This window comes from Delphinapterus leucas, chromosome 1 (genome assembly GCF_059928025.1).
Source record: "Delphinapterus leucas isolate spDelLeu-1000000601 "Yukka" chromosome 1, BTC_Dleu_Yukka2, whole genome shotgun sequence".
Lineage (NCBI taxonomy): Eukaryota > Metazoa > Chordata > Mammalia > Artiodactyla > Monodontidae > Delphinapterus > Delphinapterus leucas.
Window position 1 is genome coordinate 117,543,478 of NC_143129.1, and position 288,358 is coordinate 117,831,835.

General features: G+C 35.7%; 1 pseudogene; it reads left to right on the forward strand.

Annotated features, from left to right (window-relative positions):
- Positions 1 to 242,715: 242,715 nt before the first annotated feature.
- LOC115801871 (U4 spliceosomal RNA) lies at positions 242,716 to 242,844 on the forward strand (annotated as a pseudogene).
- The last annotated feature ends 45,514 nt before the right edge of the window (positions 242,845 to 288,358 follow it).

Sequence of the window (288,358 nt, forward strand, 5' to 3'; positions counted from 1 at the left end):
ATGTTGGGTATATAGATCTGTAGAGAATGATCATGATTATCCCCATTTGAGGGATCACAAAATTGATTTTTAAAGAGAATCTAAGTAACTCTCCCAAAGTCACATACTTCATGAAATTGGGTTTCAAGCTCAGTCTTCATAATACCAAGCTCTCTCCACTAGAGCAGGACACCTGCTCTAATATGCTTTTGCATCTCCCATGATGTCTAGCACATAGGAAATCCCAGCAGTTATTTGCTGATTGAATGAAATAATGGCAATACACATGAAAACTGCATGGAATTACTAAATTATCCTTCTAACTTCCAATTCTTAATTTATTATCACTCTAAGAGTTACAGTCTAAATTGGGCTTGGAAAACTTTTTTTAAAAGGACTAGATAGTAAATATTTTAGGTTTTGCAAGCCATGTGATCTATCGTAACTCCTCAACCTTATCCTTGTAGTGCAAAGGCAGCCATACATGATAGTAAATGAATGGGCAAGGCTGAGTTCCAATACAACTTTATTTATTAAAATAGGGCCAGCCTGCAAGTCTATTTTATTGATCCTTAGCATAGATATGAAAATCATTCCAATTTCTTAATAATAAATAAAATATAGTTATTTTCCATGTGATATGCCGCACTTAACTTCCTGTATCCCTGAAAGCAGTGTTCACTTTGATTTGAATTGTCGTTGTATATACCCTTTCTGGTATTTATGTCTGTCCCTCTCATGGCCTGTTAATTGAAATTATGGGCAATGATTACAAATTACAAACTACAAAGAACTGCAGTTTTCTCTTAAGATCATTTACTTCGTGTGTTATTCTTTTGAATAAAGCATGGCTTAGGATAAGTTCATACCTTCATTTTAAAAGTGGCCTTTTATTAAAATTTTAATTTTCTAAGTGGTTCTGACTCAACTTATTCCTCAACAGTTCTTTTAACAGAATCCCCTCAGCTGCATCCAGCAGCCAAGCTAAAATGATTTTTACTACTGGTCTTTTTTTATTTCTGCATATGACTCTCTGAAAGCAATACCCAGCTAAGTGTCACCCAGGCAACAAGTCCACTTAAATCACCTTCTCTTTTACCCTGAGCCTGTCCTCAGAAGAAAAGATGCATACCCAAAAACCTCATGTGAAACTTTCAGACGGGAAGCCAGGCATCTGGGGAGTCACTTTGGACTCTTTAGACAGCTTTAAACACATTCGAGGATATGAAAGCAATATGAGTAGGAGGGAGAAAGGAAACATATAGGTTGGAATACCTTGTATTCGGTAGCAGTTTTACAGTCTATAAAACATTCTTAATATCTTATTTGATTTGTCAATACAGCTTTCTGAAGTTTGAGACCCTTTGATATTTTGAAAACATGTAGATTCAGGGGGGAAAGTGAGATATCAGCATGCTTGGGAAATGGTGGAGCTAGAACTCCTTTCATATCAAAGTCCATGGTGTTTCTACATTATCCCATGGGAGAATTTTATGCAAAGTTTAGTATTAAACCTGAAATCACCTCAAAGCTTATTACTAAAATTTAATATATAATATATAAATACATTATATATACATTAGTTCTGACTATAGTGTATTGTCTGAGTGTTTGTTGAGCAATTATACTTATATATAATTGTCATGCATAGTTTTATTTCTATGGAAAAATGATTTTCAGTCTAACTCTAGGCACAAAATATGTTTTCCTATGCCAGTAGTGGCAGCACATTCCTCAGTAAAATTGGAACAGAATCTCCACAGGGCAGTAGATAAAGGAGTGCAGGCAGCATAAACATGGCAACTCATAAGGACAGAACTCTGTACTTCTGAGTAACAGAAAAAAATTTTCAAATATTTTCTGGGTCAATGATAGCAGATAAATGGTACCCATGTTACATCATCTTCCCTGCCCATGGCAGGGATAACACCTGCTACCTGCCATAACAAGAGAAGGAGATGGTGCAACCTGAGTGCCATTAATTTTCTATTATGGATTTTAATATCAGAGTAGTACAGGGTCAGCCACTAACTATGTCTGTTGACAGAATTCTTTGCCATTCATCACAGAAGTAACCTCAGAATCCTTAACACAGCACTCTGGGCATCCAAAGCCAATCAGTAGGTTTTGCTCCACAGTTGAAACCTGCTTGCCAAACCTGCTGTAGATATTCTGAATTGGGTACCAGAGGTCAATTGTCTCATTAATGGGCTGGGTTCTGGAAGTGATCTATATGATGAATGTGAGTTGGGGCCTATTTCTATAGTGAAAAATTTTGTTACATTGAGAGGGCATTCAACTTATACTAACTATGAGTTATGCCAGGAGCCATACTTAATTTACTTGGACCTCATTTGGTCTTCTGCTTTTTATATTTCCCTTCAGTCCTATTGACAAGAATGAAATAAAAACAACAACAACAATGTACTTCAGTCTAATTTATTATGCTGGACATGGTATCTAGAGATAAAGTGAGAGTGAAATTTTTCCATTAATTTCATTAATGGTTGTTTCAAATTGTTCTCTTATTTTTTACAACTGATTTAATTTCATAAGCAGTATTTCTGTGAAATTTTATTTCTACATTTACTTTAGAATTATAAGTTGGCACTTATTTCTCAGGTATTTTCTGTTTGCTCTCTGTTTCATGTTTGGGGTTTGATTTTTTTTTTTTTTTTTTTTTTTTTTGTGCCTTCAGATGTGTTCTATTTTGACATAGTTAAGTTAGAGACAACTTGACCCTGCAAAGTAGCCTAGCAAAAATATGAAGTATCTTGATACTGAAATCAGTTTACAAACTGAATTTGAGATTTGTGATTTAGTACAATTATATGATGTCTCCAATTTGGAAATTAGCTATTTTATAGAAGTTTCCTACTAAATCAGTTGCTTAACCATTTTAGTTTGATTTTTAGACTAACTTCTAAAGCCTAATTAACACATAATAGAGCTTAAAAGTTTATATGTAATGAGGAAAAAAGCAATAGTATGACAATATGAATACAATTGGATAAAATAATGTTTCATTTATTTTGAATACGTATAGCTTAATAAAAACCTTGTTCAATTAAAGGAGAAGGAAGGTATAGTTGAGATAGTTTGTAGAATTTTTTTTGGCCACGCAGTGTGACATGCAGGATCTTAGTTCCCTGACCAGAGATCGAACCCGAAGCCCCTACAGTGGAAGTGCAGAGTCTTAACCACTGGACCGCCAGGGAAGTCCTGAGATATTTTATAGAGCTTCTGAAACAGAATTTGGGATATTGTTAGAAATGTTTGAGTAAGAAGATTTTTTAATTGTACATAATTACCTTTGAAAACATTTTATTTGCATTATTCTTGTATTTTCTGCTCAAATTAGGGACACTTCTGGAAGCTACAGGAAAAAAAAAAAACACGGAATGGAACAGAAATTTTAATCAGGTAAGTGGGAAGAGTTGAAAGAGAGAAGGAAATAGGAAAGATGGTTAAATGTATTTGTGAGTTTGCGTCAGGTGAAATCAACAAAGTTGTAAGTGATAAAAGTCAGAGAAAAAAGCAGAACGTATATGCATAACACCCTTAATTGGGAGGAGATGAGATGTTGAGAGAAAGATATTTTGGATTACGGTTCATAGTACGGTCATGGTTGATATCATTGGTCTAGGATGAGCTGCTACCTGTCTCCAGTGAGTGATAAAGATGGTAGAGATGGTACAGCCACTTTGGAAGATAGCTTGACAGTTTCTTATTAAAACATAATTTTAACATATGATCCAGCAATCACATGCCTTGGTGTTTACCCAAGGGAGCTGAAAACATATGTCCACACAAAAACCTGAATACAGGTGCTTATAGCAGCTTTATTCTTAGTTGCCAAAACTTGGAAACAACCAAATGTCTTTCAGTAGGTGAATAGATAAACTGTGGTCCATCCAGACAATGGAAAGTTATTGAACCCTAAAAAGAAATGAGGTATTAAGGCATGAAAAGACATGGGGGAAACTTAAATACATATTACTAAGTGAAAGAAGTCAATCTGAAAAGGCTACAAATTGTATGATTCTAACTACAGAGCATTCTGGAAAAGGCAAAATGATAGAGACCGTAAAAAGATCAGTGGTTGCCAGGGGTTGGGGGAGGGGGATGGATGAATAGGTGGAGCACAGAGGATTTTTAGGGCAGTGAAATACTCTGTGTGCTGTCATAGTGATGGACACATGTCACTACACATTTGCCCAAAGACATCAGATACGAAGAACACTAAGAGTGAAACATAATGTGAACTATGGACTCTGGGTAATTATGATGTGTTCATCTAGAGTCATCAATTGTAATAAGTGTACCACACTGGTGAGTGATGTTGATAACAAGAGAGGCTATAAATGTGTGAGGGCAGGGGGTATATGGGTAATCTTTGTACCTTCTCTTCAATTTTGCTCTGAACCTTATCTAATTTTTTTAAAGATGATATAGAGACCAAGGGGTATGACCCATTATTCATTTTTCACAGATGAGGGATGTCAAGCAGTTAAGTTTTCATAACCCACTAAGTATCTGTATTTGTAAAAAACAAACAGACAAACAAACAAACAAAAACCGTAATGAATACATTGGTCAGTACTTTTGTGCATTAATGGAAGAGTTGGGGAATGGATCACTTCATCCCTAGTAGGGTCTTACAACAGATAGTTTGCTGGCATATATAAAAATTCCGTTCAATACAAAACATGTTTCCAGGTTAGACTGACTTATTGCCATGTTCTCTGTTTTGGTATATTATTTTAAAAATGTTACTTAACCAGCTTCCTTGGTGATGACCACTATAAAAGCACGATTCAGAGCTTTTATCTTCTCCCCCAGAGTGAAAATCTGATTTTTGTTCAAGAATTTGTTATCCTTGGTCCAATGCAAACTTACTGAGGTGCTCCAGGGTTGTCCCTATGCTTCGTAGGAGCACCAGACAGTTGTCCATTATGAGTGACTGCATCTTTCATGTGTAATTAACAGGAAAATTCCCCCTGAAATATCACAGGTTTTCACACATCCCCATACTCAGATCATTCTCCATAGAGTTTTTTTATTGCCTCCAATGAGCTACTTGTGAATAATCTGATAACTCAGATAAATATATTATTAAGCTGCTATTGATTACATTCATTTTCCTTCATCCACTCTATTTCTTGCAAATATATATATATATAATATATATATATAATGATATATATATTATATATATTTATATATTATATATATTATATATATATAGAGAGAGAGAGAGAGAGAGAAGATTTAAGTGTAAGAGATTAAGAAGTTATTACTTGTTTTCAAATTAGCTTTATCAAAAATCTGTACCTGCTGTCTGGGCACTCATGGCCCTTCTGAAAATAATCACTTCCTTATTATCAGAAACAAAATAAGTAAAGTGATTTTGTTCAAGTCTAATTATTTTGAGCTTGTTTTCTTGCTCTGAAGGCTCCACAGTGAAACAGTCTTGACATGCAGAACACAGCTTCCGTGTAATATTTTATTCAAAGAATTTCAGAATAGTCAAGAATACCAAGGTCTCCAGATAGATTATTTCTTCCACATTTTCTGAGCAGAGGCATCCTTTAAAATGACAAACATGGTTGTAACAAAATAAACTTCGAGAAACTATGACTTCTTACCTTAATTAAAAATCGCTAACTCAAGGACATGATTGTATTTCCAGTATACTGTAAATAAATGTTCTAAAATGGTGTGGTAATTTCCCTAGGTATAGTTTGAAGATGTACAAATTTTTTTCAATTTGTTAATTGAATAAATATTATTGGATACAAGTAGAGTCTGTATGTGCAAACTAAAATACAGATTGACCTGATTATTGAGTAACAATTTACTAGTGTTGAAGAGATGCTGGTGCCTCCAGAATTTCTGTGCATAGGCAGGAGAATGTGCGTGCTGACTGGGTGCCTGATGCTTATATCAGAGCAAATGTTAGAATTCTCTTTGAATCACGTTTGGATGGGAGAGCGTTATAGTGAGAAGGTGACAGGATGCTTGGGAGCCGAAGCCAGTCTTAGCTGCTGAAGCTTGTACAACAGTGGATAGGGCCACCAGAGTGGCCAGGCTTAGCATGCCTTCTCCAAATTCCTCCAGCTGGACACACTCTATGAGCTACAGAACAGATAAGGGGCTCGATAACATCCCACAACGTCTCGCGTCTCAGCATTTGCTTGAAGACATCTGAGATTCCTCTCCTTCTTATTTAGCGCTTGAGTGGAAAGAATTAACACATCTTTTAAAAATACCTGGTAGAGTTTGTTTTCATAGCTTTTAAAGGATACTGATTATTTATTTAGTGAACAAGATAGTGTGTGTGTGTTGCTCTCCTTGTTCTATGCTTTAGTTAGTAACACAAAAACCATATTGTCATCACTGGGAATAATGACTTAAATCTTATGTAGATGGAAAGTCCTAGACATCAGCATAATGTCCTGTATCCAGCAAACCTTCTCTGTGGCAACAGGAGCACCACTGAACAAAGATAAGCCTTTGGACTATGTAGCCAATTATATCATGAGATTTGAAAGATGCTCAGGGAGCTGAGTTAAAAATTCTACTATTAAAGGTAAATATATTTAGCTTGATACATCATTTTATATTTAAATTCCCTCTTTTTGATTTTGGAGAGAAATAATTATTATTGATGGAAAGAATAATAATGATTAAAAAAATTAGACCCCTGTATTGAGTCAACTATTGCATAGTTGGTGATATCACAAAACAGAGAATTAATCCCCTTAGTCCAGACAACACTATTAGTGACTGAAGGCAGAACCTTCATTCCTAGAGCACTTTGTCTTGATCATTGTTTACCTCCTTGTCTAATCATTTTTACATTGCTAAGGATAATGTTCTACGAGAGTATAAGAAACCAAGAATGTAAGAGTGTTTCTGCATTGGCTCATGCAGTTTCCTCCACCTTTGTTTTCTCTGTCAGTTGAACTCCTTTATAATCAACCTTCCAGATCAGTTCAAAGGCTACAGTCTCCAAGAAGTTTGCCTCAGTACCTACCATCCACTCCCATCCCATTTGTTGGAATTACTCCTTCCTCTGCACTATGAATATGTTATCTGTGACTAACTTATAGCACATCACATTGAGCTTATTGGATCATGTCTCTCCCATGCCTGAGATTGCAGATTTGCTCAGGAGCATGAGCTATATTTGTCAACTTTGAATCCTTAGTCGCCAGGTCTCTGACCCATTATAGGTACAAAATAAACAACTGTTGCAAATTTAAATTTATTCCACAATACTGGGTATAGGGAATGCAATGTTTCTTGATTTTTCACCAAGTCATATCCAGCTATAAGTGGAAAATCAGTTGGGAGTGCAGGAGAGAAAGGAGCACAGAAAAGGAAGCTGGCAGCAAGTAAACTATATTCAGATTACTTTACATTTGTGCTAGGGGATAGACCAGAGAAAAGCTAATCTTTTTCCGGGAGGTGAATGGCATACCAAAGAGATTAAATGACCTGATCTGGAGTGACTTTGGGCAGGAGACAGGGTCTCTCTAACCTCAGTTGTCTTATTTGTTCTAAGAGTTTGACTAACAAATAGCTGACATTTAATAAGAAATCTTAGCTGTAATAGTCATAGGTGTATTCTTATTTCATGGATGATAATAAACAAGGTTCTTACCTTTTTTGAGCCTGCTTCCTCATGGAGTCTGATCTCTTCATGGAGATTCTAGTACTGAATTTGGGGGGACACTATATATAGCTGACACACAATATTTGCTTCATGAGTAATTCTTATTTTCCTCTTTCTCTTGTCCCAGCTGAATGTCCTTCAAGGACTATTCTGGGCAGAGATCAAACCAGGTGTCTTAGTATTTTACAGCAGCATTTTACCCTTACAGCCCAAGGTTTGACTTCTTGCCTTGTTAGATTTTTTTTTTCTGATCTTCTGTTTGTTTGTTTCTTTGTTTTTAAGTGACAGCTGAACTAATTTTATTGTAGAATAAAGAAAGATATTGTTTCCATGACACTGTTTTTGTGACCAAGGAATACATATACCCACGTAACTTGACTCAGTTATACACTGAAACATGGGCCTTTCAGCTGTAACACACTTCCACTCATGCAGTTACCTGGTCCAGCCCTCTTTCAGGAAAAATTCAATTTTATTTTTAGCAATACTCTTCCAAGCAGGAAACATTAAGGTTAACAGACAATTCATTAAGTGAAGGCACAATCCAATAGGATCATTTTCTTTAACAAATAATGGCAAACATAAAAAAAAAAGAGAAAATATGAGAGTTTATCAGGTTTAAGCAAGATTGTTTCCAAATTGTTGTGAAACTCTTTGTGACCTTGCTTTTCAGTGGGCAACAGTGGCCCCTACATTTGTGGAATTTAAGTAAAGATAAAACAATTGGTGTTTGGCACATCATAAAGGTTATGAACACGGTAGTGGTGGATTTGCTCACCAAACCTCAGAATATTTGAAAGTTTATATAAGTCTATGAATTCCTACCATGTTTGTAATGGAAACAAATGAGGATTGAGGTACATACCTGACCTCTTGAAGTTAACACAAATATAAATTCTGTCCCCCCACGGAATTTTCCAGAATGTCCTTGTCAAAGTTAAAAATGTACAATATTTGTACAATATATCTCTAAAAATAAAAACACATCTTTTTTCTTAATAGAAATGAAATACTTTTTTAAAATTAAAAGCACTTATGATGAATTGTTTTCAAATTAATTTCTTACATGTATAATTTGCAATTATTTTTTAACTTTTTTTTATTGAATGAAAGAGTCTTTAAATTCGATAGTGCTCTACAATTTTCAAAAGTTTCACACACATGATTTCATATAATTCCATTATAATTTGCAGTTCTTAAGGTGGGGTGGGACTCAAAATCTGAATCACAGCAAACTCTTAATGGAGGCTCGTTGAATAAACAAATGAATGAAAGGAAGAATGAAAGGAAACTTCAGAGATAGGAAAACAAGATGATCCAGTAGATTACCATGCAATATTCCTATTCATAAATCTTAACCAGTGTTCCTGGCTCCAATTCAATCCCCTATAGCTACTATTTTAGTGTAAACCAGTATAAAAGCACAAATGAGGTAATGTAATTTGGATGAAGAATTGATGCTTTATTGCCATTTGCTTTCACTACTTTTATTAATTTATTTTAATTATTTTATTCACAATTACATTTATTTCTTTTGTTTACTTTATTCACTGTTGTCTTTATTTATGGTTTCTTATCTGCCTTTTGGCTGTATCCACTGACTTCAAGTGAAGCCTAATGTGGCATGGCCAATTATGGCTGATTGTGGTGCTGTCATGAGGCTGCTGGTTGCAGCTGCCACTGGGATAGCATTCTCCAGGTCATCATCTGGGTCAGAATACTCATCATCTAGATCAGAGGCTATTTTTTATGCTCAAATGGACCCTTCCTATATTTCATTGTCTTTTTCTCTGAGATATTAAATTACACTAAAACCTGAGATTTTAAAATGTCTGAAAGGCTATAGGATACACGACCTTAGATTTGGTGGTTGCATATGGTACACTCAAAGGTCTGCTTAATTATGAAGTAATTCCAAAGTACCAGTTGGGCCATTTCCCTAAAAGAAAACTAGAAATGAATGTCAAAAAGTTGTCAATTATTCAATGCAAATTGAATTGCATTGAGTTCCATGAGTTCATCATTGTATGTGTTATTCTTCTTTAAGGAATAAAATTCAAAAGAGAAGCTCATCTTAGATGCAGAGAGCTTTAAAGGTCTCCCTTTGCATTCTTTTTAGTTTACTCAGACCCTGGCTCTTTTGGGTTCATTCCTAAGTTTCCTTTGCTACCTTTTTTTTTTGCAGCAGAACCATCAATCCAATTCAGACCGGGGCATGAGGTCTGTGTTTACAAAGTACTAATGCCTTCATTTGGGCTCCCAATCTTTCTTTCTGACCTTCATAAGCTGTTATAGGAAGAGCCTAGCTCTTTAAACAATAGAGTCCTGGACAAATATCTGTCTCCCCTCAGAAGTGTTTCTTCACAGGCCAGACAGTCAAAAGATGTTAAATACCAAATTCATGACTGCCTTTTCAAGACAAAGTGTGAAGCCAGAGCCTTGAATATACAGTCTGTTCACATTCTCAGACAAACAAGGTTACCATTTGAGGAGAGGATAGTGGCTCTTAAAAATTTTGGTTAAGAAATAATAGCACCTATGAATGAAAAACATGACTAATCAAGTGAATGTTGAATTTGTCATAGGCTCTAGGCAATTACTATTGTAATGGACATTAAAAGACAAATACATCTATCAGACTGTTAAAATCAATGTCATTATCCAAATGGATTTACAAACATTAAATACATCTTCCCATAAAACATAAATAATGAACCCTGGTTCTGACCTTTATTGAAGGTCTGTGTGAAGCAGAAGAAATATTCATTAATGATTCTGGCCTGCATCCAGATCTGAGCCAAGAGAAGTTGACTTATTTACAAACAAAAGTCCCAATAACTTGCATTTGCAGGATCACAAATTCCTACCATGAATCATTTTGTATTGTCTGATATATTTTCTAAATTTAGGATGCAATTCATTATCTAAATCCTTGCATGTCTCAAGATTTTTGCCCTTTGTTCTTCAATGTGTAAAAATAAAATAAAAGTCCCTAAATCCACAGCACAATGTAACATGATAAAAAGCTTTTTGTTTTAGAAAATTACATGTCAGTATTGGGTAGTCTATGGCACCAATTAACCAACAATGATAATTATAAGTTTTTAAATGCTAACAAATTTGTTGCTATATCTTGGAGATGATGTTGATTGTTTTCATGTTCTTTTGAGATTTTTCCCTTACTTCATTTTATAAGGCTCCTTTTTTTAAGGGCACAAAGTTATTTATTACAATAGCTGTTTTAGGAATTGATAAGCTGTAAAATCCTAGATGGAATGGCAGAATAGCCCCTCAAGGAGGGAATGGACTTCATTTATTCTTGATAAATTCCAAATACACAAAAATAAAGGGCTTACCAGTTGCCAGTGAGAAGTGAACATAATTATGACTTCACAGCTGCTTCTCCTAAAGAAAAAGGTGAGAGAGAGAGAGAGAGGGAAAAAAAGGAAGAGTCATGCTTTTTTGTACTGCATCTAAAAAGAATATGCACAAAGGGAATATATTTATGCCAGATATAAGAAGCCATAATCAAAGTAATACTGTACTACCAAAATAATGCCAAGAAATTCAGAAATTTTGACTTGGCAGACTATAAATCAAAGATGTGCATCCTTAGTACTGTAGTAAACAGAGCAAAGTATGGAAAATCGAAGTCCTTAAATGTGTTCCCACAAACTTATTTCCCCTGACACAAGTGGAGTGGTCTTTCAGCAAATTTGTCATTATCTGCTTTACTGGTTTGACATTTGCAAAGTGACCCTGTTCAGAGAAGAATTCAGAACTTGATGGGTCTGACTCCAAAGTGTGTGGTCTCAAGCAGGACCTTTGGAAAGTTTTTGCTTGGGACTTTGGACGTTAAACTTTATGAGTGCTGTGAGATAGTCAAGGTTACCGTTCACACCTGCCAGGATGATACATTGTTTAATCTATAGCAGTTGTTGGCAACTTTTTCTGTAAATGATTGCACTGTAAATATTTTAGACTTCGTAGTTCATATAAGTTTTGTCCCAACTGCTCAACTCTGCTGTTGTATTGGGCTGGCCAAAAAGTTCGTTCTGGCTTTTTGTAGCATCTTATGGAAAAACCTGAACAAACTTTTTGGCCAGCCTAGTAGCATGAAAGCAGCCATAGACAATATGCAAATAAATAGCAAGGAGGCTGTATTGCAAAACTTTATTTACAAAAACAGACAGCAGTTGCCTTTGGTCCTAGGGCCATAATTTGCAGTCCTCTGATGTAGAAAATTCCAACCGCAAAGCTGGGACAGTAACAGCCAAATGGTTATGTGAATTTTTATCAACAGTAATATTTAATGCCATTAGGGCTTTTAAGAATAATTTCAGGACTTCCCTGGTGGCACAGTGGTTGAAAGTCTGCCTGCCGATGCAGGGGACGCGGGTTCGTAGCCCAGTCCGGGAAGATCCCACATGCCGCGGAGTGGCTAGGCCCGTGAGCTATGGATGCTAAGCCTGTGTGTCCGGAGCCTGTGCTCCTCAACGGGAGAGGCCACAAACAGTGAGAGGCCCATGTACAGAAAAAAAAAAAAAAAAAAAAAAAAAAAAAAAGAATAATTTCAAAATCTGAGTAATTTCCTTAAGATTTTTTGGTCAGTGGAAAAATGGGCACTAGTAAAGAGCAGTATTTTATCAAAACACTGCAAAAATACTTAGGTTACTTGCTTCCTTACAAAGTCATTCTATCAAGCAACTCCATACAGGAATTTATATTGAAGCCCAAACTCCAAATATTTGTATCTTCATTAGTTTCTAGCAGATGTAAGAAAAGATGAACAGTCAACCTGATCTCAGTATGGATATTTTGGGGCAGGGAGAAAGAAGGTACCCGCTCAATCAGAGTTAATTGTAAATCTGCTTGAGAAAGTCTCATGAAATAATAATCTCTTTAATCTACCTCCTACATTCATAGGCTATCTTCAACCTTCTGAAGAAATGTCAAATTAGCTGAGTGATAACTGTAGGTGAGGCCAGGGTGATGTCTTTCCCTGGTCCTTCCAGTAATCTGCTATTGACCTCTATATGCCGCTTAACTTCTATTTGATCTATTTCCCAATTTATAAAATAAAGGAGAATAAAGAGATGTCTGTAAAGTGGTTTGAGAGCCTGAGTAAAAGCCCCTCTGAAACACAGGATGGCTGAGCTTCAAAGAGTCAGGAAGATAATCCGGCTATTGAGAATACATTTTAAATCATGTAAGTGGACACAATGGTAATTTTGTGAATGTCATATTACTCAGCAGTATTCCAGAGGGTTAAATAGATAAGGATGAAATAAAAGTTTAATATTCAAATTAAGCCTCTTAATTAAAATAGATTTGAGTAGAATACATGGAAAGAATGGGTTTTGAATTGAAAGTTGTTATTTTCTGATGTCAACATAGACATAAATTTATCCAGACATTTTCCAGTCTCTTTTATATAACTGAGGTACTCCAGCTTTTTTAAAAATTGTCTTTCACTTACTTTTTTCTTACTCTATTTTCCCTCACATTGTCCTCTTTCCTTTGGGAGACTTAACCCTGAAAATTTTAAATAATTCTGATAATGCTATAAAATTAATGTCATAGAAGCAGCATAACGTGGTGAAAATGTAATGGACTCAGTATCAGAATATGGGTCTGTATCATCTGCTTTTTCTAACCCTTAGTTTCTCCATCAGTAAGGAACATAATAAGAAACTTGCAAGGGCTCTTTCAGGAGATTAAACAAGATATTGAATGAGAAAGCATTAACAGTAATAGATGTTCAGTAGTCAAGACTTGAATTTGAGTTTGAATGAAGAATGCTGATTAAGGAACAAATAATCACAGTTTTCTTAACAAAGGAAGTGTTGACAAGATATTGCAAAAGTACTTAGGTTACTTGCTTCCTTACAAAGTCATTCTATCTAGCAAATCCATACAGGAATTTATACTGAAGTCCAAACTCCAAATATTTGTATCTTCATTAGTTTCTAGCAGATGTAAGAAAAGATGAGCAGTCAACCTGATTTCAGTATGGATATTTTGGGGCAGGGAAGAAAGTTGGGAAGGCAATTTTCATTGTGTCTTAATGTTTTCATTGCAAGGTATTTAACATCCCTTGTCCTTATCCAAAAATGTCTGTAGCACCCTGCCATGGTCATGGTAAAAACGAAAAGAATGGCCTTTCATGTTTCTAAGTACCTCCTGGAGGGTCAATATGAAATCTGGATGATAATTTAAAGCATTTGTGAATCCAAAAGACTTTGGATTATTTGGACATTAAAAAATGTTATAGATATGCTCATGAATATACAACATTCCTGAACCCCTCTCTTTAATGACAAGGGATCTGCTTAGAAATAGGGAAGAGGTGAGAATGGGAAATTTTATGAATTAAAATAAATACTCAAAAATAACTGTAATCATTGACAGGATACACACACACACACACACACACACACACAGGTTCAGTAATGTAGAACTATGGCAAATGGTCATAGGTCACTGTACCACGCTAGTGAAGAGGACTCAAAGATAGCATGGCTCAGGACAGTCTAGGACAGTCAAGGCTGGTGACAGGCCACGAGAGTTGGTGGGATCCTCATCTGTTGGTTGGCTTTAGATGAGTTTCTATACAAATGAAGTATACACAGGATGTTATGGGGCAGAATGAAAAGGAAGTTACTTTGCTCCATGCTTAGAGAGGTGTGCTATTTATGAAAGGAAAAGCAGAGAGGAGGAGAGAATCAAATTTAAAAGATGAATCATCTGACACATCTGTTGGAGAAATACTGAGCTTTTGTTCCCATTTAGTAGATGGTAAAAGGAGGAACATGAGGAAAAGTGGTTTTGGTGCTCATAACTGATTAGGGGTGGACACGGGAAGCTCAGAATAAATAATTTATGAATATTTTTTTCCTTTCCCCTAATTATTTTAATTCTACTTTGAATAAGCTAAAAATTGCTTCTGAGAGTCTAATCAAGCTGCTTTCAAACAGAAATGCAGGGATGATCAGTCTGGGGAAAAATACTTCTGCTACTTGTACTAACAGTACCCATTCATTGGGGTCTTAAGATGTGCACAGTAATTGTTCAAATAATTTTATATTCTTAGTCCTTCTATTCTTCATAATACAACCATGAGGTTGGTACTATCAATGTCTCCATTTTCAGATGAAGACAGAGAACCTGGAAAGTCAAATATTTTACTTGAGATTACATAGTCAATAAGAGAATGAACCTGGGATCAGAGCCAGAGCTGCCTGACTCGGGCTCATACCCTGCCTGGTGGGAGTGCTGAGTCAGGGGTGAGAAATGGCAAGTCTGGTAAAAGAAGAGGGTAATTATTCCAAGATGGATCTATTGGCACCCACAGTATTCCTTGGGATGCTGGGTACACAGTTCCTAGATTTTGTAGATGACCAGACACAGTGGATAACTATTTAATTAACTTAAGATCCTCCATTGCCCCTAAAGGGAATGTGGGTCTGTACCTTCCAAAATGAGACAAACTAAATCAGCAGAGAGGCCCTTTAAGGATTTCCTCCCTCACCTCTACACTCTGTCATATTCTACTTGTAAGAAGAGACTTTCCAAAGGAAGAACTCAAAGCATACACATTGGCCATGAATTTCCCCTTGACTCATAGACAGGTAAAAGGAATTTAACTCCTAGTCACCAGGAAACAGGAAGTCACCTTCATGGTCATTTGATCTTTTGTTGCTCTGAGGAGGCCCACTTATCATTGCTTTGCCACTTTAGGCCATTAAACCCATTTGTTCCTTTATATATCTGCTAAACATAGACGCTGAAATGAAGAAATACAGCCTAAATAAAGACACCAATAACAGCTTGCAGGAAGTGTTAAAAACAATTCTGCAGAAGGTTAGCAGCCCTGACTTCTTTACTGTGAGCTTTAAAGGTGCTTTCTTTGATCGGCCCCAAGGTCACTTCACTGCAGGTACAACAGCAGGGATTTTGAGAACTATCGAGCACTAAATTTGCACAATGAATCAGCTAGAGGTTATTAAGCACAGAGAATGACAAAGACTTAATATATTGAGAAGAGAGAGGAAACTCGTGAGTGTTGCTGTCTCCATGTGCTGGAGACATTCTCTTTTTGTGTTCTCTCTGTCTCTTGGTTCTGTGGGCTGAACCTGAGCTGCTAAGAAGAGATACCTACAGAAAAGCTATGAACTTGGAGGTTGACTGAGCCAAGTCTGTCCAACAGGTCAGAACCACAGATGCAGGAAGTTCCTCTCCAAATGCAGGTGATGATGGTTCCCGATACACTGTCAAATCACTCATTCATTAGAACTTTAGGAAGGCATTATAGTATGGTGGTTAAGTTCCAGGGTTTTGGGGACAAATAAAACTGGAGTTAATTCCTGATTCTTCATGGGTTAATTACGTGACCATGGAAGAACCAGTTTGTCTCTATAAGGTATAGTCCTATTTTGCAAATTGGAATTTATATCAGTACTTCCTATATAGAAATGCTATGAAGATTAAATACTTAATGCAATGTCTGGCCCATACTGATGGCTTCATTCATGGAGGTTATTATTACTGAGTACTTATTATGTGTACATCGTTGTTCAGAGCACTGGGGTAAATATAGAAGGAAAAAAGCATGTGGTTTACTCTCAAGATGTATACGATCTAGCTTGATTGATGAAAAAAGTACATATGCAGAAAATTAAATAATATAAAGTAGTACACAAAAAATGTTAATTGTGAAGCATGGATAATAAGTGATTTATTCATTTATTCATTCATTCATAAAATGCAATCTGAGTACTTTCTATGTTGAAGCTCTTTGCTAAGCACAGAGAAAGGTAATGGACCTTCATTCTCATAGTTTTCATTACATGGAAATTACGAGTGTTATCTCTGTTTTTGCTTATGGAAAAACTGAGGCTTAGTGGAAAAAAAAAACTTACTCAAGATCCCACAAGTTGCAAGATGGGAGGTTGGGGGGTAGGTGAAATGTGTGAAAGTAATCAAAAGGTACAAACTTCCAGTTATAAAATAAATAAGTCCTGGGGATGTAATGTATGGCATGGTGACTACAGTTAATGGTACTGTACTGTACATTTAAAAGTTGTTAAGAGAATATATCTCAAAAGTTCTCATTACAAGAAAGAAAACTTTAACTATGTGTGGTGATAGATGTTAACTGGACTTACTGTGGTGATCTTTTTGCAATATATACATACATTGAGTCATTATGTTGTATACCTGAAACTAATATAATATTATATGTCAATTATATCTTAATAAATTTTTTCCTTTTGAACCCCAGTCTGTGTGACCCCAAAGTTCACGATCTTATAGAACTATTATTAAGAGCATAGAGTCTAGACCTGGGGAGACTGGATTCATATCTGGATTCTGCTACTTATTACTTCTGTGACATTGTGCAATTTACTTAACTTCTCTGGACCAGAGTTTCCTCATCTGTAAAATGAAGATCAAATGTTAGTATCTACCTAATGTGGTTTTTTGAAGATTAAATGAATTAACACATTTTGAAACTTATCTCAGTGACTGGCATACTATATATACTGTACATTATGCTTTATTACTATTTTAACAGTGAGCTCTATAATAATTACTATCATAATTGAGTTATAGCATATACATAGAACATCGTTTGGTATATAGTAAGCACTCAGGAATTAGTTACTGATATTATTATTATTTTTACCTAATAGGTTATACTATGCTTAACTACTGTACCTGCCTTTGACCAAAATTGTCATTCCCTTCCCTTAGACTTCCATACTCCCTCATCCCACCTATGGTACCATAATACTCCCATAACACTATTTGAGAAATTGATGCTTTTGGTGATTTCAATAGACAATCAGAGAAATTCTAGAATTAAAACAGGCCTAGGTTTAACTCTAAATTATGGTTCTTTGATGAGAATTAATGCATGATTACATGTAAACTACCATAGCATATAGTACATACTCAATAAATATTGATTATTGCTAGTATGATGAGTTCATCTATTTTCTTTCAACATATCATAGTCAGTGAATCCTTTTCCTTTAAAATGCTTTTTATATCATTTCTTCTTACAATTTTTTTTTTTTCTTACCTAGATTTTCTCCTAGGTGCAATCTGTCTTGCATATTATTGTCAGTGCCTTCAACACTTCGGTTAGACTAATAACACTGTCAGTGGATTCCTATTTCCCACCATGTCAAACATTTCTGCCTGATGGCCAAGATCTTCATTAATCTATTTCTGTTTTGTCTGACTCATTTTACTTCTCATAGAGCCTCCATTCTGGTCAAAGTAGCGTCCTCATTATCATAAAGTAACTCTTGTCTTATGCTGACTTTGCATTACATTTATGTGCTTTCCTATTTCTCACTTGGGAGCCCTCCCTTTCACACTACTGACTCAAATCTACCCATCCTTCAAAGCCAAGATCATGTACCACCTCTCAGTTGAAGCCTGCCTTGACTACTCATATCCTTATCACCCTTTCCCTTCTCTGAAACCCTATAGGCTTGAAACCTCTTGCCTTACATAGTTCATGACACAGGGTGACATAAAGAGGTTAAGTACATAACCTCTTGAGTCCTATTATCTACATTCCAAACTTGGCTCTTTTTTATTCTAGCTATGGGATCTTTTGTTTTTTTAAGTCTTTAAATTTATTTATTTATTTATTTATGTCTGTGTTGGGTCTTCGTTTCTGTGCGAGGGCTTTCTCTAGTTGTGGCAAGCGGGGGCCACTCTTCATCGCGGTGCATGGGCCTCTCACTATCGTGGCCTCTCTTGTTGCGGAGCATAGGCTCCAGACACGCAGGCTCAGTAGTTGTGCCTCACAGCCCCAGTTGCTCCGCGGCATGTGGGATCTTCCCAGACCAGGGCTCGAACCCGTGTCCGCTGCATTGGCAGACAGATTCTCAACCACTGCACCACCAGAGAAGCCCTAGCTATGGGATCTTGAGTCTCAGTTTCCTCATCTGAAAATTGGGCATAACAAGACCTCCTATCTCATTGTATTATTTGTGAAACTTAAATGACAAAAGCCACACAAAACACTTAACAAAGGAGCTGATGTGTAGCACCTATTCAGTTACGTTATGATGTGGTTGTTATAGTAAGAGCACATGACATATTTGTTTGAATTAAACTGTTATTTCCACTTAGCTTTTCTTTAAAAAAATATTTATTTATTTATCTATTTATTTATTTATCTATCTATTTATTTATTATTTGGTTGCACTGGGTCTTAGTTGTGGCAGGCGGGCTCCTTAGTTGCGGCTCCAGGGACTTCCCTGGTGGCGCAGTGGATAAGACTCCATGCTCCCAATGCAGGGGGCCCGGGTTCCATCCCTGGTCAGGGAACAAGATCCCACATGCATGCTGCAACTAAGGGTTCTCATGCCACAACTAAGGAGCTTGCATACCGCAACTAAGGAGTCCACTTAGCTTTATAATACCTGTATTTAGACAAAATATTCAAATAGTAGAAGAAATTAGATAATCCAAAGAGAATGTATATTTGTTTCCCATTAGAATGTTGCCAGTGTCCTCAATCCCATAGCATGCATAGTCAGATGATTTAAATGTTCTCATCTTATTCCAAGTTTATCGTTCTCCCTCTGATCCTCTGTTGACCATCCCTAACTCGATCATTGGAGAAAGGAAGAGGGTGATAAAAGATTTCAGGTCACTGCAGATAACATGCACAAAGACAAACCCAAGTGTTTTCCATATTGATTATAAAGAATGCTTTGGGGGAGCCCTTTTAAGAAGGTTGCAGCCAATTTTCCTTCTGAAATCGTAAAGAGGTCAGTGATTTATGTTCCAGAAGAACAATAGACTAGAAAGCGTCACTCCCTGCCCATGAAAACAATGACTGGCTTGCAAGGTCTTCCAATGTAGTCAGAGCTCAAAGAGGTTAACAGCCGTTTCTCCTTAACTACCTGCTATGCTTTCTCCTAGAGGCTTTTTTTTTGGCTTTTTCTGGCTTAAGAAATTATTTTTTCCTCCATTCTCATTTCTCCTCTTGAATCCTCCTTTTCTTTCCTTTTCCCTTTAGTGCCTGACTTTGTTTCTGACCCCAGTGGACACTCTCAAGGGCACTTAGCAGAGTTGTTGTCTCAGGTTCGGGTTTTCTCCCCATCCTTTGACCGGTCATAGAACAAAGGACAAAAGGCCATCTCTCCAAGTATCAGTATCTCTTTACTGAAGCTTTGTTCTGCTGCTTTGGGCCTTTTCTCTCTGATTCACCAGAATTGCTCTTGAGCAATTTTCCCATTTCTCTTCTATTACCTTCCAATTTCTAGAATAAGTAGGTTGGCGATGTTGTTTCTGGTTGCTCACTTCCGATAAATCCTTCAACACCCTTTACTAAAATTTGGGGGCATTGTGGGCAGATGGAAAAATCAAACCAACGCCAATCTTCCTATCTAGGTCCCCTGCTCTGGCTTTGTGGCCGGAATCCCGGGTCCTGCAGTTTCTCTCCTAAACCACTACCAAGGTTGGCCAAACCTCTGGAGCTATTAGGGCTGGACTAGCTGGTGGAGGAACTGGTGCTTCTAACAGTCCTTCCTTCTTGAGTGCCTCCTCCTTAATGGGACATGGAAACAGTTATGGAGGGTTGCAGAAAGGGGCCATCAACATTTAAGCGTGTCCGTGATCACCATTTTAGGGAACTCTCCCGGCTCCATTCTGTCTCTACTTCTCACTGCTCCCATAGTCCAGTGCAAACCTAATCCGACCCCACACATATCCTCCTCTCCACGTTTACTGCCACCACCTTAATTCAAGTGTTCACTTTTTCTGTGTGGAGGTATTCTAATACTTGTGTTAGTTTCCTAGGATGGCTATAAGAAGAGTACCACAAGCTAGGTACAGAAATTTATACTTTCATAGTTTTAGAGGCTGGAAATCAGAAATCAAGGTGTTGGCAAGGCCATGCTTCCTTTAAGGACCACAGGGGAGAATCTGTTTCATGCCTTTCTCTTAGCTTCTGGTATTGTCTTTCCTTGGCTTGAAGCTGCATAACTCCAGTCATTGCCTCTGTTGTCACAAGACATTCTTTTCCCTGTGTCTTTATCTTCTCATTTTCCTATAAAGACAATAGTCATATCGAATTAGGGCCTGCACTAATGACTTCATCTTAACTACATCTGCAAAGATCCTATTCCCAAATAAGGTCCCATTCACAGGTACTGAAGGTTAGGACTTTAACATATTTTTTTGTGGGATGTGGGGATGGGAGGCATGATTCACCTCGTAAGAATCAATACCCTAATGGGTTTCCCTGCCACCAGTGGTTCCTTTCTCTAATCCATTCCCTGTGTACTGCCTAGTTAGCTTTCTAAAACACACATCAGATCATTTATACTTGAATTTTAAAAATATCCACCAACTCTACATTTGTTTTATAAAAAGCCTTGAGAATTGCATTTCAGACCCTTCTCGTCTTAGGTTCTTCCCATGTTCCTTTCCAGCATGTTCTTCCATCCTCTCTATCATAGAACACATAGGCCTATCACTGTGACTATTAGAACTTTAAACCCTGTTACATTTTATTCCTCACTCAAGATCTATCCCCCTTAAAATCAATCAATCCCTCTTAGGTTTTCTTCATAACCCTTTGCTTATGCTTCTACTATAGAATTTGCACCATGATCTTATTCATACTGATTTTCCCAATGCCTGGTACTTATGTGTAAATAAACGATGCTGAATAAACTATACCAGAAAGGAATAAACTATTCCAGGAAAGAATAAACTATTTGGTAATCAATGCTCCAAATCTCTTTGTGTGTGTGTGTTCTTCATGAGTTCCAGAAACTTGATAGTAATTTGTCAATATAAATATCTTATTCAGATAGCACAGTAGCCAAGGAGGCAGATTTTGGAACCAACCTGATTCAACGACAAGTTATATGATTTTGAGTTCTTTACGTAACCTTCCTGTCCTTTAGCGTCTTCATCTGTTAGATGAGAATATGAATTCCTAATCTATAGAGTTATTGTGAAGATAAAATTTGAAAAATCCTTAGAGAAATGACTGATACAAATTAAATGGCTATTATTTATTGGCTATTATCTTTGTAACTACTATTTCTATTATTCTTATTAGTTGTCACTTTTTGAATCAGAATTACATAGCGTGTGGCTCTGAGGTTTAGTAAATAACTTTTTTCTCCCACCAGAGATCAAAACCAAAGATAGATATGGTGATCAGATAGACAAAATTAAACTTTAAGCTTTATATCTGACAAAACTGTTGGAGAACATGGCTTAGATGTTTGGCAGTAAAGGGCCTCCCAATATCCCAGCCCAGGAGTGAGCCTTTCCACCCAGTCCCAGACACAGCTGAGAGTGTGGGCCTCTCTGTAGACATCTAGTTCCAAAGAAGAGACGCACATTTGCCTAATTCCTTCCAAATTCTCGCATCAGATACAACACTCCTCCCACCCTCTTTCTATTCTCCCCTACCACTTTCCAAAGTGTGAATGAGAGTGAAGAGGGAGGCCCAGGGAGCTTTTCTGCATTGAAGTAGGAGGAAAAGGGGAGGGTAAACATCCCCCCCCAACATAGAACTCCTCATTTCATGTGTTCTACTTATATTATCTCTAATAATATAAATATAAGATAAAACGAACCTGTGACATAAGTATAAGTATAATCCTCATTTTAGAGATGAAGGATCTGAGGCTCTGAAAAGTTAATTAACACTACTGTTAGTTAGGTTACCGAAAATAACAACACTAAATGGAAGAGGAATAAGTTGAATCCAAAGTCATCTATGATGGTATGTCACCTCTCCTCTCCCCCCAAAAGAACAATAATAAGAAATTATACCTATATATATGAAGGGATTTTATATCTTTTATTTGTTGAATTTGGACCTTTACAATGACAACAAAAAGTATTACTTAAAAATGATTGTCCCTGCATCCTATGTGGTTTATTAGTAGGTACATGGAAATGCATAGAAAGATACACAGTGGACCATGGGTAATATCCAGTGTGATGCTTTTAACTTGTATCTCATCATATACATTGAAGACTTTGGTACTTTGTGGCTAAGAGAAATGAAATGTTTTTCATCATTTTGTTTCATATTATTTATTGTTCCTCACATGTGTATCCTAATATTCTCTATTATATGGCAGTTCCTGCTGGAACATTTCCTTGCAGGAAATTCTCTGACTGGGTCATTTGCTCAGTTTTCATTTAAGAACAATGTATCGACTACTGTGTTTCTAGCCCTAGTTTTTTCCTTTCCAAGACTCTAGCTGTTCTTGGGTCTATTAGCTACTGCTACCCCAAGAATAACTTCAGATCCCCTACCTTACACTTTTGCACAACCCTCACCCCCCGCCAGTGTTTTCTTTTCATTTTCTCTCTTGGCTAAACTGTAAGTGACATAGAGATTACAGTTTTATGTGTCTAGTTTGCTGCTATATCTCTTGTACCTAAGCCAAGTGCTGGCCTAAATTATTTATCAACAAATGAGGGTGAGATGATGGTGATGATGATGGAGTTATTCCTTAGCTTTTTTGTAAGATTACAATCACTTTCAATCTGAAAAAAATCTTGCTGTTGGAACTGTCATTTTGTATCACATGATCAAATATTCTCTCAGCTCTAGGAGGCAAGGATTTTTCTCTTTATTTTTCTACTTAATTCTACATGGGCTATAAATATATTTTATATCATTATCCTAAATTACAATTAGGAAAGTAATATATCATTGCCTCTCTCCAACCACCTTAAAATCAACATGCTGAATTTATTCTCCAATCCAGGTGAGTCCTGTCAAACAGAATTAAATCATGTTGTTCTTGAAGCATGGTGTTGGGTTTTGGGATAATAGGGGCAACTTCCTCCTTTTAAAAATGCTATTTGGTAGATGTTCTTTTCTGATGAGAAATTAGCAACAGCTACCCACATTACAGTGTCTTACATCCTCTGAAAGACATTATCTATATACCAATAGAATATCTTGATCTGTGTTCTCATGTGGTAATGACTGCAAAGTTTTATTCATGATTCCATTCAAGTGGCTGGTATAGTGTGGATTTTCAACAAATGGCAAATGTATGTAGCAATAATAATAATTCTGAAAACAATCTTATAATAACATAAGAATGGATGATGATGACCCTCCTGCTAAATAGGTACATGTGCCTTGTAAGGCTCTGAATACAATTTATAAATCATATGGAAAGAATCATTGGAGAAATTTTCATAACCATGTGTGTAGTACAAAAGATTAGATTTTTAAGAGAAAAAGTTTCAGTCATGTTGAAAGTAAGATGCAGAGTTTTTTAAGAGGAAAAGTTGCAGTCATGTTGAAAATAAGATGCAGAGTCTAATTTCATCAGCATTTAACATGGGGCTCATTTTGGTTTTCCCAAAGAAAGAGGAGGCAGTGACTGAAAATTTGGTCTTATAGTATCTTATAGTATAGTATACCTTTGATGTACATTAGGTCCCACGGAAACTACATTGGGATGGCTTGAGAGTGACATCTACAAATGTAGGGTAAGGTCATTTTTATCTACTGCTTTGAAATTTAAACCATGATTTGTGATATACAGTGAACTCTCCTTAACATATTCTGAAGGACTATGAAAAGACAATATTCTGAATGCAGAAATAAGATATGTGACTGCATTATGCAGTTTTCAGAAAGTTCAACATTTTTCTGTATGTAGAAAAACAGAAAGAGCCTTGTTTCCCCAGTTTTCCTTTAGGAATCCTGGCAATGCAGCTGGTCTCCTTAATATGGAGGGGAGGGAAACCCCCCCTTCTGCTTCCTTCCTTATTGCTGGTAGCCAGTGAGGTCACCAGGTAAGGGACAAGTATTCAAGGTTTTACATGATGCAGTAAGTAACTGCATGTGGGCCATGTTAACACCGCAGGGGTTTTCTTGCTTCCTCACAGTGTCTGCCATGACCTCTGGCCTGCCCTTCTTAGGGCACTGATGTGATTTCCTTTATTAATTTGCCAGAGCTTCACCTATAAATTCCAGTTTCAATTAAAGGGAGATGTGTTTCTAAGGAGAGGAACTAGAGTGTGGGATAAAAATGGTTTGAGGTTTAGTGGAATCTTATCTTCTCAGGCTTCTAAAGCACTCTTCGGAGAAGAAAAGTCTAGATGCTAAATTACGAGGTCTAGATTCAAATTCTGACCCATTTCCTTTCTAGCTATCTGCCTTGATCAAGTCAAAACTTATCTGAGCCTGGCATCATGATCTGAAGAACACAGTGAGATTTTAAATGGGTAAACATGTGAAAAGGAGATAACATAGAAGAAAGTTCTTAGTTACACACTAGGAACCGAATATATTTGCATTGCATGAATGAATTAGTCATCTCATAAAACTTTGTTTATACCGGTCTTTGTTCTCATTATAATCCTTTATGTAGAAAGTTGTGAAAAGATCCATCTCTCATCTCATGTCATAGATGTGGGTTAAATGGCTATCTACATTTTACTATCACCATTTGGAATATGTGGCCTCCAAGGTCACTTTTGGCAATGAGAGAGATGGCTGGATGAGGCACGTGGGTTCCTACTCACTTCCACCCAGAAGTTACATATATCTCCTCCACTGAGGCTACACTGGTCCGAAGCTAACTGCTAGGTTAGGCTGGGAGGTATCAGCAAGCCTGTCAATGATTGATACACACTACCACTTCCACATTAAAGAAAATAATGTTTCATAAATCTCCTTGTTTAAAACTGACAATTGTTATAAAAAAAAAGAGAATCATAAAACAAGCACATTTCCAAAAACAAATGGCAAACACTCCTGATAACATTCTTGTCTGATCTGCTGTCCAACACTGATAATTTTATCTACATGGAGAGAAAGAACAATACATTCTTCTTTGATAGAGTAAGTCTCATTGCTTCATGTCTCCTGCCCACAAACTTAAACTTTAAGAGGCGAATAAATAAGCAACTTAACATATGTGACCTCCTGACCGTGAAGTGTTAAATTCCAGGAACTATATTACTCCACCACTTTTATTTGTCTGTGGGAAGTCACTTGATTTATGCCTGATCCCAGGATACAATAAAAATGTGCAGGTATGCCAACTAGAACGATTGGAACCTGTCAAATAAAAATTTTAGTTGCTCTTAAAATCTACAAATAAAAGTAACCTTTGATTAGGGATTATACCGTTTATATCATGCTTTTATCAGTATTCAGACACAAAACACATTCAAGTAATTTAACTCCAATATAGTACAATGTACCACAGTCTTTGGAGAGGAATATCCTCTGCATGATGAAAGGAAAGTTTCTTATTTGTAAAGGAGTTAGAACAGAAAAGCAGTTCTAGCCAAAAGGAGCTAAACCAGTATAGACAGGTAGATTAACAGAAAGATTCAGCCAGCCGAGCAAGGTCTGAAGTTTCTCAGGTTTGCCTTATTTACATTCTTATTTTATGGGCTTTAGAACTTAAGATGGGTTCCAGCTAGGATTATAAACCAAAGTGCCATAATAACCCACAAGACTGTTGCAAAGGAATTCCCAGCTAGGTTTTCAGACTCAAGAGCTTGGGATAATTCCAAAATGATTCTCAGCTCTTAGATATTTTAGGCAGGTCCACGTTGATGCAGAGTGAGACTCAAAAGTGACCTGAAGAATTTCCATCTTATTAGCACTTCATTTATAGTGTACCCATGTCAAGCCTCAGCCTTGGGGTTCCGGTGTTAGCTTAAACATGAAAGAAATAAAATCTACTCTGGTCAATACAGAGCTGAGTACAGATTCTGTTTTGTATAGTCATGGTTGAAGCATGCTCACATCACCTTTGAACTCAGACCACTCTGAATGTTCTTCAGAGGATGAACTATATCTTTGAAAATTTTTATGGGTTTAGTATTTCTTTGTCATTAAATGTTATATATTTGTATTTCAGTTCACTTTTCAAAAAAAAGTGATTTTTTATATAAAAAACATTTTTTAGTATAATTGACCTATAATATACTAGCTTCAGGTGTGCAACATAGTGATTCAATATATTGCAAAATGATCACCACCATGAGTCTAGTTAACATCCATCACCATACATAGTTACAGCTTTTTTTTCTTGTGATGAGAACTTTTAAGGTCTACTCTTTCAGCAACTTTCAAATATACAATACAGTATTGTTAACTATCATTACCATGCTGAACACTACATCTCCAGAACTTATTTTGCAACATATTCTTTATTTTCTTTTTTTAAAAATTTTATTAGTGTGTTAGTTTCTGCTTTATAACAAAGTGAATCAGCTATACATATACATATATCCTCATATCTCCTCCCTCTTGTGTCTCCCACCCTTCTAGATATATTATTTTATAACTAGAAGTTTGTACCTTTTGACCCTCTTTTTCAGCCATCCCTCACACCCCACCTCTGGCAAATACCTATCTGTTCTCTGTATCTATGAGTTTCTGCTTTTTTGGGGGTGTGAGTGGTGGCTGATTATATTCCACATAAGTGAGATTATATGGTATTTGTCTTTCTCTTCTGAGCAATTTCACTCAACATAATGCCTTCAAGGCTCATCCATGATGCAACAAGTGGCAAGATTTCCTTCTTTTTTATTGCTGAATAATACTCCATTATGAGTGTGTGTGTGTGTGTGTGTGTATGTATATAATATATATCACATTTTCTTTATCCAATCATCCATTGATGGACACTTAAGTTGCTTCCATATATTGCCTATTGTAATAAATGCTGCAATGAACATGAGGGTGTATATATCTTTTTGAGTTAATATTTTGTTTTCTTTAGATAGTACTCAGAAATGCAATTGCTAGATTATATGGTGGTTCTATTTTTAACTTTTGAAGAACCCCCCCTACTGTTTTCTACAGTTGCTACGCCAATTTTTCTTCCCACCAACAGTGCACAAGGGTTCCCTTTTCTCCGCATCCTCTCCAACACATGTTATTTCTTGTTTTTTTGATAATAGCCATTCCGACATGTATGAGATGATATCTCATTGTGGTCTGGATTTGCATTTCCCTGATGATTAGTGATGTTGAGCACCTTTTCCTGTACCTGTTGACCATCTGCATGTTTTCTTTGGAAAAATGTCTAAGATTCTTTTCCCTTTTTATAACCCAATTGTTTGATTTTTTTTTTTTTTTTGGCTCTTGAGAGTATGAGTTCTTCATATACTTTGTATATTAACCCCTTATCAGAAACATGATTTGCAAACATTTTACCCCATTTGGTAGGTTGCCTTTTCACTTTTTTGATGGTTTCCTTTGCTTTTTAGTTTGATCTACAAACTGGATTTTTGATCATCAAAATGATTAAACAAAATGACTTGAGTTTTAGGTCTTTATACTTCTTTTTGAAACATGTACAACCCCACTCTGAGAACACCCTCTACAAGTTGCCATTCAAAAAAATTTCACCTTGGAAATCTTAGCAGCTATTAGACAAGGACTGTGCCTTTTATTCACCTTTGTGTTCCCCCACCCCATGCTAAATGCAGTACCTGTCAAGTGCAGATGCTCAATGTTTGAGAATGAGGAAAAACAAATAAAGAAGAATGAAATTTTCCTGATTGCCACCACAGTTAATTCCAGGCAGGCTCCATTCAACACTCCCTGTGAATCAGAGCAAGACCTCAGTCAAGCTGCAGACCACATAAGATGGCACAAGTAAGTCATCACTGAGGCAGAGTCAGGATGCAGGGAAACAGGAAGAGCAGGACAGCAGCCAGGGTCACTGTGCAGGTTATATCAGAAAGTGATTTTAGCCAATTGCCAGGTTAAAGTTCCTGTTGTTTCAGCAATGCAGAGCTTTATGGTAAGTTTCCAGTGACTTTCAATCACTTGTGTGTCCAGGAGTGATCAGGCAATGCAAAGTAGTGGGCACTTGCAAAGTCATTTGTGTTAGGCTTGACATATTATGCATCAGCTTTGCCCTTTTAATTGTAACTCTCATAGGCCAAGATTAACATCAGTTATTTTCACTTTTATAACCGACTTTGATGAAAGCTTATCTGAGATTAAAAACATGATGTGAAAAAAAATCAAAGATCAAAATGATTACACACACAGATGCATAAAACATACTTGTATATGAGCTCACACCCCTATACCCACATAATAGCAACCCTTACATAATTCCATATTATATATGATAATATATATCCCATAATATATATGGAAGTGTGTCTGTGTATACACATATATACATGCAATACATACATATGGAATTATATACATATATATGGAGTCGTATGGGTGTTGTCATTATGTGAGTATGTAAACTGACACCATTCCCTTACCAAAAATTATTGAACATTTACTGTATCTAGGTACTCTGCACTTAAAATACAAAAAGTGCATCTTTCCCAGTCTCTGACTTCAAGAAAGTTACAACTTACTAAGGAAGACAGAATCACAAACTCATAAATGTAGCTTAACCAGTGACATAGGCAAATGCTTCTTGAAATGCTTAAGGAAAGAATGTTTTAATCACCATTGCCTTCCACTTATCAAATGCAGGTCTTTCCTCGCTTATCTAGTCCTATGCATCTTTCGAGTAATGAGTTTGCAGATAATTTTCACCTTAAAACCTCAAAATGGTTGCAAGTGTTGTGGGAAGCTTTAGATTTACACCTCTAAAAGCTCTAACACCTTTTGCTTTTCCCAGCGTCACGTGAAAATTTGTTGCTTGAACCTTGGAGAGGATTCTCCCCTTTTGAATTTCTTCCCTTTAATCATCTTGCAATTTGTGAAATGAAATGTTTCATTAATGGCTTTCTTGTGATTTTTCTAAGTCATCACATTTATAAATATCTTAGTAACATTCTGAGAGCATCTGTAACACTGTATATACCTTGGAAGTAAATATACACACAAACATATGAATGTTTAGATGATAAAAAATTACAGCAGAACTAAAATCTGATATATTCTGAACATTCTGTCTCAGGGTTTTCATCTGTAAACCGGAACTAGCATTACCTTTCCTTCCTGTTACAAAGGATTGCCATGAATTTCAAATAAGATAATATTAGTAAGTGGTTTATGAGGTAAAATATACTATACAAATACATGTCTGGCCAAGACGTGAGGCCTCATGTCAGACTCTCACAGGTTCCTAAATGACTAGAATGGTTTCTACAGGTGACGACAAGAGAGCTCAAGTACTTATTTGATATTTACAATTTTCTTCCAAATTGCTTTTCCACTTCTTTCAAAAGCTCCTTTATGCCCCCTTTCCTGACTTTGTTGTATGTGTTCTAGTTTCTATCCTTGTTTCTGTCTTTGGACTTGATACTTCCACTGGTCACAATATTGGTTCCTACTAAGCTATTTTTCTGTTAGCAACCTCATCTAAGTTGCCTCTTGGCCGTCTTTCCCAATGTGACGCAGAATCCTCCTGTCCTGAAGCTGTCCTCTGCTTTGGAGTCCAAGCTCCTATGGCCATATGATGTTTTCACTGGGCTTGCCCGAGCATTTCAAAAAGGCAGCAAATAGTCTACATTGTTTAGAATTATCCAAACTTATTGAACAATGGCAGAAGTACTGAGGTTTTACTTTCCAAAATGACTCAGCCCTCTGAGAAGGGTAGGGCTTTTCTGCGAATACTCACTTCAAACAAACAAACAAACAACAAAAAACTCTTGCACTGCAGACTAACTTGGGGTAGGAACCTTGATGACCTATAAGATAATTATAGCATTGCTTCCAATGCGCCATTGAAAGAAAAAGGAAAATATGTGGGTCTGATTAGAATCATGTAGACAGCTAAAATATGTTCTTTTGATGAAAAGATCTTACAGGATGCATTTTAGTGTGATCTTTATCACAATAGATTTTTATTTCAGAAAAACCTGAGTTTGAGTTTTGGTCATGCTATTTAACAGACCTGTGATATATAAGGCATGTTACTTGGCCTCTCCAAGTCTCTGTTTTCTCATATAAAATGGTCCTGGTTGGCTACCCTTTTGCTTAGAATGTAGAAAGATACAAGAGAATGTTACTCTACTACAATAAGAAAGCAAAATCTATGAAAGTATTCTTAAGACCCTTAGAGAGATGAGACTTTCAATCACATGAACTGATTTCCAAAGACTGAGCAACCCCCTCCAAAGACAGATGAAACAAATAAACGGTTTCACCTTTGAAAGAACATGGAAGAAAGAGGTAACTGTCAGTGACAACAGGTAAGGAGAAAATAGCCAACATTTTAACACATTTTTTAACACATTTTTAAAGGCCAAGTATGAGTGAGTATGACAAAATAAAATCTAGGGGCTCCAGATACAAGTGGAGTCTATACATTCTCAAAAGTGTTCTTCACATGTTCTCATTGGTCCTTATAAGTTATATCCAGGGAAGGGGAGGAAAACTAAATGACCTCCCCCTCAAGTAAGAGTCATAAGCTTCCAGGAAAAGGGCAGGTAACCTGTACTAACCTTCCCACATTCTTTAAAAACAAGAAATGCTTAGGTATGCATTTAACAATATAACTGCAAGATTTTTATGCTAAAATTGACAAAATGTTGCTGAAAGAAATTAAAGACCCAAATAAATGGAGATATATACTGTGTTCATGGTTCAAAGCACACAATATTTTTAAACTATCAGTTTTCCCCCAATTCGTCATAAGATCCAATGCAATCACAATCAAACGCTCAGAATGCTTTTTAGTAGAGCTTGTCAAGCTGATTTAAAATTTCATATGAGAAAACAAAGGGCCAAGGCAAGCCAAACCATTTTGAAAAAAAGTGAAAAGTTGGTGGACTCAGACTACCTGATTTCAGGCTTTACTTAATAGAAGGGTAAATCAGTTATACTTTAATAAATATGACTTTAAAAAATGAATGTAATAGAGGACTTACTTCAAAGAGTTGTTTCATGAATTAAATGAGGTGACTACCAGCGCAGGGGAGGTGCTCAATAAATAGAACCTCTTGTCACTGGTATTTGTTATTTGTTAGAGAGTCTTCAAGAATAATTTCTATCCCCCTCCTGCCTTCCTCCCATCTCCTGCCACCAAATGTTCTGGAATTAAAATGGTTCTTTCTATGTGGGACATTGAGAGATCTTTATTTTCCTGGGTACTCTCTACAGACTAAAATCATTATGAGGTCTTGGATATGTAGTCTGATGTATCAGCCTCAAAAGTGGCCATCCTGGGGCTTCCCTGGTGGCACAGTGGTTAAGAATCCACCTGCCAATGCAGGGACCCGGGTTCAAGCCCTGGTCCGGGAAGCTCCCACATGTCACGGAGCAATGAAGCCCTTGCGCCACAACTACTGAGCCTGCTCTCTAGAGCCCGTGAGCCACAACTACGGAAGACCGTGTACCTAGAGCCCATGCTCTGCAACAAGAAAAGCCACTGCAATGAGAAGCCTTGCAGTGCAACAAACAATAGCCCCTGCTCACCACAACTAGAGAAAGCCCACACGCAGCAACGAAGACCCAATGCAGCCAAAAATAAATAAATTAAAAAAAAAAAGTGGCCATCCTTGATTTCACCTGGTGAGTGCATCTGTGGAGCCTTGGCTGGAAGCATTGCATCCCAGGTGAAATAGACGTGGCAGCTCCCATAGTCCCTCTTGTTAACATGTAGGCAATTTAAGAGTTGAAGCAGATTTTCTACAAAGAAGACTCGGCTTCAGCTCCCCTTACTTGTGCTGGCCTTTTTCAAGGTCCTTAGATGGGGCCCTAGCAATGCATTTACCTGATCATGGGTTACTGTGAAATTTGTAAAGTAAAAATATTTTAACCACAATTATGTAAAACCACTGTCTCTTTCCACTCTGCCCTCCCCTCTCTCATACTTCCCTTCATGTCAAATAGGATTAGAATGGCAAAGTTTTTTCCTTCCTTTCTTTTCTTTTGTATTTTGCTAAGATAAAATTCAGTTGGAAACACAATTTGACGTTTTTAGTCACTTCCAAGTAGAATTAACTTGTTAGTCTGAGTTTGAATGCATTCCAGGAATATTCCCCCCACCCACTAAGCTGACTTACTAGCATCCTGATATGAAGGTGCTGGGGTGGAGACCACGTCATGATATGAATGTGAACTACAGAGCTCAGCAATAACAAGTATTGGGGGAGTGACAGAGAAACAAAGTTTGAAATATATGGAGCTAGAAGCTAATCTTTGGAAGATTCTTCTAAATTTCAGACATGGACAATTTAAGAAGGAAGTTGGAATTAAGTTTTTTGTAGATAGCTCATCAAAATGGAGTTTCTATCCTATTAGGAATATAGCAGAAATATACACAATTATATTCCCACTATATACATTTTTATGGGAATTGTGTAAAGCAGAAGTTATCAGAATTTTTGTAGTTTTAGGCACAAACATGGAGCAGTATTACAAAGGGTGGGCACCCCGTGCATGAGTGCATCCCATTCTCTGTCTGATCATACTGAGTGTATGTGACATATCTCTTCTAACAGTGCCTGGCAGGTCCTGAAAAAACTGTGCAAAATTGCCACAGACATTGTTAAGCTGCCTGAAGAAACGTGTCCCAGTGACAAACATCTACACACATTAATAAATAAGTCACTGTAGGTAGTATATAAAAGCAATTTGTTTACATAATTATCTAGCTCAATGCAATATAGATGCATTTGAATTTCTCCTATGCATGCCATGCTTTCAATTAATTTCATATATTTTCAAAATTATTGGTTATGTCATTAAGCAATATAAAGATTAAAGATCATGTCTGTATACTGTATAGCATGATGCTAGGCACATGACTGCTTAACCAAAAGCAACTACTAATTATTATTTCAATAATACTGTAAGTTTGATGATATAATGGGTCATTGATATATAGCACCTGTTTATTCTTGATAGTGCTGTCCAGTAGGTTACTAAAGCTTCCTGTGGGGAGTTTCCAGTAGGAGCTGGAGTGCACTGATGTGGGCCTCTGAGCAGTAGACATTTGTTTTTGTAGAAGACATCTACATCCATGGTGGTACCCTCTCAGACTTGCCTTGCTCCAAATTTAGTCTACAAATAGCCCCTCATTTCTTATCGCTGCAGGCCAGGTCAATCTACTTGCTCTTGTCACATCCCTAAAAGAATTTCCCAATTCTTAAATATCTGAAAGATGTTTCTTGTTATTTATTTGAAATATAGGAGAAATGCCAGTAGCCACTGTCATTGGCAGAAAGAGCCTCTCTCCCTGTTCTCCTTTGCTCGAAAGATACTAGGTCAGCAAATGAATGGTATTTATTTGTGCATTCTTAGAATTCCAGATATTTTGGCATGACAACATAATACAAACATTATGGAAGTAAATAGCCACTGGATGTGTTATGAAAATAATGAAAAGTATTATATATTCAGTAACTCTTCAAATCCATTTATAACATGACTTTGAAATATCTGAACTTTAGCATTTTCTATCTTCCATGTGTCCTTTTCTGTAAATAAATAAACTGCTTCATTAAAGCACAATAGTAATATAGATGATGATGAAGATATTGAAGTATAATTTATCTTTTATCTGTTTTGTGGCACTTTATATATAGTAATTCTACACTTGGCTCCAAGTAGCCATGTGGCCATGTAGAAAACTTAACAGTGATTTAAATATATGGGGGTGTATTTTCCTCAACAAGAAATCAGGAGGTTGTCCAAGTCTCAGATGGTGGCTCCATCATGATATTAGTGACTCAGGCTCCTGTGAACTTTTCATTCAACTATCTTAAATATGTGACTTTATTCTCAAAGTTACCTCAGAGTCACAAGATGGCTGCTTAACTTCCAGCATCACATTTCTCTAGGGCAAAAAAAAAAGAGAATTGTAAGGGGGAATAGAGTGTGCAGGTCAGATCTGTCCCCTTCTGAAAATATTTTAACGATCTTTTCTTTTAAAGATCTAATCCTCTGCTTATATCTATTGGCCAGCACTGAGTCACATATGGCATACTTGCCAAATCCCTAGCTGCAAGGGAGGCTGGAAAGTGGAGTTCTGTGTATGTTGGTATGTATCTACACATGCATGCCTGCATATATTTTTAAGAATACATTGCTGCTTTATATATGCACTGGAATATTGCTCAGCCATAAAAAGAATGAAATAATGTCATTTGCAGCAACATGAATAGATCTAGAGATTACTATACTAAGTGAAGTAAGTTAGACAAAGACAAATATTATATGATATAACTTATATGTAGTGTCTAAAAAATAATACAAATGAATCCACAAATGGATTCTGACTGAAGGAAGGAGAGACTGGATCATATTAAGTAGTGAACAAAAAGGGTCTGCCATACTTAGTCATCTTTCTGGAAGTCCTATAGGGTGGGGGTTATTATTCTTGTGAAGAATGATAAAACAGAAGTTAGACAACATTTTACATAAGTTGCAAAAGTTAAGTTTGCACCCAAGAAGTCACATTTGGTGGGAAATTATTACAAATAGTCATTAATATGCTTTAAAGAAATGTGGAAGAGTCATAAAGGACTTTCACAGGCTTAGAATTGTTTGTGCTTTCCAAGTTTATGAGTGTTTTTATACTTCCAACCGACCAGTCTTCTCTTAGTTGCTCTAACACTCCTTGGGGCTTTGTCCTTGTCCCTTCTATTTTGAAATTTTGTCATCTGGTGCTTAGGCTGTCCAGCTTCTCCTTTTCTTGTGGGTTTTAGCTGAAATGTCATCTGCTCAGAAAGATCTTCCATGAGGTCCTCATCTGGCAATTGTCTATCCCCAAGTCACTCTCTATCACATTATCCTGAGATTTATTTCTTACACAGCATGTGACTATATAAAACTATCGTGTTTATTTATCTTTTGATGCTTATGTCTCTCTTCATTTTTTCCCTATCAGAATGTAAGTTCCTTGGAAAGATTTTTGTCTTTCTTCTTGTTCAACAACCTGTGCCTGATATCAACTACAAAGCCTGGTAAATGGTAGGATCTGAAGACATGTTTGTTTAATTTCTGAATGTATGTACTCTGAGGGGGAGGTGGACCTGTGTCAGTAAAGAGTAAGAGAAGCGAGGGACATACACGTTTCTTCCAGGCTCTGGTCAGTTTCTGTGCTGTAGAAACACGTGTGGTGGGCACTGGCTGGATTTTGGCCTCAGATACTGAGCACAATAAGGGTGGAGAGTGAGTGAGAATAATTAACAGACTAAAGTCAAGCCACTAAAGAGACTTTTGGGAAAAGAGTGGTCTGGTTATTAATGGTGTTTACATGAATGGTGGGAAGAGAAAGCACAGAATGCACTGGGTGTCTTTGAACTTTCAGAGTGCTTATTGCACCGACATCCGGCATGTCTGGAAAAAAATGCACAGCTGAGCAGAAGGCACCAGTTTCCAAGACATGTGGGTGACATGAGGTACAGTTCTGAGAAAAACCTAATTCAACCCAGAAAGCTCAGGAATGAACCCTTCAGAAATATTTAATTCCATGGTTATGAAGCATTTACTTGAGTTGAATAATAACTGGAGTGTTTTCCTCTGGCATAGGGAAGAGAACGACATTTCTGTTCTTAAACAACATTTCCTAAGAATTGTGACCTAGCACAGTGCATTTTGCCGACAGATGTTAGAAGGAACAGCAGAAACCAGGGGAGTTTTTGAAACAATTTAAAAGATTAAACATTTCAGTTAAGAATTAAGTTGGTAATTTTGGTTTATCACCGATAAACATTTTATTTTTGTAAAAATTTGGGCAAAAGTACTGTTGAAAAACTTTTTCTTTGTTCTTAAATTATGAGAGATTATTTCAATGATATTTATTGTCTGGAGAGAGATTTCTTAGGAGGCAAAACCACTTGCTATATTCTGTATGGAGACGTCCCCCTGGCTTGTGTTGACTGTAATCTCAGGGTAATCCTTTGAAATAAAAACCTATAAAAAATGTTGTGACAGGAAAAAGAGATAACATGTGTGGCAGAGGAAATGCAACTAAAGTGTTTATTTTTCTGATAACATAGGAGTGCGTATTCTTTCCCAGTTGTAGCATAGTGACTCAGTTCAGTGAACTATATAATCCTCTCTGGAGCTTAATTAGAAACCTTGTAAACGGAGTGCAAGGTGGCCAGAATATGTGTTGGATGAACACAGAAAAGGGTTTTCATGAAAACAGAAACTCCCCCTGAATCATCTTACAATGGGGTCTAATGACTTTGCAGCTGAATTACCCAATTTAGGTTGAGAAAAGGGGATCTTCTGTTTAAATTTCAGAGGGATAAAATACATTGATCCATATTCTCCTAGTAGCTGACTTTTAGGTTGTGAACTAAGACACTGCAGTGGTTTCCTAAATTGTACCCTAATGAGCTGGAAGAGTTAATGCCCAGCTTCTCCCAAGGTGTAGAGAGACCCTGGTTCAGTTGAAAAAAACAACAATAATAAAAAATAATAATAATAGGCTATCAAGAAGGAATCTAAACTCACTGTTTTTTTGAGTAATTGTATGTTGTAGTCCCTCCACTGGGAAGGGTGTGGGGTGATGGCTGCAAATTGGAAGGTGGGAAACTCTCTGCAAGTGGGTCATGTGATTTCCCATCTCTTGAAAAGATGGAATCCATGTTTCTTCATTCAGATGATAAACTGAGGGCTCTTTTAAATATCTCTTTTCCTTTGGTTTTTCCATTCCCTTTTCCTTTCCTTTACATTTTGCTTTTCCCCTCTCCACTGGGACTCTGTGATGGATTTTGACCTATTTACTCTGTCCTAATGTGAACTTTTACAGTTTTTACTGTTAGTTGTTAGTTTATGTTTCCGTTTTGGAGGTTATTAAGGTTTAATGAAGACTGGTCTCTATTTTGAAACCCAGTTTGATTTATCAAAACAAACAAACAAATACATTATCATGATCAATAGAATCTGTCTGTTGATAATGTATTTTCTGGCAGTCTACTTTTGTTGAGCAAAACAGCCATGTTCTTTGCTCTGGAGTTCATAATCTAGTGTACCTAATAGTATTGAAGAACTGCATGACTGTTCTATAATTTTAGAGGTTCTAAGAACCAGTGATAGAAAATTATTCCCTAAAATTAAAGCGTATTTTGCTATTCATGTGACTCACTTTTTAAATAAGTTATAGCCACTTATATACTAACATTTATATTCAATTTAATGAATAACAGTACATAAATGGATATATATTTTTAAGTGACAGCTTGTGACCATAAAAACACAGAGTTGGTACTCAGTCAAATTCCTTCAGTAAACTCATTTTCAACTCACTACATCTCCCATTTCCTGAAATATGTTGGAAGATGGTTACACTGCATGCAAATAAATGTATGTAGAGTATGTTTTTCTATTTTTTGAAGTTTTTACATCATCACATAATGATGATGCAAGTAACGTTGTGTGTTTTTCTGTGTTGGTTTGGTGGTTTTTGTTTGTTTGTTTTTTCCTCTTTCTTCATGTAATTGTGACTGATTAGGCTTGGGGAAGAGGGGAAAATGTTGATGCTCTCTTCCAATTGTGACATGCCATATGACATTATGTACTAAACTCCCTTTTGCTAATAAAGCACAAATTTGATGATGAGTTAAGATGGATTAAAGAAGGCTCTTCTATCCCAAATAAACTGTCATTGCTTTCCAAGTTGCTTCAGAGGCCCCTTAACTCCTTATTTTAGTTAATGTTTTTGTCTCTTATATTTTAAGGTATTTAATTAGCATTTTTCCCTAGAACCTTCTACTTTAGATTAAGATATAACTTCTGCCCTTAGTGAACAATAATCTGAAGCAAAATGAAACAAGGACGAAAATGATTATAACACAAAGTAGAATATGACACATGCCATACACAAGTGCTAATGAAGTAACGCTTTTAAAGTGCTGGGCACAGAACTCTGCACAGAGTGTAAGTCCAGTAGATGCTGGTTCCTTTCTCTTTCTCACCATGATGGGGACAGGTGCATCTGGCTGGAGGAATAAATAAAGCCCCTACGGACAAGACAGCATTTGGGCTGGGAATGTGGGGAAATGTATGTGGAAAAGAAAGCAAATTAACTAGATTTGAAAGTAATGTAAGTATAGGAAGGAAGTTGAAATCGTTTTGGAAAGGTGGGCTGTGGCCTGATGTGTAGGGCCTTGCAAGTTAGGGGGAGAAATTTTAACTTAATTTGATCAATAGGTATTGAGGGTTTCAAAGTAAAAAGACATGTGTCTTAGAGAAATATTCTGAAAGCTGTATGAAGACTGAATCAGAGAAAAAAGGGCAGAAAGATGATTTAGGAAATTAGTTGCATGAAATATACTAATAATTATAATCTTTACCATTTTACTTAATGTCTATTTTGAACCAGAATTCTTGCATAAATCATTTTCCATCCTGTCAGCCATCTTAGAATATAGATATCTCCATTTTTTTCTGGTTAAGAATTTGAAGCTTAGTGACTTACTCATGGCATAACTAAGTAATATATACCTTGACTTACATGAATCATAGTAATAAGTAGTGTATGCAATGTTCAAAGTCTACTATGGACTCCACAGTCCATAATACAATGTAGGATCCATTCCACTTTTAATAAAATGTGATTTGGATAGGTCCCTCAATTTACCAAGGACTCAGTTTCTTCACATGAGGTAAATTAAACTTTAAAATCTAGAATCTATCTATACTCATACATGCAATTCTCATTATGGCCAATGGTGTGCATTTACATCCTAAGTGACAAGAGAATCAAGTAGAAAGTAATATGAGATTTCATCAGAACTTATTTTCTGACTAAGCTAACTCTTCAGGCTGAAGTATAATGAATTTGAGCAATTTCTAATAATGCAATTTTATAACTAAAATGATATTATAGGGAATTTACATCTGCAAGTCATACAAATTCTATAGGAATAAGATAATATTTAACCATAATTTTATGAGGTACATTTAAAACATTCCACTCAATGATATTTCTTGTACAGATATTCTGAAGTTAAAAAAAAAAAAAAAAAGTTTGAGGAAAAATGTAAAGGCCCTAAACCCCTTAGTACTTCATTGCAACAAGGAAGCAAGAGCAGAGTTCATCAAAGAAATAATTGAAGACACCCTGGGAAGAGGGGACTGAGTTTTTCAAGTTTATCATAAATCATTCAATGCCTTTGGCAAAGCCTTGGTGGAAATTAGGAAACTGAATATTGTAATGTAATTTAAATTTTCACTTAGAACTTCATTCTGAGTCTGATGGGAATTTTATCCAAGAAAGGACTACAGAACTGAATCCCAAGAGACAGATTCTGTTGATCATGATAATGTATTGCCTTTAGCAAAAAGGTGAGCTGCTGTTTTGAGCCCAAATGAGAAGTGTTTTTAGAAGTGCCACATCTATTCCTTTTATACTGAGCAGGAGTAAACCAAGGGGAGGACATGAAATCTATTCCTCTCCTGGAAAAAGGATAAATGAGGGTACCTTTATTTGTATAGGATCTAACTTAGAAATCACCTCTGAAATCTGTATCAAGTGTTTCTAAATGGTATAGGCATGTGTATCAGTGATGGCTCAGTAGATCTAAACCTGTCTGAAAATCAGAGAAATTGGAAAATGTTTGTGTTCACTCACCTCCTGACAAAGGAAACAAAAACTAACACAGTAGGAAGCTATAGTTATCTTCTGACACATTATGTTTCCAGCCCCCAAATGTCACCTGAAACCCACTGAATGGAGATGAATGAAAACCAGCAGTGGTCCTGAAACATGGAAAAGGAGAAAAAGCCCCAGCTGCAAAAAAGGCCGAGGTTCTTCAAAGCTCAACAAGCTGTTGACTCAGACCTTTGCAAAGTCGAGAGCATGTGTTCTCTGGTAAGGCCAACGGTCTTAATAATTGACCAGGCAGGGAAACTTAAAATCTCTAATTTGAGGTATAACTGCAACATGTGTATTCTTTGCAAGAAGCCCTTTGAGGGAAGAATTACAGTAAACCTTAGAAAGATTTTCCATTTCTCTGTCATCTGAAAATGTAAAGAAAGACTTGAACGCATATAATGTTTGAGAAAATTACCAGAAGCTTCCAGAATTCAAACTTACTCTGCTAGGGCTAATTCTACAAATTTTGTATCAAGTGTCCTATGAAACACTAACAAAATAATCCTTTAGAACTTGTGAGAGTTGAAGACAGCTGATAAATGAAGATGAGTTATTAACTTTCTATTAATATCCTTCTCAGAGCTTTCCTGCATCACTGTTTTTGGAGTCAACATGAACTTTTTAAAGCACAAATATTTCTTAATGGGTAAAGTTGGAAATTCATGCTCATTTGAAACTGAAGATGGAAATAAGAAAGTGGGAGCTATTGTTCATAACTTAAAAAATGTTTTTGGTTATTTGAGTCAATAGCATACTTTGAGACTGTTCTGTGATGATGCGAAGAAATATAATGGAGTTTAATGTGTGTGCTGGACCTTAGAATTTCTTCATTCTTCCTAGTTTCCTATTTTCATTGATTGTTTGCTTTGAATTGGTCTAGGTTAAAAACTTGGCTATCCTTCCAATAGGTGCACACAGTAACACTAGTGTCTTTCAAGATCCAGAAAAATTGATCTTGCCATTTTCATGAGATTAGTATGGCCCAGAGTTAATAGAGAGCACCAAGTTCTGTATCTGTTTTCCTGTTTCAGAAGGGGAGTGTTAGTGCCTTAAATTATTGTTTAATTATTGTTATTACTATCATTTTAAATTATTATTGTCTTTTCAATAATAATAACAAACTCATAGGCACTCATTCAAACCGAAGTCACATTTTGAAAATTGTGTAGATAACTGTTGATTGGGAAGACAGGACTCTAAGTTAGATCACTGGTTTCAAAGGTGAGAAATTGGCAGGAAAGGAGAGAAGGGCTTCACTTTAACTATCTACTTGGACTATCCTTGTTGCTCATTAAAATAGGAGAATTGCATCTTGATCTTAAAGAAAGTAGAAAAAAATGAAACAAGTTTTAGGAATTTCTTACATTTGTGATAGGTATATTTTAGAATAGGCTATTGATATATTTACATATAAGTCCTTAGGTCTTTCTTTTCCAAAGATCTAACATTTCATAAAATATTTTTTTCAACCCCATGGAATTTAGGTGTTGGTGAAATAGGCCCAAAGACTAATATGTGTCCACATCTTTTCTAAAATGAAGCATTAACATTAGTCTAGGTAAATAGAATTCATTGCCCTCATCACCAATTTATAGTTCATAATTAGATGAAAAATGGATCTTTTCTTATTTTTTCAATACTTAGAGCTGTCAGAGATCAATAACTGTCCCCTGGGGCTTCCCTGGTGGTGCAGTGGTTGAGAATCCACCTGCCAATGCAGGGGATACAGGTTCAATCCCTGGTCCGGGAAGATCACACATGCCGTGGAGCAACTAAGCCCGTGCGCCACAACTACTGAGCCTGCGCGCTAGAGCCCGTGAGCCACAACTACTGAAGCCCATGTGCCTAGAGCCTGTGCTCCACAACTAGAGAAGCAACCACAATGAGAAACCCGTGCCCTGCAACGAAGAATAGCCCCCACTTACCGCAACTAGAGAGAAAGCCCCCGCACAGCAAAGAAGGCCCAACACAGCCAAAAATAAATAAATAAAATAAATAAATTTATAAAAAATAAAAAAATAACTGTCTCCTGATTAATAATAAAGTGACTCCCCTCAAAAATGAAATTATGCTGACTTTATTTTCCCAAGCTCTTGAAAGCCCTCTGGCAGGAAACCCAATATGATATATCAAGTGCTAAAGTGAAATTTGAATAAAATATTACACATTTACAGCTTCCCCTTCAATTCTGAAAACTTTATTTTAGTCCTGTAGGTATTATTTTCTGATATTTTAGCAGCAGTATGCTAAATATATTATTGGAAAAATGCGCTAGAAAAGTAAAGAGAACAAGGTTTGGGGCTATTAAGTTATATTAACAGCTTTCTCTAGCTTTATTTTTAAAAATTGATGCAATAAATGTCATTTTAAATATTTTATTATACATTTAATCTGGTAAAGTAGGGCTTTGAAAATTTATTCTTGAACATAATGTTTCTTAATGAGATTTTCATATATGAAATTAATTAGTATTTAGGACAAAGAAAAATAAGTGAATTTGTACTCCTATATGGTCAAGTTTATGATTTGTTGGTATATTAAAGTAAATAAATATAGTGCTTACACTAATATTTAGATTAATTCTACATATAGTATAAAAGTGTGAATTGCTCAATTTTCCTAATTTTATTTTTAATATCATATGTTCTAATTATATATGTATCTAAGAGATCATTCTTCATATTTTAATCTTGTGAGGTATTAGTTTATAATGAATCTTGATCTTTCTGTTTTGCAATTTTAAATATTCCCAGATAATCTAAACAGATTGATTCATTCATTCATTTATTAATTCATTTATTCAGAACTATGTATCACATGCTTAATAGGTACCAGGTACTAACCTAACTTCTGGTCATGCAATGGTGAAAAGTCACAGTTCTTGCCCTCCAATAGTGTGGCTGCCTCAGAGAATGATGGAAAAGCATATTTAAAGTTTAGCTAATACCTAAATTAAGGGACTACACACTGTAGGGATGTGGCTGGAGCAGAATGAATGAGGAAAAGAGGAATAGGAAGTTTATAGAGGTGGTTGGGGCAGATGGAATAGAGGCTCTTAGTGTCTATGTCAGGATAATTATCAACTCTGGGTTCATTTCTAAATGAGGCTAGTAATGCTGACTTCCCATGGTCTGCACAAGTATTCAAGAAAATATAGTGTTTAGGAGGAATAAGCTTGTCATCCATATCTATCTATCTATCTATCTATCTATCTATCATCTATCTATCTAATATATCTACATTTCACTTTTGAACTCTCATTCTCTTCCGTTTATCACAGCATTCATTGACACACAGTCTACTCTGGCCTTTGGCTGTGTGGACAGCAATTGAAAGGCACTGGAGAGCCAAGAGCCTTCAGGGATGGGACTCTCACATCTGTTTGTGTCACATCACGCCATTTGCCTTCTTTTTTCATCCTGTGTCTCCTTTCAGTCTCTGGCACTGTGTCAACTGTTAGCCTAAAATCATTGTACTGCAGGGAAAACTTACATCCTGGTCACTTATAGGAGCATACCCTTAATGATGTGCTTTCTTTAAAAAATCATGTAAAACGTGTGGAGACCTTGACCCTATCATGTATTATTAGTAGCAGGAAGGCCCTTACTTTGTTGAATCTTGTTTTATGTTATTCTTTTCTCTCAGGCTATGAAAAAGATGTGAGTCACTGTTATTGGAAAAAACAAGGTAAAGGTGAGTAAGTTGGTTCTCATTGGAACATGTGTAAATCATTTGATACTTCCTAGAGCAACTGAGTTTACAGTCTGTTATGAAACTACTTCCTATTCCACACTTGGCTACTCAAAGATCTGTTCACTTTGTATCTGGTGACTTCACTTCTGCTCAGTACTATGAAATGTATTTCTTAGAGAATATATGAGATCCATTCATTAATTTATTTGCCAGGTATTGTTTAATTTTATAGAGCTGTAAAAATTCTTAAGATTGTGACTTGGAAGATGGTCATACCTTGTCATCCTTCTCTGCAAATTTTTTTCTGACACTCTTTACCAAGGTAGATTGGGTCTCTCATCCTTTTCTTTTCAGCAAGTATCTGAGTGTGCCCAATGTGGTGTCAGATACAGAGGGTACAATAGCATACAAAACTTGAGCTTTCATGGAACTTAGAGTCTTGGGGAGGGGGTGTTGAAAAATAGTTCTGGTAAAGGAGAAATGCAGGCATCAGAGGAGAAATTAACAGAGGCACCGGCTGGCATGGGCAGCTCTGTGAATCTCTGTTGTGCTGTTCCTAATTTATCCACTTATCCTGCCACTTAAAATCTGCTATCAATAATTGAAAGAAGTTAGAGACTCAAGCTGGAAGAAGATACAGTTTGCCTTGTGAAACAAGGGGACATGCCCATGGGGGAGCTAGGGAGAAAGATCATCAGAGGACTTCTGTAATGGGAAGTCTCAGGAGCCCCTTAAACCTGGTTTCTCAGAGATTCAACTTGGGTTCTGAATTATGTAGTTAGGTTTAATCTAGAATTAACCTAATAGGATAATTGCCAAATTATTCCATTCTACTTTATCCTCCTATACACTTCTATGTCCCCACTAAAACCAGATTGCGAAAAAATATAAACACCTCTTAGATAAAACTAGCCTCCTATTTGGTGGTACTTCAAGTTACAAGGACACTGATACAACTCCAAAATTGATACATAAAATTAGAAGCAATAAATAAAGCCAAAATTACAAAACATTTTTGGTGGGCTAATTATTACAAAGTTTAGACTTCCACTAACCATTCCAGGAGTAGGAATTCCAAAGATAAGACCTTCAGCATAAAAGAAACTTAACCAAGAACAAACAAAAACCAAACAGTTAATAGGAATTCTAAAATTGGAGAATTTTTATAGTGTCAAGCATTAAAAACTATACCTGAATACCCCAAAGCAAGCAAATATATATATATATATATATATATATATATATATATATATATACTTAGATTTGATTGATGTTACATATACGTAACATGATAAAAATGATTAAAGGAATTTGAGACTGGATTTTTGGAATCTCAACAGAATTAGGACAAACTTTTGAATACTCATGCTCAAGACACTATTCTAAATAAAGAGGAAATTTTACTATCATTTATTTGAAAGTTTTAACCAATGATTGCATGATTCAGATACTGTAGATTCCAAAGTAGAATTTTTGTTTAAAAACATTTAAATATATTCACTGACATGTTAAAATACCATGCTATTTGGGAATGAATACGTGATTTATTTTAGAAATAAATATATATTTTGTCGTCACCCTTAATTTCTTTAATTGCTTTCTTTATTTGCCTTTTGGGACATTAAACTCCCCCAGCTCCCAGATTATTTCCTTCCTAACTGACTACTTCTCAGTTCCATTTGTTGGATTCTGTGTATCTCCTTGAACTCTAAATAATTAGTGCCCAAGACCTCAGTCTTTGGACTTCTTCTCTTCTCTGTTGGCCCGCATAACCTCAGTCCTAAGACTTAAGATGTCTGTAGTAGGGACTTGTCTGACCTCCAGACTCCTATATACCAGTACTTATTCAATTCCTCCTCCTAGATGTCTAATATCCAAACTCCTGCCCCTCCTGCCTCTCCCAAACCTGCTTCTCCCCAAATTTTCTCCAGTTAGTAAATGGCAACGTTATCTTTCCATTTGCTCAGGTTAAAGCTTAGTGTCATTCTTGATTTTCTCTCGTACTTTTTATCCAATTTACTAACAAATCCTATCTACTCCAACTTCTAAATTTATTGAGAATCCAGCTTCTTCATTTTTCCTTCACTGATGATACAAGCCTGCATCGGCTCTTATCTATATTATTTCAAAAGTTTTAACTCATGTCTTTGCTTTCATTCTTACCCCCAAATGTCTATTCTCCAGGTAGTTTAGGTGATCCTTTCTAAGTCATGAGGCAGATCATGTCATACTTTGGCTTAAAATATTTTAATGGCTTCCCATCTGAATCAGGGTAGAAGCCGTTCAATGGATCCCCTGCTGCCTTACCTTCTACTTCTCCCCCGACCATCACCATCACTCTGACCTCATTCATTCTGCTATCAGCCACAGTGACTTCTCCATTGTTCTTCAAACACTTCAGGGAGACTCTTGTCTCAGGGATTTGCACTTGTTTTTTGCTCTGACTAGAACATACTCTCCCAGCAATTAGCTACATGTTTTACTGTCTCACTCCTTCAGGACCCTGACTCACATGCCATATTTCCAAGGAGCCACTTCCTGCTCACTCCTTCTTTTCTGCTTTATCTTTCTTCCTACTGCTTATCAGTAAGCAGTAGGAAGAATACTACTACTAAAATACTACATGCTGTACTGTATCTTCCTACTATAATGTAAACTCCACTGGGGCAGATATTTGGTCAGTTTGGGTCATTGCCATTTCTCCATGGTGAAACTATAATTCTAGAGAAAAATGACTATAATGCACACACTAAGAAGCACGCATATTACATATTCAATAACTGAGTGAAGCATGTAACATAGTGAGGACTCCATGTGGACCTGGCTTTGAAATAAGCCATAAAATGACTTAAGATCAAGACTTCTGATAAAATAAAATCGTTAAAGAGTTCAAAGATGTAATGTTTAAATAATCATGAAAAAAGTCACAAAAATGTATTCCTCTGAAAATATCATTTAAGTTTAAAATGTTTGCTACTTATGTTAACATGGAATTATCAGCAGAATTCAATGTGTTAATAAGTCATCAAAAATACCCAAGAATGATGAAAGAAAATTCAGAGTCAAATCTGTCTTAAATGGAATGGATAGCTGACTATCATAGAATTGCCATAATCCACAGTTTGAGACAATTTCTCACGACCATTAAAAATCCCTACAGGTCCCAAGGGACTCCAAACTGAAGCAGGCCAGACATCATGGATTCCATGCAAAATTAGGTATGACAATTCATTAAAAGTATATTTTGGGGAGAACTGATGATTCTCTTACATTTGGAGCTGCGAAGCAAAAAAAGAGATGAAATCCTAACATCACATTTAACTGGCTGACATCCTTTCCGTTATTTTAATAAAAAAAGGATTTCTAGTGCCACAATACTATATTCACTGTCAAACATAAGACTGGTGTGTACGAATAGGAAATAAGTGGAGATGTCCATGTAAATCTTGCGAAGTTGTGTATATTTACAAATTCTCATGGCCCAGCATTTTGCATTCCTGGTAACAACAACTTCTGAAATTTAGGACTGTTTGTTTACAACTTAGGAATATGTGTTTTATTTTTCCTGATACTAATGGGACTTATTAGTAATAGCATCATCTTATTGTGAACACAAACATTTCTCAATAAATTTGAAGCTTGATGCTTTGGAAAAAGGAAATGCCATCTAAAGGACAGAGTCTGCAAACTGAAATATGATGCAGAGAAATGGCAGCAAGGTAATTATTGAAACTGATTCCATTATTGAACCAATCAACGTTGCAGTTTGGGGGCTAATTTTACCTGTTAATGAGTACGTCACTCACAACTGCTAAGGTTTTAAATTCAGATTTTGTATGTTTTACCAACTTAGACATGAAGGCAGAGATTTGACTACATTTCCCTGCCCCTATCTGTGTTCTTAACATAGGTAAAAGCTTTGTTAGGCAGGCCAACTGCAGCCTTAAGTATTTTAGCTCTTCTTTGCTAGATAAAGTCAAGTTGCCATGGAGTAATAATTGCTCAGAAATTGAACTATAAGCAACTCTGTCCATACAGTGTAGCATCAGACAAATATTTCAAAGGGAATATTGAAACTTTGAGAAGCACAAATGATCTTGGCTGTAGAAGTCTTAGGATCTCAACTTCAATCAAAGGGAAGAGGGCCTGCTTAAAAACAATCATCTCCACACACATGGAAGCCTGAAGCTGGACCTGCATAACCACAGACAGTGCCTGTCAAGTCAATGGAAGGTACCCCTTAAAGTAGGAATACACACTTGGCTCCCGAGGCAGCATTTGGACGATTTGTGGCACAGGATCAGAAATTGCTTCAACTTGTTTGAAAGGAAAGAGCAACATACTTTAGAAAAAGAACACAAAATCCCAGGTGATCTTGATTCTTGGAAACACCTATTTTCTTAGTAAATGTAAAGCACGGAGGAGTGCATCTTATATTATTTACTCCTGGCCGGGTGTGTGTGTCAGAGTGGAAGGGCTTTTTTTGTGCTGGCATACGGGATTGGAATGAGACAAAAAGGACAACACAAATATTCCATTGTTTGCCTCTGTGGACAGAGGGGCTGAAGATAAAGGCCTTAAAATGCTGGAGAAGCTTTTGTGGACCTTTTGTTGACCTGCTGGTGAGAAGCGCCAAATGCTCTCTTCCCCTTCTCCCCAGCTTGCTTTCATTTGTCTGGAGCTGAAACAAAAGATAACATTCAAAGCACACACACACAAAATGAGAGAAAGGTGATGTGGCAAGTCAGAGTTGTAAACGAGCAGAATATTCTTATAAAATTTACAAAAAACGAGAACCTACTCAGAGCCCCCCCATCGCCATGCATACACCCTCAGTTAAAACAATGCCCCTGATAGCAGGCAGTATAATCTGCATTTTATTTCGCTCACGAGCAAAATAACAAGTTACTCAGGCCTGCGGCACTCATGAGTGATATGGGGCATGTAATATCTTTTCCACTGAGTTTCCTATTATTAAGCTTGAAATAAGGAGTTCAGAATTAACTGTGACAATGATTTTATCTAGTGTTGGCATCACCATTAGCTTTTGCAGTTTACTGCTAATAAAACTTTAAATTTGCTATTACTTCTAATAACCTTCTTGCCACCTTAGCTGTAGAAATTAGACAAAGAACCCTGCTGACATGTGGCTAGTTACATTTTCTGGAAGTGTAGAAAACTCCGATGACAACAGTGACTGTTATTTACCAAAGTATAATAAAACCAGGCCCTGCTGGCCTTGGGCAGCATAATTTAAAGCACCTGTTCCTGGGGCTTGACGAGGCCTGTAAAAGAACAAAGCATAAAATTCTGGTTTCAGTTATTGTTGTTCCAAACATCAGAGTTTTCTTTCATAGCGATCCAGTAGATTCTAAAGTAGGAAAAATAACTGGTGACTAGGCTGACATGAGTGAAATGAAATATTAAAACAAGTCATTGGTTAACTCAGAAACCCAGATGTATTCACCTGAAGCATTAAGAAATGATGCAGTGGTAGACACATCTGTGGGTTTGATCACTTTCTATCATATCTCTAGTCTCATTTAGCTCTTCCTCTGTGATATTGGACATTACTCTTCCCCGATGATTAGGGTTATGAATGCTCTCAGGTGTTCATACTCTCAGGAGCAATAATATCTTTTTGGATGTTCTGACTTTGGTCATAGCTCATATCTATCTAGGAACCCACTTGCAACAAAATTCCCCTAAATAAACAAATAAGACATAAATGAGACAATGGACTTAAGCATGGAGAAAATAGTAATGAGTCTTATAGAATACTTAAATTTTAAAAAAATATTTTCTTTTTTTAAAGATTTTATTTTGTATTGGACTATAGTTGATTTAAAGTTTGTTGTGTTAGTTTCAGGTGTACAGCAAAGGGATTCAGTTATACATATATGTATATCTATTCTTTTTTCAAAATTTTTTTCCATGTAGGTTATTACAGAATATTGAGCAGAGTTTCCTGTGCTATACAGTAGATCCTTGTTGGTTATCTATTTTAAATGTAGTAGTGTGTATATGTCGATCCCAAACTCCCAATTTATTCCTCTCCACCATGTTTCCCCTTTTGTAATTAGAAGTTTGTTCTCTGTGAGTCTGTTTCTGTTTTGTAAATATGTTCATTTGTCTCATTATTTTTTTTTTGGTTCCATACATAAGTGATATCATATTTGTCTTTGTCTGACTTATTTCATTTAGTATGATAATCTCCAGGTCCATCCATGTTGCTGCAAGTGGCATTATTTCATTCTTTTTATGGCTGAGTAATATTCCATTGTGTAAAAGTACCACATCTTCTTTATTCATTCATCTGTCGTTGGACATTAAGGTTGCTTCCATGTCTTGGCTTTCGTAAACAGCACTGCAGTGAACATTGGGGTGCATCCTTTTGAACCATAGTTTTCTCTGGATATATGTCCAGGAGAGGGATTCCTGGATCATATGGTAGCTCTGTTTCTGGTTTTTTAAGGAATCTTCATACTCTTCACTATAGTGGCTGTACCAAGTTACATTCCCACCAACAGTGCAGGAGGGTTCCCTTTTCTCCACACCCTCTTCAGAATTTATTGTTTGTAGACTTTTTGATGATGGCCCGTCTGACTTGTGTGAGGTGATATCTCATTATAGTTTCGATTTGCATTTCTCTAATAACCAGCAATGTTGAGCATCTTCTCATGTGTTTTTTTGCCATCTGTATGTCTTCTTTGGAGAAATGTCTGTTTAGGTCTTCTGCCCATTTTTTGATTGGGTTGTTTGTTTTTTTGATATTGAGATGCATGAGCTGTTTGTAAATTCTGGAGATTAATCCCTTGTCTGTGGCCTCATTTGCAAATATTTTCTCTCAACCTGTGGGTTTTTGGTTTCCTTTGCTATGCAAAATCTTTCGAGTTTAATTAGGTCCCATTTGTTTAGTTTTGTTTTTATTTCATTACTCGAGGAGACAGATCAGAAAAGATATTGTTGCAATTTATGTCAAAGAGAGTTCTGCCTGTGGTTTCCTCTAAGAGTTTTATAGTGTCTGGTGTTACATTTAGGTCTTTAATCCATTTTGCGTTTATTTTTGTATATGGTGTTAGAGAATATTCTATCTTCATTCTTTTACATGTAGCTGTCCAGTTTTCCCAACACCACTTATTGAAGAGACTGTCCTTTCTCTATTGTATAGTCTTGTCTCCTTTGACATAGATTAATTGACCATAGGTGCATGGGTTTATCTCTGGACTTTCTATCCTGTTCCATTGATCTATATTTCTGTTTTTGTGCCACCACCAAACTGCTTTTGTGACTGTGCCTTTGTAGTATAGTCTAAAGTCAGGGAGCCTGATTCCTCCAGCTCAATTTTTCTCTCTCCAGATTGCTTTGAAAATTGTTTTTAATCACAGAGAAAAGAATGAGTCAATCACCAGACTTTATTTTTGGGAATCTGTGTTACAACCAACAGGTTATGCCTGGCATGTCAATTCCTTCCCTCTCACATTTTCATCTCAGGGCACTTTGTGATATTGGAAAGTTTACTGTTGACTCTCATTGGGCAGTGTGATTATTTGATGAGAATGCCTGCTTTCCAGAAAATTGGGGAATCAAAGTGAACAAAGAAGATTTTCTCCCAAGATATTCCGTTGAGGATGTTCTCTTTGTCAGCAAGTGAGAAGTCAGAACCCCTAGCAATGGTCAGTGTAAGGGCTGTAAGTGGCAATAGAGTTGCTACAAGCTCTTGAGATTTCCTGAGCTGTGAATAAGTTGTTTATAATTGTAGGAACAAGCTCGGACCATTCTCAGCTTGGTTGCAGTGTATGGTGGCACTTTCTTCTTCAAGCAACTTTAGGGTTAACCTTTTCCCCGTTGAGCACTGTAATCACATCCTGAGTGAATGCTAGGCATGCACCCATTTCTCCTTGCTCTTAATCCTTATTCTCTCTCAGTCTAATATTCACTGAAGATGTAGATGCTCTTATACGACTTTTTCTGTGCTAGTTTTTTTGAACAACATAAGGGGGTGTAGAGGTGCCAACACTAGGTCTAATTGAGAGTCTCTGAATAGAGAATGTGGGAAATGACTGGGGCGAAAATTCTGAAGGAAGCTCTTGGAACTGGGCAGGATATTCAATGGTACTCTCTTGTTATGACTTTCCTGGTGACCCAGGAAGTTTTCCTTCTGACTTTTATTAATGTTTTCAATTCTCTCCCTCAGCTCTAGGAAATGTTATCTTGGTATTTTGAGCCAGGAAGGAATAGTGTCTTTCTTTAATGAGCCAGGACTTCATTCGCTGTGGATGTGAACTATTCTTCTCACATCTGGGATTCATTTGTTCAACCACAAAATGTCAGTTAAGAAAGAAAGAATTTAGTAGAGGAAGTGATATTCAAGGCCAGTCCATTCTGAGTTGGCTGGAAATTGGGTTAAGAGATAGAAATTAACTGAGAATCAGGTGAACACTACTGATGGCTGTATTGTGAAAAAGGAAGCACATAGCTCCTGACCCGCTTTGCTCACCCCTCAACTTATGATCTATTCCTCCTCATTTCAGAGTCCCCATCCCAGGATCCTGCTTTCAATCCAAGCACTTTGTCTGAAAATTCCATTTTTTGCTCCTCTAAGTTACAGACATGAGGCTTAGGGAAGAGGATATCTTATGCCACTCCCCGGGAAATTTGTTTCTGACATGCCCCAACTTAGGGATGGTTGCACGTACCCAAAGTATCCTTGTTTGGAAACTGTTTAGACTCCAAGCAGAACTATTAGAAATTAAATTGTCACTAGATGTGATATCACTCATATGAAATAATGCATTTTGGGTTTCCAAAATGCCTCCTTTCAACAGATCTCTGGAAAATGCAATTGATTCATAAATTGTTTTTGCAAAACTGCTGGTTGTGCTAATTTCTATAGATTGCCTTAGATTTTATTACCTCTTGATAGCTATAGGTAATCTGTGTTTGTTGAATTCTTCTTTATTATTATTTAGTTGGTAAAAAAACTTCTCTAAACTCCTCATTCATCCCATAAAACACTGCTGAAATTGTACGTACTTGTCCCCAAATTGCTTTCTACTCTAGTAGCTACTATGCACTTGGACTATTCATTTCAATTGCTGAACCACAAAAATAGGTATCTTTTATTATATATACAAACAGCTTTCAATCTGCTAATTAGGGTTAATTAGAGGGCAACTGAACTTTACTCTGCCTGTGTCTTTCTCTCTTTAAACTGGAGGCTGATGGCATTTTGCAGACTAATTGAATAAGCAGCCTTCCCGAGCCTTGTACTCTTTTCATTACGCTGCTGCTACCATACATTTTCTTGCCAGTGTTGGTGTATAGAAACTCTAGGAGTACAACTGTGCTTATTACACAATGCTGAGGGAGACTAATTTAAGGTGACTGGTTAGAGCTTGACTGGTTTTAAAGGAAACCTTCAGTGTGGGGTGGGAGAAAGAGGTGTGGCTAGGCAAACCCTTAGAATTCACTTATTCCCTGTGTTATTTAGAGATATTTTTCTCTTTAAAAGTAATGGTGCTAGACTTTTGCTACTCTGCTCCATATTATTAACTGACATGATGCCCCTTGTTCCTTTTATCAACACTGTGGAGTGGACAGTTTTCTTTGCCCAATTTCTTTAAGAAACAGAAGCTTACCTGGAGAGAAAACATGGCCCAGTAGGAAAAGCATGGTCTTTGGAGTCAGACAGCCTGGCACTCAGTTTCTGCTCCACCCTTTTGATTGTTTACTTTGGCACGTGACTGAAACACTTGGTGTTTCATTTTCCCTTATTTGTTTATGGAATGATAGTACCCAAAGGTTTGATGAGAGTCAGAGTTAAGAGTTAAACCGAGTGAGCTCAAGATTCACTCATTCTCAATCACTAAGCTCTCATTGAAATTCTACTATGTGACACATATTTTAAGATGTTAGAAACACAAAGATAAAAAAGATGTTCCCCATGTAGTCCAAGGAGTTTTGATACAGTGGAGAAGATAGTCAAGGTAACAGAAAATCACAAGACAATGAGATAAGCCCTGTGATGTGTATGGTGACTATAGAAGGACAGAGGTGGGTCACCTCATTCAGCTTGCAGGAATTCAGGAAGAGATCCTGGAGAGTGAAAATTAAGTTGTGTCTTGAAAGAAGGGACAAGTTAACCAAATCAAATGACAGGTGAGGCTAAGGCAGCAATATTCAAGGAGAAAGCGAGGAATGGCAGAATGTCATGAAGATAATTCAGGGAATTATAAATATGAGTTATGGATGAGAACATAGGGTTTGGGGGAGTGGTCAGAGAAAGAGATGGAGCAAGGGGCAGGAGAGGTTTGGAATAGTAATTAGGAAGGAACAAATTCAGGATTTGAATGCAGATTTTCTCTTTCTATTTTTTAAATTTTCAGGTCCTATTGTTAACGCAAATTCGTGCACCAGACGCACAGTGAGACCAAACAAACTGAAACGTAGGGGTTTGGAGCAGAGAAAGGTTTATTGCAAGACCATGCAAGGAGACGAGTTGGTTCTTGCCCTGAAAAGCCTCGAGCTACCCGAAGGATTTTGGCAAAGCATTTTCAAAGGCGAGGTGAGCGGGGGTCACAGGGCACTGTGATCAACTTATGCACAATTCTCTGATTGGCTGACGGTGAGGCAGCAGGGTGGTGTCACAGGGGTTAACATTATCAGTACTTAGGCTCCAGGAAGCCTGGGGAAATGTGTTCATGGTCATCAAGTAGTTCTTCCATTTGGTGGTGGGTTTTCACATCTGCAAAATAACACAGGATAATCAAATGCTATTATCTAGGTACTTCAGAGAGGAGCTAAAGCAGAGGATATGGGGGAAGACCTGTCCCAGGAAGGCCCCATAGGGTCCTGCTTGGTTACACTATGATCTTTTTTTAAAATATTTTTTTATTGAAGTATAGCTGATTTACAGTGTTGTGCTAGTTTCAGGTATACAGAACACTGATTCAGTTATACATATATAATATATACATATATATATATATATATATATACATATATGTGTTCTTTTTCAGATTCTTTTCCCTTATAGTTTATTACAAAATATTGAGTAGAGTTCTCTGTGCTATACAGTAGGTCCTTGTTGGATACCTATTTTATATATAGTAGTGTGTATATATTAATCCTAACATCCTAATTTATCTCTCCCCCACCCCTTTTCCCTTTGGTAACCATAAGTTTCTTTTCTATGTCTGTGGGTTTATTTCTGCTTTGTAAATAAGTTCATTTGTATCTTTTTGTTTTTGAATCTACATGTAAGTGATCTCATATGATATTTGTCTTTCTCTGTCTGCTGACTCCACTTAGTATGATAATCTCCAGGCCCATCCATGTTGTTGCAAATGGCATTATTTCATTCTGTTTTCAGATTTTCTGATTCAAACCATATCCTTTCCATCTCAATCCCCTCCCAGCTCAGCACATGTGTGTGTGTGTGTGTGTGTGTGTGTGTGTAGTCATATGTTGAAATGAGTCCTTCAGTATATTTTTACCACTCTAAAGATGGTACTTTTCTTTACAGCTAACATGTGGATACACATTATAATACTGTTCTAATGGAACCAAAATGTCAACATACTTTGAGAGAAGCCTTTAGGTATATTTTTACTTACCATTATCTGTACTTTAAAAAAAGAACAATTCAAGCCCTTAGAAGCTGTTTGTGAAATAGTCAAGCTTCAAAAAGTTGTCTTTGATGAGACAGAGTACAAGCAAAGAAGAGAAAGCAAAGCAGACTTGGTCAGCATGTAGTTATCATTTTATCTGAAATGAGAACCAACCATCCTAATGGACTTAAGAACTGCCAATATTTCTCCAGTGAATGGCAATTTCTAGGGAGAATTTTGCAAGTAGGCTACTTTTTGCAGTTGAATTATTATACATTTAGACTCATAGATAGGTGAATAATGGATAGATAGATAATAAATCTATATAAGGAAGTAGCTGTTACATTTGTCTTTTAAAACACAATTAATATGTGTAATATAAGACCTGGATTCTGTAAAGAATGTAAATTTTCTGGCCCAGAATGTCCCTTTCCTAATAAAAATAGATAAACTTGTGTATTTCAAGTGAGATCTTGTGGTATTTTAATTTTCCAACCTAGCCCATTTGTTTGCAGAAGGCACAATGAAACCATCTAAAATGAAAAAATAAATAAATACACAAAACAAAAATAACCTACCCATATCTAATACCTAATGTATTCAAATATTTATAATAGATGGGCTCCTTACAAGTGTGTGATTTAGAAAAAAACAGCTTAGAGTGCATACATATTTTACCCATGTTCTGACAAACATATGACACTGGTATTTCTCCCCTTATGGATACAATGGATTATTTTAAAATATAGTCTAGAATTGAATGTCTTTAAAGCAAATTCGTATTTCCTGTTGTTTTTCTTATAAACTTGAAGAATATTTCCATAGTTCAAATGTAAAGTTTTCTTTTTTTTTTTTTTTTTTAATTAATGGGGGCTCAAGGGGAGGTGATAAGGAGGTTAGTCATTCCCACGGCTCCTGGGAACACTATTACAGTATTTGTATTTCATGTAATGTAGTATTTGCTAAGAAGGTGAAGGGAGAAGTTAACAGATTCCCATCTCTTTTGTACCATTTTCTTTAATTTTGTTAAATTTCTATTCCTCAATATCTTAACAGTTTTTTTCCGTGCATATAGATATTCTTATTTCACACTCATAACTCCCAAAGCCAAACATTCCTCTTAACTTTGTCAGGGGATGCCGTATATACAGCAAAAGGATTGTACGTGGCTGAAGAACTCCAATTATATTGCCAAGTCCATAAGCACAGTGTATACATCTGAAATAAAATAAGACTCTACATACTCCTGTGATGGGGTATTTCCATTTTCCCCTCCAGATCATTTCTAGGTTTCTCCCCTTGTTCTATATCCCTGGAGGCTGATTTGAAGGGACTGTGAAAATGAGTTTCTTTTCCTCTAGCTTTCAGCGGGATCAGTCAATGGAAGGCGCTGGTAGGAAACTGGAGGACATGAGGAAAGACAATTGGAGTATTTATTCCCTTGGCTCCTCCCACTGGTTCATGGGTTGGCGGCGTCCAAGTTCCCCTTCCCCTGGCCACAGCTCCTATTGGGTAACCCTCCCTTCAGACACAAGCCCCACCCTACGCTAAACATTCCATCCTAGTGTTGCTTCAGCCCTGGTGGTGGTTGGGGGCTCGGGGATGCCTGCTTCATCCTCCCCGGTTGGCTTCCCTTAACCCTGTCCACCATTTGCGTCTTCATTAAAACTCTCTTTAATCACTTCTTTTGAGTGTGCCATCTGTTTCTTGTCAGAACTCTGAATGATACAAGTTCCTAAAGCACAAAATAAAGAAAACAGTGGAAATAAATATCAAATTTAGGTTTCAAAGCAGGTGAAATTTGTTTTCCTGCATCAGTATACTGAGTATACTGATGTATACTCAGTATACTGTGTATAACAAATATATGTAAATATGAAGTACATGATCCCTGAAAAAAAGAGGTCTGGTTAAGAATCGTAAATTATTAGTATTACACCATGTTTAGCATTTGCTGTACATTAATAATATGCAAGAGTCACCAATTTGCACTGAAAAGTAAATTGTTTTTCTTCTGCCCTGGAAAACCGTTTTTTTCTAAAATACGTCAAAATTTTCATGCAAAGAGATATACAAAAGATGGCATATCAGAAGCCAATCACAGATAGCTTGAAAGCCACAGTACTGATCACTTTGGAGGCTCTTCAACATCTTCTTCAGAACACTCTGATGATGATAAAGCTCTGCCATCTCCTAAATAGGCCTGTGCTTAAAAGACAAGCTTCATCTTGTAATGACTTGCCGCTAACTCCATTAATGCAATATGGAGGGGGTGTTGCTTTGTTTCATTTTGTGGCTCATTTCTTTCTACGCCCTGCCTTGGTCTCCAGTGCTGCTTCCTGCCATAAGTTAGATATGCTTTTTTTTAAATAAGCACTTGTACTTTGAACCATAAAACAAAATCTGAAGCTGAAATCAAAGGAAGAAGGGAAATTACTTTTAGTGCTCAGCAAAGAAACTTTCACTTGGCTATTTCCTGTTGTTTTGAAACTCTGAAAATCAATACAGAAACATATCATATGCTGAAGACAGGTCATCTGTGCACTAGGTGTTTTTAACAGTTGGCTTTGAAGGGGATACTTATGCCCCTTTGACATGAATCTACAGTTCTTTGCACTAAGTGTCCCCATGAAACTACATTTTTGCTCAGGCTATCCATCTCAATGGTTATTACTTTTTACTGTTCCAGGCTCCCATCTTCTATTATAGATTCACTGATAGATCAATATGACAGAGGCAAGATAAAAGTCAGTTAGCTGCACACGTCTATTATGAGCCTGAAAATTTAGACACACATTTCTCCTGACAGAAGGCAGCCACATAACTGAGTCGCTACGTGTCTGGGTGGTTTTCTAGTCCTTTTTGTACAAAATCACATTTCTTGACATCATTCTTAATTTTGAGGTCCTTATGGCCTGTCAGGGGGTTAGGAGTGAGTGGTTCCCTAGAGGAGAGAGTGATTTTAAAATACAATCTTCACTTTTGAAAGGAGAGAACAAAACACATTTGCTGCTACACCGAGGCAGTAAAAAGGAGTGCTGACATGCTCAGTTTCTAAACCACAGGCAAGTGGACTGTAAAACCAAGTGACGGGTCAAAGTCAAGAGAAGAAGATTTGCAGCCCTCTACAGGGTCATGGCTGTGAGGAAACTGGCTTTGGGTTGGTTGGAAACCTCATGCTGTCTCTGGGGCTGATCGCTTCAGCTATTAATCAGCAACCATTCTGAGAAAGAAGTAGAAATCTGCCAAACATTGAAACCACTGTCCCCAAGATGGGCTATCCTATGTCACAGCATAAGGAAGAAGAGTGCTCCAGCGATAACTCAAAGGCTGAAGAAATTGGTAGAAAAAGAGGCTGAGATTCAAATTGTTTCACATTTTAAGATTTTTAGCTCTTATTGCAAGTTCTCATGGTTAGAATCCTGACAAAAGATGTGAAACTTGAAAAGTCCATCAAAGGTCTTTAGAAATTCAACTAAAATGTAGACCTTTTAATTCATTAACTTAGTGTCTCATGCATGGATTTAATGAGCATTTATTGAGTTCTTACTGTATATCAGACACTGTATAAGGTGCTAAGGTTAGAAAGAGCCTCGTTTCCCTGCTCTCAAGTAACTTATGGTCCAGGACAGAGACAGACAGGATAACAGGAAATGGTATGAAAAATGCACACAGACAAAGCAATTCATTATTTTCATAAAGGCTTATCTAAAATCTGTACACATTTATGTACCCAAAGGACACATTACAGCAGTTGCCTATGGGGCGTGAGGGGAGGAAGTGGCAGGAAGAAATGGGGATAAAGGAACAATAAATGAATGAAGAGAAAAAATGAATGAATGATAGTGAAAAAAGAAAGGCATTGCACAGACTGCTAATATTCCACTATGAATTGAGCTTGGAAAAAAGCAAAAAAAGCTAGAAATGATTAGGTTGTGGGTGTGTGCACACATTGCTGCTCACAACACAGAGGGGACACTTAGCCTACCTGGGTTTAGGGAAGGCCTCCTGGCAGAGGCAGCCCTCAAGGGATTTCCAGAGGATGAACAGGGTGAAGAGAGGTCAGCAAAAAGATATCTGTGCCTATGTAAACATTGAAATATTTATCTTTTATTGTGGTAAAAAAAAAAAAAAACATAACACGAGATCAACATTCTTAACAAAGTTTAGTGTTGTTCACAATAAGCCCAATGTTGCACAACAGATCTCTAGAACTTTTTCATTTTGCATGACTGAAACTTTCTACCCACTGAACAGCAACTCCCCGTTTCCCCCCTCCCCCCACTATATTTAACTATTTTCAATTTTAATTTCTCCCCCTCCAACCCCTCACGAAGGAACACTTATCTGAAGATGTGAGGGAGAACAGCAAGTCGTTTACTACATCAAAGGGGTGGGCTGGCAAGATGTCACGTGATCGTCAGATCATCAAAGGCCTTAAAAATTCCACTAAGAAAATTTGATCTGTAACAAAGGAAGCCAATGTGATTTTTTGTGTGTAAGGACATGAAATAGTAAATATATCCACTTCACAGCCATCACTCCGGGAACAATTAGGAGGACCAACCTAACAAAATCTGGCAGATCCATACAATGGAATCTTATGGGTCTGGCAGATCCATACAATGGAAGGAACGGTTCAACAAGTCTGGAAAATGTGGCCATTGAGACAAAAATAAAAAGGGCCATGGTGGGAGTGGGGGAGGGGTGGTATGACAGGCTCCCAGGTGAGAAGGAAGGTCAGAGGGGCAGGGCAAGTGACAGGGGTGGGGAACGTCCATTTACTCAGTTTCACACAACTTAAACCTCACACCTGCTGATTGAGGAGAGGCCGTGAACATTTAGTCAGGAGCACCTCCGAGCACGCCCTGCTTGGCTGTAGTTTACACACTGAAGTTGGTTTCCATGTGTAAGAATGACACTAAGAAATGACAAGTGGTATCCTTCCTTTTTCAAACATGGATCAGTTTTAAGAACAAGCGCAACATGAGTGAGCATAACAGAAAACAAGATAAGGAAGGCAGAGCTGGAGCTCTGTGAAAATCAGTGTCTAGTACTTAATGTCACAAATTCTCCATTATTTCATTTTTTAAATGTGTTGAATATAGCAAATAAGCATGTGGGTCTAAAGAAATAATATTAAGAGTTTTGTTTCATTTTGGCTATAAAGATCTTCCAATCAGTACCAACATTTCTATGAAAAAAAGAACCACCGAGGTCCAGGGATTTGAGAGGGATAGAAAAAAAGGCCAACAAAAAGACAAAGTCATGCTTTGGTCAGAGATGGGATTTGTGTTTGTATATTTTTTTAAACAGCTTTATTGAGATATAATTTATATACCAAAATCATCCATTTAAAGTTTACAGTCAAAGGGGGTTTAGTACATTCACTGAATTTGCAAACATCACCACACCACAATCTAATTTTACAGTTTTATCACTCAAAAAGAGACGCTTGTACTCATTAGCAGTTACTCTCCATGCCCTATCCTAGCTCTAGACAACCTCTAGATTTGCCTATTCTGAGCATTTTATATAAATGGAATCACACAGTATATGGCCTTTTGTGACTGGCTTCACTTAGCATAATGTTTTCAAGACTCATATATGGTCATATATATTAGTACTTCATTCCTTTTTATTGCTAAATAATATTCCATTGTACGGATAGGCCAGATTTTGTTTATTCATTCATCGGTTGATGGACATTTTGAGTTGTTTCCACTTTTCTGGCCATTTGTATAATGTTCTTATGAACATTTATGTACAAGTTTTTGCATGGATCTAGGTTTTTATTTCCCTTGGATATGTATCTAAGAGTGGTATTGCTTTGATTAACATTTCAATGAAGTGTTAAACTGTTTTCCAAAGTGGCTGCCCCATTTTGCATTCTTACCAGCAAAATGTGAAGAGTAATTTCTCTACATCCTAGCTAACATTTGTTATTGTCTGTCTTTGATTATAGCATCCTAGTGGGTATGAAGTGGTATCTCATTGTGACACTGATTTGCATTTTCCCATATGTTTATATTTTAAATCTATTGGCTCAATCTCCTTTTTATTATTTAGAATATATTTCTTTAGCATTTTTAAAATCTTGTAAAACTTTGTGAAAACTCTCCAGTGCTATTTGTAACAAATAGTATAAAACTTATAGGCTTGAAACATTAAATGTCTATTAGTTAGGGAATCCATGATTTAGGCTTGGCTCAGCTAGGTTGTTCTGATCTGAACTCACTCAGTTGTCTGAGGATTAGCTGATCCTTGGCTAACGATCTAGGCTGGCCTTGACAGGACAACTCAGATCTCTTCCATGTGTCTCCTGCCCCCCAGGAAGCAAGAGCAGACATGTTTTTCCCAGACAGTTGCTGAATAGCATAAGCAGAGGAGGCAAAGTGCAAATACTTTTCTGTGCCTTTGCCTCTGGTACAACTGCTTATATTTCATTAGGCAAAGCAAGTCATATGGCTACACTGAGAACCAAAGGGCAAAGAAATATGTTCACTTCTTAATGAGAGAAACTGCAAAGTCTCATGGGAAAGGACATGGAAACCTCGAGGGGGAAGCATCCAAGCCATTCAGGGCATCAGTCTTCCACATCCATTACACTGTTACTCAGAAGAGATGGATTAATTTGGTAGGTCAGAAACTATTGCTTCACTGACCTCTTAAGGCAGGGCCATTTTGCTCTCATGTTTGCCTGTGTGGAAAAAAAACAAAACAAAACAAAAAAACAGATCCATTAGCTACTCTAGTGTTAAATATTCCCCTGGTAACAAAGATTCTATTTTAAAAAAATAGGAAAGATGTTTGTGTGGCAAATGAACATTCTATTGTTTGAAAACATCTCCAGGACCATAATGAGAACTCAGGACAAACCTAGATCAAACAGTAGCAGGCACTCTGAAATATTCTGGGAAGTGTTTAAACCTGGGAGAGATGACATTATTTAAATATTTATAAATGTCATATCATCTGTTTTGGGAAAAGCTAATAGAATGTCTTACAGACATTTCAGGTCCCCCCCCCCCACATTGCTTCTGTAATCTATTTCCATAGATTCGGCAAATGTGGGAGCGGACATATTATGGGTCAATACCAGTGAAAAGACTGCACAGATACAGAATTCACAGTCCGTTAAGCTTCAGGTCTGCCCTGATGTGGATTCCTCTGATATATTACTATTATATCCTATTTTTGTTGACTCAGTTACGATGTCAGCAAAACCAAACATTTTGGCTTATGGCCCAGCCTTGATCTGTCTATGGAGGATATGTTTTTGCCTTTACCACCATGACAGTAATGAGCAACTGGCATTAGTTTGATTTGCATAATTGTGTGCTTCCAACTTAGACTCTGTGTCAGTAGGAGACAACTTATTGTGATGATACCCACAGCATATTATCTGTTTTGTGCTATCAGCATTTATTTATGTAAATTCCATCGTTAACAAGAGGTCACTTACCAACCTTCTACCACAAAATCACATTCTCTGCCAATAAGCAGGAAGAAAATACTATAGCAGAAGAGCTGGGTATATTTTGTAATTCACAGTTGTTGGTCAAGGAGTTGAAGAAGATATTTTGGGGGGTCGCTTGCTTGTTTGTTTTTTTAGGCTAGTTTGCTTTAAGGACTGACAGATACGATGACAATATGAAAGTCTGTCTGTGACCATTTAGAACTAATGCCGTCAAGCAAACACATTCTCTCCCTCTCCCTGTGACATACACATATACATACACCACAAAGATTATCTGACTCATCTACGATTTTCTTTAAGAATAATTTATGGTCTAAAAAAATATTTTGTGTTCCCTAGATGATAAGTCGAATGTTTTCTTTGATAAGAAGCAGAACTCTGTAATTTATTCATGCAAGAGATAAAAAGATAGAATAACTAACTAGGATATCCCACTTGCAAAAGTACCTGAAAGAATGACTAGGAACTGTGTGGAACCTGAGACTTTGTAAACCAAACTTCACAAGTCTGTTCATGAAAAAATAGCCAAGGTCGTCTATGCATTCTGTCATTAGCGGTAGATGAGTCTCCTAGGTCTTGTCCATGTAACTGGAATTGTAATTTATACATTTCTTTGATACTTATCTCTAGTTAAGCACAAAGGAATGTCAGCATTTAACCCTCCTTCAAGGAATGACAATGTAGAAAAAAGGGAAAAAAGAAGGAAAGAAAACCCAGCAGTCAACCATTTTAAATCTAGTTGACACCTGTCAGAAAGAACCCTGTCAAAAAGGAGGATAATTAGAATATTGCTTTATTGTGAGCTCAGAGTTCCCAGCCCAGTCTGTATCACGCTTCAGGCTGGTCAGAGAAGAGAAAGAAAGGGGAACACAATACAAATGAAAAAATCAACCAGAAATCTCATCTTACACTTCAGCCTCTTTGCAGAGGCTCTTAATGGCAGCCCAGCTGATCATTCAGCTCAAAATGAACTTAGAAATGATCTTTTAAAGAGGCCAACATAACAACCACATTTGGAAAACTTCGTAAAGAATATATGAGATTTCCAACTAGATACCTTTCTAAGCCTCAGTGCTAAATTGAGAAATGACAGAAAGATATTCTACCAACCTCAAATTTCTTAGTTTGATATGATAACCCTTTGAAAGTGTATCCTGTTAGGTGTTTTTATTTTTGCTTTTGTTTTCACTTAACTTCTGACACTTTGGTGGGTAGGAAGGCAACAGGAGGAAGAGGGAGAAAATGTATTTGCTGGGTGGCATGAAACATTCTTTCCTCTTGTATAAGCATCTAGAACTTCAACTCATAACTAAGCTTTTCTCAATAATATTATTCTTTATTTTGTATTTGGTGGGTGAAATGTCTCTATATAAAGCATTAGAATCTCCTACCACTTTGACTTCTGTTTTGACCTCCTGTGGCAAATGAAACTGGATCAGGAATACAGTGATCAAGGGACAGACGCCATGATGTGCTGCACAGAGCAAGTGATTAGGAGTAACCAGACAGGATTTACTTCCCAGCCATTTGTACTATTTATGTAACATTGGTCAGACTTTTTTCACATGTTGGCTGCTCAGTTTCCTCATTGGTAGAATGCAATGGAAAGCTGTAAGTGTCCTTTCAATGTGATTTTTGAGACAGCACCATGATTTATGTTAGCATTTGCTTGAGTGCTTGCATTTAGAATAGAACTAGGGGTGGAAAAGTGAGGTCACTTGATGTTATTTCTTGTGTAGACAAGTTCTCAAAGGGAGAAGAAAAGGCACTCACAGAAACAAAGCCAGACAAACAGAGCACACATTCTCTTAGGAATACCTCCTCAAAAAGAGTTCAAATAAGCGACTGAGGAGAAAGGCAAATCTGGCCATGGAAGAACAGCTGAGAGAAGCAAGGGTCTAGAGACCACTTCATCTGCAGTAGGGAGGGACATCAAACACATGTCAAAGGGAGAATGCAGTCTTTCTGAAGAGCCCACTGTGTACTTCCATGAGCGCAAGTTGAAAGGCAGTGTGAAATGTTACCTAAAAGCCAGAGGGGCAGAACAGTAACACTGGGGAAAATAATGGCCAATACCAAAATGGGGCAAGCCAACTGAAGGATATAGTTTAAGGAACCAAACCAAAGGAGACCCTTGTGGGGCAGTTGAGCAAGAAGGGCTGAAGGGAATGACGGTAGCAGTCAGAAAAAAAGTTAGTATGTTTGGCCACAGGGACTGAGAGAGGCATCTGGAAACAATGAAAGGCAAAATTTATTTTTCTCTAGTTTTCTTTGAAAATAACTCTCCAGTGAAACACAAACCATAATAACAGTATCCTTAACATTCCACTTTTTGTGTTTTAAAAACTGATCTAAGACACAAACACAAAATTCTGGTTATGCTAATTAAGTGGAATTATGATTTACAAAACAATCCCTTGTAGCTTTTCTGATTTTCATGAAGTCTTACTTCACTTAGAACAAGCCCAGGGCACAAGAAGAGAGCTTAATGAATACTTTTGTCTATATTCCCTACAGCCACGCTTTACTCTGCTTACCCTGCCTTGGACATATGGAAACATAATGGAAGAAATGGAACAGAAGACTCAATGACTCAATGATGTCTTTTCTTGGCTAATGACAAAGGAAAAAAAACCATGCTGATCATTTATAATATGCAATGTACTCATAACAAAGATAACATAATCAGAGGAGAGTGGGTTACAAACTACCCAATTGACTCAGCAGGTATCACCAAAATATTTGCAGGTTGCTTGGTAACCCAATTAAAAGTCACTATTTAAATCCCAGATCATTAGTGACTGAAAATCACTATCATTTGATGGCTCATCTCAGTCCAGTTCTTAGGGGAGATTTTCCTACATCAAAAAGCCACCAACATATTTGGCACTAATTGGCTCCCTTGGTGGCAATCTCAGCCTATAGGCCAAGAATTGACTGGACCTGGGAGACCAAGCTATTCTCCCAGCCTGAGAGCTGGTGCTTCTCAGCATGAGCTGAAGGACATTGGTGGGTTAATATGAGAGTTTTACACAGATATTACCTGTCTTTGGATAAATTGAAATGTTCTATATTTAAGACTATCGTATTTGTGGCAAGTTCTTTTTTAAAATTAAGTTCTATTTAGGACTTTCTTATTAAAATGTATTTCTCCTCTTTCTCCGCCCCCCCTTTTCAGATCCTCTCCCAAACCCACAAAAATTAACATAAAAAATAGCAAATTTTATCATCTCAAAATTAGAAACCTGAATTACAGACATAGATGTTACCCGAAACACAGGCCTAGGTTAAAAGGGAAATTGTTTCTTCACTAAAATTAACAGGTTGATGGCACTGTTACTTTGTTGAATATGATAGGAACTTCTGTAGAGATGAACAGATTTCTAGAGTATTCATATAAATACATATGAGACAGAATTATCTGAGTACTTTTCTATTGAAAATTGGTCTGAAATTGATCTTATGAGATAATAGGTTTCCCATAGATTGTGGTATTGAAAGTAGTAGACAAATTCAAAATCAGTGAAAGCTAGGTTTGCTACTAGAAGTGATCTTGTAACTAAATATGTCTACCTTGGACATTTGGCTATGAAGAAAAGCATGATACAGAGTATCGCAAGATAAATTCATCACAATTTTTGACACACACAAAAAAGATAAAGAGAGACATAGATAATAGAATAAACTTATGAAAAATAAAGTCTAATACAAAAAAAACACGCAAAAAACTGGACTAAGAAAAGAGCTGGGCTGTAGCTGTATCACTGCTATCACTTTGGTCCGAATTTTTTTTACCTGCAGGTCTGGAAATAAAAAGATATACAAAACCCCTTTTTAGCTTAGGAATTGTGAGATTCCTTTAGAAGAGGTTTCTTTACAATTTTCTTTCTACCAATGTCTACTTTTGGTGGACTGGGACATGAGAAACCAATTATATTTTATCTTCAAGATTTTTAACAAAAATTCTAAAATGACAAAACCTGCTGAATTCATTGGATTGCAGAATTTAAAAAATGAATCTCCGAGGATCCCTTATGAAAAATATTTAACAGATATATGGAAGTTTTAGTTTCATTGGCTACAGAGCCAGATAAGAGGGAAGTGGACTTGCTGAGTAGTATTGAAAGAGACTTCTAACATTTTTATAACAATGAACTTTATCAACACAGACATCAAGACCACAAAGACGTGATGCCTGAGTCAATATAGTGTACTAGCTTCCATCCACTTACAAAGCAGAAATATTGAGTTTTGTCTTGAATTAGTTACTGAGAGTAGCAGATCACAAAAATTTCTTATTTTCCACCTTCATCATTAATTTTTTGTTGAATTGGGACTAGCGTTTTGCAGTTCACTTTGTACAGTCTCTCTTTCATTCAATTACTTGTAGCTAAGGCTTTAAGGAGGTGATGTACATATTTCTATGAAAATATGTATAATCCAGTTAAGTCTCATAGGCATTCAAACAGACGTTTTATTTTCTATGGCTGCTGTATTCATGTTCAGTGGACATTGGTGAAGATGACCCATTTCTAGGAAAGTATTCAAATGTGTCATGAAGTCATGGAAGAGACTGCAGTGGTTATCTCATACTACTTTTTTTGTGCATGAATTCTCTATAAAACAGAGCAGTTTACCAAAAAAATTTATAAAACACTAGTTTCAAGAGTGTCTCAATGAAAAACATGTTTAGTGGTCAATTAATTTAGGAAATGTTGTATGCTATATCCTTCCATTAGGGAATCACAGAGTATAATAAAAGTCTTTGAGAAATCCTGAAATGGAAGACAAACATTATTTGCTTAATTTAGAGTTTCCTAAACAAATTTGATTATAAATTCCTTTTCTCTTTAATTGCTGTTTACTTGTGTTCTAAAGAATGAAGTCTCTAATAAAGAAGCTATGCACCCTCTGCATGAACACCCAGGGATTTTCAAAAAAAAAAAAAGTGACTGTTTTTTAGTAAGTTCTTCCTTGTATTGAACTGGAATACTTGTTGCCTTCACCTATTAATTGTTACCATGTACCCTACAGACATACAGTGAATATCGACCTTATAGCAATATTCCACATATGTTAAGTCAAGAAAAGAATTAATCTTATCTCTGTGACTCCTGTCCTAAACACTAAAGATCCTCAGTTGTTCAGACATTCCTTCTACTCTTGAGTTTCAGTGATATTCCCCATCTCTGAATATATTCCAATTTACTACTACCTCTATTACGAGCAGCCTTGGGAAGGATACAGGATCCCAGTGGGCTAGAACAGAGCAGGACAGAGGGAGACTATCACCTCCTATATGGAGTAGTCAGTAATTTATCAAGTGTTTCAGACTATTTGCTCTGCTTTTGCTAAAAATGACTTGTAACAGATGTCCTGCGTGGTGGTCTTAATTCTAAGATGGCCCCAAGATTTCCTACCCGCCTCCTTTCATCCACGGAACAGTGCCTGGGACTCTGGATATGATTTTACTCTCATAATTAGATTACCATGTGGCACACGACCTTAAATTAAGGTGGGTCTGACATAGTCACACAAGCTCATTAAAAGCAGAGTTTTCTCTGTCTGCTCCCACACCAGTAAGGCAGAGATCCAAAGCAGGAGAAGGATTCGAAGAGCTGTTGCTGGCTTGAAGATGGAGGGGGCCACACGGCATGGGATGTAGGTGACTTTTAGTTGCTGAGAACGGCCATTGGATGATAGACAGTAAGGAAACAGGGACCGTAGTCCTAAAACTGCAAGAAACTGAGTTTGGCCAAAAGCCTGAGTGATCTTGGTTTTGGATACTTTTTCAGTAGTACAAGATGAAAACTCAGTCAGGCTAACTCCTTGATTTTGGCATTGTAGGACCCTGAGCTGAAAACAGAGTAACACTGTACCAGATTTCTGACCTACAGAACAGTGAGCAAATAAACGGATATTTTTTAAGCCACTAAGTTTGTACTAATTTGTTACAGCAATAGAAACTAATAAATCCAGATAATCAAAGCTCACCATCTTTACCATATTTTGCTTTTATATGTGATTTGTGATAAATGTTAGTAATACATTTTCCATTTTCTCTGTCCGAACAGCTTTAAGTATCATACGTAAATAAATATTACTTTCATGTCTCCTTTTCTTTGCTTCCAATAAGATGTTGTCAACTTGCAGCCATTCTCTGATTCATGGATTTCCACACAAATTCATATTTTACAGACATACAGACCCGTCTTCCCTTCCCATTTTTTTTAACTTTCTTTGGACTTTTCATTAAGATATTGCCCTTCAAATTCTAGATTATAAGCATGAGACATGACATATTTATAACTATTTATAATAACTATTTACCTTTTTCTACTAAGATCATAAGTTTAGCCTCTTGAGTAGCCAATTCCTAGTATTATTATGCCGATTTACCTCAAGTATTGATTATGACCTCTTTTCTCATTTGCTTTTTTTCTTATGAATTACCAGGAACCTTCTCCATTACTCACTTTCTTATTTGTGTTTTTGTCCTCTATAGTAACCGGTATTAAAGATTTCTTCCATTTCTTCTCCTACATATATTTTCAGCTTGAACAACTCTGTACCACTCATCCTTTGAGCAGCTATCTTAGTCCATTACTGCAATATCTTGAACCAAGGTTGAAGACCCACCTCTCTATGGTACCCTTTGGTATAGAACGTTTTCCCTGCCCATACCTCATTTATCTTTCAGAATCCCAACCTTAAAATGAATGAAAAGGTAGAGTTGTTATCTGGGGTCCCAAATCCTTCTTTATTATATCCCTGAAGGTATTTTGTTAACCCTCTTTTTTGGTTTTCCTTCACTGCATGAATAAGTAATTTTAGGTAAAGTTAGAGGGTCTGGTAAGCCTCAGAAGCATAAAAAATCACATAAACCCTCTCCAAGAAGAAACAAACCCTTGAAGGGACAATCATCAGAGAGGAGTGCTACCACGTCCTCCCAGTTCTGTTTCTGAAAACACTAGCCATTTCTGCTCAGTCTCCTTTCATGGCTTCTCCTCTTCTCTTGAGTTTATGTACCCATATCTTGCTATGAGCTCATTTTGGACTGGAATTTAGACTCGAATGTGAAGTGAAGGACAGTATACTTTGGATACCATGTACATATTTGACCAATGGTAACCTTAGTAAACAATGAAATATCCCCTCCCCTTTTGTACTTTTAATGGAAATTAAAGAGTTATACTTTGAAAATACGATTTAAAAATTTTATTGAAATAAAGTGATTTACAATGTTACATTAGGTTCAGGTATACAGCCAAGTGATTCAGTTTTATACATACATATATATATATATATATATGTATATATGTATATATATACATTCTTTTTCAGATTCTTTTCCCTTGTAGATTATTACAAAATACTGGGTATAGTTCCCTGTGCTATACAGTAGGCCCTTGTTGGACCTATCTGATTTGAAAATGACTGGTGATCTATGCTATTAAATATTAAAGATCAATATCTGCTATAGGCTGAATGTTTGTGTTCCCCCCACCCCCAAATTCATATGCTGCAACCTGATCCCCAGTGTGAAGGTATTTGGATATGGAAATTTGGGGAAGTGATTAGGTCACGTGGGTGGAGCCCTCATGGGTGGGAGAGTGACCTTTTAGGAGACTGCAGAGAGCTCCCTAGCCCCTTTTCATCACGTGAGGACACAAGCAAGAAGACGACTAGGAAAACAATTCTCACTAGACACGGAATCTGCTGGCACTTTGATCTTGGACTTCCCAGCCTTCAGAATTGTGAGAAATAAATGTCTGATGTTTAAGCCACCAGTTTATGGAATTTTGGTTATATCAGCCAGGACGGGCTAAGATTATGTCTTATAGTACTTGCCTTAAATTGCCATTTTGTTCCTAGATCTCAGGCAGGGCAAGGGGTTTTGTCTTATTCTCCAGATAATCCTAAAGAGAGATTATTGAGTTCAAGCATCTCAATTAATATTTGGTCTACTCCAATAGTATCTATATTTTGTCACTACTATTTTATTTTAATGGTCTAGTTGCTTTAGTTCTGAAAACTTAATTGGTGAGTAGGTATGGCACATACAAACGCATATATGTGGTGGTTCTCTTTGCTTACGTGCTTTTCCAAGTATATTTCTGTGCTTTCCTCTTTAACTATTCATTCTGAAACTCAAAACCATTATTTTACTTTCCCATTACCCTATAAATGTAGTAAATATACTTGATTTTTACTTCATTAATTTTCCAGTTAATCATCTCCTTAATTAGTTCAACATTTTTATTAATATTTACTTTCAATATCTACATTCTCCTCAATTTCAATTCCAAACCACAAAATCTAAAAATATTTCTTTAACTGCACAAATTTGGCAACTCATCAGTACAAATTCTCTTCCAACCTCTCTTTTTTAATAACAATAAATAAAAATTATCTGAATATATTTATACTGCTTATAGAGCATTTTTCCCTTTCCTATGTGGCCTTTAAGAATAGCACAATGTTATTTTCTGTTATGTACTTTAATCTTACAGAAGAGTGAAATATTAAATGTGGACTAAGCTCTAAAATTATTGAGAAGAAAATTATACACGCACACACACACACACACACACACACACATATACATACATAGGGCCACTGAAAATCTCTTAGAGAAAGGTCATGTTGAAGATTGGCAAACGAATATTTTCCTTCAACATCAGAATAGGTTATTGTTTCCTTGGTTGAGTTTCAGATGAAATGGTTGGCCTGAATTTAGGAGGCATATTGTAGGGAAAATAAGTATCTTTAAATGATAAAATTGTACTTCAGTCAGTAACAGGCAACGACTGAATGGACAGTCAAATCATGTCTCGCTCTCCTTGTTTGCTAGGATGTTCCTTTATTGAAATGATGGCAAGAATCTTCTGCAGTTATTAAATTGTTCTTTTCTTTGCTCCTTGACTTGCTTACTCTCTCCTTTTGTCAAAGACAGCTGAATTTACATATTTTAAATCTGTGGATCTAGTGACTGACTGCACTGCACAAAATGATACATTGGTATGATGACTGTTTTTAGTTGACTAACCTTAGAATGATGAAACAAAATAAAGTATATTTTATTTTATTTACTTTCATGATACAGTTTAAACTTTTAACTTTTCTTTTGTGGGAAATGAGAAAATGAAGACAGAAAGATGAAAGAGAAATGTAAGGTTCATTGAGCATATATTCTATGCCAGTAATTCTGCATGATGTATGCCAACAACGCTTCAAAATAATCTCATAAAATGCATTATTTTACCCATTTTATAGGTAAGAAAACAGACTCAGAGAGATCATTTGTTGAAAATTATACAGCTAATACACACAGGTGCTTTTTTACCAGGAAGTAGACACATTCCAAAGTCCAAGTTCTCTCCAGAAAGCCACCCACCCTCCTGTCACCTAACTTTATTCCTATTTTAAGACAAATGCTTTTGGGACAGCAGGTTGAGGTTTACAAGACCTTGTTAACTCCCACCATAGTCCAAGTACGGCAAGTTTTTTTTTGGATTTTTTTGCGGTACGCGGGCCTCTCACTGTTGTGGCCTCTCCCGTTGCGGAGCACAGGCTCCGGACGCGCAGGCTCAGCGGCCATGGCTCATGGGCCCAGCCGCTCCGCGGCCTGTGGGATTTTTCCAGATCGGGGCTCGAACCCGCGTTCGTTGCATCGGTAGGCAGACGCTCAACCACTGCGCCACCATGGAAGCCACCAAGTACGGCAGTTTTTATTTCACTTGTAAGCAACAGGAAATTTATTCCTTGTGGTTCTAATTCATGTATACTGTACTCACAAAGTTGTCTAATGTTTTATCAAAAGCTTTTTGAACTGCAAGCCAGATGATTTTTTTTTTTTTTTAATTTACTGGAAGTAAAATGTTGTTGATATAAACAGAATGGAAGCACCTCAGACTATTAGATTAAAAACAAGACTTAAATCCCTAAGTTTATACTCACAATGATATGCTATAAATGTAGTAAAGCATATTTTATTGTTTATACTTTTGATTGCCTAAAATTAACATGATAAACACAAGTGTGCTTTTTCCCCTAGTGCTTATCAGGTGTGTGTGTGTATGTGTATGTGTGTATGGAGCTTCTATTTCCTCATAGTGATACATTAGTAAAGTGTCTACTTTAAAAATTATCAATATTTCTAGGAATTTTTTAATACAAATCAGCATTATATGTAGGTCCATGATTCAAGATGTACTTGAATACACCATGCCAATGCTTTCATGCAAAGTTAAAGATGTTAGTTTTTAAATCATAGGTAGTCTAGTAGTTCAGAAACATTAAAAGTGAAATTCTTGATTCCCTTTGAACATAGTTGAGACTGGAGAGGAAACAAAAATTGGTTGGACTTTACAGAGCTGAGGAAATAAATCCCACTCTGTATAGATTGACTTCCTAATGTCACAAGTCAATTTAGAAATTATGCACCAGATAAATCTCTTTCCTCTCATTGCACCAATGTATTTAGCTTAATCACGAGCATCAGTGGAGACAGAGACTAAAAAATAAATTGTTCACTGTCTCCAAGACAAACCCCAAATAAGAAACTTGATATTTTGCATAAACTCTATCTCTGGAATATGCTTTTGAAAAGACATGCCATAATTATATGTAGCATTATAGAGGCTCTTGTGTTTATAAATATTTTCAAAAGGCTTTGAAATTGTTTGTAAATCCAAAGTTTATAAATGACGTATGAAATCCACAAATTTGCTAAACATGTTTCCACATTTTTGTATTATGCTCTGTGATTTTTCTTTCTGTGTTGTGTAAGTCAAAGAAAATGATATACAATATGGCTAGATAGGACTAAAATTTCCAAACAAAAGAAGCATCTGTTTTTCTAATTAGTTTTTGAATTTATGTTGGTTTCACAATTGGTTACTCTGCAAACAATGTGGTTCAAATGACAATGACATTGATTACATTTCTACTTTACACTAAGAGCACTTTTATCAACGATTGTCAACTCCAGTAACCAGCAAAAACTAAGCATTTAAGCACCTCTGTACCTTGGGTATTGTTTTACCCAATCTGAAGCAGATTGAACTGTAACTTCGCAGGAGGCTGACACAGTTTCCATGAAGCCGGAAACGACTGGAATTTTAAAAACTGGGTTGCAAGAGCATATCTTTTGATGTATATTTTAAAATTTTGGAGCAAGCTACTTATGCCTGTAGTTTCTCCGCTATGCTCATCTTTCCAACAATACTTTGAAATGATTTCTAGGTTGGGGACTATGGGCCAGGTGAACTTTGTCTCAGCATTAATTCCTACTTTCTTTATGTTTCTATGGGGTGTGTTCCTAATTCCTCTCTTAGCCAGTGGAAGAGGCTATGTTATAAATGGATAACAAGCCTTCAGAGTATTATCCCACCGTACACAACTTTGCTTCCCAAGGTGGTTACCACCAATTACTTTAGTTCAAAATTTCACTTTGCAGATCATCTAAATATTCACATCTACACCTTGATTTCTTAAAAATATTTTTATGTCTATCCTGCATCCAAATAAACTGTGGGTCCTTCAGTACAAGGAGAAACTTGCGTTCCATGTATTTTCATCTAGTCATTTGCTCATTTAGCAAATATTTATTGAGTAACTACTACGTTTAAAATAGTCTGCTCCATGCTGGCTCATAGGAACAACTGGACACATTCTTCTGGTTAAGGATACTTCTTGTTTCAATAAGGTGAGAACTCTACAGAAAACCCATTGGAAACCGAGTTGACCAGTATGCTCTACTGAAATATTTTCATACTATAACTTGTATCTATAACGCTAGAACATTTAAATTGTGTAATTTCTAGTTAGGACATCTTAGTCCTGATGGCTACCATTTTGTATTTTTTCTGTTGAGAGGAAATCATTACTCTGTGCCCTGGAAATGGAAAACTCTGAATCATCTGCCGTGGCTTCTGCTGCAATGCCTTCAGTGATTTGATTAGTTTTTAGATGTGTATTAAAATAACATTTTTGTCTTATAAGTAAGATAAACTTAATGACCATTTTTAACATGACAAGATATTATAATAAGGGATTAAATGGAGATTATTGCTCCACAGTGAAACCAGCCTAGCTTTAACGTATTCTTTATCGAATGGTATTTTATACTATAGCAAGAAGAAATTGCCAGCTAAACTGTTTAATTACTACCTCACTGAGAAAGCCAAAAATGGCCTATTACCTGATTTCTTTTCATGTCATTTTGATATTACCTGGGCCTGTAAACCTTACTTGAATAGTCTTATAATACAGTGTATAACTAACCCAAATCTGGAATCAGGTAAACTTGGGTATAAAACATGCTTTTGTCTTTCAGGAACGGTATCATGGTGGGGAAATAATTTTGTTCCACGTAAAACTCAGTTTTACTATTTGGGAAATGGAATAACAGAAAAGTATTTTCATGAATTTATGCATGGAATACTTAGAAAAGGGTACAAAGCAACCACTCAAGAAATGGTAACTGATGGTATTTTAATGGGTTTCAAATAAATCAATTTTTTGCTAAATTTATTGGAATGGATGAAGCAAGTCTTAAAAACGTATAGATAAATCAGTAAACTATTAACTGATCAGGAAACAACTGAAACTTTTGGTGATTCTCAATCTATCATTATTAGCAGAGCCTCAGCACATTGTTTTATTGAAGTGACTATGAAGTCATTTTGTAACTGTAATAGACGTTTAGTCATCACATCATCCTAACACCACTATGAGGTAGGTAATAAGGTGTCCATGTTACAAGTGAGGAAATTGAAGATTAGAATGAAAGTGATTTTTCAGGGTAAATCAACTGTGAAAGGGACAGGGCTGGAAACATATTAACTTCCACATATGCTTTCCAGTAGTCTGTCATTCTAATTAGTATTACACAAACATAGCAAACATAGCAATTTGTTAGTTTTGTCAAAAGAGTCAAATCATCACTGCTGATCTAATCATTATTAAATGTCTACTACTTGCTAAATACTATGTAACAGTCTTTAATTTATGTTTTAATAACATAATCCTTCAGTCATAAGCTATACTTATTGGGCACCAACTCTGTTGCTATCCTAGCCACGAGAGATATTCTGAAGAAGATGCATTCATCACCATAAAGAGCTTACAATGTCATAAGGGAAAAACATAAATAATCACACTATTACAGAACAACACAATGTGTCACCACAATGAATTTTATCCCATTACCCTCTTTGTATAGATGAAGATACAGAGGTGTAATGAGAAACATAAACAACTGTAAGACATTGATTAATATGAGGAACAGCCTGGATTCAAACTCAAATTATTCTATCACTTTTCCTTTAAACATTGTTAACATACCATGTCTATAGTCATTGCCAACAATGGATTTCTGATGCTTAGAGACACAATTCTGCATAGCTGCATCTTGATTGGTGTCATTCTAGACATGTCTGGCTCTGATCTAAGAGACTGTTTTATGACATGGAATGATGGCAGACACTGTTGTTTGTATACTAGTCACCATTTCCCCTCTTCTTATTTATTAAAAGAAAAAATTGTTCAGGTATCTCATACTCATGCCTTTCTGGATTCTCCCTAGCTCCAGGAAGTAAATCATTGTTGATCCAAAGAACCAGGGCAAACCCGTTCTCCTCGACAGTGCAGCGTTAGACCTGTCCTGCAGTTTTAGCAAATAGGCTGAGAAGAGACATCTGCTGGGAACCATCTAGAAAGAGTCCACTAAAGAGACACACAGAAGGAAAGACTCCATTTTATGACTCTCTACATTTTGTAGCCATCTTGTGTCCATAAAAGGCAAACGAATTCACTGAGGATGATAGATCATAAAGAGAGAAAAAAGTTAGGTCATTGATGATGTCAATACGCCACTGAATTACTCAGCTCTCAAACCACTTTACCTTCAGACTTCTAATAAGGTGAAATAATAAATTTTACTTCTTGCGTAAGTAACTTTGTGTTGAATTTTCTGATTTTTGCCAGAAAGAAGTATAGAAGATATTTTTTATGGGATTCCTCACACAGGATCTTAAAAAAAAAAAAAGTTTTCTTTTTCCTTGCCATGTTCCCCCTTCCTCCTAATATATTTTAATGACATGTACATCTTACAGTCATATTGAAAGGTGTTAGATGAAGTTTAAATTCTCTTTTTGGGCTCAAATTTGGATAGAAAACCTTAATTTGTGACAAAGGCTATAATAACTGGGCACATATGAGACACTCAAAGACACTATGGATTGTTTGTCTTCAAAGACATCTTAATCCTATGTCTGACTGGACAAAAGTACAAAGCAGGAGTAGTGCAATAAAGCTAAAAATTTCAATATATAAATTTGGATGTCAAATCAAAAAAAACGGATTCCTTTTTACTCAATTGTATTGTAAGCATAGAAGGCAATTGCAGCTAGGAAGAAATAAAAACATGCAAAACAAATAATAGAATATTTTGCCATGCACGTGTGCTAAACTGGATTGTTTGGATATTCAGTCAAAGTATATCGATACTGTAGGAGAGGTTTTTAAAAAATAAATACTTGTATGGAATCATTTTTTGTGTGTGACTCTATTATAGGTATTTAATATACAAAAAGAAGGATGCCACATAATCTTTGCCCACAGAGTGGCCACCACGTGGAGATGGCAACTGGGAGACAAGTAACTGAACAGTTACAGTGTATAGGCATAACTGCAAACTAGAGATGTGCCAGGCAGTTCGTCCAGGGATGCCTAACTGTGTGAGAATTGATGGTAGTGGATTATGAGTGGGCTAGAGAAAAGAATTTCTACAGATAAGGAAGCAGTTGTTCTAAATCTTAAAGAATGCACTCAAGGAACTGCAAATAGCTACGGTAGCCAGATTGTATCCTCCATGTGGAAGTGTGGAAGGAAGTTAAGCTGGAGAGGAGTAGGAGCCAGGCTGTAAACAGAGGGAAAATAATGAGGGACTACATTGGAGTAGTGAGGAATGGGCAGTGGAATTAGCTAATTGGTAGGGTGACTATTTAACTCATTAATTGTGTCAACTAAAGTGGAATAATTTTTAGAGTGAAAGGGAGCACAATCGATAATTACTATGAATAAAAGGTATATATGGGAACTCTTTTGGGTAAACCAGGGTGCATAGCCACAATAGTCCAATTGAAATATAGTCAAGATTTCTTTATTTGACAAAATTAACAGTAAGTACATAGTGGCTGATCTTCTGGGGGTGGTGAGTGAGAATAAAGAGCATAAGATCATCTTCAGGCTTCCGGTGTAGGCAAGACTAATGACAATTACTTTCACTGTGATAAAAAGTACAGAAGAAGGAACAGGCTTTCAGGGAGAGAAAATGAGTTATACTTTAGACACGTTGAGTTTGAGATGTTTGTAGGAAATCTAAGTAGCCCTGTCTATAGAAATTTGAAATGTGAATTACAAAATCAACAGAGAGATGTTCAGTACTAAGATCAGAATTCAGGAATCATTAAAATAGGATGGAAGTTGAAGCTGTGGGGAGGGTTAATTTTGCCTTCTTTCCCCACTATATACAGCAAGAGAAGATAACCAAAGAAAGAATTCTCATGAATAACAACAACAACAAAAAAATGTGTCATATAAAAGAAGAGAATCCCATACAGAGATGTCATACAGGAAACTGAAAAACGTATCAGAGATATGAAGAAACCAAATAAGGAAAGGTGCAATGGAAAAAAAGATGAGAGTTATTTCAGGATGGTTTCTAGACAGACATCTTTAGTTTTGTCTAGATGTCTATTCCCTTCATCTGGTAACAGAGGTTCCTTACGTGTGAGAACCCCATCCTTGTGCTCCCTGACTCACACATGCAGGCATACACACATTCACATTCAGCACCAGGGTTGATTATTTGATGTCAGTTATTATAGTCCACTCCTCTCAGATAATGATGACCAATTCAAGGTAGTCTTGTGACTTAAATCTATTTCTCCCAGGTATTTTAATCTTGACTGAACTGGTACACGGAAACATGGTAGTGAGAGGTGAATCATTCCAATACCAGAGTTCAAAAGACTTTCCATGAGCTCCTGACTGAGATCTATGGCTTATATCTGATTCCTGTACTTCTTAAGCCCTGGTTATTCTGTTTTTCCTTAGATTCTGTGAGTTTACTGGTAACTTTAAAATAAATGCTCTTTTTTTCCCTTGATTTGAGTAATCTAGAATTAGTTTCTGTTGCTTACAATCAAAGAACTCCAAACAACGCTAAAATCAGTAACTGGAAGAGAAGTATTACATGTAACGGATTCTAACAAGCTATTGGTTGAGTGGAAGTGGGGTAGAGGACAATTAAGTTTCCTCTCCTAGACAGAGACATCTGCAAACATCTTAAAATAGCCACAAAGCATCTGATTAGCTTATTAGCTGTTGTGTTTTGTAAATTAGAATGTGTGAAAATGAAAATGGAGCTTTAATATAGTTGGTATGAAAAAAGTCAGGGTGTTGGAATGTATAGGCTTCTTTATGTAGTCTTCAATATGGTTCTACACAAAGGGAAATACATTAGTCTGAACTGGTTTATGAGGAAGCAGAGAAGTAAGGCCATGTAGTTTTCCCAAGGGAGGTTATTTATGACTTTGGCTAGCAGTTTAAGGTGGTTGAATGTTTGTTAACCATTTCCCTTATAGAATGGAAAATCCAGATTCTGTTCCCTCACTAAAATTGATGTGAACCTAAAAGGGAGCAAGGAGATTTGGTGGTAGATAAATCTGGGAACAAAAATACCTAAAGAAGGTAATGGAGAAAAACTGACCACCTCGTTTTCTACCACAGACCTCCTTCTGCTTGATAAATACAAATTATTGTCACTAATGTAAAAGAAAGAAATCCACTGGTGTTTGGCCTAGTGGCAAGGGAGGATATTAGATTATGAGTGCTTTACAATTGCTGCTTATTGCTTAGTATTTTTATCCAGAGGCAGATACAGGATAACACTTAGGTTCATATATGTTGACTTATCAAAAACTCTTGAGTTTGGTTACTAAATCAGGAGTCACAAAACTACAAATAACTCACAGTTGTGTAAAATCAGAAGGAAGTTTATAGAGCCAAGGAATCCCCAAACCTGCCAAATAGAGGCTTGTGTTTGCTCAACGTCCACACAATTTCCTGGTTCCTGAATCCAACCACCAGAAATTGATCTGCTAAAGCAGAAAAGTCTCCAAAGGGAACATACTCGCCATTTCCCATCTTTTATGTGGCAATAGAGGGCAAAAGATAAGGAGAAGTCTTCCTTGTAGCCAAATACAGCCACGTCATGACCAAGGGGCTCATTCCTCTGCTAGGGCAGAGAGACTTTGGTCTTTGACCTTCAGAATATGCTATATGTCCTCACACAATTCCTCAAACACATCAGTCTCTTTTCCATCTATATCTTTGTATACCCCATTCCCTCTGTAAACCTTTTTTTCTCTTTATTTCCCAAGACAATCCTATGCTTTCTTTAAATCCCAGCATATGAATGATCTTCCCAAAGCTCAAACCTCCCTGATCCCAACTCCTGCCTGGATCTGATGATGCTGGTACTGTCCAGGTTTCTTGGTCTTCTCCAGTCAATAGAAATTGATAAGAGACCAGACAAGAAGTTCAGGCAAGGCTTTACTGAGGCCCCTGCTGTAGCATGGGGGAAGCAAGAACAAGTAACAGGTTCCCTTGCTCACTTGCTACCCGAGGGTGGGGAGAGCTGGTTCCTTATATGGGGTGAGTGTAAGTGTGGCTTAGGTGGTTTGCCCACCCCTTTGGTGGTGTTGAGTGCAGGGGGCATGTGCAGTACCCTACATTTACTTCCAGCTCTTCAGAAGTGGTAGTTGGGTTTTATTTATTTATTTTTGGTCTTTTTGTATCTTCTTGTCCATAATTTGCCCCAGCTGTGCATGCACGCAGTTATTTTTAATCCCTTATAGTTTCTTTGTATTTTGTTGCCTGAGGAGAAGTGCAAGCATTGCAGCACTGCAGCAAAGGGTCGCAGGTCCAGCCTATCTCAATGCCCCAACTCTGTGCTCCTGCTGCAGCTAGTGCATTCCTGTACTTCCATAACTTTTTTGTTGTTTTCTTTTGGCTATACAGTCCTTCTTTCCATCTTGAAACTATGCATAACTTTAGGTCAGCGTAAGTTGCATTTCCCTTTGTTTTTCCAAGGCTTGGTCCAACTTCTGCATTCAAAAATTACAAATTACAGATATTATTAAGTACTCAACAAATGCTTTTTGAATGAATGAAAACACAAATCAGTATAGCCTATTTATTCAAGAAGATTTGCTGTGAAAGAAATGAGTGTACATTTAGTAATGAATAATTAATGTGAGATTAATTAAGCTCTCACCACATCCTAGGTACTCTTTCATGGGCTTTTTATTTTATTAACTCAGTGAGTCCTCAAAAAAATCCTTTCTTAAAGTAGCTACAATTATTCTCCACAGTTTACTGATGAGGAAAGTGAAGGACAAAGTTAAATAACTTACCTTAAGTTATACAATTAACAGGTGTCAGAGCAAAATTTATTTCTCAGTAGTCTGACTTCTTACCCACTTTTATTAACCAGTACTTTACACTGCCTTTCTTGACCATGAGGAAACCAGGTGCAAAGTCCATTTATTTTTAAATGTTTAAAACCAGCAGGTTGTTTGTGTTTTATCCAGCTAGGTTTTTGGTACTATCTAGAAAGCTTATTTGTACCTTAGGCAGCTCAAAATTTAAACTGACAATTATATTCTACAAGACCAGAAGTGTTTTTTGTATTCTGTCTGACATATAAGAATATGCTAAAACAAATCATATCATAAGTCGGGCAAATATTACCATAAACACTTGTGTAAAGTTAGTGATTTTTGAATACGTCATAGAAATATTTCCGACAATTACAGACATTTTTTTTTTGTGATTGTAGCACTAGAATTTCTTCAGAATTAAGTAAACTTGGCTGTGTTAACTAGTTATTGGTTCTTTCGACTAAACTTTGATTAATTAATAATGATAAAAAGAAAAAACCTAAAGGTTCATATACTTTTAAAGTAAAACAAACTAATTGGCGAAAAATTAGTTTGAACTTACTGGTTGGGTTAAGCTGACTGGTTAATTACTGTCATTTACTTTCTGACTTTATAATCCTGCAAAACTTTCTCTAGTCTCAACATAATTTCAAACTAATCTATTTTATTGAATTATAAAATAAATGTAAATTTTCACTGTCAAAAACTATGATAAAAATAAGAGCTGACATTTTGAGATTTTTCTTCCAATCTTTAATTTTTTTAATTTAGAGTTATAGGTACATTGATAGATAAATGTATTTAGATAGACACAGACATACATACAGTGAAAGTATCTATTTTTAGACATTTTTTTTTAGACATCTTAAGTTTTCACTTAAAATAAAAATTTTCCATATCATTAAATACTGTTAAAGTTTATCAAATAGAATATTCTATGAGTACATCTTAATTAATAATATTCCTCTATTGCTGTACATTCAGGTCATATTCAGGATTTATTTTTATGGCCAAATAAATGATAAAATTTCTATGCATCTATCTTTGTTAATGGTTCAGATTATTACTTGGGGATTATCTTTTTAAAATTGGAATTACTGGGTCGAAGGGTATACAGGTTTTTAAGCTTTATATCTATATCTATATCTATATATAAAATTTAATAAATAAATTTAGTTAGTTAGTTAGTTATGGCTGCATTGGGTCTTCGTTGCTGCCCACAGGCTTTCTCTAGTTGTGGCAAGCAGGGGCTACTCTTCGTTGTGGTGTGCGGGCTTCTCATTGCAGTGGCTTCTCTTGTGGTGGAGCATGAGCTCTAGGCGCACAGGCTTCAACAGTTGTGGCTTGCTGGCTCTAGAGTGCAGGCTCAGTAGTTGTGGTGCACGGGCTTATTTGTTCCACAGCATGTGGGATCTTCCCTGACCAGGGATTGAACTGATGTCCCCTGAATTGAAAGGCAGATTCTTAACCACTGCACCACCAGGGAAGTCCCAAGGTTTATTTATATATATTTAATTTTTTAAAAAATTACTTTTCAGGAAGAGTGTACAAAATTGCTGAATCACCAGAAGGGTATGAGAATGTCCATTTCACACTCTTGCCTACGGTGAGAAATATGATAAAAAATGACTTGCTGGAGATCTTAGGGAAGATGGCGGAAGAGTAAGACGTGGAGATCACCCTCCTCCCCACAGATACACCAGAAATACATCTACACGTGGAACAACTCCTACAGAACACCTACTGAACGCTGGCAGAAGACCTCAGACCTCCCAAAAGGCAAGAAAGTCCCCACGTAGCTGGGTAGGGCAAAAGAAAAAAGAATAAACAGAGACAAAAGGATAGGGACGGGACCTGCACCAGTGGGAGGGAGCTGTGAAGGAGGAAAGGTTTCCACACACCAGGAAGCCCCTTAGCGGGCGGAGACTGCGGGTGGCGGAGGGGGAAAGCTTCGGAGCCACGGAGGAGAGCACAGCCACAGGGGTGCGGAGGGCAAAGCGGAGAGATTCCCGCACAGAGGATCAGTGCCGACCCGCACTCACCAGCCCGAGAAGCTTGTCTGCTCACCCGCCGGGGCGGGCAGGGCTGGGAGCTGAGGCTGGGGCTTCCATTGGAGCGCAGGGAGAGGACTGGGGTTGGCGGCGTAAACACAGCCTGCAGGGGTTTAGTGCACCACGGCTAGCCGGGAGGGAGTCCGGGGAAAAGTCTGGACCTGCCAAAGAGACAAGAGACTTTTTCTTCCCTCTTTGTTTCCTGGTGTGTGAGGAGAAGGGATTAAGAGCGCTGCTTAAAGGAGCTACAGAGATTGGCGCAAGCTGCAGCTTAAAGCGCGGACCACAGAGACAGGCATGAGACGCTAAGGCTGCTGCTGCTGCCACCAAGAAGCCTGTGTGAAAGCACAGGCCACTATCCACACCCCCCTTCCGGGGAGCCTGTGCAGCCCGCCACTGCCAGGGTCCCGGGATCCAGGGACAACTTCCCTGGGAGAACGCACGGCATGCCTCAGGCTGGTGCAACGTCACACCGGCCTCTGCTGCCGCAGGCTCGCCCCGCATTCCATACCCCACCCTCCCCACGGCCTGAGTGAGCCACAGTCCCCGAAGCAGCTGCTCCTTTAACCCCGTCCTGTCTGAGCGAAGAACAGACGTCCTCCGGCTACCTACACTCAGAGGCGGGGCCAAATCCAAAGCTGAGCCCCGGGAGCTGTGAGAACAAAGAAGAGAAAGGGAAATGTCTCCCAGCAGCCTCAGAAGCAGCAGATTAAAGCTCCACAATCAACTTGATGTACCCTGCACCTGTGGAATACATGAATAGACAACGAATCATCCCAAATTAAGGAGGTGGACTTTGAGAGCAAGATTTATGATTTTTTTCCCTTTTCCTCTTTTTGTGAGTGAGCATGTGTATGCTTCTCTGTGAGATTTTGTCTGTATAGCTTTGCTTCCACCATTTGTCCTAGGGTTCTATCCATCCATTTTTTTGCTTTGTTTTTCTTTTTTTCTTTAAAAAACTTTTTTCTTAATAATTATTTTTTATTTTAATAACTATTTTGTTTTATCTTACTTTATTTTATTTTAGTTTATCTTCTTTCTTTCTTTCTTTTCTTCCTTCCCTCCCTCCCTCCCTCCTTTCTTTCTTTCTTACTACTTTTTCTCCCTTTTATTCTGAGCCGTGTGGATGAAAGGATCTCGGTGCTGAAGCCAGGAGTCAGTGCTGTGCCTCTGAGGTGGGAGAGCCAACTTCAGGACACTGGTCCACAAGAGACCTCCCAGCTCCACATAATATCAAATGGTGAAAGTCTCCCAGAGATCTCCATCTCAACAACAGCACGCAGCTTCACTCAATGACCAGCAAGCTACAGTGCTGGACACCCTATGCCAAACAACTAGCAAGACAGGAACACAACCCCATCCATTAGCAGAGAGGCTGCCTAAAATCATAATAAGTCCACAGGCACCCCAAAACACACCACCAGACGTGGACCTGCCCACCAGAGAGACAAGATCCAGCCTCATCCACCAGAACACAGGCACTAGTCCCCTCTACCAAGAAGCCTACACAACCCACTGAACCAACTTTAGCCACTGGGAACAGACACCAAAAACAACGGGAAATACGAACCTGCAGCCTGCAAAAAGGAGACACCAAACACAGTAAGATAAGCAAAAGGAGAAGTCAGAAAAACACACAGCAGATGAAGGAGCAAGATAAAAACCCACCAGACCTAACAAATGAAGAGGAAATAGGCAGTCTCCCTGAAAAAGAATTCAGAATAATGATAGTAAAGATGACCCCAAATCTTGGAAATAGAATAGACAAAATGCAAGAAACATTTAACAAGGACCTAGAAGAACTAAAGATGAAACAAGCAATGATGAACAACACAATAAATTAAATTAAAAATACTCCAGATGGTATCAATAGCAAAATAACTGAGGCAGAAGAACAGATAAGTGACCTGGAAGATAAAATAGTGGAAATAACTACTGCAGAGCACAATAAAGAAAAAGAATGAAAAGGACTGAGGACAGTCTCAGAGACCTCTGAGACAACATTAAATGCACCAACATTCGAATTATAGGGGTTCCAGAAGAAGAAGAGAAAAAGAAAGGGACTGAGAAAGTATTTGAAGAGATTATAGTTGAAAACTTCCCTAATATGGGAAAGGAAATAGTTAATCAAGTCCAGGAAGCACAGAGAATCCCATACAGGATAAATCCAAGGAGAAATACGCCAAGACACATATTAATCAAACTGTCAAAAATTAAATACAAAGAAAACATATTAAATGCAGCAAGGGAAAAACAACAAATAACACACAAGGGGATCCCCATAAGGTTAACAGCTGATCTCTCAGCAGAAACTTTGCAAGCCAGAAGGGACTGGCAGGACATATTGAAAGTGATGAAGGAGAAAAACCTACAACCAAGATTACTCTACCCAGCAAGGATCTCATTCAGATTTGATGGAGAAATTAAAATCTTTACAGACAAGCAAAAGCTGAGAGGTCAGCACCACCAAACCAGCTTTACAACAAATGCTAAAAGAACTTCTCTAGGCAAGAAACACAAGAGAAGGAAAAGATCTACAATAACGAACCCAAAACAATTAAGAAAATGGTAATGGGAACATACATATCGATAATTACCTTAAATGTAAATGGACTAAATGCTCCCACCAAAAGACACAGATGGGCTGAATGGATACAAAAACAAGACCCTTATATATGCTGTCAACAAGAGACCCACTTCAGACCTAGAGACACATACAGACTGAAAGTAAGGGGATGAAAAAAGATATTCCATGCAAACGGAAACCAAAAGAAAGCTGGAGTAGCAATTCTCATATCAGACAAAAGAGACTTTAAAATAAAGACTATTAGAAGAGACAAAGAAGGACACTACATAATGATCAAGGGATCGATCGAAGAAGAACATATAAAAATTGTAAATATTTATGCACCCAAAATAGGAGCACCTCAATACATAAGGCAAATACTAACAGCCATAAAAGGGAAAATCAACAGTAACACATTCATAGTAGGGGACTTTAACACCCCACTTTCACCAATGGACAGATTATCCAAAATGAAAATAAATAAGGAAATACAAGCTTTAAATGATACATTAAACAAGATGGACTTAGTTGATATTTATAGGACATTCTATCCAAAAACAACAGAATACACATTTTTCTCAAGTGCTCATGGAACATTCTTCAGGATAGATCATATCTTGGGTCACAAATCTAGCCTTGGCAAATTTAAGAAAATTGAAATTGTATCAAGTATCTTTTCTGACCACAATGCTATGAGACTAGCTATCAATTACAGGGAAAGATCTGTAAAAAATACAAACACATGGAGGCTAAACAATACACTACTTACTAACGAAGTGATCACTGAGGAATACAAAGAGGAAATAAAAAAATACCTAGAAACAAATGACAATAGAGACACGATGACCTAAAACCTATGGGATGCAGCAAAACCAGTTCTAAGAGGAAAGTTTATAGCAATACAATCCTACCTTAAGAAACAGGAAACATCTCGAATAAACAACCTTGCACCTAAAGCAATTAGAGAAAGAAGAACAAAAAAAAAAAACCAAAGTTAGCAGAAGGAAAGAAATCATAAAGATCAGATCAGAAATAAATGAAAAAGAAATGAAGGAAATGATACCAAGATCAATGAAACTAAAAGCTGGTTCTTTGAGAAGATAAACAAAATTGATAAACCATTAGCCAGACTCATCAAGAAAAAAAGGGAAAAGACTCAAATCAATAGAATTGAAATGAAAAGGGAGAAGCAACAACTGACAAGGCAGAAATACAAAACATCATGAGAGATTACTACAAGCAACTCTATGCCAATAAAATGGACAACCTGGAAGAAATGGACAAATTCTTAGAAATGCACAACCTTCCAAGACTGAATCAGGAAGAAATAGAAAATATGAACAGACCAATCACAAGCACTGAAATTGAAACTGTGATTAAAAATCTTCCAACAAACAAAAGCCCAGGACCAGATGGCTTCACAGGCGAATTCTATCAAACATTTAGAGAAGAGCTAACACCTATCCTTCTCAAACTCTTCCAAAATATAGCAGAGGAAGGAACACTCCCAAACTCATTCTACAAGGCCACCATCACCTTGATACCAAAACCAGACAAGGATTTCACAAAGAAAGAAAACTACAGATCAATATCACTGATGAACATAGATGAAAAAATCCTCAACAAAATACTAGCAAACAGAATCCAACAGCACATTAAAAGCATCATACACCATGATCAAGTGGGGTTTATTCCAGTAATGCAAGGATTCTTCAGTATATGCAAATCAATCAACGTGATACACCACACTAACAAATTGAAGGAGAGAAACAACATGATCATCTCAATAGACGCAGAGAAAGATTTTGACAAAATTCAACACCCATTTATGATAAAAACCCTGCAGAAAGTGGGCATAGAGGGAAATTTCCTCAACATAATAAAGGCCAAATATGGCAAACTCACAGCCAACATCGTCCTCAATGGTGAAAAACTGAAAGCATTTCTACTAAGATCAGGAACAAGACAAGGTTGCCCACTCTCACCACTCTTATTCAACATAGTTTTGGAAGTTTTAGCCACAGCAATCAGAGAAGAAAAGGAAATGAAAGAATCCAAATTGGAAAAGAAGAAGTAAAGCTGTCACTGTTTGCAGATGACATGATACTATACATAGAGAATACTAAAGATGCTACCAGAAAACTACTAGAGCTAATCAATGAATTTGGTAAAGTAGCAGGATACAAAATTAATGCACAGAAATCTCTGGCATTCCTATACACTAATGATGATAAATCTGAAAGTGAAATCAAGAATACACTCCCATTTACCATTGCAACACAAATAATAAAATATCTAGGAATAAACCTACCTAAGGACACAAAAGACCTGTATGCAGAAAATTATAAGACACTGATGAAAGAAATTAAAGATGATACAAATAGATGGAGAGATATACCATGTTCTTGGATTGGAAGAATCAACATTGTGAAAATGACTCTACTACCCAAAGCAATCTACAGATTCAATGCAATCCCTATCAATCTACCACTGGCATTTTTCACAGAACTAGAACAAAAAGTTTCACAATTTGTATGGAAACACAAAAGACCCCGGATAGCCAAAGCAATCTTGAGAACGAAAAACAGAGCTGGAGGAATCAGCCTCCCTGACTTCAGACTTTACTACAAAGCTACAGTAATCAAGACAGTATGGTACTGGCACAGAAACAGAAATATTGATCAACGGAACAGGATAGAAAGCCCAGAGATAAACCCATGCACATATGGTCACCTTATCTTTGATAAAGGAGGCAGGAATGTACAGTGGAGAAAGGACAGCCTCTTCAATAAGTGGTCATGGGAAATCTGCACAGGTACATGTAAAAGTATGAAATTAGATCACTCCCTAACACCATACACAAAAATAAGCTCAAAATGGATTAAAGACCTAAATGTAAGGCCAGAAACTATCAAACTCTTAGAGGAAAACATAGACAGGACATAAATCACAGCAAGATACTTTTTGACCCACCTCCTAGAGAAATGGAAATAAAAACAAAAATAAACACATGGGACCTAATGAAACTTCAAAGCTTTTGCACAGCAAAGGGAACCATAAACAAGACCAAAAGACAACCCTCAGAATGGGAGAAAATATTTGCAAATGAAGCAACTGACAAAGGATTAATCTCCAAAATTTATAAGCAGCTCTTGCAGCTCAATAAGAAAAAAACAAACAACCCAATCCAAAAATGGGCAGAAGACCTAAACAGACATTTCTCCAAAGAAGATATACAGACTGCCAACAAACACATGAAAGAATGCTCAACATCATTAATCATTAGAGAAATGCAAATCAAAACTACAATGAGATATCATCTCACACCAGTCAGAATGGCCATAATCAAAAAATCTACAAACAATAAATGCTGGAGAGGGTGTGGAGAAAAGGGAACACTCTTGCACTGCTGGTGGGAATGTGAATTGGTACAGCCACTATGGAGAACAGTATGGAGGTTCCTTAAAAAAACTACAAGTAGAACTACCATATTACCCAGCAATCCCACTACTGAGCATATACCCTGAGAAAACCATAATTCAAAAAGAGTCATGTACCAAAATGTTCATTGCAACTCTATTTACAATAGCCAGGAGGTGGAAACAACCTAAGTGTCCATCATCAGATGAATGGATAAAGAAGATGTGGCACATATATACAATGGAATATTCCTCAGCCATAAAAAGAAATGAAATTGAGCTATTTGTAATGAGGTGGATAGACCTAGAGTCTGTCATGCAGAGTGAAGTAAGTCAGAAATAGAAAGACAAATACCATATGCTAACACATATATATGGAATTTAAGAAAAAAAATGTCATGAAGAACCGAGGGGTAAGACAGTAATAAAGACACAGACCTACTAGAGAATGGACTTGATGATATGGGGGGGGGGAAGGGTAAGGTGTGACAAAGCGAGAGAGTGGCATGGACATATATACACTACCAAACGTAAAATAGATAGCTAGTGGGAAGCAGCTGCATAGCACAGGGAGATCAGCTCCGTGCTTTGTGACCACCTAGAGGGGTGGGATAGGGAGGGTGGGAGGGAGGGAGACACAAGAGGGGAGAGATATGGGAACATATGTATATGTATACCTGATTCACTTTGTTATAAAGCAGAAACTAACACACCATTGTAAAGCAATTATGCTCCAATAAAGATGTAAAAAAAAAAAATTACTTGCTAATTTGAAGAGTAAAAATTTTGTGCCATTTATACTTTAATTTGCATTTCTTTATTTGTGAGCTGCATTTTTCATATTCCTATTGACTATTTGTGCCTTTTGCATAATTTGTATCATCATATTATTTATGGTGTATTTTTCATATTAATTTATGTGTGCTTTTTAGGCAGGATGGCTTTGAACACTTCACTCATTATTTTTGTGACAACTATTTTTATTACATTATTTTAATCTAATGTATATATTTTGAGTTTTCTTTAATCTTTCCATGCTAAATGTTTTTACTATTACAATATTTCATAAGATAAAGCACCTGAGTTTTGTCACTGAAACTGTGCCAATAACATGCTAAATACTTTAAACATTGGCAAATAACTGGACAGCTGATGGAATTTTAAATTTTTCTTATTAATAATATCCATTTCTAAGTCTCCAGTTTTTTTTGTTTAGTTTTTTTGTTTGTTTTTTTTGCGGTACATGGGCCTCTCCCTGTTGTGGCCTCTCCCGTCGTGGAGCACAGGCTCTGGACGTGCAGGCTCAGCTGCCATGGCTCACAGGCCCAGCCGCTCTGCGGCACGTCGGATCTTCCCAGACCGGGACACAAACTCGTGTCCCCTGCATGGGCAGGCAGACTCTCAACCACTGCACCACCAGGAAAGTCCCTCCAGTTGTTTTTTAAATTGAGTTGTAATTAGCATAAAATATTATATTCGTGTCATGTGTACAACATAGTGATTCAATAATTTTATACTTTATGAATTGATAATCCCAATAAGTCCATTTGCCATCTATCACCATACAAAGTTGTCACAATATTATTGGCCGTTTAGAATATAAGTATTTACTCAAAATACTGATTTAAAATGAAAGAAATTGAGCAACTGTGCTCTTTAGTGATTTTGTATTTCAAATATTCTGCTGAGTACAGAGATAAAAATAAGGTCTGGGGGCTTCCCTGGTGACGCAGTGGTTGAGAGTCCGCCTGCCGATGCAGGGGACATGGGTTCGTGCCCCAGTCCAGGAAGATTCCACATGCTGCGGAGCGGCTGGGCCCGTGGGCCATGTGCGTCCAGAGCCTGTGCTCCACAATGGGAGAGGCCATAATAGTGAGAGGCCCACGTACCGCAAAAAAATATAATAATAAAATAAGGTCTGGACTTCAGTTTTCTGCTCTAATCATTGGCTTTATTCAAAGAAAGTTCTAAGCAATTAAAATGCTATAACTTGCAAGATCCAATAGAAGCAAATCCTGTGGCTCTGATTTATTTGTTGTTTATTTTAAGGTGTGATTCTGCTCTGAGAGAAGTTCACATTTACCAAAACATTAGCAAATCTCTCATCTTCAACCTATAGGAACAATTTTCAGATATGCAAAATATAGTTGTTTGTAAATAGTAGAGACAATTGAGTTTGGTTTTATAAACTACTAAAATTATATTCTAAACTGGGAAATAATTTAATTAGCCTTTTTTACAAAGAGAATGTAATGAAATAATATATGCTCAATATATTGACATAAATGTCAAATAAATGACAAAACCAAATACATTATAATCTAACTAAATATTACTTAACCTTCCTCAATATTCATATTTTTTGTTCTTATATGTTTTTCTTGTTTATATGTTGTATATATCATGTCATTGTACAATTGCAAAGTTAAGACTTTACCCTGGCCTAATTTAAGTGGTAGATATTTTTGCCTGTTTTCAGTATATACAAAAAAATTTGAACTCAAACATTATATTGTTTTTATCATCTCATCTTTCAGTTAGAGTCATATTACAGCAATCCCATGTGACTGTTGAAATGGAGACATTGGAAAAGACAATTCATTAGGCTTATAAATACTGTCAAATACTTTTTCAATGGAATATTAATTTGCTGTATCCTAAAGTAAGAGTAATACACCACGAAATAGGAGACTTGGGTCTCGCAAAATAATACTTCATGTGCTAACAATACAAATAATATAATTTTAACATGTATAATTCATATTTAGGCACTTACCATGACAAATAATTTTCTTGAAATTATTTTTAGAAGCAAATGAACATAATCTCTAAAGCAGAAGAAGTGCTCAAAGTATGTGCAATGCTGTACCCAGCACACAGTTGGTGAATCAGTAAGAAAATGACACAGTGACGGTATAAATGTTGTTGGAAAGTTTGAGGCTATATTCGTCAGTACTGGTCCTTTCCGATGTGAGGACAATAAGCTTAAGCACCTCAAACCTGTTTCCTTAACTAATCTGGTTGGCTGGGCAGGTTCCTCCTTTGTCCTCACATCTCCATGAGTCACATTCTCAAAGCCACACCCTTGAAGGAAGAAAATGACCTTTGCTTACTCAGCAACGTTGTTCTTCCTCTAAGATGCACCTTCTCCATTCCAATCACCACCACTAGTCTAGTTCAAAGTCTTAGTAGCTCTCAGATTACTGCAGCAGTTTTCTAATTGGTCATATTATTTCCAGTCTCATGTCTAATATCTATCAGATTCATTTATTTAAAAAATAAATCCAGCCATAACATCTCCTTAGTTTAAATTCTTCAGGAAAAATGAACTCTCATACATTGTTGCTGGGGATGTAAAATGGTGTAGCTACTTTGGAAAAAGGTTTGGCAGTTTCTTAAAAAGTTGAGCATAAATTTACCATGTGACCCACGAATTTTATCCCCAAATATCCACCCAAGAGAAATAAAAACATAAGTCTATGCAAAGACTTAGATGTGAATGTTTGTAAAAGCATTATTCATAATAACCAGAAAATAGAAACAATCTAAATGTCCATCAACTGGTGAATAGATAAACAAATTATAGTACATCCATATCATGGAATATTATTTGACAATGCAAAGGAATAAACTACTGACACATGCTACAGCATAGGTGAACCTAAAAAAACCTTAGGCTAAATGAGAGAAGCCAGATGCAAATGACTAGGTATTGTATGATTCCATTTATGTAAAATGTCTATAAATGGCAAGTCTGGATACAGAATGGATACACAAAGCAGATTGGTGTTTTCCTGGGTCTGGGGGCAGGAATGGAGAGTGACAGAAAAGTGTTATGAGGGGATATTTTGGAGTGATTGAAATAGTCTAAAAATAGGATTGTGTTGATGATTGCACAACTCTATAAATTTAATAAAATTCATTTAATTATACACTTAAAAATGTGATTTTTCAGGCATGTAATTGATATCTCGATAACACTATTTAAAGAAATCAGCAAGGGGGGAGTCCAGGCATATATGGGGACAAGGGGTATATGAGAAATCTCTGTATCTTCCCTTAAATTTTGCTGTGACCCTAAAAAAATAATCCTAACTAAAGAAAAAACATAAAATAAAAAAGAATATGGTGAACATTTTTTCAAAGAAAATAAAACAAAGACTCTTGAAGAGAAGTTTAAAAATGGAAAAATATCTAAAACAAAATTCAACAAGCAACTCTTCAGGAGGTCCTGACCCCAGGATCCAGCCTAGGTTCCTATATATTATTTACAGGATGCTCCCCACTCTTGTTTCTTGCCTTCCTTTCCACTCATACTTAATTGTGGTATTGCTGGTTATTCCTTGCACCTTTTAGGCTGTTTCTTGAGTCTAAGCCTTTGCTCATTCCCCTGTACATGAAATGCCACTTCTCACTAATCCTCCCACCCCACCCCAATTCCTGTATCAAGCGTGCTTCTTATTCATCTTCAAAAAAACTTACCTTGGTCTCCATGCTATCCCTCCAACTCTCTCCCTAATCTCAGAGTGAATTATTCTCCCTAATGCTCCCATAATACCTCCAAATACTGTACAACATACATTTACACAGCTGTTTATTTATGAGACTGCCTCCTTCTTTAGACTCTGAGTTTATAATTATTAGTTTTGATATCTTTAGAACCTAGCACAGTGCCTGGCACCAAATAAGTGCTCAAACTGTTTGTGGAATAATGAATTAATATATGTATGGATGCTAGAGATTAAGAGTCAGTATTTGTGGGGCACTGTCATCTAACCTGACATAAACTACTTCTTCATCCTTATTTTTGGCAGCTGAATTCCAGGGGAGATGACACAATGACATCTATATGAGATCACAGGTTAAAACATTTCATTTATGAACCCACATCAGTTCATGTTTTCCAAAATGTGAAATGGCAATCTTTTGACCAAATCCATCACTTACACATAGGATGGATCAAGTGTATGTGTGTTGTGACTGGTGACTCGCAATGATGATAGATCACATTGCCTAACAGGCTGTCAGTTCCCAACATGATTTAGAGTTCACAGTAGGGACCACAAGGGGAGATGGATGGCTACTTGGGGACCACCTGTTACAGGTGTGGAATGCAGTATCCTTTTCAGCTGTTATGAAATAACCTCATCAGGAGGATTTGGAAGCTAGTCAATAGGCAGTGGGTAAACAAATATGCCAGGAAAACTAAACACCACCAAATGATGGATTTCAGACATGGGAGTTCAGATAAAGCTAGAAGTTTCACACTGCTTCGTTTCATATTACTAGAAATATGTAGGGGATTGTGACATTACTAAATCCTGCTGTACATTGAAATGAAGCCACAAAGATGAACACTATTTCCTAGGGCAGGAATACCAAGCCAATACCATTCTACACAGAATAAGTTATTTGTTTGTTTCAAGGCTCTAAGTATAATGATTGAAAACAAAATGTATAGCAAATATTCTAATACAAATTGTAAACAGAAACATGTTATTTATTCATAACCCCACAATAAAACATAGTAAGAAAATATTTAGAAAACGGTTGAAGGAACAATGTGCAAGTCGAAGGAACAATGTACAACCCTATTATGTTTTAGTGTGAACTCACAGATTGTTGAGTAGAATTCCTCGCAACCCAGTAGAGCTATGTATTTCAGATTTGTGGAGAAAACAGTGATGTCTTCCTAAAAGTGCATTGAGAGGACGGAGTCAAGATGGTGGTGTGGGAAGATGCAGACTTTGCATCTCCCCACAACTAAGGTGCCTGCAGGACGAAGGTGGGGAATCTCGATGCCCAAGGAGATGGGAGGAAAACCGAAGTAAACTGATAGAATGTGGGGGGACTGAAAGGGGAGGAGAAGTAGAAGACAGGACCAGCACCGTTGAGGCATGGCTGAGAGGGGGGAGGGTTTTCCATGCCTGGAGGGACCCAGGGGCTCAAATCAAGGGGGAGCACACCCAGCGTATCCCCTGCCCAATTGGCCAGGGAAGTCTGCCTGGCTATGAGGCTGGATTCTATCCCCTCAGAGGCCCATTCTGGGCCAAGTTGGTCCTGGGGGTGTAGGAGGGAGGCTGGAGGAGAACAGGAGGGGCAGGCTGGAGGGGCCCTCAAAGACAGGAGGAGCAGGAAAGGAGCAAAGGGCATTTGCCTAACCCACTTGAGCCCAGGAAGCCTGCTGAGCTCCCAGACCAGGTCCCCCACCCTCCAAAGCCCCCTCCAGGCCACATGGGTCCTGGGGTCATAAGAGGGAGGCCTCCAGCAGAGCAGGAGAGGCAGGCAGGAGGGGCCCTTCAGGACCAGAGGAGAAGAGAGGAGGGAGATTTCTCCACCCACTAGATCCCAGGAAGACTGCTAGACTCCCAGAAGGGGTCCCCCATCTTCTGAGACAAGAAGCAGAAGGCACACCTGAGCCCCTTCAGTTCTATTGAGCCTAAGCCCCACCTCCCACATCCTCCAGGCCCTTTTCTAACCCTGTGGGTCCTAAGCATAGGCCCCACCCACTGACAAAACCCCACCCCTGCTTAGGCCCCACCCTCCACAGTCAAGGCCTTTTCCACCTTCTTTTCAATTTTCTCCTCCTCTTTTTTAATATTGTGGTTCTGTTTTACCTTCTGGTTTCATCTATATTTTTATTTTTGTATTCTTTCTAACATATCTGTTAGTTTCTTAGTCTAATTTTATTTTTTACTTTGTTATTCTTTTTTTTTTGCTGCCCCACATGACTTAAGGGACCTTGGTTCACAAGTCCCGGGATCGGGACAAGGCTCCTCTAGAGGGAGCTCTGAGTCCAAACCACTGGACTAACAGAAAGCCTCAGATGCTGGGAATATTAATCAGAGTGAAGTCTCCCAGAGCTCGTCATCTCAGCACAAAGACCCAGCTCTACCCAAAAGCCTACAAACTCCAGTGTTGGAAGCCTCAGGACAAACAACCAGTAAGACAGAAACACAATCTCCCTCATTAAAAAAAAAAAAAAAAAGTGAGATGACAAAAAGTATGTCACAGATGAAGGAGCAAGGTAAAAATGTAAACGACCAAATAAATGATGAGGAAATAGGTAATCTACCTGGAAAAGAATTCAAAGTACTGATAGTAAAGATGATCCAGAATCTCAGAAATAGAATGGAGGTGCAGATTGAGAAAATACAAGAAATGTTTAACAAGGATCTAGAAGAACTAAAGAACAAACAAACAGAGATGAACATCACAATAACTTAAATGAAAAATACACTAGAGAAAAGCAATAATGGAATAACTGAGTCAGAAGAAACTTCTGAGCTGGAAAACAGAATGGTGGAAATGACTGCTGAGGGGCAGAATAAAGAAAAAAAAATGAAAAGAATTGAAAACAATCTCAGAGACCTATGGGACAACACTAAATGCACCAACATTTGAATTATAGGAGCCCCAGAAGAAGAAAAGAAAAAGAAAGGGTCTGAGAAAATATTTGAAGAGATTATAGAGGAAAACTTCTTTAACATGGGAAAGGAAATAGTCACCCAAGTCCAGGAAACACAGAGAGCCCCATACAGGATAAACCCTAGGAGCAACACACCAAGACACATATTAATCAAATTGAAAAATAAATAAATTCAAAGAAAAATATTAAAAGCAGCAAGGGAAAAACAAAAATAACATACAAAAGAATTCCCATAAGGTTTTCAACTGATTTTCCAGCAGAAACTCTGCAGGCCAGAAGGGAGTGGCAGGATATACTTAAAGTGATGAAAGGAAAAACCTACAACCAAGATTACTCTACCCAGCAAGCATCTCATTCAGATTTGACAGAGAAATCAAAAGATTTTCAGACAAGCAAAACCTAAGAGAATTCAGCACCACCAAACCAGCTTTACAACAAATGCTAAAGAAACTTCTCCAGACAGGAAACACAAGAGAAGAAAAAGACCCACAAAAACAAACCCAAAACAATTAAGAAAATGGTAATAGGAGCATACATATTGATAATAACCTTGAATGTAAATGGATTAAATACCCCAACCAAAAGACACAGACTGGCTGAGTGGATACAAAAACAAGACCCAAATATATGCTGTATATAAGAGACCCACTTCACACTTAGGGACACATACAGACTGAAAGTGAAGGATGAAAAAGATACTCCATGGGAACGGAAATCAAAGCTGGAGTAGCATTACTCATATCAGATAAAATAGACTTTAAAATAAAATCTTTTACAAGAGACAAGGAAGGACACTACATAATGATCAAGGGATCAATCCAAGAAGAAGATATAACAATTATAAATGTTTATGCACCCAACATAGGAGCACTTCAATACCTTAGGCAAATGCTAACAACATGAAAGGGGAAATCAACAGTAACACAATACCTCACCTACACCAATGGACAGATCATCCAAACAGAAAATAAATAAAGAAACACAAGCTTTAAATGACACAATAGACCAAGTAGATTTAATTGATATTTATAGAACATTCCACCCAAAAGTGGCAGAATACACTTTTTTCTCAAGAGCACATGGAACATTCTCCAGGATAGATCATATCCTGGGTCACAAATCAAGCCTCAGAAAATTTAAGAAAATTGAAATCATATCAAGCATCTTTTCTGAACACAATGCTATGAGGTTGGAAGTTAATTACAGGAAAAAACCTAAAAAACACAAATACATGAAGGCTAAACAGGGCACTACTAAATAACCAAGAGATCACTAAAGAAATCAAAGAAGAAATTTTAAAAAAATACATAGAAACAAATGACAACAAAAACACTATGGCCCAAAAGCTATGGGATGCAAAAAAAGAAGTTCTAAGGGGGAAGTTTATAGCAATTCAATCTCACCTCAAGAAACAAGAAAAATTTCAAATAAACAATAACCCTACACCTAAAGCACCTAGATAAATAGGAATAAAGAAAGCCTAAAGTCAATAAAAGGAAAAAAATCATAAAGATCAGAGCAGAAAGAAATGAAATAGAAATGAAGAAAACAATAGCAAAGATCAATAAAACTAAATGCTGGTTCTTTGCGGAGATAAACAAAATTGATAAACCTTTAGCCAGACTCATAATAAAAAAAAAAGGGAGAGGATGCAAATCAATAAAATTAGAAATGAAAAAAGAGAAATCACAACTGGCACCACAAAGATAGAAATACAAAGGATTATAAGAGACTACTGCAAACAACTATATGACAATAAAATGGACAACCGTGAAGAAATGGACAAATTCTTGGAAAGGTATAATTTTCTAAGACTGAACCAGAAAGAATTAGAAAATATAAACAGACCTATCACAAGTAATGAAATTGAAACTGTAATTAAAAATCTTCCAACAAACAAAAGTCCAGGACCAGATGGCTTCACAGGCAAATTCTATCAAACATTTAGAGAAGAACTAACACAAATCTTTCTCAATCTATTCCAAAAAATTGAAGCGGGAGGAACACTCCCAAATTCATTCTATGAGGCCACCATCACCCTGGTGCCAAAACCAGAAAAAGATATCAGCAAAAAAGAAAATTATAGACCAATGCCACTGATGAACATAGATGCAAAAATCCTGACTAAAATGCTAGCAAACCGAATCCAACAACACATTAAAAGGATCATACACCATGATCAAGTGGGATTTATCACAGGGATGCAAGAATTCCTCAATATACACTAATCTGTCAATGTGGTATACTATATTAACAAATTAAGGAATAAAAACTATATGATCATTTTAAAAGATGCAGAAAAAGTTTTTAACAAAATAAAATACCCATTTATGGTAAAATTTCCCCAGAAAATAGGCATAGAGGGAACATACCTCAAGATAATAAAAGCCATATATGACACACCCACAGCAAACATCATACTCAGTTGTGAAAAACTGAAAGCGGTTCCACTAAGATCAGGAACAAGACAAGGATATCCACTCTCGCCACTATCATTCAACGTAGTTTTGGAAGTCGTAACCATGGCAATCAGAGAAAAAAAATAAATAAAAGGAGTACAAATTGGAAAAGAAGAAGTAAAACTGTCACTGTTTGCAGATGACATGATACTATACATGGTATATTATAGTATACTATAGATGGATATAGTATACTATATCCTAAAGATGCCACAAGAAAACCACTAGAATTAATCAATGAATTTGGTAAGGTTGCAGGATAAAAAATTAATGCACAGAAATTTCTGGCATTCCTATACACTAGCAATGAAAAATCAGAAAGAGAAATTGAGAAAACAAGCCCATTTACCATTGCAACACAAAGAATAAAACACCTAGGTATAATCCTAACTAAGGAGGCAAAAAGACTTGTATTCAGAAAACTATAAAACACTGATGAAAGAAATCAAAGATGACATAAACAGTTGGAGAAGTATACCATGCTCTTGGATTGGAAGAATCAACATTGTGAAAATGACTATACTACCCAAAGCAATCTACAGATTTAATGAAAGCCCTATCAAACTAGCAATGGCATTCTTCACAGAATTAGAACAAAAAATTTTTACAATTCATATGGAAACACAAAAGACCCCGAATAGCCAAAGCAATCTTGAGAAACTAAAGCAGAGCTGGAGGAATCAGGCTCCCTGATTTCAAACTATACTACAAAGCTACAGTAGTCAAGACAGTATGGTACTGGCACAAAAACAGAAATATAGATGAATGGTACAGGTTAGCAAGCCCAGAGATAAACCCACGCACATATGGTCACCTTATCTTTGACAAAGGAGGCAAGAACCTACAATGGAGGAAAGACAGCCTCTTCAATAAGTGGTGCTGGGAAAACTGGACAGCTACATGTAAAAGAATGAAATTAGAACACTACTTAACACCATACACAAAAATAAACTCCAGGGCTTCCCTGGTGGTGCAGTGGTTGAGAGTCTGCCTGCTGATGCAGGGGACACGGGTTCGTGCCCTGGTCTGGGAGGATCCCACATGCTGCAGAGTGGCTAGGCCCATGAGCCATGGCTGCTGAGCCTGCGTGTCTGGAGCCTGTGCTCCGCAATGGGAGAGGCCACAACAGTGAGAGGCCTGCATACAACAAATAAATAAATAAATAAATAAATAAATAAATAAACTCCAAATGGATTAAAGACCTAAACATAAGACCAGACACTATAAAACTCTTAGAGGAAGACATAGGAAAAGCACTCTATGACATAAATCACAGGAAGATCTTTTTTGACCCCCCTCCTAGAGTAATGAAAATAAAAACAAAAATAAACAAATGGGACCTAATGAAACTTAAAAGTTTTGCACAGCAAAGGGAACCATAAGCAAGATGAAAAGACAACACTCAGAATTGGAGAAAATATTTGCAAATGAAACATTGGACAAATGAGTAATCTCCAATATATACAAACAGCTCATGGAGCTCAATATCAAAAAAACAAACAAACAAACAAGCAATCCAGTTAAAAATGGGCAGAAGACCTAAATAGACATTCACAAAAGAAGACATACAGATGGCCAAGAGATACATGAAAAGATGCTCAACATCACTAATTATAAGAGAAATGCAAATCAAAATTATAATGAGGTATCACCTCACACTGGTCAAAATGGCCATTATCAAAAAATCTAGAAACAGTAAATGCTGGAAAGGGTGTGTTGAAAAGGGAACCCTCCTGCACTGTTGGTGGGAATGTAAATTGATACAACCACTATGGAAAACTGTATGGAGGTTCCTTAAAAAAACTGAAAATAGAACTATCATACAATCCAGCAATCCCACTACTGGGCATACACCCTGAGAAAACCATAATTCAAAAAGAGACATGTATCACAATGTCCACTGCAGCACTATTTAAAATAGCCAAGACATGGAAGCAACCTAAATGTCCATCAGCCAATGAATGGATAAAGAAAATGTGGTACATATATACAATGGAATATTACTCAGCCATAAAAGGAAGTGAAATTGAGTTATTTGTAGTGAGGTGGATGGACCTAGAATCTGTCATACAGAGTGAAGTAAGTCAGAAAAAGAAAAATACTGTACACTAATGCACATATATGGAATCTAAAAAAAAAAAAAATGGTACTGATGAACCTAGTGGCAGGAATAAAAATGTAGACATAGAGAATGGACTTAAGGACACGAGGTGGGAGGGTGAAGCTGGGATGAAGTGAGAGTACCACTGACATATATACATTACCAAATTTAAAATAGATAGCTAGTGGGAATCAGCAGCATAGCACAGGGAGATCAGCTCAGTGCTTTGTGCCAAAATATAGGGGTGAAATAGGGAGGATGGGAAGGAGGCCCAAGAGAGAGGAGATGTGGAATATATGTATGCATATGGCTGATTCACTTTGTTGTACAACAGAAAGTAACACAGTATTGTGAAGCAATTATACTGCAGTAAAGATCTATTAAAAAAAAAAAAAAAGTCCATTGAACTTCTCCAAAGTGTAGAGTCTGGCTACACAAGGAACTGGAGCTTCTATTGGTTGTAGCGTGGAAGTTCAATTGTTCTTGCTCTGGTTTTAATTTTTAAATGTATTAAAAAGTACGGAAAGGAAGTAAACATGGCAGAGTAAAGACATTTCTGCTCTGTTCTTTGAAACCAACTTAAAACCAAAACACAGAACCAAGAAGCAGAAACGAAAATTTGGAAGGCTGCCAAAACATTGTGAAATTTAGGTGAAATGAGGATATCAGCAGTAAGTGTGTGCCTCTATATTTTCAGGAAGCAGGCAGAATCCAAAGAAAGGTAAATTGCTCTTTCTGAAAATTCAAATCAGTGACTTCTTTGCAACAAAAAGACTCAGTTGATTTGTGAGATGTTTGACCAGTACTAACTCTACTGGGCAGAATAGAATGACAGGGAAGGCAGAGCCAAATAAAGTGCCTACAGATCAGCTTAGCAAAAAAAAGAAAAAGGGACACTCAACCTAGATGGGTGGAAGGGAAAACGTAAGTGACACGAAATCTTTTAGTTGATCCTTTAGTATACAAAGATAATAGAAACAGCAAGTCACTACTCAAAAGCTGATGGGGGACTTCCCTGGTGGTGTAGTGTTTAAGAAACCTTCTGCCAATGCAGGGGACACAGGTTACATCCCTGGTCCTGGAAGATCCCACATGTCACAGAGCAACTAAGCCCAAAAGCCACAACTTATGAGCCCACACTCCACAACTACTGAAGCCTGTGGGCCCTAAAGCCCATGCTCGCAAAGAGAGAAGCCGCTGCAATGAGAAGTACACCACAACAAAGAGTAGCCACAACTAGGGAAAGCTGGCACGCAGCAATGAAGACCCAATGCAGCCAAAAAAAAGAAAAACGCTGGTGGCATATTTTGTTGAGAGGTATGGGAAGTTAATGTTAGCCCAGAGAAGAGTCAAAACTCTAGGACAGGGGCCCTGGTGGCACAGTTGTTGAGAGTCCGCCTGCCGATGCAGGGGACGCGGGTTCGTGCCCTGGTCCGGGAAGATCCCACATACAGCGGAGCGGCTGGGCCTGTGAGCCATGACCGCTGAGCCTGCGTGTCCGGAGCCTGTGCTCTGCAATGGGAGAGGCCACAACAGTGAGAGGCCCGCGTACCACAAAAACAAACAAACAAACAAACAAACAAACAAAAAACGGTAGGTCAATCTTTTGTTGGGAAACATTTCTAAACAAGAGTTCTGAATTCAAGCTACTTAAATATCTAACTTACCCCACTGGTGTCGTTTCTAACATTATCCTCTTGTGCACAGTTGGCCTGAGGAAAAACAGCAAGTACAAAGACAAAACACATGAGCAATGCATAAAAAAGTTCTGGAAAAAAATATAGAAAAATGTAAGAACACAACATATATATTTTGTCATAAAAGATGTGGTAATTATGAAAGTCTCTTCTCTGAAAATTAAAAGATAATTTAAAAACTATAGTCTTCTGGGGGCTTCCCTGGTGGCACAGTGGTTGAGAGTCTGCCTGCTAATGCAGGGGACGCGAGTTCGAGCCCTGGTCTGGGAGGATCCCACATGCCGCGGAGCAACTAGGCCCGTGAGCCACAACTACTGAGCCTGTGCTCCGCAACAAGAGAAGCCATGACAGTGAGAGGCCTGCGCACCGCGATGAAGAGTGGCCCCCGCTTGCCACAACTAGAGAAAGCCCTCACACAGAAACAAAGAACCAACACAGCAAAAATAAATAAAATAAATTAATAAACTCCTACCCCCAACATCTTAAAAAAAATATATATATATATATATATAGTCTTCTGAAATGTATATAGTCAAGGTAACTACCAGAATAATCTAACAATGGAAAATATGCTTTCCAAATGACAAGACTAAAACATGCACACACAAGAAACATAGACATGTAGCAAATACAAACAAACAAATAAATAAATACCACTAAACTATGGAAAGTATATAATTAAAAGCAAGAACTAATTGTTATATGAGTAAATGTAAGTGGGATAAAATTACTCATTAAGAGTAAAAGACCCTCAATTAGGATCAAAATGTAACTCAGGTGTTATATATGATAGAAATAACACAGGTGCCATATATGATATTCATCTAACATTAAAATAGGGACTGGATTTAATATATAGATTAAGAAATTCAAATTAAAAGCAAGTAGAGCTCATTTTATTAAAATTATACAAGTCTTGTTTAAGGAAAAACACATTAAGCTATCAAATGAAAGCCAATTAAAAATGAAAAGATCAAAATCCACAATTAAGATTTGTTTGAATCTTTATAAACTAAATAGCATAGCATCAAAATTCAAAATGCCAAAATTTCAGCAAATACAAGCAATAAGCAGAAATACAATAATAGGAGTAGCCTTTAATTAATCTCTGTCTGCCCTTAACAGATATATTAAACAAAGATTAAGTAATTTATAGAGGAAATCAATAACTTAGTTAAAATAATTATTCTTAATATATAACAAAATTTATACCTGCAATTAGAATAGAGCCTTTTTTCAATTGCCATTGAACATTTATGGGTTGATCATGTTTCACCTCAAAAATAACCTTAATAAATTCTGACAAGTAAATATTATATAAACCACATTCTTAAATTATAACAAAATAGTATCAGAAAACAATAACAAATATAGAAAACAAACCCTAAACAACGTAAAATTAAAATACATATTAAAACAACACTTGAGCAAAGAAATCAAAATTATATTATAAGTAGGAATATTAATTATAAAACTCTATAACTCTATCAGATCTTATAAAATAGGTGTAATTCCAATGCTCAAGTAAAATGTATTGCAATAAATACTTATGTTATTAGGTAAATAAATGAATTAAAATTTTAGTGTAAGTGAGATAAAGTCCAATAAAACACTAAATAATCAGAAAGAATAAATGAAAGTATATAGGGTAAGACAATAAGTTGGAACTATAACAAAGTAATATTTACTGTGGAAATATTATACAATAATACATAAAAGAGCTGTTTTTAGAGGTGAAAGACTTAATAACAAAAATCAGAGTTATCCATTCAAAAAGTTAACTATGAATAAAAGGAAGAAAGCCAGATAGTCAAAATACAAACTGAAAACAGGTATATGATCACAGAAAAAGAATCATAAGATAATGTTTCTAAACTCTATATAAATAATTTACAAAATAATTTACAAAATAATTTGCAAAATTTATGCTTCTGAGAAAGCATAAATTACTAAATCTGATGCCAGAGAACTTAGAAAATATAAAAAGGCTGATTATTCTGTAAAACAGCACCAAAGAAGATAGCCTCATAGGCAAATTCTATAAAAACATCAAAGGGAAGGAAAGCTAATAAGAGGGGAGAGTGAGAGCAAGAAGGAGTATGAGAGAAAGGAAGAGAAATTTCCAAATTCCTTCTGTGAAACCACCATAACTTTGATGCTAAGACCTGGCAGGGTACACACACACACACACAATACTAACAAATAGTGCATATGAATAATGCCTCAAGAATCCTAAATGCTACATTGGCAAATAGAATCCAAAAGCACTTGAGAAGAATCATATATAATGACCAAGAAAGGTCTTCCCTAGGAATACAAGATGGTTAAATAATGGGAAATCTTTGCATCTAATTTAGAGTAAAAAAGAAAAAAAATGTATTTCTATAAATTCTTAAAACAATAAAATTCATTTTCTATTAAAATTTATGTTTTAAAAAAACTATAATAAAATATTAATTGATAATGAAAATGTCCTTAACACACTTATATACACAAAAAAACACAAGCCAGCATCATTCTTACTGATGAAAGACTAGAAAAATTCCCATTAAATGCAAGACAAACACAAAATCCAGAATCATGAAAGAATAGGTTAATAAACTCAAGTATTCAAATATCATATAGTCATATCCTTATGCAGCAAAAGTATCTGACAAAATCCAACACTCATTCATGATAAAAATTCTCAGGTTAAAAATAGAGGTGAGCTACTTTGACTTTGTAAAGATCACCTATAAAAATCTTGAAATTTACATTATAATTAATAGTGAGAGATTTGATGCTTTCCCTCTAAGATGGAAGGAATAAGGTAAGAATATCCATTCCCATACCACCACTCTTATACAACATAATTTAGTACTGGAAATTCTAACCACTGTAATAAGGCAAGGAAAATAAATAAAAGACATACAGATAGTAAAGGAAAAAATAAAACTATTCTTATTTGCATGATTATCTGTCATGCAGGAATCTACAAAATCATGAGGAATCTACAAAAATGTAAATAATTCTAGAGCTAATATGAGTTCAGTAAGGTCTCAAAGTACAAGACCAACAGATGAAAATCAATCTCATTTTTTGTGTATTAACAATGAATAGGACTTACCTGGTGGCGCAGTGGTTGAGAATCTGCCTGCCAATGCAGGGACACACGTTCGGGCCCTGGTCTGGGAAGATCCCACATGCCACAGAGCAACTAAGCCTGTGAGCCACAACTACTGAGCCTGCGCATCTGGAGCTTGTGCTCCGCAACAAGAGAGGCGGCGACAGTGAGAGGCCCATGAACTGCAACGAAGAGTGGCCCCTGCTCACCACAACTAGAGAAAGCCCTCGCGCAGAAATGAAGACCCAACACAATCAAAAATAAAATAAATAAATAAATAAAAATTTAAAAAGCTAAAAAAAACCCCAAAACAATGAATATGTGAAAAGAAAAAAAAAAACAACACAATACTGTTTACAATCAGTCTAAAGAAAATGAAATCCTTAAGTAAAACTTAAGAAAACATGTACAGGATCTGTGTCCTGAAAAATGTATTAATAAAGTGCAAACAAAAGAAATCAGAGAAGACCTAGGTAGATATACTGAGACCATGGAAGGGAAGACACAACATATTAAAGATGTAATTTTTCCCTAAACTGATGTACAGTTTCAACACAATTACTATAAAAATCCTAATAAAGATTTTGTAAATGTAGACAAGATCATTCTAAAATATATACGGAAATACAAAGGAAATAAAATAGCTAAAACCACTTTGAAAAAGAATACTATTTTGAAAAAAAAAGTATCATTGGAAGAATCAGTCCTATAATAAGTACAGCTACAATAATTAAGGTGGTATAGTATTGGCAGGAGGACAGCTACATAGATCAGTGGAACAGAATGGATAATCCAGAATTGGTAGACAAAAATATGTCCAACTTATTTTTGACAAAGGTGTGCAAAAAATTCAATTGAAAAAGGATAACTTTTCTTGGACCAATTGGACCTCCATAGGCAAAAAATGAACCTCAAGCTAAACCTCACCCCTTATACAAAAATTAACTTAAAATGGATCAGAGACTTAAATGTACAACATAAAACTAATAAAAACCTCTAGAAAAAATCATAGGAGGAAATCTTCTGAACCTCTGGCTTGGCAAAGAGTTCTTAGACTTGATACCAAGAGCATGATTTATAAAAGGAAAAATAGATAAATTGCATCATCCAAATAAAAAATAATTTGCTCTATCAAAGACACTGTGAAGGGTATGAACAGGTAAGCTACATATTGGGAGAAAATATTTGACAATCACATATTCAACAAAGGACTAGTATCTAGAATATAGAAAGAACTCTCAAAATACCACAGTAAATAAATAAATAACAATTAGAAAATGCTCAAAAGATATGAAGAGAATTTCGCTGAAGAGGATATAGAGATGGCAATAAGTGCAGGAAAAGATGTTCAAAATCATTAGCCGTTAGGGAGATGCAAATTAAAACCATAATGAGATATCATTATGAACTTGACATAATAAAAATGTAACAAAATATATCATATGACTCAACAGCTTGTACTGTTGAGCATTTATTCCAGAGAATTGGAGACTTATGCTCCTGCAAAAACCTGGACAAAATTGCTTATATCAGCTTTATTTGTAATAGACCCAAACTAAAACAATCCAAATGTCCTTCAATGGGTAAACAGTTAAACAAACTCGAACATCCATACCATGGAATATTATTCAGCAATACAAAGGAACAGACTGTTGATACATACTTGGAAGGATCTCAAGGGAATTATGCTGAGTGAAAAAAAAAATCCATTCTTAAAAGATTTTATACTGTATGGTTCCATTTTAAAACATTTTTGAAATAAGAAAATTTTAGAGATGGAGAACAGATTTGCGGTTGTCAGGGGTTGGGGAGAGGCAGAAGGAGAGAGGTCACTGTGAAAATAAAACGGTAGCAGGTTATTACAAGATAATGGGTATATTTCCCTGTGTTATACAGTATATCTTTGTTGCTTATCTATTTTACATATAGTAGTTTGTATCTGTTAATCTCATACTCCTAATTTGTCCGTTTCCCCTTCCCTCTCGCATTTGGTAACCACAAGTTTGTTTTCTGTATCTGAGTCTGTCTCTGTACACCTGAAACTAACACAATATTGTAAATAAACCATACTTCAAAAAAACAATTTTTTTAAAAGGGTAGCAGGAGGATCCTTATAAAACTCTTCTGTATCCTGGCTGTAGTGATGTTCACATAAATCTACACATGTGGTACAATGATGTAATTGCACAGAACTAAACACACACACACACACACACACACACACACACACACACGCGTGAATGTAAAACTGGTGAAATCTGAATAAGGTTGATGAATTTTATCTGTGTCAGTTCCCTAGCTATGATACTGTACTACAGCTATGCAAAATATTATCAGTGAGGAAAACTGGGTGATGCCTATCTGGAATGTTATATTTTATATAACTGTATATGAACCCACAATAATCTCAAGACAAAAAGTTTAGAAAGTTACTATGATTAAAAACAAACAAACAACAACAACAAAAAAAACAGAAAGAAAATTGCAAGAAAAGTAACAAACCAAAAAGAAAAAAACCTGACAATGCATATGACGATGGGCTCATCATTTATAACATATTCATTTTATAAAAAGTAGAAAATCAGGCCAAGATTATGGAGAGATAACTCATAAAAAGGGAAACACAGAAATCTTTTAAAAGTGAAAATATACTCACATTTTTTTCATAAGACTAACACAATTCAAACTGAAATGAAATATATTTTTGGAAAGATCAAAAAGGTGTGATAATAAATGGCATTGGCAGGAAGTATGAAGACAAAAGCATTTTTCTGCACTGTAGGTCAGAATACAAATGGATGCAATTACTTTGAAGGCTATTTGGCAAGAGCTATCAAAATTAAAATTTCACTTGCCATTTAACAGAGATTTCACTTCCATAAATTTGTATAACTGGTAGACTAACCCATGTATAAAGCACATTATAAGCATTGCATGTATTAAAGAAAGACTGGAAAATGCATAAATGTCCATTAAAGACCAGTGATTCAATAAATTATGGCAGAACCATGCAATAAAATATGCTATTAAGAAAAATTAGGTAAGTTTGTTTATTCTGATAGGGAGTAATCTCCAAATTACTGTATTAAAAGAAAATGACAAGGTCATGAATAGTGTAATAATATGTACTCTATTGTGTAAAATTAAAAGGTACATACATAAGGATATGTATATATATAAACATATATATAGCTATGCATAAACACACACATACACTTTCATATACACCTGTTTCTGGAGAGTTCACAAGGTAATAGTGATTAGTCTGTTTGAAAAGCTGCATCCATTCTTTCTTAATACTGTTGTCTAGCATGAAATAGTTAATGTATATGTCTGTCTTCATTATTTCATTATTCACATTTCCTCCCAGAGCCTAATATGTGCTTAGTACATTATAGTGGCTCAGTAAACATTCATTAGGTTGAACAATATTTCTGTTATTCACCCTCAAGGAGTAACTTTTAACAATGCAACCATTAATTATTTTTATTTTTAGAAAACTCTATACTTTTCACAAACCTTTTCAGTTCATTATCTTATTTGCTCCTCAAATGTTTTTCAAGTTATATTAAGTATCGTAAGTTTTACTTATGTGCATATTTCAATTATATCTTACAATTCAAAGATGGGTTCCTCAACAACAATTGCATCCTTTTATAAACTCTATATTCACATTTTGTTGCTTTTTCCCATTGGCTTTACAGTTCTCTCTTCTATGATGCATTTCACCCTTCTGGGCAGTTTTTCTTTTTACTTTTATGCATTAATGACTTACCACTCTTTTATTGCCACATTTATGATTTATTGTTTTTTTTCTTTCTGCTTTCTTTTTATTTACAAAACACTCTATTTTTAACAACCATATCTCTAGCTAGTTCTCCTTGTGTCCTTCAACTGTTCCTTTGAGATATATTTAGAAACTATGTGTTGCAGTTTCTCCTACCCACCCCCACTCCTCCCTAGTTTCTTTAAAGCAACTATTCCTTCTCCAGCCCAAGAATTATTGGCTCAGGCCAGCAGTTTGTCATAAAATATTCTACATGACATCCATGCTTTGTCCTAGCTCTTCTATTTCCTGCAGACTCTTAAAGATCTTTTTTAATATCCTTATTCTCAAATCCATCAATTTCCGAGTTATAAGGAGAAAAGGCCTTTGCAATTACTCTATGTAATACTTTCCTGACTTCTTTATTAAGGACCTTATCCTGTATTCCTCTTTCTGCCTCACTTAATGTATTCTTTCGAAAAGTTAACCTTTTCTGTTTAGCCCTATTTAATAGTACTATTTACACTTCTATTTTCATTTTGTGAGGCTTTTATCTTTCTCCTAAATTCTTTAAAAACTTGGGTACTCCACTCATCAAAAATATGATCACACTGTGTGCATTTTAGGAGTGATTCACTTTTTTCCCTCTGTTTTTGACCTGTTTATGGTGAATTAACAAGTTTGTACTTTTATCCACTTAATTTCTTACTTTCAAAATAGTGCCAGAAGAAACAAACAAGCAGAAAACCCCACAGCAAACCCCCAAATCTCTTTGATCATTTGCAATTTCTCTTTACACATGACCTTGATCTGTCGGTCTGTTTTTATCTGTTCGTCTCAGTGCTCCAGAAATCCTGACCACTCTAGGAGGTTTCTAGAAATATCTCGGTCTTTCTTCTCTCATTTTCTCGTTGGGCTTTCAAGAGTTTGTTTACAGTTTTCTCATCATTTTTTCTAGATCTTTAGTAATCGTGTCTGTTGATAAGATCTCTAAGACTTCTGTTTTTAGCTGTGGTAGTTAGGATAGGTGTGGATGCTTTATTGGCCATGATGCTACATAACAAACCACCTCAAAATGCACTGGTTTTTAAAACAAGCATTTATTTTTCTTTGTCATGTGCCTGTAGGTCAGTGGGACATTTCTGCTCTAGGCTGAGTGTTGGCTGAACTTGGTCCAGCCTTTGGCATTGGCTTTGGGTTTGCTCCACATCTCATCTTTTTGAACCCATAGTTGCTGGTCATGCCCTTCTCATGATGAGGCCTGATCTCATGAAAGGCCCATGCAAGCATGTTTAAAGCCTCTGCTCATGTCCCCTTCTCTCACTTTCCAGTCACAGATATACCCCCTTTCCTAAACTCCACTGAACAGGAAAGAGTGAAGAATTGAGAACAAGTATGCAATCCACCACAGCTGTGTATGGTCCTCTCCTTTGGATATCCTCTGTCCTCTGTCTATGCACCCCTTTTCCTCTTTAAGCAGAAAAATACCTTGTGGTCATGGCATCCTACTCATAGTTCAGTCTTTGGCTCCTCATGGTTCAGTTAACTAGATACTTTTATTAATGTAAAGATACAAAAATTCTCTCTGATATACAGCAATTGTCAAATCTTGCTGAGCAGAAATGATGAAGGCTCCAATCCTTGGCTGTGGAGTCAGCTCTTTAATTTGTCCACCTGGTAGTCCCAGGTTCTGCTCTTCAGTAGGAACTCCCTTGTCCATTTTCTTTGGTGGTCCCTGGCTTTGGTCTCTGGAAGAGTCTTCTTTCCCCATTATCCTGTGGCCACATCTGAAGAGGACATTCGGGAGCATGTATTTCCTAAGGATGCCACATATAGAGCAAACCACTTCCTGTTAGTATAAGTTCAGGATCCAGTGGATTATTTGGGGATAGTAAATTGCCCTCAAAAGTGTAGTATGCCTTCAGCACAGTGGCTTTTTGGTCATTTCTAAGTGTGACTCTACACTGTAAAAATTCTTGGATAAATGGGATTTTTAAGCTCTAAGCCTCTGGTCTTTTATTTATAGACCTCTGTGCTCTGGCCATCCAAATAATTTTCAGCTTGCTGCTGTCTGCTGCATTGAAGACATCTGAAATAAGGCACTATCTTTGCCAGCAGGCTCACAAGTTTTGTATGGTGGAGCACCAGTTATATTTATTGTTAAGACTGGAATTTGCAGACATTTCTCTTGACTGAGTTTCAATTTGGGGTATAAACACTTGGCTTTTTCTACCCTTTTCAAATTCCCAGACACTCAGTCAGCTGAGATTGCAGGTTATAGGCAAAGAGTACCTCCCTTAGCAGACACATGTCTTTCTAATTCAACTCTCAGACTGGCCAGCTAGTTCCACCTTGAATTTGTCATTCTTTCAGGATTTTGCTGACAACCCATGCTAACATTCTGCAAGTATTTTACCATTTCTCCTAATATTATATATAGTCTTTTTAGCATATGATTGACTTTCCAATGTATGGCAGGTGATAATTTGACTAGATAATCTGTCAGTATATAATGATGGTTCTGAGATTTTCAATTTTCATTAGTTGAGTCATTATTATGCACCTACCTAGCTCTGCATCCAATCCAGTACTACCACATTTTAGTTTCTGTCACCTAAAGCACCTCACTTCCTGGTGCTAAGGCAGCTGAACTAAGATTGGAATCAATATAACCAGAAAAAAAAAATAGTGGAAATAATAGTGGTTTAATCAATACAGAAGTTCATTTCTCTCTCTTGTAAAGAGAAGTTTGCAGATAAACCATCTGAAGTTGCCCTGGTAGCACCAGAATGTTATCAGGGCCCAGCCTGTCTTCTTTCTGCTACTCCGTTTTTAGCATGAGGCTTCCCGCTTTGAGGTTACTTCGTAGTTTAAAATGGTTGCTGCCACTTTAGACATCACTTCTGCAGTATAACAGGAAGAGGTGGGGAGGGGTCAAAGTATCTTTCCATCTTGAATGAATCGTTTCCCTTTAAGTAGCCTTCTCATAGGCTACTGCAAAACCATAAACTTACATTTCATTGGGCAGGACGTAGACGTACAATCTAACCTCGCTACAAGAGATGATGGGAAATGTAGTATTTTATTTGTCACTGAATACAAGTGGGATTTGGCTATTAAGGAAGAAGAGGATTATAGGTATTGGGTTCTGCAATTAACCCTCTACCAGAGACTTTGCCTTGAGACTTTAATTTTCATCTTTTAAAAATATGTCCAGTTAAGCTTTCACATGTTGAAAGGACAGAAAACATTCTCTCTTCCTTGTCATCCTCATATCATAATTTAAGTTATCCCTATTATAACAGCAGTTTACTCATCCTCTATATATATTTGCCACATTTCCAATCTTTGTAAAAATTAATTTTGGTCATTACTCTAGTCTTATTAAAAAAGACAGAATATTTTTCCTTATATAACACAACAATAATTCTTTTACATGGATCTTGTCAACCTGACTGGTTCATTTCCTTTTCTAAGTACATTTCAGACTACTACTCCATTTCTCTAAATACTTTTTTAATTGGAAATGATTTTAGAGATCATCTAATTTAATCCTCTCATTTTGCAGATGAAGATACTGAGGCTTGGAAAAGGTACATTAAGCCACTTATGTCACAAAGTGAGGAATTAACAGATAGACTTTATGCTTATATTCTTGGCTTTATTTGCAATTAAATGTGTCCACATATTACTTTTGGAGGTCTTTTCCCCTATCAAATTCCTTTTCATCTTTTTCAATTAGTCGGTTAAAGTCTCCTTCTAACCATTCTTCTTATATCCTGGAAATAAGTCATGACCCCCAATAATATTTTCTTTTCAAATTTCTCTTATGGATTGAGATGGAACATAGTATATTCATAAATCTGATATTTTGTCTCACTGGGGAAACCATGTATACCATCATATATCTTCCACTTCATATCTCATATATCCTTGAATGTTTACATTTGTGTGACTGGCAACTCTTCTCCCTTCAGGAATTTTTTTTTTTTCCCTTTTGGCCAGTGTAAAGAGCCCTAAGCCAACCTCTTATCTATGCAAAAGTAAACTCCTCTCTTGGTCCTCCTTCTAAAATGAATCTCATTTTCCCACCCTCTCATTCATTCTCTTTGTTGATAAAGTTAACAATTACAGAGTCTCTGGCACACAAGGTACCAAGAAATCTATGACTTAAAAGTGGAGCATGCAACACAAATAATATGAAAATATGTATTTAGGTTGATCCTAAGAAGTTTCCTTTCAACACTCCAGTCTCCTTCCCTATGGTTACTTTCCTCCTACTGCTTCTCTTTATCACCAGAACTCAGCGAGTAGTATGCAGCCATAAATAGTTTTTGCATTGTGTTGAAGCTCAGACAGACTCTGCTATGATACAGTCCCTCTCTGCTTTCTTCTTTATACTTCATCATCTAATTTATAGCAGATAAACAACTTGAGGAAGTTGTTTCATTGGGAGATGGGAAGTTTGTTTTCCCTATACATCACAGGGTGAATTTAGGACTTATCACATGCATACTTATGGGTTATGCTTTTGGTACTGTTGTTATTGCAATTTTGATTTAATATATTAAATTCCACTTGACATTGCTCACACCATACTTTCACCTTTTCATCTAACTCTTGAAGGATATAGTTGACCTTGAACCTCTCCAGCCATTTTCATTTTCCTAATTCTTTCCTCTTCCTGAGCTCCACTCCATACTTCCTTTTCCCCACACAGCAACATTGAAAATCTTTCAAACTGAACTATTTCTTTCCACAAAAGAGATAATCATGAATACAGAGTCCAATATGATGTCCAGCATTCAGTAAGTGGAAATTATTCTTATCTTGATTAAGTGAGCGTCACCATACTTCTGCATGCTGAATATGAGCTAACCAAAGTATACAACATTGATATGGTGAGTTAAATACTATCCAACAAATTTTTATTACAGCAAAGCAAATAAGTAAGTTTAAAGTCTCCCTCATTGGCTTAGACAAAATGAATGACTTTATTCTTGAAAACTGCACACCATTCACAGAACTCTGTTCCTCTTTAGTTTTAATATGAGGCACAAGAAGAGGCAAGGAGTTTGCAATAAGACACCCTTGAGTAGAAGGCTTGACTCTATCAGTAACCATTATGTGAAATTGGCAAGTTACTCGAACCCTTTGGAGTTCAGTTTCTTTCGGGTGTGAATTGGGGAATATAATACCTACCTCACTGGGATGGTGAGAGTATTGAATTGGAGTAACCACACCCAACTTGCCTGGTGCACGGTAAAAGTGCTACAAAAGTTAGTCCTCTTGTTTTTGACACTTATTGGATACTAATCCAGTAGTGTTTATTGGATACTACTCTTCAGGTGTTTACATATATATATATATATATATATATATATATATACTTTCTTTCCCATATCTATCCGTAAAGGTCTTACTAATTATTTTTCAATTATATTCTTAACAGTCTATATAGAAGTATGTTCTTTCCCACTTTTAACACACACAAAAAAGGCATCAAAGAAAGAGAAGATAAACTAGTAATTTGCACAAGAAAACATAGCTTTTAGCCTGGATGAAAACTATTGCTGGGCATACCCACTTCCCTGAAAGTCTGAGGTAAAAGATCCTACTTCCTGGTGGTAAAAAATTGATGTGATTTTATTTTGAATAAACTTTGAGTTAAAAAAAACATTTTTTCATCATTTTCTCATCTTATCTATATAAAATGGCAACTGATTTAGGTAAAAGCTCTTCAGGAACTGGTCTTGTAAACTTAACTCTAATAAACTAAATGTCAATGTGATAAAAAAAAAAAATTCTTACTAGAGAAAAAATCTACTTCATGCCAGTCCTGAGAAATTCCCAGGGAGAGTTTGGGTGGAATAGCCACAGTATTTCTCTCAGTATATGGTGGCAATGAGGCTATGAAGTCTGTATTCATTTCACCTCTTTATGAGCCCTTTCCTTCAGACCATCCAGCTTGCCCAAATCTGAGGAAAAAAGGGCTCCACTCATCACCTTCACAAGTGATGAGAATTCAGGATCTAAGATGGACAAAGGGAGAGTGATGGGATAATTCCAACAAAATGACATTTTACAGACAGTACTGCAACATCCTTTAGTTAAAGGTCAAAATTTGACTCTACTGGTACAGGGTAGTTAAGATGTGTCTGGAGAAAACACCTGTTTTATTGTATCATTACTCCAGATACTTCTCAAGCCCTCTGTTGTTGAACAGAGCTGCTGACCTCCTCTCCATGACTCACCAGCTTGCTCTCACTGGTCCCACCCCCATCACACTCACACTCACACTCACACTCTTACCTTCTGGAACAATTTCTGTGCTCTGATTTGACTATGAGCCTTGCCATGTTACTTCCTCTTTCTGGAACTTCCTGCATCCTCTTCTTTTGCATGAGAAACTCTTATCTATACTTAGTCAAAATCCCAGATTTAAACGCCTGAGAAAACTACCAGGTCTCCACACATCCACCAGGTTATGTGCTTACAGAACAACCCTAGCTCAGTTATTTTATAACCAGGGCCTGCTTTATCATTTACAAGTTCCAAATGTAAAATGCAAATGCAGGGCTCCAGAGGCATCAGGGTAAATCCACCTAGCCTTCTCATGGGCTGCCATCTCCACATAAGTTGGACAGGTGATCTGCAAACAACTGCAATCTCTGCCCTGGGACACTCTGGATGGATGTGTGCCAAACCCGCTGTGGCACCACCACCTCAGGGCAGGTATGCATGCTGCTTACACACACACACACACACACACACACACACACACATACACATACGCGCCTTCCTCCCACCCCAAGGGGCCTTTAGGTGTTCATCCTACCCCAACTCCCCTTGTGCTCACACACAAGGGCCCCCTAGAGGCGCTGGCGGAACACAGACCTTTTAGCCATTGAGACCTGTTAGCAATTCAGCAGAGGGTAGTGTTAGTTTGGGGCATCAGAGGGAAGAAAGCTGGGAATTAAGAACCCTCCTGGGGAAGTGCGGGAAGCAGTGAGGTGCCAAACTGTGCATGAGCTGACACAAGTTCCATTGTCCCATTGGCTTTAATTTACAAAGATAAAAATATTAAACATTTCAGGACAGCCACAGCAAGGCTTTAAACTTCGAGATCTTGGCCCTTCTGAGAAAATGGCCCTGAGTGGCTGTACTGGTTGCGTGCTTGTGAACTGGCTCTGTTTATAACTGACCCCACTTCATTTTTATTCCCATTAAGTTGTATCCTCCCCGCAATCTCTCTTGCCCCAATATCTAAGCTGCATAAGAACAAGGACCATATCTATGATAAACATTTGAGAAATATTTGTTGAGTGAATAAATGAATGGATTAATGAAGTCTTCCACTATTTGGTGAGTGCTTCTAATCCATGTGAGATGTATTAGCACCCCACACCTCTTCTCTCCTCTGTTTACACTAGTTGCCTTCTGCTCCCTGATTCAGAATGTCAATGCCCTAGTTCAGGTGTTCATGGCTTTTCTTCAGGACAACTGGAAAACACTTATAATGGGTTTCTTAACTTCCAGGGTCATATTCTAAACTATAGATATGTTCATTCAATTTTTCTGCTTAGAAAAATTTGCTGGCCACCATTGTCCAGGGGCTGGAATCCTGACTTCTTGTGATGTCCAAAATCTTCCATATGATCTTACATATGATCCCAATGTATTTTGTAGGATTAATTTCTTACTACTTCTGCTTTATATGGAAAGATGCTTGTTCTTCTGATTCCAGATTAAAAAAACTGATGACCTGTCACCTCTCAGGTGAAATCACTTTAGATTCTACATCAGCTTGGAAAGCAGTGTCTCCCTGTCCTTCGCACATCGAGAGTCCTTAGTTATACAATAACATTGACTGAATAAATGGTCAAATTGAACTGTAACTATTTTATTCCAGAAATTTAATTTCTATTGTTAAAGATCAACTTTTTGAATGCTGCTTAACAGTGTTAAATTCAATTAACATTTTCGTTTCTGAGGTTTTTAGAAAATTTTTATTTTATATTGGAGTATAGTTGATTAACAATATTGTGTGAGTTTCAGATGTCCTGCAAAGTGATTCAGTTATACATATACAGGTATCTATTCTTTTTCAAATTCTTTTCCCATTTACACTAGATTATTAAAGTACTGAGCAGAGTTCCCTGTGCTCTACAGTAGGTCCATGTTGGTTATTTTAAATATAGTAATCTGTACATGTCAATCACAAACTCCCTAGTTTCTGAGTTTAACATGTTATATGCTAAGTGTTTTTATGTTCCAAGATCTATATTAGGTCTCAAGAAAACAAACAAGAAAATTATTATCAACACCCCTCTCCAACACAGACACACACACAGAAATGCATAATCTAATAGAAGAGAAAAATAAGATAACATCAAATCAAATGAATATTATAAGCATTGTACTAGACACAAGAAAAAATGTGTCTTTGATAGTTATTGTATTTCTGGAGTTAGGAAAATCATGTTGAGGAGGAGACAAGGAATTGAAAACTGAACATTTTGGAAAGGCTTAGTTTCTAGAAAACAGACAAGACTATGAAGTAACTTGAGAGTCATTCAGTTGAAGAAGAATTTCATTTATTTTGCATATTTTTAGAGAACAGAAGTAAGAAAATAATAAGTGGAAGTTATGAAGAGGTGGACTATGGATCAAAAAGATTTTTCTAAAAGCAAGAGTATTGAAAATTGGCATGGATTTCCACAGGAGGTGAGGATTTCCACATTGCTGGAGTTATTCAGGTAGGTGTGGAACAACTAGCATCCTCACATGCTAAATTAAAGAAGAGTATTTATGATGAACTGACTTGGTATAGCAGATAGTGGTGTGGAACATCAGAAAATAAGAACTGTATTCCTGGCACTTCATTTTCCTGATCATTTGACATAGGTGCTGACCTTTTTGATTCCATTTCCTCATCAGAAAAATGGAGATATTTTTCTGCTTCAGAGAGTTGCTGTGAGAATTAAATGGGATAAAGTAGTTGATGGTACTTTAAAATTGTCACCGCTATGAAATGAGTTATTATAAATTTATGTTGATAATAAGAAAATTAATAATAATCACATACATGATTTCAGTCTCTGTACGTAGTTCTAGAAGACAGAATAATTATTCTTCTATTTCTTGCATATAAGAAAAGAAAAGCTTCAGATTACAAGTGACCATCCCATAGAAACATAGCTGGTCAATGAGTGGCAGAACCGGAAGTCATGACTTTTCCCGTAGAGCACGAAGTATCTCCCCTGCAGTGCACTGCCTTCGTGATGAAGTAGAGTCTGTGACAGTTTGCAGTTCCCAAGGTACTTTGGACTGAAGTCACTCAAGTAATAATAGGCTCTGTTTAGACATCATTCTCTAAGTGATATGCTTATGTGATTTTTCACTCAGGGAACTAGGATAAAAATAGCAAATGTTGGCCAGATCTACTCATTCTTTAGTAAACAATACCTTTCTTTAGTAAATATTCACAGGGCATTTTTAAAATAGCTTTACAAAGCCACAACAAGGGATTAATCAAGATGTGCTGAATACTTACTGTGAAATACCACACATGTATATGAAATTATAAATGATACGTAGGACCACTATTATTACTTTTGGTGTTAATTACCATCCCCCATTTTTTCTGTGACTGATGAGATCATATCTCTGCTCTTGCCGTTTTCATCTACTCTCCTTGTTCTGCATGTTGTCTTATTTAAATGTTCTAGTTCTTGATCCCATGGTGGCACAGGATGAACCAACCATTTCTTCGTGACAATCGAGAAATATTCTTTACAGGTATTCTCAGTAATGATTCACTGTTCAGTCACATAAATGCAGATGCTTTCTGCCTAAACTATTCACAACTTAGAAACTATTTTGATGTTTATACCTAATTGCTGTTACATAAATATTTCAAGGAAGAAAACGTAGGAGATGTGACTCTTTGTTCTTTATAAAAATCCAATGCTCTTCCTGAGAATTTTCTAAGCCTTCGATGGCAGGTGTTTTTTATAGTTTTCCTTGTATTTAATCGTAGAAATGAATATCTTCTAGGCTCAGTGTTACTCTCTATATCCTCTGTTATTATTTAAATGTTCTTTCTTCTGTCTTTTCCCATTTCTTACCACCAAAAACTCCCCTCACCTACACCCATTTACAGAATTTGGGATTAAAAACTCTTTTCCTGCAACAAAATGTTTTCTCAACATGAGCTTGCTGTTTAACTATTTGAAGACCACCAAACATGAGTTCATCTTCTATATATTTAATCTCATAAGTACCAGAAAAATTGAGAAAACAGTTGTATACAGCTAATCCTTTGGAAAATGCAGCCTTTGATTTTCTTTTCCTGTTAAAACCTCACTAGCTAAGTAGTTTGTGAATATTTTTGTATTCTTTTCATCTGTCAAAATATACAATTTTAAAGGACTTATGAATTTTTTTATCACATGGAGTTTTAATGCCAACTATGCGCCAGTGTGCAGTAGCACAAGAAGTAGGTCAGTAATGAAGTTTTAGCCCCACCTACAATTCAAAATCTCAATTAACTAGGAAAATGCCCCTCCCCAAGAAGGTACAGCAGGGCCCTTCATTCCTCTTACATCTATTATCTATTATATTTATTTAAACTGGAGCTTATAAATCAATTGGAAAAGGAGATATACATATATTTCCTAGCAATAAATCTAGTCATTGTCTTAGACTTTAGAGTGGGAAAGAGGAAAAAGCAAAATTCTTCTATTTCAGTAAACCTGGAGGGAACAGACTAAAAATGGCACCAATCTCAGCCATTTCTCTTTTCTTTTCTGAAAGCATCTGGGCATGCAGAAAAGAGCCACTTTCCCCTCTAGGCGGCAGTGCTGTACACGTGTCATGGTTTTCACTTTCATGCTCAGGGGCCATTACAAGCACTATCCACTTATATTCCACTACAATTGATTGAATATTATACATCAAAAAGTGGAGAGAAAATGTTTAAGATTTTATAAATGCAAGCGAAATGACTAGAACTCACAAAACTTTGGATTCTGAGCTTGGCTTCTGTCTTGTCCTTACATAAGCATCTTTGATCTTCTTTTCACCCAGCTTTTTAGATGACTTATGTGGTCTTATAATTGTTTTAGTATTTTAGGAGAATTATTCATGTCTACTTCTTTTTTTTTCTATAGAGGTTATTTTTAAAGAAAATTTCCATTCCATTACAAGTCAGGGGATTTCTCAAACCAGATGGAATTAGTGGTTACTTTTCTCTGTGTTATAAAGAATAGAAGTTAGAAGACCTAGTTTCTAATCTTGGGTCTTCCATAAAATAATTTTGTGACCTTTGATAAATCATTCATCTGATCTGCCTCATTTTTTTCTCTTTCGACAATGGGCTACTTATCTCTTTCAGGACAAATGGAGTTAATCAGTTTAGAAGAGACTTGAAAACTGTTTCATAAATATGAGGCATTATTCATGTAAAAATCCAAATTTTAGGGTTAGCTTTATAACTGTTTATTAAACTATGTTTAATTCTGTAATAAACAAGAAGGCACTGCACAAAGGACAGTCAGCCTCCTTTCAAATTGTATTGTCTTCCCATTAATAACTACCCTCGACTGTGTCTTCATGTGCAGCGGCAGGTTGCCAAGACTGTGCAAATTTTTCCTGTGGGAACCCCTGAAGTATAATCTCTCAGCCTCAAGGCAGGGTTAGGAAACACCTGGAAGTCTTGGTTGCTGCACGTGGGCCAACCATTGGAAAACTTCCAAATGATATAATTTTAGTTATTGTGGTTCTACCACCATTGATTTACTATTTGCTCTGTTTGATAAATAAGTTTTGAGCACTTTCTCAATGCTAGACACTGCTTGACACACTGGAGATAAAGTATCAAACAAGAGACCAGGTCCTCCTATTTTGAAAGAGAAATAGACTCCAAGAGAAACTTTGGTGAAGCACCAATCAGGGCACTCCCCATCACACCCATCTTGATCTCTGTCATATTTTGTCATGTGTCTTTTGTGGTTCTTTGGTCAATGCATTTTAGGTAGTTTTTTTTTTTTTTTTCCTAAAGTGTTAGCCATGAAAACAGGCTCAGTAAAGGCTCTTAGAAGTCCTACAGTAAAAAAAAAAAGAACTCTCTTTGACTTAATTTAACAACGGGTTTTCCAAACTTATTTAGCCACAAACTATCCTTCACCCCATTCCCCTAACCCTGTCTCTTGATACTTATTGTCAGAGTATTACATTCTAGAAATTGTTGCATTAAGCAATCTTTAAAACATCTGTTGGTTTCTTTCCTATAATTCTCTCTCATAGGCTTGGTCTTGGTAAAAATGTTTGAAATAAGAACATTTTTTTTCCCAAACACTGAGTTTCCAAATTAAAAAAAAAAAAAATCATTTAGCAGAAATACAACCATTAGTTTATTTGTTTTCCTTACTGAAAGATAAGAATTACAATGCATCATTTTGTCTTTTAAGATTAGCATAGTTATTCAGAATAAATTGAGAACAGAACTAGATAGATCTGTTATCACTATAGTGTTCTGATACGATGATTTGAGAGAAGAAAAAGGTTCATTGTATGAGGAAGGTGTTAAACAGCTATAGAACTATACAGCTAGTTGAATCTAATAATATTTCTAAAATTTTTGAAGATATTACCTTGAGATAAAAATATTACTGTTTATCACACAAACTAAATCTCGTGTTTGTGTGATAAGTAGTATCAAGACATGAGTTGAGGTGGTGTATTTGTGAGTTTATTCCATTTTCTTTTTTTTAACTTTGTTGAGGAATAATTGACAAATATAATTGTATATATGTAAAGTGTACAAAATAGCGATTTGATATACATATACATTTTGTAATGAGTACCAAGATCATAGCATACCTTTCTGTGGTGAGAATGCTTAGGATCTAATTTCAGCAACTTTCAAGTATACAGTAGAGTGTTTTTCACTATAGTAACCATACTGCATATTAGATCCTCAGAACTTATTCTTCGTATAACTTAAAATTTGTACACTTTGCTCTACATGACGCCTTTTCCCCGTCAACCACCATTCTATTCTCTGTTTCTATTAAATCAGCTTTTTTTTTTTAAGATTCCACATGTAAGTATATAAGTGATACCATATAATATTTGTCATTCTCTGTCTGACTTATTTCATTTGCTATTATAATGCCCTCAGGTTCACCATGTTGTTACAAATGGCAGAATTTCCTTTCTTATGGCTGAATAATATTTCATTGTGTATATACCTCATTTTCTTTATCCATTCATCCATCGAAAGATTTTTACTTTTCATTCATCTGTTTTCTTTTCTCATTTGCTGTAATAAGAAATCTACAAATATTCCTGATTAGAATACCAATTCATTGAGGTTTTTACACAGTATTGTGAATAGATTTCATTCAATGAAATAGTGTGTGGTTTTGTTAAAAGCTGCTTGCAAGAATGTGAAGATTGATGAAATCTAATCTCTCAATAGTAGATGATGAGGAAGTCCTCCACAAGAACTGGCATCTAAGTTCTGCTCATCCCTCCCTGTTCCTTAACTCTGCTGTTCCTCCAAGTTCTGCCTTTCTTGGGACATTTCCTTTTCACTCTAGACATCTCTCTGGGAAATCCAGCTTTTTCATGACTTAAAATGATACCTTTATACATTTAACTCTAAAAAATGTATCTATAAACAAGATGTTTCCCTTGAGCTCAGGGTCTAAATAACTACCTGGGCATGACCCTTCCCTGTGACACAATCAACTCAATCACAACATATTGAAATTGAACCCTTCATCTTTTACCTTAACTCACCCTGATACCAAGCAGATAATATAAACCAGGCTTTATTTGTTTCACTTTATCTTGTATAGGCCTCTATCCCCTATCCCAGCATCTATAATATTTCAATTCTTATCTGTTCAATAACAGTATTCCTTTATTATATCTTAACCTTCTCAAGAAATCCTTTTATTCTTTTTTATCTTTATGAATATATTTTTTTCCTCAGAGCATAGCATAAGACCTGGCACATAGAAAATTCTTGATGTATATTTGCATTAAGTGTGTGAGTCAAGCAAAGAGATGAAACATGTTGTAGGGAAAGTGTGACACTGTGATCTGGGGAGATGTACCTCCAAGATGTACCTCCAAGGGGTGAGTCCCAGGGGAAAATGCAGGATCCCAGTTATATTATAAGGGTGGATGCTAGTGAGGTTGATAGCCCATTATTGAATATGAGTCAGGCTGCTGTAGTGAACATGCCGGAAATCTTTGCCTCTCCTGGTCTTGGCCTCTGTTAGAGCATATTAACCCTGTGTACTGATCTTCTCTCTTATCAGACTGGGACTTCATAGAGGGCAGAAACCCTAGCACAGTCATGTTTTGTGTTCATGCCTCTTAGCTTAATGCCTAGAACACAGTAAACGCTCAGCAAATACCGTCAGATAAGTAAATAACCTAGTTAATAGAACTTCTTGAATCTCATGTTTCTGATATATAACACAGGGATCATAATAACCACTTCAGTGGTTATTTAAAGATTAGATGGCAGAGTGTATGTAAAACAACAATTGTGATACTTGAATAGAAAGTAATATAAATATATGCCGCTTTCTTCACATGTTTGTCACTTTAAGACCAGGACTCTTTCCAAAGTTTGGAAGAAAAAAAGGTAGAAACAAAGAAGGAAAAGATCATGTGTTTTGAGGACATACCAAATGTTTGTGCTTTCACATGTTTATTTCAGGGACTCTTCTCAACATTGTGAAGGAGGCAGGCCACTTTCCAGCCAAGAAAACTGATGCTTCATGAAATTAAGTGACTTGCACAAAATCAAATAGTTAAAAGTAGTAGTGGTGGAATTGAAAACTAGTTTGACTCATGAGCTTTTTTCACTGTAAGGAGGAGGAATTAAATTTCTTTGGAGGTTGTGGGTAGGTAGGTTCATTCATGGAGAGTCAGAAGCTAATGTTTGGCTTCATATAAGATAAGCTGATTATGCTAATTGTGCAAGGAAGCTGTTTCAGCCACAACCAAGACTTTTCAAAGAATCTAATATTAATTAATACTTAAGAAATGTCCTCCTCACAAATCACAACTTATTTTTAAATGTTCCTATACTTCCAATTATCTCTCTAGGCTTTAAAAAATACATCTTTCTAATATTAATCACTGGAAGGAAGGGGTGGTATTGTGAAGAAGTAGTGTCAATATGTAAAATCCCTTCTTTTGGGATATATGCATGATGCCTAGCATATTTTTTCCCAATTTAAGGAGCATTTTCCTTCTATTTCCTTGTATGTGATTGACCCCATTTTTGTGGATGATGATAATTTGATCTTTAATCGCTCTCATTCTTACTCCTATCTTCCCTTCTCTATCTCAGACTTGCTCAGGTCTTCTAAATCTTACTTCTTGACTTCATTCTTCTGCATTAACATATTTGGCAGAGTAGCTTGGAAACCCTCTGAGAGCAGAAAACCAACATATTTAAATGTTTACTGCAGGGGGCGATTATATTTACATCCACACTCAAAGATGACAGGGATACCACATTCAAAATGTCTGAATGGAAGCTTAAGGGGGTTTTAATATATTGCCTTTCTTCACTTAGGTCTAAAAGACTTAAACCTATTTAATGTCCCAGGTTAAATTGCATGATGGACTAGTCCTGTTAGCATATGAAATGAAGTCGTATTTGATATTTTACAGTCTAAATGCCCATATTGTCACATATGAGGTTTTCTTGAATGTTTTTATGAATAATAATTTAGCTATGCATTATGTAGACCTAAGAAACAATCTTTCCCTTACTAATTCTTAGAGCAGACTTAGGTTCTTATGTGGTAAAAACTACTTCATATGTCTTTGGAAGAATGAAATATGAGTATTTTGGGGGGTAATTAAAACCTTAAATGAAACATATATCATTCTCTTATAGGATACAATTAGTAGTGAAAATATTAAATTTCCTAGAAATGCTTATGTGTGGTATGTTCTTTATTATCTTAATGTAGTTTGAAAATAAGAAGTGGTTTGAGGTAGCATAAATGTAAAATTATATTGACTATGCAATCAATAAGAAATCACCAACAGTCACAAAAATATTGTTGAATGCATGACATGATGTAGACATGGTCTCTGCTCTATTTAAAAATGGAAGCAAGTATTCTTATTGCTGGGCTTAAATAGAACACAACAAACTGTAAACTCTATGAAAGAAAGATTGATCTTTCATCATCCCCTTCAGTTTAGAGCCCCACAGTGACTTGTAGTTTGGGGTAGAGCTTAAAAGCCCCAGCTTCTAGAGCTGGATTGTCAGTTTAAAAACAGGCTCTTCCAGTTAATGGTAGCATGATCTTAGGGAAGTCACTTAACCTTCTTGGGCCTTGGTTTTCTTGTCAGTATTATTGGGAGACTAATAATACCTAGTTCCTATGCAGATTAAAGGAGGTAATACTTCAAGAGAGCTTATAACTGTGCTCTGCACATAGTAAGGCCTGCATAAATGTGCACTGTTATTGCTGGTGTTTCTATTGTTGTCATAATTATCATTAGTATTATTGGCATAACGTCTTACAATTGATGGCAACTAATGATGAGGAAAAATATTAATGAATGGAGACCAGCTTACATGGTTGTTTTCTTCTCTTCATGAAAACAAACAAACAAAAAAAACCACTCCTACTGCAAAGTTGGGTAATGAACTCTTCTTGTTCTCTTGGTCAGCAAATATTCTGGTGAGGAGAGAAATGCTGTCATCACCTGTCCCATCCTAGCTATACTCCAGCTTGAACCAGGGGAAGATGCAGTTGGCAGGTTATCGGTAGCCTTTCTTTCATTGCAATCCAAAGACTGAAGTGTAAGGACTATAATAGGTCATCCCACAATCTTCCAAAATTTGCCTTTAGAAAAAGCTTTCCTGATATTTTTTTTTCCTCCTGCATTTCTTAGACAATTTATCAGTTAAGTTGCCTTCTACAGCAAATAAGATAATGTCAAACTTAAACTGGCTAAATCTACAAAGATATTTATTGGTCTCCCAACAGGGAGTTTAAAGAGGGTGTAACTCAGGGTGGGCTTCTTCTGGTGATGAATCTTCTTTCCCTGTGATTCCTTTGGCTCTGTCATTTTCTGAGTGCTGGCTTTATCCTAAGTTGGTAGACAATTTTTGACCTCACATCTGCACAGGGCAAGATCTATAAGAACAGTATTATCTCCCACTCAGTTTCTCATTTAGTAATGAAAAAACATTTCCCAGAATCCCCCAAAATTTCCATCTGCATTTGATTGGCCTGAACAAGGTCCCATGCTCATTCCTTTAGCCAATTCCTCTGGCTTAAGGATGAGGTCTTGAGGGATGACCATTATTGGTTTAGACTAATGACGGTTTACCATCTGAGCTGGACTTTACCCTAAACTGCTGGATTGTGTGTATTGGATATTAGTGAGTCTAAGAGGAACCTACAATTCCTCCATTTCCTTGCACATTCAGGAACTTAAAGCAGATCCTCATCTAGGGAGGCGAGAATTTTTTCACTCATGGTATTTCCTCCAAAGCATTCCTAGGACCTCTCCTTAATTTGGATCTACCTTGAGATAAATTTAACATATATCTTGGATTTAACATCCTGATTAAACTGATTTTGAGCAGGATTGTTGGCCTTATTTCAGAAGTAATGGTTTACATCCATCCTGAAACACTTGGTTAGAGGTTCCAATATATTAAAACATGACTGAACCTGTTTTTTCTGATTCCTTGGGTTTGATTTTCTGTGGATTTCTGTATCTTCTTTATTTTTACTTTGGTCTCTAGAATTGCCCATATATCATAGTTCTTTCCTTTCTTTTTTACTTTCTCTCTCTGCTGTGTTTTCCCATTAGTCTCAAACTACTCTATAATTTATACCAGATCTTCTAAGTTATCCTGTGAACTAATAATGGTTTATCATCAATGCTAGGTATATATGATCAAGGTTAATACAACATTTGGTCTACCTATCTTTAATATATTGGAGGTAGTGACTGAAAGTTTTTGTTGTCAGATAAAGTGTTAGGCATTAGTTATATGATTACAAACTAAAGGTGTGATTATTATAACACACGCACACACACACCAAAAACTAACAAAAATCAGATATGGACCCTGAGTCTCTTGGAGCTCACATTTTAGCAGCTAGTCAGGCCTTAAACAAGAAAACACACACACACACACATGCACTGTGATAAGTTCTAAGAAGGAAAATAATAGGATAATGTAATACAGACTAGAAAGGGGTGGGTGAGGAAACAACTTAGGTTGGATTTCCAGGAAAGGCCCCTCTGGTAACTGACATTTAAAGTGGCACCTGGAGTATGAGAAGAAACCTGGATATGAAGAGCTAAGGAAATAACCTTCTAGGTATAGGATACAGCATATATGCATATTAGCAAGGTCATCTTCTGGGGCCAAATGAGTGTGGGCTGCAAGATAAGAATGAAGAGGTCAGCAGGGCCAGATCTTTAAGGAACTTGGAAATGAGATAAGGAGAGTGGATTTATTACAAGTGCAAGACAAAACCTCTGAAGGATTATGAGCCAGACAGTGACATCCTCAGGGTTTAAAATTTAAAAGTTCATTATAGATGTTTTCTAGAGAACAAAAAGGAGAGGGTAAAAATGGGAGAGACAACTTAGGAAACTACTGCCATATCTCAGGCCAGAGAAAACAGTATAGAGACTAGAGTGGTAAGAGTGAAAAGTGGAAAAAGGTGAATTAGTGATATATATGGGAGGCCATAGTGAGTCACGACTGAATCATTTCATACAGGGATTGAAGGAAAAGAAATCAAGAAGGACTCCTGCATTAATGATGTGAACAACTGTGGGGAGATAGTTCCCTCAAGATAAGAAAACTGAGTGAGAAAAAGGTTGTGGCCGTTGTTTGAGTTTGTCAAGTGAAATCCAAGGAGAGCTGTCAAGAAAGCAGTCAGATATAAAGTCGGGTGCTCAAAAAGAGGAATCTTAGCTACAGGTAGAATTTGGGGATTGTAGATAAATAGATGGTATTTAGAGCCCTGGAGCTGGATGAGTTCAGTTAGAGACAGGAGTGAATAGAGAAGAGATGAGAAGATGAGTAACGGGAGAGCTCTGGAATGTCCCTCCATTTACAGGTCAAGTGGAAGCAATGATGCTGAGGAAAAAGAGTGAGAAGGTGTGGTTACAGGGTGGAGGGGGGCAGACCTAGGAGAGTGTGACGTCATGGAAGATACCTGATAGTTCTGGAAAAGAGGAGTGAATGCTCCTGAATGATTTAAATGCCACTGAGAAGCCTAGTAAGATGAGAATTAAAAATAATTTTGAGGTTCGTCATGTTGTAGGTCATTTGTGATTTGGCCACAACGACTTTATTGGGGTAGTAATAGAAGACTCCAACTGAAGTGTTGAATGTTGACAGGTAAGAGAGAATTGGAGACATTGCTTGTAGACAACATTTGTATTTATGGAAATCAGTCTTCCTTGTTTTTGGGGAAAAAACGTTTAATAGTAATGTGATTAAAATCATGCTGAAGAAAGAGGCATTTATTAAACCATACACTCCTGTGATAAGAGTTCTAAATCTTTTTTCCATTTTCCAACAGGGACCCTATTCTCTCCTGTTGTCTCACATTCCCCCTCCAACATAAAAGATATACATCAGGATTGCCATATGGTGAAAAGAAGCAGGCAGATAGAAAGATGTTGATAAAAACAAAATAAAACCCTGGAGAAGCAATGTACGCCAAAAGAAAAGAGGCAGATGGATAAGCTTACAGAGAAGAATTAGCCCTTAGCCTCTGCAAAATCAATAAATGTTGACTAGCTATTGACAAGAAAGGAGACAGGAGAGCAAGAGAGGCACATGGGGGGGAAAGGCATCTCTTCATAACAACTGCTGTTGCCACCACCAAGCAGCTGTTCAAGTCCACAGCTCAGAACTTTCTGATCCTCTTACATTTCTCCTTAGGGGTCCAAACTCAAACCCTGATGCTGCAGTCTTAGAAGAGATGTCATGTGTGATTTATATTGCATTAGGCCAGAAATTGTTAAATCACTGAAAAGGCCAGGAGAAAACTTTGCCTATGCAGTGAGTGAATGAAGCTAATACCCTACTCTTTCCACACCCTGGGGTACAGTGATCCTTAAAGCCAAATAGTAATATGTGGTCAGAGTTGTAGCCTTTCCAAGCTATAAAGAAGATACTGTATTTTAGAGATTTAAAAAGGAAACATTCTCTCTTTTCCTCAGTGGAATTAGTTTTAGAATGGTTAAGATTAGGTTAGATTTGGATGGCACCCTAAATTCACCCATTCATGTCTATTGGAAATACTTCTCTTGTATAGGCGCAGCCTGAGAGCATCCTACTTGTACTTTTCTATGCCCAGTTGAAGAAGCTCCTATGTTGCCTATTTACATAGTTCATGTGCTAACAATTTTTCCTCTCACTCCCAAGGAACTGACTATTAAACAAATTCTCTTTATTTTAAAAACAAAGATATTAATTTATTAATTACTTAGTGTCCTGGATAGGGGCAAGGATATAAAAACATATATCCAACATCAAGGATCCAATCAATTGCATTAGTATCCAGACATCTGCTTGGTAAATATGGACTTGGTGGGCTGCTTTTTTCTGGCTGGGGGAAAGGACAAGCAGCCACTCAACTCCACAATAGGATACACACCTAGAGATAGAACAATCCTGTCCTCAGTGTAGGGTTGTTGATTTCAATACCCAAGAGAAATGACAACACTAAATATTGGGGTTGTTTTTTCATGCAGTACTAAAATATTGCTAGCAATATTGATATTTTGTAACAAATATGTCCAGAATTTATCAAACAAAAAACAGTGAAAATAAACATGTGTTACATTTCCACATCAACATTTCACCACATGAATTTGGCATCACTTGGTGGAGGAGGATCAAAGGGAGATGGCAGAGTGTCAGTGGCTTGTAGGAGGTGAGTGGGAAAGAAGCTGGATGAGGCTGAGCTGAGGATGTCAGAATTGTGAGGGGATGACTGGGAGCAGCGAAAGACAAAGATAAGAACGTGGAAGAAAGAGTCAGAAAACGTGAACAAAACCACTGACAAATGTCTGAAACAATATTATTAAGCATACTATTAAATACGGGTAGTATTAAAAACTACTACCAGCTTGATTCTTAAAAGCAACACAGTGAATTGGAGGTCAGTATTACATTTAATAAAGAAGTCAGGAGAAATACTGGCAAACGTTTGCCTTTTGCTTTCCTTTCTTCAAGATTTATAGAAGGCCACCCAGAAAACTCCTTTTGAGTCACAGTCTATAGTTACTAGGTTTCATCTTTACTTATTGCTTCTGACAAATAAAAACATATGTTAACGTGCTCTCGTCTCAATGCTAGTGTTCAGCACTAATGATTTAATTGCCATGGCATGCAATCTATGTATACATTTATTCTATTCATTTCCTGCATTAAGTCAACCTTCCATGGCCCAGGCTTATTTGGAAAGTGACAGCAACAAACTAATCCAAAACACTGAATGTTTCATCTGGGAGAGTCAGACCATGTAGAGAACAAAAGCTGAAAGAGAGGGGATTAATTCGCTCTATGTATGTTTATTGCGCACTATCTCAAACGTAAGGAAAACAAACACAAATAAGGTCAGTTTTCGCCATCAATGAACTTACCCTTTCGTAAGGGGTAAGTTTAGGACTGGAGTGACTGTAATAAACAATTAAATCAGGTGTGACAGGTGGTAGGAAAAGAGTGAGAACAGGGTGCTATGGAAACAAGTAGGAAGGACTTTTATCTCAGACTAGGGGATGAGAAGAAGGGAGAAGTCATGAAAAGAGCAGAAGTAATGAGTCCCGAGCAGAGGCGTGGGAGAGACAGAGGTGTGATAATATTCCAGTCACAGAACCATGGACAATGGCTTGAAGTTGAAGAGAACAAGACAGGTTCAGAGAAGCAAGATTAGATGTTCATGGGGCAAGGTTAGGCATGTATCTGATTCAGGCGACAGCAGTGAGGGGTGGATGGAAAGGAAAGCAAGAGCAAGACCATTATAAGCTTGTTTGGGGTGTTTGGACTTTAACTGAAAACCATGCAGAATCAGTGAAAAAATTTAAAAGGGGAGACATATAAATATATTTGCACTCTAGAAATTGTCTCTGACTATATTAAGGAGAATGGACCAGAGGAAGTGAGGCCAGAAGAGTTAGAAAGGCATTATGGTAATATAGAAAAAATTAAATTAAATTAAATGAAGAAGTTAGAGTTTAAATGACTCAGTGTTGTGAGGAAGGAAGTAGACTCAGGTTTCTGGTGTGCCAAGCACTTGGAGAATAGAATAATTCCTGGAGCTAAGACATGTTAATTCCCTTGTTCAGTCAAAATTCACTGGGTGCATACCCTGTGCGAGGTATTATTCTGGGTGCTGGGCACAGAAAAATAAGAATATGGACAAGGTCCTTTAACTCATGGACCTTCAGCTCTAGCAGTAAGAGTGGAATCAAGTTTGGTGGCAGGGAGGAAGCTGGTGGGGTTCCTCTTGACACAATGAGCCATGAGGTTTGTGGGAGATTATCCAGGTAGTGATTAGAAGGAAGGTGAAGATGGTGGTGGGAGATACTGACATAGAGTAAACAGCATAGAAGAGGTTCTTGAACCCATGAGAGTGAACTTGAACATTTGGGGGAATGTGTGAAGGAGGACCCATGGAAGAACATAAGAAAGTTGGTAAAAATCCCTGATATTGTATGTAAAAATCATTGCATTTGTTTGTTTTATTGCTTGTTTTCAAAGTGGTTTGCAACCAGTGGTTTGGAGTTGGAAGAGAAAAAGATAAAGGACCTTGGACTACAAAATCAAAGGGATAAATATAGGGAGAGGGGAACCAAATAGGAAAGTGAGGAAAGCAGCAAGAGAATTATTAGAAAAAATAAAATTATTACATCAAATGGTCCAATGAGCAGAGTCTTAAGAAAGAAGAAATAGTTAATAATTTCAAATTCTATAGAAGTGAAGAAAGATAAGGAATTAAATAACTGATTAAACAGGTAAGGTTGCTGGTGACCTTGGTGAGAACAGATTTTTTAGAAGGAAGGTATGAAAGCTATATCAGTGAGTTGAAGATAAGTGGGAGATAAGAAGGTGGAGACAGTGAGTGTATTCAACACTTGAAAGAAATTAGGGTGTAAGTGAAAGAAGAGAAAGGGCAGCAGAGATATAAACACACAGGTCATAAGAGGCTTATTTATTTGTTCTAATTAGAAGAGACTTGAATATGTCTAAATGTTAAAAGAAAGAGCAGGACCCAAGGAGGTATTGGAAAGCCTAGAAGATAACTGATGGACCCACATCTTTGAGGATTCAGGAGGAAATAGGACCCAGGACACCACATTATGGAGGAGTGTGGATACCACTTCTACGGAAGAGGAGAAGGGAGAGATGTTTGCCACTACAGATGATTTTATAGATTTAGGGGCAAACACAGATATAGTTCCCATATTATAATCTCCATTTTCTCCTTAAGTGGGTAGAGGGATGATGGGATTCAGGATTTGAATCGTGATGATGTGCCATATATACTGTGGGGGAGGGGACATATTCACTGGAAGGGATGGAAGCTTATTTATGTTTGGAAGCCTCAAAGTTTAGTAGCATCAATCTGCACTTCAGTTTTCAACAGCAGATTTACTCAAAGACGGTACATTCTAGGTTTGTCGAATGAAAAATTAAGGATGCCTGGATTGAAAACATTAGTCTTAGTTGTACATTGATTAGAGTGATGAACCATGAGTTTTCTATACTCTTCAGACAAAGAAGAGTACAGAGTGATTTAATGATTAGGAGAGGATCAGGGAGGCAATCATGTATCCATAGGCTCAGAGAACAGAACAGATGCTTTAAAATAAGGGCAGAGATGTGATTGTAGTGGGGGAAAGGCGGTGGAGTCATGAGGGGAGTGGGGTAAGGCTGAGGTCAGAAGATGATGGAAAAGGCCTGTGGAAACTAAGAATATGGGAGAATTTAACTGCTTTAGCATAAGAATCTCAAAGGAGACCATTACAGAGTTGGAAGAGAGCTAGGACTGAAGATTTGAAGAAAGGAAGCTCAGTGCGGTTTGGGGGTTATATCATAGATAAAGTTAGATGGCTGGAGGAGTTTGATTCTGGCTATGACATAAGAGGATGTGAATAATCTCAGGTTCTCAAATGACTATTACGTGGGCACAGGGACGGGGAGAAAGAGAGCTCGTTGTAAATTCCTGCTTTCATAATTACCAGTCCTGGTCTATTTCCACATTCATCTTTGTAAGTTTTGTTTTTAATGTATATCTGTTTGTTTTAGGATTTATCCTAATAAGGCAAATACATTTCTTTGGAAAAGATAAATCTAAAAACTAGTGAAAAGTTTTTCTTTTCTCTAGTTCTCTAAACATGGATATTGATATTTTCTTAAAAAAATTAAATGTAATTTCCTTTTCCCAAAATCACTTTTAAGAGAATTAATTATACAGTAAAGAAAGTGAAAAGGAAAGAAGTTCCTTCAAACATTATACATATATATCAAAATAGCTGACAGGCTTCTAAAGGCTTTTATTTTAAAGAAAACAATTGGTTTTAATAATTGAATTGCTTTATAAAAGTTTATGGGAAAATGTATTGTAGACTTCCAGGTAACGGTTAGGGTATGGGCTGAAATTCAATTTATAATGACAAATGGTACTGAAATAGAGAAAAGCTGGCATATGTGCTGGAAACTGGAGAAAGGTGCCTTACTTATGGTACACACTTCAAGGAACATCTACTGCATACGGGGTCCACTGACTGCTGGAGGACTGACACAGGACACCTCCTACTACAAGGCAACTGCTTCACCAAAAGTTAATTGCATAATCCCTCCCTCTTTTACCTGTATTCCCTGCATGCTCATCTTTTGTATTTTCTTGATCAGAGATAATTAGCAATACTTTTACAGTGAATTTAGTCATTCTTATTTGTGTGTGTGTATGTGTATGTGTGTAAGCTGACAGTAACTGTATTAGAAAGATTTAATTCAGTTGCAAATGACAGAAAACCCAAGATAACAACTAAAACAAGGTTGGAATTTATTTTTTTCATGTAAATTAAAAAACTGAAGAAAGGCCAGGACTGGCACTATGCTGTTTGGTGTTACAGATCTAAGATCCATCATTTTTGTTGCTATACCATCATGTCCCTTTGAGTTCACTTCCCGGAGGTGGCATGCACCATTTTTTACTTGCTATTGATCAGACCATAGCCACAATCACACACCTAGCTTCAACAGAGGCTAGGAAATGAAGCCATGAGGCCAATCCTATACTTGTCTTTATAGGGAAGAAAAGGAGAATGGATTTTCAGTGAAACTAGCAATGTCTGCCTTACTACTCTTGGCTCTAGAGTGGCTAATCAGAGCATTGAATTCATTTGGCTTCCACGATTGGTTCAGAGATAGGTTCATGTCCAAAGCCTGTGTACTACAAAGTGTAACAGAGATTGTAACAGGAAAGGAAAATACACTAAGTCAAGCAGATATGACTAAATTCTGGGAAACTCTCTTCCAGACTTGATTGTGGATCATTGTAAGTGTGGCGCTGCTGGAGACCACAATAAGAGTAAAGCTAAAGAAGAAAACTGAACCAAGAGATGGAGATATTAAAGAATGACAGCATCTGACCCTAGAATAGAGCTATGCCTGAGCTTTGACTCACCCTGGTTATTTCAATTAAGTGAGTCAGTAATGTTTTGTTGGGTTTTTAATACATAGGATGGAAAGCTTATTGACGAAAAGAGAGAGCTGGGGCAAAGGGAAGTACTAAGGAAATATACCACCTGGATTCTATTTTACTGTCATGGATCAGCTCTATTTAAAAACAATCTAGCACGGGATGATGTGCCCACATTCACAAAAATAAAAGAATGAAAGACCAGACAAGCTCACATCCAGACACAATCTGTGAAACTTTTAGAGCACCAAGAAGAACTAAACCCTCCTAAAATCTTTCAGAAAGAAAAAAATGAATTGTCCATAAATGAATGAAAATCAGACTTGCATCAGAATTCCTACCAGCAACACTGAATGCTAGAAGAGAACAGAGAAATGCCTACAGCATTGAAGGAAAGAAGTTTCAACCTTGAATTCTACTATCACAAAATATAGTAACCAAGGTTGACAGAACTGAGATATTTTTAGATGTTTGAGAGCCTAGAAATTTAACACTATTTTCAATATAAAATTGTGTTCAGTAGCTAGCAACTGAGATCAGAAATAACAGTTACTTAAATGGGATATGTTTTTCTATCTTCCTTATAAGATATGTTTGTAGCCAGCAGCCATATACTGTAAGTACAATTTATTGTAACAGGGCTGGTTCTATGTTGTCAACAAGGACCCAGGCTCTCCTCTGTCTTTTTATTATTCTTAGAGCATGGCTTCCATTCTCAAGATTGCCTCATGTTTCAAGTGACTGCAGGAGTTCCTTCCATTACTTCTGTATTCCTGTTAGAAGTAGGTGCATCTCTATTTGTAGAGTGCTTACTAGCTATTTTTGACCATCTAAAAAGTTTTCCCTGATGTTGTACCAAATAATGCCTCCTTAAGTTATCAGACCTACCTGGCTGCAAGGTGGCATCTTTTATTTAGGTACCTTTCAGCCTGAAAGAAAACAGTGGGATTTTGTTCCCAAGAAAGAGAAGAATGGGCATTGAGGAGGCAACTTAGTGTCACGTTTACTAGTGAGCAGCCACACCTCCCATATCTCATTTTGCAAAGTTAGCTGAGTTTGTACTCTGGTAAAATGAGGGAGTAGATTAAGAAATAAAAAGACATAAGAACAACAAACCAGAGCAATGAAGGGAAATCTCAGGATGACAATTGTCTATTAGGCCTACAGTGCAGTAGGAGAATGGTGGGCTCTGGGAAGGAGATCTCTGAAGATAAAAGAAGATTACTTGAAAGGAATTGTATGATTAAGGAGATGGAACAAACTTGAGGCATGATAAAGCATGATATTCAAGATAAAATGAAAGGAAATATGAAATTCCAACAGTTTCAAGCAACTGTTGGAATATAAGAGAATTTATCTTTGTCTTGATGCTCCTAATATTCTCTTCTAAGTGGCTCAGGTGTTATGGTATTTCTCACATAGAAAGCAAATGTAATTCTAGTACTTATTCATAATAATTTAGTAATGTTTAAATGGTTTTCAACTTTAGTCAACCCATGGACGTATAGTGTAAGTATATAAATATTATATAAATATATAAATATAAATATAAATTGTGTAAGACTTAGCTGTGGTTGCAGAATGAATGTAAGTATTAACAAAAAAGCCAGTATAAATGTAAAATAGCACACAGTGGGAAATGGAAGGGCAGAGGAACTGTGGAAGGAAATATAGGGACACAGATATTTAAAATACTTAATATAATGGCAAACAGAAGAATCACAACAAGCATTGAGAAGAGAAGTGGAGAAGGCTCAAGTTTGACTAAGCAACATTTTTTTTTGTTGTAATTTTAGAAAATCAATCAATACTTATTTGGAATGTTTAAATCAAGAGGCAGAGATATAAGTACATTATTTTAGTGTTTTAAAGTTAAAAGAAGGTAAATCAGGTTGCTCCTGGGGAGTGGGAGAGGGTTTGAACAGTATGGAGTAAGGATGTATAGAAATTAGGATAAGCCAAGCTGATTATTTGATTTATTCACACATGCATGCATTATTTAAATAACTATAAATATTACAAAAATAAAAGTTACAAAGCAGCCATACAGGAAGCCTTCAAGTTTTTCTTGGGAGTCTTACAAAGCACAAATCCCAGCAGGGAAGCAAGGGCTTGTTACTAGTACAGTGTCTCTGATGCAGTGGGCACTACTTAGGGGACTGAGTATAGACACAGCATGAACCTGTTCCAGCCAAACAGAAACTGGATCCAGAAAATTAACCTCTGGTGAAGTAGCTTTACTTAACACAGAAGGGAGGAAGCATAGCAAATGCTCCTCTGCCAGCACTAAGCTCAACTTGACCTCTCTCCTCTCAGGTTGTTGCATAACTTAATTATTGATGTAAATTTAGATCTACCAGCTTTTTAGCATGCTCAAAAATTTTATTAATAACCAGGTATATAGTGAGGAGGTATTATATATATATCCATATCCTGTTGCTGTAATATTAGGAAAAGATTAAGACTAGTTATATGGTATACCAGTCAGGGTAGGCAAGACATTGCTACAGTAACAAATGTGAAAAATCTCAGTGGCTTAAAACAGGATGATTTTATTTCTTGCTTCTGTCACATACATAACATGAGTTGACAACAAGCTCTGTTCCAAGTTGCCTTTACTCTAGGACCCAGTATGATGAAGGAACCATTAACTGGAATGTTGTTGATCACAGAGGCACAGGGATTATGAAGAGGAGTATGGCAAATAGTGCATGACTCTTCACATTTTATGGGTCAAACCAAGTCATGTGACCATGACTGATTTTTTTTTTTAAAGGAAAAATGTACAATCTCTGACCTGAAAAAAAGAAAACTAAACATATGCAAACAGCCTTAATGACTATCATGTTAGGAAATGGAAAAGCAATTTTAGAATGAAAATCATCAGTAGAAATTCAGAAGTAAATCGATAATTCAGAAAACCAAATGACTAATTAGAAAGACAAATGGTAATTACCCTCAAAGTGCAGCAAAAATGTTCAAATGCATAAAGACAATAAGAATGACTAGAGTAGATATTTAAGACCAGAGACAGGAGATCCAATGAAAGATGTAATATTTTTTATTAAACAAGAGAGGGAAAACACTGAAGAAGCTTTCCTGGTCTGAGAAAGGTCTAGATGTACAGGTCAAAATGTTCACCTAGAAGTAGAAAAAGCTAATGAAAAGATAAAAACACCTACATATATCCTAGTTCAATTTTTAAACCTCAAGAATAACAAAAGAACACTGGGTATCCAGAAAGGGAATTTATTATTTTATTTTATTTTATAAATTTATTTATTTTATTTTTATTCTTATTTTTGGCTGTGTTGGGTCTTTGTTGCTGCAGGCGGGCTTTCTCTAGTTTCAGCGAGCTGGGACTACTCTTCATTGTGGTGGCTTCTCTTGTTGCATAGCATGTGCTCCAGAGTGCAGGCTCAGTAGTTGTGGCTCACGGGCTTAGTTGCTCCGTGGCATGTGGGACCTTCCTGGACCAGGGCTTGAACCTGTGTCCTCTGCACTGGCAGGCGGATTCTTAACCACTGTGCCACTAGGGAAGCTCCAGAAAAGGAATTTAAATTTTTATTTTTTCTTGAAATTGAAATATAACTTACATTTTTAGAAAAGTTATAATTGAACAGCTCAGTGAAATTATTCCATGAGAAGACAATTGAGTGGCCACTGCTCAGGCCAAGAAATGGAACATTCCCAGTACCCTAAAGGCATTCCCATGTGTGCTCCTCCTCAAAGGTAAGCACTATTCTAACTTTTATAACTGTATGAATTTTGCCTAGGTTTACACTTGGAGGTTCTCTTATCTGACTTTATTTTTTCTCTTATCATTATGCTGTTGAGATTCCAACATGTTGCTTTACTGTAATTGCAGTAGATTGTTTCATTGCTGTATACAATTCTATTGTGTGAATATACTAAATTTTTTATTATTCTAGTGTTGACACCATTGATAGAGTAGTTTCAAGTTGTTTGCTATTACAAATAATGATTCTAGAAACATTCTGGTACATGTGTTTTGCTGTACACACACATATTTCATTTGGATATGAAATTGTGAAATTTATTACTCCACTGTTAACTTTATTTGAGTCCATCTTTGGTTGCCTTGTTTACATTGTAGTCCTCCTCCCTTTTTTTAGAACTCACATTCTTTTTGCCTTCTTTTCTCCATAACACTGAACCCTTATCTAATAAACTATGTTCTATTTATTTATTTTGTTTAGCTTCTATAGTTTGCTCATTGGAATATAAGTTCTATTAGGGCATTTTGTTAATGGTTGCTTTCCCAACATATAGAAGAGGTGTCAAAAACTTTTGCTGAATAAATTAATTATTTTATATAATTATTAGTGAGGCTTAACATCATTTTATATATTTATTTCACATTTGTATCTCTTTTCTGTTCATTGCCTTTTTATAGCTCTTGCTGCTTCTTCAGTATTTAATATATGCATTTTGAAAATGTGGAAACTTTACTTTGTATCTTTTATATGTGTTGCAAAATTGTTTTCTAGTTTGCTGTTGACCTTTTGAGTTCGTTTATGGTAATTTTTTAAATATGTATTTTATTTTGATGTAGTCAGTGTTATGTTTTTTTTTTTTTCCTTTAAAGCCTCTAGATTTTATGTCCAATTTAAAAAGACCTTACTCACTTCAATATTATAAGTGAATCAACACACCAAGGGAGGGAAGTGCCAGGGGTGGTGGTGGTGGCGGCATGAATTAGGAGATTGAGATTGACTTATATACACTAATTTGTATAAAATAGATAACTAATAAGAACCTGCTGTATAAAAAATAAATAAAATAAAATTCAAAAATCCAAAAATAATAAATAAATAAATCCACAGTGCTTTCTTTCTAGAATTTTTATACTTATTTTAATCTTTCCTCCATTAAAATGTATCTTGTTGTAAGGAATGAGGTAAGGGCTAGCTATAATTTTATCTAACATGATTTATAGAATTATCCCTGCATTCCCCACTAATTTGAACTGGAATCAATACCATAAAGTAAAGCCAATCATGTTTGAATCTATTTTCTTTCTATTCTGTTTCATTGTTTGGTTTAATTTAACTCTAGTGTCCATATAAACATTTATTCATCTTTAGTGCTAAAGTTTCAAAAATTATTTTATATATATAATGTATTTTAAAGTTGTATGACCATCTATCCCTTTTACTGGCATACCTCGGAGATACTGTGGGTTGGATTCCAGACCACCGTGAATATTGCAATAAAGCTAGTAACTTGAATGTTTTGGTTTCCCAGTGCATATAAAAGTATGCTTACATTATACTATAGTCTATTAAGTGTGCAGTAGCATTATGTCTAAAAAATACAATGTGCATACTTTAATTAAATAATACTTTATTGCTAAAAAATGCTAACCATCATCTGAGCTTTCAGTGAGTTGTGGTAGTGACACCAAAGATCACTAATCATAGATCACCCTAATACATATAATAATAATGAAGAAAATTTGAAATATTGTGAGAGTTACCAAAATGTGATGCAGAGACACAAAGTGAGCAAATGTTGTTGGAATAATGCCACTTATAACTTGTTGCAGTGTTGCCACAAACTTTCAATTTGGAAAAAGTGCAATATTTGTAAAGCACAATAAAACAAGGTGCAATAAAATGATATGCCTTTATAAGATTTTTATAATTTTCTCTATTATTAGAAAATTTCCTAGCTATCTTTATATATTTTTACAATATGGACTTACTATAACTTTGTTTACAGGCATACAAAATCAAATCCCAAACTAAAATCTCCAAAAAGAAAGCATGCAAACAATATAATCCTCTTGGTATGTTGGTTAGGATTGTGTTGAATATATAGATTAGCTTAGTGAGGAGTGGTGTACCCATGGGATTATATCTCCCTATCAAAAAGCTTAAGATTTTTTTTTCAGTTATTCAAATTCTCTTTTATGCTTCTTTACAGATTTTTTTTTAAGATTTTTAAATTAGGTCTGATACAAAACTAGTAAAATTTATATCTAACTATTTTATCATGTTCATGGTTTTTTGAAACAATATTCTTTTTTCTAATAGTCTGATTTTTGACTGGACTTTTATATATTTTTATATAAAAATTAAGTTTAATTTTTTTCTAACAAATTTATAAATAATTCTCATGACATAGAGGCATTATTTTCTATAACTATGATAATTTTACCTAGGACACATGAGTTGATAAAAGCAGAATCTGATTAATTACAAAAGAAAAAATATAGAATTTATTTATAAATTTATTATTTAGGAATATTGAAAAATTCAATTAATTTAAAATATTTTAAAAGTAGGTACATATCAGGAAGTACCTCAGAAGAAAAATATGGAGAGAGGAAAAATAAGAAATACATACTTACTAAGAGATTTAAAATATCATTAAAAGTCTAAATACAACTCTTTAATTGATTTTTGATGCAGATGCCAATGCATATCAAAAGGAGGGCAAATAGTATTTTAATAAATGGCGCTAAAACAACTGGATATTTCTATAAAAACAAAATGAACTTTGACCTTTACCTCAGACCTTACACAAAATTTAGCTCAGAATGGATCATAGATTTAAATGTAAAAGCTAGAATTATAAAAGAGTTTGAGGGGTTGGGACTCTCCATGACATTGACATCAGCAAAATACTAACAATAAAAAGAAAAAGGTTGGAAAATTGAATTACACTAAATGCATAAACTTCTGCTTATTGAAAGACATCTATTAATGAAAATAAAAAGGAAAGCTAAAGACTTAGAGACAATGATGAAATACATATATTTAACAAAGAACATGCACACACACATTTTTACCATTCAGTAATAAGAAGACAAAACACAATTAAAATAGCCAAAAATGTGAACATATGCTTTACATAAAATGATATATGTTTGGCCAATTATCATGTGAAAAGATGCTCAACGTAGTAGTTAAGGAAATGCAAATTAAAATCACAATTAAAACACCACTACATATCCACTAAATGGCTAAAATTTAAAAGTTTGACAATACTAATGGTTGTCAAAGATATGGAATAAGTGAAATCTCATACAGTGTCAGTGAATATGTAATCTGGAATAACCATTTTGGAAAATTGGCAGTTTCTAATAAAGCTAAATTGGAAGTTTCTAATAATGCTAAAGCTAAAATATGAATTAGCAATTCCCTGACTAAATGAAATAAAAAGGTAGGTCCAAAATGATTTGCTCACAAATGTTCCTGACAGCTTCATTAATAATATTTTTTACTTTGTGTGGTAGGTAGAATAATGACCTTGCAAAGATTTCTATGTCCTAATCTCTGGAGCCTGTGAATATGTTATTTTATATGGCAAAAAAGACTTTGCAGAGGCAGTTAAGGATCTTGGATGGGGGGATTATCCTATATGATTTAGGTGGACCGATATAATCACAAGCGTTCTCATAAATGGAAAAGGGAAGCAGGCAAGTCAGAGATGAAAAGATGTGAGGAAGATGTCCTGGCTTTGAAGATGGAGGAAGCCCAAGAGCCAAGGAATTGGACTGCCTCTAGAAGCTCAGAAAAAGGCTGTCTTCAAGTCTGCAGAAGGGATGAAGTTCTGCTACACCTTATCCTTTAACCTCGTGAGACCTATTTTGGAAGTCTGATCTCCAGAACTGTAAGATGATAAATTTGTGTTGTTTTAAGCTACCAAGTATGTACAAATTTATTACAAGAGCAATAGGAAATTAAAATACCTGAAATATTTATCTACTGAATAAACAAATTATGGTATATTTATTAAAAAAATACTACTCAGCAATAAAAAGAAGTCAACTATTGATACATAAAATTACATGAATGATTGACTGGAACACCATGCTGTGCTGAGTATGTGCCATGTGGTTCAATTAATAAGAAATTCTCAATTAAAGTGACACAGTAGATCAGTGGTTGCCTTGGGCAGGGATGGAGATGATTGCCTACAAACGTATGTGAGGGAACTTTTCCGAGTAATAGAAATGTTCTATATCTTGTTTATGGTGGTGAATACATGGTATGTACATTTGTAAAAAAATCTTCAAACTGTGCACCTCAATAAGTACATTTTATTGTATGTAAATTATAGCCCAATAAAGTTTACTTTAAATGGAAAAAAACGACCAACTTTAGAATTAAAAATATGAAATAATTACATTTAATATAAGATTGATTAAAAATGAGAATCTTATATAAACTAGAGTTCAAAATTGAATAAAATAATACCATGGAGAAATTCTTTTAAAAATTAGAAAACTACTGGCAAAAAAAGGTAGAGCATAAACATAATTTTTCTGAATAATTTCTTAAACTTTTATGGAAGAATTAAATTCTACACTGATTAAACTACCCCAGACAGTGTAATTTATGACTGGAATTGGTATAAATTATGATAAATTTATACATAAAATAAAGTTCAGTCATTAAACTATTTTACATGTAAAAATATGAGTGCCATATAGTTGAGTGAAATTCAATTTTAATTTTATTTAATACTTACTGAATGTCCACTGTGTTTTAACCATAGATAATAGAAAAACCAAACATGGACCTTGTTCTCACAACACTTACTGTCTTGTGAGAGAGAAAATCAAATAAACAAGTACAAATTACTATGACATTGTGATTTATAGTAAGAAATATATATTTGGTCTTTATCCATTGTTCCAGGGACAGAGCTCCTAAAACCCTTAGAATTTTCTAAGTGATGAGAGTGAAAACATATCTTTTGTTTTATTAATGAGGTGAATTTTGGACACCTAGGGATGAGAGCTGGTTGCCAGGAGAACCAACCTTGTTGTTAAAAGGTTAGAACTTTGAGTCCTACACCCCTGACCTCTGGGGTGGGGAAAGAGGTGCTGGAAATTGAATTCAATTAGGAATAGTAAATGATTTAATCAACCATGCCTATGTAATGAAGCCTCCATAAAAACCCAAAGAATTTTTTTCAGAAAGCTTCAGGGATGGGGAACACATGAAGATTTGGGGAGAGTGGCACACTCAGAGGGCATGGAAGCTCCTCCCCACTTTCCCATGCCCTGCCCTATGTATCTCTTACATCTGGCTAAGTTAAGTCCTTTCTTAATAAAGCTAGTACTCTACTAATTTTGATGTTCTTTCTGAGTTTTGTAAGCCTCTCTAGCAAATTAATCATATCCAAGTATTTGCTTTATAGCCATTCAGTCAGAAGCCTAGGTGAAATCTGAAGTGGGGTAGGGGTGAGGGGACAGTCTTGTAGGGCTGAGCCCTTAACCTGTGGGATCTGAATTGAATTGCCAAACACTTAGCTGTTGTCCAAGAATTGCTTGGTGGTATGGAGAATCCTCCCTCCTGACTACATACACACCTTGGGATTGGTGACCAGAATAGATAGATACATACTACCATAAGAAATTTATAAGATACTGGGTATATAGGAGCCGTGACTAATTTAGATTTAAGCTAGGAAGTATAGAGGGAATCAACTTGGCAATATTTCCTAGATCAAAAGATGTTCAGACTGAACTTTGTGCATAAGCATTCAATTTGGTAATTCTTTATTTATTGTACAACACCTAGTCAGCATATTACCAGAAAGAGAATCCTGCTCTTTAGCCTTCAATTCACTGCAATCTGCCCCTACCAGTACATTAAAAGTGTTTCTTGCTAAAATTAACAATGACTTCTTATTTCCTGACTCAATAGACACTTAAGTTCTTAGCTTGCTTTCTCTCTCAGCAGTACTTCTCATGTCTGGTCAATCCCTTCTCTTAGAAACTCTCTCTTCTCTTGGTCCCCCTATTAGTCTGCTAGGGCTTCCATAACAAACTATTGCAGTCTGGGTGATTTAAATGACAAAATTTATTTTTCAGGTTCTGATGAACCTAGGGGCAAGACAGGAATAAAGATGCAGAGGTAGAGAATAGACTTGAGGACACAGGGAGCGGGGAGGGTAAGCTGGGACGAAGTGAGAGAGTAGCACTGACATATATACACTACTAAATGCAAAATAGATAGCTAGTGGGAAGCAGATGCATCCCACAGGGGAGATCAACTCAGTGCTTTGTGACCACCTAGAGGGGTGGGTTAGGGAGGGTGGGAGGGAGATGCAAGAGGGAGGGGATATGGGGATATACGTATGCATATAGCTGATTCACTTTGTTATACAGCAGAAACTAACACACCATTGTAAAGCAATCGTACTCCAATAGAGATGTTAAAAAAAAATCAGTTTTCACAGTTCTAGAGGCTGGAAGTCCAAGATCAAAATGTCAGCAGATTGGATTTCTCATGAGGCATCTCTCTTTGGCTTTCAGATGGCTGTCACCTCTGTGTGCTCACAACACCTTTCTCTGTGCATGTGCATTGTTGGAGTCTCTTCCTCTTCTTATTAGAACACCAGCAATCTTAATTGCTTCTTTAATGACCTTATCTCTAAATATAGCCACATTGGAGGCAGGGGCTTCAACATATGAATTTTGGCAGGAACACAATTCATTCCAAAAAGTTTCCTACCCAAGGAACTTTTTCTTCCTATCTTCTTTAACAGTTCTCTCTTTCTTCCTTCCATCTCTTAAATACAAAAATAATTTAGGGCTAAGTGTCAGGACCTTTTTTTTCTCATTCTGACTCTAGCTTTTTTCTCATGCTCTAATTATTTCACATTCCATCTACAAGCCATTGGTTTCCAAATACTTAATTCTAGTCTACTGTATTCCTTTAACCATAGGAGACCCATAAGTTCTCCAAGTGGTAATATCACATCAAAGGACAGGCTCACATCACACTTGAGGAAGGGGGTGAACGTGGGACTCCCTCTAAGGTGACCACCAGGTTCACTCTTTAACAATCAAAAATCTCATCTGAAATTGCATCAGTAAGTGCTTCATTTTACATCCCATTACACAACAATGACTAATATTTATGTTTTTACTATATACCAGGCATTCCTCTATGAGCTTTACATATGTTAATTCATTTTTGTAACTCTCATGACAATTTTATTCTGACTTTATCCCAGTTTTACAGATTACGAAATTTAGTGCTAAGGTAATTAAATAAATTGTTTAAGGTCACACAGCTTGTAAGTGACTGTAATTACCTTGTAGTCTGACTCCAGGGCTCACATTCTCAACCCTTGTGCTAAAACTATGATTATGCATAAAACACTTATCTTATGATAAAAGTGGCATTTTAAATCAGGATAAAGAAGTTTTAGTCAAAAATATTAGGATAATTGGAGTATTATTAGAAGAAAATTAAGGCATTGTTAGATTTTTTTTCTTCATAATATATGTCGAATGAACTAAAGACTTGGGTATAAAACACACATCCTTAAAAAGTAGAAAACATATAAATATCTTTTAAAATACTTTTCAGTGAAGGATAGATATTCCTATACATGATCTTATGAGCTGAAAAGAAAGAAAAATCTAGCAGATTTGACTATGCTCATTTATTTATAAGAAAATCCTATGCCACCCAATACCACAAACAAATGAAAAGACATGCATAAAGCAGAGAGAAATTTACTATTGATTAACACAAAAACAAATGGATGCTACATAGAAAAATACAAAATAACAATTATTTCACAGAAGGATATATGTGTGTGTGTATATATATATATCATAGACATATAAAATCACATTATAAATAAAAATTAAAATATTTTTCTCTCTCAAGTTGATAAACTTATTTTTTAATGATAATTCTCAGTGCAGGTGTGGGTGTGTGAAATTTGATATTCCTACATTGCTGAGCTAGTGGGTATATAATTGGTAAAACCTTTCTGGGGAACAATTTTGTAATAAATATTTGGCTTAAAAATTGTCAACTTTTCTTACAAGTTTTGTTACCTTTTAGCCTAGCATTTATCACTAAGAAAGTTACTCTAAAGGAATATATTCACGCCTGCACACTTATTTTGTAAAGATTTTTATTGACAATTATAGCAGTGAAATATTGATAACAATCTAAGTATCCTGTATGCAAGGATTGTCACAGTTGGTTGGAAAATTAATTTTGCTGCTTTATGCTCAACTATGTAATATTTCATTGCAGGGTTCAGTTTGCTTTCAGAATTAGGGTCTCCACACTGCCAAGTCAAGGCCTGAATTGAGCATAAATGGTAGAATATTCAGGGGCCCATGAAAACCCTCAATATGGACTCCTAGACTATGTCTGGGAATCCTATGGCTTTTGACGTAATGTGATTCCGTTACACTACGTAACTTGAACTCTGCCACACACTAATTTAGTTTAACTTTTGCTGGGTAAATTAAAACCATTCGGGCTTCCCTGGTGGCGCAGTGGTTGAGAGTCTGCCTGCCGATGCAGGGGACAGGGGTTCGTGTCCCGGTCCGGGAAGATCCCACATGCCGCGGAGCGGCTGGGCCCGTGAGCCATGGCCACTGAGCCTGCGCGTCCGGAGCCTGTGCTCCGCAACGGGAGAGGCCACAACAGTGAGAGGCCCGCGTACCGCAAAAACAAACAAACAAAAAAACAAAAAACCTTTCTTCATGTCTTTCAGAACTGTCATGAAGAAATAGCTTCCCTTGTGAAAACACCCATATCATTATTATCATCGTCATCAGCACCATCATCATCACCATCAGGATGATTTGTAACATGTTAATTTTGTTAAGCTGGGATCTACAGTTCCCAGAACCCTCTTCTCTATATAGTTCTGAGTTACTGTTGGCCAAAAGAGATACTTGAATGAGATTTGGAGGGTGGAAATAAAGCAGCAGCCGTTACCTGTTGAAGGTTGTTTTAGTTTAGTCAGTTGTAGTGATAGACAGATGCAGAGTGGGTTCCTCACTCTCCTCTGCTCCACATCCAGTTCTTTTTCCTAATCACTGACCATATTGACCAAGAGCAGCTCTAGGTCTACCAATAAATGCTGGGCTGTGGACCCACTGTCCATAGGGTGAGACCTACAGAGACAAAATGCCTTTCCATAGACCTTTCTAAGAACTTCCCTTCCTGCTGTAGAGTTGCTAGTTAAAAGACAGAGCCCTCATTTGAATTTGAATTTCATATAAATAACAAATGCTTTTTTGTATAAATATGTCCTTAAATACTGCAAAAGTCAATTATAACAATAAAATATTGGTAACAGTCTTATTTCCCTTAATAAAGGACAGTCCTAAATTAGTTGACATATTAATCTTGACACTTTATCCTTAAGCATATAGTCCTCCACTACAGGTACATATTCATCCTAAAAAAAAGTATTTGTTGTTTATCTGCAATTCTAACTTAACTGGGAATCCTGTATTTATTTGCTCGATCTATTATTTATTTATTTGCTTGATCTGACTATTCTAGCTGTGGTGGATTGATATGCTTGGTTCTTAGATCCACTGATTTATGACCCCTTCTCCAGCACTCTACCTCCACTTACAAATGTTAACTCTTCCTTCTTCTGCAATTGTGTAAAGTCTACTTCCTAGAGTAAATTGCCTTTCCCATAGTACTCACAGTCACTTTTCTCCTCTGATTCCTAACTTTTATAATAGTAGTAATGATGACAATAAAAAAAACAGTAAATGCTAAAGTTTATTGAAGTTCACTAAACACCAAACTCTGTATTAAGTTCTTTACATTAATTCTATGTCAGTTACTATTATTTACTCCATTTAAAATTTAATACATCTTAGAATTCAATTAATACATGGTAGTTATATACCAATTTCCATTGACCTCAGATATTCTTCACTTCTCTGTTTTTCTTCTCTATTGTTCCTCAAAGGAAGTGTGAAGTGGATTAGTTATTTCAGACATCTGCATCCAATAAGAAAGGAAACTGAGGCACCAAAGATTTTGGAGAAACTTTCAAGGTCATATACTGAGTTAATGGAACCCTTGGGAATAGAATTTACCATCTCTGAGATTCCAAGCTGCTGTCTTGATTGTTGTGCTGAACAAAAACTATATATCTTTAGAAGAGAGAGAAAAATAAATCTTGATATTTCAAAGAATCAGTGCCCATTAAGTTTCTATATTTTATGTGGAGACATTTATACTTAGATGAAAATGTCCAAATGTAACTTACTCCATAAGTTTTAATATTTATTTTTAATCCAAGAAGCTTATATGTCCCTTTGTTGTTCCTACAAAATCAGATTTTATATTCTTTATCAAACATGTGCTTGAGTTCTGTTTTCAAACATAAGCATGGTTTTCATGTAAGTGCCCCACAAGCCTGGAACAATGGGTTTCATATGTAACCCAGACAAGATATTTAAAATAATCTCTTGGAATTTCTTGTTCCATCAGAAATTCTTTCTTTAAGATGGGATTTAGATGAGAAAAGTTTGGGACAAAAATCAAAGAAAAAGAAAAATGGCAAATATTTGAGGAAATGAAATAAACTTGATTGATATAAAAGCTTTCAATGAACGAGTAATACCAGCAACTTATCCTTAACAAGCCAAACCTAGAAACTGTCTTATGGAGAAAAATGTGATTTCAATGTAATTCCAAGCATCGCTGTAAATCCTTAAGCATGAAAAAGATATTTTCCATTTGTTCTATAATTAATTAAATAGAGGTTTTCCAACAACAGGTGTTCACTTTTCCCTCCTTCTCTTATTTGGGGGATGTTTAGCAAATACAAGTTATTTCCTCCTAGAGGCGAAACTCCCATGCACCTCTTTACACTGTCTATGTATTACAAAGTATTTGTTTTGTAGAACAAATACTTTGTTTTGGAAGTACCTTATTTAGTGTCCAGTGTGGAATAAGAGGAGAAAAAGAGGAGAAACTTGCCTGGACCAGGAGGACTGATATCAAGGACCTGGTTTTATTTTCATAGTATTCATAAGAACATTCCTTAGCTTAAATTAGGTGCAGTAATTTATAAAGCCTATCTTTTAACTCCCAAGTAAGGCTATATTACAAATTGCACACAATATTCCAACAAAATTTTTAGTTACAACCATACAGTGTAGTGACTTAAAGTAGAGTTTCTAAAAACAAAATTTTTAGTTACAACCATACAGTGTAGTGACAGAAAGACAAGTTGTTCTTTCTGATCTATTGCAAGCCAATATTTCACAAAATATAATAAACACAAATTATTCCAAAAATGATCATATACTTGGATGGACAATATCAAATAGCTATAAAAGTTTTTAAATACTACTTAGGTTTTATTTCTGCGCTACCTTGTTGTGGGCATGCACCTGTTGATGGACCACTCTTTGAGTGTTTAGTCTTTGGTATTCAATTACTTGGGTTCAAATTCCATTTCTACTGTATTTCACTTGCCTCAAGACCCTCTTCAAGTTACTTAAATGTAAAGTGAGAATAATATTAATACCTTGTTCAAAGTCTGTCATGAAAAAATTTAGTGAGGTACTATATGTGAAACATTGGGAAGTATATCTAGCACACTACAGTGTCAGCAAAGTCACCTCACCATAATTATGGCATGTAGTTGTATAACATACAATGTACTTTCCCACATATCATTTCATTTATTCCTCACAAAATCTCTGTGGGAGTTATGATTTTCCTCCACTGAACAGTTGAGAAAATCAAGGGTTAAGTGTTTAAATGGTTAAAGTATTGAAAAGGTTGCACAGTTGGTAAATGATAAAACCAGGAGTTAAATTTAATGCTAGTTCTCTCTTAGTAGATCTTGCCCTTCAAGCCATGTCAAAAGCTACACGAAGTAATTGTTTTATTCATACAAAACAAAGTCCTCCTGCTGACTTCCTGAGCCACTTGGACTCATTACAAAGCTTGACAAAAAGCAGGACCATCCTAGCAATACCGAGATCTCTTGATCACCTCTCATTTCGTAGACTTCTTCCATAGGAGAAGTTCTTGTTGACACCACACTTATGTTTCCTTTTCACAGCTACTGAAGAGAGAGGTGTGTACAATTTGTGCTTCCGGCACAGAGTGTTGTATATCTGGTTAATGTGATGGCAGCTGTACTTTAGATGTTGGAAATGTCAATTGAAAAGTAATTTCCAACCCTGAGATGAGGTAAATGACCATCTCTTTTCATGTGTTAGTGGATGGTCTGGCTTACCTTTTCATCTTGAACATGTCCAGATGATATGAAGGTTTCTTTGAGGTTTAGATATTTTACTTCTTACGAGTCCAAAGAAATGTTTACTTCTTCCTCTGGTTAAATAGTGCATATGAATTTTCAGAGACAAAGACAAATAAGAAATTCATATGGAACATGAAATATTAGTAATTATGATCTCTATTCGATTCAGAGACAAAGGAAGGCACGAGACCCGAGATGTGTTAAGAGAATAAAATTTCCCTGTGTCAGTAAATTAAAAAGGGAGTTACAAAAAGCAAATACCATAGATGCATTTTCTTCAATAATGCCTTCAGGGAAACTTACATTCAGAAAAGAAAACTCTTCAATTATACAGCAGCACAAAATGAGCTTAGTGTAAACAAACCACTGTCCACTACACAAAATAAAGTTATGAACATCTCATTAGCTAATTTAAAAACCAAGTGATAAAATGAGTTTAAAAATCACGTAGAATAAAGTAACGTGGGTGAAGGTAAACCCGCAGCATCCAGAATTATGTTTCAGTGCTTCACTGTGTATATGAAACCTTTCCGAAGAAACACTCTCTCTTCTGTCAAAAGTGTCAAATAAATGAAGTAACTCAACTACACTTGTTTGGGAGCAGCCCTGTGCTCTCAAAATTCTGGGCTGAGGTTAGGAGTGCTATAGCAACCATTATGAAATGTGAGATTTCATTGTGCCCTAGACTCTTGTTTACTGCACAGAAAGGACTTTGCACTAGATAAATATAGAGAGTTCCAGGCATTGCACTGTTAGTGGCCAAAAAGCAAATAACCTTTAGTTGGAAAGTAGAGCTGTCCCAGACCTAACAGACAGGGATTGAGAGCTGACTGCAGTGAACATGGTGGAAACTATTTTATTAAGGTGAAGGGAGATCACTATGGTGGATACAATATTGCCTGTAGCCTGCTTAAATATTCTCTTTGCTATACATTCTCAATAGGAGATGAAAAATTTTGAAGCCAGAACAAAAACATGGGCTTATATGAGAAGTAAGGACTGTAGTTAGAGAGAAGAAATCTATGATTAATTTGAGTTCCCTCAGAAGTAGACCCTGAGGCTAGGATTTGAGAAGTAGTAGGTTATTTGGTGAGGCAGGAAAGGAAAGGCAAAAAATAAAGGGTATTTTACCACTGGGCAAACTGAAAGTTAATCCTAGATAGGAACTCTGGGAACCTATAGGACAGATGCCTCAGAGTTAGCTCAGCCCTGGAGCCATGGAGCTGGAGGAGTTGTATGCTAAATCTATCATTGGTTGGGGAGGAGAGGAGATTACATGTTAACACCACTGATTCAATGCATTGGAACCTTCATGCAATTGGATGTTTCTGTAGGACCTTAAAATGGTGAGGCCTCAGGAGATATAGTTGGGGCATCTGCTACAATTTGTGAAGCCAGATTTCCTTTGGATATTTTAGCAATTTGTGTTATATCCTTAGGAATTTACACACACACACACACACACACATTGGACTTAGGAATTATCTTCATTTGCTTTTTTTTTTATGGTTTTGTTTTTTTGTGTGTTTTTACTGAAGTATAGTTGATTTACAATGTTGAGTTGATTATTGCTGCACAGCAAAGTGATTCAGTTATACATATATATACATTATTTTTATATTATTTTCCATTATGGTTTATCATAGGATATAGAATATAATTCTCTGTGCTATACAATAGCACTTTGTTGTTTATCCATTCTATACTTAACATAGAAGTGTGACTGGCATAAAGGCAGAGAACTTCAGCAGACTGACACACAGGACAATGAAGTGGAAAGAATAAACACTTTAAAGTTAAATAGACTAAGGTTCAAATCCCAGCCTTACAGCCAAGTGAATTTGAATATTTTGAGTGAATTTAATGCATTTCATCTTCATTTTCTATATTGGCCGAATGGGTAAATAATACACATTTTGAAGAGTTGTGATAATAGAGTTCAAGCTCCTAGTACAATGCTTGGATTATAACAGTATGTCAATGAAGACTAGTTATGATGGCCAACACCTTCCCCAGGGCTACCATCACCACCACAATCAGTAACAGTAACATCATATCATCATCATCACCATTATCAACGCCTTCATTGTCATTTGTCCTTGCTCAAAATGCTTGGAGTTTTATCTGCAAAAATGAACAAACAAACAAACAAGCAAACATCTTTCTATATAATGGGAGGAAAATAAGAATAATTTTCAATATGTAAAAATATGTGAAAAGGACTCAAGACTCCTCTGAAATGAAATGTGGCATTTTTTTATTGCACTTAGCATTGGGTGTACAGCTGCTTCTGTTAGGACACTTAGGTACTAATTAACAGGCACTAACAGCTTCAAGGGAGAAGAGTCACGTAAATACTCTTATTTAGAAAATATTTAAAGTAGTCATTACAGAGATTCTCCAAATTATCACATATTTTATGGCAATCTATTTTCTAAAATGAATCAAAGGACTAAGCCATTCTGTTAAATACCATGTAGTAACACCTCCATACAGCTGGCTACAGCATTATATGGCTCCAGATACAGATTTAACACAGTAATTTATTTTCCTCTCTTCTGAGAATTATAGCATTGAAGAAAATACTAGTCACTTACATAAATTAACTATACTAATTGGGTATCAGTGACTGAGTGTATTTACATGAAGAATTTGACAAAGGTTGGCAAAGGCATGGTGACCTTTTAAATGTATTGTTAATTGAGGAGGCTACTTTTTGTTCGATACCTCAGTAATTCAGATGTAAAAACCCCAGGAATTATTCCACCTTAACTAAAAAATCCAGTCATCCTGATAATGATAACTAAACTTTCCCCTTTATTGATCGTATCTTGCTCCAGATTTTTAACACTGCGGATGTGCCGATAACTCTTATTTTTTATCATTAGTCCTGACTGGCTTATCCAAATATCTCCCCTCAACTCACCTCCTTAACCAATATCTTTATCAGGATGACCTATAGGTATCTCAATATCATGTAAACTAAAACAGTGGAGTTTATTTCCCCTCCTCTAATTCCAATGTGCTCCCCCTTGAAGCAAATCTTGGGGAGTCACCTTTGATTCTTCTCTTTCCCTCTCCCTTCATTTCCAAACCATCAGCAAGTTCTAAAGGCTTTGCCTCTAACTTATTTCCTGACGCTGTCTACCTATTGTCCCTCCACTGCTCCCGTCTATTCCAAACCACCATCTTTTGTTGCCTGAACTACTTCAATAATCTACTCATTAGTCTTCTTGCTTCCCTATAATTCTTTATCAACCACCAATCTAGAAAGGCATCTTTAAAACAAAACTTGAATCAGAGTCTGCCATTTTATGCTTGAAAACTTCCAGTGGTCCCAGCTCATATTCCAAATAAAATTTTAAATGCTTACCAAAACACATAAGATCCTACATGGACCTTTGCCTCTTGGAATACTTTTTTCTAGCAATTTCCCTCTTACTTTCCAGCCATAGCTTTCTTTTTCAGGGACATATCAAGTTAATTCCTGACTGTGGACTTGTGCTCTTGACATCTGGAATATTCTCCCAAATCTTTTTATGGCTAGCTCTTTATAATTCAGCCCTGAGCTCAAATATCATCCTTTAGAGCAGCTTGCTTTAGCAACCCTATTTAATATCTCCCCCGCATCCTCCTCAGTCACTCTATTCATAACTCATTTTTGCCTCATATCATTCACAACTCTTTTTTCTTTATTACCTCTTCTGTTGTCAATCTCAACAAATAGAATACAAGAGCTATGAAGGCAGACTGGTACTCCATGACTATGAATGGGACTCTCTGGATGCGATAGCATGCCCTCCCAGGTTGTTCTTCCTATGTAGATAAAGAGTTCTCCCATCTGCTTCAGGAGACTCCGACATGTTGCCCAGAACTGGTTATCCAGCCATTTTGAGTTTTTCAGGACTTATTTCCTGGTCTCAAATAAGCTATCTTGCTGAAGAAGAGTGGTGATAGTTGAAGTCAAAATGCTCCACAACCTCAGACACATTTCATTCCCATGTAGGGATGATTGATCTGACTACAATATGAAATGTGTGTCATGCTAAGTCGAATGAGTAAATAGAAAGCCTGGGACTTGGAGGCTCTGTCAACTAGCTTAGACTCTTTGGCCAGAATAGTTTTATACAATAGAATGTTGATTGTTGCCCCTCCCCACCAAGTGGGTACTACACTCTTACCAGTATCATGTTTTATATGGATTATTACCAAGTAGAAAATTAGAACAATCATTGCTCTGCATATAGTAACTGGCAGGTACCCTGATAATAATCCTGGGACCTCTTCTCTTGGTCAGGTCAGGGCTCCCATAGTCTGATGTAGTGGAAGGTTTTGAGTGTTATTCCTTGAATTTTTCTTTTCCTACTTACAATTGTATTCATCCTCTAGTGTCTACTACAGTCATATCTGTACCTAGATTTGCAACTATTATGGACTGAAATTGTACAAGTTGCTGACATATTAATATGTAATCTATAAAGTCTCCCTTTTTTGACCAGAGAGGAGGTATAAATTAAGAATCAAAGTTTAGTTTGTCTAAGAATTCTTTGCAAGTTGACCTCCTACAAAATTCCATGAAAACTGGCCACAGCTGAATGCTAAAGGCAATTGATTTTGAAAGATAGCTGAGGGGGTAAATCAGATCATCCATTTACCATGCCATATAAGCTGTAACAAGGCTTGGACCCCAGCTCTCTGGTCAGACCAGGTGTATGAGTTATCTATAACTATGTAACAAATTACTCCAGAACTTAGCAATTTAAAACAAAAACATTTATGATTTCATAGTTACTGTCAGTCAGAAATTCAGGAGTGGTTTATCTGGGTGGTTATGACTCAGTGTCTTATGAGGATACAATCAAGAAGTGGTACCAGGCTGATAATTTTAAGACTCAACTGTGGGACGATTCACTTCCAAGTTCACTTATGTGGCCTGTGGCAATACTCAGAAGATATGTTTCCAAGTTCACACATGTGGGTTTCTCCACAGGCTTTTCCCATGACATGACAGCTGGCTTCCCCTAGCATAAGGAGCCCAAGAGAGAATGAGAAAGGGAACTAAAGATGGAAGCCAGGGTCTTCTTATGACTGAAGAAGTGAATTCTACTGTATTCTATTCTTTACAAATGAGTCAATAAGTCCAACCTAACTCAAAGGGGAGCAAATTAAACAAAGGTCTGAACACCAGAAAGTGGATCATTGGTAGCCATCTCAGAAGCTGCCTATAATACTTTAGAGGGTAGGTGATCCCTGTTTATAAACAGCATGCGTATAAAATAGGGTTAATTTCCATGTCATATTGCTGTTGGATTCCAGCCACCAATAATGCTAGTAGGTGCTAGTGTTTTCCTAATCGTGCAACTTGGAAGGCCCTCTCCCAGTTTATTTCTGGGTCCATGAGATTCCTGTGAGCTATTCAAGAATACAATGAACAGTGAGGAATCTGAGCTTTTACTATTGCTTCTGTCTCCATGATTTTCATGATTTCCCCTTTACTAACTAGCATCCCTGTAAGAGTGGCTTATTGCTATTTTAGCAGATATGATGTATATTCTGTATATTCTGTCCCATCATTTGCTTTTGTTGGTACATCACTTTTTTTTGTTATTGTTGTTGCCTTAGTATTTTATGTACTCAGTGTTTCAAACCCAAACTTTCCTCAAGTTGTATACATTTACTCTTACTAAATCCTATTAGATTTTAATAGAAATTTAATAGAAGTTAAAAAATTTTTAGTAGAATCTGTTATACATTTTCTTTCAAAAATCTCTCCTGAAGATTTCTGATCTGCTACACAGCAATTGAATTAAATTTTCCTTTATCATCATACTGATGATTACTTTAACTTTCATCTTGTCATAGATTCTCTTATCTCCTTTTTTCTTGTTATTTTTCTTGTTGTTTAAATTCCTAAGCTTTGTTCTTTAGTTGCTTCTTGAAAAATAGTGCATTAGAAGTAAAAATTTAAGACATTGGTATGAAATTTTGATTGGAAAAAAATTTTTAAGAAGTTTGAAGCCTTGCTCTATGGTCTTCTAGGTTAAAGATAGTACCGTTAAAAAGCTCCATATCTTTATATAAGAAATGTGTTTTTGTTGTTGTTGTTTTACCTCTCTCTGCAAGCTAGTAGAATCTTCTATTTGTTTTCAGTACTTTGTAATTTCATAATGATATAGATTGATTCATCTCTATCTTCTGGTTCCTTGGTGAGCTCTTTAAATCTAGGAGCTCATGACCTTTATTTTTGTGAAAATTTCTTTACTGATTTCATTGATGATTTCTTCCTCTCTATTTTCCTTTTTCCCACTTTCTAAAATATATATTTTAATGCAGTTGTCATCTCTCATATTCACTTTGATTTGAGATTAATACCCAAAACACCATTATGGGCAAAAAAGAGAAAAAAATCTTTGCTCTTGCTTTAGTGAGCTTATGTGGGGCAGGGGATGAGCAGAAGTTCAATGTCTATATTCACTCCATCTTCTTTATTTGGGCACACTGAATTGTTTGTCTGTTTTGTTTTTAATTGATTTGTTGGCATCTTTATGTAAATTTCACTAGTGTTTCACTCAAAATATTTACTATAATTATTAATGTTGTTGAGTTTATATCCACTGTCTTGCTATGTTTTTTCTATTTGTGCCCTCTGATTTTTTTTCCCTTTTTCTGCCTCATTTTGAATTAACTGCATAATAATTTTTAGTGTTTCTTTTAGTGTCCAATTTACTTTTTAGCTCTTCTTCTTTGCATTATTTTGTTAATGGATTACTCTTGGTATTGCAACGCACACTTAGTCTCCTATGAGTTAACATTATAACACCTCTTTTAAAATGTAAGAATCCTACAACATTATAATTATATTAACACTCCCTCCTGTCTATTATGTTACCGTTACAGTAAATTTTACTTTAGATCCATTATAAGCCCTACAAAAGTGCTACTATTTTTGTTTAAACCATAAATTAACTTCCAAAGAATTGAATAACCTTTTATTTTTACCTACATATTTATTATTAAATTACTTTTTAGAGATTTATATTTTTATCTGGTATCATTATCCTAGGTTAATATTATTTTCTTATGGCACTTTATAGACTGTTTTCTGGTCCTCTGGATTCCCATTGTTTCTCATACAAAGTTGTTCTTTTTGTTGTTACCTTGTAAGCAATGGGTATCCCCAATGAATTTTAGTATTTAAAATTTTTTTTCTTTGTTTACATAAGTTTGACTCTTATGTGCCTAGTTGTGTTTATTTGTTTTGTTTTGTTTTTATATTTAATCTGCTTAGACTTCTCTGAACTTTCTTGATCTGTGGATTGAAGAAATTACTTCTTTTGCCATATTTTATCTCTCTTATCTTCCTAGAATTCCAATTACATGTATATAAGATGACTCAGTTTTCCACAAAGTCATTGAGGTTTTACTCATTTGTTTTAATCCTTTTTTTCTCTTTGTGAGTTAACTTTATCCATCTTTTCTTCTGCTGTGCAATATGCTGTTAAACTTTCTAATGTGCATTTCTGATTTCACATATTTTTTTTTCCAAGTCTAGAATTTCCATTTAGTTCTTTTGTAGAGTTTTCATGTCTTTCAAATCTTCCCTATGTCTTCGCCCATTATGGTTTCTTTTCAATTTTCTAAATCTTTTATGAAGAGTGATGAGTTTTGCTCCAGCAAAGTTTAATTACTAGAGGCTTGGTTTGGGACTTTGGTAGGATGAGTCTACTTTGGATTTACTTTTGTCCTTGGGTATAGAATTTTGGTGTCAATTGAAAGCTCATGGTGTTTCCTAAGCCCTTCTAATGTGTCAGGACTTGAAATCTAAACAATGTCTCTCTGTTAATGGGTAGCTATTGAAATCTATTCAGTTTTTCAAGTCTTCCAGCCATTGCTTTCTGCTAGTGTACCCGAAGTCTTGCCTTATGTATGTGTAGTTTAGGGTCAGCCTAAGATTTGGGGGATCTTATGCACATATGTAGCTGCTCCTTCTGTAGCTTCATCATTCTTAGATGTTCCCCTCTCAATTCCCCACTGTTCTTGGAGCTCTGAACTCAAATATATAACTTCTCAGCCCGGTAAAATCACTGCTTTCTGCTTGAGCTCTAGCCATTTGTGGGTCACAAAATTAGCAGTCTCCTGAGGGAAAATGTCAATATTGAGTGTGGATCTCACTCAGTGTGTTTCTATTCTTTCAAGGGTAATACATTCTCTAGGTTCTTCTCCTTATATATAAAGAGATTTATTATAAAAAAAATCACTCACATAATTATGGAGGCTGAGTAGTCTCTAAATTTTATCAGGAAGTTGGAGATCTGGGAGAGCCTAAGGTATAATTCCAGTCTTAGTCCCAAGAACTTGGTCCTTAGAACCAGGAGAGGCAATGGTGTAAATTCCAGTCTGAAAGTTAGTAGGCTCAAAACCCAAGAATAGGAGATGTTTCAGTTCGAGTCTGAAGACAGGAAAAAGACTGATGTCCCAGCTCAGGGAAGTCAAGCAGGAGGAATCCTTCTTACTTAGTCTTTTTATTCTATTCAGGATTTCAGTTGATTGGATGAGCTAATTCACATTGGGCAGGGAAATCTGCTTTGCTCAGTCTATAGATTCAAATGTTAATCTCATACAGAAACACCATCACAGATGCACCCAGTCAAGTTAACACATAAAATTAATCTTCACCTTCCCTAAGTAGATTAGAGTTCAGTGAAAGAAGAAAAATTTTTCAAGTACTTACGTTACTTTCTCTCAGATATAAATTGTGTCACTCTGTGAAGGGCTCAGTATATTGTTGTGAGGAGAAATCGTGGGTGGATTTCATCAAGGAAGGTATATACAAGCAATAGATGACTTTCCTCAAAATAGGGCCATATTTAGGCAAAGTCTTAAAAAGAGTGGGCCAGCCATTATGCTATTTATTTATATTTATTTATATTGTGTCATGAAGACACAAGTAATATTGACTTAAAAATTAAAGAAAAATAAGAGGGTGTGTGGGTTTCAGGTGTACCTCAATCAGAGCTGTGGAACCACATCTCTGTCAGTCTCTTGGTTGTGCCCTGCTTAGTGTATTAGCATTATTCTCAGGATTGCTTATTTTATAGGCTCATGATGGTTAAAGAAATTCCAGGCCTTATATCCACTATTGGGAAGACTAGAAAGAGGCTCAGAATTCTCCCATAAAGTCTTTATAACTGTGCCAATTAAGTCATCCCTTAGCTAATTTCTTAACTATGATAATATGTGTAATAAGTTTATTTTACTACTTGGTACATTATTCACAAATATTATCAGTCGGTACCACTGTTTCTTCTCCTTCTAACTACTTTTGTATTTCAGATCACACTTTTTATGCTATGTTCGCAAAGCAGGGTAAAAGGTGATCTTGATCACTCCTGTCCTGTACCTGACATTTTAGGGTGAATAAAATGTACCTATTTTCTCTCTGCCAGATTAATTTGCTGGGAACAGAACAAATTGATGGTAACAGTGGCAGTGATGATGATGATAATCAGTCTCGTTTGTTGAGTGAATGATTGCTTACCAAGTGCTCTCCTTCATGTGATCTTATGTAACCTCTATACCAATTAGGATAAAATGAATCTCTCCTGGTGGCATGAGAGGCAATTTGGGACCTGTTTATGGAAATGCAGGGATTGCAGCTCTCATATCACATGTAGGCAATTGCTTATTCTGCATGTCTGTAAGAACAGCTTTGCTTGAGACTCTAGTGAACATTAGAATCCCAGAAGCCACTCCAACTGTCTGTGGAGTTGGAGAATCATAATCGCCTCACTTTCTGAGTGGATATTCTGCATTAAATTTTGTGTAAGAATTTTGTGGACTTTCTTCCTCTCTTTCAGAAAATCCAGCCCTGTACTCTCTTTCAAATTTAAGGTAAGTTACAGCTCAAATTCAGTCTTAAGTAGAAGCTAATGTGAGCTTATATTTTTGGATACACAAATAAGAAAAAATAGCTATATTTATCTCAGTTAAAAAAAGCACATTCATAGATACTATCTCACGTGATCTTCGCAATTCCATACGATAGGAGGGAGTGGAATAAATATTTGTTTATTGCATGACATGTGCCAGACACCAGACATCAAAAAAATATAGACATAAGTAACTCTATAACTCTCATATGAACTTCATGCCAAATGTGTGACCTACAAATTATTGATCGAGACTTTAGAAATTAGGAATTTAAAGCTCAGAGAGTTTAAGTGATTTTCCCAATAATATGCAACTAAAAACAACTGAAATTAGAACTCAGTCTTTCTGACTCAAAGTCCTGTGGATTTTGCATGATCACAATTGCTGCCTCAGATACTCATGATGCACATTAGAAATAAATGTCCTTGGCTTTTTCTGTTGGTTGGCATTTTAAAATAGACTCAGAGAATAATTCATTGTCTGTGTGTGTGTATGTGTGTGTGTTGTGTGTGAGTGGAAAGTCTTTCTCCATTTATATGTGCTCTATTTGCAGATTCATAGTCTAGACGGCCACGGCTGCAAGTATTCACTGGTGGACCATTACAATGATGTTTGTTCTTTCTCATTAATATCATAAATGGGTGTACGGTTTGATAGGTCTAAGTGACAGAAAAATATTTTTATAGGTATAACAGGCACCCATGTCTTTGTAATTAAGCTTGCCTGAAATAAGACCAAATGCATCAACTTATTTGTGACTCTTATTGTGCAGCCTCTTTTCATGTTATTTTATTAACATAAAGGGTGCTTTTAATTATGCAGAGCTACAAACTGCATTATTGATATTCTGTGAACATTAACTACACCTGACTCTAACAAAGCAAAAACAGAATGCTGTCTCTAATTTTTTAAGATTTTTAGAAAGAAGGAAAGTCTGTGTTATAAAATAAAGTATTTGGAGGTATTATCCTCCTTGAGTTGTTACTATGTGAGGATGTGGATGTAGTCGTTTTCATTGTTGGAAGTTCCCAGCTCCATAACTTTTGTTTAAATGTTCTTGAATAGTAGTAACATATTGAAAAAATGATACTAGAGATTTGTCATCTGACTCTACTTGGCATACTTTTATTTTATATTTATTTATGTATTTATTTTCATTTTTATTGGAGTATAGTTTATTTACAATTTGTGTTAGTTTCAGGTGTAGAGCAAAGTGAATCAGTTATACATATACATATATCCACTCTTTTTTTCTTTTCCTGTATAGGTCATTGGCCAATCACGTTTTTCACAAAATTAGAACAAAACATTTTATAATTTGTATGGAAACACAAAAGACCCAGAATAGTCAAAGCAATCTTGATTAAGAAAAACAGAACTGGAGGAATCAGGCTCCCTGATTTCCGACTATATTACAAAGCTACAGTAATCAAAACTGTTTTGTACCGCCCCCCAAAAAAGAAATATGGATCAATGGGACAGGATAGAAAGTCCAGAGATAAACCCACCCACCTATGGTCAACTAATCTATGACAAAGGAGGCAAGAATATACAGTGGAGAAAAGACAGTCTCTTCAATAAGTGGTGCTGGGAAAACTGGACAGCTACATGTAAAAGAATGAATTTAGAAAACTCTCTAACACCATACATAAAAATAAACTCAAAATGGATTAAAGACCTAAATGTAAGGCCAGATACTATAAAACTCTTAGAGGAAAACATAGGCAGAATGCTCTCTGACATAAATCACAGCAATATATTTTTTGATCCACCTCCTAAAGTAATGAAAATAAAAAGGCATACTTTTATTTTTTTAACATATCTTATTCTATGTAGTCTATTGTAGATTTGCAAGAATATCTCAAAAGTGTAGACTTCCACTTGACATTTAATTCAGAATTCTGGAATCTGTCAGTCAGGTTAAATTCTTAATGGATTTAAAGAAAGTAGCTAGTTCCAGGATCAGGTACCCTAATGACTTTTCATTCAGATTTGTATTGCTTTGTGTTGCTTTACCAGTTAAGTTTGGTTTTTAGATTGAGAGTGTGAGAGAGAGAATGAGAATAATTGCCCGATTGCAGTAGCCTGGTCTTAACCTTAATAGTCTATTATAGATAAGTCACATGGGAGTTTATTGCCATTGGAAGATCATGAAAAAGGTAATTGTGAAATTAATAACTATTGTCTTCCAAGATGAAGGAAATTAAAAGAATCGAAAAATCAAGAGGCTTTGTCTTGCTTCATGCTGCACCATCTACGGCATTTTCAGCCATAAACCCCTTCCATATTAGGATCAACTATGAAAAATTAAAAATAGTTTGAGTAAAATGACTTCCAATATTGTACAGCTCTGGTAGTGAAAGATACATATGCCATTGGAACCATCTTTGTATTTTGGGCTTTGTTCAAAACTTTACTACAAGTGTATTTATGAGTATGTTTTTTTTATGGCATTGCTCTTGAAAAATTAGCGGTACCTAGGTGGTCTGATCTTTTATCCATTCCCTCCCTCAATGAATGCATAATAGGTATTTTCTCTGTGAGTAAAAAAGGGAACCAGCCAGTTATGATCCTTGTGTTTATGGTATACTTGGGTAGAAATATGTTATAGAGAAAAAGACAAAAACAATTACAGGTGTTGTGATAAGCAGAAAAGAACTTTAAAATGACTATTAAAATACATTAAATAAACTATAGGAAAAGACATGTATGATGTTGATGAGATGGGGAATTCTGGAGCAATAAAAAAGAATCCAAATTGAAATTCTGGAGATGAAAATTACAATATCTGAAATAAACAATTTTTTTCAAGGGTATTACAAGCAGATTGAATGCTGCAGAAAAAAGGATTAAAGAAATTAAAGATGCCTCAGTAGACATTCAACTGATTGTAGAGAGCAGAAGAATAAAAAAATGTAATAAACAGAGCCTCAATGACCTGATGCAGCCATATCAAGCCATTTAACATGTGTGCAACCGCAGTTGCAGAAGGAGAAGGAAGAGGTAATGGGGCAGAAATATGTGTGTGTGTGTATATATATATATATATATATATATATATATAATGGCTGAAAATTTTCTAAAATTAAATATAATTTCAAACCAAATATGTAAGAGATCCTACAAACCCCAGACAAGATAAATGAAAAGAAAACCACACATTTGCCCATTATAATGAGAGTGCTGAAAACCAATAATGTTCAGTCATCTCTAAGAAAGAATGAAATTAGGCAAGGAAGAGAAGGAGAGGGAGAAAAATGTTACTGGGAATGCTTTGTCCAACTCAGATATAGTCTACCAATACTACCCCAAAACAGTTAAAATAATAATGACAATAATAATATCAAGTATTATATATGTATATATATATGAACTATTCGTACATGATATGTGTCAGATCAATAAAAGCCAAGGGGACTTAATTCATAACTTTTGATGGATTTATTAGGGAAGCAGATTTTCTTTTCTGTCCTGGATTTGAAATTATGTAACATATATCTAATTATGTCACTTTTCTTCTTAAAAGAATGTTCAATGGTGAAGTACAAAGAACATGAGCTATGGGTTTAAATATACCCTTGTTTTAATCCCAGTTCTGTGATTTGTAAGCAGGGTAACCTTGAACATGTTTTGTAACCTCTCTAAGCCTCAATTCCCTCAACTGCAAATGGGAATAATGAGCCAATCAAAAAGCTTGACGTGAAGAGTGAAACTAGGTTCTTTATTCAAAGATGATAGATATGGGTGTTCAAGAACCGTTGCACTCTTCCCTCCCCTCAACACCCCTCCGCATACCACATTATATAATTTCGACTACTCATCTACTCATGGAGGCGTGTTGAGACCACGTAATCTGGTTCTACTCTGTCTGTAAACTCTCGTTACATCATTACTCTCACTCCCTTCTATTTAGCCAATGTTCTAGCTTTTTTCTACTACAGATCCCCATCAATTATTTTTGATGAAGACTTTGCAGATGCTATTGGTTCTACTAGGAATATTCTTTCTTATCTTTTGTACAAGATAAAACACTTGAATCCTTTAAAATCTGACTTAATCCTCAGGATGTCTTTCTTGCCTCAGATATGATAGTTTCCTCCTTCCTCTATTCTGCCATATCTGGGACACTTCTAGAACATACATTGTGGTGCAATCTAGTTTGGTTTAAATACATAAATCATTAATTACATTCTAAGTTCAGGAGAGTAGAAGCTGAGTTTTTCATGTCTCTGATTCTTAAAGTTTCCTATGACATTGACACATATCATGTGCTCAACAAATAATTCTCTGAAAACATGAATAAATGGATAGATGAATGCTACCGGTGAAGTACAGGACAAGTGAAGGGATCTGCTTTTTCTCAGACCAAAAGACCTAATTTCAAGTCTGAGATTTGCAAATTTCCAGCTGCATGAGGCCTTTGCTAAGTCACCGCATTGTGTTTCTTTGTATTTAGTTTCTCTGTATTTCCTTTCTGCCTGGATTGTTAGAATGAAATGACACTAGTTTTATGGAAATAGTTTATAAACCTTAAAGAACTTTATGTATTTACATTACATGACTTCTTTTATTAAGAATAAATAAAATAAAAAATTACTCGAATACTTATTTAAAATGATTTCCCAAATGAGCAGTGTCCTTTATGTAACCTAGCATCTTTTGTCATGATTCTTGTAATATACCTTAAATGTATAACAAGTTTTACCTTTGAGCCATCTTTAATGAAATGAATAAAGGTTTGGAAGGAAAAAAAGACAAAATAGAAGATGAGTGTTCACAGATGAGACAAATTGTTTTGTTCTGTTTTCCTGGCAGAGACTTTGAGTGAACACTTGTTTACAACTGTATTTCACACATACACATGCACATTTTCACATGTAATGTTTCATTTTATTCTTAGATAACAGAAAAACCTTGAGTTTTATAATTTCTTATTTCCATTTGCCTGAGTCTCCAGGCTTCATTCTCTCTTTGCTAAAATGAGAGAAACAGCAACAGTGTCAAGGTATGTTTGTGTATATTAAATGAAATAATACATAAAAGTTCTAGCACATGATAAAGCCTGCAGTAAATATTTTGTTTTGTGGTTTCAGAACAAAACAAATATTTTAAAATATTCAATCTACTCATTAAGTGGGTTATTGCTCTGCATCAAGACTACATGCAATCTCTCATTCTTAGTAGTCTTTGTTGTTCTCACTGGGAGGAAGAAATAAAACTTAAGGGAAAGCTTTTCCAAAGTCTCCCATATGTACGAAAGACAAACTTTAAAATTACCTCATGAGACTCCAGAGATCTGAAATAAAAGTGGAGATAAACAAAGGAAGCTTGAAAAGAGTGAGAAACAGAAAGCTATGGAAAAAGAACAATAGTGTCAGACCATGGAAATCGGGGGAAAAAAGGGACAGAATTTATGATTGAAGCACACTGAATAATTCTGGTTTTGTTTTTTGTCCCAAGGCTGCGAATAGTTTGTCCTAAAGGAATAATGTATGACTTGTGTTTTTCAAATACTTAAGAACCATTTGGGGGACAGAGCCATGGATTATTATTTGAAGTAGAGATTTCATACCTTCCCAAGTGGGCTCTAGGTGTGAAATGCTTTAATTAGAAGTAATCTGGTTACAGATTCAATCTGACTTTCTGCATTAAAACATCCCATTGAAGGGAAAATGTCATGGGCTTTTTTTTTTTTAATTGTTTACATTTTTTAAGGCAAAATCAATTACAAATGATCAAAAACATATAATAAAAGATTTTACTTCACTGTCAAGAAATACCAATTAAAATGGTATTTAACTGCTCTTTCACATATTAAGATGACAAAAATTATACAAGTTATAATACCTAATGTTGGTGAAGAACAGGGGAAAATAAGCACTCAAACACAGCTGTTGAGAGCATGCATGGGGACTGTTGAAAGAAGCATCAAAATCTGGATGGAGTAAGGTAGAATTTGATAATATCTATCTAGATATATTTTATTCTTCCTTAAGGAATTTATCGTAAGGAAATAAGTAGCGTCATAACCACACAATAGAAGAATAAGAATGCATAAAAATAATACTGCATAAGAATATCTAATGAATGGAGAAATGTTTGTAATACAGTTCCATGTTTAAAACATGGTACGGCACCTCCTTGTATGTGATATGTTTTTGTTCATGCATTCAATGTCAATATCACTCTGAACATAGAAATAAACCAAATTATGAGGGCCTATTTTTGAATGGTGGGATTTACCCATGATTTTTCTTCATTTTATTTACTCCCTTCCCCTGCCAAAACTTCCTACTATGAAAATGGGTAAATTTCATAACCATAAAAACATTGTAATTTTCATAATGAGAATATTTTTTTCTTTTAACCTAGCTTTTACATCCTACTCCTAAATTGACTTGTATTATTTTTATTTTAGCATGTTTCATTTAGCTTATTTCTGCAGATTTAGAATCCCTATTTTGCATCTGGAAACAGAAGGGCTGTTGGTGATTTGGACGGGCTGAAAGCAACCCAAATAAGTTTTTTTTTTCCCATAAACTAAGAACCAAAGTCTATTTTTTAGTCATTCAAGTAAGAAAGTGATTGTTCACTGAAAAAAAAAAAAATGTTATCAGTTCCTGCAGAAGTTGTTGGGTCTTGGAGCCTTTAATCAGGACCATGGAAAGAAGCACAAAAAAGTGGAACAAGAGCCTGCAGTGTGTCAATGAAATGCCAAGGGATGCAAAGCGACAACATAATGAAATGTGACGTGTCTCTGCAGTGACATGTCAAGCCTGTACAATTCAAAGGCTGGGTTTGCCTAAAACCTTGGCAAAAGCATGGTTCCAGTTAGTTACATGTAAGGGACCTTCAACATTAAAAAAAAAAAAAAAGCTTATTAACAAAATGCTTTCACTATGGGAAAATCTTCTAGTGACATATATTACCAGTGGAAAAGAATGGTTTGAATTGCAATTCTGTAAATGAAGCAGATCCCCCTAAGGACAGCATTCCAATAAGCATGCTTCAAAGTAAAAGAAGATACCATTATTTCTGTCTTTTCAGTGCCCATATTCTAATGTTCTTTCAGTCTGATAATTACATTTGTGTACTGTCCTATCTGTTTTATTTTAAGAGCAAGGAATCCTGGAAGCTTTGATTTTTCTGATTATTTACCTTGCATTACATTATTTATAAATGAAACACTATTATGCCAATTTCACTATTAGTCCTTCAGATTTTTATTTGTTTGCTTTTGCTTTAACATTTAAAAGAACTTTACGAGAGATTTATGCTATTCTTTCTTTTTCACTTGTACATTCAAATTAGGGCTTCTTTTACAGTTTCTTTATAAGAAAATGCCAGGATTCCATTGAATGATTAATAGATACACATTTTTCCCATTCTCCTTTCTATCTACATTCATAGGAGTTCATTTCTTTGTTTCCCAAAATATAACACTTTGTTGAAACCATTAAAGTCAGTGACTTTTTCACTTACTTTAAGTTTTCTACAGATATTTTATAATACAGTCTCTGATTATTAAAGCAAATACTGCACATTTTCAAAAGTCCATATGAAAATTGTCCATGTTTAAGTTTTTGGAAACATCTTTTCCACTTCTGCTTCTTTTAATGTGGTCTTAAAATATACATGTAACAGACCACAAAGAACATGTTTCTTAAGTGTACCTACATTAAATACTCAGAAGTGAGTAGGTAATGCTATGCAGATGTTGTCATGGTAAATACTCATGATAACATACTTGAAAATGGCCAGAACTCAAGTTAGGATCTAGCCCAGTCAGACTTAAATTGCTGGCTGTTATTTTTCAAAATATTTTCCTTTATTTTAGTCTTAATGAATAAATGTTTTCAGGTCTGATACAATAACGTTTGAATTCTGTTGAAACCACAATTTTCCTCTACTCCACACCCACCACAAATTGTATGAAGAGAGAGCTAAGAGGTTGTGATTCCCCAGAGATTTCCCTTCACTACATTGACATGGCTTGTGTTATTTTCCCAACAGTTTCATGTTGGTCTGTTAGAGAAATCTCATAAAAGTGGTTTGGAACTGTTTCCTTAAAGAGAAGGTATTTTCTCTTTAAATGATTTTACATGCAGTTATTTATTGGGAAAATAAGATGGAATACTAACTAAATGCAGAGTTGATTTAATTCATGAGAGACCTTCTTTTGTTCAGAAAAACATGTTTAAAAAAAAAAATCACTGATAGGAAAACCACTGAGGTCCTATAGTCCTGAATCTCTTATAGGTGAGATGAAATCTCTAGACTTGTGTTTGTGTTTCATGATACCATCAGGAGAAAGGCAATGAAAAAACTCTCATGATGTCTGCTGTTTAAAAACGAATACTTTATGCTACCTTAAAATTCATATTTGGAGTTATCAGCTAAAAGCTTCCTTGAATATCTTGAATGCAAATAATACTAATCTCAGAAGAATGAAACCAGAAGTTCTGTTACCTAAGTCTAAGGTGTCTGCTGAATTGATGATCTCAAAACTCCTGGATTCGCTTCGTAGCTTTTCATCACACAGACGATAGACTAAATAGCCTTATTCAAACTTCATACAGACTTAGTATCCTTGAGCAAGCCTCTTTTATTTTTAACATCTTTATTGGAGCATAACTGCTTTACAATGGTGTGTTAGTTCCTGCTGTATAACAAAGTGAATCAGCTATATATATACATACATCCCCATATCTCCTCCTTCTTGCATCTCTCTCCCACCCTCCCTATCCTACCCCTCCAGGTGGACAAAAAGCACTGAGCTAATCTCCCTGTGCTATGCGGCTGCTTCCCACTAGCTATCTATTTTACATTTGGTAGTGTATATATATGTCCATGCCACTCTCTCACTTCGTCCCAGCTTAAACTTCCCCCTCTCCATGTCCTCAAGTCCATTCTCTACATCTGCATCTTTATTCCTGTCCTGCCCCTAGGTTCCTCAGAACCATTTTTGTTGTTGTTGTTTAGATTCCATATATATGTGTTAGCATATGGTATTTGTTTTTCTCTTTCTGACTTACTTCACTCTGTATGACAGTCTGTAGGTCCATCCACCTCACTACAAATAACTCAATTTCATTTCTTTTTATGGCTGAGTAATATTCCATTGTATATATGTGCCACATCTTCTTTATCCATTCATCTGTTGATGGACACTTAGGTTGTTTCCATGTCCTGGCTATTGTAAATGGTGCTGCAGTGAACATTGTGGTACATGACTCTTTTTGAATTATGGTTTTCTCAGGGTTTACGCCCAGTAGTGGGACTGCTGGGTCATATGGTAGTTCTATTTTTAGTTTTGTGAGGCACCTCCATACTTTTCTCCATAGTGGCTGTATCAATTTTCAGTCCCACCAAGAGTGCAAGAGGGTTCCCTTTTCTCCACACCCTCTCCAGCATTTATTGTTTATAGATTTTTTGATTATGGCCATTCTGACTTGTGTGAGATGATATCTCATTGTAGTTTTGATTTGCATTTCTCTAATGATTAATGATGTTGAGCATTCTTTCATGTGTTTGTTAGCAGTCTGTATATCTTCTTTGGAGAAATGTCTGTTTAGGTCTTCTGCCCATTTTTGGATTGGGTTGTTTGTTTTTTTTCTTATTGAGCTGCATGAGCTGCTTATAAATTTTGGAGATTAATCCTTTGTCAGTTGCTTCATTTGCAAATATTTTCTCCCATTCTGAGGGTTGTCTTTTGGTCTTGTTTATGGTTCCCTTTGCTGTGCAAAAGCTTTGAAGTTTCATTAGGTCCCATTTGTTTATTTTTGTTTTTATTTCCATTTCTCTAGGAGGTGGGTCAAAAAGGATCTTGCTGTGATTTATGTCATTGAGTGTTCTGCCTATGTTTTTTCTCTAAGAGTTTGATAGTTTCTGGCCTTACATTTAGGTCTTTAATCCATTTTGAGCTTATTTTTGTGTATGGTGTTAGGGAGTGATCTAATTTCATACTTTTACATGTACCTGTCCAGTTTTCTCAGCACCACTTATTGAAGAGGCGGTCCTTTCTCCACTGTACATTCCTGCCTCCTTTATCAAAGATAAGGTGACCCTATGTGCATGGGTTTATCTCTGGGCTTTCTACCCTGTTCTGTTGATCAATATTTCTGTTTTTGTGCCAGTACCATACTGTCTTGATTACTGTAGCTTTGTAGTATACTCTGAAATCAGGGAGCCTGATTCCTCCAGCTCCGTTTTTCTTTCTCAGGATTGCTTTGGCTATTCAGGTCTTTTTTGTTTCCATACAAATGGTGAAGTTTTTTGTTCTAGTTCTGTGAAAAATGCCATTGGTAGTTTGATAGGGATTGCACTGAATCTGTAGATTGCTTTGGGTAGTATAGTCATTTTCACAATGTTGATTCTTCCAATCCAGAACGTGGTATATCTCTCCATCTATTTGTATCATCTTTAATTTCTTTCATCAGTGTCTTATAGTTTTCTGCATATGCGTCTTTTGTCTCCTTAGGTAGGTTTATTCCTAGGTGTTTTATTCTTTTTGTTGCATTGGTAAATAGGAGTGTTTCTTAATTTCTCTTTTAGATTTTTCAACATTAGTGTATAGGAATACAAGAGATTTCTGTGCATTAATTTTGTAACCTGCTACTTTCCAAAATTCATTGATTAGCTCTAGTAGTTTTCTGTTTCATGTAGTAGTAGTAGTTTCATGTATAGTATCATGTCATCTGCAAATAGTGACAGTTTTACTTCTTTTCAGATTTAGATTCCTTTTATTTCTTTTTCTTCTCTGATTGCTGTGGCTAAAACTTCCAAAACTATGTTGAATAATAGTAGTGAGAGTGAGCAACCTTGTCTTGTTCCTGATATTAGTAGAAATGGTTTCAGTTTTTCACCATTGAGAACGATGTTGGCTGTGAATTTGTCATATATGGCCTTTCTTTTGTTGAGGTAAGTTCCCTCTATGCCTATTTTCTAGACGGTTTTTGTCATATGTGGGTGTTGAATTTTGTCAAAAGATTTTTCTGCATCTATTGAGATGATCATATGATTTTTCACCTTCAGTTTGTTAATATGGTTTATCAAATTGATTGATTTGTATATATTGAAGAATCCTTGCATTCCTGGGATAAACCCCACTTTATCATGATGTATGATCCTTTTAATATTGAGCAAGCCTCTTAATTTTCAAGGACCTCAGTTGTTTTGACTCTTAAACTAGATCACATTTCAATGTATTTCAATACACATAGCAGATTATTAATTTACTGTCTTGAATTGCTCCCTGTTTTATATCACCTATGAAATATAATGGGATAAGATAGAATAGAATAGAATAGAATAGAATAGAATAGAATAGAATAGAATAGGATAGAAATTTCATCTCAGTAACTGATATAGTGTCCAGCACATAGTAGGTACTTAGCAAATATTTGCTACTGTTGATAGTGTTCTGTAGCTCATTCTTACCTTGATTTCAGTGAGCAGTGTTAGGAATTGACATGCATTAACCTGCTTTATCTAAAATGAATGTTTTCTCTTGCCTTCAGTGATAGCATGTTGTTAAAAGCATGCTCTGTTACCTAATATAATATGTGAAGTTTAATCACCAAAAGTAGCTACTTCAGAATATACCTAGAGGAATGACCTGATTAATGGGGTTTATTCCCAAAGCAGAAGCTATGCCTTCAACAAATTCTAAAATGCAGAATATGAGTTTACATGAGAAGGAAGCATCAGACTACAAGTCCCCATTCTGTTATTCATTTTGTTCAATCACCTGTGGAAAGAGCCTTTGTGATTGTTTATGACAAAACATATTATAGTATGTTTATGTCCTTCAACTTCAGCACCTGTAGCAGTCACTATGTCCTGAGCAATCAGTACTTATGAAAAACAGCTGAAATACTTCTTTTCACATGAATGCAAAAGTCCTTCCAAAGAATCCCTTCTGGGAATGTGAAGAATAATATCAGAACATAGGCTAGCTTGAAGTCACAAATGCTGACAGTTCCTGCTTTTGGGGATAAAGATACAGTGGAGACTTCCTGACAAATGCTTGACTTACTTCCCCCTTACCTGTTCACAGAACAAGTGTCACACATAGGATTACAAAGTCAGTGGTGATTTCCCTAGTTAAATACTCTAGGTATTAGGTTGAGTGCCAAAGGGAAGAACCAATCATCTACTAATGCTTTATGACTTGTCAGGACCAGAGCAGCTCAACCCATAGTTAAAAGTAATATATGGTATAGCAAGAAAGCATTGCTTTTTAGCACAAAATACTACTTATGTATTTAGAAAAATACAAGTAGACATGATTGCTGAAGTGACCCAGGAGGAAGAAATTTCTACAGATATAAGTAAGTTAGTGATAATTTTAGGATGCATTGTAGAAAGTTGCTTTGTTTGGTTTGGTTTTCTATAAAGAAACAAAAACAAACATGATAAAGTAGAATGCATGACTCAACAGGCCCCTCTCCTTAACCAGCCTGGGAGCCCAGACATCCAGGGTAGCCAATTTCTTTCTCTTGGTCCATTGCTGGTAAAAATGCATGTTTGACTTCAGAAACATACATAAAATGGGAAAGTTTGTTATTGACAGAAATCCAGCAAATAATACCAAGGTTTCTTTCCAGTGGCCTGCAATTTCTCAGGTTTCTAAGCATTGCAGGGATAAAGACTCTTCTTTTTAATAAAACTTATCTATTCTGTAAAACTTATGTTGTACAAATTTTCCTGAGAAAAATTAGTTGGAAGTATGGTAACTTACACTTCTTCCCCAAGTGTATTTGGAAATGCATCAGATTTAGAAACCAAGGAAATACTTACCATATGTTGGTGAGGAGGGACGAAATGAAATTGGATGATTTTCATATGTGAATATAGCTTTGCTTGAGTTCATGTAAAAAATATGGAAGAGCCAGTACATTTGTACATTTTCATTTAAAATATCTGTTTTTTTCTTTTTTTACTATAAACCTGCCCTGAAACTTGTACTGAGCAGTTGTATAAATTTTTACATTTTATGATACAAAACCAACTTGTATAAAAATTCCTTTATGGGAATGAACACCTGAGAAAGTGCAGTTGGGTCTGGCCTTCCAATATATGTTACTCATTAGAATAAAAAAAAATAATGGTTTCAGAGGGGTTTTTTTGTTTGTTTCTTAAGAGAGGTGCAATAGAAAACCAAAAACATTCTAGACAGGAGATTGTTGAAATCACAAGATTACTACATTTCTTTGATTTCTGCCCATGTGAGGTCTCCTGCAGAGGTGAAGATCTTGATAATATGAATGCCCACATAGCTAATTTACAGAACCCTGGTGTGGAACTCCCTAATTCAAGAACCCTAAGGAAATGCTGGCTTCCCTGGTGAAAAAGTCATAATATGACTGTTTATTTAAATGAGTTAATCTCCAGCTCTTTAAAAGTATCTATGGGATTCTCATTGTGAAGCTTATGCTTTCTTCAAGGTATTAGCTCTTTCACAAAACAAAAATCCTCTCTTTTTGAATAGGTGCCTAATAGTTTCAGAGCATTACACTTTTAATTACATTTATTTAAATAACAAGAAATTTTATTAAATAGTTAAAGACCCAGCTTCTCAAATGATTTCCCATTTCTAAACTTTTTCTTATTCCAATGAATTGGCTTGAGATATGTAACTTGGATGAAAGTATTTCAGTCTGTAAACTCCTTATTAACGGTTAAACACACTGCCCATTTGATCCCTGACACTCAGATAAGACATTACCTGACTTCATTACCACTAAGCTCAACTATTTTATCAGATGAATTGTGCTTCAGTAATTCAGTGATTAGACGAAAAGCAAAATAGCCCCCAGCAATTAAGAAACATATTTAAAATCACTTTAGACCAAATGTACCTATTATAGGCCTTTTTTCTTCATTCTCTTTAGAGCGTTTTCCAGACTATGTCTTATAATTGAAAGAAAATTTAATCCTGCATTAACCATATAATCATTTTGCAAGCTAGGTTCTGGAACTCCTCTTTATTGAAGTGGGTTAGTCCAGAAATTGTGGATTAATGATTTCAGATCGTATTTAAAGTCTTGTAGACTCAGCGTACCTCACAAACTCTCTATTTTCATTCTTATTAAACCATTGGAATACTAATTTTTGGCATTTATCACCTTTATTCTAAAAGATCAAAGTGTTATAAGAGCTCTAACAGAAGAAAATGAAAACAGTATTATATAGTAAGAGAATATAGTCCTGCTTCCTATTCAGCAATCATATATTATGCATACAAATCCATAGATTTTGACATGTTTCTTGACCATGAGATAAGCCAAGTAGGTTCTCCTAAAACAGCAAGGATAAGAGTACAAAAATTAGATGTTTTATTTAAGATAGTGTCTATTTGAATAATAATGACAAAAAAGTATTTTATTCTTAAATAAAAGTATTTTTCTATACCTTATTAAAAAAGTAAATAATATGTAATAGTTTTGGTAACCTTTGCATAGTTATTTGCATTTTAGAAAGCTCTTTTGCATGCTTTATCTCATCAAAAATTTCCAATAAATTTTTAAGGTATTAATGTCAGTTGATGTTTTAAGCATTTAGTGATAGAAATGTGAGGAAAATTACTATCTTAAAAAAATAGAATCTATTAGCTCATGAAACAAACAAAAAAATCACATTCAAATGTTTGAATGCAAGAATTAAAAATGAAATCCTCTCTGTCTCTTAACTCTATTCCCTTCCACTTATCTTCATTCTCAATAATGCTCCATCCAAGCAGTAGCAGAGTGGTCACTGGCAAACTAAGTCAAATTTTCCTCCTTGTTCACAATCACAGAAAAAGGGAGGTTTCTTTTTTAATTTTTAAATTTAATTTAATTTATTTTTTTATAGATCAGGTTCCTAATAATTATACATTTTATACAAATTAGTGTATATATGTCAATCTTAATCTCCCAATTCATCACACCACTACTACCACCACCACCTCCACTCTTCCCCCTTGGTGTCCACACATTTATTCTCTACATCTGTGTCTCAATTTCTGCCCTGCAAACCGGTTCATCTGTACCATTTTTCTATGTTCCACATATATGCGTTAATATACGATATTTGTTTTTCTCTTTCTGACTTACTTCACTCTGTATGACAGTCTCTAGATTTTTCCACGTCTCTACAGTGACCCAATTTCATTCCATTTTATGGCTGAGTAATATTCCATTGTATATATGTACCACATCTTCTTTATGTATTCATCTGTCGATGGGTATTTAGGTTGTTTCAATGACCTGGCTATTGTAAATAGTGCTTCAATGAACATCGGGGTGCATGTGTCTTTTTGAATTATGGTTTTCTCCGGGTATATGCTCAGTAGTGGGATTGCTGGGTCATATGGTAATTCTATTTTTAGTTTTTTAAGGAAACTGCATACTGTTCTCCATAGTGGCTCTATCAATTTACATTCCCACCAACAGTGCAAGAGGGTTCCTTTTTCTCCACACCCTCTCCAGCGTTTGTTGTTTGTAGATTTTCTGATGATGCCCATTCTAACTGGTGTGAGGTGATACCTCATTGTAGTTTTGATTTGCATTTCTCTAATAATTAGTGATGTTGAGCAGCTTTTCATGTGCCTCGTGTGCATCTGTATGTCTTTTTTGGAGAAATGTCTATTTAGGTCCTCTGCCCATTTTTGTATTGGGTTGTTTGTTTATTTAATATTGAGCTGCATGAACTGTTTATTTATTTTGGAGATTAACCCTTTGTCCATTGATTGGTTTGCAAATATTTTCTCCCATTCTGAGGGTTGTCTTTTCGTCTTGTTTGTAGTTTCCTTTCCTTTGCAAAAACTTTTAAGTTACATTAGGTCCCATTTGTTTATTTTTGTTTTTATTTCCATTACTCTAGGAAGTGGAACAAAAAAGATCTTGCTCTGATTTATGGTAAAGAGTATTCTTCCTATGCTTTCCTCTAACAGTTTAATAGTGTCTGGCCTTACATTTAGGTCTCTAATCCATTTTGAGTTTATTTTTGTGTATGCTGTTAGGGAGTGTTCTAATTTCATTTTTTTACATGTAGCTGTCCAATTTTCCCAGCACCACTTATTGAAGAGACTGTCTTTCTCGTATAGCCTTGCCTCGTTTGTCATAGATTAGTTGACCATAAGTGTGTGGGTTTATCTCTGGGCTTTCGATCTTGTTCCATTTACCTATGTTTCTGTTTTTGTGCCAGTTCCATATTGTCTTGATTACTGTAGCTTTGTAGTATAGTCTGAAGCCAGGGAGTCTGATTACTCCAGCTCTGTTTTTTTTCACTCAAGACTGCTTTGGCTATTCGGGGTCTTTTATGTCTCCATACAAATTTTAAGATTTTTTTGTTCTAGTTCTGTAAAAAATACCTTTGGTGATTTGATAGGGATTGCATTAAAGCTGTAGATTGCTTTGGGTAGTATAGTCATTTTCACAATATTGATTCTTCCAATCCAAAACCATGGTATACCTCTCCATCTGTTTGTATCAACTATAATTTCTTTCATCAGTGTCTTATAGTTTTCTGCATACAGGCCTTTTGTCTCCCTTGGTAGGTTTATTCCTTGGTATTTTATCCTTTTTGTGGCAATGGTAAATAGAAGTGTTTCCTTAATTTCTCTTTCAGATTTTTCATCATTAGTGTATAGGAATGCAAGAGATTTTGGCCTTAATTTTGTATCCTGCAACATTACCAAATTCACTGATTAGCTCTAGTAGTTTTCTACCATATTCACTGATTAGCTCTTGTAGTTTTTGGGTGATATCTTTAGGATTCTCTATGTATAGTATCATGTCATCTGCAAACAGTGACAGTTTTACCTCTTCTTTTCTGATTTGGATTCCTTTTAATTCTGTTTCTTCTCTGATTGATGTGGCTAGGACTTCCAAAGCTATGTTGAATAATAGTGGTGAGAGGGGACAGTCTTGTCTTGTTCCTGACCTTAAAGGAAATGCTTTCAGTTTTTCACCATTGAGAATGATGTTTGCTGTGGGTTTGTCATATATGACCTTTATTATGTTGAGGTAGGTTCCCTCTATGCCCACTTTCTTGGGAGTTTTTATCATAAAGCAGTGTTGAATTTTGTCAAAAATTCTTTCTGAATCTACTGAGATGATCATATGGTTTTTATTCTTCAATTTGTTAATATCGTGTATCACATTGATTGATTTGAGTATATTGAAGAATCCTTGCATCCCTAGGATAAATCCCACTTGATCATGGTGTATGATAATTTTAATGTGTTGTTGGATTTTGTTTGCTAGTATTTTTTGAGGATTTTTGCATCTACATTCATCAGTGATATTGGTCTGTAGTTTTCTTTTTTAGTAGTATCTTTGTCTGGTTTTGGTATCAGGGTGATGGTGGCCTCATAAAATGAGTTTGGGAGTGTTCCATCCTCTTCAATTTTTTGGAAAAGTTTGAGAAGGATGGGCGTTAGCTCTTCTCTAAATGTTTGATAGAATTCACCTGTGAAGCCATCTGGTCCTGGGCTTTTGTTTGTTGGAAGATTTTTAATCACAGTTTCAATTTTATTACTTGTGATTGGTCTGTTCATATTATCTATTTCTTCCTGATTCGGTCTTGGAAGACTATACCTTTCTAAGAGTTTGTCCATTTTTTCCACGTTGTCCATTTTACTTGCATAGAGTTGCTTGTAGTAGTTTCTTAGGATGCTTCGTATTTCTGCGGTGTCTGTCTAGCCTGCTTCAAATTTCTATTCCTGTACCAATTGCTGATGCTAAGTCCTGATTGGCCTGGCCAAGTCAAGTGTCTACCTTGACAGAGTCAGATCAACTTCCTTCAAACCACCTGAACTAATGAGTTTACTGTTTAATAAGCAATGACAGGGATGTGGCACAAGTTGGGAAGGGGGCACATATTGTTCTCAAAAAAATAAAAATAAAAAGGGTTCTAGGGCTGATATGTATACATCTGATATTTTACAATTCCCTTTTACAGATGAGGAACCTGAGAGCAAAAGTGATTAGGTGCCTTGACTTGTGTTTTCAAACTCCTTAAAATCAGATCTAATAATTTAAAATTGTGAATTACTTTACAAAATGATCACTCAAGTGCCTCATTTTATCAATGAGAAAACTATGTCCTCCTAAGCAGTAAGTTTGAAAGCTACAGAATGAAAACAAAGCCATAGGTTTCATAGTGTCCAGTAGTGTGCTCTTCCTATCATTCCAGGTCATCAATTATATTCTTTTTTTGAGAATTAATAATCTATAATTGTGTATGTGGTGACTCCATATTTTCCAAATATGTTATTAGATTGCAATACTCTCTACCATTATTGTGATAAATATATTTCAGTGTTTTATAGTGATTACAGAACTGGCCCAAAAGTGTGAGATTGTTTTTTTCCTGAGCTGATATTTTGAGTGTGAATTTTTTCTGACTGTCTAAAGGGGCTACTTCTTTGGCCTATGCACTTACTGTCAGAGCAACTACAACCCTCTGCCCCACAAAGTATTAGCCTTATTAGAAAGAAAAAAAATTGTGACTCTCTTGAATCTGTTGGAGTGTCTCTCATTGTAAATAACAAAGCCTTAAACGATGTTTAGAGAATAGGTCACTTAATAGCTCACGTAAAAGGAAATCAGGTGGGCTAGATTTAGTGTTGGTTTGTCCAGCAGGTCAACAAACTTCTTGTTGGTTTCATCCAGACTCTCATTCTTTCAAAGATTTAAGATGGATACTAAAAGAAATAGGGGCTACATGTTTCCTAATTCACAACCATGGCGGATAGAGAAAAATGTTCTTATTTACTCTGAAGAGTAAGAAAGAATTTTCCCAAAGGCCTCTTATAGACCTACTACAGAACTGGTCACATATCCATTAGTAAAGCAACTTCTAGCAAGTGAGTTGGGACTACACTATGACCATTTAAACCCACCTCAGGATCAATTTCTCCAAATACAGTCTTGCTTCTTGAGGGGATATTAATGCAGCCACACTATTGACTACTGGACATAATGTTAGATCACAGAGAAAACTCTGGTCCCATTGCTTTCTACTTGAGAAATTTCCAAATAACTACAGGACAGAATTTCAATTGAGAAGACAAAGATGGAAAACTGACCATAAACCTGATTATTTTTTCAAGTCCAAATACACTAAGGAGTCCTACTCACAGTGAGTAGGACTGAGAAAGTGATCTGGAAATATTGTTAAGAAATACTCTATGAATTAACAATTTTTGAGTTCTATCAACATAGTTTTAAGGATGCCAGATAATTTTTTATTTCTTTGAACTTTGATAAAATAAAGGGCTTTTCTGAATTGTTCACCCATGAACATGACAGGCTTAAACTTGAAACCTTGATGTAAACAATAAAATCAGGAAGGATCTTGCGTGTATCATATTTCCTGAAGAAAAATTGTCCTTAATGTAAAGGGAAATCAAGATGAACATGTTACCTCTCATTTATTCAGATTGGCACTGCTTTTGTAAGAAAACACTCCAGGAAGGATTATGTAAATTACTCTGAATATTTTCACAGACCAAAGAGGAAATCTACTCAACAAAAGTGCTGGGTAATGGTTTGATCTCCAACAGAGAACACTTTCTCTGTTGACCATTGGCTGAACCCACGTTTAATGGTTTGTTTATTTTTTAATTGCTCCACAGTTGTTCCAGAGTGTGAGAAGTCGTATTCCATTGAACTGGCACTTCCAGTTTTAATTTATGCATGTGTATGTACATTGGTTTTCTCCTGTAGTTCTCAAAGAATTTTATGGCCATTACTGAGTGACTAAAATAGGTGCAGGTTTTGCAAGCTTCTGTCAGAAGATGTTTACAACTCTCATCATTCTTAGGACAATCATGTTCCAGCAGGTTCAGGCAGTGTGCAAAACGTGGCACACGTGTGAATTGGCCATTTCACACCACTCTTACAATATTGTCAGTAATAATAAAACCAAGGGAAAGACCTTGGGGACGGGGATAAGCTACACATTAATTTGGTCATGAAGCTTTGATATGTGATCTTTGTTAGACCCAAAGATGCAAAGTACAGCTTGTTTTGTAAACTTCTTACCAAGGACTGAGGCCATAGCTTTATTTTAAAGGTTCCCACTTCTGAGGGAGGTGCCTATCTCACAAAGTCCATGTCTAGAATGTAATATCCTTGACATTTCTAGATGATTCTGTCTCAGTACTTGTTTTGTTAATTTTGAAACACAACTTTTCATGTGGCATCTAACACTATACTGATGAGGAAAGCAAAACCCTCTCAATGCAGTGTTTCAAATAACATGTCACTAGCTATATAAAGCTTGCCACAAATTCTTCCCTGTTCACCTTCCCACCTAAACTCCCGACCTCTCTAGAAGCATGTTTTGCCTTCTTTGGGGTTGGCTGTTTTGGGACTTTGTGGACAGAGCTTAGACATATGAATTTGAATACAAATTCAGCTGAATTTCTCCAGAATCTATACTTTTGGATTATTATACTAAATTGCCTGTATTCCTTCTTTCATCTAATGTTTAGTGCCATTTCTTTTTTGATTTCTCAGAGTAATTCACATGATACAGCCATTTTTATATGTCTTCAGAAATATATCTCTCCATTTCTATATTTCATTATTATATACTATTTTTATTTTATTTTATTTTATTTTTTGCAGTACGTGGGCCTCTCACTGTTGTGGCCTCTCCTGTTGTGGAGCACAGGCTCCGGACACGCAGGCTCAGTGGCCATGGCTCACGGGCCCAGATGCTTCGCGGCATGTGGGATCTTCCCGGACCAGGGCATGAACCCATGTCCCCTGCATTGGCAGGCGGACTCTCAACCACTGTGCCACCAGGGAAGCCCTATATACAATTTTTATTATAATAATTTAAAATGGGGAATATATGTTTACTATTCCACAAATTTTGAGTTTTATTTCAAAAAGTATAAATTAAAGACTCCAAAATTTATGTTGTTCATGTAAACATGTAGCATATACTGGTAACCTTTTAATGTCAGCACACATAAATTAACAGATATGATTTGGGTTGAGATTTCTAAGGAGGGCATATAAATAGTACCTTTTTCCTCCCAAGTTCTGTAGATCAAGTGGGGTAAAAGGAGTGGTAGATGGGGTTGGAATGCCCCTTTATTATTAATAAAAGCTAAGTTAAATGGAAATCTGTAGAATGAGAGTCAAATGGACTTCCTAAGTCTAAACCTGAGTTGGAGAACTTTATCCAGTCAAGCAGCTTGGAATAAGAGACTTCCTGCATGCAACAGTAGAAGCTGCTCTTTGAGATATGAGAGGTAGCTTCCTCCTAAAAAGGAAACAGTATAGAGCCAACCAAACTCTTGCCAAGTTCAGCAATCAGTAAGGGGTCAGAGAGAGACATGTAGGACTTAAGGATATGTCCTCCTCATTGAAACCAGGGGCGTTGAACTGATTTTCCTCCCTAACACTTTCACCCAATCATGGATGCATGCATGGTCACTGGATGGACTAATCATCTGAAAACTACAGACAGTCTTAATCTTAATATTATTTGCTTTGTTTCTCAAAAAGTTGCAGTCTTTAATTTTTAAAATTTTGAATAAATCATTTAAGTATTGAAGTTAAATGGAATTTCAAGTACAGTGTTTCAGAGAACATATTAGACTAAAAATTAATCATTATTTGTCTGAAATTCAAATTTAACTGGATGTCAAGTGTTTTCACTTGGTAAATTTGTCAACTCTAATTTCATGGGATTTTTTTGAAAAATAGTAGTATCTATCATGTCTAGCTATAGTTAGAAATGTCCACGTTTTATCCGCAAGATTCACTCTTTTCCCAAACTATTTAAAAGCCATAGATTTGTTGGTTGGGAGTAATTTGCTCAATCCAAGCTCCAGAGATGATTTCTGATAAGTATAACCCTACTGAGGTAACAAGATGCCACTTTACACAGTGCTTGGTTCAGGTACCTAAAGTCCACTCCAATCAGCATATAACATTTCTTTGTCCATAATGAATTTATCTGGGATGGAAATATGATCAATTTCAGAGGTCAAGTTCATTCAAGATTCAAAAAGAATTATGCTATGGACATCTAGAAAATATATGTTTTTTTAGAATTCTCTGAGAGCTATTGTAGCCAACTTCTGTATATTTCTGAAAGACATAGTATGAAGATATGAAGCCTGGAACTGTCAGTCATTTTGACATCATGAAGGAAGTCAGTGTTGGGTAAACTCTAGTACTATGAAATACAGGGAACCAAAATAAAATTGGACCTTTGAGGGTAAAGATGAGCATCTAAATTAAGACAGATGAAATCTACCCTTCCTTTGGAACTTCCAGTTATGTTAGCCAGCCATTCACCTATATTCTTTACCCTTTATTCAGCTTTTGCTTTTGTTGCTGTTATTATTTTTAAAGACATTTTTAGGCAGTTAACAGCAAAACTGAGAGGAACGTATAGAGATTTCCCATATGCCTCCTGCCCCCATGCATGCATAGCCTCCTCCATTATCAACATCACTCACCAAGGCGGTATATTTGTCACAACTGATGAGCCTACACTGACACATCACAATCACCCAAAGTCCATAATTTACTTAAAGGTTCACTCTTGGTGTTGTTTATACTATGGGTTTGAACTATTAAAAACCAAAATTCAATTGAGTAAAATTTAAAGATCTTATTGGCTTTACTCAACAGTTCATGAATCAGGCAAGCATCTCACGTAGCAAATAGAAAGGAGCTCTGAAAAGCAGTACAAAATGGAAGACTTTTATAAGCAGAAGGAGTCAGAACAAAGAAGTTATTCTAGTAAAGAGCTGATTGTTTCAGGCAAAGTCACCTTCCTCTGGGTCTATCAGGCAGATTATCTCACTACTGCTTAACAGGAAATTCCAGACTGACTGGTTAGGATTACATCCCTGGGAGAGGCTGAAATTGCAATTAGGTTAGGTATTAAGTTTCTGTTTGGTGACATGGGCTTAGCACATGTGACTCCATTTTGGGTCTGTTGTCTCTTTCTTAACAGAACAAATGTACAATATAATGATATGTATCCATCATTATAGTATCATACAGAGTATTTTCATTGCCCTAAAAATTCTTTGTGCTCTGCCTACTCATCCATCTCCTTACTCCAAACACTGGCAACTACTGACCTTTTTACTGTCTCCATAGTTTTACCTTGTCCAGAATGCCATATAGTTGGAATCACACAGTATGTAGCTTTTTCAAATTGCCTTCTTTCACTTAGTAATATGCATTTGTCTGCATGTACCACAGTTTATTTATCCATTCACTTACTGAAGGACATCTTGGTTGCTTCCAAGTTTTAGCATTTATGAATAAATCTGCTATAAACATCTGTTTGCAGGTTTTTGTAGTGACATAAGTTTTTGACTCTTTGATGTAAATACCAAGCACAATTGCTGGATCATATGGTAAGAGGATGTTTAGTTTTGTAAGAAACTGCTAACGTATCTTCCAGAGTAGCTGTATCATTTTGTATTCCCACCAGCAAAGAATGAGAAGGGTGTAAGAGAGAAAGAAAGTTGGTAATGGGGTTGGACAAAGGGTATTTTAGAGGGAAAATAGTCCTTTTAAAGCAGAGAGCTAAGAGACTGTGCACTGCCTTCAGAACAGTTCAGAATGACTAAGGTTTAGAATGCCTCTCAATAAATGGGAAGTTATTAAACTGGAACTAGATAATAATGCTGTGTGCTATATTGAGAAGTTGAGAATTTAATTTTGGTGAGAATTCATTGAGGAAGTTTAAGTAATGGGGTAATAAAATATTGATATGATCCAGGTCCTCTGGCCAAAATGAGAACAGGTAGGAAAGGAGCAATACTAATGGTAAAACAAGCATAAAACTGGTTAGGAGACCATGGGTACCTGTAATTTAAGCGAAACTGATGAGAACATGAATTACAGAGTCAGAGGTGAAAATATGAAATTTTTTGTGGAAGTTACTAAAAACTTTTGAAAAGATTTTAAAAGTTCTCATCACAAGAAAAAGAAAATTAACTAAGTTTGGCGATGAATGTTAATTAGACTTATTGTGGTGGTCATTTTACAATATATACAAATACTGAATCATTATGTTGTACACCTGAAACTAATATAATTCTAATGTCAATTATACCTCAATAAAGATAAAAGTAAAGAAATATCTGATCAAGAATAGGTGACAGCTTAAATAATCAATATCAGGAATGAAAGAATGAAACTCAATACAGATCCTATAGACATTGAAAGAATAATAGGAAACTATAATTAATGAATATCCTAATAAATCTTCCAATCTTGATGAAATGCACAAACATATTAAGAGATACAATTTTTTAAAAACTGCGACAAAAATAAAAAGAAAACCTGAAACTCTGAATCAATACAAACATATCAAATTCATAGTTAAAGTCTTTCCCATAAGCAATAGTCTAAGCCTAGGTGGCTTAGGAGCTGATTTCAACCAACCACAATTATACAAACTCTTCCAGAAAGAAGAGGAGGGAACAATCCCAATTTATTTTATGAGGAAAGAATACACTGATACCAAAACCGGCAAAGATACTGAAAGAAAACTACAGACGACTTACCTCATGAACACAAACACAAAAATCATTAAAAAAAAAATTAGTAAATTGAATTTGGAAATATATAAAGAGTATACTTATGTTGACAGAGTGGTGTATATCCTAGGAATTAAACAATTGATTTAATATTTGAAAAATAATCAATGTAATTGAAAATATTAACAGAATTTTAAAAACCCATATTTCAATATATGTGGAAAACAAACTTTTTTTTTAAAATCCAGCATTCATTTAAGTTAAAATCTATCAGCACACTGGACTTGGAGAAGAATTTTCTCAACCTATTCATGTATGAAAAAAAAGGCATGTATGAAAAATTTGTAGTGAACCTGTATGATAGTGAAAGTCTAACTGCTTTCCCCTAAGACTGAAACAAGGCAAGATAATGGTTTCCTCCACTTCTATTCAATATCCTACTGGAAGTTCTAGCTGTGTAAGAAGGGAAGCAAAAATAAATAAAAGATATATAGATTGGAAAAGAATTAATAAAATTATCCTAGTGAACATTTGACATGAATATGTATATAGGATATTCTAAAGAATCAACAACAGCAAAACCGTGTAAAAAACAGTGATTTTAACAGTCACAGGATACAAAATTATTATAGAAAAGTCAAGGATATTTCTATGTTAGTAAAAAACAGTTCGAAAATAAAATTTCCAATAAAACATACCATTTATAATGACATACAAAAAAGAAATGTTTAGTGGTAAATTTAATAAAATATGTTCAAGATGAACATAGTGAATAATTCAAACATTGTTGGGACAATGAAAAGACACTTGGTTATGAAAGACTCATCATGGTTAAAATGTATATTCTCTCCAAATTAGTTTATAGATTTCAAAACAATCCCAACACAATTCCAACAGGCTTTTCTTTAACATTGACAACATGATTCTAAAATTTGTATGAAATGCAAAGAATTTATAATAGCCAAAATACTTTTCACAAAGAGGAATACACTGCCTGATTTCAATACTTACTAAAAATCTACAGTAATCAAGACATTGTAGTGTTTGTGCAAGGAGAAACATACAGATAAATAAAACAAAATAGAGAGTCCAGAAATAGACAAACACACTAATAGTGCAATTTTTAAAACTATTTTAAAAACTGCAAAAAGACATGGCAGTTATTTAATGGGGAAAGGATAATGTTTTCAACAAATAGATATCCCTATGGAAAAAATAAATATAGCCCTTACCTCATAACATATACAAAAATGAACTTAAAAAATTAAATTTCCAGAAGAAAATATAGAAGAAAAAACATTTTAACTTTATTTAGGAAAATGTTTCTTATGTAGAATGCAAAAAAAATAAAAAATGACTTCACCAAAATTAACACTCCAATTCTATGAAAACCATTTTTAAAACAATGGAAAGGCAATCCACAGACTAATTGAACATATTTGTGTTACATATATCTGATGAAGGACTTATATTCAGAATATAAAAATCATTCTTATGACTCAAGAAGAAAATTAGAACCCCAATTTAAAAAAAAAGGTAAAAGTTTTGAACAGACATTTTACCAAAGAAGATACATGAATGGCCAACAAATGCAAAAATAGATGCTCAATGCTTTTGGCCCCAGGAAAATGAGATGTAAAACCATGAGATATTGCCATACACCTACTAGAATGGCTAAAATTAAAAATACTGAAAATGCCAGGTGTCAACAAGGATGGGGAGAAAGTAATACATTAGTGGTAGGAATATGAAATTAAATAACCACTTTGGCAATCAGTTTGGCAATTTCCTACCGTACAACTAAGCAATTCTTCTGAGTATTTACCTAAGAGGTATGAAATGCCTTGCACACAAAAGCTCATAGAGACTTTATTCTCAATAGGGAAAAACTATAAATAATTCAAGCAAATGAATAAAGTGTAGTATATCAATAAAATGAAATACTGTTCAGCAATTTAAAAAAAAAGACTGTAATATGATATCCTAACTACATAAATAAATATAAAAGTGATTATGGTGAGCCAAAGAAATTATACAGCTTGATTTTTACTTACACAAAATTCTAGATCAAGCAAAATTAATCTATAGTGATGTAAAGCATATCAGTGATGTACAGAAAAAATAGTAGGAGATTAATTAACAGCAAAAGAATATGAGGAAAATTTTGGGGTGATGGAAATTGTCTGCATATCAACTGTGTTACTGATCACACTGGTCTAGCCAAAGCTTATCTATTAGTCTAAGTAAAGTATACAAAAATTATAACCCCCACTAAAAAACTGATTAAACAAGAAGATACTATTTAAATTCATACAAAGGAAGAAAGAACTGTGTGATTTAGGGCTAGTACCTTATTCTCTATAGGTCTTCATTTTTGTCTATGTTAGGTAAATAAGAGTTGAACTAGAAAATCTTTAAGACTTATCATATTTTACTTTTCTAAGGAAAATCTTAAATTTCTACCATTTTCCCCCAGAGGAGGAAGCTTGATACAGAGGACAGTAGATGGTCTTAGATCAAGGCAAAGCAGGATAAATACTGGGATTCTCACACTCATTAGTTGACTGAGCAAGAATTCAACCTCTCATGACTACAATTTCTTCATCTACAAAATGAGAATAAAAATCTATATTTTAGAGTGGTTGTGAAAAAACAAATGATTCAAAAATTTAAGAAGATCTTGACCCTCACTAGCAGCTGAATAGCTGTAAATTCCCCTTGCCTTTCACCAGAGAAAATTTCAGGATTAAAAACTAAAAAAAAAAAAAAGTTAAATAGAATTATTCCAGAGATCAAATATGTACCTTTATCAACTGAATCCTCCAGGAAGGACACTTGATTTTCTATGAAAGATACCAGCTTCTACTAACTGCCTTTTCAGATGCTCTGAGCATCACACATGTCATACTGTTGAGGGTGAGAAGACAAGCATTAAGGAACAGCACAACAGTGGGAATAAGATAGGCCATCCTAGGGGAGACTTCACTCTGCACTGGTGTCTTATGCTGAGTACCCTTAGACAGCTGAACCACATGAATCTTTTCTTGCTCTCTGACTCAACTGAAAGATTCCCAAGTGAACTATAAAGTTTATTTAGCAAACTTATTTGGGTATCTCAAGTGTATAGTTGAATTTGGTGCAGTTCAGGAAATTCACATTTTAAAAAATCCTCCTTTGATTTTGCTTTGGTTACTTTTCTTCTAAAAAAAAAAAAAAAAATCCCTAGCTACTTGTGTCTACTGAAGCCCTGAAGCCACAGAATGATTTATAGTATCTTGAGAGCCAACATTACTCAGCCTTGTGGGAAGCAAAATGTGACATTTTCTCAAACATACAACAATATTTTCTTCATGGGTAAAGACTTCGGTTTTACCAGACCACAAGGGGACAAAGAGTTTAAATGAAACTTCAATGACATACCAAACCAGATCAGAAAAATGTAGATATCTATCTCTAAACTCAACCACCACCAACTACAGACATAGAACATTTTGCAACCTATGTATCAACCAACCACTGCCAATGGGGTAGTTTAGACAACTCCTGCAGGGCCAATTTAAAAGGGTAAACATGACAGAAGCTTTTATTAATGCTTCCCCTCATCACAAAAGCAATTTCCTACTGTCATCTGAGCATTTTACCATGGCACACTACCAGCACAAGCCATTTTAGTTTATCTCTGACTGTGCACCAAGCAGAAAAGAAAACAAACCTAATAATTAAAATGGTCAAAAATTCACCATTTCAAAATGGTTCAGTCCTTTAAAACATTTATAAGAGCTCGTTTTTCTGAAGAGGGCAAACTGTGAAGGAGAAACAGAGCAATTGCTTTCTTCTCTTCTCAAAATAAGCCAGGGCATTCTACACATTTTCTTTTCTAAGAATGTTAAAGGGTCTGCTAGCATGCCTACTGAACCAGCAGTTGCCTATTTTTATCTTTCCAACTCTAGGTCATGTCTCTAGATATAATTCTGTGTCACAGTGCTTTTAGGACCAGAATGCTTTCTGACTGATTAATAAAATGTATACTGGTAGTTCATGCTGAGAGGTGAAGATTATCCCCATTCAGGCATAAAAAGACTCTGGCAGATATAGTGTTAATTTTCCTTCCTTTGAGCCAGTAGCTTCCACACCTGTCAGCCATCAAGGTCAGGCTTGCCAGGAACCTAGGAGTGAATGGGCAGGGGCGCAGCTGTAGCAAATTAGTGTATCCCGAGGAGGTCCAGAATAAAAAATGCAAACTCTTGCATATATCTCTATGGGGTTTTGACTGATCCAAAAATGATGTTGCTATGGCGAATCAAGTGTGGTAGGTGCCCCAGGAACTTCTACTACAGCCTTCCCTTACTAATATAAAATATGTAAAATTGTATGTCTGAATATACTTGTGTATATATCTATGTATTTTTCATAAGGCCCTTTGGGATTATAGTGAAACAGCAACATTTATTTATAATTTTTAAATCATAAGAAATTATTTAGAAAAGGATATAATACTGAAAATGGTCTTTCAGCTACCTCCATCGCCAAGTATGGAAACCACATAATTATTGATGAAACAATATTTAATGATTTTCATCAATGCCCTTTCTCAAGAGTACATAAATATCAAAATACAGCAATCATATATGTGGTTGATTTAAAGAAAGTGACTAAAAATGAAAAATTTGGAAAAAAGATGCTTGGCCCAGTTGTGATGGTATCTTGATATCTGCAGATGTCAATTTCCTTGTTATTTTGAACTCTAAATTCTGATTTGGGTTCGTTTTCTTATTTTGTTAAATGTGAAAAATATCCAAAGTGTTATATCATAATCGAATCTCTTGCATAAGATGTTCTAGGCCTTTGAGTCCTGCCCATTTTCAGCTTTGTGTGTAACATAAAAGGAGTGAAATTATAAGAAAGGTAGAAAGGTTATACAGTGGGAAAGACATAAAAGGTAAAGGGAACAGGGAGAGATACTTAAATAGTAATTTACATTCCTGTACTCACTAAATTTCTCTAGTGGAATATGAAGTCAATATTTCAAGCAATAATAGAATAGAAACATTGCAGAATGCTGTGCATTCTCTTTGCTCTGAGCAGGAACTAAAAAGAAAATTGGGGGCAGAGGAGTATATCTTAGTGATTCCACAAAGCCAGCACATATCCTCAGTAGTGGAGCAAAAAAAAAGTAAATACATCTAATTGCTTGTGAAAGTTAGGCCCATTGACTATGGTTTAATTACAGTCTACTACCAAATCCTACATTAGTATAAAAACAGTGCAACCCTAAAAAATAAAATAAAATGACTTCTTGGCTGAGCAAAATTTCCTACAGAGCACAATCTTACAAGGCCATCATTTAATGTTTCACACACTATAAGCATCATTAATAGCAAAGATATAATGAAATCAATTTTGAAAGAGATCATCTCCCAGGGATCTCTATTTAGATGTGAAGTCTTTGAAGTGGAAGAGGGCAACTGACGGGTTAAGAATCAGATTTACCCCAGCACAATCACTCACAGCAGATTTTTAAAATGTCTAAATTGCTATTTAAAAATTTAGGGTATTTGCAGAGATAATTGATTTAGAGACTTCTCAATTCATCAGGATACATTAAGCATCTTAAGAAAAGGAGTTGCTTTAAATATAGTGGCTATTATTGGATTTCATAGAACCTATTTCTTAAGGACCTGCAGAGTCTGTAAATTTCTGCTGAGTGGATCTCACTCTGCTATGGAGATGGCTAACTGGGTACTAACTGACTCAGCAAGACTAAATTGACCTGCAGAATAGAGAGTCCACACTCTCATTTTCTTCACTTTCCAATGACACTGATCTATCATTGCCCCTCGACTCTGCCCTCAAATTTTCTTGAAGGTTGGCGGAAGTGCTTAAGAACAGTGAGATACCTTGCTTCTTCACCAAGACTGCCAGCACCTGTCCTAGCATATGCACACTGCAATATTTTGTGATGTGTGCATTTGTAGCCATCTTGAGATGTTCACCAGGGGAGCAATCTATTTTCACATGTGCTTGTGGGAAGGCAATGAGTTAGAAGGATTTTTTTTTTTTTCACTACTGCAAGTTGAGTAATGCAAAAAATGGTTTCAATAGAAACCATTGACCTAAGTATATTCTACTTGTACCACTTCTTCCCTTTGGGGGCATTGCCCACTTCAGTGCTATAAAACCATAACTGAATGAAGAAAATGGATCCCCAAATTGAAATTTTGATTTCCATAATAATTTAGTTAAATGAATCGTTTAAAGGTAAGAATTGTCCATACTAAACTTATTGTCTTAAGACAATGGTAACCAAAGGGTAGTTTTAATAATCTTCTACAGAACAAAACAGATGTCAAAAAATAGCAACAATTTAATTATGTAATGATCATGCTGCTACGTAATGGAAGTGTGATGTGGTCACTTTTTCTAGTAGTTATCAGTCATGATATTATCCCTTCTTGTTTAGCGGTACAGTCAGCAGCAATGAGCCAGGGTCTAGTTTTTCTGCTTTGTGCTGGCATTAGTTAGAACTTTGGTTTTAAGCAAGAGAAATTAGGTTTTACTAGTGTGGGGTGAGTACTTAAACTTGACATATGTTAAACTCATATATGCAAAAATGTAACATTCTTTTTTATGTACAACTAATATTCATATTTTTCTCAAGCTTAGATTCTATTTAATGGTGATAGGAGGAGCTAGAATGGGTGACATTTTAAGTATGTCATTTAAAAGTAACTTACCTCTTTCATTTTTAATTTGTCCCTTTGGTGTTATCTCTGCTTTTTTTCCCCTTTCTTCTAGCCAAGATAGTACCTAGACATAGCATGAGGCATAAGAAAATCTCAAATTTGAGTAGTGTCCTTCTCTAAAATGTCTCTTGTCCCCCTTGGTCATTGTTTATCCTATTGTCATCTTCTTCTGACATCGGTGGCTGATGGAAGCCATGTTTATGTTCTATTTTGTTTTTTTTCTGCACACTCAGTGCCTAGATGTCACATTCCTTCTCCAAACAGAAGGCTCTGCTGCTCTGATGTGACCCCGCCTAACCCATTACTGCTATTGCTGCTCTGCTGAATCTCGACCACAATGTTCATTTGACCCTTCCCTTAAGAACCCCTCCCAAGTGAATCAATGATTGTTCCCCACTGGGGACACACAGTGACTTTGAAACATTTCCTTCATTAGGTGCATAATGTGTAGAATCAAGGGTGAGAGTAGGATAGGTGTAGTCTGTGGCCGTTTAGCCATTGCAACTCACCTGCACGTGTCCAAAGCTAGTGTGGGATATTCAGCCAAGTGACCTCCTCATGAGGACTAAAGGTTGTGGGGCCCCAGGTTCCTTTTCTTTCATCACCCCACCACCACCACCCCCACACACACCTACACTTCTGCAGGTTTTCTGTCATTACCCACTCTTCATCTTGAGGCTTACCCTAAGGTGATCCAGAATGGGTGTGTGTGGGAGGGGAGAACTACATACATTGGCATTTAATCTTTTGCTCTTTTCTCTCTCACACTTGTCCTATCTACTCTACAGGCTCAGAAGTTTTCTTTATGTACTATCTCATGGATTCTTTCATTCTACCCATGTTCTATATAGGAAAAGTTTCAAATCTCCAAAATTTGTTTTTAATATGTAGGAAGAATTAGAATTTTCAAATTCTTTTGTCTTTTATTTAAGCCTAGATTTCAGAACTACTGCTTTTTTGGACACCAGAGTCCTAATTTACCACAAACACTGGACATCTTTGTTCCAGATTATGGCAGACTTTCTCCTGAATCATGGAAATGTTTTGATTTAATGGATGGGAAGTCAAGGAAGATATAATTTAAAGTAAATACAAAATACAAGATTTGATCTTTTAAAAATATTACATCCATTTTCTAGCTCACAAATAGTGGAAAATGAAATTTAAGGATTCTGGACTATCTCATAAACCAAAGGAGAAACTGCATCAGAGCCTAGAATTGCCTGGTGCCAGAGCTCAACATACTGTGTGGAACTTCTTTCATATTTTCTATGTTACTCATCATGTTTCTTTATGGCTTTTATCTTCTCATCTCTTTTATCAGTTTTTATCTTTATGGACCAACTTTCTCTACATGTTACTTTACAAAATGGAAAATATGAGAGCCCTGTTAAGCTCTCCAGTTTTTACTTTTCCTCTTCAAAAATCCAGCTTTAACTGGAACTGGAATACCATTGCCCTTTTCCAATTTACTAAATAAGAAATTTAATTGATTTAGTTTGGATCATGAGACTGCAGTTCATTCAACTTTTGACCGGGGGAACAAAATGTTATAGCATAAGCATTCTTCATATGCATCAGTGTTGGGAGTGAGATTTTTTTTTTCCATTACTCTTTTTCTTTTAAAGGGAAAGACTGTCAGGTAAAAATCCATAAATGTTCACTGTAATATTTTCCTAACATTTCTATTGACATTATTTCTATTTACTTATGAAACAAATATGATGCTTCCTTGTGCAGTTCCTCTAAAATATACAATGAAGTGGGTTTTTGTTTTGTTTTGTTTTTCTGTAAAATTTACCCTTTAAATTTGAGGACTAAAACCCTTTTATACTCATTCTACTTCTGTAATTTCTCAAGACAATGTTTCAAGACATTTTAACAAATCGTTTATGATTAAAACAAAAGCAAAGAAATAAAACCACGTGGTACTAATAATCTTTTCCAGGTTAACAGTCAGAGTTTACAGGATTTATGTTTTATTCCTCTGGATTATCCAGTACTTTGATTTTTTTTTTTTTTTTAATCAGTGACTTATCCAAGATATTCTTCTCAGTACACACTATTTTAGCTAATCAGTTCACTTTGCATCAGTCTGGTGTCATTTTGAGGCACTGTAATTTAAACTATATATTGACTACTAAAATATTTATTTAAAAAATATAAATATTTTCCACTTTAACTTGACGTAGTGACTGATATTTGTTTCTAATATTAAACCATCCTTGCATTTCAGTTATAAACTTTTTATGGGCTGTGTTTATTTTTTAAGTACTGGGAGATTCATAGTCTCAATTAGAATCTAATTTTATTTTGGATTGTGCATTTAAAATGATCTTGAGATTTTCTTTGTTAATATTATCTGTCTTTGGCAGATGGTATCAATGTTCTGCTGAATTTATGAAAAAATATTATGAACATTATATTTCTTAATTCTCTGAAGTAACTTAAATATAATTTAGATAGAAAATTTAAACAGAATTAATAATACTGGTTGGTTTTATTTTTGAAGTAATTCAGACTTAAAACTTTCTTCAATTGCATTTTGGGGAGGTTTCTCTTTGTCCCAAATTCTTCTATAATGAAGAAGAATTCCAAAATTCTTCTATAATGATTTTTAGTTGTTGTTAAGGTTTTGATATTTTCTTAATTTTGACAATTTTTTTCTAGAAAATTATGTACTTCACTTAGGTTGTCATATTTATTTACAGAGAGTTAAACAAAACATTATTATTTTAAAGTTCCTGCTATATTTTTTATTTTTAAATTTGATAAAAGTCAGAAAAAAACTAGGGAAGTAATACCTATTAATGTAAAGGAAATACAGGCATAACTTGGAGATATTGTGGGTTCAGTTGCAGACTACCAGAATAAAGCAAATATCTCAATAAACGAGTCACACATTTTTTTTTTTTGGTTTCCCAGTGCATATAAAAGTTATGTTTACACTATACTGTAGTTTACTGTGTGCAACAGCATTATTTATATTGCAAAACTCAATGTACATACCTCAATTTAAAAAAAATATCTTCTTGCCAAAAAATGCTAATCATCATCTGAACCTTTAGTGAGGTTAATCTTTTTGCTGGTGGAAGGTCTTGCCTCAATGTTGCTGGCTGCTGACTGATCAGGATGATGGGTGCTGAAGGTTAGGGTGACTGTGACAATTTATTTTAAGACTGTGTCAAAATAAGACAACAAAGATGTTTGCCACTTTGATTGACTTGTCTTTCATGAACAATTTCTCTGTAGCATGCAATGCTCTTTGATAGCACGTTACACACAGTAGAATTCTTTCAAAATTGGAATCAGTCTTCTCAGACCCTACTGCTGCTTTATCAACACAGCTTATATAATATTCTGAATCTTTTGTTGTCATTTAAACAATTTTTATAGCATCCTTACCAGGTGTAGCTTCCATTTCAAGAAACCATTTTCTTTACTCATCCATAAGAAGCAAGTCCCCATCCATTAAAGTTCTATCATGAGACTGCAGCAATTCATTCATATCTTCAGGCTCCACTACTGATTCTAGTTCTCTTGTTATTTTCACCACATCTGCAGTTACTTTCTCCACTGAAGTCTTGAACATTTCAAAGTCATCCATGAGGTTTGGAATCAACTTCTTCCAAACTCCTGTTAATGTTGATACTTTGACCTCTTCCCATGTATCATGAATGTTTTTAATGGCTTCTGGAATGGTGAACCCTTTACAGAAGGTTTTCAATTTACTTTGCTCAGATTCATCAGAAGAATCACAGTCTATAGCAACTATAACCTTACAAAATGGTTTTCTTAAATAGTAAAATTTGAAAGTCCAAATTACTCCTTGATCCCTGTACAACTTTGTTGTGCATCCCAAACAGAGCTCTTGAGTGACCAGGTGCATGGTCAATGAACAGTAATATTTCAAAAATAATCTTTTCTCTTGAGCCATAGGTCTCAACAGTGGGTTTAAAATATTCAGTAAACCATGTTGTAAACAGACGTGCTGCTATCCAGGCTTTGTTGTTCCGCTTATATACCACAGGTATAGTAGATTTAGCATACCTCTTAAGGACCCTAGGATTTTCAGAATGGTAAATAAGCATTGGCTTTAACTTAAAGTCACTAGCTGCATTAACCCCTAACAAGACAGTCAGCCTGTCCTTTGAAACTTTGAAGCCAGATATTGACTTCTCCTCTCTAGCTATGAAAGTTCAAGATGACATCCTGTTCCAATATAATGCTGTTTTGTCTACATTGAAAATATGTTGTTTAGTGTAGCCACTTTCATTATTTACCTTAGCTAGATTTTCTGGATAACTTTCTGCAGCTTTTACATTAGCACTTGCTGCTCCATCTTGCACTTTTATATTATGACGATGTCTGCTTTTCTTAAAGCAAAGGAACAAACATTTGCTAGCTTTAAACTTTTCTTCTGCAGCTTCTTCACCTCTCTCAACCTTCATAGAATTGAAAAGATTTAGAGCCTTGCTATGGATTAGACTTTGGCTTAAATGAATGTTGGGGCTGGTTTGATCTTCTATCAAGACAACTAAAACTGTCTCCATATCAGCAATAAGACAGTTCCACTTTTTTACCATGTGTGTGCTCACTGGAGTAGCACTTTTAATTTCTTTCAAGGACTTTGTATTCGCAACTTGGCTAATTCTTTGGTGCAAGAGACTTAGATTTAGGCCTATCTTGGCTTTTGACATGCCTTCCTCACTAAGCTTAATCATTTCTAGCGCTTGATTTAAAGTGAGAGATGTGTGACTCTTTCATTTGAACACATAGAGGACATTGTAGGGCTATTAGTTGGCCTAATTTCAAAGTTGTTGTGTCTCAAGGAGTACAGAGGCCCACAGAGAGAGAGAGAGAGACAGAGAGACAGAGAGAGAGAGATGGGGGAACACTCAGTTTGGAGGGCAGTCAGAACACACACTTACCATCTTATCTAGGTGTGGGTTGTGGGTTGTGGTATCCCAAAACAATTACAGTAGTAAGTCAAAGATCAAGGATCACAGATCACCATAAAAATACCATAATAATGAAAAAGTTTGAAATATTGTGAGAATTACCACAATGTGACACAGAGGCATGAAGTGAGCAAATGCTATTGGAAAAATGGCACCAATAGATGCGGGGTTGCCACAAACTTTCAACTTGTAAAAAATGCAATATATCTGAGGTGCAGTAAAGTGAAGTGCAATTAAATGAGTTATGTCTGTAATATTAAGCACATAAGCAAATGCAACTTAACAATTGATGAAATAATAATCTGGCACAGGATAAGCAATTTGGTCCAATGAAATCACATGAACTTACTGCTGAAGCTTATTTTTTTCCACTTACTAGTTGTCAAATCTTAGGCAATTGATTTAACTTCTCTGAGCCTCACTTTAAAAAGCATTGAGGAAAGAATGCCTAACTTTAGAAATTTTGTCAAGACCATTGAAATAATCAATAAAATTGCCTAGTGTAGCGATAACAGTTAATGCTAAGTAAATTTTATTTTCACTCCAGATAGGGTTTACCACTAGATACGGATCATTCTAGAAATCTAAGGATAATTCAATGTTTTGAGTTTGCAGAAATAGAGACACAAATGTAGAGAACAAACGTATGGACACCAAGGGGGGAAAAGTCATGAGGGGTGGTCGTGGTGTGATGAACTGGGAGATTGGGATTGACATATATACACTAAAATGTATAAAATAGATAACTAATAAGAACCTGCTGTATACAAAGATAAATAAAATGAAATTCAAAATTTCAAAAAAAATTAAATAAGGAAATACAAGTTTCATTACAACAATGATTATGTCAATACCAATACCTTATCTTAATAACAAAAAAATTGCATGAATGATACAGAGAACAATATTGAGTTTCTCTTTTGTAGTGTGTCTCTGAAAGGCTAGTTTAAGTTATTAAACTTTAATTAGATAAAATATTAATCAGGTTAAGTATTGATTGAATGCATCAATTTAATATAATTATTTAATTATATTAAAATTAATTAAAATCAAATTTTAATTGATTAAATACATATTTTTTCTTTCACCCCTCTCACAATGATCAGTGTAAAGTAAAAAATCCTTTTCTCTGTAGTTTGATCTTGAGTTAAATCAGAACCTCAGGATCTTAACTCTACCAAAGGAGACTTTTTTTTTTTTAAACTACCTATTCATAGAAGGATAAGCCAAAACTATGGTCAGAATTTAGAGTCCTATTATTCTGTTCTATTGCTTCTCTCATGGCTATATGTTATGGCTGCTAAAAATAGGAAATCTAGGTTTCCAATGCAAGATCCAGTTTTTTTAAAATGTCCCAAGTTAACCAGGGTGTGACAAAAATTACCCAACTCAAGCAGTGCAATTGTCTGATGCAAGGTCCAGGTTGCAGTAGGACATGTGATTGTCAAGGACCAACAGGATTGCTTTCAAACAGTAGTTCAACATATCTCAAGTTTAGGGTGTTTTGCATTACACCCAGCTACAAAGCTAATGTAAAATAAAGTTGGACTATCTTATAATTTTACCATGACATACATCTTACAAATTTCACACATATACATTTACACACACACATACACACACAAACACACACACACACACACATATACATTCATACACATTTTACCAAATGCACACCCATGTTGTTGTAATGACTGGTTCAGGATGGGTGCCAACTTCATATAGTAACTTGGACACTAGTGTTGATGCCTGATATCCTGTCAAGGCTCTGCTCTGTCCTGTGGTAAATTTTCCTGGATAAGGGGTATGTGGGTATTTTTAACTTTGCTTACCAGCTGGTCTCAATAAAGTCTATTTCATTACATTAGACACATTTCAATAATGTTTATTTCTGAGGGTAGGGGTCTGGATTTCAGAAGCTTTTGTTCTAGAAGGACCTGGATTCATTAAGCAACTTTTCTCACACTACCCCAGATAACATTTTGTGCTGCATGTCATACATACCCAACATATTTATGTGTGAGTAAAGAGGCATCAGCAGACATACAGATGTAAAATGTTTTTACTGGCTGAGTCAAAATGACTTGTTGATCATTAAATTTCCATTTTCATGAGAGCCAAAACAAATAAAGTATGCACTAACATGACCAGATGTCCCTAATGGATAACATTTAAATAAAATTTCCCCTCACTGATACATAAATAAATGCATTCACTTGCACACAGACATACACACACGCACACACACAGATTTGTTTAAATTATATCTTCTCATTGTACTGGAAGCTCCATGAGGACCATAGTATGTACCTTGCTACATTCTGACATCTAACACAGTTCTTGGTTTAATATGCACATGATAAATAATATCAAAAATAGTCAACATAACAATTCATAGATACATTCTAGAGCAGCAGTCACAAAATTTTGTTGGTACACAGACATATCCATCTGTTAATATATTATCCATGATAGTTTTCTCACTACAATAGCATATCTGATCTGTTGCAACAAAGACAGTACAGCTTGCAAAGCCTAATAAGCCTAATATTGGGCCTTTTACTGTAAAAGTTTGCTCACCCATTTCCTAGAGGCATAATCTTTAAATTTATATAAGTAAACATGTATTAAATGGTTATTGTTATTGCATACTATTTTGTAATTTCTGGCCAGTACAGTAATAACAAAAACAAATAAAAATAAATGATGGAAAAATGCAGAGCAAGATAAAATTATGAGAATATATTATGATTATTTGAAATATAAAAATTAATTATAAAATTATTAGAATTAGAAAGAGGTTTCATGATAGTGACCAAATTAATTGATTTAAAATATACTTTTTGAGTGCATACTATTCACCAGACATTGTACTGATACAACATATTTTTTAAAAAAAGGTTAAGAAGGAGATAACAATTTATCTTTTTATTCTCTTTCCATCATTTTCTTTAGCCTAGACTACAGCAACCACTCTTCAACTTCCTCTGATTTTGTCCTTTTCCAGAACATACACTTTACTACTAATCAGGTGATTTCCCTGTCTTTTGGTGGTTACCCATTTTACTTGGCATAAAGCCCACCATACTTATTGTGCTTTACCAAGCCCTTCATGATATGGCTCAATCCAAGACCCTCTTGAGGTAGGTAAGAGCAAGTGGTAAGAGCCATGAGCTCTGGAGTCAATTGGTTGGGGTTCAAAACATGACTCCACCTCTGGCTAACTGTATGAACTTGGAAAAGTTACTTATCCCTTCTCTGCCCTTGTTTCTTCATCTATAAAATGGGAATAACAATTGTAACTAAGTAGTAGGTTGTTAAAAATTAAATGATTTATATAAAGTACAGAGAAATGTGTTTGGATCATAGTGAACACAATAAATTAGGCTATGAATACCTGATCAATTTTGAGTCTTTTCAATTCATGTACCCTACCCCAGGTTTGCTTTTATAATACTAAACAAACCAGGCCTAAGAACATGATGGCCCTTTCCTTGCAATGCTCTTTGAAATCCCTACTTTTGTCCTGATTTGACTTGTCTGTGTCCTACTTTGACTTCAGGTCCCTGTGAAGGATTATGAAGGATCTGAGATTTTACTCTATTTGTAGTCAAGCAAGTTACTCTGCTACAGTTTTGTAGATATTGACAGAAATCATAAGGTTCTTGGGTTAGGGATAAAGAACATTACTACTCACGGTAATAGCAGTTGCAGAGTTTCAGTTTTAGATTTTGTTGAGTTCTCTGAGCCCACTTCCTACAGGGTGATGCAAAGAGTGTCAAGCAACACCTGTACATGCAGTGAGTTACCTTACAGGAGAGCAAAACTGAACTTAGAGAAACTGAATTTTATAACGATCAGTAAGAATGTCTGCCTTTATTTTTGTCAAGGAAGACACTATATATTCTAACACTACAGGAAAATCTGTCCTTTGGTCTGGAGTGAAACACTATCTATATCTTCCAAGAATAGTCACAGTACAAACATCGGTGAAAAGATAGTTAATGACAAAGGTGGTCAGTGTCTCTGCTAGCAGGAGGTTTAGAAATGCAAGAGTGACATGGGACAAAGGCATCCTAACAGTCTCAACTAGAATTCTTCCATTCTGTTCTTCCTTAAGACAGGGTTATTGGTACATGTAGACTATTAGTTCCTCAAATATAGATCTCTGTATTTCCCATCACTTATTCCAATGCCAAGGATAGTACTTTGCACATAGTAGACACTCAAAAATATTTTTCAAGAAATTAGAGTCTGCTATAAATGATGATATTTTTATTCCTACTCTTACTACCATAACCAGTTGGAGAATAAAATTTAAAAACACATCTCATTTGTATGAGCAACAACTTATAAATACTTTAGCATTATGCACACTACAAGAAAAATCTGCACAAATTATATCTAGAAATCTACAAAATTATTTTAATGAAATAAGGAAAGATTTTGGTATACAAAGCTAGATTGATAAAGATGGGAGCAGCCCAAGATTTGAATGGCAATAAGAAAACATGGATTTTATTGAATCTGCAATTTAAGCTATATGCTCTCAGATAATAAGTGGAAGTTTTCATAACATAGTTTTTTTGCATTTTTTGAATTTTATTTTGTTTATTTTTTTATACAGCAAGTTCTTATTAGTTATCCATTTTATACATATTGTGTATATATGTCACACTCAATCTCCCAATTCATCACACCATCATTCCCCACCTCCCACTTTCCCCCCTTGGTGTCCATAGGTTTGTTCTCTACATCTGTGCCTCAATTTCTGCCCTGCAAACCTGTTCATCTGTACCATTTTTCTAGGTTCCACATATATGCGTTAATATACGATATTTGTTTTTCTCTTTCTGACTTACTTCACTCTGTATGACAGTCTCTAGATTTTTCCACGTCTCTACAGTGACCCAATTTCATTCCATTTTATGACTGAGTAATATTCCATTGTATATATGTACCACATCTTCTTTATGCATTCATCTGTCGATGGGCTTTTAGGTTTCTTCCATGACCTGGCTATTGTAAATAGTGCTGCAATGAACATTGGGGTGAATGTGTCTTTTGACTTATGGTTTTCTCTGGGTATATGCCCAGTAGTGGGATTGCAGAGTCATATGGTAATTCTATTTTTAGTTTTCTAAGGAACCTCCATACTGTTCTCCATCGTGGCTGTATCAATTTACATTTCCACCAACAGTGCAAGAGGGTTCCTTTTTCTCCACACCGTCTCCAGCATTTGTTGTTTGTAAATTTTCTGATGATGCCCATTCTAACTGGTGTGAGTGATACCTCACTGTAGTTTTGATTTGCGTTTCTCTAATAATTAGTGATGCTGAGCAGCTCTTCATGTCCTTCTTGGCCATCTGTATGTCTTCCTTGGAGAAATGACTATTTAGGTCTTCTGTACATTTTCAGATTGGGTTTTCTGTTTTTCTAATATTGAGCTGCATGAGCTGTTTATATATTTTGGAGATTAATCCTTTGTCTGTTGAATGTGTTTGCAAATATTTTCTCCCATTCTGAGGGTTGTCTTTTCGTCTTGTTTTTGTTTCCTTTCCTTTGCAAAAGTTTTTAAGTTCAATTAGGTCCCATTTGTTTATTTTTATTTCCATTACTCTAGGAGGTGGATCAAAAAAGATCCTGCTGTGATTTATGTCAAAGAGTGTTCTTCCTATGTTTCCTCTAAGAGTTTTATAGTGTCCAGTCTTACATTTAGGTGTCTAATCCATTTTGAGTTTATTTTTGTGTATGGTGTTCGGGAGTGTTCTAATTTCATTCTTTTACATGTAGTTGTCCAGTTTCCCCAGCACCACATGATCAAGAGACTGTCTTTTCGCCATTGTATATCTTTGCCTCCTTTGTCATAGATTAGTTGACCATAGGTGCATGGGCTTATCTCTGGGCTTTCTATCCTGTTCCATTGATCTATATTTCTGTTTTGGGCCAGTACCATATTGTCTTGATTACTGTAGCTTTGTAGTATACTCTGAAGTCAGGGAACCTGATTCCTCCAGCTCCATTTTTTCCCTGAAGACTGCTTTGGCCATTCGGGGTCTCTTTTGTCTCCATACAAATTTTAAGATTCTAGGTCTATAAAAAATGCCATTGGTGATTTGATAGGGATTGCATTGAATCTGTAGATTGCTTTGGGTAGTATAGTCATTATGACAATATTGATTCTTCCAATCCAAGAACATGGTATATCTCTCCAACTGTTTGTATCATCTTTAATTTCTTTCATAATTGTCTTATAGTCTTCTGCATAAAGGTCTTTTGTCTCCTTAGGTAGGTTTATCCCTAAGTATTTAATTCTTTTTGTTACAATGGTGAATGAGAATGTTTCCTTAATTTCTCTTTCAGATTTTTCATCATTAGTGTATAGGAATGCAAGAGATTTTTTTGCATTAATTTTGTATCCTGCAACTTTACCAAATTCATTGATTAACTCTAGTAGTTTTCTGGTGGCATCTTTAGGATTCTCTATGTATAGTATGATGTCATCTGCAAACAGTGACAGTTTTACTTCTTCTTTTCCAATTTGTACTCCTTTTATTTCTTTTTCTTCTCTGATTTCCATGGCTGGGACTCCCAAAACTATGTTGAATAATAGTGGTGAGAGTGGACATCCTTGTCTTGTTGCTGATCTTAGAGGAAATGCTTTCAGTTTTTCACCATTGAGAATGATGTTTGCTGTGGGTTTGTCGTATATGACCCTTATTACATTGAGGTAGGTTCCCTCTATGCCCAACTTCTGGAGAATTTTTATCATAAATGGATGATGAATTTTGTCAAAAGCTTTTTCTGCATCTATTGAGAGGATCATATGGTTTTTCTCCTTCGATTTGTTGATATGGTTTATCACATTGATTGATTTGTGTATATTGAAGAATCCTTGCAGTCCTGGGATAAACCCCACTTGATCATGGAATATGATCCTTTTAATGAGCTGTTGGATTCTATTTGCTAGTATTTTGTCCAGGATTTTTGCATCTATGTTCATCAGTGACATTGGCTTGTAGTTTTCTTTTTGTGTGGCATTTTTTTCTGGTTTTGGTATCAGGGTGATGGTGGCCTCGTAGAATGAGTTTGGGAGTGTTCCTTCCTCTGCAAATTGTTGGAAGAGTTTGAGAACGATGGGTGTTAGCTCTTCTCTAAATGTTTGATAGAATTCACCTGTGAAGCCATCTGGTCCTGGACTTCTGTTTGTTGGAAGATTTTTAATCACACTTTCAAGTTCATCACTTGTGATTGGTCTGTTCATATTTTCGATTTCTTCCTGGTTCAGCCTTGGAAGTTTATACCTTTCTAAGAATTTGTCCATTTCTTCCAGGTTGTCCATTTTATTTGCACAGTGTAGCTTGTAGTAGTCCGTTAGGATGCTTTGTATTTCTGTGCTATCTGTTGTAACTTCTCTTTTTTCATTTCTAATTTTAATGATTTGATTCCTCTCTCTTTTTCTTAATGAGTCTGGCTAATGTTTTATCAGTTTTGTTTATCTTCTCAAAGAACAAGCTTTTAGTTTTGTTCATCTTTGCTATTGTTTTCTTGTTTCTATTTCATTTATTTCTGCTCTGATCTTTATGATTTATTTCCTGCTACTAACTTTAGGTTTTATTTGTTCTTTTTTCTCTAGTTCCTTTATGTGTAAGGTTAGACTGTTTATTTGAGATTTTTCTTGTTTCTTGAGGTAGGCTTGTATAGCTATAAACTTCATTCTTAGAACTGCTTTTGCTGCATCCCATAGATTTGGATCATCATGTTTTCATTGTAATTTGTCTCTAGGTATTTTTTGATTTCCTCTTTGATTTCTTCAGTGATCTCTTGGTTATTTAATAGCATATTGTTTAGCCTCCATGTGTTTGTGTTTTTTTACGTTTTTTTCCTTGTAATTGATTTCTAATCTCATAGTGTTGTGGCCAGAAAAGATGCTTCCTATGATTTCAATTTTGTGAAATTTACTGAGGCTTGATTTGTGACCCAAGATTTGATCTATCCTGGAGTATTTTCCATGTACACTTGAGAAGAAAGTGTAATCTGCTGTTTTTGGATGGAATGTCCTACAAATATCAACTAAATCTATCTGCTCTATTGTGTCATTTAAAGTTTGGGTTTCCATATTAATTTTCTGTTTGAATGATCTGTCCATTGGTGTGAGTTGTTAAAGTCCCCCACTATTATTGTATTATTGTTGATTTCCTCTTTTATAGTTGTTAGCAGTTGCCTTATGTATTGAGGTGCTCCTATGTTGGGTGCATAAATATTTATAATTGTTATATCTTCTTGGATTTATCCTTTGATCACTATGTAGTGTTCTTCCTTGTCTCCTGTAACATTCTCTATTTTAAAGTCTATTTTATCTGATATAAGTATTGCTACTCCAGCTTTCTTTTGATTTCCATTTGCATGGAATATTTTTTTCCAACCCCTCATTTTCAGTTGGTAAGTGTCCCTAAGTCTGAAGTGGGTCTCTTGTAGACAGCATATATATGGGTCTTGTTTTCGTATCCATTCAGTGAGCCTGTGTCTTTTTTGGTTGAAGCATTTAATCCATTCATGTTTAAAGTAATTATTGATATGTATGTTCCTTTTACCATTTTCTTAATTGTTTTGCGTTTATTCACAATATAAAATTTGGTATTTTTTCTCAAAGCTAACCAAGGCAGATAGTTAGAAAACTCAGAAATTGAATAACTTTGAAATATTTCAGTAGAGGCTGTAGCTGTACACACCATTATTTCCCACTGTGGTTACAGTCTCCATAAAAAAAAGTGACTATTTTACATCACACAACTAAATGATAATGTTCAGTATTGGTCTAATAATCAGACCCCTGGACAAGACAGTCTCATTATCACTCCGAATAAAATAGCACTTCAGTATTCTGCAAGACTGCCATTACCGTCAAGGATCATTGGGTGGTGTTTGCAAATAGTTAACCAGGCTTCCTCACAGCTGTTCAAAATTGAGAGCTCATGAACACTTTTGAAAGCAGAGCAAAATCTTATAAGCACAGATGAGCAAGAAGAATGGTAGTACACCAAATGCATAACAAATAAGAGTTTTAATTCATCTCATCATGAAAACAATAAGAGATGAAGAAAGAGAGGACAGAGGCCATGGATGCCCAGAATTAGAGACTTAACTTGGATCAGCTGTGCCTGTCAGACTTAATGAAAATTGTTTATAAACACAAATTTGGCATATTTTAGAGCTGAATGTAAGACAGACTCTTCAAGTTTTATTCTAGCTGTGTGGATAATATTCAAGGATATTCTTAATTTAATCATTGCTTTAAAATGGGGCATCTATGCCATAAGGCACTTAGATACTTGCATAGTTAAAGTTTCTCTGGGATGCTTCACATGCCATATTTTAGAAGCTCTTTAATAATCTCCTAAGGTATGGTTACTCAATTTATCTTTCTGTGTGACATATACAGGACAAAATTCTTAGGTAATAGTACTTTTCTATTCAACCCACTGTAAAAAAAAAACTAAGTGTCAGAATACAATCATTATTTTGTGATTTTAGAGCTAAATTCAACCTTCTCACTTTAGAGGAAAGTGAGACAGAGATAAGTTAAAATCTTACCCAAAGATCCGAACATGGTAAGCAATAGCTGAAGTTTCCTGAACCTTAGTCTGGAGTTATATCTATCTGTCATTACTCCTTCAGAGTGAGGTCATTCTGTAAGTGAGAATCCAAAATATAAGATTAGAGGAAAAATATATAAATAAATATATAAATAGATATGTCATAAACAAACCCAGCCTGGATATACTGCTTCTGAAAAGCAAGGGACCTTAATATTTTAGAAATCCTTGTTCCTTTTCATACACATTTGATGACAGTGGTGCATTCATGTTGAGGGAGATTTAGTAGATGAGGTAGAACACAAGAATTTTATCTCGATTTTTGTTTTCAGACATGTGATTTAGAATTTAGCTTACTCTCTTTCTGACAAGTAAATTTAGATTTGTATCAAAATACAAAATTGCATTTTAATTTATTTTCTTGATTTAGTGTGTTGTAATTAATGACTTACAAATAGTGACAGAATATCTTAATTTTGAAAAGTTACAAGCAAGCATATATTGACTCAGATATTAGCTTTATTTTGCACATATTTTTTTCTCAGTCACCATAATTATTTCTCCAATTCCATTGATGGTATGTGGTAAGAATTAACAGAATATTTTTATAATTAATTTTATTTAATTTTCATTGGCCAGAAGAAAATCAATAGACTTCTCTCTGATCTTAAGGTAAGCCTTATTGTGCATGTAAACTACATAATCATTACTAATTTGCATTTTTTATACTATATACAAATTGCGAAGTTAACTCTAATGTCTTCAATACACTGAATTTATATAGTACCATCCAACTGTGTCCCTCTTTGATACTTACATAATGCAGCTATTTTAATACCTTAAAAGTCTGGTTTCATGAAGACACTATTGGTCTTCACCCTTCCTACCGAACACAGTCTAAATTTATAAAAAATCTTTTAAGAATGTTCATGCTTTTACCTCATATATTATAGTTATTTGCTATTCTCCAGCATAAACATTCTAGTTAGGTTATTCATTTGTTCAACAAATATTTATGAAACACCATAGTTATGTATAACATAACTCTAATAGTAGCTAAGTTATGTAAAATAGCTTAAAAATCAGTTAAATAGATATGTAAATATTAGTTGTCATTAACACAGTATAATATTAAGTACAGCACTTACTATAATGCAAGTTATTTAATAGACACTGTAGGAGAAATATGAACATAATATAATCACTTACTGAAATAATATTAATATTCAATGAGAACCTTAACCACATTAGAACCATATATAAATATAGTAAAACATAGTGTAATTAGTAGCTTAATTTTTTGTGTTTCTCTAGTGATACAGCCTTTTCCCCACCTACCTCTAACTCCCTACATTGGCTGCAGAGTTCTCAGTCTATATGATACTAATAGTAAGCAAAACAAACAAACAAAAGAGAAACTGAAGTAGCTGTACTAATTTCAGACAATGCAGACTTCAGAACAAGGATTATTATAGCACTGCATAAAGAAAAAGTGTCAATTCTCTAAGAAGATATAGCAATCCTAAATGTATATGCGCCTAACAACAGAGCATCAAAATACATGTGTCAAAAACCGTTTAGAAACTCAAGAAGAAATAAACAAATTCACTATTATAATTAAAGACTTCAATGTCTCTTTGTCAGTAGCTGATACGTAGACAGAAAATCAGTAAATGTGCAAACAAAATCAATAAAGATATAGATGACCAGAACAGCAATATCATTCAACTTGATCCAATTGATATTTATAGAATACTCTATCCAAAAACAGCAAAATACACATTCCTCTGATGTTTACATGGAACACTTACCAACATAGAGTACATTCTGGGCCATAAAACATACCTTAATAGTTTAAGAGAATAGAAATCATGCAAAATATGTTTTCACACAATAGAATCAAACTATAAATCAATAACAGGAAGTTAGTTCAAAAGTTCCTAAATATTTGTAAGTTAAACAACACATTTTATAGTGAGTGTGTCAAATAAAACCTTAAGAGAATATTTTTTTAAATATTTTGAACTAAGTAAAAATGAGAATGCAACTCATTAAAATTTGCAAGATACAGTTAAAGTAATGCTGAGAGGGAAAATTAAAATTTTAAATTCATACATTAGAAAAGATTTAAGATCTAAAATCAATAACTGAACCTTCTTTCTTAGTACAAAAGAGAAATAAGTAACTTTTAAACCTAAATCAAGAAAAGGATGAAAAATAATAAAAATTAGAGCAGAAATATATGAAATAAAAAACAGAAAAACAATAGAGAAAATCAGTGAAACCAAAACTGATTCTTTTAAAATATCAACAAAGTTGAGAAGCCTCTAGCATGACCAACCAACAAAAACAAATGGGATAGAAATACAAATTACCTACATAAGAAATGAAAAAGTATAATAAAAGTATAATAAATGAATCCTGTGAGCAGCTATATGTCCAGAGATTTGCTTACTTAGACAAATCCTTTGAAAGATACAACTATAAAACTCACACAAGAAAAATTAGATAATCCAATAAGCCCTATGTCTATTAAAGAAAGTCAATGAATAATTAATAACCTTCCAAAAGAGAAAGCTCTAGACCTACAAATTTTCACAGGTGAACTCTACCACACATTTAAGAAATAAATAATACCACTTCTTCACAATGTCTTCTAGAAAATAAAAGCTATAGATAACACTTCCTAACTTACTCTATGAGTGCAGAATTACTTTAATAACAAAAGCAGATGAATAAATTACAAGAAAACTACAGAATAATATCTCTCATGAACATAAATATAACAATTTTCAACAAAATACTAGCAAAAGAAGCCAATAAAAAACTACACCCCACAGTGGAGAAAAAGAAACCATTGAATATATACAATGGAATACTACTCAGCCATAAAAAAGAATGAAATAATGACATTTGCAGCAACAAGGATGGACCTAGAGATGTCATACTGAGTGAAGTAAGTCAGACAGAGAAAAACAAATATCATGTGCTATGGCTTATATGTAGAATCTAAAAAAATGATAAAAATGAACTTATTTACAAAACAGAAATAGAGTCACAGATGTTGAAAACAAACTTATGGTTACCAAGAGGGAAGGAGGGATACATTGGGAGATTGGGATTGACATATATACAATGTTATATATAAAATAGGTAACTAATAAGTACTAACTGTATAACACAGGGAACTCTACTCAATACTCTATAATGACCTATATAGGAAAAGAATCTAAAAAAGAGTGGTTATATGTATATGTATAACTGATTTACTTTGCTATGCAGCAGAAACTAGCACATTTGAAAGCAACTATACTCCAATAAATATTAAAAAAAAAAACAAAAAAAACACACAGAACTACACACCACATGCAAATGGGATTTATTCCAGGTAAGCAATGCTGGTCTAACATTCAAAAATCAGTCAATCAATAGAGAAAAGAATAAAAATTATATGTTTTATCAATTATGGCATGAAAAGCTGTGAAAATCCAACATCCACTCAAGGTAAAAACACTCAGCAAACCAATAATAGAGAAGACTTCTCCCAGCTTAATTTTAATAATCTAGAAAAATTCTACATCACACATAATACTGAAAAACTGGACTTTTATGCCTAAGATCAAAAACATGTCATGGATGTTTTCTCTCACTATTCCTATTCAACATGGTACTAGAAGTCCTAGCTAGTGCAATAAAACAAGAAAAGAAAGCAAAAGGCATGTAGATTTGAAAGGAAAAAATAAAACTGTCTTAATTTTCAGATAACATGATTGTATATGCAGAAAATCCCAAAGAATTTGCAAATAAATTCCTGGAACTAACAAGGAAGTACAATAAAGTTGCAGGATATAAGATCAGTAACCCAAGGTAGTTTCTTGTATACAAGCAATGAACAATTAGAATTGAATTAAAATAAAAAGCAGTGCCACTTCAGTAGCACCAAAAATATGAAATCCTTAAGCAGAAATGTAACAAAATATGTATGAAATCTATATCCATAAAAGTATAAAACACTAAAGAAAGAAATTTTAAAATGTATAAACAAATTGGCAGATATTTCCTGTTTCATGGATTAAAAGACTCAATGTTGTGAAGGTGTGAGTTATTCTCAACTTGTTCTATACATTCAAAAATATTCTAATCAAAATCCCAGCAAACCACTTTGTAGATATTGAAAAACTGATACTAAAATTTATATGGTTATCAATAGACCTAGAATATTCAGCACAATACTGAAGAACAAAGCTGAGAAATTATCACTATCTAATTTTAAGAATTGCTATTAAGCTATAATAATACAGTGTGGTTTTGGTGAAAGAATAGCAGCATAGGTCAATGGAACAGAATAGAAAACCCAGATATAGACCCACACAAAGATAACTGAGTTTCAACAGAGGTGCAAAGGCAATTCAGTGGAGAAATAACAGTCTTTTCAATAAGTGGTGCTAGAACAATTGGTCATACATACATTCATAGCAGTATTATTTACAATGGCCAAGATATGGAAGCAACCTATGTGTCCATCAACAGATGAATGGATAAAGAAGATATACTATATATAATACACACACACATGCACACGCACACACACACACACACACACACACAGTGGAATATTACTCAGCCATAAAAAAGAATGAAATTCTGCCATTTGCAACATCATGGCTGACCTAGAGAGTATTATGTTTAGTGAAATAAGTCAGACAGAGAAAGACGAATACTCTATCAGTTGTATGTGGAATCTAAAATATAAAACAAACAACTGTATATAACAAAACAGAAACAGACTCATGGACATAGAGAACAAGCTAGTGGTTACCAGTAGTAAGAGGGAAGGAGGGAAGAGTGAGATAGGGGTATAGGATTAAGAGACACAAACTACTATGTATAAAATAAATGAGCAATATTTTACAACACAGGGAAATATAGCCATTATTTTGTAATGACTTTAAATGAATATAATTTATAAAAAATGTTGAATCACTATGCTCTATACTTGAAACTAATATAATACTATAAATCAACTATACTTCAATTTTAAAAACTAGTATTAAGAATTCTGAATATCCAATGGAAAATAAAAGTAAAAAGTAGCACTTTTAAAAAAAAAGAGAGAGAGATCATGTGAGCACACAATGAAATGACACCTATTTTGTCAGCACCTTGATCAAGTACATACTGATTCAAATAAATGGTTGAAAAAAATAAATTAATGGAAAAGTGAAAAAAAAAATAGACAAATGTCCCATGAATAAGAATTCCAAATAATTTATGTAAATGCTCACCCTCAAGCAGATAGAGCATAATTTCCCATTTTTTAAATGTAGACTCTGCATAATAACTTCTTTATGAAGTATGTAATGGGAGAAGTACTTTATAAGAGAAACCTGACAAACACAACCTCAGTCAAATGTTCCAGGTTAACAGCAACAGTGATAAGTCACATTGATATGATAGTGATCATGTGTACCTTTGTTATGATGTAATGAGAATGACACTTTACCTCTGCAGTCTTGTTCCACAAAATCCATAACTTTAGTCTAATCATGAGAATCATCAGAGAAATATTGAGAGAGATTTTACAAAATACCTGACCAGTACTCCTCCAAACTGTCAAAGTCTTCAAAAACAAGAAAAGTCTGAGAAACTATCACAGCCAAAAGAGCCTAAGGAGACATGACAAGTAAATGTAATATGATATCCTGGATGAGATTCTAGAACAGTAAAAGGGCATAAGGTAAAAACTATGGAAATCTGAATAAAATGTGGACTTTAATAGTAATGTATTAATATTGATTCACAAATTGTGATAAACTATACTAGTGTAAGTATTAATAATGTAAATGGAAAGCTATTCCAAAAGTAAAAACTTTATTTTAAAAATCATTTGGTACTGTAGTAGATAGTATTAGATTTCTTATTTAATCGTGTACCCTTTCTGTGATAAGGTTATACTTCTTGAACTACTGATGGTAGGCTTCATTATATGACTTACTTTAGTCAATGAAATATGTGTGGAAATAGTTAAGAACCCTACTGAGAAACAGCCATGAGAGGTCTCCCTTGATAAGTACTTCTCTTGCATGAAAACAGCCATGTCCAGGCTCCTCTTTCAGCCTGGCTCCCAGAATGAATGTTTCATGGAATTGAACCATAAGTGACAATCTTATATATTCATCAGATAATGAGAATGAGAGCTAAACCTTAGTTGTAGTAAGCCACTAAGATTTTATTATATTAGAGTATAACCTAACAAAAATGACTAATTAAGAAATGTGAACACATAAGTAGTGTTCTGCTGAGACAAAAACACCAATATACGTGCCACTGGGTTTGGACTGGGTAGTTGGTAGAAAGGATGTTTATTGTTGATTGGACAGATGGCAACCCATTATGCATGTGCACAGGTGAAACACTTTATATAGTTGTTGCCTCAGATAACTTAGAAGATGGATAATATACTGAATGAGGTTTGTAGGTCAATAAGCTGGAAAACAGAAAGCTACTCATGTGTTATTGGCTGCATTTGATAAGATACTTTAAGAAAGATGAACTCAAAAAAGAATTGGACATTTTACTAACAGGGATGAAAAATAAATTCTTCTTTCACTTCTGCCATTAAAATATAACATTAGGAAATTTTAATGAGAGAGACTAATTAAAACTCAGCCTCATGGCAAAGCCTAATTTAGGGGGAGCCAAAAGTTGCTGTTAAACTTAGAAGTGATTAATATGGCACCCAGTAAATATCTCCAACCAGGGAAAATGTCTAGTGAAAAAGACTCAGAGTGAGACTTTCCCATGGAATCCTGCCAAGTGTAAAATATTGGCAGTTAAATCTAGAGAGAAGCACATCTTACAAGGGGGAGGGATGGGGAAATATGTGTCCATAGACATTGGTAACAAATAGATAAAAATCATTTTTATGTTTTTTGAGGGAGTTATACCAGCACCCTAACGTAAATAGACTTTATCTGAGACTTGAAATTCCCTTTAGGTACTAGGGTTGCCAGAGTTAGTAAATAAAATACAGAATGCCTAGTTAAATTTGAATTTCAGATAGACAACAATTTTCTTTTTAAATAAAACTATGTCCCCTAGAGTATTTGGGACATACTTATACTAAAATATTTATGGTTTATCAAAATTCAAATTTAACCAAAAGTCCTATATTTTATATGGTGATCCCATTTGGAGATTCACATTTCTGTAGGCAAAAAATAGACTGAAAAACGTTATGAGCACCCAAGGAGGGTATATTCTTTAATATATTTTTCAGACGTAGCCAAGGAGGAAAATGAAGAATGTCCTAGCATAAGTCAAATCCAAGAGCCATCACCAAAGGACCAAGGAGCTACTCCCAGGAAACAACATCTCTTCAAGAAATGTCCTATTTCCCTCCATTGCCATGTGATCTGCAGTAGGGGTCTTGTGAGGGGATTATGCCTTCACCTCTGTGAAGCAGCTTTGGCCTTGTGGTGACTTTGGCGTGACTTGTGAGGGAAAGTAACTGACATTGTTGAGCAGCAACTTAAAGCATCATCACGTGGTACTACAAATGCTCTTTTCCTCTGCTACCATATCAGCAGTGTTCCAGCAAGTAGCTTCTCTTTCAGCTTGGATTCCATAATGAAGAAAATACATGGAGTGAACCAACATTTACTTGCAGCTAAGATGTAATATAAACCAAAAAAATCAATATTTTTGAAGGATGGGTGGAGGGAGCAAGTCACTAGATTTTGATTTTATTGTTGTTTGCTAACCAATTAATGCAGGTTCTAACAGCTTCTGGGAGAGCACTCATTCATTCATTCTTTTCTTCATGAATTCCAGTCACAATGGAGCTGTGGTTTATTAGAGCTATCAGAGACTTTTATGATGTAATCCAGATTAAGTGGTTTGCCCAAGGTCATAGAATAAAGCAAAACTTGGATTCAGCTGTTTATTTGGCACTTAATATGGGCTTGTTGCTGTTAAAGATACTGACAAGTATAAGTAAAATATTCCTTGACTTCAAAGAAACTAACGACTTTACTAGGAAGATAAGTTTTACATATGTAAAATACACACACACACACACACACACACACAGAGGCAAGGGTGCCTTGGATGCCTCTCCTTCCACACTTAAACGCCATCAGTGAATTGTCTTTCTTTTCCAAGAGAAACTCTGACACCTGTTTAATAGTAACATATTTGTCATTTCTAATACAATATAATGGGACATGATTTTATAAATGCAACTAGGGACTGATATCCTAAGGATTTTGCCAAGATCTATAAATGTATCCAATAAAAGCAAAACAAAAAATAAACTGTTGTTCTAATCAAATCATTTTGGTTGTGAAGAATAAACATCCATTGAACATACTCTAACAAATAGAGGCATGGGAAGTTTTTAAAAGGATTTGAAAGAAGTGGAATGTAGGCACATGGGAACTAACACATCTTGAAACAATTACATGAGCCTCACATGTTTCTGATCCAGCAGGCCTCTTGTTTCTTAGCATCCTTTCCACTTCTTTTGTCTGCAGGTGAATTTTTCCTGCCCACCCATTCTATTTATTCATAATTTTGGAGGTGGGTTTTATTTACTATAATGCTGGTTCTGGCCAAATATTTTGCATAACTTGATCAATCCAGAGCCCTTTGCCTTCTGACCTCAGTTTCTGTGCCTCTTATTTCAGATAATTGAGAGGAAAACTGGTTGACTATTGATTGGATCCCTTTGGATAAGATGTTCACTCTGGTCTAATTACCTATAAACATTGAAGTGGGGTCATCTGGTATGCTGGATATAACTTCTAAGAATTTAAAGAAAACAACTTATGTTAGAAGGAATTAGGTATGGTAGGCAATTTAAACTGACATGTTGTACACAAAGACATGGTCTCTAAAAGCAACACACACACACAAGGTTCTACGTATATATTTATATGAATCAGGAATTCAAAAGATTTAAAAATCTGTCCAAGAGGGCCAAGTGGTGCAAATGTATTATATTTTGGCATTGTTCTGCTTCATATACGTTATAATATTAATTTTGTATTAATTTAAATTTCACATAAGATTGAGTTATTGAAATACAGGAGGTAGTTAATGCAATTAGAAGCATTTTACTTATTACGTTTGCTTTGATCTAAATTGTTGGTGATTTGAAAATCTTAATTTCTGAGTGAATTATAGAGATAGTTTTATTGCTTGAGTTTACTTTTTGTATAATTAGGATGTAGTAATTTAGTTTATATATTTTCTGTTTAATTGAGTTAACAATGTCTGCTGAAAATACAATCCTATTAGCTGATTTGAAGAAATGTCTACAATTAACTCTCTTATTAGGACTGATTGGATAAGAGTGACTTTTATCATAGGCCTGTTGTATTCTGAATATCAATATGAAATAATACCAACGAATAAGAAAATACATTAAAAAAGAGTTTGCATTCATTGACAAAACCCCAAGGGTCTAGTGAACACATTTAAATTAATGTTGAGCTTAGAAAGATAAAATTTAAATCCATAACATTTAGGAAATATTTTGTGTGTGAATAATGTACATTAAAGAATAAGAGTTTTATAATTATTTTAACCTATTCACTTGATAATTTTTTTTAAAGTATGAAATAGATGCTTTTATACTTTCCTTTTCAATTGAACATATTCCATATTACCTACATGAATGCAATGAGAAAATGTAGGTAATGTGTTAAAATTAGTGGCTGGTAAGTAGTAAGAACTCAACAAACATTATCTTTTGTTATCTTTATCATTGTAATTATCTTCATTTTCATCATCAGTCCTCTTTCTGGATATGCAGCAACATAACAAGGTAATTCAAGATAATGTACATTTTGCATTACTTCAATGTTGATTATCAAAATATTAATTTTTTGAAAAATCTAATTTCTAAGAGACCCTATGAATGATTTCACAGATAAATGCAGTTTGAACCTGTATTTATATTGCACGTAATATCCACCCAATTTCAAAATTTTTCCTTAGGTATGACAAAGTAAATTCTCTTATGCTCTTTATTTTCCTTTATGTCTCCAAATAATTTTGGAAAAGCTAAAGATTTTAGAAGTTTAGTAGCAGATACAAAGATTAAAACTGCCAATCCCTCGCCAGTTAAAGATTTATTTCTACAGAACCATATAGGTTGATCACTTTCTGGTTCTGCATGATCAAAAAAGATTTTCTATTTTATGTTTGTAACTGAGTTTTACAGAAACAGATACACATTTCTTATGGATAGTGTAATGGCATTCAAATTATCTTGATTTTTCTCCACTAATCTAGTATTTTCCATCACACACGCACACATACACACACACACACACACACACACACACGCACACACAATTCCAGTTGCATGTAACATACAAAACCTGAAAGAAGAACCGTTTCAGAATACAGATCTAATTGAAATGCAATGACATATAAACAAAATGTCTACATCTCCTAAAGGAGAAAAAATTAGAAAAGCTTCACTTTTCAAAGTTATAAAATACTCAGAATTTTGATAATAACCAAAAGTGACCTTCCCAAACTTCTTTTCTTTTTTTTTTTTTTTTTACGGTACGCGGGCCTCTCACTGTTGTGGCCTCTCCCGTTGCGGAGCACAGGCTCTGGACGCGCAGGCTCAGTGGCCATGGCTCACGGGTCCAGCTGCTCCGCAGCATGTGGGATCTTCCAGACCCGTATCTCCTGCATCGGCAGGCGGACTCTCAACCACTGCGCCACCAGGGAAGCCCAGCCCCCAAATTTCTTTTATAAATGTCAAAGATCTAACTCTTATGATTACAAAGTGGAAAAGTTTGTAATCCTTCTGTAACCAAATTGAACTAAAACAATAACCAGCTTATAATGGAAATTTCATGCAGAGTCTATCATAGGTTATCTGCAATGAAATTTCAGTCAAAGAATTAGGCTTCCAGAAGACTAGAATGCCAGAAGATGATATTCAAAGAAAATGAAATGAGAGTTATCAGAGAAGGGAGTCAGATTGTATATTGGTTATCAACAGTAAACATGTAAATGTACATACAGTGATAGAGGGCACAATTTCACGTATGAATCAATAATTTAAAAATTGAAATTAATACCATATATTTAGGAATATTATATTTAATTTTAATTTCCACAGAAATGGATTTAAGGCTGTTCAAACAAACAAAATACCTTTCAGAGATAAGGGAGGCATGAGGCATACCAGAGATTGAATTGCAGTCAAGCAAATCCACTCAGGAAGCAATATTTAAAACCATTGTATATTCTGTAGCTTCCACATTTGTTTAAGTCCTCAGCTCTTTCATTATTTTAACATCTATGTTAGAAAGAATTCTCAATTACTATAAAATTACCAGCAGATCAAAATGCTGGATATAAGAAAAAAAAGTTTATGAGAAACTTGATAATAATGATGCTTTTCTAAAGAAAAACTCTTTTTGAGGATTTGGTGTTTCATTTCTTTTTTATGAATCTCTAAGGTTTCCATTGAAATTTATATCATGTCAAAAATGAAAAGCAAAATGATATAGCTATTTTTTTCACCTCATACCTTTCATGAGTAAAACATTCATCTTTCTTACTAAAGAAAGGGAAGAAAATAGACACTACCTTCACAGTAATTCTCAGTTTTTTCTTCATGTTACTTTGCATCAGAGTAGTCAATACTTTATATTGACTTTATATAGACTACAATAGAAAAGATAAGGATAAGGGATATTTTGTTTAAGAATAATCATTTGCTCAAGTTTTATCACCCAACTCTTTGAAAACACAAAGTATTTTCAGGTATAACTCCGATGAAAATTTAGTTGAAAGGAGTCTACCTTGGTTTGCTAAGTTTTCAATCTTGTTCCAGATAAATGAAAACCATACAAAGCACTTATAATATTCTCTTTCTTGACCATTGATCTGGAAATAAAGTATACTAGAAAATATTCAGAGCTGGATGTTGATATATGGTGGTAGACTCCTGTAAATAAGCATATAAATAACACTGTTTAAATGGAAAAGATACTCTATGAGCCAATTGGTTTGAGTCATTTAAATACATTACACTGTGCCTGCCTCTTGATAATTATCCCAATTAGATTGGAGAATCATTTATCAGGGTGCCAATTAAGTGAATTCTATGCTTTCTGGGACTTAAAAAGTCTAAATTAAACAGATCAAAAATCTCCTATGTTTATGGGCACTTTAGTTGACTCTTGGTCATGCAACATGGCAATAATTTAACCAGTGTTTTTTTTTACTCCATGTACTAGGGATATAGCTAGCTAGGGGCATATTTTATTCATTGTTTGTTCTGCTGTTTAAATTTCAAAGTAAAAATATTAACAAAAAATATTGGCTTGAAATTTTAATTTTAACTTTGTTTAAAAACTGATTTCAGAGAACATTTTCCTTTTAGCTGATACTTGAATTTAGAGGTTAATTAATTTAATGATTCTTGGGTTGGTAGACATGTAATTATGATTGATTGGAAATGTGTGATTTTATTTTTTTTTTAGTGACACATTTTTCTCAGAAGATAGAGGAGACTGAGTTAAAAGTTAACTGACATTCAATAACAATGGAAAGTAACTTTTTAAATCCTTATAATAAAAATGTTGCTGAAATCCTTTTAGCTAAAGACATCTTTGCAACAGTTTTTTAGATTATGAAAATGAAAGAACTTTTCTAAAGTGGTTTTCTAACATCTAATAAAGAAGGGAGATGTTACTTAAGTAACTATTGTAATCACTCTCTAAAGAGAAAGGTAAGAAATTCTACCTAGTTATGCTATGGGTGGCTCTATATAATCAATCATTCAATGTAGGGCAGGGTACAGCAGAGATGTTGTAGAGTATACAGCTTTTCACAACTCATCCCTGATTTATTTTTGTAGAACTGGCCTTACAACATTATAACTATATAATAATAAAAACACGAGAAATAAAATATTCTGAGACAGAATAGTTTTGCTGAAAAATCTCCAAGCCACTCTTCTGTGGCCAGTATCTTTTTACACAAATGTTTCACTGTTACATGAAATGTTCACATTGGTCAAAGAAATCCCCCAAATTGTTTTAAGAATGTGCTTTGATGTTAAGTAGTCAATTAAGTGATTATTTCATACTCCAACTAGCTCTTTTTAATATCATGCAGATCAACACTGTGTCAATGTAGTGGTTTTTCTGAGAATATTATACTGCCAAAATATATTCTGGTGGTGTAGAGGAGTTCTTATACACTTTTGCAATGTAATAAAGAAGTATTCACATACTGGGGAGAAATAAGAATTAAAATCTTCCCTGAATATGAAGTGACATGTATGATGAGCAGATATGAGAGATGTCTTTAAAGGTCACTAATTGAAAATACGTTTTATAAATCAAGTTGTAAGAACTTAACATGCATCTTAATAACTGATGAAATATCTGAAGAAATAACTATTGCACAAGAGCCAAAATAATCAAATAATCATTTTAAATCTTGAAGTCAAGGTGTCAATAAATCAATTCTAAGTTGTATACAGGTAACTCAGTTTATCTGCAAAAGTCAGAGAGAACCTATTATGCTTAATCACTATCCTTGTAAACATTTCTTTGTATATTTATATACTCTTAAGAGTTGTACCAATAAGAAAACTCTTAAAATCAATATACTTAATAGCCATAAGGACAAAAGACTTAAGTTAGTTTTTAATCAATTTAATGCAGTTTAACATATACTTGAGGATCTACTATGTGCAAAATATTGTCCTGAGGACCTAAGTGGGTGTAACATGAACATGAAGTACTTCCTACTCATAGCAGTTTAAAATATCAGAACTGGGATGGGAAAAGTCTATATGGGGATATATTACAGAAGAAGGTGAGTACCAAAGAATAAAATGGTGTAAGAGTGTTTCCCAGAAGTAAAAATCATCTTAGGTGGTTAGGAGAGATCAAGAATAATACCCAAAAGGAAGTAGGTCTCTGTTTATTCATCCATTTATTCATAGCCAAGAGTAGATAAAGTTTGGACCATAATGAGAAAAGAGCATATGGTTCAGACTTGTTGAAGTGTAATGTGAGTGGTAGAGAGAAGTGGGAAATAAGGCACCAAAGATAGATTGGAGTAGTTAAGTTGGAGGGCCTGGAGCACCAGGTTGAGAAGCACTAGCCAGAAAAAGTGACATTGCCTCTTCCATCACGGAATAGATTATGGTATAAAGTTCTATGAGAGATTCATGTTGAGAGATGATATAGAGAACATGATGTGGTCTTTTTTCTTAAATTTATTTTTTATTGGAGTACAGTTGCTTTACAATATTGTTAGTTTCTGCTGTACAGCAAAGTGAATCAATTATATATATGTACATATATCCCATATATCCACTATTTTTTAGATTTCCTTCCCATTTAGGTCACCACAGAACATTGAGTAGAGTTCACTGTGATGTGGTCTTTAAGGAATTAATTTAATCACCAGTCATTCACTGAAGACCTGTCATGTGCCAGGGCTATTATAATTGTGAAATGTACACCATGCCTGGTGGCTACAGATATAGAAAGTGAAGTCTTAGCCCTCGAATATTTCAAAAACAAATGAGATAGACACACAACTGAGGAGGCAGTTAAAGTACAATGTAAACACTGTTAGAATATGATTGGAAGCCAAGTGGTGTTTTGGTTATCTACTCTTGTGTAGGAGTAGACCCCCAAATAGTGATGTTTTGGGATGAATTATCCTCCTCAATTTATATGTTGAAGTATTAACCCCCAGAACCTCAGAATTTGACTATGTTCGGAATAAAGCCTTTAAAGGAGCAATTAAGGTAAAATACGTTCATACTGGTGGCCCCTAATCCAATAATACAAGAGTCTTTATAAGAAGAGAAGCTTAGGATACAGACACATGGAAAGAAGACCATGTGAAGACAAAGAGAAGCCAGGGAGAGAGGCTTTAGAAGAAATCAACCCTGTCAACAACTTGATCTCAGACTTCTAGTCTCCAGAATAGTGAGGAAATAAGTTTATATTGTATAAGCCACCTAGTCTGTGGTATTCAGTTATGGTAGCCCCAGAAAATAAGTACAAGTGGTTAATACAGTAACACTCATTTAATTTGCTTTTGAATCTAGGCATTGACTAGATCAACTAGCAAGTTCTCACTTGTGGCTTCTCATATAATTGTACCATATGGGGTCTCTCTCTCTCTCTCTCCCTCATCTTGTGGTCTCTCCATATGGCACTCCACTCCCAGAGTAGACAGAATTCTTACATGGCAGCTGAAGATTACAATAGCAATTGTCCTAAGGGAAACCAAAGTTACAAGGTCTGTTATAACCTAGTCTCAAACGTCACACAGATTCACTTCTCCTGAGATGTATTTGTAGAGATAACCACAAAGTTTCTCACAGGTTTAAGGGAAGGGATATATACTTCACCTGATCATGAAGATAGTGTCAAAGTATGTGCAAATGTGTTTTAAAACCACTACTGTCTGCCCTCTGGGTAAAAATTACTTACATTCTTCCCACATGCTTAATAAACTCACCCCTTCCCAGGATCCCACTAAAGTCTCATCTATTATGGCATCAGGCTCAAGCTTGAGGTCCAGAGTCTCATTATTTAAATCAGGTCTGGATGTAGATGAGGTCTGTGATACAGTTCATTGGATATATAGCTCCTTGAAGCCCATTCTGCTCAGTCTGAAGCCCTATGAAGTAAAGAGATAATTATCTGAACCTCCCACTATAAATCCAAAATACCATAGCAGGGCGGCAAGGATAGGATAATTGCTACCATTCAAAAAGGGGAAAAGCAAGGGACACACAGCAGTTACTAGTCTACAGCAATTCTGTAACCCAGCTGGGCAGATGCTGACAGTTCCTTCTGCCTGGTACTGACTCTCCATGGCTCTTGGGTCTGCCTTCTGAGCTCTTGGTTCTGCAGCCTGAATTATCCTTCCTCTTCCATAATGTGTAGCCTGTGTTTTCAGATGAGTTGTTTTCTGTCTTCTTGCTTGAATGAGTTTAGGAGTGCAAAAATCCCTTTTTATTTTGTAATGTTTCCACTCTTACAGTCCAAGCTGACAGTGTTATTCCAAGTATAACTCTCAAAAATATTGGGGTTTCACCATTATTCAAAACCCATATACATACAACAGCGGAGGGGTGACTCCTCGCAGCCTGGAGGATCTGTCTCTAAGAAGACTCACTGCCAGCTGGAAAGCTCAGCCATGACTGAGCATTGGGAGCTTCAGTATCTCTCACCATGGGCCACTCCACATGGCCTGAGCTTCTTTGGCTCAGTATCAAGGGTGACCATGCTGAGAGAGAGAGAGAGCGCCAGATGGATGCTCTATCACCCTTTGTCACCTAGCCTTAGAAGTCATATAGCTTTGCTTCTGCCCTACGCTATTAGTTGAGACAAAGAGACCACCCAGGTTCAGGGGAAAATACATAGATTCAACTTCTTGGTGGAGGACAGGCCAGGTTCTAGAAGACAGTTAGGGTCCAAAAATACTGTTGTGGGCATTTTTGGAAAACACATTCTGCTAAGTGAACTTTAAGGAGGAGTCTCTGTCCCAAAATGAATGCACAAATCAAGAAATACTTGAGAGAAGGAGGTTTTTTAGTCTTTTTATATTTAGCTATATAGATGAGTATTAATAATAAATCAATGTTAAACATTTTAAGGAGCTTTTTAGGCTTCATCTCATTTAATGTTAACAATAATCTAAAGATTTAGACGATATTATCATTATTTTTGATGGATGAAGTAACTGAGCCTTAGAAACACTATTTAATTTATTTAATTACTGAAGCTCACACTACTATGGTAATTCCTAGAGTATGTTCAAATGTTGATAGAACAAATCTTATACAGATAGGGATATGAATGTGTTCTAGGAAAGATGGATAACTCCAGGAATAAAGTTCTTGCATTGGCAAAAAAGGGATGTGATCCAGTGTATAACTGGAGAGTCTAGCCATATTGAGAGCAAGTTTGTGGAAAGGTGAAATTTATGGATATAGATGGAGATAATACAGTAGATTTTGCAGTGATAAGAACAATTGTTTATATTATGATTGCTTCAATTTTCTCAGCGAAATAAGAGGCAATACCATCAGCTGAGGCATGGTTTTTGAAGTTTGACCATTTAGCCATTATGAAATAGTCAAGTTTGAGAGTGGAGAATGGGACAGTAAGAGGATGGTTTGGCAGGGTTCAGGATCCACTTGAGGTTTGTGGTCAGAAATTTATCTGCGATCAGTCAGCAGACTTGGGGATTTTTCTCCAGCCACAGACCACTGGATTTAGATGCAAAGTAGAAGGAGAGTTTAGATTTAATTAGGGTTGGAATTTTCCAGATAATTATGAAAGAAAAGAAAAGAAGGGAAAGACATTGGGGATATGTATAAATGAATAATTTTAACTATTAGGCTCACAATCTAACTAAAAGTAAAGCAGGAAATGAGACATGAGACATGTTGGATAAAAGGGGGTGGAGGTCCCAGTGTAGTGAAAGAATTTTTGGAATAAAGTAAAGTAAACTTCATAGTCAATACACCTAACCAAAGAGATAAGTGAGTGTCTGTAACGTCAGTTCCTGAACCTTATTCTTACCATATCTTTGTCTTTACTTCCAAATGAAAAGTCTGCAATTTTGAGGGGGAGCTCTTTCTCTCCCTCTGCATGCTAGAAGTATGGGGGAATTAACACCCTCATGAACAGACTTCAACCAAAGACTAATGGTGGGTAGTATTTAAATACTCCAATTTCCTCTCCCCATTGGTGAGACAAGTCTGAAACGTGCTCTACACCATTTCCCAGATTTCCCCAGTTGGATTACTCTTCAGTTACTGGGGTGACAACTTGCTTTATAACACATGTTAAATTGACTTTATCCCTTCCCTGTTCTCACTTCCTCACTCTCCTACTGGTGTTTCCTGAGATCGTCTCACAAATAAACTAATTATACTCAAACACTCATCTCAAGGCCTGCTACTGGGGGTACCCAACTAAGAAAACCCTAGTTCTCTAGAAAACCTTAACTAAACACCTCCTTTGAGATCCTTTCATAGCACTTATCAAGATATACTTTGTGTCATCTTGCTTGTCCTTCTCCCCGTTAGCCTGTATTACCCAAGTGAAAAAAAAATATTTTCATCTTTGTAGTATCTTATCACTGTTTCTATTACATAATAGGGTCAAATTACATATTTAGTAAATTTAATTGGATATTCAATAAAAAATTGATGGTTTTGCTAACCAAGGATTGGAAATATCTTTTAAACTCATAGAGACAAAATTTATTTTGGGTTTGGTATATTATGAATGCTAATAGTACTACATTTTTTGCATTTTAATTCTTTGAAAACTGATGATCCACAGTAGTTAAGAGTGTCAAATATAAAATTTTGGCTAGCTAACCACAATCTATCACTATTTCTAAATTTGAGGGAGTTGAGCAAGGTGATATTGTCCCTTAAGATACATGTTTTACAAAGTTAGGGAGTTTTGAGATTGAGCATTTATCATTTCTTCCTAAGCCCTTTACCTTATGAATTACTTTAGTTTCAGCAACAAAGAAATAACTAGTATTGGAAAATTTTTATTTTTTAAATCATAAATACCTTATATTTATATGTTTATATGATATGTTTATATATCATATATATTTTTTCTTATGTATTTATTTTATATTTATATCATATGTATATCATAAATACAAGATGCTGAATAAATACTCATAGAATAAATATTTTTGTGACAAGAAATTATCATTTAAAAATGATTTATTGCTGGGACTAGATTAAACTGATTTTTAATTTGGAAAATGAAAGCACAGTAATAAAGCTCTTATATTTTTTTAAATTGTAATTTATCACCTAAGTAACTGCTATTTATATACTTGTTCGCCACGACTAATTATAAAGTTCAATTACTACAATGGCTAAATATCACAATCACTGTGTAACTCTACCACAAGTCATAGTAGCTGTGGTACGGATACATTTGTGAGGAAGCTCATTTACATTTGCAAATCTCAACAACTGCTCAAGTATCTGCTTTCTAGCAATTAGGCAGCTGCTACTTAAAACCAATAGAGGCAAACTCTGGTTGTGTGTGTTTTGGAAACTAAGTGCTGTCTGTTGTGGCATTCTGGTACTTTGCAATGTATTAATGAAGCCACTTTGCTTCATGCTGTTGTATTACGGCTACTTGGCATCCTTTCCTCCTCAGCTGGCTATTGCATTACTTCATCTATTTTCTTTGCATCCTTTGTGTTATTCACAGGTTTTGGCTTTGAATAGTTTTGATTTTCTCTTTTCAAGCATTAGTTCACAGTCTTTAAAATGTATAGCTATGGAGACTGACCTGAAATACGTTGGACAATTTATTACCAAAACTATGTGTGAAATATTTAGGAGTTCTATTTGAATTTCCTAAACAGTTGGGGAATAAGCTTCATGTAGGGCACAAGGTATATATGGTGAAAACTGGCAGGCTAGTGGACATGAATGGACTAAAAAGATAACTGCTGTTATACTGGGCTTCTGTACAAGTAAAACAATGTTTTGAGTGGTGAGTTGCAACTTACTGTGTGATAATAACTAAAATATGTACAAAACACTCATATCAAATCTGCTGTATGTATTGCCTTTGAGATTTTATAGTTTATACTTAATGCCAATTTTTATCTTAATATGGTTTTTATATAAGAAAATTGGCTGAAAAACATAAATGCTGCAGTCAAACTAAATGTTGCTGGGATACTGCTCTAAAACATTTTAAAGGCACCACACTGTCTCATACCATGCACCTTTGCACATGTCAGTTTTTGTCTCAAATTCAAGACCTTCCCTCCCCCGAATTTCCTGCCTCTCACCCACCTCAGGAAATTCTGCATTTCTTTCAAGTCTCTACACAAACTTCACCTGAATCTCTCAGGCAAAGTGAAACAGTCCATCCAACCTCTTTGATCACATTGTATTTTGCCCATGGAAAGCAGAATTACACATGCCATGGAATTACTTCTTTGACGGGCTTTAGTAGGATGATAAATGTTCAACCTCACAACTTCTTAAGTATATAACTGAAGAGACAATATTGTACTTTCTCATGAATTCTCACTCTTCTACATAATTAGACTAACAAAAATTTCCAAATGCATTGTTTGCAGATCTGTCTCACAAAGTCTCTAATTCATTCTGCTTTAATTCAGGATGTAATGCTACTATGTTCCTCTATAGCCTTTGGGCTGTATTACTTAGGACAATCTTGTAACTCTTTTTCTCTATCACCCAAAGTCTCATTACTTTTCTCCTGGATCTTCACCCCTTTCCCTAAGGCTGCCATACAAGCTATCTTACAAACAGAGCTGTAATGAGAGGCAGACAGCAATTTCTTTTCTGCTATAATCCCTGGAAGTAGTTACCACTGAAGTAGTTTTGGTTGATGTTATTACAAAACCAGTCTTAAGGCTCATCCCAAAAAAATGAAATACTATCTACTGATAGAAAAACTTTTTAAAATATACAGAATGGATAGACCAGACCCATCTTAGATATTTGATTATATCAATGTCTGTTTCCCTCCCTAAATCAAAGTCAATAAAACATTAAGAATTTAAAAGAAGATGCTACTTCTTTGCTTCTCATTGTGCAAGAAATTATATTACGCTGGCCATTGTAAAAGTAAAATTTAATTTACTGAGTCATAGAGTTGCCTTGGGTTTGGGGAGTTTAATGGTTTAGAGACATAATCTACTCAAAATATGCTAATTCTTCACATCATTTTATTAAGGGTAGGGACGTATGCTTATCTTGGAACAATAACTATAGTCACTGGAAAATGATTCACTCTTTAAAATTCTTCTACTAGTTCTCAAAAAAATAGATCTATGAAATATATAGAATTAAGTGACTAAAAATTATTGTTTATTGTGCTTTAGAGGTCAATAAATTCGAGTTGGGTTGGTCTAAGAGATTTTCTGGGTTCAAAGAGTTAAAGCCTTCCACTAATAATGTCATTAAACGCAAACACTTAAATTTGGATAGTGTTTGCATAGTTATTTGTGATAGAAATAATTAAATTCAACTAGAAAATCATAAAACTGAGAAAGTATCATTTAGGTATTTGTTAACCAAATTGTCTCTAATGCTTACATTTATCAATAGTTGCAATTTGGAAAGTATCTGAGTTAAAATATGTCCATTTTTGTAATCAGCTGCTCCATGAAAGGACTGAGACTGATTTGCTGAAGCCTTTGAGTGTTGTCCATCAGAAATGCAAAATTCAAAGTTATAATAAGCCCTAGAAACAAAACAATGACTCTTATCAGCAGATAATTTGAAGTGTTCAGGAACTGGGGGTTTGGTTTTGGAGGGTCCACATAAAAGGAAAGCACAATTATTACTCCAACTGGAAGTGTGTTTATCCAGCTTATTTGAAGTATAAAAAGTTAATAAACAGAAATCTCAATTAAACAGTCTGGAGACAAGAAGGGAGAATGCTTATGTCCTGTGATAACTGTAGGGCCCAGCAGGAAAAAGAACGACTTCTTTTCTTTCTTGGCAAAAACTCAGCCGATGGAAATCAATGGACTGTTTTTCTACTGTAGCCCTCCACACTTCCTTTCCACCTCTACAAAAGAGTTCTCCATCCCTTGCTTCATGGGCCCCACCATGGTTGCAACCCCCAAACTGCAGTTTTCTTCTGGTGCCAAATAAACCCATCTTTGCTGGAGAAATATGTGGCAGTCTATTTGTTTTAGGTCAGCAGGAGTCATAACCAATCTTCTTAGAGATTTTTAAAAATATGACTTTCCTTAAAAGTCTAAATATTTCTATAGCATGAAGCATTAACTTCTTTGTGTATGTGTGTGTGTGTGTGTGTGTGTGTAAATTAGATTGTATTGGAATGTAAGTGGGTGTTTGGCTTCACTATGTCCACTTTGATCCTGGCACCAGCCATACTAACCAACTTGCCACTCTCTCCAACCTCAGAAGCATCCGGTTTCTTTTAAACTTATGAGCCTGGCTGACAAGGTAATTCTAGTTTGGGTGAGCTTTACACAATTGAAACACCAAGTTGGAAATAAAAGTTATACATTTAGTTGGATTTAGTTGGCAAAAGGTTGATAGTAAAAGGGAAATGTCTGAGGTAGTAAAGACCACAGTGATTATTTCAAGGACAATTTAAGTTCCCCTAATTTATTTTTTTTATTTTTAAAATTTATATTTTTTTTCAATTTTAAAAAAATATTTTAATTTTATTATAGTATAGATTTACAATGATGTGTTAGTTTCAGGTGTACAGCAAAGTGATTCAGTTACACATATACATATATTCATTCTTTTTTAGATTTTTTTCTCACGTAGGTTATCACAGAATATTGAGTAGAGTTCCCTGTGCTATACAGTAGATCCTTGTTGATTATCTATCTTGTATATAATAATGTGTGTATATTCATCCCAAGCTCCTCATTTATAGATATCAAAAACAAACTTATGATTACAAAGGGGGAAATGTGGGGAGGGAGCAATAGATCAAGTTCACCTAATTTAAGCCTTGAGATGACTATTAAGGATTGTGAGAGTAGATTCATTCATTCAACATTTGCTAAATGTTAGGTATCATGCTAGTTGTTGACAATAGAAAGATGGATAAACTGTGATTACAACTGTAGAGGCTGAAAGCCAGGGATTGGTAGAGGAAGGGATGGAGGGGAGAAAATACTCAAACATTTTGTTGCACTTTTGTATTTGCATATGTATGACAAGGTAAGAGAAAGACACTTTTTAAAAGATGTGGTCTTGAAAGATTTGCATGTACACTGGGAAATTATGTAGTTTAGAGATGGGAGTTTCTCTGTAGAAGGGAGAACACTGGTGAAGTCATGGAAACTTTACCTAATTTGGCATATCTAGGAGTAACTACAGACGATTACTATGGTTGAAGCCGAAGAAGTTACAGAAATAGGTAATATTAGAGAGCTAAATATGTGCACCTGTCACAAAGAAGTTTAATGACAATGCTGTACCTCCAAGTATGAGTATTTAGGCTTTCCCTAATACATGAGGTTCTTTCAGAAATTAAGATACCTCTTCTCTGTATCCTCATCTTCTAAATGTGTTGGACCATTGAAAATGACTGGTGAATAAACATATCAAGTAGTCTGTTTAAAAAATAAGTTAAGTATTGGGGCAGGAGACCATCCTCCTGAGCGAACTGCAGGTGGCATGTTGTTGATAGAAGGGCAGACATGGCAAAAGTTAGCCAGTGTGAAGGTAAACCCTCAAATCAGACATTGACTTGGCTTTCACCATTGGCAAGCCTCCCAACCAATGACCTCACACAGCCCCTAGACTGGCACCAGAAGTGTCCCTGACTTCTCTCAATGCTGACCGCCTCCCACTGCTCTCAGCCACTGCTCATTCCCTCTGCTCCAGGTTACCAATGTTCTAGAAGATCACAACTCCTCATTATTCCACACTGTCTTCAGTCTTGATGGTATTCTTCCCCTATCTCTCCAGGAATGTAGGCTAGATTTCGCTATAAACTCTGATTCTTTAAGGTTTCCCAATATGATCTTCAATCCCTAATTATTGATTATTTTATTCCACTCTGTGCTTCCAGTCTTCCTACCATAGCAATGCAAATGTTTTTGCATAACTAAGGGTAAATTGCTTAGCGGGCTAATGAAAAGAAAATCATAATAACTAATATGCAAGATACTATATACAAATCCTAGTTCATGGAACATCTTTTATCCTGAAGCTATTGATGAGCCATTGAAGTATTTAAAGAAAAAAAAACAAAACAAAACAGAATAACAGTGATTTGCTTCTTAGAAAGTTTCCTCTGCCTAAAGTGTAGAGTGGATGGAGGTAGAGCCAGATTAGAGAAGAGGAACTGTGGGGAAACTATTGCTCAGACCAAAGAGAGAGAAGATAAGGTCGAAACTGAAAGCAGTTTAAAAAAGGATGGGGAGGAGGTTTCTACTACAGGGATGTTAAGGAGACTTGGAAGCTATATTTTTTGGGAAACAGAAAGGAACACATAATAATCACAAACAAACAAAAATTAAGATGGTCTTCTTCAGGCATAAGGAGCTGAGTGGTAGTATCATTGGTAGAAATGGAATACAGAAAATGTCGTTTGTCAGAGCACAAATTACTGAATTCAGTTGTGGACAAATTGAGCTTGTCCAGGTTAAGATATCTTGATAGATAGATAGATAGATAAATAGATAGATGGATCAATCGATCTAGACCTGGGCTAGAAATTCATATTTGGATATCACCTACATTCATATGACAGCTGGTGTTCTGGGTGAGAATGAGAAGAGGAAAGAAAAGCTTATAGATTAGCATAGCACCAGTGATAGAACTTTTCCTCTCTTCTCTCTTACCTCCTCTATAGCATTATGAATGTCATTAATTAAATCAACTTTTCCTACATTCCTAAGTCTACCCTACTGGGATTTAGGAAGAAAAGCTTTTCTTGATACAGTGCTATCTGTGAGGGGTTTTTACATAAATAACTAACCAGAACACTATCCACATGGCTCTGAAGAAAAACAGTGATCAAATGAAATGTGGGGTTTTCCCTAAATTGAAACTTTCATAGGTCTATCGATGTGGTCAAATATAAATTGACTGTTGGTAATAGGGGTTTTATCAAACCAGAGATTTCTTCCTGCTTTGCCTATAATTTCACTGTCATTTGCAGTAACAAAATGCTCAGGATTAACATTGATGAAACATGTGTAGCATATATGTGAAGAAGATTATCAAGTATAGAATTAAACGTAATTGAGAAATTGTATAGGTATAACATGCTTTAAATGAAAGGAATGCATATTTAAGGATATATTTTTATTCCAAATTATGGCATTTATTTAAAATAATTTTATTCAAAATGGAAAATAAAATAATTTTTTTAACATCTTTATTGGAGTATAATTGCTTTACAATAGTGTGTTAGTTTCTGCTTTAAAACAAAGTGAATCACTTATACATATACATATGTTCCCATATCTCTTCCCTCTTGGAGCATAATTGTTTTACAATAGTGTGTTAGTTTCTGCTTTAAAACAAAGTGAATCACTTATACATATACATATGTTCCCATATCTCTTCCCTCTTGCGTCTCCCTCCCTCCCACCCTCCCTATCCCACCCCTCTAGGTGGTCACAAAGCACGGAGCTGATCTCCCTGTGCTATGTGGCTGCTTCCCACTAGCTATCTATTTTACGTTTGGTAGTGTATATATGTCCATGCCACTCTCTCGCTTTGTCACAGCTTACACTTCACCCTCCCCATATCCTCAAGTCCATTCTCTAGTAGGTCTGTGTCTTTATTCCTGTCTTACCCCTAGGTTCTTCATGACATTTTTTTTCTTAAATTCCATATATATGTGCTAGCATACGGTATTTGTCTTTCTCTTTCTGACTTACTTCACTCTGTATGACAGACTCTAGGTTCATCCACCTCATTACAAATAGCTCAATTTCGTTTCTTTTTATGGCTGAGTAATATTCCATTGTATATTTGTGCCACATCTTCTTTATCCATTCATCCGATGATGGACACTTAGGTTGTTTCCATATCCTGGCTATGGTAAATAGAGCTGCAATGAACACTTTGGTACACGTTTTGAATTTTGGTTTTCTCAGGGTATATGCTCAGTAGTGGGATTGCTGGGTTATATGGTAGTTCTATTTGTAGTTTATTAAGGAACCTCCATGCTGTTCTCCATAGTGGCTGTACCAATTCACATTCACACCAGCAGTGCAAGAGGGTTCCCTTTTCTCCACACCCTCTCCAGCATTTATTGTTTCTAGATTTTTTGATGATGGCCATTCTGACTTGTGTGAGATGATATCTCATTGTAGTTTTGATTTGCACTTCTCTAATGATTAATGATGTTGAGCATTCTTTCATGTGTTTGTTGGCAGTGTGTATATCTTCTTTGGAGAAATGTCTATTCAGGTCTTCTGCCCACTTTTGGATTGGGTTGTTTATTTTTTTTTGATATTGAGCTGCATGAGCAGCTTGTAAATTTTGGAGATTAATCCTTTGTCAGTTGCTTCATTTGCAAATATTTACTCCCATTCTGAGGGCTGTCTTTTGGTCTTGTTTATGGTTTCCTTTGCTGTGTAAAAGCTTAGAAGTTTCATTAGGTCTCATTTGTTAATTTTTGTTTTTATTTCCATTTCCCTAGGAGGTGGGTCAAAAAGGATCTTGCTGTAATTTATGACATAGAGTGTTCTGCCTATGTTTTTCTCTAAGAGTTTGATAGTTTCTGGCCTTACATTTCGGCCTTTAACCCATTTTGAGCTTATTTTTGTGTATGGTGTTAGGGAGTGATCTAACTTTTACATGTACCTGTCCGGTTTCCCCAGCACCACTTATTGAAGAGGCTGTCCTTTCTCCACTGTACATTCCTGCTTCCTTTATCAAAGATAAGGTGACCATATGTGTGTAGGTTTATCTCTGGGCTTTCTATCCTGTTCCATTGATCTATATTTCTGTTTTTGTGCCAGTACCATACTGTCTTGATTACTGTAGCTTTGTAGTATAGTCTGAAGTCAGGGAGCCTGATTCCTCCAGCTCCGTTTTTCATTCTCAAGATTGCTTTGGCTATTCAGGGTCCTTTGTGTTTCCATAAAAATTGTGAAATTTTTTGTTCTAGTTCTGTGAAAAATGCCAGTGGTACTTTGATAGGAATTGCATTGAATCTGTAGATTGCCTTGGGTAGTAGAGTCATTTTCACAATGTTGATTCTTCCCATCCAAGAACATGGTATATCTCTCCATCTATTTGTATCGTCTTTAATTTCTTTCATCAGTGTCTTATAATTTTCTGCATACAGGTCTTTTGTGCCCTTAGGTAGGTTTATTCCTAGATATTTTATTATTTTTGCTGCATTGGTAAATGGGAGTGTTTTCTTGATTTCACTTTCAGATTTTTCATCGTTAGTGTATAGGAATACAAGAGATTTCTGTGCATTAATTTTGTATCCTGCTACTTTACCAAATTCATTGATTAGCTCTAGTAGTTTTCTGGTAGCATCTTTAGGATTCTCTATGTATAGTATCATGTCATCTGCAAACAGTGACAGCTTTACTTCTTCTTTTCTGATTTGGATCCCTTTTATATCCTTTTCTTCTCTGATTGCTGTGGCTAAAACTTCCAAAACTATGTTGAATAAGAGTGGTGAGAGTGGGCAACCTTGTCTTATTCCTGATCTTAGTGGAAATGGTTTCAGTTTTTCACCATTGAGGATGATGTTGGCTGTGGGTTTGTCATATATGGCCTTTATTATGTTGAGGAAAGTTCCCTCTATGCCTACTTTCTGCAGGGTTTTTATCATAAATGGGTGTTGAATTTTGTCGAAATCTTTCTCTGCATCTATTGAGATGATCATGTGGTTTCTCTCCTTCAATTTGTTAATATGGTGTATCATGTTGATTGATTTGCGTATACTGAAGAATCCTTGCGTTCCTGGAAAAAACCCCACTTGATCATGGTGTATGACCCTTTTAATGTGCTGTTGAATTCTGTTTGCTAGTATTTTGTTGAGGATTTTTGCATCTATGTTCATTAGTGATATTGGCCTGTGGTTTTCTTTCTTTGTGACATCCTTGTCTGGTTTTGGTATCAGGGTGATGGTGGCCTCGTAGAATGAGTTTGGAAGTGTTCCTCCCTCTGCTATATTTTGGAAGAGTTTGAGAAGGATAGGTGTTAGCTCTGCTCTAAATGATTGATAGTGTTCGCCTGTTAAGCAATCTGGTCCTGGGGTTTTGTTTGTTGGAATTTTTTTTTTTTTTTTTTTTTTTTTTGTGATACACGGGCCTCTCACTCTTGTGGCCTCTCCCATCGTGGAGCACAGGCTCTGGACGCACATGCTCAGTCTCCATGGCTCTCGGGCTCAGCTGCTCCACAGCATGTGGGATGCTTCTGGACCAGAGCACAAACCCGTGTCCCCTGCATCGGCAGGCAGACTCTCAACCACTGCGCCACCAGGGAAGCCCCTGTTGGCAGATTTTTAATCACAATTTCAGTTTCAGTGCTTGTGATTGGCCTGTTCATATTTTCTATTTCTTCCTGATTCACTCTTGGCAGGTGTGCATTTCTAAGAATTTGTCCATTTCTTCCAGGTTGTCCATTTTATTGGCATATAGTTGCTTGTAGTAATCTCTCATGATCTTTTGTATTTCTGCAGTGTCAGTTGTTGCTTCTCCTTTTTCATTTCTAAGTCTATTGATTTGAGTCTTCTCGCTTTTTTTCTTGATGAGTCTGGTTAATGGTTTATCAATTTTGTTTATCTTCTCAAAGAACCAGCTTTTAGTTTTATTGATCTTTGTTATTGTTTCCTTCATTTCTTTTTCATTTATTTCTGATCTGATATTTATGATTTATTTCCTTCTGCTAACTTTGGGTTTTTTGTTCTTGTTGCTCTAATTGCTTTAGGTGCAAGGTTAGGTTGTTTATTCGGGATGTTTCCTGTTTCTTAAGGTAGGATTGTATTGCTATAAACTTCCCGCTTAGAACTGCTTTTGCTGCATTCCATAGGTTTTGGGTCATCATGTCTCCATTGTCATTTGCTTCTAGGTATTTTTTTTTCCTCTTTGATTTCTTCGGTGATCACTTCGTTATTATGTAGTGTATTGTTTAGCCTCCATGTGTTTGTATTTTTACAGATCTTTTCTTGTAATTGATATGTAGTCTCATAGCATTGTTGTCGGTAAAGATACTTGATACAATTTCAATTTTCTTAAATTTACCAAGGCTTGATTTGTGACCCAAGATATAATCTATCCTGGAGAATGTTCCATGAGCACTTGAGAAAAATGTGTATTCTGTTGTTTTTGGATGGAATGTCCTATAAATATCAATTAAGTCCAACTTGTTTAATGTGTAATTTAAAGCTTCTGTTTCCTTATTTATTTTCATTTTGGACGATTTGTCCATTGGTGAAAGTTGGGTGTTAAAGTCCCTTACTATGAATGTGTTACTGTCGATTTCCCCTTTTATGGCTGTTAGTATTTGCCTTATGTATTGAGGTGCTCGTATGTTGGGTGCATAAATATTTACAATTGTTATATCATCTTCTTGTTTCGATCCCTTTATCATTATGTAGTGTCCTTCTTTGTCTCTTCTAATAGTCTTTATTTTCTAGTCTATTTTGTCTGATATGAGAATTGCTACTCCAGCTTTCTTTTGGTTTCCATTTGCATGGAACATCTTTTTCCATCCCTTTACTTTCAGTCTGTATGTGTCTCTAGTTCTGAAGTGGGTCTCTTGTAGACAGCATCTGTATGTCCTGTCACTCCCTTCTGCCTTGCACAGTTTCTGCTGAAAGATCAGCTGTTAACCTTATGGAGAGTCCCTTGTGTTTTTTTTTTTGTTTGTTTGTTTTTCCCTTGATGCTTTTAATATGTTTTCTTTGTATTTAATTTTTGATAGTTTGATTAATATATGTTTTGGCGTGTTTCTCCTTGGATTTATCCTGTATGGGACTCTCTGTGCTACCTGGACTTGGTTAACTATTTCCTTTCCCATATTAGGGAAGTTTTCAACTATAATCTCTTCAAATATTTTCTCAGTCCCTTTCTTTTCTCTTCTTCTTCTGGAACCCCTATAATTCGAATGTTGGTGCATTTAATGTTGTCCCAGATGTCTCTGAGACTGTCCTCAGTTCTTTTCATTCTTTTTTCTTTATTCTGCTCTGCAGTAGTTATTTCCACTATTTTATCTTCCAGGTCACTTATCCGTTCTTCTGCCTCAGCTATTCTGCTATTGATCCCTTCTAGAGAATTTTAAATTTCATTTATTGTGTTGGTCATCATTGTCTGTTTGCTCTTTAGTTCTTCTATGCCCTTGTTAAACATGCCTTATTTTGTCTATTCTATTTCCAAGATTTTGGATCATCTTTACTATCATTATTCTGAATCGTTTTTCAGGTAGACTGCCTATTTCCTCTTCATTTATTATGCCTGGTGGGATTTTACCTTGCTCCCTCATCCTCTGTGTGTTTTTCAGTCTTCTCATTTTGCTTAACTTACTGTGTTTGGGGTCTCCTTTTTGCAGGCTGCAGGTTCGTATTTCCCATTGTTTTTGGTCTTTCCCAGTGGCTAAGGGTGGTTCAGTGGGTTGTGTAGGCTTCCTAGTGGAGGGGACTAGTGCCTGTGCTCTGGTGGATGAGGCTGGATCTTGTCTTTCTTGTGGGCAGGTCCACATCTGGTGTTGTGTTTTGGGTGTCTGTGGCCTTATTATGATTTTACGCAGCTTCTCTTCTAATGGATGGGGCTGTGATCCTGTCTTGCTAGTTGTTTGGCATAGGGTGTCCAGCAATGTAGCTTGCTGGTCGTTGAGTGAAGCTGGGTCTTGACATTGAGATGGCGATCTCTGAGATTTTCACTGTTTGATATTATGTGGTACTTGGAAGTCTTTTGTGGACCAGTGTCCTGAAGTTGGGTCTCCCGCCTCAGAGGCACAGCACTGACTCCTGGCTGAAGCACTAAGAGCTTTTCAGAAACATGGCTCGGAATAAAAGGGAAAAACATATAGAAAGAAATAAAGAAAGAGGATAAAATAAAATAAAATAAAGTAGAGTAAAATAAAATATAATTATTAAAATAAAAAATAATTATTAAGAAAAAAAATTAAAAAGTAAAGAAAAAACCGGACAGACAGACCCCTAGGACAAATGGTGAAAGCAAGGCTATACAGACAAAATCACACACAGAAGCATACACATACACACTCAGAAAAAGAGAGAAAGGGGAAAAAAATAATATATCTTTGCTCCCAAAGTCTACCTCCTCAATTTGGGATGATTCGTTGTCTATTCAGGTATTCCACAGATGCAGGGAACATCAAGTTGACTGTGTAGATTTCATCTGCTGCTTCTGATGCTGCTGGGGTAGATTTCCCTTTCTCTTCTTTGTTTGCACAGCTCCCACCATTCAGCTTTGGATTTGGACCTGCCTCTGCATGTAGGTTGCCTGAGGGTGTTTGTTCTTCGCTTAGACAGGACGAGGTTAAAGGAGCAGTTGATTCGGGGGCTCTGGCTCTTTCAGGCTGGGGGGAGGGAGGGGTACTGAGTTCGGGGTGAGCCTGCGGCAGCAGAGTCCAGCGTGATGTTGCACCAGCCTGAGGCGCGCCGTGCGTTCTCCTGGGGAAGTTGTCCCTGGATCAAGGTGCCCTGGCAGTGGCGGGCTGCTCAGGCTCCCGGGAGGGGAGCTTGCACACAGGCTTATTGGTGGCTGCAGCAGCAGCCTCGGTGTTACATGCCCGTCTCTGGGGTCCGCACCAATAGCCATGGCTCACGCTCGTCTCTGGAGCTCCTTTAAGCAGCGCTCTTAATCCCCTCTCCTTGTGCACCAGGAAACAAAGAGGGTAGAAAAAGTCTCTTGCCTCTTCGGCAGTTCCAGACCTTTTCCCGGACTCCCTACCTGCTAGCCGTGGTGCATTAGCCCCCTTCAGGCTCTATTCATGCCGCCAATCCCAGTCCTCTCCCTGGGATCTGACTTCCGAAGCCCGAGCCTCAGCTTCCCGCCCCTGGCCGCCCCAGCGAGTGAGCAGACAAGCCTCTGGTGAGTGCTGGTGTGTGCTGGTCAGCACCAATCCTCTGTGGGGAATCTCTCTACTTTGCCCTCTGCACCCCTGTTACTGCGCTCTCTTCCGTGGCTCCAAAGCTTCCCCCCTCTGCCACCCGCAGTCTCCGCCTGCAAAGGGGCTTCTAGTGTGTGGAAACCTTTCCTCCTTCACAGCTCCCTCCCACTGGTGCAGGTCCCATCCCTATTCTTTGTCTCTGTTTTTTCTTTTTTCTTTTGCCCTACCCAGGTACGTGAGGAGTTTCTTGCCTTTTGGGAGGTCTGAGGGCTTCTGCCAGCATTCAGTAGGTATTCTATAGGAGCGGTTCCACCTGCAGATGTATTTCTGATGTATTTGTGGGGAGGAAGGTGATCTCCACGTCTTACTCTTCTGCCATCTTGAAGCTTAAGCTCTACAAAAGCAGTTCTTAAGGAACCACATAGGAACCAAAAATAGTAACTTGTTAATTCTTGAGTCATAGAGGATATCAACTTCTCCAATCAGAATATACCAAAAAGTAGAGAACATAGACAAATGTGTACTTGGGAAATGTACAGCTGCAAAATAGGTAGAATAATAAATGAATCAAATATTCTACTAACAGAGATATGTTAGGCAAAATTCTACATGACCCCGTATACACATGCCTTTCCCAGTTATTCAGTCAAATACTAATTTAGACACTACTATGAAGGATTTTGCAAATGTAATTGAGGTCACAAACCAGTTGACCTTTTTTTTTTTTTTTTTTCCAGTTGACCTTAAGGTAGGAAAATAGCCTGATGTGCCTGACCTAATCACATAATCTCTTTAAATATGATGTACAGAGAGATATGAGAGGTTAGAGATCCAAAGCATGAGAAGGATTTAGCATGCTTCCATCTGAGGATGAAAAACCACATGGCAAGGCAAGTGGGTGGTCTCTAGAAGCTGAAGCAGATGACAGCAAAAAGGACACAAGGACTTCAGTTCTATGACAGCAAAAACTGAATTCTGAAGATAATGAGAATAAACTTGTGAGTAGAATTTTTTTTAGAGCCTCCAGAAGATTTGCCTGACCAATCTTGTGATTTTGACCTTACAATACCTTGAGCAGAGATCCCAGCAATGTCATGTTGAACTTCTGACCTTCATTGAGGCAATAAATGGTATTATCTTAAGTTGCAATGTTTGCTGTCATTTGTCTTGCAGTAATAAACATTAATACAAAAATTGTAGAAGTACAATGAAATAACCCCTAAGAATCAGTAGAAAAGAAGTTATAAAAATGACAAAATAACTTAATAAATAAGGATAGTTAGAAATGAGAACATATATAAAGCTAGTTATTTGAACACTATAATTAAATATACAAACCTCTGAAAGATAATCATGAAAAAGTGTGTGAAAATAGTAATTCACAATATTAGGCACGTGAAAAAAGATAAAACTTCAGACATAGAAAAATTAGTTTTCAGATTAATTATGTACATGAAATCATGATCATGAAATTTAAGTACTCAAGGAAATAGCAAAATTTTTGTTACAAAGTTAAATTGTTACATTGACCAGAGAAATTCCTCAAATCATTTCCTGACCCAGATGGTTTCATAGATGAATTTGTACAAACTTTTAAAAATACAAAATTTATTTGCTTTTCAATCTTTTCCAAGGTACAGAAAAATAAAAGAAATTTCCCAATTCATTTTATGAAGTTAATATGATGCTGCTACCAACTCCTAACAAACATTAAATAAATAGAATAAAACAAAAATGACACAACAACATACAAAGAAATTCACTTTATGGATATAGATGAATGATACATACAGTAGTAGTGAATCAAATATAACAGAATATTACATTTATAAAGTACCATCATAAAGAGAAGTTCTCTGTGAGAACTCAAGAGATTTTCATTACTAGAAAGTAAATTACCATAACCAATCATTACATGGGAGAAGGGGAGAACCTTGGTGATTTTTATGATGGAAGCTAAAAGGCTTCACCAATTGAATTCAATTTCTGATAGAAAAGAAATATTTCCTTATTAAATAGTATCATGATATATTTTTTCTTCAACAAGTACAGGGGAAATTTTCAAGCCAAGCCTGGTTGGAGTTGCAATGTGAGTTTTTAGAATATTTTCCCATTTTAAAAACAGTAAGAATGATAAATGAAGTAGTGGAGTAAATGGAGTTAAAAGGTCTATGGTTTATGCAGTAGCAAGAAAGTGGTAAAATAACTTGTTTTAGCCTGTCGTAAGTATAGGATGAGTTCTATAATCTCTAGGGAAGTCACTAGAAATAGTTACAGAATATATAACTAAAGAGTTCATTTAAGAAAAAAAATATTTTGCTAAATCAAAAGTCAGAAAGAAAACAGTAAAAAAGAAACATTGTAGGATGGCAGACATAAATACAGCTATATCAGTTAATACATTAAATGTAAATAGGTTAAATTCATCAAGTAAAAGACTAAGATGGTGAAGGTAAAAAGCAACTATATTACTCAGCCATAAAATGAAACGAAATTGAATTATCTGTAGTGAGGTGGATGGACCTAGAGTCTGTCATACAAAATGAAGTAAGTCAGAAAGAGAAAAACAAATACCGTGTGCTAATGCATATATACGGAATTTTTTTTAAAAAGAAAAAAAAAATTGGTACTGATGAACCTAGTTGCAGGGCAGGAATAAAGAGGTAGACATAGAGAATGGACTTGATGACATGGGGTGGAGGGTGAAGCTGCAGTGAAGTGAGAGTAGCATCGACATATATACATTACCAAATGTAAAATAGTTGACTGGTGGGAAGCAGCAGCATAGCACAGGGAGATCGGCTCAGTGCTTTGCAATAACCTAGAGGGGTGGGATAGGGAGGATGGGAGGGAGGCTCAAGAGGGAGGGGATATGGGGACATGTGTATGCATGTGACTGATTCGCTTTGTTGTACAACAGAAACCAACACAGTATTGTGAAGCAATTATATTCCAATAAAGATCTATTAAAAAAAACAACTATATATTGCTTATGAGACATACTTTTTGTATAAGAACACAAAATAGTTGAAAGAGAAATGTTGGAAAATGATAGCATGAAACATTGACAAAGAGAAAGTTGGTGTTGCTATACTAATATAAGACAAAATAGACCTCAGGGTAAGAGCACTACTAGAGATAAGAGGGCCATATTAAAATATTTAAAAAGTCAATTCAATAGGAAGATATTACAATCTCAAATATCATAAATTCATATTACAGAACAAAAAGGAGAAAAGAGGAAATCCACAATCATTTAACACACTTCCTTCTATAACTGACAGAAGAAATGTGCGCACAAAAAATTAGAAGATATAAACAACTATATTTTTAAGCACAATCTAATTGATATGTAGAAAACACTTCACTGAGAACAACAGAATATATATTTTTAATTACACATGTATAAAATTTACCCATATGCTAGGCTGAAAATAAAGCCTCAACATAGCTTTGTGCAGTGGCAGTATCGTAGCCAATGAGGTTTATCCGACGCACAATTATTGCTAATTGAAAGCCTCAACATAATCCAAAAACTTGAAATTATCCAGTTATGTTTTTTGATGAGAGTGGAATTTATCTAGAAATCAATAATGAAAATAGAATCAGAAAAACCCAACTGCCTGATATAAAATAATACATTTCTAAATAATTCAAGGTACAAATAGGAAATAAAAACAGAAAATATTTTGAAGGAACTAACAATAAATATCTGAAACAACAAAACATGTGTGGTGTAGTACTTTTCATTTTCAGCCAAGGTGGTATAGCAAGACCAAATCTACGCTCTTCTTCAACAACAAAGGAAAGAGGAGAAAATACGAAACAACATTCCAGACATTGGAAAACAATGAAGAAATGCAAGCCATATGACGAGGATAACAAACAAGGTGACCTGTACACTTACAGGAACTAACTACTAGAAGCATGTCTAGCCTGCAATGCCAGAGAGATAACCCAGATTTAAGGGCTTGCAGAACTGAGGAGCCAAAGAAGGGAGTTGGGGAGGCCACAGCAGTAAGAATTTGTAGAGAAGTTATATTCTCATACTACATTTTAACTATTTGTTATGGTGTGTGATGAAATAAGAACAAATATGTAGACTAAAATTTAGAAATGCATTCATGCAGTTTACATTAGATAAATAAGGAAGTAAGAAGCAAATTCATTTATTACATCAAAAACTTTAAATATTGATTTGTATGGTGGTGGTTAAAAATGTGCAAAAACTATATTTGAGATAAGAGTTTTTTACACATAACTTTTTGCTTAGTTACAATTGAAGAAAAGATTATCAATACAATAGTTCTTGTCTATATTAATCACCCATATACACATTTTAAGTAAACAATTTACAGAAATTTTATAGTTATTTTTCTATGTAATATTTCTTGTGGTTATATTTATTGAAATGCAGCTTTATGTTCATTAAATCTAAAAATAAATAATTTGGGTTTGCATTTTGTATGTCTTTGCATTTTCATTTTATTTTTGTAGTTATTTCATTATTTTTAACAAAAATATTGGTACCTGAGGTACTGGGGAGAAAAGGAAACAACCAAAAATCTGGTTCTTTACTACAGATATTTTGAAATGTATTCTCCTGGAGAAGGAATATACTTCTCTTGTTCAAACTTTTCTTAGTATTGCTTTATATCTAAAAATATATGCTGTATATATACTGTTCACTACTGTATATATACTGTACTCAATACATATTTCTGGTTGAGGCATTATGGTAAACTTCTTAAATTAGTTAAAGAATTTCAAATACCAAAGATGATCTCATTGTAACATCATTTAAACCAAAATTGATTAATACAAATTTTACCTAAAGTATGCTTTAAAAAAAAAATTCTCTCCCACTTGACTGATAAAATTAATTGACTGCTTTTGAATTGTGAACAGAGCCACTATTATGAAGGGCATTTTTGGATTTAATTTTTCAGGTGTTTAACACAATTATTCTCCTCCCTTGTTAGTGGACATAAATGACATATACTAAGAATAAACACATAAAACTCTGTAAGAATACTGATAGCATTTGAGTACCTGGTTCATATGCCCCAGACTAGACAGTGAGGCTGCACTTCATCTTGCCTTTCCTTAGCTAGGCTAGTTCACCCAATAATACTCTGTATCATAGATGACCTGAGATGCATCTCTGACACATACAAAGAATCTTGGGAAAAACAGTAGACATGTTTTCCCTTTAGTTGTTCAGACACATAGAGCAGATTTTTGCCTGTTCACATTTTCACATTTTCCTGTATTCAAAGTGTTTGGTGCTTCTAACTTCACTGCATAATGTTAGGGTCAGAGAGGTCCAAGTGTTGAAAGGAAATCTATAACATAAGTCTGAAGTTCATTAGTAAAATCAAGTTATATTCCATCTATATCTCCACAAAGAATTACCAGAAAAAAAGAAAGAAAAGAGGAAAATCACCAGGATGAAATGAGGATTTATCTGGCTTCTCCAAGTGTTCTTAGTAATGTTTTATGTCTGAATTTCAAAGAATATTCTTGGAATTCTTCTGCCCATGTGGCTGTTTATAAACATTTATAGATTGAAGGGATGCATGATTAATATCTGTTCTGAACACTTTCATGATAGTAAATTTATCTGTTCTTCAGGTAAACTATAGGTTCCTCATTGGTCTCACTGACAGTCTGACAAAAATGCATTTGTTTTGACTTTAGATTGTATGGGTTCATTGGTTGCTGTCTAAGTATAGATAATTCTTCATTCACTCTCTCAGTTACTACCATTGTGCTTGTGCTGTGTTGAAATAATCATGCCTTTTCCCCAGGAGAGCTCACAGTATAGTGATATTAATCTGCAAACAAACCATTGCAAACTACTGTGATGATTTCCCTGAAAAGAGGTAGTGTAACGTGATGGTTTTAAAGTCCAGTTCTGGAGCCAGACTACCTAGGATTGATTCCTGACTCTGCCACTTGCTTGTTGTGTGACAATGGGCTAGGAAGAAGAAGAAGAGGAGGAGGAGGAGGAAAAGAAGAAGAATAAGAAGTTACTGCAACAGAGTAGTTGTGAGTTTATATAAAACAATGTAGGTAAAAGTCTTAGATACTGCCTGGCACACAGTGACTATTCAATAAAAGTTAATTTTTATGCCAACTTGGGATAAAGAGAGGAATCATTACCTCTGTTTAACTGATGTATGTTGAGGGTGGGAGTTTGTTAGAAAAGGTTTCATGGAATTAGAGATTCTCATTTCTTTTTTTCATTCAGGGACTATAAACTGAGAACATATGTGCCACATGTTCTTTTACACACTGGGGATAGCAGCAGATAGATTAATAAAGTCATTACACTCTGAGCATATATTTCAGTCCAGGAGATAGACCATAAAAAGTGAAAAACAAAACTAAACAAAATATATAATTTCAATAAGTAGTAAGTGCTATGAAGAAAATAAAGCAGGCTAAAGGAATAGACAGTGATGAGGTTTTCTACTATTTTAGGCAGAATCACAAGCAAGACCTCTCAGAGGAGATGGCATTGAGCAGAAACTTAAATGATTTGATTAAGGCTTGTCTAGTTCTAGTGAGAGATTACTACAAAAAGAGACCTGGAATTTGCCAGCTTTGAGGAATAGCAAGAAGGTGAATTTGGAGGGATAGTGAAGAGCCAGATTATAATATGCTGAGTGCTAGTAAAATAAAGACTGTGGATTTTTCATTCAAAGTGTTAGGAGAAGTTCTGGAGAGGAGGGAAGTTAAACAGTTGGGTGATGTCATTAAGAGATCCCTCTTGTTATTGTGTGGAAAAAGATGGCAAAAGAGCAAGAACAGAAACAGAGAAACCTCTGAGGTGATATTGCAATAGTCCAGGCCAGAGGAGATGATGGTTTGCACTTAAGTTTACAAATGGGGAGAATTTGCTCAGAACATGGATCCTCAAGGTGAGAAATAAAAATAATCTTCCAGAATAGAAACAAGTACAAATGCATGGACCCTAGAAATAACATAGTTATTTTAGAAAAATTGTACATTAAAATCTTGCACAGTTTAAATAATTCTCTTCTACTTGTTTTATAATAAAGTGCCTAAAATAAAATGATGTTTGTTGGTGCTTTTAATGTATGGAGACATGGTTAGAATTTTTCTTACAGCTCTCTAAGTCCAAACTTAATACCATATCTGTAGTCTCTTAATAGAAACATGAACCAGTTGTGAGATCTGTGAGGATTTCCTAATAATGCTCAACTACAAGGAACAAAATTGGAGGAAATCTTCACTTGCTTTGGGGAGGATAGTTTATTCCTGGGAAAGTTCTCTTCTTCACCTTGCATAATATATGTGTAAAAATAAGTCATCATTCTAAAAATGTTGTCCAGTAATTTCTTTCTAAGAATGGAATATAAGTAATAGAGGTAGCCAAGAATAAGGTTTTTGTTATTTTTTAAAATATATAGCTGATTATAGCATAAAAAATAAAATTCTTTAATGTAGGTAAAATTAGCAATAAACAGGTATGCCTTTTACACTATTCTTCATGCAAATAAATTGAACACCTCCCCCAATATAAAATGTAGAAATATTTTCCCAGTGTGAAGAAGATATTAACTGTGTTTTAAAATATGTAACAATATGTGAACTTCTGATTGTTAGCAAGACTTAATATGGCAAGATCTCTTTCTACATTCATAAACATATAACCTGTTCTCATTCAATAATTTATATTTTTATGTTAAATATTTCTAAGTAAGAAAAACTCACTTCCTTTCACTGAATATATATATATATATATATATATATTTCATTTGAAATACTTCATTAATAAAACATTCCTTCTTAAGAGAACTAGTTTTGCGATGCTCTTTTTTGAAAATAACAGTTAGAAACTATGTTTTTTTAAACATAATATTATACACCAATTGACCTCAATACTGAAAAAAGACTTTACATATAAATGCTCTGCATGAAAAGAGGCAGTAAGGATAGTCATAAAAGGTGATGCTATAATTTTCCAATGAAAAGCTACTTTAGTATAGTATACTTCAGTATCAGGTAATTATAACTGAAATAAGAAGTTCAGCAATCAGAAACTCCTTTATAATCTGCACATAGATTATGAAATAATCAAATAAATAATATTATACCATTTAGCCTCACCTGTCAGTGTAATTCACTAAGAGTGTTCTGATAATAAATTAATATTGACTTTCACATTTAATGAGTTCATTACAATTGTCATTAATGTAATACTTAAATTCATAGTGAAATATAAATTAATTTAATAAGAGATCTATATTGTACAATTAACCACTTATTGCTACAGAAAGTACACTCATACAGTGTCTGTTATCATTTCTTCTGCTACAATAAATAGTTCACATCTCTACTTAAATAAAAAAGTACATATCATTTCAAAGTTCAATATATTTCTGCTACTAACTTCTTGTGTCCCAGCCCTATACTCTTATTTTTTTCAAATATCCATATCTTCTTTCTCCAAAAATACCTTTTACTCTCTTATTTATAGAGCATTTAGGTCTGTATAATCATGTGGCTTTCACTACTAATTGTGCCTTTTATCATGCCTTTCACCATACATAGGATATTGATATATTTAACAGAATTTATTTGCTTTATGCTTATGTCTGTACTATATTTTAGGTCTTAGACTGTAAACCCCTAGAGGGAAGGGAACATGAAACCTGGAAGGTTTTTAAAAGCTTAGAAAATAATTTTTTAAGATGATAAATTATTTAATATGTGTATTCTCAAGAATACTATTGACTTTATTTTCATTAGAAGGATAAAATTATGGCATCATTTATTATATATCTCAACTTTACTATTTTATTCTTGATTTATCATGTCTGTTCAGCCCTAGATAAAAGATTAACTTCTCTTTTAATAGACTGTTATCCCATTTATGACACACAATGTTATAGCCTATATCAGTTGATATAGTTTAAATTATGTTGCATCAACAAATAACTCCCAAATCTTGGTTCTTGTTCATGTTTAATGCAGTTGGGTCAGAGGTCTTTGGCTCAAATAACCAGATTAATTAATGTTTTAAAATTATTTAATTATTCCATCTCAACAACAGTCTTAGAGATTTGCTATGACAGAAGAAGAAGATTGGAGAATTGAGCACAATTAATTAAATGCTTTATTTTAAGAAAGAATTCCATTCACATTTTATTTACCAGTACTAATCACATGGCCATACCTAACTTCAAAGAGGCAGGAAAGCACAATTCTCTGTGTACTGAGCAATGGAAAAATTGGTCAACAATAGTAACATCAATTTGTCATTTAGTATATTCTGATGACATTATTTGTCCAATAGTTGGGATACAATAATTATTTTTATTGTTTAAAAATTTATTTTACAGAGGCTCAGCTGCGAAGGCCCTGACAAAGTCAGGACTTGGTACATGAGACGTTCCTTTCCGTGCTCATTCAAGTAGTGCTCTGCTTCAGCCGTGTAGCTGACAGGGTTTTAGTGCTCTGGCCGGTGTCAGACCTGAACCTCTGAGGTGGGAGAGCCAAGGTCAGGACATTGGAACACCAGGGACTTCCTGGGCCTACATAATATCAAATGACTAAAGCTCTCCCCGAGATCTCCATTTCAATGCTAAGACCCAGCTCCACCCAACAACCAGCAAGCTACAGTGCTTGACACCGTATGCCAAACAACTAGCAAGACAGGTATACAAACCCACCAATTAGCAGTGAGACTGCCTAAAATCATAATAAGTTTGCAGACACCCCAAAGCACACCACCAGACATTGTCCTTCCCACCAGAGAGACAAGATCCAGCCTCATCCACCAGAACACAGGCATCAATCCCCTCTACCAGGAAGCCTACACAATCCACTGAACCAACATTTCCCACTCAGAGCAGACACCAAAAACAACAGGAACTACAAACCTGCAGCCTGCAAAACGGACACCCCAAACACAGTAAGTTAAGTAAAATGAGAAGACAGAGAAATATGCAGCAGATTAAGGACAAAAGTAAAACCTACCAGACCAAACAAATGAAGAGGAAATAGGCAGTCTACCTGAAAAACAATTCAGAGTCATGATAGTAAAGATGATCCAAAATCTTGAAAATATAATGGAGAAAATACAAGAAACATTTAACAAGGATCTTGAAGAAGTAAAGAGCAAACAAACAATGATGAACAACAAAATAAATAAAATTAAAAATTCTCTAGAAGAAATCAATAGCATAATAAAGGAGGCAGAGGAACGGATAAGTGATGTGGAAGATAAAATAGTAGAAATAACAACTGCAGAGCAGAATAAAGAAAAAAGAATGAAAAAAATTGAGGACAATCTCATAGACCTCTGGGACAACATTAAACGTGCCAACATTTGAATTATAGGGGTCCCAGAAGAAGAAGAGAAAAAAGACGGGGCTAAAAAAATATTTGAAGAGATTATAGTTGAAAACTTCCCTAATATGGGTAAGGAAAGACGCAATCAAGTCCAGGAAGCAGAGTCCCATAGAGGATAAATCCAAGGAGAAACATGCCAAGACACATATTAATCAAACTATCAAAAATTAATTACAAAGAAAAAATTTTAAAAGCAGCAAAGGAAAAGCAACAATTAACATACAAAGGAATCCCCATAAGGTTAAAAGCTGATCTTTCAGCAGAAACTCTGCAAGCCAGAAGGGACTGGCAGGATATATTTAAAGTGATGAAAGGGAAAAAAACACAACCAAGATTACTCCACCCAGCAAGAATCTCATTCAGATTTGATGGAGACATTAAAACCTTTACAGACAAGCAAAAGCTAAGAGATTTCAACATCAGCAAACCACCTCTACAACAAATGCTAAAGAAACATCTCTAGGCAGTAAACAAAAAAAAGAAAGAGACCTAAAATAACAAACCCAAGACAATTAAAAAAAATGGTAATAGGAACATACATATCAATAATAACCTTGAATGTAAATGGATTAAATGCCCCAACTAAAAGACACAGATGGGCTGAATGGATACAAAAACAAGACCCAAATATATGCTGTCTACAAGAGACCCACTTCAGACCTAGGAAAACATACAGGCTGAAAGTGAGGGGTTGGAAAAAGATATTCCATGCAAATAGAAATGAAAAGAAAACCAGGATAGCAATACTCATATCAGATAAAATGGACCTTAAAATAAAGAATGCTACAAAAGACAAGAAAGGACAGTACATAATGATCAAGGGATCAATCCAAGAAGATATAATAATTATAAATATATACGCACCCAATCTAGGAGCACCTCAATACATAAGGCAAATGCTAACAGCCATAAAAGGGGAAATTGAAAGTAACACAATCATAGTAGGGGACTTTAACACCCACTTTCACCAATGGACAGATCATCCAAAATGAAAACAAATAAGGAAGCACAAGCTTTAAATGATATATTCAACAAGATGGACTTAATTGATATTTATAGGATATTCCATCCAAAAACAGCAGATTACACTTTCTTCTCAAGTGCTCATGGAACATTCTCCAGGATAGATCATATCTTGGGTCACAAATCAAGCCGTGGTAAATTTAAGAAAATTGAAATTTTATCAAGTATCCTTTCTGACCACAACACTATGAGGCTAGATATAAATTACAGGAAAAAATCTGTAAAATATACAAACACATGGAGGCTAAACAATACTCTACTAAATAACCAAGAGATCACTGAATAAATCAAAGAGGAAATCAAAAAGTACCTAGAAACAAATGACAATGAAAACACAATGACCCAAAACGTATGGGGTGCAGCAAAAGCAGTACAAAGAGGGAACTTTATAGCAATACAATCCTGCCTCAAGAAACAAGAAACATCTCAAATAAACAAACTAAACTTACACCTAAAGCAATTACAGAAAGAAGAACAAAACCCCCCAAAGTTAGCAGAAGGAAAGAAATAAACATCAGATCAGAAATAAAAGAAAAAGCAATGAAGGAAATGATAGCAAAGATCAACAAAACTAAAAGATGGTTCTTTGAGAAGATAAGCAAAATTGATAAACCATTAGCCAGACTCATCAAGAAATAAAGGGAGCAGACTCACATCAATAGAATTAGAAATGAAAAAGGAGAAGTAACAAATGACACTGCAGAAATACAAAGGATCATGAGAGATTACTACAAGCAAGTATATGCTAATAGAATGTACAACCTGGGGGCTTCCCTGGTGGCGCAGTGGTTGAGAGTCCGCCTGCCGATGCAGGGGACACGGGTTTGTGCCCCAGTCCAGGAAGATCCCACATGCCAAGGAGCAGCTGGGCCCATGAGCCATGGCTGCTGAGCCTGCGCATCTGGAGACTGTGCTCTGCAACGAGAGAGGCCACAACAGTGAGAGGCCCGCATACAGCAAAAAAAAAAAAAAAAAAAAAATGTACAGCCTGCAAGAAATGGGCAAATTCTTAGAAAAGCACAACTTTCTGAGACAGAACCAGGAAGAAATAGAAAATATAAACAGACCAATCACAAGCTCTGAAATTGTAATTGTGATTAAAAATATTCCAACAAACAGTAGCCCAGGACCAGATGGCTTCAGAGGTGAATTCTATCAAACATTTAGAGAAGAGCTAATGCCTATCCTTCTCAAACTCTTCCAAAATATAGCAGAGAAAGGAACACTCCCAAACTCATTCTATGATGCCAGCATCACCCTGATACCAAAACCAGAAAAAAATGCCACACAAAAACTACTAGCCAATATCAGTGATGAACATAGATGTAAAAATCCTGAACGAAATACTAGCAAACAGAATCCAACAGCACATTAAAAGGATCATATTCCATGATCAAGTGGGGTTTATCCTAGGAATGCAAGGATTCTTCAATATACACAAGTCAATCAATGTGATAAACCATATCAACAAATTGAAGGAAAAAAACATATGATCATCTCAATACATGCAGAAAAAGCTTTTGAAAATATTCAGCACCCACATATGACAAAAACCCTCTAGAAAATAGGCATAGAGGGAACTTACCTCAACATAATAAAGGCCATAATTATCACAAACTCACAGCCATCATCATTCTCAATGGTGATAAACTGAAACCGTTTCCACTAAGATCAGGAACAAGACAAGGTTGCCCACTCTCACCACCTTTATTCAACATAGTTTTGGAAGTTTTAGCCACAGCAATCAGAGAAGAAACAGAAATAAAAGGAATCCTAATCAGAAAAGGAAAGTAAAACTGTCACTATTTGCATATGACATGATACTATACATAGACAATCCTAAAGATGCTACCAGAGAACTACTAAAGCTAATCAATGAATTTGGTAAAGCAGCCAGATACAAGATTAATGCACAGAAATCTCTTTCATTCTTATACACTAATGATGAAATATCTGAAAGAGAAATTAAGGAAACTCCCATTTACCATTGCAACAAAAAGAATAAAATACGTAGGAATGAACCTACCTAAGGGGACAAAAGACCTGTATGCAGAAAATTATAAGAAACTGATGAAAGAAATTAAAGATGATACACGCAGATGGAGAGATATACCATGTTCTTGGATTGGAAGAATCAACATTGTGAAAATGACTATACTACCAAAAGCAGTCTACAGATCCAATGTAATCCCTATTGAATTACCAATGGCATTTTTTACAGAACTAGAACAAAAAAAATCTTAAAATTTGTAAGGAGACACAAAAAATCCCAAATAGCCAAAGCAATCTTGAGGGAAAAAATCGGATCTGGAGGGATCAAACTCCCTGACTTCAGATTATACTATAAAGCTACAGTAATCAGGACAATATGGTACTGCAGAAAAACAGAAATATAGGTCAATGGAACAAGACAGAAAGCCCAGAGATAAACCCATGCACCTATGGTCAACTAATCTTTGACAAAGGAGGCAAGGATATACAATGGAGAAAATACAGTCTCTTCAATATGTGGTGCTGGGAAAACTGGACAGCTATATGCAAAAGATTGAAATTAGAACATCCTCTAACACCGTACACAAAAAAAAACTCAAAATGTATTAAAGACCTAAATGTAAGACCGGACACTATAAAACTCTTAGAGGCAAACATAGGAAGAACACTATTTGACATAAATCACAGCAAGATCTTTTTTGACCCACCTCCTAAAGTAATGGAAATAAAAAGAAAAATAAACAAGTGGGACCTAATGAAACTTAAAAGCTTTTGCACAGCAAAGGAGACTATAAACAAGATGAAAAGACAACTCTTGGGAGAAAATATTTCCCAACGAATAAATGGACAAAGGATTAATCTCCAAAATATACAAGAAGCTCATGCAGCTCAATATCAAAAACAAAGAAACAAGCCAATCCAAAAATGGGCAGAAGACCTAAATAGACATTTCTTCAAAGACGATATACAGATTGACAACAAGCACATGAAAGTTTGCTCAACATCACTAATCATTTGAGAAATGCAAGTCAAAGCTACAATGACGTATCACCTCACACCAGTCAGAATGGCCATCATCAAAAAATCTACAAACAATAAACGCTGGAGAGGGTGTGGAGAAGAGGGAACCCTCTTGCACTCTTGGTGGGAATGTAAATTGATATAGCCACTATGGAGAACAGTATGGAGGTTCCTCAAAAATCTAAAAGAACTACCATACAACCCAGCAATCCCACTACTGGACATATACCCTGAGAAAACCATAATTGAAAAAGATTCATGTACCACAATGTTCATGGCAGCTCTATTTACAATAGCCAGGACATGGAAGCAATCTAAGTGTCCATCAACAGATGAATAGATAAAGAAGATGTGGCAATATATACAGTGGAATATTACTCAGCCATGAAAAGAAATGAAATTGAGTTATTTGTAGTGAGGTGGATGGACCTAGAGACTGACATACAGAGTGAAGTAAGTCAGAAAGAGAAAAACAAATACCATATGCTAACACATATATATGGAATCTAAAAAAAAAAAAAAACTGCTTCTGAAGAACCTAGGGGCAGCACAGGAATAAAGATGCAGACATAGAGGATGGACTTGAGGGCATAGGGAGGGGGAAGGGTAAACTGGGATGAAGTGAGGGAGTGGCATGGACATATATACACTACCAAACATAAACTAGATAGCTAGTGGGAAGGAGCTGCATAGCACGGATAGATCAGCTCGGTGCTTTGTGTCCACCTAGAGGGGTGGGATAGGGAGGGTGGGAGGGAGACGCACGAGGGAAGAGATATACGGATGTATGTATATGTATGGCTGATTCACTTTGTTATAGAGCAGAAGCTAGCACACCATTGTAAAGCAATTATTCTCCAATAAAGATGTTAAAAAAATATTTTACAACAAAATGTATATTCTATTTATAAAGATAGAAATCCCTTTCTGTATTCCTCCATATTCTATAATATTTGTCCTTTTGAAGATTAATATTTTTAGTATTTAAGTTCCATCAATTACAGAGAAAAAGCTTTAAAATTAGTTACTTTTTGTAAACAGTAATATTACTATTCATTCATACATTACAGTTGAGAACATTTACGTTTTGAAAGACTAATGAATTTGATCAAGGGCTTACAGCTTAGACTTTGAACCCAAGCCTGTTAAATGTTTAATTGTTAAATAATATATGTTCTCTGGTTTAAGTTTTAGCCCATCTTCTAAAGTTTAGGTAAAATTGTATCTCTTCTGTAAGGCTTCCTGAACTTTTAGTCCTCAATGATCAGTCTTTTCCCTTGGCTTTTCAAATGTTTGTGTATGTACACATTTTAGTTTTATCAATGCTAGCATTTTTGCACTAACATTTATTAAATTGAATTCAACCCAGTTGTGGGGGGAATATGTTAATTAAATTAATTATAAATTAAGTTCATATCTCTGGTTTCAACCTTAACTCTCACTGCTAATTTATTGTAGAATGGCTGTCATCCATTTTTTCAGTAAATATACAATTCTCTTCATGATTCGCTGCAGCAAAATCATTATCCAATAACTTTTATATATGACCCCCCTGTGTGTATGGGCACAAACATTAGGATATGGATATTAATATCAGTATAACTCTGTACTCTAATAGCATCTGAGCCCCAATTGAAGCATCAGCATGTGCACTGGGATAATGGAATCATAATACTGAGTAGAGCTGCTAGTTCCTCTTTTCCAGTGACTCCCACCTCAACTCCACTTTGGCCCACAGTCACCCAAGCACTTATCCTGAGGATTGTCCACTTCTGAATTCATAAATTTAGATATCTCACTCTCTGAGCACAACCTCCTACCCATCTAGATCTCTTGCTGTTCTCTCCCCATGCTTGCCCATGTAACTTACTACGATTTCCAGATATTGACCCCTATCCTTTCTTCCCACCTATCACTATTTTCCTGTTTTCACTTCCTTCCCACCTGACTTGTATTCCATGGTCCACTATTTCTACCTTCATTAATTACTTATATTTCATGTTAACTCAACAGGTTCACAGCTGAAGGAAACGCACTCTTCTTATGTTCCAATAAATGGCATTACCATTCATTCTGCTGTCCTGAAACCTATGGGACATCCCTGAATGTTCCCTCTCCCTCACTTCACACAGCTAATCATTTACCCAGTTGATTTTATCTCCTACATATCTTTCAAATACATCTTTACCTTCCTGCTGTTATTACCCTAGCTAAGCCCTACCTCATAACCTACGCAGATTGCTGCAACAGCTTTCTGACTGGTTTCCCTATTTTCAGTCTTGTCTCTCTCCAGGCAATTCTCCAGACTGAAGTAAGATTGACCTTTCGAAACTACAAATCTGATCATGTTAAATTCTTATGCAAAATCCTAATGACTTCCCACTGTCCTTCGATAAATTTGAAATTCTTCAGCATGGTTTGTCAGCCCACTCAAGATTTTGCAGAGTTTACTTCATAAGCTAGTGTCCTTCTAATCCACACAATCTACTTAATTTCCAGGCTTGAGACCTATTGAATTTCCAGTCTCTCTAAATTGCTGTGATTTTTAAAAAAAATATTTTTAAGGTCATACCATGTATAGTTGTTTCCTAAAATGAGAATATTTCCTTTATCCTTTTATTTTTCCTCTACTCTGTCCTTTCCAATTCCATGTCCCTAATTAGTTCTCCTCCTTAAAATCTTAGCACAGGTTTGTTTCCACTTCTTTAGATCCTTAAGTCTGATTTAGATGCCCCTCTCATATGTTTTAATGAACACTAAATCTCCCCAAGGACTTTGCATGGAATTATATTTGCTGGTTTTTCTAATCACCCCTTCCACCATTCACCCTGGGAATGGTCCCAACCTACTCTCCATGCATCTATTCCAATAAATTTTCCATTAAACTATCTTCATCTATTTTTGTATTTCAAGATGAAATTCTTGTGCTACCTCCAAACCCATTTTCTGAAATAATGTTTAAAAGGTGCTTTAAATATTTTAGATCCCATAGGAAATATATTATATAAAATTTAAAAGTATATATAAAGCTCATCTTTGAAGAATACTTCCTCTGTAAAAAATACTTGAATGACAGAATCACAAAAAAAATACAGTTCTCTCTTTCTCCAATTAAAGATATCCAATTATGTTGTAAAATTGCAAGTGCTGTTAAGGTACAAAATATTCATTTTGATAAGAAGGGGTTAATGGGATATGTTTATAGCAAGTTATAAAGTCACTTAGAAGGAGGACATTTTAAGGTTCTGTTTTACTGTCAGTGACATCCATTTCAATTTTGCTTAGCTTACAAATTGAAACAAAAAGGAAAGTTTTTTTTTTTTTTTTTCCCTAATTGCTCACATTGCAAAGTTTGGAATATGAAAAGTCAAGCTGTGTTCTCTCTGGTTCAATATCACCTCAAGTAATAAAGTTTCTGTAATTAGCACTTTACTGACAGTTTGGGTGATGATGCATAAGGCAGGATGGAAGCCAGCTCTCTCTTCCATAGTGTAATAGTGTAGCATAGCTAAAGGAAGTGTAAATTTTGAAAGAAAAGAGCAGATATTTCTTGAAGACACCCAGGGAGCTAATATGCTGAATAAGAAGCTGACATTTTTTATGTAGTTAACTTTTCTGAGTACATCTAAACCACAACTGCAACTCATGGCTATCAGAGTTTTACTCTTAGGAAATGGAGCTTGAATCTTTTGGGTTCTTATAACTATGCAAATCTTCACACTATATGTTTGATGATTTGTAATTTGTATATGCTTTATAGTTGTTTCCAAATTAACCTGGATCAATTTAACTAACATGAAAATATTTCTGAAAGTCTGCACCACCTCTATGAAACTGGGCAATTGCCAAGCAAATTTGTGTCCTTTTCCATCCCTTTATGAAGATAAAGAGAATAATTCTATGTTTACAAAATCAATGCAGCAGAATATATGCTTAAATATAAACTAAGAAGGTCTGTGAAAAATATTTGGAAATTGACTATTTTTACTCATGCTTTCCTGATCTAATTTTAATCTACATACATTATCATAAGAACTCTGTGTAGAATTCACTCCAAAACAGATGACACAGTCCTTCAAACTTCCCCCAATGTATTCTTACTCTAGGTTAATTATCTTTTATCTGTCTATCCATGGCGCTTTATAATAACACTGACCTGACTGATATCCTGGGGGTCCTAAAATTTCATTTGACTTTCAAACTCTCCTCTCTTCATTAGATGACATCTGCAAAACTGGCTTTCAAGATCCAAAGAAGACCTTTGTGAAATTCAGAACCATGATGGACTTGAAATATCTCATGGAGACATTACTGGCCAATCAAAGGCTTCGCTGGCTCTTTTTGAGACTCATTTATGTTAAAGTGCAAATCTTCATTGTTGCATAGTATTCCAGGGAGCATATATAACATTCATATACTATTTATTTAAACTTCTCATAAAATGTAGAATAATACACCTACTAGAAAAATAAATTCTTCAAAATTAAGTAGAGTCTTGCAGAGAAGTGTGGAAATATTATGCTCAGAAACTTAGTGCAGTGTGGAACATACCAGAGTCACAAGAAAGCCACTTTAAGTTGATTTGGCAAGCTTTAGCAATTTGCTGTTCTGAAGTCTTTCCAATACAAGTGTTTCTTCCTTTTAGCCAAAGAAATAAGTCAGGCTTAGAAAGCTGTGAAAAGTATTTGAAAATTGGCTATTTTTACTCATTCTTTGCTGACCTATTTTTAATTTATATACATTATCATCAGAAATCTGTTTTATAATTCACTCCAAAATATTCATTCCGAGAACTCAGCTCACTTCTCTCTCTTGGTCTAGTTATTTTCAATGTCTATTTAAGCAAGCCTGCTAAATCACTTATCAATGCTATGTCCTGTCCAACACATATATCATAGTAGGAAAACACATACATTTGAAGCTTAAATTTCTGTAAAATAAATGTGTTCTGCTTTATCAATTTTTGAAAGCTCAAATTGCAAATAAAACCTTTTGACTTAGAAGGAGCTTAGCTTTTTTTTTTTTTTTTCCTGCTCTCTAGTAAATTTTTCATGTAGATATCTCAGAAGGAATTACAAATAGAAGGTTAATTTTGATAAAATTTTCCAAGACTTAGGTTTGGAGATCTTTTTGTGGTATGCGGGCTTCTCACTGCTGTGGTCTCTCCCATTGCGGAGCACAGGCTCAGCGGCCCTGGCTCACGGGCCTAGCTGCTCCGCGGCATCTGGGATTTTCCTGGACCGGGGCACGAACCCATGTCCCCTGCATCGGAAGGCGGACTCTCAACCACTGCGCCACCAGGGAAGCCCTGGAGATCTTTTAAAATTATTTACTTATACAGGTTTAACGTGCTTTAATATAAGCCAATTTTTTGAAAAACTTTAAAGTAATTCAAGGAAGTTATTTATAGCCATATCCAACATTCTGAAGAGTACTGAAGCCAGATTTGGAGAAAGAGAGTTTTCCTATCTGTTATCTCCTAAGTTACAAAAACATTCTTATAATAATTTTATTTTCTAAGTTAATTAAAAATTGCTTTATAGTGGTGTTGCATATTATCTGAGTTTCTCAAATTTTAGGTATTTTTTGCAGTCCTCAATTACATTATGGAGGCTGGATTATGCACAGATCTTTCTAATGGTTATATATAAAGCGCTTGAAGCCTCTATTATTTTATAATAGGCAATACCTAGATGAATAATGAATTGGACTCATCTTTCTTATGTGACTCTAAAGGTCAAAGCATACGACCTGAATATTTTTATCCTCTATGAATATTTCCATTTAAGAGTTTATTTAAGAGAATTTTAAAATCTTCTCATTATGTCTTAACAGCATGATATCATACTCTACTTTTTTGACTTCTGCATTTGATATGGAGTAAAATTGCATCATATTACCAAAGCACATTCACTTTGTCTTCAATTTAGAAACTTTCCAGAATCAAACTGAATCAATCTATGCTTTAAAAGTCCCCCACTAAAAGAATCCTACATAAATTACTGTGTGTTTAAAGGTTTCTGATTTTAATCTAATAACTGAAATATCAAAGGTACATTTTAATCTAAGCATTTGGGCATCACTAACAGGTGTTCTCATCAGATTTAGGAACCCTACAGCAGGGTTTATCAGTGTCAAATGCTAAAATCCTAAATTTAGTGCCAGATCCCTTTCAAATAGCATTTACATTTTTCTATCTTAACCTACTTTGAATCCCCTGAGCATTTTGTCTATTTCTATTGGTAGATTTTGCTGATTTTTTTTAACTTTTCAAAGGCTCTTTAAATTATCCTAAAGTCATATATTTACCACGAGAAAGCAGGTGTCTTTTTAGAGTATATTATGCTTAAGTTGCTCATAAAATTAATTTTCTCAGGTTGGAAGAAGGTTTTTAAACTCTAATTTGAAAACTTTAACCTGGCATTCTGAAAGCCCTGTGGCACAGTGAGAGTCTGCCTGCCCATGCAGGGGACACAGGTTCGTGCCCCGGTCCAGGAAGATCCCACATGCCGTGGAGCAGCTGGGCCCGTGAGCCATGGCCAGCCAGCTGAACCTGCGCGTCTGGAGCCTGTGCTCCGCAACGGGAGAGGCCACAACAGTGAGAGGCCTGCGTATCACACACACACACACACAAAAATTAAAATTAAGATTGTTCCAGGAACTGGAATGTATCTTTTTCCATATCCATAATATTTGTGGCTTTCGTACTTTTATGTAATTAGACTGCAATAACATACATTGAACGATAAAATTATACTGTACAAAATTTAATATTTGGTGATTCAGAAGGCACTTTAAGCTATTACAGTTTCTTGAAGTCAACATTAGGTACTTTATATTTTTTTGTTGTACTGGCAAACATGGATATATTGATTAATAGACATTTCCTGCAGACACAATGTTTTATGAACTGATTTTACTACATCTTTTCTTAACATAAAGATGATCAGAATACAGAGAGACTTCTGTTTATACACATATATACTAGATATTTCTAGCTAAATGGATTTCAGGCATCTTACTTAAATGTTTCTAAAAACAAACTGAGTACTTTGTCCTTAACTCTCCTATTCTTTCATTTTGACCCCATTTTATATTTTCAAATACCTAGTCTCCAAACCTCAAAATATCAGGGTAACCCTTATCTGTTTTTCTTTCCTGATTCTCTGAATCTGAATGGTTAGGTGCCTGCTACCTCCTAAAAGACATTTTAATCTATCTTTTTAATTTTATTGCCTACGATCTCTCATCAAAATTTACTTTGACTAGTAATAATAAGAGCTGAAAGGATTGCATGTCTATTATTTTCCAGACTTTAGGTTAAACCCTGAACATTCATTATTTATTTAAATCTTTAAAGCAACCTTTATTTTTATTCTCACTTAAAAGAAGACTACTAAGGGTTAGATATGTTTGATGATTTTCCTGTTTTCAGAGGACTAGATATTGACAGAACCAGAACTGGAAGCTGCTGAAAGTCTCTGTACCTGATACACCTGTTACAATGGCCTTTTCTCTAAATCTAGAAACTGTCACCTGCTTACAGTGCTGTCTTACTGCAAAGACAGTCCTCACACTTCCTTCTGTCAAAATTCTATTATTTTCTCAACCCTCAGTAGAAATCTCAGTCTCAACATTTTATCCTCCCAGACTGTCACAGGTATGTCAGCTACACGAAGTGGAGGGTGGGAGTTGAGGTGTTAAAGGGTTTGGAGGCCATGCGAAAGGTCAGGACTTTATCCCAAATAAGGGAACAGTTTGGTTGTCGTGGCGGCAGAGTATAGCCTTTAAGAGCAGCTTCCACTTCTGACTCTCAATATCTAGCTCTCTGAAATCAGGCAAGTTACCAAACCTGTCTAACCCTTGGTTAACCCATCTCTAGAATGCAAGTGACAAACCAAAACACTATATTTGCAACATTTGTGATAATGATTTAATACCCACATTGAGTAATGAGCTTCTGCAAGTTAGTTAATTTGAAGACCAAACAAATAAAATAATGAGTAAAAAATATTAAATATAAATGACATGCAAATATACAATAAACATGTAAAGTACTTATTTAAATAACTTGTGATAATATTGCTATTTAAATGGGATAAATTTATAAAGATCAGTAGTAATTTGGTTTTCATAAGGATTGTAGAAGTACATGTCAGGTACCCTGTCATGTGTCATTGTTAAAAATTGCAACCCCTCCACAATTTCAGCTGCACGCGTCTCTCTCTGACCTACCAAAGTCTTTCTAATTTACTTTCTCTAGTTCCAAACACCTAATGCATTGTTAATGACGGTTAAATTGGAATATTACTGAAGGACATATAGAGTCTATTAAATCTTTTTGGAAATGAATATAACTTTTTATACAGTAATTCCTTTCTTCTGTGTATTCTATACACACACACACACATATACACACACACACAACCACATTTTACACTTTTGAATTAGGATCCTGGCTACTGCTCCCACATCATGTAATTTCCTATTACTATTTCTCTTTCCTCCTTACTGTGCATCTTTCATACTGTCCATCTTGCTGTCACTTAAGCACACAAAATGCTTTCATTTCTCTGGGTCTTTATATTTTCAATTACTTTGCCTGGAACTGTCTTCCCCCAGTTATTTGTAAAACTCACTCCATTTTATTCAGGTAATTTATTCAATTGTCACCTTCTCAAAGAAGTCTTCACTGAATACCTATATAAAATTACACCCCTGTTACTCTTAATCTTCCTCCTTAAGTTTATTAACAACTGATATTATTATTATCCAGTTATCTGTTCTCTGTTTCCTTTATTTGAATGTAAGTTTTATAAGGTAACAACAGTGCTTTGGTCAGAGCTGAATCTTTAGCACCTATAACAATGTATGATGTGTAGTATGTGCTCAATGAATATTTGTTAATCAAATGAGCAAATCCCTAGGCTCTTTTGCTTCTACTGACTGGGATCAAAAGAGAGCACCAGATACCCATCTTTCCTACTAACCCATGCTTACAGACCTGACACCACCATGTGCCTTGAATCCACCAGAATTAATTTTGTTTGTCTTTTATCCTGACCTAGTTTCCAAGATATCTCTCACTTCCCAAACTCTAATCCTTATAATGCTCATATACCCCACATTCATTCCCTTTTTCATACTTTTCCATCTTCCAATAGTCTTCCATTGTATTCTCTGGAATTCACAGTTGATCCTTAGAAAAATTCCTTGCATCTACACCTCTTTTCTATTGTTTAATTTGCTCTCTTTATCTAATGAAAACTTGGCTCTCTGTCAAAGGCTCTGATTTCCCTGCAAGCCTGTCTGATGAAGACTGTTTTCACTCCATCTTTAGAATACCTTTCTATTACTGGACTTGGGTTGGGATAGGTGAATTTTATTGTTTTTCAATGCCATGTCTAAACCATTCCCTCTTTCCTCCTCCCTAAAATGTTCTATATTTGAATATCATGTAATCTAGTTGTACCATCCAGTATCCCTTATTGTTATATTCCCAGACCTATCCTGTTGGTTTCTTGACTTTAACTTTTGGCTCCCTTTCTCACTGACACAAGTTCTATTTTTGTTCTTAGCAATTTCAATATTTCAGGTAAATAATCCTTATGACACCCTAAATTCTCTGACCCTTTTATTCCATCTTCCAATGATCTTGTCCTCCACTTGCCTTGCCTTAGGTACCCTGTCATGTATCATTATCAAAAATTACAACTCCACCATAATTTCAGTTCCATTTTCCGTAATTTCTGACCACCATCTTTCTAATTTACTTTCTGTAGTTCCAAACACCAAAAATTCTTTGATTCCACTGGGAAATCTAATCAATTGCTTCAATCAACTTTTTACTGTCCCTCATCCCTTTGATGTTGCCATTTCTCTCCTTACCCAACCTAAATTCCATGAGTGATCTATAAAATCACCTCTTGATGTGCACCATTAACTGCCTGTCAGGTTTTTATTGTTTCTTCCTGTTTGGCAAGACCGCAATTTGGTTAAATCCAGATCACCATTCACTATGCCTACTATTCTGCAGCTAAACATAAGTAGAGAAAATACACAACCATCCTTACTCATAACCACAAACCTGATGGGATCTCTTCATGCTAGTCAGGGAGTCATACTATTCCATTAATTCCTCCACTCTTCTATTTCAGTTTCATATCTTCTTCTCCTTCTTTATAATTACAACATCTCCTCCCCTGTCCTTACTCTCAACTGATGACTGTACACCTAATTTCATGAAGGAAATTGAAATAATAAAAAAGAAAACATCATAGATTCCCACAGTTACATCTGCCCACTTACCACGTATGAACCCACACTATTTGCTATCTGCCCATCCTGTTGCCTGAGGTGAACTATCTCTACTACTAGCTAAAGCCAATTCTACATGCATTCTAGATTCCAGCAGCTCCTATTTACCCAAAAACTTTTCCCAGCAATTCCCCTTTCTCTTCTCCCAGTTTCTCTGCATCTCTACTGGATCATTCTCATCAGCATACAAACAAGCATCTGAATACGTTTTTCTCTTCTATCTTTACTACTCTTGCCTGGGCTCCATTACCTCTTTCCTGGATTACTGCAATGGCTTACTGATGGGTCTTCCTACATCTACCTGCTCCTTGTCCCCCATACAATCTGTTCCCATCACAGTGGTCAGAGAGAACTTTATAAAACATAGCTCAAGTCATAATGAATGCCCTCTCTTCTAAAATCCTCACTGAATCTCCATGTCACTCAGAATAAACCCTCAAGTCCTCACTTGTCATACAAGGTCTTACATCATTTAACCCCCCACTACCACTCTCTGACCTTCTTGCCCACTTCTCTCCTTATGGACCACTCTGCTCCAGCCACAGATGTCTACTGCTCTTCCTTCGATGTATCTCCCACATTTCCTCACAAGTCTTTTGTATTTGTTATTCCCATACTGGAGGTGATCTTCCACTAAGTTAACTTCACCATTTTATTCAAGTCTTTGCCCATGTCACTTTTTTAACTAGTCCTGCCTAAACCATTTTATTTAGAATTGTAGCCACACTCTCACTCCCTATACTCTGTGCCCCTTATCCTGCTCTGCTTCTCCTTTTTCCATAGGTCTTCACACTTTATAACATATCGTATAATTTACTTTAACTATTTATATTTTTAAAATACCTGTCTCTACCATTAAATTTTAAGCTCCAGAAGGGCAAGAATCTTTGGCTCTTTGGTTCACTGAAAAATCACAACAACAACAACCTGTAAAATATTAGACATGCCATCAATTAATAGTTGTCTACTGAATAAATATATTTGTGCAAAGTATATATGGATAAAAACATTCTGTGCATCCTTGTTTTAACAGGAAAAAATTGGACAATATAAATAATGGAATGGTTAAGGGAGGTTTTACTCATTATGTGGAAATTATGCTATTAAAAAATCTGACATGGAAAAATTCCCAGACTACAAATAAACTTTAAAAAAATAAAATAAAACATAGAATAGGATTACATTGACAAATTAAAAGTATATATGTACATTTCTCTCTCTATATATAAATAGATTTAGAAAGAAACACCACAGTGATTTGCAACAGTGAATACAGTTAGGCAGGGGATGAGGTTTGATGGGGTAAAGAGAAAAGGGCAAATGTGGAATTTTTAATTAATTGATATTTTTGAATTTTATTTTATTTTTTTATACAGCAGGTTCTTATTAGTCATCTATTTTATACATATTAGGGTATATATGTCAATCCCAATCTCCCAATTCATCCCACAGCCACTACCACCCATTCCCGGCTTTCCCTCCTTGGTGTCCATATGTTTGTTCTCTACATCTGTGCCTCTGTTTCTGCCTGGAAAGTAACCAGTTCATCTGTACCATTTTTTTTAGATTCTACATATATGTGTTAATATACAATATTTGTTTTTCTCTTTCTGGCTTACTTCACTCTGTATGACAGTCTCTATGCCCATCCACGTCTCTACAAATGAGCCAGTCTTGTTCCTTTTTATGGCTGAGTAATATTCCACTGTATATATGTACCACATCTTATCTACTCATCTGTTGGTGGGCATTTAGGTTGCTTCAATGACCTGGATACCATAAATAGTGCTGCAATGAACATTGGGGTGAATGTGTCTTTTTGAATTATGGTTTTCTCTGCATATATGCCCAGTAGTGGGATTGCTGGGTCATATGGTAATTCTATTTTTAGTTTTTTAAGGAAATTCCATACTGTTCTCCATAGTTGCTGTATCGATTTACATTCCCACCAGCAATGCAAGAGGGTTCCCTTTTCTCCACACCCTCTCCAGCATTTATTCTTTGCAGATTTTCTGATGATGGCCATTCTGAATGATGTGAGGTGATATCTGATTATAGTTTTGATTTGCATTTCTCTAATGATTAATGACGGTGATCAGCTTTTCATGTGCCTCATGGCCATCTATATGTCTTCTTTGGAGAAATGTTTATTTAGGTCTTCTGTCAATTTTTGGATTGGGTTCCTCATTTTTTTAATATTGAGCTGCATGAGCTGTTTATATATTTTGGGATTAATCCTTTGTCCATTGATTTATTTGCAAATACTTTCTCCCATTCTGAGGGCTGTCTTTTCATCTTGTTTATAGTTTCCTCTTTTAAGTTTCATTAGGTCCAATTTGTTTATTTTTGTTTTTATTTCCATTAGTCTAGGAGGTAGGTCAAAAAAGATTTTGCTGTGATTTATGTCAAAGAGTCTTCTTCCTAAGTTTTCCTCAAAGAGTTTTATAGTGTCTGGCTTTACTTTTAGGTCTTTAATCCATTTTGAGTTTATTTTTCTGTATGGTGTTAGAGAGTGCTCTAATTTCAATCTTTTACATGTAGCTGTCCAGTTTTCCCAGCACCACTTATTGAAGAAGTTGTCTTTTCTCCATTGTATATCCTTGCCTCCTTTGTCATAGATTAGTTGACCATAGATGCATTGGTTTATCTCTGTGTTTCCTATCCTGTTTCACTGATCTAAATTTATGTTTTTGTGCCAGTACCATATTGTCTTGATTACGGTAGCTTTGCAGTATAGTCTGAACTCAGGGAACCTGATTCCTCCAGCTCCATTTTTTCCCTCAAGACTCCTTTGGCTATTTGGGGTCTTTTGTGTCCCCATACAAATTTTAAGATTTTTTTGTTCTAGTTCTGTAAAAAATGCCATTGGTAATTTGATGGGGATTGCATTGAATCTGTAGATTGCTTTGGGTAGTATAGTCATTATCACAATATTGATTCTTCCAATCCAAGAACATGGTAAATCTCTCCATCTGTTTGTCTCATCTTTAATTTCTTTCATCAGTGTCTTATAGATTTCTGCATACAGGTCTTTTGTCTCCTTAATAGGTTTATTCCTAAGTATTTAAATCTTTTTGTTGCAATGGTAAATGGGAGTGTTTCCTTAATTTCTCTTTCAGATTTTTCTCATTAGTGTATAGGAATGCCAGAGCTTTCTGTGCATTAATTTTTTTATCCTGCAACTTTACCAAATTCATTGATTAGCTCTAGTAATCTGGTGGCATCTTTAGGATTCTCTATATATAGCATCATGTCATCTGCAAACAATGACAGTTTTACTCCTTCTTTTCCAGTTTGGATTCCTTTTATTTCTTTTCCTTTTCTTATTGCTGTGGCTAGGACTTCCAAAAATATGTTGAATAATAGTGGTGAGAGTGGACATCTTTGTCTTGTTCTTGATCTTAGAGGAAATGCCTTCATTTTTCACCATTGAGAAAGATGTTTGCTGTGGGTTTGTCATATATGACCTTTATTATGTTGAGGTAGGTTTCCTCTATGCCCACTTTCTGCAGAGTTTTACTGATAAACGGGTGTTGAATTATGCCAAAACTTTTTCTGGATCTATTGAAATGATCATATGGTTTTTCTTCTTCAATTTGTTAATATGGTATATCACATTGATTAATTTGCATATATTGAAGAATCCATGCATCCCTGGGATAAATCCCACTTCATCATGATGTATGATCCTTTCAATGTGTTGTTGGATTCTGTTTGCTAGTATTTTGTTGAGGATTTTTGCACCTATATTCATCAGTAATATTGGTCTGTAATTTTCTTCTTTTGTAGTATCTCTGTTTGGTTTTGGTATCAGGGTGATGGTGTCCTCGTAGAATGAATTTGGGAGTGTTCCTTCCTCTGCAATTTTTTGGAAAAGCTTGAGAAGGATGAGTGTTAGCTCTTCTCTAAATGTTTGATGGAATTCACCGTTAAACTATCTGGTCTTGGACTTTTGCTTCTTGGAAGATATTTAATCACAGTTTCAATTTCATTACTTGTGATTAGTCTGTTCATATTTTCTATTTGTTCCTGGTTCAGTCTTGGAAGGTTATACCTTTCTAAGAATTTGTCCATTTCTTCCAGATTGTCCATTGTATTGGTATATAGTTTCTTGTAGCAGTCTCTTATGATGTTTTGTATTTCTGTGGTATCCATTGTAACTTCTCCTTTTTCATTTCTAATTTTATTGATTTGAGTCCTCTCCCTCTTTTTCTTGATGTGCCTGGCTAAAGGTTTATCAATTTTGTTTATCTTCTCAAAGAACCACCTTTTAGTTTTACCGATCTTTGCCATTGTTTTCTTTCTTTCTCTTTCATTTATTTCTGCTCTGATCTTTATGATTTCTTTCCTTCTACTAATTTTGAGTTTTGTTTGTCTTTCTCTAGCTTCTTTAGGTGTAAGGTTAGATTTTTTATTAGATTTTTCTTGTTTCTTGAGGTAGGATTCTACTGCTATAAACTTCCCTCTTAAAACTGCTTTTGCTGTGTCCCATAGGTTTTGGATAATCCTATTTTCTTTGTCTATTGTCTTTTGGTAATTTTTGATTTCCTCTTTGATTTCTTCAGTGACCTGTTGGTTATTTAGTAACATATTTTTTAGCTTCCATGTGTTTGTGTTTTTTATGTTTTCTTCCCTGTAATTGATTTCTAATCTCATAGCGTTGTGGTCAGAAAAGATGCTTGATATGATTTCAATTTTCTTAAATTTACTGAGGCTTGATTTGTGACACAAGATGTGTTCTATTCTGGAGAATGTTCAGTGTGCACTCAAGAAGAAATTGTAATCTGCTCTTTTCAGATGGGATGTCCTATAAATATCAATTAAATCTATCTGGTCTATTGTGTCACTTAAAGCTTGTATATCCTTATTAATTTTCTGTGTGGATGATCTATCCATTGGTGTAAGTGAGGTGTTAAAATCCCACACTATTATTGTGTTACTGTTGATTTCCTCTTTTATAGCTGTTAACATTTGCCTTATGTATTAAGGTGTTGCTATGTTTGGTGCATATATATTTATAATTGTTATATCTTCTTCTTGGATTGATCCCTTTATCATTATGTAATGTCCTTCCTTGTCTCTTGTAACATTCTTTATTTTAAAACCTATTTTATCTGATATAAATATTGCTACTCCAGCTTTCTTTTGATTTCCATTTGCATGGAATATCTTTTTCCATCGCCTCACTTTCAGTCTGTATGTGTCACTGGGTCTGAAGTGGGTCTCTTGTATACAACATATATACAGGTCTTGTTTTTGTATCCATTCAGCAAACCTGTGTCTTTTGGTTGGAGCATTTAATCCTTTCACATTTAAGGTATTTAACAATATGTATGTTCCTATTACCATTTTCTTAATTGTTTTGGGTTTGTTTTTGTAGGTCCTTTTTTTCTCTTGTGTTTCCCACTTAGAGAAGTTCCTTTAGCATTTGTTGTAGAGCTGGTTTGGTGGTGCTCAATTCTCCTGTAAAGCTTTTGATTTGTCTGTGGAATCTGAATGAGATCCTCACTGGGTAGAGTAATCCTGTTTGTAGGTTCTTCCCTTTCATCACTTTAAATATATCATGCCATTCCCTTCTGACTTGTAGAGTTTCTGCTGAGAAGTCAGCTGTTAACCTTATGGGAGGTCTCTTGTGTGTTATTTGTCATTTTTCCCTTGTTGCTTTTAAAATTTTTTTTTGCTTTTCATTTTTATCAATTTGATTTCAATGTGCCTTGGCATGTTTCTCCTTGAGTTTATCCTGCCTTGGACTCTCTACACTTCCTGGACTTGGGTGGCTATTTCCTTCCCATGTTAGGGAAGTTTGTGACTGTAATCTCTTCAAATATTTTCTTGGGTCCTTTCTCTCTCTCTTCTTCTTCTGGGACCCCTATAATGTGAATGTTTCTGCATTTAATGTTGTCCCAGAAGTCTCTTAGGCTGTCTTCATTTCTTTTCATTCTTTTAACTTTATTCTGTTTTGCGGCAGTGAATTCCACCATTCTGTCTTTCAGGTTACTTATCAGTTCTTCTGTCTCAGTTATGCTGCCTTGATTCCTTCTAGTGTGTTTTTCCTTTCACTTATTTTATTGTTCATCTCTTTGTTTGTTCTTTAATTCTTCTAGGTCTTTGTTAAACATTTCTTTCCTCCTCTCGATCTTTGCCTCCTTTCTTTTACTGACATCCTGGATCATCTTCACTATCATTATTCTGAATTCTTTTTCTGGAAGGTTGTCTAGCTCCACTTCATTTTAATTGTTTTTCTGTGGTTTTATCTTGTTCTATCACCTGGTATATAGCTCTCTGCCTTTTCATCTTGTCTATCTTTCTTGTCTATCTTTCTGTGAATGTGATTTTTGTTCCACAGGCTGCAGGATTGTAGTTCTTGCTTCTGCTGTCTACCCTCTGGTGGAAGAGAGTATCTAAGAGGCTTGTGAAAGCTTCCTGATTGGAGGGACTGGATGGTGGGTACAGCTAGGTGTTGCTCTGGTAGGCAGAGCTCAGTAAAACCTTAATCCACTTGTCTGTTGATGGGTGGGGCTGAGTTCCCTCACTGTGGGTTGTTTAGCCTGAGGCTACCCAGTACTGGAGGCTACAGTCTCTGTAGTGAGGCTAATGGCAGACTCTAGGATGGGTCACACCAAGGAGTATCTCCCAGAACTTCTGCTACCAGTGTCCTTGTCCCTGTGGTGAGCCACAGCCAACCCCCACTTCTGAAGGAGACCCTCCAACACTAACAGGTAGGTCTTGTTCAGTGTCCTATGGGGTCATTGTTCCTTGCTCCTGGTCCTGATGCTCACACTACTTTGTGTGTGCCCTCCAAGAGTGGAGTCTCTGTTTCCCCCACTCCTGTCAAAGTCCTGCAATCAAATACTGCTAGCCTTCAAAGTCTGATTCTCTGGGAATTCCTCCTCCAGTTGCCATTTGATTCTTAAACTGACACTATTCATCTATAGGGTTTATAAATTTTGAATATTAGAAAATTATGGCAAAGGCAAAGTAATATAAGAAATGCAAGATAAAATCAAGAGTGAAATTAATACCCCAAATACGTATATGAAATTCTCCACACATTATATATGTGGGTCATAAATTTTTCTCTGATATTTTCTGCCAATAATGACCAGTTAAATCATGGTGTCAACATGAGTAAAACATAAACTAGGGCTTCCCTGGTGGTACAATGGTTGAGAGTCCGCCTGCCGATGCAGGGGACACAGGTTCGTGCCCTGGTCCGGGAAGATCCCACATGCCGCAGAGCAGCTGGGCCCGTGAGCCATGACCGCTGAGCCTGCACGTCTGGAGCCTGTGCTCCGCAACGGGAGAGACCACAATAGTGAGAGGCCCATGTACCACCAAAAAAAAAAAAAAAAAAAACATAAACTAGTTATTCAGGAGATACACACCATTCCTGAGATCAGTACCTGAAGAAAATATTCTAGTCTGAGTCTCTCCTTAGTGATGTGTGAGCAGCAACTTTATCAATATTTTATAGTAACTTTAATACATTTTATAAAGCTTTTCCTTTTTAAATGTTTTATGGAGACTGCCATAGCTCAGCTTGTCAATACCAAACTTGTAGGTTGTGAGGGCTTGTAAGGGGAGGTTGGCAATAAGCCACCAAACAATATGATCAAGAAACTTGGCTGCTATCATATTAATTCCAAGGGCCATTTTTAGTTGGGAGGAAGGGGGAAACTGGGAAATGTTGGTCAAAGGGTACAAAGTTTCAGTTATGCAAGCTGAAAAAATTTTGGAAATTTACTGAACAACATGGATACTACAGTTAATGGTAGGTATTATATTCTTAAAGAAGGTAGATCTTAAATGTTTCCATGACAAACATACACACACACAAAAGAGCCATATTTATAGTGCCTTAATCTATGGTTTGTTATTTTGTTTTCTGAAAAAGTAGATTCCTTGGTCAAATATTTGAGAAAAAATCTATATCAAACTAAGTGTTTCTTTATATATAAGGACTACTTAGAGCCTTTAGTATGCAAATTTGCATTATAAATCTTTAAGAGTGAGATAGGAGCAAAGTTAAGTCTGGGACTCTGTTTTGGAAAGAGCATGTCCTCAGGCTTTTGTTCTATGCAGCACACTTTGGGTGAGTGATATGAATGGCCCCTCCTGTTAAGGGAGTCTCTACAAATAGGGATTTTATTCTTTGTCTGTTTGCTGTCCTTCAATAGGACTATTGAGTGAAAAGCCTTTTCTTGATCCTGTAGCTTGATTTGTAGCTCTATTTTTATATTTTTGCTGAATCTGATTTTTCTTTGACAATTTCTCTGTCACTTTGGATATTTATCAAGAACTGTTTTTGTTAATCAGTACCTAATATTGCCAGTGCCTAGCACAGTGTTTATCGAATATTTATTGAAAGAAAAACCTAAAAAATATGTTCACAGGAAGAACAAAATTTCATGAAACATTATTTATAATTCTAAGGTATTTTCCATATTCCACAGCTTTCTATGTGTAGAAAGTCAAATGACATTTTGTTGCTGTTATTTTTTGCTGGAATTATACCTACACAATGTGTCAGTGATCATGCTGGTCAGAAACTCTGATTAGTCACTATAAATTTCTTTAATAATGGTTAAAAATAAATTAATAAATACAGTTTGTTTAATAGAGTAAATCTTCTAAAATATGATATCTGACAAAGAAAATTAAAATATTTCTTTGTGGAAAAGAAAAGTTGAAAAACTAGTTTAACTCTTACTTTACAGAAGAGGAAACTAAGATTAATGGGGTAAAGCAGATTTGTCCACTCTTGCACAAAACTTTTAGGGTAGAGTAGGTATTAAAATTTACATCTTGTGACTTCCATTCAGCAGGGCCTTTTTTTCTAGACCTTTCCCTTTGCAGATTTCATCGTAATGTTTCTCATTCTCCTTGTCTTATTCTTTTTATTTCATTTACATAACATGTGATATTCTTTTGCATATATAAAGGACTCTGCCGTTTCCGAGATGTGAGGCCCTGTGAGCTGGCAGTTGGGAAAGCTGCATTTCCACTCATTTACTGATGGGAGGCACGGCTTCTGACAGAGCTGATTCACAGTGATGGGGCAGACTGGCTGAAAACTGGTAGGAGGACTTTGCAACAGCTCTGGGGCCAAATCAAGGCCACAGGCCGTATGTCTTGTTCCTCTGTCATAAACAGACGACCAAGTGTACACATTCCCAGGTGTAATGTCACTGGGATTTTAGTTGCAAACATATAAACTAATGACATTCAATTATGTTCAGAGGTAATGTTGTCAAAGCCACCAAGGAAACAATTTATTTGTCTTACACAGTATGTGATTCAGAGTGCATTAGTAAATTTTCATTGCTTAGTTGTTTAATATGCTCCTGAAGAGGTGCTTCTGCAGCCTGTTGTATAGGCATGATTCATACACTTATATGACGTGCATAGATATGATGACATGGAGGGTTATTCCAGAATCAGTTTTATGTATATTAAAATCAGCTCATTTCTTTGTAGGCATTGGCCAATTAAAGGAAGAAAGGCAAGGTTTCTCAAACCAGTGAAGTGACACTATCTGCTAACACCAATTGGTGGAAAATTGATGAAAGGCTTAAAATTTTGGCTCCATGAAACTCTATTCTTGCTAAATGGTATCAGATTTTCCCATATAGAGAAAGAACTATCTGATTTACACAAAATGTGGGTATAGAACAAGAAATAATATTTAATATAGAACTTTTATAAATATTAAAGTTATTTAATAATAACTTTACAAGAGACCACATCATGCTCTTATAATGCTCTTGGAAGAAATGCTATAGAAACTAAATGGGCTAATTTCTAGGCTTCCTTATTGACACTATTACTAGTGGTAAAAAGAAACACCCAGAAAATTGAATTGGGGAGGTGAACCATAACTTCACACAACACAGTACAGCAACAAAAATAACAACAACAACAATGTTCCTTTACATTAGCATTTTTATTTACTGTGTGCATAAGCATGATTTATGTTCTTTAATTTATGTATATTAAATGCAATACAGAATGGGTGTGTGGAGGCAGCTACAGAGGGAACATATCATTATTATCATTTTTATCATTCTTATTTCATAGATCTCAGAACTGAGATTCAGAGAAGTTAAATAATTTATCCCAATAGCATTAGAATCAAAAGTAGACTTCTAGCGTAAAGTGTTTTCTCACAAATGTTACTATCTCCTCTGTCAAGAGACAAAGGGTCTATTTTGTGAGCAGACACTTAAATAGCAAGGAATATTCATCTATGCAGATGTTTGTGGGAAGTATTTTCTAGTAGATAAGACCAGTAATGCAGCCTGGGGTCACTGGGGAGTGGCTTGTAGGCTAAGGTTAAAAATAAAATTTTTTCAAAGTGTGATAAGAAGCCATTAAGAAGCTCTGATTTACTTTTTAAAAGAAAGATCATTCTGCTTTCCTCACAAGTGCAGAGGGTATCCTGAGTGGAAGCAGGGAGGGTAGCCGGGGGCTGTCAGCATTACCGAGAGAAGGACTTGCATTGTGATGACAGTGATGAGGGTGCTGCTAAATGATCAATTTGGGATGTATTTTGAAGGCAGAGCTGATTGGGCTTTTAGTTGGTTTGGGTGAACTTGGAGATGTTTTTTGTGAGGAAGAGAGTGAAGTGAGAGATCCAGGCTACCTTCTAAATTTTTGGCTTGAGGATTTGAACAGATGAGATGAAGAAGACTATGAACGTGTTAAATGCAGGACACGAAGGACACGTGGACATGAAAGACACGAAGCTGCCCATGGCTACTGAAAGGGTGTATACGCTGACAAAATTAGCAACAAGGACTTGGCTTTATTCAGGGCTGTGTGTTTAATGCCACTGACTGTCGTAGACTGACCATGATAAGACATGGCCAGAACTGAAAAGCGGGAGACCTGAAACTTAGCCGCAGCTTCTGGAGCAAAGCCCTAGTCTCTCTGGAACTTGTTTTCATTGTTTATAAATGAGAGGTTAAGCCAGACTGATAATGTTGAACTTATACATTCTGGACTCCTTTTAGGAATCTAATGTTTTCTAGTCATTCTCCAGAAAAACAACAGCACATCATATTCAAAATTTCCACACAGAGACTTAAGGATTCCTTGGTCACTAAACATTATCAAACGTTCCTCTAGTTTGAGATGTGTGATTCTATACAATATCAAAATAAGCTCCAAATTATACAAAACAATATATGACTATTGAAGTGTGGCAGGGAGCTCTGCAGTAAAATTTGCCCAGATATGTGGACTGGTGAAGGCTCTATTCCTTGTAGATGCAACATTAGGAACATTCAGCCTCCTTGTTCATGGCTTAGTGGGCGAAGAATCAAGAACCAAACCAGAGATAACACCCATCCTTTCTGAGCATATATTGATTAGCCAGATCTAATTATCTAGCACCTGGTCCTCAACAGCAAATGGAATAGAAAATCGAGGAGAGCATGTTTGGCAGATGTTATATTTCCTTTCTTATATGATTTCTCCTTATGCAGATGTTTTTATAACTTATGTAGAAACTTTTGGTTAAATATGTGTATATTTATCTAAATAACAGAATACTATGAAGCTGTCAAAACTTTTGTAAAGATCTTACAAGAGATAAAATTATGTGAAAAATGAATATACAGAATAGTGTGGATAGTATGCTGTTTCTCATGTAAGAAAGAGCAAAAATAAGACTTTATGTCTATATCTGTTTGCATTTGCATAGAAAGCCTCTGAAGGGTAAACTCAGAAAACTAGTAGAAATAATTACCTGGTCATGGTGATGGAGATCATGGATGGGAAAGATAGGAGAAAGAGTGAGAATAAGACTTACTCTATATTTTTTGTATTATTTTGATTTTTGAACTATATGAATATAGTGCCAACTCAAACTATTAAAAACTGATAAATGGGGAATAAAAAAAAATGTTTTCAACCCATGTCTGATCCCCTTTATTTTCAGTGATGAAGGGTATCAAGACACCAGTGGCTATTTCCAGAGCTCCCATTGTTAAAGAATGACAGGATCCAATGGAATACGATGTCTGTGCATCACCAACCAGTTCAAGGATGGCTTCATTACAGTGTTACATGCATCATGTCATGTGTTATTGCTTACTTAATAAACCTCACTTCATCACACGGATTAACCAAAATAAAGTAGCTAAATATTGCCTGAGATTTCCTGTATATAGGTAAGGTTTCCATCTGTCAGGATGAGAAGTAAAACAAAGTAATAGATTGGTGGATTTTCTGCTCATCTTATTGCATTGCTGATATATAAACCCACAGGATATATAAACCCACAGGAGTTTGGGGGTCAAATTTTGATATGACTTTAAAGTTACAAAATTACTGACCTGCATGAACAAATTTTCCAAGGGAAAATAATTTCTCTTGATAATTTAATTTTGTATACTATTCCAACTTGATATGCATGAAACTCATTATTGTGGTAATATTTTTATTATTCATGCTTTTAGGTTTCAAAGTAGGAACAATATGGAATCATAGTAAAGAGTATAAGATGTTGAACTATACAGATGTGGATTCAATTTCTACCACTATGAGTTGTGATTCTATGGGGTTTTTGCTTAATCTTCCAGAAATTTCACTTCTCCACCTGGAAAGTGGGAATAAATTAACTACTTTATTTGGTTGTTGTGAGAATTGAGGTTAAGTATTTAAAATACTTAGCACAGTAACTGACATAAAAAACATGTTCTGTAAGTGGTTGCTATTATTACTATTACACATTGGCCAGCTAATCATAATTTAGACAAATTTATTTAGACAAATTTAAATCTACAAAAGAATTCAGAAATGAGTCAGATATTATTTGTTTTATGAAAATTATGGTGAGACTTTTAAGGAGGATAATTTCTTTTTACTCCATATTATAATCTGTGAAGTTAGAAGGAGTTTCAAGATAAGGAAGGGCAAGCTGAAGCAGCACGAGGTACATATGGAAACAGCATGGGCCAAAAAGTCGAGAAAAACCCTGACATCTGGAAAAAATGGATTGTTGTTCAGATTAATTGAGGTATTATTTAGAAATACACATAACATTGTAAGCACATGCTAAATAAGAGTTCCCCTTAGCATTTCACAGTAAAATGAGAGGATAAATAACTTCTATCTGTTTAATGGTTTGATCACTAAGTCAAACCATGATTCTAAACCACAACAACAAAAAAATCTGTCATTTGGGAAATGGTCCATATTTGGAGGAAGTTAGTAGGCAGTAAAAATATGAATAATATGCCATTATAGTTTAATTTTACCATATTATTAAACTTTAATATTTTGTTTTCTAAAATCTTTCCTCAAGGTTTTGAGTTCTATATTATTTTAAACATGTTTTGTCTTTATTTTTAAGCCCAGTATCTCTCAAGGGAAACTTAATTTGTACGTTTCTGATTCTTTTATACTTATCTCACCCAAAAGTTATTTTGTAAGAATTCTTTGATGTCCAGAAAGCCTTATCGTTTTCTTATAATATATTCAAGATCTTTTCCTTTGGAAAATGGAAATCGTGTCTTGCTTAAAGTAAATAAATGAAAATATCCAATTATAGAGGGAAATGTTATGAAATCTCTCCCTCTCTGTCTCTCTCTCTTTTTCTTCCTCTTTATAAGATTTCTCTGTTAGCACCCTGGTTTCCAGCAATGATCATTTCTGGAAAGCAGATTGGAAAAACAATTGGAGAATTTAACTTTCTTCAAGTCAGTTCAACTTAATAAACATTTTTTTTTACCTCTGATGTATGGAGAAATATGCAAATTTCTATAGGTGATAGCAATAAAAATGACACAGAAAAATAAATTCAGTGCATATCCACAAGGAGTTTATATTCTAGTCATAGAGACAGATATACATTAAAGAAATTATAATGTATGGCTGAAAGAGGTAAAAGCAAAGTTGTGTGTAAGTAGTAAAAGAAGGATTGTGAATTGAATCTGAGGAACTGAGAAAGGATTTTCACATAATAAGTGCAATTTAAGCCAGCCTTACTAGAATTTCAGGGATTATTAGAATTTCAATGTATAAAGAAGCTGGGGGAGGTATCACTCTCTCAACAAAACCACTTGGGCATAACATACAAGGTGAAGCCAGAACGTGCAGATCTTTGAATGCCAAGATTAGAGTTCGGATTTTATTCTCTAGGTAACAGGGGAATCATTTGAATGTCCTTGAGGAGAATAAGTAATACAAGCACCTTGGGCTTTAGAAAGATAAAGCTGATAGAAATGTGAAGGAGGAAGAAGACATGAGGGAATCAGAAGTTTCAGAGACCAAGTCTGTGACTACTTCCGTAGTTCAGGCAAGGGCCAATGTGTAAATGAACTATGGTAGCAAAAATGAAATGGTGAGGAACGAAGAAGGAGAAATTGATTATGCTTCCTGGATTTTCAGTTAAGGTGTACATTAGTTAGAATATGGATCAAGCTGGCTATAACAAAGGGACCTAAAATCAGAGCAATTCAAACAAGAGAGAATTTGTTTTCTTCTATGAACAGAGGTAACAGCATGGTCCAGCACTGCTCTACCATGTAACTTTACTCTACAAGTTCATGCCCAACATTGTTGAAATAGTGAACATTGGCTCTCAACCACTCCCCATTCCAGTCTTTGGAAAGAGAATGAGGAAGTTGAAAGCAAGCAGCTTCCTTTTAGAGAAGTGATCCTGAAATTGTATGCATGGCATCCATACATATTTATCATGTAACTCCAAGAGAATTTCTATTCAGAGGCTAAAACCTGGCAGATCAGAGTCCAGAAGATTGTTTCTTTATATCTTGTACTTATATCAGTAGTAGTGTTTGAAATTATTTTTGGGGTTAGAAGTAGGCTATTGATCCCATAGATGGCAAGGTGAATGGAGGCAAAGAGGATGGGAGGAAAAGATAGATAAAGGTCCAGGTAAGGCAATTTTTTCCCTTGTTTTGTGGACTGGCCTTGTCATGAAGGCTCTGAAGCTGAACAATTCCCCTGCCAGAGGTTTCCAGTGCTGAGAGGCAGGGATCCACATGGATCCTAATATACATCAGACTCAGTCATCACACTTACTTACCAATGCTGATTTTTAAAATTGTGTAAATATTGATTTAATGCTTGTCACCTGCATTATATCATAAACTCCATGAGGACAGGGACTTCATCTTTTTTGTTCAACACTGAATTCTTCCAGTGTCTAGCAAAATACCTGATATATTTGGAGAGCCATATATACATACATAGTTTAATGTTATGTGTTGAGAAGTTTCAAACCTAAAGAAAAGCTGAAAAAGTAGTAGAAAAATGTACATGTTCATTCACTAATGGTTAATATTTCCCATTTGTTTATTTTTCTTTTTCTCTCTTCCTCCTGGATCCACTGAAAGTAAATTGCAGATGTTATGACACTACCTTTAAATAATCAAGAAAGGAAATAAAAAAAGAAGGAAGGAAAGAAGGAAGGCAGACATACCTGCTGGCTATCCTTTCAATTCTTTACATCTACATTTACCAAGTCTTTGGGCTTTATCTTTACTCCCAAAATAACTTAGCGAAAATCATGTGAAAAATTTTTGTTCGCTTCATAGAAATTTTTGTAAGACAAACTGAAATCATTTACATGAATGCTATTTCTGAATATTCTACAAAAATAGATTCAATTTCAAGATGATTTAAGGAGTTATTGTAAACCAAATTAATCTTAAAATTAAATTTTAGAAATGAAAGAAATAGTTGTTAGATAAACAAAGAATAGTTGTTAGATAAACAAGAAGAGAAAAGTGGGAAGAGCCACAATTTAGATAGAGTAAAAGTGTAATGATATAGCTGTTCTTCACTTTTAGCTTTAAGGACAGTCTTTACTAGGTACATTTACTTCACTTTGAGAAGGGTGAATTAAAAATTGAGGCACTGATAAATAGAGGTAAGAAAAATATCTTCAGAAAGTTCATCAGATCCAGAGGATTTCTCTCTGCTAGAGGAATAAGTTATCAGCATTTTGATAACATTTATAAATGATCCTAGAAGAAGAGAAAAAGCATCAATAAGCTCAAGACAATACTATAATTAATTAGACTTTAAGAAGTTGGAAGTGGGATTTAAAAAAAAAAGGAGCAGGGCTTCCCTGGTGGTGCAGTGGCTGAGAGTCCGCCTGCAGATGCAGGGAACGCAGGTTCGTGCCCCGGTCCGGGAAGATCCCACATGCCGCGGAGCGGCTGGGCCCATGAGCCATGGCCGCTGAGCCTGCGCGTCCGGAGCCTGTGCTCCGCAACAGGAGAGGCCAGAACAGTGAGAGGCCCGCATACCGCAAAAAAAAAAAAAAAAAAAAGGAGCAAGAGATTTGTAAAGGAAAAAATTCATATTAAGAAATGAATCTATAGTTGGCTTCTCCAAAATTTTTCATTAATAAAGGATCTACTGGATTTCCCTGGTGGAGCAGTGGTTAAGAATCTGCCTGCCAATGCAGGGGACACAGGTTTGGGTCCTGGTCCGGGAAGATCCCACATGCCGCGGAGCAACTAAGTCCGTGTGCCACAACAACTGAACCTGTGCTCTAGGGCCTGCGAGCCACAACTACTGAGCCCATGTGCTGCAGCTACTAAAGCCTGTGCCCCTAGAACCCATGCTCCACAACAAGAGAAGCCACCACAATGAGAAGCCTGCACACTGCAACGAAGAGTAGCCCCCTCTCGCTGCAACTAGAGAAAGCCCGCACGCAGCAACGAAGACCCAACACAGCCAAAAATAGATAAAATAAAATAAATATTTTTTAAAAGACCTACTAGTATCCCAGGGACCCAGATCTAGTAAATATCAGTGTAGAGCTAAAAGCTTAATTTTATCTGACTACAAAACAAATACTTTATACTCTACCCTAATATACAACCTCTCATTTACCAAAGCAAATACTTAAAGAAAAGAAGGGGAAATCCTGTGTTGGGAAGGCTCATATATTCTTCCCTCAATTTAAATGAAAACATGATATTGTATATGAGTATTCAATATCAGAATGTTGGCCAATAGATTTGTCTAGGGAATGCTACAGTGTATATTTGCCTTATTTCCATTCAGGGCTCAAAAGTTTCATACACATGCATACATATATGAATTGCATATACATGTTTTAGCTTTTTAGTTATTCTATTTTACCCTCATGATAACCTTGCAAAGGAAGTAGTGGAATTCCTAGTTTTCCCATTTGAAGGCAAGGTAACTGAGGAACAGCAAGAGTAAATGATTTGTCCAGTGTCATACAAAATGTTAGTACTGCTGAGAAGATCATACACATCTCTTGACCACCCTTTGTATTATGTAGTTTATTACCTAAGGATTCCAAATTTTCAAGATCTATTATTAATGGAGAGATTAAACTCAATTGAAATTACAAACGATTAATCAGATCTATTGTTATTAGGGAGTTAATCTAATTTTCAAGGTTATAGATCATATTAACTTTTTCTAAATAAGATGCCTTAAGCTGGATTACCCCTGTCAGACCTGCCCTTTATAGCAGTGGGCAGACCATGACTTCTTTATTCTTTTTTTTTTTTTTTCTTGCGGCACGTGGGCCTCTCACTGTTGTGGCCTCTCCCGTTGCGGAGCACAGGCTCCAGACGCGCAGGCTCAGCGGCCATGGCTCACGGGCCCAGCTGCTCCGCAGCATGTGGGATCTTCCAGGACCGGGGCACGAACCCGCGTCCCCTGCATCAGCAGGCGGACTCTCAACCGCTGCACCACCAGGGAAGCCCCACGACTTCTTTATTCTAAAGTGTGAAAAAGATATCAGGAGAGAGTGGAGGTGTCCCTACAGTCATTCAGGGTGGTTACAAAGATCTTAAGTGTTATCAAGGCTGATCTTTCTAAGTACTTTTGGAGTCTCTTAAAAATCTAATGAAATACATGATCTCTGCTCTCAGAAAATAAAATGAAACCAACAAAGCAAAACAGAAAAAGACCAGGAAACAAAAAAGTTGGGACAGGAATAGATGGGACAGTTCATCCACTGTAGGTTAAGATACTCTGGTCTGGTAATATGGGATTGAATCAATGTACTAGCTTTGGAACATAGTAAGAACTGAAAGACTAATAGATGACAGAGTGTTACAGATGAATTTACAATGAGTCACTAAGGAAAAGAAGACCAATGACAAGGATGTAGAAGAACTTGGGTCAGAAATAGGATATTCCTTCAGTAGCATGACTTAGATAATGATCTGTATTGCTCCCTTGGCACCCTATTTCTTGTGGAGATTATATGTGGGCTATTTCATTCACCTGAATATCTAAAATAAACATTCAAGGGAAAAGCAATAAAAATAAATAACACAACATATCTGTAAATGAAGAAATCTTAAAAGTACTTTAGATTTCCCTACAATGAAAAAGAAAAATGCTTACAGAGCTCTCTAAACTGTAAAGGAAAAAAGATATGTTTATCAAGGTTAATGGAGTTATATCTAGAAATAAATAGAAGTCATACATGTGTATGTATTTTTGTGGGAGAAAGCATGTGTTCACACACACAACTGTGTGTATTTGTGTATGTGAATGTGTAATATATCATTTATCTATCTTTCTAGCTCTTAATATAATTTCTTTATCAATCTCATTGCTGAGAGATTCACGCACAGTCTCTCAAGGGAAGTAGCAGAAAATATAGCACTTTTTGTAGAATGATAAAATAGACCAAAATCTGTGAGCAAATTAGTGTGCACTTTTTTCAAGTAAACTCCAATGCAGTAAAATATGGAGACTTAAAAAAAAAAAAAAAACAAGTTGCTAGAAAGATCATGGTATTCTGGAAACATGTGTACCTCATAGAATATATTTCTATTTAATTAATTACTATATATATGCCTAAAACATTAATTAAATTGGAGCTATAAAATAAAAGGCTTTAGAATTTTACCATAGTATCTCAGTAACACGAAGAAAGTTCTAACCCATCATGAGATGAAGAACAGGCTGCCTAGCAACCATTTTAACTAGCTCCCCCGAGGTTTTCAAGAGAAAAATGGGTGTTTGCGGGGGAAGTATTTGCTTCTGTTTTTATATTAGAGTTTTGGGATAATTCCTAACTAGTTTCTCAGTCATTTTTTCCTTCTTGTTTTCATCGCCTGAAATAATTTAAAAAGGGAAGGAAAGAGGGAGGGAAGGAAGAAAGGGAGGGAGGGAGGGAGGAAAGAAGACACATAAGGATTAATGTGGGCTGTTTTAAGCATTCACTCAGGAATTCAAATACAGTAAATGCAAATCAAAGTCAGGTGCTCTGTTTATTATATATGGACATAAATACCTTTTTGTGGAATGCTCACAAATCAAATTCAAAGCAATGACTTTGGCTTGACAAACTACAAGTTCATTGAAATGTGTGATGAGAAAGAATATATGTTGGTGGCATTTCTTGACCCAGGATTCGAGGGTAACTTTGAAACTCTAAGTCTACTTTATGAAGCCATAGATCACCAGGAAGATGTTCACATAAAAAAATGAGTCAGGTTAGGTCATTCTCCTCCTTCGGACTTCCTGGTTAAGGAAAAGCACCCTCATAAAGCATTCACAGCATATTTTCATAGGATGTCTTATCATGTAGGTCCCGGCCGTGGGAGGGGAGAGAAAGTGTTTGATGGTAATTCCAGAAACAGTAGCTTTAAGTGTTTCCGCACAGGCTCTGGACGCGCAGGCTCAGCGGCCGTGGCTCACGGGCCCAGCCGCTCCGCGGCATGTGGGATCTTCCCGGACCGGGGCACAAACCCGTGTCCCCTGCATCGGCAGGCGGACTCTCAACCACTACGCCACCAGGGAAGTCCTAAGTGTTTCCTTTGAGAGAGAGAGAGACCTAGTTTTTACCAAATATCTATCATATAGTCTTTATGAGTTTGGGATGGAAGAACAAAGGATGGATTTCAGGTTAAATTCCAGAGTTAATGATGCATTAATGAAGATGTAGGAAACAAAATGATGAGTTAAGAAGGTTAGAATCTCAAGCAAAGCAGAAGAGGTGGTGGCTCTGGAGTATGATGGGTAAGTTATACAAACAAGATGCTTAGGAACATAAATTACCTATATTCTTACTTTATGCTATTGTCTTTATAGCTTTTGATTTCAGTTTAAGAGTCTATTGCCAGTTGGGTTTAGTAAGCATACTTATGGACACCTATAATACAAAGGTGTTTCAACAATAAAAGTGGTTCTCTATAGTCATTGTGAGTAATACGGAAACAATGTTCGTTCTAGAATTTATTCTGATCCCAGGATTTAATTGCAGTTCTATTATTGACCCAATATGAAACGTTGAATTTATTTGCTGTTTAATACTTTCCTGAAGCGTGGAAGAGAAAGTGGTTGTGTTACTTGAAATTACCTGAAAAATTGCCATAATTTGCCACTTTACAATGAAAGGCTGGATTTCCTTAGTTAGACTTTGACCTCATGATGAGTTTAAATGCCAAGACTATATTTTAACTATGCTGAGGCATAAGACATTGAAAGAGAACAGAATATGCCACCCCAAAATATGCTATTTTGGCATATTGATTGTTTTAAGAAATAGCTGGTGCAAGAAGAACACTCTGAACCTCCTTCATCTCCCTGAAAGCAGGAAACAAATCTCCCATGTGAAGTTACCCTCCTTATCACCAGAGAAAGGGAATTCAGGATGGAGAAGGATGTATAGACAAATCTTTTTACTTCTTCACTAATTTGCTATAACAAGTCCAAACTCCTTTGTTTTGTCAATTCACAAGTGTATTGTTTCCTTGTCTGAAAGGATACAAGCTTCCTGCTCTGGTCACTTTAGGGAGTATCATATATTTTTTGGATTCCATACCTACGAAATTAAATTTGTTTTTTTCCTGTTAGTCTCTTTTATGTCAGTTTAATTATTAGAACAGTAAAAGAACTTATAGAGGGAGAAGGGAAAAGTTTTCCATCCCTACAACATAACATGAAACTTTATTTGTTTAGATTATAATTAAGACTTATTTGACACATTCTTTATGTATTTCAGCATCTCATCATTTACTAGAACATTACCAAAACAAAACCTTTTGTGAAGTAGGAATAATTTTTCCATTTTCATAATTTTTATATTCTAGTTCTTCATGTTTCCTAAAGGTAAATAATGCATGAGAAAACCTGCAGTACCTTGACTAGCATTTTTCTTTAAATATTAAATATTATTTTTGAAAATATTTGAACTATGAATAGTTGTGTACAATAATTTTCCTGTTGGAAATAAAGCCTGATGTTTATCCATTTCCCTTTGATGTCCTAGCATACTAATGCTATGTAGAGTGGTTGACTACTGAATTCCTCCTAAAAGTTATGAAACTTACAATTTCATAAAAAACAAGGATACAGATACTTGTGATTTACATGTTTAGTAGAAGGTTATTTTAGTTTTCGGTTTTTTTTTTTTTTGCAGCGGCTCTGGTTTCTTATTGATGTAGTTTTCTCAAATAAGGATATGTTAGATTTTATTTTCTTATAAATGTCATGACAGCCCTAAATTAAGTCCACTGAGGTATAAGTGAAATGGTTCCATGGGTAATACCAGAGAGCACTTTATTTAAATTGTTGTAAACCTTCCAAAATACAGTTCAAATTGCTCCCCGCCAAGATGGGTGTCTAATTTGAGTCTACTGCTTTATTCATCCAGGTTTCTTACAAAGATTGAGAAAAATCCTCAATCTGTACATAGGGCAAAGAATATCTTTTTCATTGTCTACAAGGCCCAGAGGAAGCAAAGGCAAAAAGTTAATTATGTCTTAGGCCTCAATAGGGCTTGTCAGCTGTCTCCATCACATTCTTAAATTTTTGTTTTAACTCCAGATACACTGCAAAGCAGATATTTCTATTATCCTTGTTTTATAGATGAAGAAATGGACAGTCACTGGATATAAGTAGCTTGCATAGGATCACACAGCAGCTAGAAGCCACAATTGTAAACTCAACCCAAGTCTATTTCTAATTTGATAGTATATTGCCTTTTTGTTATCTAATTTATCCTCATCTCTTATGTCCACTTAATCATCAACTCCTACAAATTCTAGGTTTTAAATACGGTTATTTCTTGGACACAGAGAAAACACATAAAACTGTGTTTATCCTGTCCCTTCCTCCAGCTACTGCCTCCTTCTCTGTTACCCTTTATAAAAAGACATCTCCAAAGAGTTGTTCTTTCCACTTCCTCACCTCCCGTTCCATCTTTACTTTGGGGAGATCAGATTTTTCATAATGGGTTTAGTGTAGTGTAATTGACAAATAGTAAACTGCACATAAAGTGTACAGTTTGATAAGTTTTTGATGTTTATGTGTATACCTATCGGACCATCACTACCATTATGAAAATAAACATATCCATCACCCACAAAAGTTATCCATCACTACCATTATGAAAATAAACGTATCCATCACCCACAAAAGTTATCTCCTGGCTCTTTGTTATCCTTTTCTCACTCCTTATTATACATAGTACATTTCTACCTCTTTGCATTTTTGGTTACTTTTGGGGAGGTTGCCAGATATTTGTGACTTTTACCTTGTTAAGTGCTAGATATTTTTGTATTTACATAAATGGTTTTGAGCTTCCTTCTGTAATTCAGTTAAGTTATATGGGTCTTGGTTTTAAGCTTAGTTCTGTGAAAACAGAACAGCATTTAATTTAGGGCTAGTTTTATTCCACTAGCTAGGCCAAAACTTTCTGAGCAATCTATTTGATGCCCCCTAAATAAGGTTTTCCGTTCTGACTGGTGAGAACAGCATTGTTGCTATTTCTCTATGAATGGAAGAATTTTCCCTCTTATCCTTTTAGGTAGTTCTTTCCCAAACTCAAGTAGTTTCCTCACATGCACTGAGCAGTTTGCAATGGAATGCTCATGCGGGACTCACTAAAGACCTCTGGAGTTTTCTCTTTGTGCAGCCCTCTCTGCTTCAGTACAGTGCCATATAAATTCCAGGTACCTGGTCTCCCTAGGATCCCAGCTCCTTCTCCTCAAATCAGGGAGAGTTTTGTGCTCTGCCTGAGTGTTCCCTCTGTGCTATAATAAGAAATATATATTTGGTCTTTGTCCTCAGTGTCTGGAACAGAGCTCCTAAAGTCCTTGGGATTTCCTGGGTAATAGGAAAATATTTTATTATTCTTAACAAGCCCTTTTCAACCATACCTGAATTTATGTTAATAAAGTGACTCTGGCTGGACCCCCTTCGGGATAGGGGCCGGTGAGCAGAGGAACCAACCATGTATTAGAGGGTTGGAACTTTCAGCACTTTCTCCCATCTCCATGAAGGGGAGAAGGGCTGGAGATTGAATTCAGTCACCAGTGGTCAATGATTTAATCAATTATGGCTATGTAATTGAATCTCCATAAAAACTCCTAAGTGATAAGGTTCATGATCTTCCAGGTCAGTAAACACATCAAGGAGTTGCGAGGGTGGAACACCTGTACAGGGCATGGAAGCTCCACACCCTTCCCTCCATATCTTGTCCTATGCAATTCTGCCTTTTGGCTGTTCCTGCATTGTATTCTTTATAATATGTCATAATCGTAAGAGAAGCACTTTCCTGAGTTCTATGAATTGTCCTAGTAAATTATTGAACCTGAGGTGGTTGTAGGGTCCCCCAAATTTGTAGTCAGTGGGGCAGAAATGTGGGTAGCCTGGTCACCCATTCACAGCTTCGGTATAAAGTGGGGGCATTATGCGACTGAGCCCTTAAACTTATGAAGTCTGATGAGAACTCTGGGTAGTTGATGTCAGAATTGAATTGCAGAATATCCAGTTGGTGTGGGAGAATCAAATAATTGGTTGTTGATATTGAAAAATTTCCCAGGTCCTCCTTGCACTGTGACATAAAATCTCTCTCCAGAAAGTGAGTTGGAGCAACAATAAAGTTCATCTTGGTTTTTTTTTTTCCTCTCTCTCTCTCGCTCTCTCTCTCTCAGGGATCACTGTTCATTTTTTGATGGCCAGTGTCCTGAAAACTTCTTTTTTAAATATTTTTTGCCTGCTTTTTTAGTTGTTTCATGTTGGAGAGCAAGCTTAGTCCCTATTCTTCCATCTTGGTAAGATACGTAAGTCCTTCATCCTCTGTTTAACCTGCACTCAAAGAGATTTCACCCACAGTCCTCATTGATTCTCCCACTGTCTAGCTCACTTGTGATCCTCAAATCACAGTTCTCAATCTTCAACTCACTTGCTCCCTCTTCATAACTTCACACATTTTTCCCTCATTCTTGAAACAGTTTCTTAGTTAGCTTCCAGAACACCACACTTTCTTTCTTAATTATTTCTTATTACTGACTAGGTTAGTCTCCTAGGGCTGCCATAAGAAAGTACCACAAATTGGATGACTTACAACAGAAATTTATTTTCTCACAG